We start from the raw sequence: 284,426 nt of genomic DNA, 5'->3' as shown, positions 1-284,426 counted from the left end.
GACTTGTCACGTAAAGACTGCCTATGGTTCATAAACAGTGTTCTTTTAGATCTCTTCTGCTTTAAAATTGGTACAAAAACATTTAGTAAAGTGAAAAACAGTCAGTCCTCTCCTCCTTACAGTTAAAACAAACAAACAAACAAAACTAAAAAAAAAAACAATCCTCAATTTGATTTTCCTTGAATTCTTCCCATTGTCCTTTTAATACACCCAAATTTCACGTACAAACATCAGTTGACTTGCATATGATTTCTTCTGTCAGTTTACATGCTTGTTCCCGCTGCTCACAAAATTCGCCTTCCATTTTGCTCCCACTGCTGCTCCATAGGAAGGAATTCCTATGTTCTCCAAGCTTATTTTCAGCAACAAGCACAGAAGCCTCCGTTTGCAGTGAAAGGGTTTCTTTTAGTATGTCTCGTTACTCTTCTTCTCCTCGTGTTTCTGGTTAAAACAAAAACTTCCCTGAGAACTACTTACATGTCAAATCAATCCTCTGTTGCAAACAGAACAAGACATTCTTGTGATAGAAGTCAGTATTTTCCATTTTAAGACTAGGCTGAGCAAAAGAAACATCTTCACAACAATGCAGAAACATTCCCATTTCTTCCCTCTACCTCAATCAGTGCCACCAGTGCTGTGTTAACCTGTCAGTTGTTCTGCGTCCTCTGATTATGAGACAAAGGTCTCAATGAGTCCCAAGATAAAAGAGTACTGCTTAAGCTCTTCAAATGAAACAGATTCATTTCAAATATATGCTACCATCTCTAAAGCATATCAGCATTACTAAAACTGGCTGGCATCCAACAAGAATCTCTACATGAGAGCAAAATGAAGAAAAAATGACAGAGATTAAATCATTTTGTAAGGGTATGTAGCAACAGGATGAGGGGAAATGGCTCTGGACTGGAAGAGGGTGGACTTGGACGGGCTGTTGGGATGAAGTCCTTTGCTGTGAGCTACTACAAAAGGAAGGAGACAGAATCGTATAATATAGAGGCAGGCTGTAACAGAAGCATGAGAACAAAAGGCATCATAGAATCTCAGAATTGTTTGAGTTGGAAGGGACGCCTACTGGACAGGTGACCTACTTCAACCCCTCTGCAATGAACAGGGAAGCAAGGAACACCTAACAGCTAGATCAAGTTGCTCAGAGCCCCACCCAGTCTGATGTTGAATGTCTCCAAAGCTATGGCACCTTCAGAGACATCACCCCCCTCTGAGCAACCCGTTCCACTGCCTCACCCACCTTATCATTAAACTAACAACAGCAAGAACAAAAACCCTTCTTCCTTATATTCAATCAAAATCTCCTCTCTTTTAGTTTGAAACCATTTCCCCTTGTCCTATCACAACAGCCTCTGCTAATGTTATCAGAAAGTATTTGTAAAGGACAATCTACTTTTTCATCTTTTCACAGAGCATGGGAGAGCAGTCTGGTTGAGGGAAGGGCATATTTGAACACGATTACAACCAAAGTATTATAGCCTAGAGAGCTTTCAGGACACAGAAATGAAGACAATTTTCCTATGAAGTGATTTATCGTTCTATATTTTCAATCTTTTTTTTTTTCTTTCCCAATTTATATCATGAAAAAAAAGTTTATGTTTTGGTCAAGCACTCAAGATCTAGATTTCAGTTTAATGCTTTCAAAAATAAATCCACTTGTGACTGTACATACCTTCTTATGAAGATGCATGCAACTATCACCATCAGTACGACGATAAGTATCAACACCACTATCACAATTGTTGAGGTGTTACCTGCGTGTTCTTTAAAAGTACAAATTGCAAAGCATTAAACAAAAGTTTTTAATACTTACTGAAAAACAACAGACATTAATGAGCAATGTATCTAAACTATGATTTTTCTCTCATTTATAAAGAGAAGCCTATTAATTCAGGGAGAACATCTCAAATTCGTTATAAAGTCACTGATACAATGGTCAAATTACTTGACCCATGCAATAAGTGAAGACTGTAAAGTGATACTTAAGCATGAATAGCTAAGAGCACATTCCTTTTCCTTAACTATGCTGATAGAAAATCCTGCATTCTCCTAAGATGCAATCTGATAACTTCTTAACTTCCTGGGGGTTGAACCTTGACCCTTGAGGTCCCTTCCAACCCAAGCCATTCTATGATTCCAATATCAGCCTGGTAAACAATGCTTCCAGGTACCGTGCTCACTGTCATTAGCAGCACTGGTGATTTCCAGTACAATGGCTCTCTGTTTTTCAGTCCAAAGGACAAATCTAATCATTCCTCATACAGAATCTTTGCAGTTTTCATCTAGAATGTCTTCCAGCTTTATGATGCAACCATGCAATCCAGACTCATATAAAAAACAATAGATCCCTAAATGTGTGTTGACAATGGGTTCCACAGGAGACAAAAGCCCATCTAAGCAGTGAATGGCTCTATGCAGCACTGAGCATTTCCTTACTTCAGCACCTAACACTCATGCATGTTTGGAGGACTCAGTCTTTTTCATGTGGATCTGTTTTAGGCTTCACTTCTTCTGCCTTGTCTTGTCCAGAAGAAAAAAAAAAACAAAAACAAAAAAAAAAAACCACCACACACACAAAAACAAACAAAAAACAAACAAACAAAAAAACCCACTACAACCAGAGAGGTTCTATGCTAGCTGTAAGCATAGTTACTCAGCATATGGCTTAAAAGTGAGAATACCCACAGCAGAGCACTCACAGCTATGCTATCTGTTATTCTATCTGTTATTCTAAGCTAGAACATTCCCTTACACTGTGCTGCCTGTATCTGCTTACCCAATGTTTTCAGCCCATGCTGACACAAAAATGCTCATCAGCCTGGAAAATGTTTTTCCTGTTCTGCATAATATATTCCTGGCCCAGAATTAAGAAAACACGTGCAGCACAGTGATTTAGCCACCAAATGAGGAGATGATTGGTGTCTCTGTGGCTACTGTGAGATCCACCTGCAGAGTAGCCAGAAAAAAAGGCAGTTGGAGGATAATCAATGTCATATCTGCATTGGAAAGCCATGTATATCTCTCTCCCCTAAAGGTACAGGGAGAATATCATAGTTGTGCATGTATGTTAGGAGCATCAGTCATATGTGTAACACCTTGGAGGTATCCTATACTCTCCACTTCAGAAGCACAATATCAGATTTACAGGATGAGGAAAATCAAGCTGGAATTGGAGTTTTGAGGAGATGTTTGTCTGACTCAAAAGTTTTACTTAAACTAAGCATCCTCCTTCATATTGCATATAGCCAATGCCACTTAAAGCATATTTTTCAGTTGTAAATTAAGCTGCCATGGGAGAAGACAAATGTATGCAGTTACTATAACTTGGTCAATTCCCATTTATGCTATGTTGCCCCTCTTTCACACCCAAATATATTTGTGTCAAGTTATTTTCTTCAAAAACTGAGGTGCCCTACATAAGCTTTCTCAGTCTTTAAGGAGTTATTGGGTTGATGCTAATGTGTTACTCATTGAATGTGTTGGGGTTTTTTTTTTTCCCCTTTTTTTGAACTAAGAATTAAGAAGGCACCATCCCAAACAGCACACTACTTTTGAAAAACATCTGCAGTTTGTTTGCACTACAATATTGAAAAGCTGGACTCAACTTTTATCCTCAAGAGTTCACAGTGGGTAGAAGAGTTAATCAGTGCACCTACTTGAAACCAGAGACAGCAAAATAACTGTAACTAACTAGGACTTCACAGCTGGAAGTTGACTACAGTCCATAAAAATAAAGGCATGCAGAAATACCCATATATTTCCAAGTCTGAAAAAGGCCTACTGCACAGAATTAAACCTTTGACAATAACAATCACGTGGTTCTTCTCAACAAGGTTTCTTCAGCAGAAAAAAAAAAACAAAACACCACATCTTCAGGCTTGCCTTCATCTCCTTCCTACTGCTGAAAGGTTTTTGACACAGTATTTAGGACACAATTATGTAAGTTTCTTTATGCTCCTGACTGCACAGCCCTCTGTGCATAGAATGAGAAGAAAAAGCCTGCAGATCCTTAAATAAATACATCTTAATGTTTTCCACCTGGGACAGTAACAATGAATTGTCTCTTCCTCTAGCCAGTACTTTTTATTAATAGTTATTTTACAGATTTCTGATTGATGGTTTGGTTCTGAACTCCCATCATTTGTCTCCCTCCCTTATAATAACTTACCAACTTGTAACGTTGTCACAGTAAGTCTTGTGTAGTGAGGTGATGAAATATTGCACACATAGTCTCCACTGTCATCCACACTAAGATCAGTAATACTGAGTGAAAAGTTTTTTTGGGTAATTTGAACTCGAGGCTGGTAAGTCTGAAATGTACCATCGAAGGAGGCCAGGACTGAGACAGCTGTATTCTTGTTTTGTTTCCAGACAACAGTGAAATCTTCAACAGGTAAAGCGTTACTGCTGTATTCACAAGAAATGTCAGCGCTACTTCCTTCAGCTTTTGAAAGTTGGTCTGAAATAGATAATTACAAAAACCCTCTATAATTACTTCAGAAAATGTTATGAAAGTTAGAGGAAGGTAATTAGAGGAAGAAAAAAAGCCCACAATGGTCAAAAAGTTAAAACCTGTTTCAGTACCTTGATACCACAGTCACACACCACACTACGTTTCTGGAAGGTTTACTTTAAAATCTTCAGATGCTACCATGTATCTATTAAATAAAACCTAAACAAACACATTTCTCCCCTAATATGCAGGACCCTGAAGGACTCATTAATAGAAGGGATTTGATCCTTGTGTAGTCTAAAGTTATATGAAATTCTAGACACTGGGAGCAACTGAATAAACAGAGGTGTGTGGCTGAAATTATTGAGAGGAAAAAAGAAACCAACCACCTGTATTCAACAATGTTACTGTGTAAAGAACAAGAAAGAAATACATTCCCAAAATTCTTCAGTGAGATGGCAGACATGAAGTGGAAGTCAAACAAAGGTGTAATGAAATGCAGCATTTTCACTTGTGGATTGGAAAGACAGATTAATGAAACAGGCGTTTATGGTGCACTTGTTATCCACTATGATATCATACTCGAAACCTTCCATAGTCATACACTACTGTACCTAAATTAAAAACATCACTCTTCCTCTGAAGCAGATGCAGTGGATTAGGAGCTGAGAGTGTTCTGGGTGTGCTTTAGGGAGTAATTAGGGCAATGGAGGCAGTCATGCATATATCTGACAAGGAGCTCTTACAGTGCTCTTCATCCAATTAAAAACATTTCCTAATATCTAGTCTAGTTCTACCTTCTTCCAGTTTAAAACCATTTACCCTTGTCCTGTCACTACCTGCCATTATAAAAAGCCCTTCCCCAGACTGTCTGTAGGCATCCTAGAGTTACTCCAAGCTGCTGTAAGTTCTCCTCAGAGCCTTCTCTTCTCCAGGCTGAAGAACCCCAGCAATGTGACAACCAATATTTACAGTAATGATGTAGGAAGAAGCTTTATCCCTTTATCTTTACCGTGCATACTCCACTCAGCAGTCCAGTTTTTATGGGAGAGATTAATATGACAGTAGTAAGTATCAGATGTGTTTCTAACGTTCTGGTCACTTCTAACAGAAGAGAGAACTCCACTCCTGGTTTCCTTCCGACCTGTTTCTGGGATGTATGCATTGCCTCGTAACCAAGTTACATTTGGTGTCAAGTAAGTATGAAAGGCATAGCACTTCAAAATCCTTGCTGTTTCTGTCTTTTGGTATTCCAGTGCATAAATTGGGAGAACTGTAGATCAGAAAAAAACAAAAAAACAGACCTGTTAATTTCAAAATCCTTTATAAATTGAAGTAGATGGTTCTTTTCAATAACATTGGAAAGAATGAGTAAATCAAATGAAAAATTTAGTATATGTCATTTCAAAGGAAAGCACAGCCTTACTTATTGCCATTACTGTTTTAAGAAGACACATTACGTTTTAAGAGTCAAGTGTACTAATTACTCTTTCAAAACAACTGTGCAGTAGATTCTGATGTCACACTGTGATTTTCTAACTTGTTACGTCTTACCAGAGGAAAAGAGAACACCAAAAGGCCCAAGAGGTGCTCTGTTAGTTGGGGGATTTCAATTCCACGTGAGAATTAATGCCAGCAAATCTGTTAGAGTCAGCCAATTTCTACTGGCACAACCCAAGCACTTTTGTTGCTTTACCAACCTTGCACCTGCAGCATGACATCCACTTCTGTTTTAGCTTTCTCTGTTCCCACATAGCAATGATAAAGGCCCTCATCAGTCAAGGCCACATTACTAAGTTTCAAGGAGGCATTTCCACGAGCAATGTTCTCATGAAAAAGATGTGTTCTGCTTCTGTAATCTTGGTCCTGGCCTTCCAGCTGGTCCTTCTGCTCATAGTAGCTGTGTACATTTTTGTTCTCTTTCTTCCAGTAAATTACTTCATCATTCCCAGGTGAAAAAGGACAAGGAAGGATGACATCCTTAGAAAACAGCCCTGTTACAGTTTCCTGTTCTCTAGAACCTGAAGCATGTAAGAACAAATGAGTAAGCTGCATTAAATCTAGCCCATAAGAATTTTCTTATCCCTCACAGAAAACTGTGATGTTTAATTAATGATCTACAGATATGGCAACCCCAGCAGAGCAATCTGCATGACCTTTCCCCAGACATCTCAGCACAAAGTTTAATGCACTTGGAACCATTTTCAGTACTAAGTGATAACCAGTGCCTGCTGAGAGGGCACCAGCCAAGTCAGGTGGCAGAACTGCAGGAAGGTAATGGTCTGTGTGCTTAAAGGCCAAGGCCATCTGCATCACAATCTTCCATTCTTCTTCAGCATCAGGAGTGCTTTACTCCACCTTAACCATTAACGTTTGAATTAATTCCTCGCATGAAACATTAGTAACAGTTGTCACTCTAATTTTTCATAAACAAAAGAATCATAACCTACCCAAAAACGTAGCACAAAGAGAAAGTAAATGGAGAAGAAGATGTGGTATTTTCTGTCCCTTCATATCCTCCTCGGTTCATAGTAGATTCATTTCAAACTGACAAGAAGAAAGGGGAAAAAAAGGCAACACAAAACTGTTTCAATGCAGGTAAAACTCTCCAACTGTATTGTTTTCTTTGTACAGTTTATCAACTACTATATCTGTTTGCAATAGGTTTTGACACATTTCTTGGCATTAACGTTACTAAGTATGCTATACGTTTTAGAAACATCTAGGCCTTCTTATTGTCTTATTGCCAAGCAATCTATTTTGAGTCACGGGGGGGGAACAGCTGAGGGCCTTTTCCAAAAGGAGACAAACCAGTTTTTCCATTTTCTGAAAGACTCCTGATTACTTCAATATTTGTTTTTCTGAAGTGGGGAGTTTGCCTGATATTCCAAATACTGCAGGTATAAAGAATCTTCAGCTGATGCCCTTTTGATCAAGTGAACTTCTACCAACACGCATATGGAAGTCTGGGGCAGGAACACAGACAAGGATGAAGTTCCCCCATCAGCTTTTTAGGTTTGTTGGTCAAAATACTGCTGGAACTGATTAGGTGAAAATCTCCCTGCTCAGTACAGTTCTTACAGTGCGTTAAGAAAAAACTTCTGCTGTTCTGTATGATCATGGTAATTTTAGTTCTAAGGAATACAGGATTTTAATTGACAATTTTAATTTGAATCTAAAATCTCATTATCTGAACATTTGCAAAGTTCTTTCTTTGCACCAAACTATTAAGGCCGTATCACCTTCCTTGCTTCTGCAGAAGAACATTTTCTATTGCACAACCGCTGCCTCAACCTGATGCCAGAACTTTGGCCAGGATTACTAAGAACCAAGTGAAGCATTAAAATGTTTCCAAGAAGACATACACGAGTCACTGAGCAGCTGAGACAGTGGCAGGGGCAACACTGCATTTGCTTTTGCCACCATATGAAACAAAAAGCAAAAGGCACATACTTTATCATTTGGTTGGAATTTTCCATTTTATTTGTTTCCAGTTTATCTGCACCCTGGATAAAGGGTTCACCAAGCATACTTACTTCTTACCCACATGTGGGAGCGGCCGCACATATTACAACATTCCCTCGCCTTGTAAGGCAAAAGTTATTAGTCCTTAGGAAAAGGATCGTTTCTTTGCTTTATAATGTAACTTCATAATGGCGCATTCCAAGCACATGCAGCCTTAAGAAAGCCAGAAATGCCTGAGCACGTTGCATTTTATTAAGGAGGAATCACCTGCACAAAAAGTCTGTATCAGCAGTAAACACAGAATGGCTTGGAGCAAGCCATAAAAATCACCTACCATGCATGTCCAACCTTTTGGCTTGCAGGAACCAGCTCCTGTAGGGGAAAATGAGATTAGTATAACAATATATTAAATTGCATTAATGCTCTCCAATAGAACATGCCTTAAATGCCAGCTCTGTGCCAACTAACCAAACACAGACTCCAAACACAACTTCATTTGCTGAGAAAAAGGAGGGAAGGGGGGTATGTAAGGGGAAGGAGGGAGCCTTCATACCCACACAGAACCCTTCCTTAAAAACAGACCTGAAACGCCACACACCTCACACAACCAACTGCCTCTACACCCCAGCTTACACCCTTTCACGCCAGAGCGTTGTTCTAAGCACTTGTTTTACCTCTTCTGAGCTCACGAACAGCAAAGCACCCAGAGCGCAGCTCACTGCCGTAGCTCGGACCGTTGCTTCTCTCGGAGACAGGGCGTGTACGTAGGTGCAGCTTAAAGGAGTTGCACACCTTTCTTCGGGGCGGTGCACCGCCCCTTTCCCAAACGCTCCCATGGCCACACCTACACGTACTCTGCCCCACTGTCCAGCTGTAATCAACTATTACCTCTACCCCCCGGCCTCCCTATTGCCCCTTGCTCAGTTAATAAACATCAGAGCGGGGAGCACAAACCCCTCCGCTTTCTCGCACAGTAGCAGCCAATCCAGCCTCCTGCCGGCCCTGTGGGGGGGGGGGTGGAAGGCAGCGCGCGGGCCCGTTCATGGGGACCAATTGCTGTCTGAGTTCATGGACACCTTTCTCTTCAGGGCACGTTAGGTGTGGCAGCAGAACACCTTATTCAACTTAGTTTGATCCCAAATAGGTGCGGTTTGTGTCGATCGCACAGTATGTGGGAGTGAGTGGAAGAACTGAAGCTCCTGGTCCAAGCTGTGCGGGAGTGTAGGTACAGCAACCTCTTGCCCATCTGGTAGCTGGGAAATGTGGGGAAAGTCTGTTTAAGAGTTTGTTTGCCTAGCCTGTGCTAGCTGTAATTATGCTGTAATTACCTCAGTAGCTCCAAATACCATTGCTTACCATTTCCCCCCTTTTTAAACAGGCAGTATTTTGCCCTGCCCACTAATCCTGGTGAGCAGTTCTTCGTGTTCTGCACTCTTGCTGCTTGGCTGATCACTAAAGCAGGGCATCCCTTTGAACAGCCTCAAGAATATGATGACCCCAATGCAATAATATCAAAGATACTCTCGGAACTGCGATCATTTGTAAGTGCTGAACGTGCTGTTTATTCAAGTGCATTTCAGGCACGGCCATGACCTTCATAAATATCAGGAATAACATGTTTCCTGTCCTGTCTGATTATCTTCCCAAGGACTGGGCAGACTTTTCCTATCTGCGTCTTTGAACAATGTTAATTAGAAGTTATTAGAGGTTCCTCTGTAGCTGATCTTGCCTTGCCAGGATGTCACTTTTATTCTTAACCATCTAGTTCCCTTACAGTTTCTGATTCTTCTGCTCGCTTCTTCTTACCACGTTTAGGATTTCTGCACTGTGTTTGTCCCTTGAGTTGTTTTGTTTTCCATTCCTGTTGCCTGACTGGAGCTCCAGTGGAGAAGAATGTGAAATAGCATTGGTAAAATCTTTTGGCACGATGGACACTTGGGTTTTAGTTAAAAAAAAAAATCTGGTTACTGCCTTGAAATGGAATTGATTGATAGCCATTAGTAAACAGCATATCTTTTTGTTTTAGGGAAGGCCTGTGGATTTTCCTCCCTCAAAATTAAAGGCGGGTTATGGAGAGCAAGCCTGCTATGTTCTTGATTGTTTAGCCGAAGAAGCCTTGAAATACAGTGGCTTTAGCTGGAGAAGGTATAGTACACTTGGAATAATCCTCATATACACATTATTTTTCAACAAACAAATACAAATAGTTATAAAGAGAGGTACACAAAATATGATATTGTCCAGAAATGTTTAACTTGACGTTTCATGAGCTGCAGAATGAAGCTAGGCTTGAAGCAATGGAACAAGGTGATTCCTAATACCACTTCATGCAGCTTAGTCTTTTACCAGCAAGAGTGAGTTTGGGCTGTCAGTAGGTTAAATTAATTAATAAAGATTTGACCGATAGCCTCTTTTTGTTCTCTCTCACGTGAATAACTGCTTGTTAATCTAACAGTTGAGTTGAAATGTTTCTTTAGCTGTCTTTTTTGGTCCCATCAATCAGTACCTAATCCAGCTCCTCAGCTGGAAGTACACACAACATGTGGTCCAGTTACAAATAGAGTACTGTAACGTTATGTATTGAATCCAAAAGAAATCTTCACAGAGATCAGATGGCAGACAATTTCAAGTGTATGGCAATTTGTTTACAAGTGCTCTTGATTCCATCCCCTTCCTCTGGTGTGTTTTTAAATTGTATGGCAAAGTAATTTCTACTTTTCAAGTATCTTATTGCTACCAATATTTAGTACACAAATTCCAAAATAGGCTACAAATGAGTTTGTGGAGACTTGCACTTGAAGTTTAGAAGTTAGACCAAAGGAGAAGATGAATGAAAACTTAATCCCCAGATGTCTTAGCATACAATGAATACAATTTATTGCTTGGCCTGATTACTTGTCCTCGCTTTTAAGACAGTCTGAGGTAACCAAAGACTTTCAAGGCTGACCATAAGTTTATTTGTTTAAATGTGTGGGACAACCACTGTCTGTTCATGTTCCACATTATTCATACTTAACCTGAAATCTTTTGTTTGCTTGGGAGCAGCTCACTGAAGTATTTCCTATTTATTTTTGTCAGTACTGTTTTTGAACTTATTTCAGGCCAGTGTACCCAACAGATGATCTAGAAGAAGAAGAAATAACAGAAGATGATACAGAATTAACACTTAATAAACTGGAAGAGGATGTTGCAGTAAGTTTGACTATCTGTTTTGTATAATATTAGTATTGTTTGACTATCTGTTTTGTATAATATTAGTATTTATCAGCAGTGAAGTTTGTTTTTTTTTACTTGCTTTTCATTTTCTTTAAGAATGTACCAGCAGTTCTGTTGCCCTTCTTTCCTGCATCCCTTGTTTTTCCTTCATTGTCAGCTTCTTTGTAGGAAAATTTCAGATAGAGTGGTTAACACCTAAACTCTGTGCCACTGAACACAACCACGTGAGCTCTATTAGTCAGACAGTTCTCAATCTACCTCACTGTTAACTCAGTTATCCCATACTTTCTAAGCTTCATTACAAAGTTGTTGTGGAATACAGTGTCAAACACCCTGCTGAAGGTATATACAATATCCACAGCTCACTCCCTGTATACCCAGCTGGTCATGGAACATCATGGAAGGGTAACGGGTTGGTCAAGCATGATTTCTCCTTGGTGAATCCATGTGGACTGCTCCTCATAACCTTCTCTTCCAATTGCTTGGAGGTAGCATCCAGAACAAGTTGTTTGGTCACTTTCACTGGGTCAGAGGTGAGGCTGACTTGCCTGTAGTTACCAAGATCCTCCTTCTTGCCCTGTTTGAAGATTGGAGGGATGCAGACTGTCCTTCAGTCTTCAGGGACCTCTCCTCCAAGACCTTTCAAAGTTTTATGTGGGGAAAACAATTTTGTGCAGTCTTAAGGACTAGAAATACTAGATAGAAATGCCACAACTTCCCCATGTTTGTGTCCATGTTTTTCAAGTGCTTGTGGAAAAAATTAAAGATCATATAAGTTGGAATCAAAGTGCAAGTAAGAGTGCCAGTATTGTTATCACAGGGCTGTGATTGTAGTCCCAATTTATATATGATGATAGTCAAGACTGTAAGAGTTGAAGAGATTGCTTTTCTCGTCATAGTTTTCTTAAGTATTATACCTTTTTTTCCGTATACGTTTTTATTAGCCAAGAAAAATTCCATCCTTTTATTCTTAATTTTTGTACCGTATGGAAATACTGGGATGTGAGTGTTAATGGTCTGGTTGCATTTTAAAGTCCAGCCAGAAAAATTCTTGATGAATTCTGAGAACAATTGGAGGCATTCTGTGTTACATATTTGACAAGCCACAGAAATGTCAGCTGTTGGCCAAGAGCTATAAATGCAGGAACAGTCAGCTGTCTGCTCTTTTCTGTATCTTATTTTCTGTTTACATGGAGAAGTGGAGAGGACACAGTTAACTAAAGCACAGCTTGTGCCTTTCAAAGAACTTCTGGATTTGGTCTCAGGTACTTAGGCTGTTATTTTTACTTCTGATGTGCTCTATTAGCTTTTCTACGTTTCTTTGTTAGTAAAACCACTGAGCTAGGTTTATGCCAAGCAAATAACTTTTTGGAGCCTCTAATAGTTCTATAGGGATTAATCATATGTAAACATTTTCCCAGTCTTGTTGCAGACTATGTTGATATGTCCTGGATATATTAGTTTTATCTGTAATTGTGTTTAGTAACATTTCCAATAGTTAAATGCTAACGTTGAGTTGGATTGATTGTTCTTCTGAGTTAGATTTTTCTGAATAAAACTGATGAGGCTGACAGAGAAAGCATGGTTCATTAGATCTTGAGGAATTTGGTGAACAAACTGTAGCCAGCTCAAGGAAATCTCTGCTTAGTGCCTTAGTTCCGATCATTAGTCTTTTTGTTGTTGTTAACGATGGTGTTGTGGTCAGACATAGTCAAGGCCTGCATAAGGTACAAGAATAAGCTCACAGATTTTTACTATGCAGATCTTGAAAGGTTGTACACTAAGGTGAGCAGCATTCATGGTTTCTTTAAAAGGAATGTGAATGATGAAATTTGTCTTTGGTGGAAAAGATGAGGGCAGACTAAGGAAAAAATACAGTATCGCATAAGCATGGAGTACATGGAAGATAAAATAGCGGATGAAGTAAATGCAAGCTCTGTTATCAAAAACTTTCCATGTCTTGTTTTGTTCAGTAATTTGGATTGTAGTGCATATTTACTCCCGTGAAGAAAAGTTTTGAAGAAAGATTGTGTGAAAGGAACATTCACTGATATCTCTTTGCAACATTGCTTAAGGAAGAAGAGTCAGATAATGAAGAAGACTTCATTGATCTGAATGTTCTAAAGGCACAAACATACAGCTCGGTAAGTTGCTACCTGTCATTCCTCTCTTTAGAGATTTTTACTTCTTCAGCAGGAACGTATTTCTGTTTGTCACGGATTACCTAGATTTACCTGTATCCGTGACAGGGCAGCCGCCTCGTAGGGCCTCCCCTCCCTCCCCTCCCAGGGCCCCGGAATGGAAGGGAAAATAAAACAGTGGCAGCAATCTAAGGAGGAAAACTTATTTTACTAAATATGATATTGGAATACAATGATTGAGGCTAATAAATCGAACAAAACAGAGAGAGAGAGTCCCCGAAAACCGAGAGGCCTACTGTGAAGTCTAGGCGACACGGCAGGAATGCTTCTCACTCCCTGAGAGTCCGAGAGAGAGAGAGAGTTCCAGCCTGAGAGTGAGATTATAGATGTCCTCCTCCCGTGACTTATCTCTGGCCGCGGCGTCCTCTGGGATATGTAGTTCTTCTCCGAGAGCTGAGCACCTGGGATGCTACTATTCTACGGAACTGGAGTATGGATGATCTATACTGCACATGATGTTATGATGTGGAATATTGACAGCAGCACCACAAAACTATGACATTCCACCCCTTATTCTACATTATTACATCATGGTTAATATATATACATATATACACGTATATAAAACTATGATAGCTAACTAGTACATTTAAATGTAACATAATTGAATGTATAATTATAATAACTAAAACACACTACACATGCAAATATATACATAGATACATAGAATTATTGACTGCACTCCCCCAGCATCAAATTCCCTTGTGGTACACATTGAACATCCCCATCCTTCTGCATTACCCACCAAGTGCACCCAGGTCCCTGGGCAAAAACAGTTCCACGAACAGGTTTTCCTTTTCCGGAGGCTGGAAGGACCCAAACAGCTTTTCCCAACATGTTCCTTACATGTACAACAGGGACCTTATCTCCTTCTATAGTGTGTAGGGGGCTAGATTGGCTAGGACCATCACGATTGACAGATCCTCTAGTATTGACCAACCAAGTGGCTTCTGCTAGATGCTTTTCCCAGTGCTTAAATGTTCCACCACCCATTGCTTTCAACATAGTTTTCAACAACCCATTATATCGTTCAATTTTACCAGAAGCTGGTGCATGGTAGGGAATATGATAAATCCATTCAATGCCATGATCTTTGGCCCAAGTATTTATAAGGGAATTTTTGAAATGTGTCCCATTATCAGATTCAATTCTTTCTGGGGTTCCATGCCGCCACAGGACTTGTTTCTCAAGACCCAATATGGTGTTTCGGGCGGTAGCATGGGGTACTGCGTATGTTTCAAGCCACCCAGTAGTTGCCTCCACCATGGTGAGCACATAGCATTTACCACTGCGAGATCGTGGCAAGGTGATATAATCAACCTGCCACGCTTCCCCATATTTGTACTTTTGCCATCGCCCTTCCTCCCAGAGAGGTTTCATCCTCTTGGCTTGTTTAATTATGGCACATGTTTCACAGTCATGAATAACCTGTGCAATAGCGCCCATAGTTAAGTCCACCCCTCGGTCTCTGGCCCACTTATATGTTGCATCTCTTCCTTGATGGCCTGAGGTCTCATGGGCCCATCGAGCCAGAAATAGTTCACCTTTATTTTGCCAGACCAAGTCGATTTGAGCCACCTCAATTCTGGCAGCTTTATCTACCTGATGGTTGTTTTGTTGTTCTTCAGTAGCCCGACTCTTGGGCACGTGTGCATCCACGTGACGCACCTTTACAACCATACGTTTTGTTCGGGCAGCAATGTCTTTCCAAAGTTCAGCAGCCCAAACAGGTTTACCCCTCCGCTGCCAGTTCTTCTGTTCCCACTGCTGTAACCACCCCCATAAGGCATTTGCCACCATCCATGAGTCAGTATAAAGATAAAGCATTGGCCACTTCTCCCGTTCAGCAACATCTAAGGCCAGCTGGACAGCTTTTACCTCTGCAAACTGACTTGATTCTCCCTTACCTTCAGTGGCCTCCGCAACCTGTCGTGTGGGGCTCCACACAGCAGCCTTCCATTTGCGATGCTTTCCTACAATACGACATGATCCATCAGTGAACAGGGCATATTTCTTTTCATTTTCTGGTAGCTCGTTGTATGGTGGGGCTTCTTTAGCACGTGACACCTCTTCTGTTGGTGATGTTCCAAACTTTTTACCTTCAGGCCAGTCCATGATCACCTCTAAAATTCCTGGACGATTGAGGTTCCCCATCCGCGCTCGTTGTGTAATCAGCGTAATCCACTTGCTCCAGGTGACATCGGTAGCATGATGGGTGGAGGGAACCTGTCCTTTGAACATCCAGTTCAGCACTGGTAGCCGAGGTGCCAGGAGGAGCTGCGTTTCAGTACCAACTACTTCGGAAGCAGCCCGAACCCCCTCATATGCGGCTAAGATCTCCTTCTCAGTTGGAGTGTAGCACTCTTCAGACCCCTTATACGCTCGACTCCAAAATCCCAGGGGTCGGCCTCGGGTCTCTCCTGAGGCTCTTTGCCACAAACTCCAAGTGGGACCTTTCTCTCCAGCAGCAGTGTAGAGGATGTTCTTTACATCCTGTCCCGTTCGTACTGGCCCCAAGGCCACGGCACGGGCTATCTCTTGTTTTATCTGCTCAAAAGCCTGCTGCTGCTCAGGGCCCCATGCAAATTCATTCTTCTTCCGCGTTACATGATAAAGGGGGCTTACAATGAGGCTGTAGTTTGGAATGTGCATCCTCCAAAAGCCCACTACACCTAGGAAGGACTGTGTCTCTTTCTTGTTAGTTGGTGGAGACATGGCAGTGATTTTGTCAATCACATCTGTTGGGATGTGACGACGTCCATCCTGCCACTTTATACCTAGAAACTGAATTTCTTGGGCAGGCCCTTTTACTTTGCTTTGCTTAATAGCAAAACCAGCTTGTAGCAGAATTTGGATAATCTTCTCTCCTTTTGTGAAAACTTCCTCTGCTGTATCACCCCACACAACAATGTCATCAATGTACTGCAGGTGCTCAGGAGCACCACCCTGTTCCAATACAGTTTGGACCAACCCATGGCAAATGGTTGGGCTGTGTTTCCACCCCTGGGGCAAACGGTTCCAGGTATACTGAATGCCCCTCCAGGTGAAGGCAAACTGTGGCCTACATTCTGCGGCCAGAGGGATGGAGAAGAAAGCATTAGCAATGTCAATGGTGGCATACCATTTGGCTGCTTTTGACTCCAGCTCATACTGGAGTTCCAACATGTCCGGCACAGCAGCACTCAGTGGGGGTGTTACCTCATTCAGGCCACGGTAGTCTACTGTTAGCCTCCATTCTCCACTGGCTTTACGCACTGGCCATATAGGGCTATTAAAAGGTGAGTGAGTTTTACTGATCACTCCCTGATTTTCCAGCTGGCGAATCAAATCATGAATGGGGAGCAAGGAATCCCTGTTGGTGCGGTACTGCTGCCTGTGCACTGTCTTTGTAGCAATCGGTACTTGCTGCTCTTTTACTCGTAGCAGCCCCACAACAGACGGGTCCTTTGACAGGCCAGGCAAAACAGACAGCTGCTTAATGTTGTCTACAGCAGCTATTCCAAAGGCCCATCGATACCCCTTAGGATCCTTGAAATGTCCCCTTTTGAGATAATCAATACCCAGTATACATGGAGCCCCTGGGCCAGTCACAATAGGATGCTTTTGCCAGTCTTTACCAGTGAGGCTTATTTCGGCCTCTAATACAGTCAATTCTTGAGAGCCCCCAGTCACTCCAGAAATATGGATTGATTCTGTCCCTTCATGACTGGAGGGCATTAGAGTGCACTGTGCACCGGTATCCACCAGTGCCTTATATTCCTGTGGTTCTGATGTGCCAGGCCATCGAATCCACACAGTCCAATAAACTCTATTATCCCTCTCCCTCCCCTGACTGAGGGCAGGGCCCCTCTATTGGTTACCTGTGATGACTGGAGCAACGGTGCTGGTGGTTGGGATGTTTTGTAGTTCTCTCACCCGTGCTCGTAGTACAGAAGTAGGCTGGTCGTGCCACTTCCTCATGTCTTCTCCGCGGTCACGTAGGTAGCGCCACATGGAAACACGTGGTGGAATTGTACTGTTGTTCCTTGCTCAAACTGGAAAACGTGTGCGTCTAATAGCTGAGACTTTTGATGATACAGGGCAGGAGTAGGACTGGAATACTTTGATCAGATCCTTCACTAAACCTGGTGGCTCATACGGGAATTGACCTTCGTCAGTCGTTTCTGATACTACCACGGGATCATTACGATTCGTTGATGGAAACAGTTTCTTGCACATTTCATCTAGTCGGTCTTCTACCCGTGAGATGGCAGAAACTGCGGCGCGCAGTGGGGGGAGCTGCTGTTCGATGTTTTGAAGTGTGATAATCAGTTCAACAACTTGAGGCCTTCTCTGTTGGTCCTCGTATCTTCCAAAAGTTGTTACCAGTGACTGTGCGTATCTCTCTGGTGCTGTACTTGTGAGTTTCTGCCACATGTCAGGTCCTCACTTTCTCAGGATCACGTTCGTTTGGACCAGGGTTGTACAACATTTCCATCATGGCCATTTCCCTCAGGTACTGGATACCTTTCTGGATGGTATCCCACCTAATAATTTTAGGCTTCAAAGCATCCTTGTAGGGGTACCTTTCTCTCACGGCTGCTAACAGTCGCTCCCAGAGAGTGGCATCTCCATCCGAACTTCTGCTAATTCCTCTGTCGACACCTGGGTCTTGGGCAATACTTCCTAGTTGGCGAGCTTCGTTACCATCTAGGGACAAGCTGTTGGCCCCACTGTCCCAACAGCGAAGCAACCAGGCAAGGACACCTTCATTTTGACGCCGTGTAAACTCCTTTCTTGAGCCTTGGATTTCAGTCAGCTTCAGAGGTCGACGATAAGTAATTTCCTCCTCATCATCAGTCTCTTCTTCGTGCCTCTTGGTTTTTCTTTTTGCCTTTTTCGGTGCCGATCCAGACGAGGGGCCTGGTTCTTCTGCTGCCTCCTCTGCTTCCCCTTCTCTTCGTTCTAGACGCGTGGACACCCGTTTCCATTTCTTGCCTTCCACAGGGGCAACTGACATTGTTACTGGTGCCTCCTGTGACTGATCAGAGTTGACTTGGGATTTTCCTTTTTTGGCTTGAATCTCAGATCGGAAACTCTCTCTCTCCAGAATAGTATTATACAGAGCACGGTATGCATAAGCCAAACCCCAAATAATGTTTACCTCCTTAGATTTCTGACCCAAGTACTCACTTAATTTCTCAGGGTCCCTCAGGTGTTCAAGAGTGAAATCCCACGACACTGCGGGTCCCCACGCTTCTAAGATTTTTCCTAAACCTTTCCATATTCCCTGCCAGTCAGCATTCTCTGGTTTTGGAGGAGACTTCCGTATAGAACGAATTAGGATTACATTCATTGATGCTAATAACATGACCAGGAGTATGAGCACTAACTCAGCTACTGAAAAGTGTGTGACAATCTGAGAGTACAGCCTGTACATTGGATTGAGAATCTTGGTGTCTGTAAAATTGTCTATTCCATCTGGGAAGCAAGTGCTTGAAAAATTGACCATTCCATCTGGGATGTAAGTGCCAACATTCAAATTATACCATATCACATATAAATACCAGGCAGGTGTCTCCATCAGTGCCCTTATTAGGTTATATATATACATAATTCCACAACAAAAAATCATGGGATGGACAAATGGCCAATATGTTGAGAAGATCATAATTGCTTTGAATCCCTTAAACAGAGCAGCTGGAATGGAGAGTAGATTCATAGCTGGTAGTGGCTAGAAGACACTGTGAAAGTCAGAGCCAGCTAGCTGTGCTCTAAGAGAGCAAGAGAATCTCTTTGTTTTCTTTACGAAAGCAAGATAGCAATGCTCAGAGTGTACAGCTACTCCTGAATGTTGACAGTTCGCCTGGAATTTCAAGGTCAAGCTCCCAGGCGCAGAAACGTAAACTTTAGATAGCTCCTTAAAGGAAAAAAAAACTCGTAGCTCTGTAAAAGCCAAAAGGAAAAAGCAGAAAAACAGCAGCTCCTGCCCACTTTTGCCCACTTTTGCCCACTTTTGCCCACTTTTGCCCACCTATGCCTGCATTCTCCACCAATAACCTGTCACGGATTACCTAGATTTACCTGTATCCGTGACAGGACAGCCGCCCCGTAGGGCCTCCCCTCCCTCCCCTCCCGGGGCCCCGGAAAGGAAGGGAAAATAAAACAGTGGCAGCAATCTAAGGAGGAAAACTTATTTTACTAAATATGATATTGGAATACAATGATTGAGGCTAATAAATCGAACAAAACAGAGAGAGAGAGTCCCCGAAAACCGAGAGGCCTACTGTGAAGTCTAGGCGACACGGCAGGAATGCTTCTCACTCCCTGAGAGTCCGAGAGAGAGAGAGAGAGTTCCAGTCTGAGAGTGAGATTATAGATGTCCTCCTCCCGTGACTTATCTCTGGCCGCGGCGTCCTCTGGGATATGTAGTTCTTCTCCGAGAGCTGAGCACCTGGGATGCTACTATTCTACGGAACTGGAGTATGGATGATCTATACTGCACATGATGTTATGATGTGGAATATTGACAGCAGCACCACAAAACTATGACACTGTTGAAGTCCAAAAATACGTACACAGTCTGTGCTTGAGAAAAACACGCCAACTGAAACACATCGGCTTATTTTAAAAGAAGGCTGTATTTCTAGCTTCTAAATGGATATTACTGCAAGATTGATATATTATAGTTCATTTTTACATACGTTGCATTTTTTTGAATTCTAAATGTGATGAGAAAGTACATTTAATTCCTAATATTTAAGAATTCAAAGAATGACATTTAAAGATTCAGTTATATCTGTGGTTCTAGGGGATATGTGTGTAATTCTGAAGATGAATGCTGTGAGTCATTGTAACTTGACTTCTAACAGTTGTTGCTGAGTATAACAATTACAGTTTGTATATATAATCTGTGGGTTTCGTGCAGGATGTGAAAGACTCCACAAAACAAGAAATCTTGCAGTCCACAACAGATGCAGCAGAGTGGAACCTGGAAGTGGAACGCGTGCTTCCGCAGCTGAAAGTTACAGTCAGGACTGACAATAAGGTTTGTGAAAGTGGATTTTCATGTATATGTATGGTGATTAAAGTGCAGTTTGAATCAGCAGTGTTATTTTTCCCATTTCCATTTTTTTCTTCTTTTGTTGTGCCAAGAATTGTAAGTCATGGGCTTTCCAGTGCTATCTTCTCTGAACCTTTGTCACTTACTTTGAAGCTAGAAGCAATAATTTCCAATAGGGTGTTTTCCAGTATTATGTAAAAGCAATGATTGCTTCTTACTTTATTTCTGTGGAGACTTCTTAATACATAGTCTATTCCAAGGAGTCTAGAATGAGCAGCTCAGAGCCACATGTCTGTTTCTGACACATCGGCATCCAATACTAGGATGTATTATTCACACTGTCACAGGCATTCTTTCTGAGAGTTTGCATAGCCCACATAGATGAGTGCAGTATTGAAATTGTGTGTTTGTAGTGGCCCAGCTAGATTGAGTTCCACAGTTCTTTGAAAGGTGGTTTTAGAGAGGTGGAGATCAGCCACTTCTCCCGGTTAACTAGTGGTGGGATGAGAGGTGATGGCCTTAAGTTGCAACAGGGGAAGTTCAGGTTGGATATTATGAAGAAATTCTTCTCAATAAGAGTGGTGGTACATTGGAACAGGCTGTCCAGGGAAATGGTGGAGTCACCTTCCCTGGAGCTGTTCAAGACAAGGGTAAACGTGGCACTTAGGGACATAGTTTGGTGGGCACAGTGGTGATGGGTTGTTGGTTGGTCTAGATGACATTCTGTAAGAAAAGCCTCATACTGGTTTCTTAAGCAGTGAACGTATATTTAAGAGGTAAATGAATTAATTGGCAACATAGAAATGAAAACTTATTTTTAAAGTCGTAAGTAGGGGTGGGGGGTTGTGTCTATGTTGTTTTTATTTTGATATTGCAAAATTTGGCAAATTACTAACAGTTGTCACCAGACCAGCAAAAAGATCTTGAGTTGCTGCAAACTTCAAACTCAACGCATAATGAACAGTGAAGCAGGAAAACAGGTGCTCTGCTAGAATTCTGAATAAAAGGGGGCTAAAAGGGGGATAATTAAAGGTAGTTTATAGAAATAAGTAAAGGAAACTTAAAAGTAACAAGTAAAAGAAACAAGGGGCCTAGGAGAGCAGGGAGGATGCAGATAAGGAGTGAGACCTCACAGACAACATCAGGCAAGGAGGATTTAATACCAGAAGAGGAGTTGCATTCCCCCTGATAAGACAAGAGGGGGTCTGCATGCTAAAGACAAGAGGGGGTCTGTATGCTAGAGAGTTATTGAATATGTATCAGAATTCCGAGAACTATTGACTATGTATTAGAAGTCCGAGAAATCATTGACTATGTATTAGAAGTCCAAGAAATCATTGACTATGCATTAAATGTACCTATATCTGTGTCACGATTTTGCAAGTCGGTGTGCAAGTTTGGAGGAGCTATCCCCCTTGCACCCGGTGCTGCGCAACGCTGGAATAAACATACCTGCTTTATAACCGATCTCTGGATTATAGAGTTTGATTCCGCAAGTCATAGTGTAAGCATGTTTCTCTACTAGCTTTTGTTTTAATCTGGAAGAGAATAGGCTGCAGCACAGTTCTAGACAGCAAGTGAAATCTCATAGGCTGAACAGCTGTGGGAGATGCTCAGCTATGTTCATACAAGATAGAGACAGAAGCACTACTGCTGTGGTAGTTATATGCATTTGAAACCAGTGGAATTCCCTTTGGTTTAGGGATGGCACATGTTTAAGTATGCAGCTGTGTCAAGCCAGAATTCGTTTTGTTCCTGTTAAAATTGGTCACATCCTTCAAAGAGCACAGAGTCTCTTGCTCAGGTGGGCTCCCGTGGGCCGGCATGCTGACCTGCAGTAGCTTATATGTGGCCAGCCTCTCTGTTCCCCAGGGAACCTGTTCCAGGGCCCCACCACCTTCTGGTGCACCACCCATCCCTAATCCCCACCTGCCACTCCCCTGGCACAGCTCCATGCTGTTCCCTCGGGCCCTGTCGCTGTCACAGAGTGCAGAGCTCAGTGCTGCCCCTCCACTCCCTGTGAGGAGCTGCAGGGTGCCATGAGGCTTCCTCTTAGCCTCTTCTGCTATGCACCGAACTAAGCAAGGGACCTTAGTCTCTCATTTGCCTTGCCCTCCAGACCTTTCCTTTCTATAATAGTTTTGTCCTTCTTACATTGTGGTGCCCAAAACTGTACACAGTGCTTGAGATGAGGCTTAGCAGTGCTGGGCCTGATGCACGCCAGGATACAGTTGGCTCTTTGGGTTGCCATGGCACACAGCTGACTCAGATTCCACTTGCTGTCAGCCACAACTTCCAGAGCCCATTCTGCAGAACTGTTCTCCTGCCTCTCACCCCCCAGTCTGTACATGTATATATACACATATATATAACCAGGGTTGCCCTGTCCTAGGTCCAGAATCTGGCACTTGCTCTTGTTAAACTTCATGTGGTTGGTGATTGCCCAGCCCTCCATCAATATCTCTCTGCTAGGCCTCTGTACCCTCAGGAAGTTCTTATTCTTCTTCTTTTGCATGCTGATTTACCAGTTTGCAGAGTTGCACCTGCCTTTGCTGCTAATGCCTGGGATTTACAGGTTTGCATTACTGTCAGTTGGAAGGTACAGCTGTGTCCTCTTTGAAGTGTTGTCTGAAGTTTCTTGATAGCAGACTGGTTAGTTTGTGGTTCGTAGTGACCGACAACAGATGCTGTATGTCTATAGGGCATCTGGTTCTGAGTGGGAACTTAGCTGAATGAGCAGTCTTAAATACACTTAGGGAAAATAGAATGGGGAGAATTTTTGATATTCGGCTCCATTAAGATGCTGAGAAAATGAGCAATTCTTGAGCTGTGAAGTACATCAGCTGCTGCTTTGGAAGCGTAACATAAGAGCAAGAGGTTTTTCTTTTTTGCAGGTTCGTGAGCTGGAGAATGAACTCGAGAACGAACTCCGCCGCAACTCAGATGCCCAAAAGGGAGCCCGCAAGTTTGAAAGGCGCATAAAGGAGCTGACTTACCAGGTGACCATGGACTGCATAGCCACTGGGTCCCAGTGAAGAATAAAGGAAGGCATTACCCAGTGCTTTCTGACTACGAGAAGCTTTATGGATGGGAAGAATATCTCTGTAGGGCTAATATCACCTTGCCTGACACATTTTAATTACAGTTAGGAAGGATGCTATTGCTGGGATTTGGATGGTTTTAGCATGGTTTTGAAATGGAGCAGGCTTAGATGATGATTTGCACTGCAAGGGAAGAATGACCAGCTATCTCTCAGCTATGCTGCTGAAGAGAGGATTCTGATGCATCACCATGTGTAGGGCTGCCCAGTCCCAGAGCTCTGACACTGAGCACAGGTTTACTAACATCTGCTCATGCTGCTTGCCTCTCAAAAGAAAAAAGGACTTCAGTACAGAGCACTGCTTCCCTTGCTTTTGACAGTGTTCTTTAGGTATATATTCTTAAGATCCTATTCATTTATCTGTTTAGTCTATTATTTAATATCACACATGTTGTTTAACTTCTGTATGCAGAGCCTGAAAGCTGCTAAGAAGGCACAGGCAGATAGAATTAACTGGTCTGCCTGTTTGTGGCCTGCAAAGACTTAAACTTGGCTCATTTTTACCAGAAATGCCTTCAAAACAGATTTAACAATCAAATTACATACAATTACATAGGCCTGTTTCACTCAATAATGACACACTCTATAAGAACAAGTGCTTCTCACCCCAAAGCAAGGAATCCTCTGTGCATGTATAGGTATATATGATATAAATATATAAATACAGACACTACTCTCTTTTAGTCCCCAGCCTCCAAGATCTCACACATCATCTTCAATCAGCCTACAGAATCTATGCGCGGGTTGACCACAATATGACTTGCTCATACTTCAGATGACATGTTTGCAAAATAATATACAAGCCAATATACTGCACTGTGGGAGATGCTTTTGGCCTTTTGACGCTATTAACCCAATTACTTGTGTTTTGGTACAGTCAGAAGAAGATAAGAAGAATCTGGCCCGAATGCAGGATCTGATAGACAAGCTACAACTAAAAGTGAAGAGCTACAAGCACCAAGCAGAGGAAGCTGTAAGTGACTACTTTACTTTGGCCTTTTTTTCCTAGCTGTGTTTATATGAAGGCTGGATTTAGAAATGTATTTATGTATAAAAGATATAGCATTTGCACTGATTACTTTAAAAGAAATGATTCCATTTTAGCTCAGGATTGGAGGGTAATTTTCAGGACGCAAAGGGAAGAGAAGAACAGGAAAGACTTTTTTTCCTAGTACTCCCTCAGGAGGTTTGTTGAAAGCCTTCCAGCTCACTTAAATGAAGAGTGCTGCTGAAAACATCAAATCCTTCCTTTGTGGAAAAAAAAATCCCTTAACCACAAACAAACAAACAAAAAAAACCAAAAAACCCACCAGCCCTTTGCCCTTTAAGAACCAGGTGAGTCCCATAGGGCTATTACTTAGTCATGCTGAGCCCCTTTTGTTACACTTGAAATGGAAAGCTTTGTATGGAAATGAAATGGAAAGCCGAGGAGATCAGCTCTGTTTTCTCTCACTAGGAAGCGCAAGCCAATCTGTACCTTTCGAAGTACAGAAAACAGCAACATGATCTGGATGATGCTGAAGAAAGGGCAGAAATAGCTGAATCTCAAGTTAACAAGCTGAGGAGCAAGTCAAGAGATATTGGCATGAAAAAGGTACAGTTTTCCTCTATGGGGCAAACATGACTGGTCAATACACAGTAGCCAGAAGTTTCCAGACTGTTTTGCATATGTGATATTAAAAAACTCTGTCCCTCCCTCCCTTTAATGATGTAGATACCTAGGTATGCAGTGGAGCCAGGGGATTACTGCATTAGCAGAGTGCCAGATATTCTAACACTGCTCTTTCAAAAAGAAAACCTGCACTGAGTTGAAGGGCTGGATGAAAATATTAGTTGTTAGACAGGTGGGGTGATTAGGAACGAGAAATACATTTGTGGTATTTTGCACCTGAGCAAAATGGTAGTATAATAAGATTGATGAAACTGAAAGGTGCTACAAGAATCAGACCATGCCTGACTGTACCTGCCTGATAGCAGCCAAGGAAAGGAAGGATAGTGTTGCTGCTTGTAGCAGTGATAGAAGACGAGCAGGGTCACTGCTTTTATTTGCTTCATTTGCAAAGGTAACAAACTCCCACACTTAACATCATATAAATGTAATGGAGGTGAAGTAAGAGAAAACAAATCTTTCTATATTATTTAGCTGTTTTTATCCCATTCCTTTCCATTACTTCCTTCATTCTTCTGTATCCACAATTCTGTGGAAATATTCCAATTTCTGCTTTTACACTGGACTGGTAGAGTCATCTTTAGCTGAAATAAATTACTGTAGTTTCAGTCTATAGCAGGACTATGTTAATACTAGATGAACATCTGGTCTTCTACACATTTGCACACCCCCTTTTAGGGAGAGGATGCCATAGGGAACACTTTATTATTAGATAAGCTATTTTTAATGCTACCTACTACTGCTAACCCCATTCCCGGAAACTCTAGGAGGTATGAGTAAACAATACCGTTTTGCAACATGTCTGCACAGAAATCATCTGCTCTCGAAGGATACAAATGCTAGCATTAGGACAAGACGCCTGTATTCTTTGCTGAAGTAAGACGGAAAAGGTTGGCTAGATTCAATATAGTATATGTATTTAGTGCTAGTGTGTTTCAGCTACAAGCTGCTAAAGCAAAGATGCATTAGTGAATGGACGTCTCTGTCATTTACTTGTGAACTTACCATAAATCCCCTGTACAGTGTTTTGTTTTGACACAGCTTTCTACTTTCACAATTGTATTTCAGGTTCATGAAGAGGAGTAAGCGCAGTCCTGGCCCACAGACACAAGATAATTGATACAATCAGGCATAACTAAAAGCAGATGTTTTGTTTTAATACTAAAACAAGCACTTACAAAAATAAATATCAAGTGAAAACCAAAACATAATGTATAGTGTATTACATTCATTTTTATACATTTTCATTTTGTTAAGCCCCAGGGATCCATATTGGATTACATACTGCCAATAGCCCTCTTCATTATTTAGGAACAAATCCCAGTTGTCAGATCTCTTGTGAAATCAAACAGAAGGGCAAATCCAGTCATGTTTCCCAGACTCAGAGGACAGCATTCACAGCCAGAATAGCAGGCTTTGCTGGTCAAAGGCTGTAGCAGCTATTGTACCACAGCAGAAGCTAAACTTCAGATCAACAATCAGTTTAGAAGCTTCTCCTACAATTGGCAAAAGGATTTTTGCTCTCTTGCTGCAGGACAAGCATCAGAAATGCTGTGGAGGGACTTGTCACATAAAGACTGCCTATGGGTCATAAATAGTGTTCTTTTAAATCTCTTCCGCTTTAAAATTTGTACAAAAACATTTAGTAAAGTGCAAAACAGTCAGTCCTCTCTTCCCCTTACAGTTAAAACAAACAAACAAACAAAACTAAAAAAAAAAAAACAATCCTCAATTTGATTTTCCTTGAATTCTTCCCATTGTCCTTTTAATACACCCAAATTTCACATACAAATGTCAGTTGACTTGCATATGATTTCTTCTGTCAGTTTACATGCTTGTTCCCGCTGCTCACAAAATTCGCCTTCCATTTTGCTCCCACTGCTGCTCCATAGGAAGGAATTACTATGTTCTCCAAGTTTATTTTCAGCAACAAGCACAGGAGCCTCCGTTTGCAGTGAAAGGGTTTCTTTTAGTATGTCTCGTTACTCCTCTTCGTGTTTCTGGTTAAAACAAAAACTTCCCTGAGAACTACTTACATGTCAAATCAATCCTCTGTTGCAAACAGAACAAGACATTCTTGTGATAGAAGTCAGTATTTTCCATTTTAAGACTAGGCTGAGCAAAATAAACATCTTCACAACAATGCAGAAACATTCCCATTTCTTCTCTCTACCTCAATCAGTGCCACCAGTGCTGTGTTAACCTGTCAGTTGTTCTGCGTCCTCTGATTATGAGACAAAGGTCTCAACAAGTCCCAAGATAAAAGAGTACTGCTTAGGCTCTTCAAATGAAACAGATTCATTTCAAATATATGCTACCATCTCTAAAGCATATCAGCATTACTAAAACTGGCTGGCATCCAACAAGAATCTCTACATGAGAGCAAAATGAAGAAAAAATGACAGATTAATTCATTTTGTAAGGGTATGTAGCAACAGGATGAGGGGAAATGGCTCTGGACTGGAAGAGGGTGGACTTGGACGGGCTGTTGGGATGAAGTCCTTTGCTGTGAGCTACTACAAAAGGAAGGAGACAGAATCTTATAAAATAGAGGCAGGCTGTAACAGAAGCATGAGAACAAAAGGCATCATAGAGTCTCAGAATTGTTTGAGTTGGAAGGGACGCCTACTGGACAGGTGACCTACTTCAACCCCTCTGCAATGAACAGGGAAGCAAGGAACACCTAACAGCTAGATCAAGTTGCTCAGAGCCCCACCCAGTCTGATGTTGAATGTCTCCAAAGCTATTCAGTGACATCATCCACCTCTGAGCAACCCGTTCCACTGCCTCACCCACCTTATCATTAAACAAACAACAGCAAGAACAAAAACCCTTCTTCCTTATATTCAATCAAAATCTCCTCTCTTTTAGTTTGAAACCATTTCCCCTCATCCTATCACAACAGCCTCTGCTAAAGTTATCAGAAAGTATTTGTAAAGGACAATCTACTTTTTCATCTTTTCACAGAGCATGGGAGAGCAGTCTGGTTAAGGGAAGGGCATATTTGAACACGATTACAACCAAAGTATTATAGCCTGGAGAGCTTTCAGGACATATAAAAGAATTGAAGACAGTTTTCCTATGAAGAGATTTATCACATTTTCAATCTTTTTTTCTTCTTGCCCAATTAAAATAATGAAAAACAAATCTATGTTTTGGTCAAGCACTCAAGATCTAGATTTCAGTTTAATGCTTTCAAAAATAAATCCACTTGTGATTGTACATACCTTATGGAGATAGCATACCCCTCTCATCACCATCAGTACGACGATAAGTATCACGATCACTGTCACTTTCACAATTGTTGAGGTGTTACCTGTGCGTTCTTTAAAAGTACAAAATTGCAAAATGTTAAACAAAAGATTTTTATATTGCACGTAAATGTCTGCTGTTTATCAGTAAGTATATCTAAACTATGATTTTTCTCTCATCTATAAAGAGAAGCCTATTAATTCAGGGAGAACATCAATTTCTTTATAACATCACTGATACAATGGTCAAGTTACTTGACCCATGCAGTAAGTGAAGACTGTAAATGACTGTAAATGACTGTAAATGTTCAATGACTTAAGCATGAATAGCTAAGAGCACGTTACTTTTCCTTAACTATGCTGATAGGAAATCCTGCAATCTCCTAAAATACAATCTGATAACTTCTTATCTTCCTGGGGTTGAACCTTGACCCTTGAGGTCCCTTCCAACCCAAGCCATTCTATGATTCTAATATCAGCCTGGTAAACAATGCTTCCAGGTACAGTGCTCAGTGTCATTAGCAGCACTGGTGATTTCCAAAACAGTGGCTCTGTGTTTTTCTGTCCAGACAACAAATTTAATCATTCCTTATACAGAATCTTTGCAGCCTTCATCTAGAAAGTTTTCCAACTTCAAGATGCAGCCATGCAATCCAGATGCATACAAAAAACAATAGATCCCCAAATGGGTGTTGACAGCAGGTTCCACAGGAGACAAAAGCCCATCTAAGCAGTGAATGGCTCTATGCAGCAATGAGCATCTCCTTACTTCAGCTCCTAACACGCACATTCAGAGGACTGTCTTTTACATGTGGATTTATTTTAGGCTTCACTTCTTCTGCTGTGTCTTCTCCATGTTTTCCGCCCATGCTGAAACAAAAGTGCTCATCAGCCTAGAAAAATTTTTCCTGCTCTGTATTATGTATTCCTGGCCCAGAATCAGGAAAACATGAGCAGCACAGTGATTTAGTTACTGAATGAGGAGATTGGTGTCTCTGTGGCTACTGTGAGATCCACCTGCTGAGTAGCCAGAAGAAAGGCAGCTGGAGGATAATCAAGGTCATATTTCCATTGGAAAGGCATGTGTATATCTCTCCCCTAAACATACAGGGAGAATAACACAGTTGTGCACGTTTGTTAGGAGCACCAGTCATATGTGTAACACCTTTGAGGTATTCTATACTCTCCACTTCAGAAGCACAATATCAGACTCAACTTTTAACCTCAAGAGTTCTCAGTGGGTAGAAGAGTTAATCAGTATGCCTACTAGAAACCAGAGACAACAAAACAAATGTAACTAAGACTACGCAGCTGGAAGTTGACAACAGTTCATAAAAATAAAGGTATGCGGAAATACCTATATATTTCCAAGTCTGAAAAAGGCCTACTGCATAGAATTAAACCTTTGACAATAACAACCATATGGTTCTTCTGCAGAAAAAAAACAGAACACCACACCTTCGGGCTTGCCTTCATCTCCTTCCTACTGCTGAAAGGCTTTATTGGCTACTGACACAGCATTTAGGACACAATTCTGTAAGTTTCCTTATGCTCCTCACTGCACAGCCCTCTGTGCACAGAATGAGAAGAAAAAGCCTGCAGATCCTTAAACAAATACAACTTAATGTTTTTCACCTGGGACAGTAACAATGAATTGTCTCTTCCTCTAGCCAGTACTTTTTATTAATAGTTATTTTACAGATTTCTGATTGATGGTTTGGTTCTGAACTCCCATCATTTGTCTCCCTCCCTTATAATAACTTACCAACTTGTAACATTGTCACGGTAAGTCTTGTGTAGCGAGGTGATGAAATATTGCACACATAGTCTCCACTGTCATCCACACTAAGATCAGTAATACTGAGTGAAAAGTTTTTTTGGGTAATTTGAACTCGAGGCTGGTAAGTCTGAAATGTACCATCGAAGGAGGCCAGGACTGAGACAGCTGTATTCTTGTTTCGTTTCCAGACAACAGTGAAATCTTCAGCAGGTAAAGCGTTACTGCTGTATTCACAAGAAATGGCAGCGCTACTTCCTTCAGCTTTTGAAAGTTGGTCTGAAATACATAATTACAAAAACCCTCTATAATTACTTCAGAAAACATTATGAAAGTTAGAGGAAGGTAATTAGAGGAAGAAAAAAAAAAAACCCACAATGGTCAAAAAGTTAAAACCCGTTTCAGTACCTTGATACCACAGTCACACACCACACTACGTTTCTGGAAGGTTTACTTTAAAATCTTCAGATGCTACCACATGTCTATTAAATAAAACCTAAACAAACACATTTCTCCCCTAATGTGCAGGACCCTGAAGGACTTATTTCTATCCTAAAATGAAATTCTAGACACTCGGAAGAACTGAATTAATAGAGGTGTGGGGTTGAAACTATTGAGAGGAAAAAAGAAACCAACCACCTGTATTCAACCATGTTACTGTGTAAAGAACAGGAAAGAAATATATTCCCAAAATGCTTCAGTGAGATGGCAGACATGAAGTGAAAGTTAAACAAAGGTGTAATGAAACGCAGCATTTTCACATGTGGATTGGAAAGACAGATTCATGAAACGGGCATTTATGGTGCACTTGTTATCTGCTATGGTATCATACTTGAAACCTTCCATAGTCATACACTACTGTACCTAAATTAAAAACATCACCCTTCCTCTGAAGCAGATGCAGTGGATTAGGAGCTGAGAGTGTTCTGGGTGTGCTTTAGGAAGCAATTAGGGCAATATAAACAGTCATGCATATATCTGACAAGGAGCTCTTACAGTGCTCTTCATCCAATTAAAAACATTTCCTAATATCTAGTCTAGTTCTACCCTCTTCCAGTTTAAAACCATTTACCCTTGTCCTGTCACTACCTGCCATTATAAGAAGTCCTTCCCTAGATTGTCTGTAGGCATCCTAGAGTTACTCCAAGCTGCTGTAAGTTCTCCTCAGAGCCTTCTCTTCTCCAGGCTGAAGAACCCCAGCAATGTGACAACCAATATTTACAGTAATGATGTAGGAAGAAGCTTTATCCCTTTATCTTTACCATGCATACTCCACTCAGCAGTCCAGTCTTTAGTGGGCAGATTAATATGACAGTAGTAAGTATCAGATGTTTTTATAACATTCTGGTCACTTCTAACAGAAGAGAGAACTCCATTTCTGGTTACTTCTCGACCTGTTTCTGGGATGTATGCATTGCCTCGTAACCAAGTTATACTTGGTGTCAAGTAAGTATGAAAAGCAGAGCACTTCAAAATCCTTGCTGTTTCTGTCTTTTGGTATTCCAGTGCATAAATTGGGAGAACTGTAGATCAGAAAAAAACAAAAAAACAGTCCTGTTAATTTCAAATTCCTTTATAAATTGAAGTAGATGGTTCTTTTCAATAACATTGGAAAGAATGAGTAAATCAAATGAAAAATTTAGTATATGTGATTTCAAAGGAAAGCACAGCCTTACTTATTGCCATTACTGTTCTAAGAAGACACATTACGTTTTAAGAGTCAAGTGTACTAATTACTCCTTCAAAACAACTGTGCAGTAGATTCTGATGTCACACTGTGATTTTCTAACTTGTTACGTCTTACCAGAGGAAAAGAGAACACCAAAAGGCCCAAGAGGTGCTCTGTTAGTTGGGGGATTTCAATTCCACGTGAGAATTAATGCCAGCAAATCTGTTAGAGTCAGCCAATTTCTACTGGCACAACCCAAGCACTTTTGTTGTTTTACCAACCTTGCACCTGCAGCATGACATCCACTTCTGTTTTAGCTTTCTCTGTTTCCACATAGCAATGATAAAGGCCCTCATCAGTCAAAGCCACATTACTAAGTTTCAAGGAGGCATTTCCACGAGCAATGTTCTCATGAAAAAGATGTGTTCTGCTTCTGTAATCTTGGTCCTGGCCTTCCAGCTGGTCCTTCTGCTCATAGTAGCTGTGTACATTTTTGTTCTCTTTCTTCCAGTAAATTACTTCATCATTCCCAGGTGAAAAAGGACAAGGAAGGATGACATCCTTAGAAAACAGCCCTGTTACAGTTTCCTGTTCTCTAGAACCTGAAGCATGTAAGAACAAATGAGTAAGCTGCATTAAATCTAGCCCATAAGAATTTTCTTATCCCTCACAGAAAACTGTGATGTTTAATTAATGATCTACAGATATGGCAACCCCAGCAGAGCAATCTGCATGACCTTTCCCCAGACATCTCAGCACAAAGTTTAATGCACTTGGAACCATTTTCAGTACTAAGTGATAACCAGTGCCTGCTGAGAGGGCACCAGCCAAGTCAGGTGGCAGAACTGCAGGAAGGTAATGGTCTGTGTGCTTAAAGGCCAAGGCCATCTGCATCACAATCTTCCATTCTTCTTCAGCATCAGGAGTGCTTTACTCCACCTTAACCATTAACGTTTGAATTAATTCCTCGCATGAAACATTAGTAACAGTTGTCACTCTAATTTTTCATAAGCAAAAGAATCATAACCTACCCAAAAACGTAGCACAAAGAGAAAGTAAATGGAGAAGAAGATGTGGTATTTTCTGTCCCTTCATATCCTCCTTGGCTCATAGTAGATTCATTTCAAACTGACAAGAAGAAAGGGGAAAAAAAGGCAACACAAAACTGTTTCAATGCAGGTAAAACTCTCCAACTGTATTGTTTTCTTTGTACAGTTTATCAACTACTATATCTGTTTGCAATAGGTTTTGACACATTTCTTGGCATCAACGTTACTAAGTATGCTATACGTTTTAGAAACGTCTAGGCCTTCTTATTGTCTTATTGCCAAGCAATCTATTTTGAGTCACGGGGGGGGGGGGGGGGGGGGGCGGGGGGGGGAAAAGCTGAGGGCCTTTTCCAAAAGGAGACAAGCCAGTTTTTCCATTTGCTGAAACAGACTCCTGATTACCTCAATATTTGTTTTTCTGAAGTGGGGAGTTTGCCTGATATTCCAAATACTGCAGGTATAAAGAATCTTCAGCTGATGCCCTTTTGTTCAAGTGAATTTCTACCAACACGCATATGGAAGTCTGGGGTAGGAACACAGACAAGGATGAAGCTCCCCCATCAGCTTTTTAGGTTTGTTGGTCAAAATACTGCTGGAACTGATTAGGTGAAAATCTCCCTGCTCAGTACAGTTCTTACAGTGAGTTAAGAAAAAACTTCTGCTGTTCTGTATGATCATGGTAATTTTAGTTCTAAGGAATTCAAGATTTTAATTGACAATTTTAATTTGAATCTAAAATCTCATTATCTGAACACTTGCAAAGTTCTTTCTTGGCACCAAACTATTAAGGCCGTATCACCTTCCTTGCTTCTGCAGAAGAAAACATTTCCTACAGAACAACAGCTGCCTCAACCTGATGCCAGAACTTTGGCCAGGATTACTGAGAACCAAGTGAAGCATTAAAATGCTTCTTCCATGAAGACATACACAAGTCACTGAGCAGCTGAAACAGTGGCCGGGGCAACACTGCGTTTGGTTTTGGCCACCATATGAAACAAACAGCAAAAGGCATGTGCTTTATAATCTTTTCGGCATTTGCCATTTAATTTATTTCCAGTTTATCTGCACCCTGGATAAAGGGTTCACCTAGCATACTTACTTCTTACCTACATGTGGGAGTGGCCGCACATATTACAACATTTCCTCGCTTTGTAAGACAAAAGTTATTAGTCCTTAGGAAAAGGATCGTTTCTTTGCTTTATAATGTAACTTTGTAATGGCACATTCCAAGCACATGCAGCCTTAAGAAAGCCAGAAATGCCTGAGCACGTTGCATTTTATTAAGGAGGAATCACATGCACAAAAAGTCTGTATCAGCAGTAAACACAGAATGGCTTGGAGCAAGCCATAAAGATCACCTACCATGCGTGTCCAACCTTTTGGCTTGCAGGAACCAGCTCCTGTAGGGGAAAATGAGATTACTATAACAATATATTAAATTGCATTAATGCTCTCCAATAGAACATGCCTTAAATGCCAGCTCTGTGCCCACTATCCAAATGTAGACTCCAAACACAACTTCATTCGCTGAGAAATACTCCCAAAAGGAATGAAGGAAGGTGACTTCATACCCACACAGAACCCTTTCATAGGAAGCAGACCTGAAACGCCACACACCTCACACAACCAACTGCCTCTACACCCCAGCTTACACCCTTTCACGCCAGAGCGTTGTTCTAAGCACTTGTTTTACCTCTTCTGAGCTCACGAACAGCAAAGCACCCAGAGCACAGCTCACTGTGGTAGCTCGGACCGTTGCTTCTCTCGGAGACAGGGTGTGTACGTAGGTGCAGCTTAAAGGAGTTGCACACATTTTTTCGGGATGATTCACCGTCCCTTTCCCAAACGCTCTCATGGCCACACCTACACGTACTCTGCCCCACTGGCCAGCTGTAGTCAGCCATTACCACTGACTCTCGGCCTCCCCATTACCCCTTGTTAATAAACATCAGAGCGGGGAGCACAAACCCCTCCGCTTTCTCGCACAGTAGCAGCCAATCCAGCCTCCTGCCGGCCCTGTGGGGTGGGCGAAGCGCCTCCGGGCGCTATTTCGATGGTGACCTGAGGGCGCTGCACCGCCATTGGTGGCATGGAGGAAGAGGCAGTCGGTGATTGGCAGAGCCGGTTGCCTCGGTTACGGGCGGTGGCGTGGGGTTCCAAGATGGCGGAGCGAGATGAGGATGGTGCGGTGGTGGAGCGGGGTCCGGGTGCGGCCTACACCGCTTTCGTGCTGATGGAGGAGCTGCTGAACAAGCTGAAGCTGTTGAGCTACGAGGAGGAGGCGCTGAGGCGCCACAATGTGCGGCCGCTCTCCAGGTGCCCCTCGGGCGCTCGCAGCGGGATGGGGAGGTTGTGGGGACGCGGGGGGAAGGCGGCGCGCGGGCCCGTTCATGGGGACCAATTGCTGTCTGACTTCATGGACACCTTTCTCTTCAGGGCACGTTAGGTGTGGCAGCAGAACACCTTATTCAACTTAGTTTGATCCCAAATAGGTGCGGTTTGTGTCGATCGCACAGTGTGTGGGAGTGAGTGGAAGAACTGAAGCTCCTGGTCCAAGCTGTGCGCGAGTGTAGGTACAGCAACCTCTTGCCCATCTGGTAGCTGGGAAATGTGGGGAAAGTCTGTTTAAGAGTCTGTTTGCCTAGCCTGTGCTAACTTATTATGCTGTAATTACCTCAGTAGCTCCAAATACCATTGCTTACCATTTCCCCCCTTCTTAAACAGGCACTATTTTGCCCTGCCCACTAATCCTGGTGAGCAGTTCTTCGTGTTCTGCACTCTTGCTGCTTGGCTGATCACTAAAGCAGGGCATCCCTTTGAACAGCCTCAAGAATATGATGACCCCAATGCAATAATATCAAAGATACTCTCGGAACTGCGATCATTTGTAAGTGCTGAACGTGCTGTTTTTTCAAGTGCATTTCAGGCACGGCCATGACCTTCATAAATATCAGGAATAACATGTTTCCTGTCCTATCTGATTATCTTCTCAAGGACTGGACAGACTTTTCCTATCTGCGTCTTTGAACAATGTTAATTAGAAGTTATTAGAGATTTATACTGTCTGTATGTACTTCTTCATTTTTTGACACTACAAAAATGGTCTTATATTATTATATTTAGTTTTGTTCCACAGTCTGTAAAATGGATTAAATCAAGATTACTTCTTGTAGTGCTACAAATGCTGTTCATTTATAGTGGTGTCATTTACAAAGTTTATCTTGGAAGCTTACACAATATGTACTCACACTTCTGCTCCTGCCAAAGTCAAAAATGGAATTAAGTGCAAAGGAAATATTTTAAGTTGTGTCTGTGTTCTCTGGAGAGACATCTGCAACAAACAAGGCAGTGATTAAAAGAAAAAGAAGAAAAAGCACAGGTTTAATCTCAGTACCCAGGTTCCTCTGTAGCTGAACTTGCCTTGCCAGGATGTCACTTTTATTCTTAACCATCTAGTTCCCTTACAGTTTCTGATTCTTCTGCTCGCTTCTTCTTACCATGTTTAGGATTTCTGCACTGTGTCTGTCCCTTGAGTTGTTTTGTTTTCCATTCCTGTTGCCTGACTGGAGCTCCAGTGGAGAAGAATGTGAAATAGCATTGGTAAAATTTTTTGGCACGATGGACACTTGGGTTTTAGTTAAGAAAAAATCTTGTTACTGCCTTGAAATGGAATTGATTGATAGCCATTAGTAAACAGCATATCTTTTTTGTTTTAGGGAAGGCCTGTGGATTTTCCTCCCTCAAAATTAAAGGCGGGTTATGGAGAGCAAGCCTGCTATGTTCTTGATTGTTTAGCCGAAGAAGCCTTGAAATACAGTGGCTTTAGCTGGAGAAGGTATAGTACACTTGGAATAATCCTCATATACACATTATTTTTCAACAAACAAATACAAATAGTTATAAAGAGAGGTACACAAAATATGATATTGTCCAGAAATGTTTTACTTGACGTTTCATGAGCTGCAGAATGAAGCTAGGCTTGAAGCAATGGAACAAGGTGATTCCTAATACCACTTCATGCAGCTTAGTCTTTTACCAGCAAGAGTGAGTTTGGGCTGTCAGTAGATTAAATTAATTAATAAAGATTTGACCGATAGCCTCTTTTTGGTCTCTTTCTTGTGAGTAACTGCTTGTTAATCTAACAGTTGAGTTGAAATGTTTCTGTATCTGTCTTTTTTGGTCCCATCAATCAGTACCTAATCCAGCTCCTCAGCTGGAAGTACACACAACATGTGGTCCAGTTACAAATAGAGTACTGTAACGTTATGTATTGAATCCAAAAGAAATCTTCACAGAGATCAGATGGCAGACAATTTCAAGTGTATGGCAATTTGTTTACAAGTGCTCTTGATTCCATCCCCTCCCTCTGGTGTGTTTTTAAATTGTATGGCAAAGTAATTTCTACTTTTCAAGTATCTTATTGCTACCAATATTTAGTACACAAATTCCAAATTAGGCTACAAATGAGTTTGTGGAGACTTGCACTTGAAGTTTTAGAAGTTAGATCCAAGGAGAAAATGAATGAAAACTTAATCCCCAGATGTCTTAGCATACAATGAATACAATTTATTCCTTGGCCTGATTACTTGTCCTCGCTTTTAAGGTAGTCTGAGGTAACCAAAGACTTTCAAGGCTGACCATAAGTTTATTTGTTTAAATGTGTAGGACAACCACTGTCTGTTCATGTTCCACATAATTCATACTTAACCTGAAATCTTTTGTTTGCTTGGGAGCAGCTCACTGAAGTATTTCCTATTTATTTTTGTCAGTACTGTTTTTGAACTTATTTCAGGCCAGTGTACCCAACAGATGAGCTAGAAGAAGAAGAAATAACAGAAGATGATACAGAATTAACACTTAATAAACTGGAAGAGGATGTTGCAGTAAGTTTGACTATCTGTTTTCTATGATATTAGTATTTATCAGCAGTGAAGTTGTTTTTTTTTTACTTGCTTTTCATTTTCTTTAAGAATCTACCGGCAGTTCTGTAACCCTTCTTTCCTGCATCCCTTGTTTTTCCTTCATTGTCAGCTTCTTTGTAGGAAAATTTCAGATAGAGTGGTTAACACCTAAACTCTGTGCCACTGAACACAATCATGTGAGCTCTACTAGTCAGACAATTCTCAATCTACCTCACTGTTCACTCAGTTATCCCATACTTTCTAAGCTTCATTACAAAGTTGTTGTGGAATACAGTGTCAAACACCCTGCTGAAGTCAACATATACAATATCCACAGCTCACTCCCTGTATACCCAGCTGGTCATGGACCATCATGGAAGGGTAACAGGTTGGTCAAGCATGATTTCTCCTTGGTGAATCCATGTGGACTGCTCCTCATAACCTTCTCTTCCAATTGCTTGGAGGTAGCATCCAGAACAAGTTGTTTGGTCACTTTCACTGGGTCAGAGTTGAGGCTGACTAGCCTGTAGTTACCAAGATCCTCCTTCTTGCCCTGTTTGAAGATTGGAGTGACGCAGATTGTCCTTCAGTCTTCAGGGACCTCTCCTCCAAGACCTTTCAAAGTTTTATGTGGGGAAAACAATTTTGTGCAGTCTTAAGGACTGGAAATACTAGATAGAAATGCCACAACTTCCCCATGTTTGTGTCCATGTTTTTCAAGTGCTTGTGGAAAAAATTAAAGGTCATATAAGTTGGAATCAAAGTGCCAGTAAGAGTGCCAGTATTGTTATCACAGGGCTGTGATTGTAGTCCCAATTTATATATGATGGTAGTCAAGACTGTAAGAGTTGAAGAGATTGCTTTTCTCGTCATAGTTTTCTTAAGTATTATACCTTTTTTTCCGTATATGTTTTTATTAGCCAAGAAAAATTCCATCCTTTTATTCTTAATTTTTGTATCGTATGGAAATACTGGGATGTGAGTGTTAATGGTCTGGTTGCATTTTAAAGTCCAGCCAGAAAAATTCTTGATGAATTCTGAGAACAATTGGAGGCATTCTGTGTTACATATTTGACAAGCCACAGAAATGTCAGCTGTTGGCCAAGAGCTATAAATGCAGGAACAGTCAGCTGTCTGCTCTTTTCTGTATCTTATTTTCTGTTTACATGGAGAAGTGGAGAGGACACAGTTAACTAAAGCACAGCTTGTGCCTTTCAAAGAACTTCTGGATTTGGTCTCAGGTACTTAGGCTGTTATTTTTACTTCTGATGTGTTCTATTAGCTTTTCTACGTTTCTTTGTTAGTAAAACCACTGAGCTAGGTTTATGCCAAGCAAATAACTTTTTGGAGCCTCTTATAGTTCTACAGGGATTAATTATATGTAAACATTTTCCCAGTCTTGTTGCAGACTATATGTTGATATGTCCTGGATATATTAGTTTTATCTGTAATTGTGTTTAGTAACATTTCCAGTAGTTAAATGCTGACGTTGAGTTGGATTGATTGTTCTTCTGAGTTAGATTTTTCTGAATAAAACTGATGAGGCTGACAGAGAAGGCATGGTTCATTAGATCTTGAGGAATTTGGTGAACAAACTGTAGCCAGCTCAAGGAAATCTCTGCTTAGTGCCTTAGTTCCGATCATTAGTCTTTTTGTTGTTGTTAATGATGGTGTTGTGGTCAGACATAGTCAAGGCCTGCATAAGGTACAAGAATAAGCTCACAGATTTTTACTATGCAGATCTTGAAAGGTTCTACACTAAGGTGAGCAGCATTCATGGTTTTTTTAAAAGGAATGTGAATGATGAAATTTGTCTTTGGTGGAAAAGATGAGGGCAGACTAAGGAAAAACTACAGTATCGCATAAGCATGGAGTACATGGAAGATAAAATAGCAGATGAAGTAAATGCAAGCTCTGTTATCAAAAACTTTCCATGTCTTGTTTTGTTCAGTAATTTGGAATGTAGTGCATATTTACTCCCGTGAAGAAAAGTTTTGAAGAAAGATTGTGTGAAAGGAACATTCACTGATATCTCTTTGCAACATTGCTTAAGGAAGAAGAGTCAGATAATGAAGAAGACTTCATTGATCTGAATGTTCTAAAGGCACAAACATACAGCTCGGTAAGTTGCTACCTGTCATTCCTCTCTTTAGAGATTTTTACTTCTTCAGCAGGAACGTATTTCTGTTGAAGTCCAAAAATACGTACACAGTCTGTGCTTGAGAAAAACACGCCAACTGAAACACATCAGCTTATTTTAAATAAAGGCTGTATTTCTAGCTTCTAAATGGATATTACTGCAAGATTGATATATTATAGTTCATCTTTACGTACGTTGCATTTTTTTGAATTCTAAATGTGATGAGAAAATACATTTAATTCCTAATATTTAAGAATTCAAAGAATGACATTTAAAGATTCATCTGTATCTGTGGTTCTAAGGGATATGTGTGTAATTCTGAAGATGAATGCTGTGAGTCATTGTAACTTGACTTCTAACAGTTGTTGCTGAGTACAACAATTACAGTTTGTATATATAATCTGTGGGTTTCGTGCAGGATGTGAAAGACTCCACAAAACAAGAAGAAATCTTGCAGTCCACAACAGATGCAGCAGAGTGGAACCTGGAAGTGGAACGCGTGCTTCCGCAGCTGAAAGTTACAGTCAGGACTGACAATAAGGTTTGTGAAAGTGGATTTTCATGTATATGTATGGTGATTAAAGTGCAGTTTGAATCAGCAGTGTTATTTTTCCCATTTCCATTTTTTTCTTCTTTTGTCATGCCAGGAATTCTAAGTTATGGGCTTTCCAATGCTATCTTCTCTGAACCTTTGTCACTTACTTTGAAGCTAGAAGCAATAATTTCTGATAGGGTGTTTTCCAGTATTATGTAAGAGCAACGATTGCTTCTTACTTTATTTCTGTGGAGACTTCTTAATACATAGTCTATTCCAAGGAGTCTAGAATGAGCAGCTCAGAGCCATTCTGAGAATTGAGAAATTCTTCTCAATAAGAGTGGTGGTACATTGGAACAGGCTGTCCAGGGAAATGGTGGAGTCACCTTCCCTGGAGCTGTTCAAGACAAGGGTAAATGTGGCACTTAGGGACATAGTTTGGTGGGCACAGTGGTGATGGGTTGGTGGTTGGTCTAGATGCCTTTCTGTAAGAAAAGCCTCATATTGGTTTCATAAGCAGTGAACGTATATTTAAGAGGTTAATGAATTAATTGGCAACATAGAAATGAAAACTTCTTTTTAAAGTTGTAGCAGGGGTGGGGGGTTGTGTCTATGTTGTTGTTTTTATTTTGATATTGCAAAATTTGGCAAATTACTGACAGTTGTCACCAGACCAGCAAAAAGATCTTGAGTTGCTGCAAACTTCAAACTCAACTCATAGTGTAAGCGCGTTTCTCTACTAGCTTTTGTTTTAATCTGGAAGAGAATAGGCAGCAGCACAGTTCTAGACAGCAAGTGAAATCTCATAGGCTGAACAGCTGTGGGAGATGCTCAGCTATGTTCATACAAGATAGAGACAGAAGCACTACTGCTGTGGTAGTTATATGCATTTGAAACCAGTGGAATTCCCTTCGGTTTAGGGATGGCACATGTTTTAAGTATGCAGCTGTGTCAAGCCAGAATTCGTTTTGTTCCTATTAAAAGTGGTCACATCCTTCAAGAGCACAGTGTCTCTTGCTCAGGTGGGCTCCCGTGGGCCGGCATGCTGACCTGCAGTAGCTTATATGTGGCCAGCCTCTCTGTTCCCCAGGGAACCTGTTCCAGGGCCCCACCACCTTCTGGTGCACCACCCATCCCTAATCCCCACCCGCCACTCCCCTGGCACAGCTCCATGCTGTTCCCTCGGGCCCTGTCGCTGTCACAGAGTGCTCAGCTCAGTGCTGCCCCTCTGCTCCCTGTGAGGAGCTGCAGGGTGCCATGAGGCTTCCTCTTAGCCTCTTCTGCTATGCACCGAACTAAGCAAGGGACCTTAGTCTCTCATTCACCTTGCCCTCCAGACCTTTCCTTTCTATAATAGTTTTGTCCTTACATTGTGGTGCCCAAAACTGTACACAGTGCTTGAGATGAGGCTTAGCAGTGCTGGGCCTGATACACACCAGGATACAGTTGGCTCTTTGGGTTGCCATGGCACACAGCTGACTCAGATTCCACTTGCTGTCAGCCACAACTTCCAGAGCCCATTCTGCAGAACTGTTCTCCTGCTTCTCACCCCCCAGTTTGTACATATATATATACACATATATATAACCAGGGTTGCCCTATCCTAGGTCCAGAATCTGGCACTTGCTCTTGTTAAGCTTCATGTGGTTGGTGATTGCCCAGCCCTCCATCAGTATCTCTCTGCTAGGCCTCTGTACCCTCAGGAAGTTCTTATTTTTCTTTTTTGCATGCTGATTTACCAGTTTGCAGAGTTGCACCTACCTTTGCTGCTAATGCCTGGGATTTACAAGTTTGCATTACTGTCAGTTGAAAGGTACAGCTGTGTCCTCTTTGAAGTGTTGTCTGAAGTTTCTTGATAGGAAACTGGTTAGTGTGACTAATGATGTTGGCTTCTTTTCAGTATCCCTTACTGTTTTTCTGACAAGTGCGTGTCTCTCTGTGTATTGATTATTCCCTCCCTCTTTTTCATTCCCTTTAGACGAGGTCCTCAATCAAATGATATTACTGAAATAAATGTTCATATGTTCTGCGTATCCATTAGTGTAACTGGCACATTGTTTGTTACCTCTACTATTATCTGTTAGTCAGGCTTGTTCCTCTTTGTTTTGGTTCCCCCTTTTCTTCATTGTCCTATTTGACAAGGTCCTTGATCAGGTAATCTTACTGAAGCAAACACTGTCATCTTCCATACCTATGCACTTACCCTTACAGTAACTACTTTACAAGGAGGTATCCTAGGGTTTGATTTCAAGTGGTGAAGTTCTGTTAACATCGGTTTTCTTATCATGTAGACCAGAGCAGTGCCAAATGTTTAAAAGTCTTGACAATCTTTTTTTTTCTTTTTTTTTTCTTTTTTTTAAACATTTTCAGAAACAATGCTGAAATGGAGATAATTCAGCAGTGCTTCTGCTCTGCTTTGTTTTGAACTCACAGTTTGCAGCTGTGCTCTGGGTATGAGAGGCATAGAAAGTCTGCACTGATGAGCATAAATTATGATAAATGTTGGGAAAATGAATTAATTCCTAAGTAACCGGTGCCTATCTCTCAAGTTAAAATATCAGCTTTTTCTCATTCTCTGTACCTGAATCCATGTGTGTTTCCTATGACAAAGCAGGTACAATTATCCCTGTTCCAGTTTTGTCCCAGTGTTAAAAACAAGTTCAGTTATTTCTGCCCATTTCATTTCTTTCTGTTCTTATGATAACATTTGGGGTTAAGTAGGAAGAAAAGATCTGATAGTCTGGAAGTGGTGGTTGTTAGGCAGTTGAAGCATCTCATAAGCTGAGCTAGTGCATCTGTAATCAATATTGTCAACATTTGTGCCTGTAGTGTTTTCTAGGAGAAACGGTCCCATAAAGATCAATCAAACTCTAACAAATATTGCTACTGTGGTATTAGTAAGGAGGTCAATGTTTGTTTATGGGCCTGAGTGTCACATTGGGACACTTAGGAGATCAATGAACTGTGTTGCACTATGCCAGTGCATGTAGATATGAACATGATGTCAGTGGAAGAATCATATATGGTAACAGTAGTATGTATGAGAACTCACCCTGCCTTGCATACCAATATTTGTTTAATAACTGGAGAAACATAAAAGCTGTATTTACTTATGTTTTACTTCATGGCATCCTGTTTTTAGGATTGGAGGATCCATGTAGATCAAATGCATCAACATAAGGATGGAATCGAATCTTCTTTGAAAGAAACTAGGGTATGTGTTTTATGTGCAGAATATTTCACTGGTCTGTTAGCACTTCTTTTTTTGTTTTTCATTCTACGTGCCTGTTTTATTTCTTCATTTTAATTATAATAATGTAAAACTGCAATGGGGGACGTGACAATGATGGTTATAGATAATGGCAATGACAGACGAACTTGCGAGTTATGGAGTTATATATGTTAACGAGGCTGCCAATGTTCATTAATGTATTATATCACTTTGCTCTCTGTTTTCAATGTGTTATGAATACAGAGGGCAAATGATATAATATAAACTGAAAATTACAGCTAATTAAAGAACAAAAACCAAACTTCTCAAACTGTCTTGCTTGAATAATTTACCAACACTGACATTTGTAATTATTGGGGTAAGGATACAAACAGATTGATGAGATGCTGGAACAGACTGCTTAGAGAGACTGGGGATGCCCCATCCCTGGAGATGTCTAAGATGAGATGGAGCAGTGGGCAATCTGATCTAGTACTTGACGCAGTGGTTGACAGCCCTGCCTGTGGCAGAGGGCTGCAGCTTTATGATCCTCAGGGTCCCTTCCAACCCAAGCCATTCTGTGACCAAAGGAAACGGTAGAACTTGAAATACGTTTTGTGGCACTGGGAAAAAAGACATTGGGACTATTTATTCACTGGGAAGACACAACATCTCTGTACTATTTTTTGTTATTACTTGTAGCATTCCATGTCCCTCCTTAATTTCAGCACCATTTTAATACTCTTTGGGTAATGTCTGTATGCTCTCAACCAACCGAATATGATTTTTTAGGGTTACCTTGACAAATTCCATAATGAAATCAGCCGAACTTTGGAAAAGATCAATAGCAGGGAAAAGTACATCAACAATCAGTTGGAGCATTTGATTCAAGAATACCGTTCAGCACAAGCCCTGCTGAGTGAGGTAATGCACTGATCTGTCATTTCCTTGTCTAATATTAACATGGGGGTAAAGGCAAAGAATTGGAGGAGTTATCTGTGAATTCTGCTTTTGGATATAAAGCATGGGAAATGCTGATTGGCTGTCGAATTATATAGTTTTTAAGCTAAATTAGCAATTTTTATTCAAGTATTCTACAAGGGAAAGTAAATGTTTTCTTGCCTGAACACTATGTAAATCGGCTGCCACAATCTTGAGCAGCTAGTAAATTGCTGGTTCTGCTTTCCCTATAAAATTCACACATCTGTGATGAGTGAAAAAGCTACAGTTTCAGTGCAGCATTCATCTCTTACATTGATTACTCATGCTAACTTGCACAAAGCTCTCTGATTACTTGTTTACTTCATTTTGTTTTTATGCCAGTAGGCTAATGCTTGAGAGTCTTTTTGATGCCTTAGTTAGTGGGCCTGTGAAAGCTACCAGTTGGTTAGCTCGACGTTAAAATCAGACTAGGATTTGACCTCTGAGCTGTATGTTTATCTTGCTGCTAAACATCAAGACAGTAACTTACTGAATAGAAATTTCTATTCATTCTGGGTTTCAGGATTCAATTCAGTCTGCCTTCTGGCAAATTTTCTTTATGTATGTTTCCTCACGTAAGTCATTAGGAAACCTGTTTCTTACTGTTCTGCATTAGGGCTGTCACAACTTTTAAAACTACTTTCGTATTTTGAATGATGGTCATTACATAGGCTGATGTATTCAAGTCTTCCCTTATATATGGTAGTACTGGAATGCATGCATCTCTTCAGCAAAAAATGTGTTTCTTTCCAGGCTAAGGAGAAGTACCAGGAGGGAAGTGGAGGAGTAACTGAAAGGATTAGAGTCCTTTCTGAGGTAAAACACATCTTCACAGCATTTCTTTGGCTTCCTTGAATAAATCATTGAAGAGTTTATGTCTAACACTCGCAGATTTATGAACTGAGCTCTTCCTGATATGTTGAATTAAAACATATTCTGTTCTTTTAGTGCGAGCAGATTAGCCTGGCCCCTAAATATTAAACTGAGGTTGCTACTGCTTCTTAGTTTTCAAGTTTGGACAAACTATCATGAACTCTAAGTTTCACCAGTTTGTGAAGGAGTGAAAATATTCTGTATTTCATAACCTGCCTTTTACAATTGTTGAGGATTCATCTACTCACGCCCATAAAGTCTTCGGAAGATGAAAAGCTTAACTTTTATTTTAGCAAAAGTAACCAGTAGCAATTTGAAATTTCAGTCTTGAAAGCAAAATGTCGTGTTTGACTAAAGAGCAACTTGTTGATACCAATCAAATTATACTGAAACTGTTTGTTTGATTGATGGTTTGACAAATTTAAGAAAAAAACCTCCTAATTGCCTTAACGTGTGGACTGTCTCATAGTTTCACTCAGATTTACTGCTAGATTTCCAAACATTCCCACCCTTGGTGCAGTTCAGCTTTTTTTTAACAACTCTGTTATTTGACTCCTTAGTTAAATATTGCATTTATTGCACTTCATTAGATGCCAGAGTATCTGGAAAGGTAACATGAAATAGATCACACCATAAGAATATGATGGAAATTGTACAACTGATTTGAGATTTATTTATTTTTAATGTAATTATAGTTGCAGAAGTTTAACAAGGGTTTTCAAGCAAGGAGCTCATAGTGTGGCGTTGGTAGAATTAGCCCTTCTTTCTGTTTGATTCTCAAGGAAGCTGACTTCAGATTTACCTGCATAATCATTTTGTGCCTTAAAAAAAAAAGTTGATTATTAAAGCAACATTTTACTAGTTGGTACCTTTTGAACTGTGTTGATGCAGCAGTGCTTATCTGAGCTAAACTAGGCTCACTGGATATCACTACTGATCTGCTTTCTGATAGGCTGTGATCAGGGTTTATTTTCATTGAATCAAATCTCAGCACGCTTGGCAATACCAGTACCACTGCAGGTATGCAATAAAAATGCAGTGATGCTGTTGTTGTTGTTTAAAGGAAGGGCTTACTGAAACCTTAATGAAAGAAAGGCCTTTTTTATAATATAGACAAAAAATAGTAGGTTATTATCTAGATTCTGCCTTGGACTATAGTTGCTTTGTCATCAACAAAGGCAAACCAGTCAATAGCGCTGAAATGTATTTTTATTACTCACACATGGATTCACACATGTCAGTGCCAGTAGGCTCGCCTGCTGCACCATCTTTTGCTACAGTGCTGTTTCTCAGTTTTCTTGTCACCTGCCGAAGAAGGGCAGTCTTTATGGTCATTTGGTAAGTCTTAGTCTGTGAGGATAATGGTTCTTTTCACCCATCCACTGTCCAGCAACAGTTGCACTTCGTTTTTATTGGTTACAGATCCTCAGTAATGCTTCTGTTTGGCTAATGTTCTCCCATATGATTTATAACATCTATGGTTCAAAAGGCTAATTAAGATCTTCCTTTTTACAACGAGAGAGACACCTTTTTTCAACTGACGTTTATTCAGGGGGGAGTTGTAGATTTCTTTTTAACTTTCTATTCATCTTGTTTAATGAATTTAACAAAAATCTCTCATTGAAGATTACAGAAGTTTTAGAGAAAGTGAAGCAGGAAACAGAAGAGAAAGGAAGCAGTATGACTGATGGCAGTAAGTATGCTTTTGCCTCAAACTATCCACCCAATTTCTCAGTGACAGATGCGTCGTTGGTCCTCTGTGAAAAAGTTAAACAACCAGAACGAGTGACAAGTCTGAAATATCCATATTAAGATTTTAAACGATGTCTAAGAAGATTAGACATCTTACCCTCTTTGAAAATGTTCCGCAAGTCTGTAGAAGGCTCCAGCTCAAGTCATTTTACTCTTTAATCGTTAATGAGAATAACTGTTAGATTCCCTGGCTAATGCTAATGCTAATGGAAATGGGTGAGGAAATTAATTTTGTTGCTGAAGTTTGAATTTTTTAATATTTAAAACTATGTACTGAGAATGTGGTGATTTGTAGTTTTTCCTGATAAATGCATTCGTTTGCAAACGTGACAAGTACTAACACAGAAGTGAATAGATGCGTGCTATAGCAAGGCTAAATATGCGAGCTGTATCTATATTTTATTGTAACCACTATGGCTAATTGACTTAAGTAATTGTAAGTGTTACAGTGTAAAGAAATTTGGTTCGCTCTTCTTGAATAAAAGAGCTACTCAACTGCCTCTCAGCACCATAACTGTACTGTGACACGGCCAAGGATCAGGATGAACACTACAGCCCAGAATTATAAGGGGCTATGTGATGCAGCAGCACCGTCTATAAGGTGATATTAGTGGAAAGTGAGGGGTTACAAATAAAGTATGGAGCACAAAATATTTTAGTAGATTTTTACAGGTAAAATGACCTCCTGCTGAAGGTGTCTTTAGTTCCCTACAGAACCCCAAGCCAGATGTAGGGGTAAGGCTTTTAGCTGAGCAAAACACATCACTGGTAAACCAATCTTAATGATTATGTGTGTCTTTGTGCAGATCTTAGTTGTCGAGAAGACAGCAAAATTGTTTTTGCCATTTCTGTCTTTAAAGTGTCTTGCATATTAAACATGATGTGTCGGTTTAATCATGTCTTTAAAGTAGAACATGCTTTTGTTCAATTGCCATTTCAATTTTAAGGAGTGAATTGTAGAACGTAATGCTTTTGTGTTAAGTCACCTGACACGAAGTTGCACTGTTTATCTTTTCTTGGACAGCTCCTCTGGTGAGGATTAAGCAGGCCTTAACAAAACTGAAGCAAGAAACCATTCAGATGGACATTCAAATAGGTGTAATGGAACACACATTGCTCCAGTCAAAGCTTAAAGAGAAATCCAACATGACTAGAGATATGAATGCAACAATGATACCAGAAGCCACAATAGGTGCCTACTGAAATTGTTTGGAGCTGACTTGGTTTGCCCAAAATAAAGTTTTCTAACATTTGCTTTTATGGTGGTTTGGCGGTTTTCTTTTTGTATGGGGAGTGGGATGTTTTCCTTTTTGCCTTTTGTTTTGCTTTGTTGTTAACAAGATGCTTATCATTCACTTTTAAAAAGTAAAAGGGACTATCAGTATGGAGCCATGATTACTTTTGGGCTGTAAGGATTTGCTGCAGATCCCTTCCAAATATATTAATGAGTTATTATTACTGCACGTGTCTTTCTGTTTTGTTGGAGAATGTAGTGTGAGAATCTATAGAACATAATTGACAGCCTGTAATCTTGATATTCTGCAGTGCTGAAAGAAAAATGCTTGCAAAGGACTTAAAAAGAATTTCTGCCATTTACTTGCATTTAGTAGAAAGTATTTAATTTTTGACATTGAAGCGAAGATTAGTGTCAAGTAGTGTCTACTGTATCTGACATTCACATGAAGCATGGATTGTGTTCCCAGCCCTGCATGACTTTGGTCTACTCATGGAGTAGCTTTTTTCTGTAGCTCTGTGGTGGGTGGATACGTAGTATTCCATTCAAGAACTGCTCTGGTGCTATTCCTCTGAAGTTCTGACTGCTTATAATTATTCACAATTAGAACAAAGCAGGCTGTGTTCTGCATAGGTGAGCAGTTAGATAAGTGTTTCCAGGTTGTTTGGAATCAAATGAACCAAAATTCTTTTGTCCTCTATCTTCAGTAAGGATTACAATTCCTTCTGTGACCTTGATGTTTGGGTGACGTAATCAACTTTACTCCTCTCTTTCTGTAAACTCACTGATAAATCTGTGAGTAGCAGAACTGCAAAGGAATATTTAGTCAGTAGGATAGGTGGAAAGGAGGGCAGCAGCAACACTGCAGTAATTTCAACGTGTTCCCATGTCAGCTTACACAACTTTGTCAATAGACAATAGAAAACAGTCCTTTCTTTTTCCTCTTTTTCCCTTTTTGTGGGGTGGGCTTAGGGAAGTCCTCTAGGCAACTGTTGGGGATGGTTTTTGTAGTTCTTTTTATGTTTACCTTTCTTGTAAACAAAGCAAATGGTGTGATGCACTGGAACAGGTTGCACAAGGAGGCTGTGGATGCCCCATCCCTGGAGGCATTCAAGGCCAGGCTGGATGTGGCTCTGGGCAGCCTGGTCTGCTGGTTGGTGACCCTGCACACAACAGGAAGGCTGAAACTGGATGAGCACCATGGTCCTTTTCAACCCAGGCCATTCTATGATTCTATGATATGTACATCCTTTTGATTACCATTGCTCATAAGCCATGGACAAAATTGGTACAATTCCAGTAATGTTAAATAATTCTCCTAACTTCTTTAGGTGATTCCATTCATTTTGCAATTCAATCTACTGTTCTCTTACTTAGAGGAAACTCATCAGCTGAGCAGTACTTAACAAAACAGATAAGCTGTTCTGTGTGTGAAAGCTGAGATTCTAGATACGGTCAATAAGATTGCCCAGTTTCATAACTTTGTTGTGCTTCAGCATTTCATTTGTCAGAAAGAACAGGACTTAAAACCATCGGGTTTTAATAAGTGAAAAGCTATATGTAAGTGCTGAATATTATAATTTGCCTGTGCAAGCAACTGTTGAGAATCTCTATGAATCACACTGGAAATCAGTTTCCAACTTCTTTTGCTGCCTACCTACATCCTCCCACACTCAGTTTAAATTAGAAAAGTATTATTCATGTTCACATTGTTAGGTGGTGTTGTTTCTGTGCATCTACTTCAGCAATGGGTTTGCTTCAACTTAAGATAAAGCAGCCCCCTTCTGTATTGCCTGCAGAGTACACTGATGTTTTTGGATTGAAAATGTTGTGTTGTTTATGTAAATACTTACCCCAAAAAACCTCCTACTTCACGTTAACACAACAAAATTAATAAAAGAACACTTCCCTTACGCTTAAGTGAATTGAACCTCTTTCAGTGTTAGAAGTGAGTCTATTGAGGGATGAGTCAGACAAGCATGGCCAGAAAAATTAATGTGGTATAGAAGTCAGCAGAAGAAAAGCTAGCCTCCTTTATCACAGAGTCATAGAATGGCCTGGGTTGAAAAGGACCACAATGATCATCTAGTTTCAACCCCCCTACTATGTGCAGGGTCACCAACCACCAGACCAGGCTGCCCAGAGCCACATCCAGCCTGGCCTTGAATGCCTCCAGGGATGCAGCATCCACAGCCTCCTTGTGCAACCTGTTCCAGTGCATCACCACCCTCTGTGTGAAAAACTTCCTTCTAATCTCCTAGCCTAAACCTCCCCTGTCTCAGTTTAAAACCATTCCCCCTTGTCCTGTCACTATCCACCCTCGTAAACAGTTGTTCCCCTCCTGTTTATATGTTCCCTTTAAATATTGAAAGGCCACAGTGAGGTCACCCTGGAGCCTTCTAAGCTAAACAAGGTAAGTTCCCTCAGCCTTTCCTCATAGGTAAGCTGCCACAGCCTGCTGATCATCATAGTGGTCCTCCTCTGGACCACTCCAAGAGCTCCATGTTCTTCCTGCTGTACTGGGTGTCCCAGGCCTGGATGCAGTGCTCCAGATGGGGCCTCACAAGAGCCAAGTAGAGGGGGACAATCACCTCCCTCTCCCTGCTGGCCACCCCTTTTTTAATGCAGCCCAGAACACAGTTGGCCTTCCAGGCTGCAAGCGCACGTTGCCAGCTCATGTCCAGCTTCTCATCCACCATTACTTATATACCAAAGTAATTATAAAATAACATGTTGTTTAGGTGCAGTTAGTCTATATTATTTTAAATGGAGCTTCTTGAAATTGTATTAATCTAAGCAGGATACCTGTGTTGTCTCAGGGGTCATATATTGCCCTCTGTGGTCATCTGACAGAGACTGCTGTTTGCTCATTTCAATTGCTAAAAAGCAGTTTGCTAATCCAGCAAGTAGCCACACCACCTTCCTTAAAAGCACAAGAGCAAATGTCTCTGTCACAGGCATCTGTTCTAAAAAAGCACTTATCTGTGTGATTATTCATCTGCTGCATGAGTTCAAGAAACAGAAATCAAACAGAAACTAAATCACTTGAGTCATGCTATTTCATACGTTGCTCATACCTAATGCAGTGTCAGAACCGAAGACCAATAAAATGAACGTGTCCCTAAGGCAGCAGGATATGCATGGAGCTGCGCTGTGCTATAATAGTACTTCATCTGAAGAATTCTGGGGGCAGAAGCCCTACTCATAGGAATGAACTCCTATATAGAGCTCTCCTCTTCCAAAGCCCTTCACTGTTTTCAATCCTCTGAAATGCACCAGCGGGGAAGCGCCGTGTCACTGTTACATGACATCTAGAAGCCAGACAGATTGTAAGTAGTGCAGATGGAGGAGGAACAAGGAGTTTGATTCGATGCATCTGGTGAGAGGAACTGTGGTTTTTGTCCTTGTCATGAGGACTGCAATAGTTCAGTCTTACATATGGCTCTAGCAAGAGCTGAGACTTGGCTCTTAGAAGTGTGTGACTGAGGGGAGCTCATCTGGATCCACCTTACTCTCCTGCAGTTACTCCCCAAAGCTCCAGTAGGAGCATTAGCAGTTTTTTTACTTCTTAGGCTCTCTGTGGTTCCTGCTGAACCTCAAGGTATGGTTAGTCTTAGTCCTTAGTGTGTGTTATATTCTGTGCTCTATTATCTCTAGGCCAGAATGCAAAGCATGCAAGTGCCCTTCTAGGAACTAGAATAGCCTTGGTGCTTGTTACCATATTAAATGTGTTGTTTACAGTCCATTGGGTATGTTTGAAAGTTGTGTCGTATTTATTGAAGTAGGAAGGCATTGCATGTATTATTCCAGTTCCCTTACATTCTGATGTCAGGAGACAGCATGATTCGCTGAGAAGTGCATGCTGTGCTGGTAAAAGAGTGCAAAGTAAGGGCTGGAATTCTACCTCTTAACCCCATTCTCACATAGAGAATGAACCTCCTGTGGAGTTAGTGACTTAATATTGACTTTGCAAGAGTTTAATGGTGACTATTCAGTCCTATGCCATGAGTTCAGTACTTCAATAATGAGACATGAGGTAGTTCCTTGAACTTGTATCAATGAGAGCTGTGCAGAAAAGGTGAAGTTCACATGAACTTGAGAAACTACTTCCTTTTACAAACAATTCCCAGATCTGATTGAAGTATCACCACTTCCTTGTGCTGATGACATTAAGAATCTTTGCTCCACACGAAATAGAGGGGCCCCAGGGAAAAATCCTTGATAATGGAAGTAAATATCCACTTACCATTAAACGTTGTCGTGTGTTTTTGGCATGCAGCTCTGCTGCACACTGACATACAATGAAGAACTGTTGCTAATTGTGAGTTACAGTAAGAGCAATTAAGTAGTCTCTGCGTGACCTATAAAAAGGACGAGGCATAAATAAGGAGCCTGTATGCGAACATTTCCAGTTTCAGAGCTCTTTGAATTTTGCATCCAAATTTTGCAGCCTGGGCTTCTCTCCAAACTCGACAAATGCTAATTAAAAAGAGAAGAAATTAGTGTGGTGCTGTTTCTTTTCGTGCTGGCTCTCCTCCCGCTCCCTGAATGTCAGCGCTGCAGCGTGCCTCCACAATGCAGCTGCACGTGTGTGCGCGCATGCGGCGTGCATCCTCCCACCTGCCGTTTGGTGAAACCAGCAGTAGATTTTGACAGCGTGAAAACAAGACTGTGGATACCCTGCCCATACCTGCTGACACATTCAAGTTCTTCCAAAGGGATGGGTGCTTTCTGGCGCTGGCTTGAATCAAAATGTGAAATAAGAAAAAAGCCTGCCCTATGACATCAGTGCCTGTGAGCTTGAGTAAACGGGCAACCAGAGCCAGTTTTCAATACGAATGCTCCTCTTAGGTGGGGGATTTCCACAAGAGGCTGTGAGGTTGCAAAAGGTATTTTTGTAGTCTGCTTCCTCCTCTCAATGCATTTCTCTCCTCTCTTATGCAAACACCATTACTATGGTTACTGTCTAAATAGTAGTTAATGCCAGATCTTGGTGCTGCTGGAAACGTCTGACTTTCACACACACATCTAATAACATCCCTGCCCTTTTGGAAACAAATTTCAGGAAACACAGACCTAAGCAGGGTTTGAAGCTTTTCTCTGAGAGCAGTTGAGAACAATGTGAGCAATGCTAGCCTTTCACTCCCTGGCTATAGTTTTACTCCATCCTTTTCCACTCCTGGTCTGAAGTAAACAAGAGTGAGTGGTGGTACTTCCATACTCCGTCTAAGACGTGCTTGTCGTTCCTGCATCTTTTTTGTCTGCTGCAAAAATTGACAAAGGTGGTCAGAAGTGCAGAATGAGATTTAACACTATTTCTCTTCTGACTCACTAAGTGTAGTCATTCATTCAAAATGTTTTCCTGCTTTCGTGGCTTTCAAAAGATGACAATCAAACTGCATCTTAGTGTTATTCAGTAGTGACAGGAAGAATTAAGCTGTAGATTGTAGGCCTCCTGTAGACCAAAACTTTCCCATTTCTCCTCTAGTTTTTGGCCTGAAGTTTGTCACCCCATCTTGGGAGAGGGGTTCTGGTAAGGCCTGTGAGAATTTTCTCTACCCTTCCATCAGCCCATGAGCCTTTTACCTCCCTTCGAGGAATCCATTTGCAAAGAATAAAAGTCTCCAGTCAGATGAAAAGATAGGCCAGTTGTAACATTTTGCAGGAAATTAGTGCCAAAAAAAACACAACTGATGCAGAAGGTCTCGAGAGGTTTTACAGCATCTGTTGGTCATCGTTTCCTTTGTTATAGGAAGTGCGCGAGTATGATCACAAGGGTAATTTCTGCTCTCAAGCAACAGGAAGAACAGTGCAAACTGGGCATTATTAGGTGTGTCATTCGCTAATTCTGTACTAGTTTGCCTAGTAGCTCTTCCATCTCAGTTTGCCATGGAATGACCATTATATGCGCTCGAGTAAAACGTGCCTGGAGTTTATCATTATCTTAAGCTGTACCATGTTGGCAATAAAGAATAAGGACTATTGATCTGAAATGACTTTGTACTTAGGGCAGGAAGATGCACCTTAGGTTTAGCAGATCTGAAGAGTTTCATTGCGAGAAGTACTGCAGTACTTTACATTTCTGCTTTACTGAGAATGTACTTAACTCTAAGTATAGGCTTGTGAAATCTTGATTGAACAACAGGATTGCAGGTAACTGTGCTAGAAAAGGTACACAATTGAAAGTCAGATTTTCTCTCAGCTGTTATACAGATAACAAGTTCAAACTAATAGAATGAACAAACTTTACTTGAGAAGATCTTCTGTGTCGTTGTAGCTTACATATAGAAAATATACTTTGATTTAGTACATTCCCTGTATTTCTTCTAGTTGGTCCTCGTTCTCTCATCCCTCTTAGCACATAGATAATGATTCTCTTCAAATACTTAAAGATTTAGCACTTTATAGTTAGAAAATCTGCCAGCCTTTAAAATCTTCCCTTATAATAGGTACGAACCAAATGCACGGTGGACATAAAACAATTTCCCATTAACCTCGATGTAAGACAGCAAGGCAGGACAAGGTTCTGTCCTGTGCTTAGCAACCAAGAAACACTGAAATGGTGTGATGTTAGTGTTTGTTCTACATTTAAATAGTGCTATGGGAGTGGCTTTGAACAGTCTTCTGCATAGCTGTGCTGACAAATCTTTGCTGAGAAAAGCTTCCAGAGTAACACTGAAACTTTTGCAACGTTAGCGGTTTGTCCCAAGTTTTAACAGCCACGCCTTATGTGGTTACAAAGGGAAGTTTGAAATGACCTAAATGTAACGGGGCCGTTAATCTGTCTGAGCTTCTGCTAAGCTGGAGGGAAACTAACTGGTATGTCTCTCTAAGGGTGTCATGTTTGAGCAGCCACTGCTGGGAGAACTGCTGACATCCTTTTAGTGTGGGTGCTGAGATCAGAAGCAGGACCCACCTTTCCTGTCATATATATCTTATCTTCTCCACAAAGACAGCTACACGTAGAGGGAAGGTGCGCGCCACAGTGCTTGGTGCCCTTTGACTAAAAGCATCTCATCAGATTTCAGTGCCTCATGAGTCGCCCTAATGAGCAGGTGATGAAGCCAGGTAGGAACTTCTGTGCTCAGAAGGAATCAAACAAAAAGGAGAGAATAAAAAGCTGTTGAAGTTCAGATCGTCTAGAGTAGACTTTTCTCTTGTCTTGTTCTTGGGGCCAGGCTACCCAAACTTCTGAGTCAGGATTACTTTTCCTATGTCACCTGTTTTATTTTTGGGTCTTCGCTGCCTCTCTCTCCGTACACTGTAACCTTTGTACTAAAAACACTCAAAACTCTGGATGAATCTGTTTGTTTCTTTGTCTAGAGGAGACACTGCTGTGTTGCGGCTTTCAAAAGCCCTCATACATGAACCACCTGCACAGAAACTTAGTTCTTACCTGCGTCTTGAAGTGCTATAAGGATATGTAGTGTTTCAGAGCAGCTTAACTTGACCTGTATCAAACACAAGTTTTGTCTAGGAGGAGGGAACATTTTGTTTGTGTAAAACAACGTTCTGTTCAGACATGCAAAAAGAAATGGGAGGAGATAAGACCTTATAATGAAGCCTTTAGAATGATACGATGGACCCAGGCTTTTATCCTATGGCCCTACAATTGAAAGGGTCTCTCTGAACATCTGAACTTGCTATTTGTGATTTCAGCAGTGACCCCAGTACAAAACTTGAAGAACATAGCAATGAAGAAAATGTACAGCGCACAGAAAGATCACTTGGGGCACACCAACAGAATGAGTCTGGAGAGAAACATGGCATATGTGTTTTAGTTATTCGAAATTCTGAATACAAGTGTATCAGAGTGACTTATGAGGGACTTCCTGACAAGCAGAAGATAGAACTTTGCTGTGACAGTAAAAACACAACAATGATTGAGGTCTACACAGTCATTTCACTACACTCTATTTTATATTTCATTCCACGATACTCCTTTTCACTGTCTTAAGCGTGCTGGCTCCATTATTTAGATCTTGATCTTTAAGCCACGCATTGGTAAAGTATCCTGTCTTGTACTTCTGTGATCGATTATGCTTTATTCTGTGCAATAATTGTTTACAACACACCAGTCTTCTACTGGTTAAAAACACATTTATTACAGACAATGGTGCCAGTGCTTATCAGTTCTTATTGGCTATTTGAGAACAAAAGCCAGACAAGAAGGCTTCTGTTTTCAGTGGCTGCTCAGGATAGTACTGGAAGTCACTTCTTGGTGCTTTTCACCCTGTGCTGGAATACAGCTGTCAGTGCTCAGGGTCCCCTTTCATTCAGGACCATCTTCTCAGAAGTAGTGTAGCTGTGGACTCAGTTTAGGGCTAATTCTAGCACTGACCTCCCTTTTATAAGCGGGGCAGTGATGATGTTCCGGGCCCTACAAATATGGTTAAAACAACCAAGACTGTTAAAATGTGTCATGTTTTTCAAGTGACAACTGCTTTTTTGAGTGACTATTTGAAACCAGGACATCCAGGATCCAGCAGCATTGAAGTACCAGGTACTATGGTTAGGCTGCAGTTGGGCTTGATGATGTTTGAGGTCTTTTCCAACCTGAGTAATTCCATGATTCTATGATTCTCTCTGACTCCATTCCCACCACAGGACCAGGCAGGGCTGTTGTACCACCCGTATTACTCAACTGCACCTTCCTCTTCCCCAGTTCTTGAAATCATGTTATTTGGATGTACACATCACTCTGTCACAAAGTAAGCATGGGTGTCTATGAAAAGTTGCTTCAGGCAAAGGTCATTGCTCTCAGTGGCAAGCCCTAAAAGACATACTGCACATCCAGAGCCGCTGCTTCGGAGGAAGCATAAAACAGAACAGAGAACACATGGGCATGTGAAACTGTGCTGAATATGTGAAGAAGGTCGGTGTTAAGGTCATGCTGGTCATGATCGCTCTCATGGAGAATGGACTTGGAGGACAGGAGGTGGCCAGCAGGAGGAACAGTCAGACACACAGGCACAGAAAAGCAGTCTCACAAAGGAAACAGGGAAGGTGCAGCATGGGAAAAGTCATCAGATGTGAGTAAGTCTGTTTCTGTGATGTAAATGTATGGAAGGTAGCAAGCACTACAGAGGAAATTAGCAAGGAAGCAAACACATTAGAACATGTATATTTGCTATGAGAGTAAAAAGCAAGATACACTGCTCATTGGGAAAAAAAAGAAAAGAAAAAGAAAAAGGAAAAAAGAAAAAGGAACAACTTGCATAAAGGAAGAAGGATAAAGAAGCAACAAGGGTGGGGAGAGCAGATTGCTATGAAATTAGTTTGCTACAGCTTTAACATAAACGGTTGTACATCCCCTCCAGCATGTGTGAAATCTTATCACAGCCTCCTCCCCCCCCCCGCCCCCCAACACACATACTAGATATAAAGCTTCTGTTTACCAGAACTACCTTCGTCGTCTAGAAGCCACGAGAAGAAATCAAAGGAAATAATGAGAAGAGAAAAAAGTGGAGGGAGTCGACACAAGTCAAGGAAATTGTAAACAGAAAAAGGGGGAGGGGGAGGAGGGCAAAGTTCAATAAGTTTGTTGAAATAATGCTGTTTTTCAGATCAACCTCATTAGCTGGTAGCTCTTTCAGTTTTGGTCTCTGAATAGCTGGAGCTGTTCTTGCTGTTATACAGGGAGATATTGCGGTATCTGCTGTAGCCACAAAGAGACAGTTAAGAGCAGTTTAAACTGTTGGAAAAGCACAAGCAAGACCCTAATTGTAACAGCTACAAAGGGATCAAATTGCCATTGTTTGGCTACTAATTGGGGGAAAGAGGGGAAAAATCATTCTGTAACCCTTTCCAGGGTGCAGGGTTTTTTTCCCTCTTGCCTTTTTTTCCTCTTTTTTTCCTACGTTCCTCTTCGGACAGGAGCTGCCTTTATCTGCTGTTAATTAGTAGGTAAAGAGGATTTTGTTCTTCAGTGTTGTATGTCCAGGATTTTTAGAGGCAGTAGTGACTGAAAATAAAACAAAAGCTGTCTGACAGGTGTGGGGTTTTTTGGTGCGGAAGTGAGAATTGTAGTGGAGTTTCTGTTGGATACTTTCTTTCTTCAGGTTGCAAGTTCAGGTTTGATTTCAAAGGGAAAAAAAGCTTGCAATTATCACATCAAGTAGGGCAGGTTTAAAAGCAGTCATCTTTAAATCAGACTTTGCTGAAAAAGCATCTGTTGGAGACCTGCTTCTTGAGGAGAGGCATAACTTGTATTTCAAGTGGCCACATATAGTCCAGGAAATAATTTCTTCACTTTCTTATTATCTTCACTCCAAACCAAAGATTAATGACAAGGAGCTTCTTGGAAATACTCCTGTGTAAACAAATGCAATTTGAAGAACGCCCACATGATGAGACTAAAGTGCTTTATTTGAAGCTGTCTGTCGCAGACTTTAAGCTAATGTTCAGCTGGAGTCCTGTCTGCATCCATGGCATCGGGCCCCAGGCCTGGGTCAGAGCTCCTGGCTCTCAGGCAGATCCACCAGGCTGCAGGTGGCAATGTCTCATGGGTTCTGCCTACAATCCTGGCACTTCAGTTTGCTGCTGGCTTAAACTGATGGACACATACACACATGGTTGGCCCAGCCATCCCTTGGGAACAAAGAGAAAGCAAAAACTAGGATGCTGGCAGTCAGCAGTTAAAGCAGCTTCAGCTGGTGGCCCAGTTGCATCCTATAAGACCAATGTCTATAAACGCCCATTAGCCACTAGTGACTTCTACCAGTACTAAAGAATTACACCAAGCAGGCAAGTCAACAGTATGTAACAAGTGAAAAGAAAATAGCCTGCTAATTGTTCTAATGTTTGGTGATGCTTACGTTTGAATTTGACTTTGAGATGCTCAGTCACGAAAGCCTCACAAAGGCTTTTAATTTCAAGAGGGAATAGATTCCTTTTGCTCTCATACATGGATGTGATATCTCATACTTGGATATGAGTTTTAAAAAGACCTTCATGGCTAAATAAAACATTGGACAAGAAATCGACTGAATGCCAGCTCTCTTTATATCAGTGTTTATAATCACGCTCTTACACTGTATCATTACCCTGTTTTTACTCATTTCGGCCTTTTCCCTTTTATCTCAGAGCATTTTTGTCATTCATTGATTTTATAATAGCATTACCCCAAAGCACAGGCTAGACTGAGGCTGATGCATGTAAAACCACATAAGAAGACAGAGCAATCACATTCACCCGTGGTGCTGTGCAGTGTAATATCTCATCTGCTCTGAAAGCTGCACCTCCTCTCTCTTTCTTTCCATTGTGGGCTCTAAAATACACAGAAATCTTGAGCTTAGGGAGTTTGAGCTGAAAGGTACTGGGGGCTGAGTAGGCAAGGAAATAGGAATTACCATGCACATATAGTTTCTTCCCCATGCATCCGCATCTGGGCACTGTCATTAGAGGATACCAGGCTGAGTTGCATTTAGAGCACATGCAGTCTGGCCAGTTTCATGCAGCGCTGTAATTTGGCTCCAGGAAATGGCAAGAATTAAAACCTGAATCTCATGGATGTTTGCCATCTACTGAAGCCTTAAGATTAGCAAAAACCAGACCATCACTAATCATACCGAGCATTCATTGGGGAAACATTCCTCAATCAGTTCCATCCCCCTCTTCAAGTGACTTTACTTGCTATTCATATTGCTGTATAGAAATGGCATACATGACATTACACTCACGCAAAAATTGTTCCCCCAAAATGAACACTTGCTAATCTTGTGCGGACACTGTGCTAAAAGTGGTATATCCGTCAAAAGAAAACCAAAACCCATTTCATGGATGCTCATCGAGAAAACATATTCAATATGCAGCCATTTCACAGCTGCCAAAAGAGATCAGTCTAGTTTCTTTTTTTAGCTAGAAGGGGAAATCTAACCAGGCAAAGCCTTTGGGAGCCAAGAAGACCATCAAAAATAATTAAAAGAAAAAATAGAAACAAAGCAGAACTTTATCCAGAGACAGAAGAATTTGTCAGAGCGGTGCATGTGATGGAAACGGTGTTGCCACATGACTGTGGTGCGGTGCATGTCAGCCAGTGAATGTGCTGGAGTGTTATCTGTAATCCTGGGAATTAGAACTATAGAAAACATTTCATGCTCTTCTGTTCTTGGTATTTCACTGTCCTTATCTCTTCCATCCTCCCCCCCCCCCCCGGGCTCCATCCCTTTCTCAGCTCTCCTCCATACAACAACTGATTGCCTGCTGGCAGTATTTCTCTTTGTGTCTATGCAATACCATTAGACCCAGGCATATCTCTGTCAATTTGAGGTTATCATCTGCATGTATATTCAGTGTAATAAGTAAGTACTATCAGACAGCCATTCTCCTCACTCAATTTTCATTCCCTTAAAAGCATCTCAGGAATGTCATGAATTGTTTAAACGTTTTAAATTAATACCAAGTGAAGTTGTCCCACCCGCCCCCAATCCATGTGCCATCAGAAACCCATCCAGCCAAAAGAGAGACCAGATGTTGAAGTCCTTCGGAAGAAGCACAAGTTCCTTCCAGGGTGGCATGTCGGCTCTCATGCAAAAGATGGCTCCAGGAGCCTCCGTGACTTGGAGATACACCTTGGAATCAATATTTTTCTGCTCTCTAGGAGAGGACAATTAATGGCTTACTGCAGGAACAAGTGGCTTCGTCCAGCTTTGGATCCCAGTGCAAGTAGCCCTTACAGACATGATTGAGATTTGCTTACATTTTAATGTTATCTGTGATCAAGTCACTCTTCAGGCCCACATGGCTTCCAGCCACTTAATTAACCTTTTAAGACCACTGTAGCCTCCTCTGAACAGAGTGACATGTCCCTCATTGGGTGTTCTTCAGATGAAAGAAGTGATATTATTGTAATTACTGCAGTACTGTTCTGCTGCAAATGGATTCCTTGTGGTTGGTTACCTACTGCAAATTTAATCTGTGAGCATAACAGTCTTTTCTACATATTTTCACAGCCTGGCTCTTCAAAGTAAAGTCCTTTGTTCCCAGCTAGGAGGATAAATGGGTTTTAGCTTTATTTTCTCAGAGGGAAGCTTATGTGATTGTGCTGTCTGTCATCTGTCTACTCCGATAAGTTTTTAGCTGCCACGGCCAATTATAATTATTTCCAAAGAAAAACATCACTACAGGCAGACATCTCTACGATAATTACATTTCTATGGATTTTGTGAAAGGCGGCAGCAGATCAGGGTAGGGATGGGGAGGAGGGAGAGGGTGGAGTGCAAGACCCAGCTGGCAGCATGTCCTGTGATGGGGGCCTGCACTGCAGGCGGGAGTCTGCAGGCATTGCAGAACCAGGCATTGTGAGTGCCTCTCCTTACAGCCTACAAGGTGTGCTGCCCCTCACCTACTGGGTACAGCTTTCAGGGGACATGGCTGTGGCTGCAGTTGCTGTGGTGCAAAGCAAGAGCAGGCATAGGCCCTCTTCCTGCTGGCTGTGGTGGAGGGGAAGGATGTGGGTGTTTTGAAGCAGGCAATGGCACTATTTTTGCCCCGGGCCTGTACTTGCAGGTTGCAGAACTTGCATGGCAGACAAGTTGGGTTGGCAGGTGCCTCCAGGGAGGACCAATCTTGTCAAGTAGAAGGCACTGTATTTTCCACTCTCAGAAACTGCCAATACACTAATGACAGCTGTTGAAGCTGGGTCTGTACATGTGTTTAGGTGGCTGAGCCATGACAGTTGAAGATACACGGAGCCTAATTCTCTCTGAAATCAGAAGGGATTATGACTTACACTGCAATGGAAGTCAGGTCTAAACAGATATAAAGCTATCAGCCTTTAATATTTCCTAACTGACCTTCTCTCTGAGCAAATCTTGACTGAAAGGAGGGATATCTGGAACAGTCCTTGGAGACAGAGTAGAAAATTGTAGCTTGGGCTCAACTGAACCATTCCCTGAAATCCAGCATTACAGAACTTTCACAGATGGATCACAATGCCCATGCTGAAAGAGGATCGCGTTCACCACCTAAATACCGCAACATATGGTTTCCATAAGCTCACTGATAATCTGGTCCTCACCCCCGGGAGTCTCATTTAAGCACAGGGCAGCTGCAGATAACATTGCAGACAGTTGCTCTGTTGCCATCAGTCCACCACAGGTGAAGCAGCTGCTCTACCAAGTGAACCGCACATAGTTTGTACATGCTGTAAGAACTATGGGTGAGAGCCAGGGAAGGGGGAAGTGTGAAAGAAGTGCTATTTCCCTAAAAACAGTTTTGAAATTGATGAAAAAAATGACTGTAAAAGGTTCACATTTTCATAGCATTGCTTTATTTTCGACTAGGTCTCAAGCAACAATTTCTCTAAGTTAATTCAGGCTTTAGTCTTTTGGACTATATTTTTAATGTGCTCACACTTAGAAGTCCATTAATATTTATAAATTCCATTTTTACCGAGCAGGATCTCTCATAAGGAGAAAATATTGATGCTTTTTATTTTATTTTTAATTATTATTATTATTATTATTATTGTAACTGTAGCAAGTTCAGGGTTGAGCCTGTTCTAAAAATGTCATTTTCTGTAGAGCTGTGATGTATAGCTTTGGTAGCCCGCCGTTGCCCCCAGGATGGATCTGAGAGTTAGATCTTAGGCCTGGAGGAAAGGACACAGTGCCTATTCTCAGCTGTGCCACTGGCTGGTTGTGTGACCGCAGTCAGATCATTGAACCTCGGATTCCAGATCAAAACAGGAAGTAGCAATGTGCTCGTATGTGGTGCAAAGAGAAGAACAATGTTACCTATGGTGTTACTATTGTACTGTGACTTCTGGACAGGGGTGGTTTCCTGGATTGTGGTGATACAGAGCAATCTCTGTACAGAGATGGAGGTCAGCTCACTGCGTTTCTTGCTGAGGGAGACAGCACTCACAGCCAGTATGACAAATCTATCTGCAGATACTCTTTGCTGTAGGCACGCAGGCTTCTATGTCACTCTTGAGAATTTTCCTGCCAGTTACAGCAGTCACTGCTTCCTGCACATTGGCCTGTGCATGAGCTTCATGCCTGTAGCAGCTTCACTTGCTGAACACAGATAACAAACGATCAATGGCACTCCAAAGAGCTGTAAACCAGTATAAAATAGCAGACCAGTGCCTCGTAGTGATACTAAAATATCTGCCTAAATTAGAGGGGGAAAACATTACTTGGATGATAGAAGCAAGGCACTCGTGCAGTTTTCAAAACACATTATCTACTTCTATAGGAGCACTGAGGCCCACTGTGCAAGTCAGAGATGGGACAGGTTTGAGAAGCGTTCCTGTGCAAGCTTTTAGAGCACTGGCTGAGGACGGGACACGCAGCACTGTGGAGTAAACAGAGAGGGAGATGGTCACGCAGATGTTAGGAGTGGTTAAAAGCACACAGCTGTTCTGTCATAGCAGGTTCTGCTTTCTATGTCTAGCTTGGAAAGGGCAGCAGAACTGCCTAACTCTTCTATCGGTACGAATCCAAAGCATCAGAACTGCCTTGTGCTGCATAATCCACTGCAATTCTCATCAAGGAGAGGCCCTGCAGAAGACAGGGGACATGAGAAAGAAGAGCACTGCAGACGCAGAGATGGCACAGCTTCCTCCACAGAATCAGAAAAATTACATGCACCGGGAGCTATTGTTGGGGGATTTGTGAAACCCAGTTCACTAGTGTGAGACAGCACTTTACACAGAGCCATACTCTCTCACACAAGGCTTCTGGCTCCATGAAATTTCCTATGAGCACTGTTTTGCTTCGAGGCCAGCGTGGGTGTGCTGTGTGCTGCCTTAGCAACGGACGCGTGCTGCATGCAGGTGTAGCTTTCTCCTCCCTGCAGCAGGAGGAGAGCACCCCCCGGCTCTTTCACAGACAGCATGCTGTGCAGCTCTGTATAGCACTGCTGCTGTCCCCAGTGCACAACTGTGGCTCTCAGCATCCTGGCTCTTGGTCTTGGGACAGATGCAGAAGCAGAAGAAGCAGACATGCTTTCCCTGCTAGCTCCACTCGAGCCTGCTTCTCCAGGCCTCCAGAGAACATCTGCTGAGGCATTTTGGCAGGAGAAGGACCGGTTTGCTTCATGCTGCTGCTGGAGTCAGATGGCTCCCATTGCTGAAGGCTATTTGCTAAACCGGAATGCTGGGGGATGTCTGAGTGCTTTATGATTATCTGGATGAAACAAACAGCAGGCAAGGCAGAGACATCTGTCCACTAATCACCTGGAGAGAGCTGGGAGAAGACTTGAGAAGAATGCAGGAAGTCTCTAAAAAGGGATAACGAAAGCATCTTCCAAGCCAACTGACATGTCACAGCTGAAAAATATCAGAAGATGAGACATTAATGGGAATTCACAGTTTCCCACAGCATTTTCATTCTGCCCTGGCTTTCACTAACTCATCCTCCATTGAACTTTGGGACTTCTTAGAACATTCACATATATATATATGTACATGCATACGCATGTGTTCCCCAAATATATCCAAGAACCGATTTATTTTTTGTTTTCACACTTCACCAACACACAGGGCTGAAAGCAGAAATATATATTAATAGCTCCAAACCTCTGAGGACAGCTCTCCCATTACAAGAGGGCTGCTTGCAGAGAACCGACCGAGACGCAGCGAGCAGTACACGCCCAACGCAGGAAGGACTGAAGGAAATCTTCCGTCCTTTGGACTTTTGACCGAGTGGCGTTGCCAAACGTGCTGCTAAGAGGGCGGCTGGAAAATCCCTCCGCGTTTTAACTCGACCCCTCGATGCTCGCCCTCACAGCGCGCTATTGACAACGGGAGGGGCGCTGGCAGCCCGCCGCGGGTCAGCACGGCCGGCGCCTCCGCCACGTCAGCCCGCCCGCGCCGCCTCCGGCTTTCCGCCATGCGAAGGGGGATTGCGAACCGCCGCCTCGGAGCTGGGGGAACGGAGAGATAAAACTGGGCGGTGACGCTCGTGTGAAAAACACACCCACGGAGCTCTGAGCTCCAGCCGCTCCCGCGGGCTACTCCCAGTTTCCTAGGAAAGGAGGGAGAAAGGGAAGGGAAAAACTGCCCCCGGCTAACCGCCTGGTAGACAGTGAGACCCGAACACTCCCACAGCCAGAACTGCCGTCAGCGGGCACCAGTGCCCCAGAGGGCGGCACTCCGCACCCCTCCCGGCAGAGGCCGCAGCCAATCAGCCCAGCGCCGCCCTCCTTCCTTCCTTCCTTCTTTCCTCCCGCCCCGTCCCGCCCAGCTCCGCTCTCTCCGCAGCTGCGCCTTTCCAGCTCGCCTGTTTTCCCGGTGCTGCGGTCGCTCTGGAGGTTGGTTGGTAGCGGGCCGTGCTGCCCGCTGGCGCTCCGCCATGTGGCTACTGACCACCGGAGCGCTTCTCGCCGTCTTGGGCACAGGTGGGTGAGGATGAAGGGAAAAGGACAGAGCCCGGCTCGGCCGCTGGCGCGGGGTTCTGCTCCGAGAACAGAGGGTTGGCATGGCCGTTACCCCGGGGAGACGGCGCGGAGGAGGGGAGCTGCTGGGAGGAGGAGGGCGAGCTGTGAGGAGCCCGGCGGGCGGCGGACGCGCGCCTCAGCCCCGTGCGCTCTGCGAGCCGCGGAACTGGGGAGGAACCGGGCATGGGCTGCTGCCCGCCGACGATTCGCTCCTTCAAAAGGATTGGCTTGTATCGGTGAACGCTTAGAAGGTTGAGTTGCTTCCTGTAGCTGGCAATCTCTTTGCTCGCTGAAATGGAGCCGGAGCGGGCTGTTAATTCGTCCTGCAAACGTGGGAGCTCTAAAGGGAAGCAAAACAAAATAAATTGAAGAGGGGAGAAACAAACAAACAGAAGGGATGCAAAGTCTGTTCCTGGAGGAACAGTGGAAGCTGGAGAGCCTTCTAACCGTGTGCACTTATCCTTTCTGAGGTTGGTGGAGAGGCTCGTTCCAGTCCGTCGTGCTCGATTTGGGTACGGTGTTGGGGTTGATTTTCTTACTTTTATTTTTGGTTTTTGCTTTTGTTCTTTTTTTTTTTTTTTCCTTTTTTTTCTTTTTTTTTTTTTCCTTTTTTTTTTTCTTTTTTTTTTTTCTTTTTTTTTTTTTTTCCTTTTTTTTCTTTATTTGGTTACGTGGCTAAAAAGGCAGCACGGCATGTAGGTGAATACTATCTCTGAGTATCATTCACTATAAAGTGCTGTTATGCACGGTGAGTGTTTAATCGTAGTATTGCTCAGGTTGGAAAAGACCTTAAAGATCATCAAGTCCAACCACAACCTAACCATACTACCCTGCTACTGTTAATTACGAGCTCTGGGAGTCAGTAGTAAGCTCTGACTGGTTTGAGAACATGAATACTACGTCTGTGTCAGACGTGTGAGTACTGGGACTCGGTGATCCTTATGGGTCCCTTCCAGCGTGGGGTGTTCTGTGATTCGAAGTCACTGGGCTGTGACTCACTGCAGGGTGCATGAGTGTGCTTACAGTTAGGGGTGGCGTTGCCTTACGGTAAGTAGCTTTTCTCACCTTTGGGCTTTATCAGGTGAAGGTAGCTAGGCGTTCTGAATGATTAATGGTGCTGGGAATCCCGGGAGCGACTGCTGTTCAGCTGAGCTGTGGTTTTGTATGAATGACTGAAAATATTGGAAAGGAAGAATTGAATGCTTTCGTACTTGGCAGTCAGGCTAATTCAATTAACCTTCTTTCGGATCCCTGGTGTAATGCTGATGTCATACGTCGTGTTGATCTGAAGAACTGTGAGTGGATCTTCATTCAGATCGAAGCTCAGCGTTGAATTTGGGTCCTTCTTGAAACAGTGGTTACTAATGCTCTTTTAGAACTGTGGGGGGAGAGAAAGGTTAGAAATGGCAGCGATTAAATGATAACACTGATTTATTTATTTTTTCCCTTGAATGATATTGCTAGACGCACTAGTTATAATGGTTGATAAAACAGGAAACCTGTTGTTACAGATTCTACTTTCAGTTTTGTTTGCTATATGCTCAAATGCTAAGGATCTTGCTTTGCGTGTTACTTTATGTACACTCCTCCAATGGGCAGGAAAGGGGAAATAAAAGGAACGTGCTCAATCTGCAGGCTTTTGGCTCCACCTGGAGAGAGAAACAAATGAGGATGACTTCTTTTTTTTCCCCCCCAATTAAACTGCCTTGCCTTCCTTCTCTGAGAAGTGTAGAGGTAGAAGTGTTTCCCTGTGCCCTTAGTGAGCTGCAAGGGATGCTGTGTGGAGTGGATGGCGCTGCACTTCCATTTCTAGATAGCGGCGTGCTCAACAGCAAGAATCAGAACGTGGTTGGAACTGTTTGTGGTTGGCGTTACGTGCGTGCAGTGCAGAAAGCAGGGCTCAGTGCAGTGTTTCTCTGCATGGCATTTTTGGGGAAGTGTCCCAGGTGGCAGCATGAAGTCTTATTGCCCTTCTTCATTCATGATCAGCTGTGATATTTGCACAATACGTGAATGTTTTTCTTCATGTTACTCCCTTGAAGCAGAGCTTTTCTTCTTATTTCAGTGGAAGAGTACTTATTTTCCCAAGTCTCACGCTGTCATGCTTTTTCTTCTGTTTCTTCTCTTGCATATGAAGAACTAATGCTAAATGTGTTCCTTTTCATTCTTCTTTCCAGGTTCCACCGAGCTGCGGTTTCGTGCAATAAATTATGTTGAGAAATATGCCTGTAACGATGTAGTTGTTTTACCTTGCTTCGTGGTTAACCTCCTTGAGAACAATGACAGCACCATGCATGTTAGGTGGATGATAGAAGAACTAGTACTTCTTTCTTTTCATGGACCTAATCAAAGCTATTACAGGGATGTGTCAGTTCCATCAGCTGCCTTTGCTTCTAAGGCGGATTTAGCTAAGGGTGATGCCTCGCTACGACTTAAAAGTTCAGAAGCAATGGATGCAAATTACACCTGTGAAGTAACAGAATTAAACAGAGAAGGTGAAACAAAGATTGGACTTAGAACTCGCATGGGTGAGTTACCTGCCTTTTTTTTTCATGACCTGTTGGGAGTGAAAGACAAGATCTTGTGGGAAGGGGAAATTAATGGACGTCAAAGTGTTGCTCCTCGAAACTGAAAATACCCAGAGTGTCATATCTGGGCTTTCTAGCTTGAATGCTGTTGTGTATTACTTTGTTTTAAGTTAGAGGGGAGTGTCTCTGGGGGAAAGATCTGAACATGTTTTCATTGTGTAGTAATAGCTAAAGTAAATAAAGACTTTGGTGAGGTTGGAAGTGGTACTGCTAGGTGCTAAGTCATCACAGAATCACAGAATGGCCCGGGTTGGAAGGGGCCTCAAGGATCATGAAGCTCCAACCCCCCTGCCTGGCAGGGCCACTGAACTTCCATGTTTACTAGATCAGGTTGCCCAGGGCCCCATCCAACCTGGCCTTGAACACCTCCAGGGGCAGAGCATCCACAACCTCCCTGGGCAGCCTGTTCCAGGACCTCACCACTCTCTTCATAAAGAACTTCCCCCTGACATCCAACCTAAATCTTTCCTCTTTCAACTTAAAACCATTTCCGTTAGGCTTATCTAGCATTAAATGTTTTCTTTGGACAGTGTTCGATAAAAATAATGGTGACCAAATGATGAATTTCTCTTTTGTGAGGCATTTTACCTTCTCTTGCCTGATGCTGCCCATGTGCTCTAGTGCCTTAGCTGTTGAATAACAGGATGTGCTACACATATTCGGCCTGCCAAGTGCTCTGTAGGGGTGGTTTGCACGAGATGCATGTATTGTTTATGTGCTCCATGCTGGAAGGTGTTCAGTTCTGAAAAACATTACATGTACATAACATGTGGAGTCTCACTGTCCACTGTAGAATTGTCCTAGGATATTTTTTTTTGCTCTTAACTGAGTGACAAATGCTGAAACTATCTCCGAGTGTCAAGCAGATGCTGCTTGTGTCCTGCTGCAAACATCTGTGTGCTTTACAGCTGGGCCTAATTATAGAGTTAATCATATACACTGCAGGACAGGGTGATCCTGAAATAAACTGAGAGGGGTACAGCCACCTTTTCCTTTTCCTTTTCCTTTTCCTTTTCCTTTTCCTTTTCCTTTTCCTTTTCCTTTTCCTTTTCCTTTTCCTTTTCCTTTTCCTTTTCCTTTTCCTTTTCCTTTTCCTTTTCCTTTTCCTTTTCCTTTTCCTTTTCCTTTTCCTTTTCCTTTTCCTTTTCCTTTTCCTTTTCCTTTTCCTTTTCCTTTTCCTTTTCCTTTTCCTTTTCCTTTTCCTTTTCCTTTTCCTTTTCCTTTTCCTTTTCCTTTTCCTTTTCCTTTTCCTTTTCCTTTTCCTTTTCCTTTTCCTTTTCCTTTTCCTTTTGTAAAAGAGGCCAATATTTTAGTAAAATATTGCACATGATACAGGATGCCATTTCATATTACTGACTGGGTTTTTAGCCTTTATGCTTGGGACTTTGAAAGAGATATAAAGTCTACGAAGCAGGAAACTGATGCAATTTTTCGTTTTCTAGTTGACAGTTGCTATGAGGGAAAACCTCTTCCAGTGGAAAAGTGTGGTTAGTGAAGAATTTCTAGTTGCAAGCTTATGATAGCTTTTAGAGAATATGTTAGAAAATATTTCAGTTTTACTCGTTGTATTTGAGGGTGTAACTGAAGGCAAAACAGCTGCTTGCTCCATTGTTTAAGATCTTGTACATAATCTTCTGGTATTTGTTTTAGAGGGACTCCTGAGGAGGAGGAACAGTACGGGAAGGGAGCTTTGAAATGGGCTGGTGAACAACAGCCATCTTGAATTAATTTTCACTTTGTCATTTCTGAGCAGTGAGCTCATTGTGTTATTACTGGTGTTTTTGCAGTTGTTTTTACAGAGACAATATTATAAAAGCCAACTATTCTCCACCTCACTTTGCAGAAAGCATGCATGTAGCAGGTGGGTGGCAAAGTGAGCAAGATTTTTATGCCATGTGTTTTCCTGGGCCAAGTATCTTCACAGGATATTGACCACAAAAATGGCCTTTCTAATGTAGGAGTTCCCACTCCCTGCCTAGGCTGGAAGTCGTATTAATTTGGAGCTGGCTTCCTTATGTTGGCTTTCAAAACAATGTTTTTATCCAGGAGTTTGAGTTCTGTGAAGCACCGGCTTAAGTGAAATGTGTTAGCAAGAAATTCAGTTGTTTCTCATATTTATATGTTGCACGTCCCAAAAATATTGCGAGCATCACCATACGCAGAGTGCTTTTAGGCTCTGAGACTTGACTGCGCTCGGTGCTCCCATGTTATAGTCTGAAGTCCTAGCAGGTACCAGCAGGCTTTGTGGCTGCCTCTCTCTGTTGAAAGAAGGTGGTAATGCCACCTGCAAGTGGTGCTGCTTCTCAGCCTATTTGCTTGCAATTCATGAGAATGCATCAAGCACTGGCACCAAGATTTGCCTGTAGGGTTTGGTTTATCTAAAGAATGGCAACACTATGGTCAAGTTACTATTCAATATCAGTGTCTTGTTTTGAAAATGCATGTAAAGCAAAAAGGTGGAATGGAATGAGTTAGGTGAGGTGCTTTTTTTTTTGTCATGAGAAAGTTGACAGATATTCTTCCATTCCTCTGTCTCTAATATCTTTTGTTAATTTGCTTGTATTTATGTTGTAACATAAATGTAATATAGCTTATGCGTCTCCTAAGGAGGCAAAAGCAGAAATAGTTTTTATTGCATCCATGTTTCCATGTGCTGCCTTAACTATGGCCCAGCAGAGCTCCATTCTTGGGATCCTGTACCAATACCAGTTTCTTTGACTTGTTTAACCCAGAGATTGAACTCCTGGGTTTTATAAGCCCACTCTGGCTATGGAGCGTGTTCCTTAAGGTGGTCTGTAGTCCCAGTGAATTAGTAGCACTAGATATTTTCAAAGACACGTTTCTGTAGCATCTCAACACAAAACAATACAGCTGAAGACCAACAGTAAGCAGTGTTTATTGCCACCAGAAATCAACAGACTTGCTTTCCCTGGTGTTTGATCAGTTTGACGGTTAAACCCTGTGCCAGTGCCACAGTTGCACTGAATTTCTGCTGAAGCCCTTTGCTTCAGTTCTGTTATTACTAACAGGGGGTCATTGCTGCAAGGCAAATTCTCTTTTGTTGGGAAATCTGTTGACTGTTATTAGTTATATATTCCCTGTGGCAATAGCGTAGTGCAGTGGCATATGTACAGCTAACACATGCCATGCCTTGGTATTATGGTAACTAGTACTGGATTGCAACAGCTGCCGTTGTAAGAGTCATTTCCTTCTGTTGGGTGTGAATGTTAACACGGGGTGAGAAATGTGAGTGGCAGAAGGTGAGCCAGAAGGCTGAACTTAGGCAAAAATTTGGGAGAAGTCAAATGCAAAGATAAGGCATCCTAAGGACAAAGTGTTCCTGCAATGCATACCTTTCACGTGATGATTTTTACCATCCTTTTTCAAATGATCTGCAAAAGTTGATGTACCTTTGCATGTAGTACTGTTAGTTTGGGAGGGAGGGGGGAGGATGGGAGGAACTGGAAGCAATGATTTGGTTTGGAGAAGTGTTGTCTTACCATGAAATAATGCTTCCCTTCCTTTTAGGTATTATTGTTGCTTTAGAAACATGAATCTTGTCCTTAACAGAACAGTTGAACCAAAATAATTATGTACAATAGAAGTCTTTAATTTCTACTTAAACTTGCTCCCTATGGAATTTGTGAATTTCAGTCTGTCTTCAAGGTGTTACTTGCCATAGAAAGTTGTGAGGTATTTAATTCCTGTGCTTCTGGAGCTGCAGGTGGAGTTTTGAAATGAATGTGGAGGGTAAGTGCAAGGAGTGCGCATCTAAATGAAGGTTAGACATTTCTTTGCAAGTGAGTGTGGAGGCAGAGGAACAGGGGCAAGTATAACAATAACATAAGACAGCTTTGGCTTTCACCGTGTAAGTTTAAATGACGTGATTGGTGGAGACGCCAGAATCAACTGCATTTTCCAGTTCGATGGAGATGTTTCCAGAATTGCATGTTTGATGGTGGCCTGCACGATCTTGCAGCACTTCAGATGACTGAACAACCTGAAGGCATCCAAAATGCATGGGGGGGAGCAAAGCTAAATGGATGGTGATTGGAAGACTTGGAGGAAGATGTGTGGCTTCTAAAATTACTGAAGCAGCATTTCCCTCCGACGTAGGCTGGTTCCTGTACTCCTTATCGCACATCCAGATGTTTTTCAGGAGTTGTAGTAGTTGGAAATAGAGTAGAGCAGCAGGGGAGGCATCATATTGGACATTATTCTTGCCTAACTGGGGAAGTTTAACACAATGTTTCTGTGTTATTTGGCAGTCCCGCAAGCTAGCTAGCTTGTGCTGCCACACAGTATTGTGAACGTACCCTGTGTTGCACTGGAGATTAAGACCTTCAGTTTGCAAGTGTTACAGTTAGTCGGAATACTGAGGGGGGAAAAAAAACAGGTTGTCATACAAGACTAGGGTGAAAATTACATAGGTAAAAGTCATGGCTTTCATAGCATTAAAACTTAGCACAGGCTAGCTATTAAGTACAGTCTTAAGCAGTCTAGAGGGTAGCTTAGAAGGAGCAATATGTGCAAAGCCAGTAACTTTTTGTGTGTTTGTTTACCTCCTACCATTTTTCTTTGTTTATTCTCTAGAGCGGCAGTTCGACCTAATCCAAAGTATTGTCATCTCAGCGTTGCTGGCCTTCATTATTGTTCTTTGCTGGGCTCAGTTAGGTGTTATTGGTGAGTATTGACTCTTTAATTCTTTGCAGCTATTGATTTGTCTTCAGATTGCTTATGTGGAAAGGCACCTGTGCAGGTTGAAAGGTGGTGCCTAAATCTAGAAGAGTGTGTGTGGGAGAGTCGATCCAGCTGTACGGAAGCACTGTCAAGTAATTGTTTGGTTTGCTCTGGAGTCTTCTCCTCATCGCTCAAACTGTTATTTACATCTCTCTGTAGAAGGCATGATGTTACAGCCTAAAAAGTCTGTTTCTAACAGAGCTAGTCTTCTGTATGGTAATGTTTTTCCTGCCAGTGTTGTTTCAGATTAGGACCTTTTTTGCACGTGTGGAAGTTGACAATGTACTGTTCTTGATTAAAACAAGGAAGCATTATTTCACTGTTGGTTCACCTTGACGTTACTGAATGTTTGGAAGCAGAAATATCTTCATTTTATGGTTGTAAAATCAATATTAGGGGAAGTTCATTCTCTCCAAGTAAAGTTCTACATTAGTTTCTTGGCACTGGCAGAGTTGTAATTTTAACACTGACATCAATGACTCTGTTAGAGGTTTTCAGAGGCAGCGCATCTGTCTATGTCAGACATCCTCGGGCGTTCTTCACACAACGCTGTCTAACATGAATGCACTGTAGGGTGTGCTTTATATCTTGCTCTGTTTCAGATAGTTCCCTGAGGTGTAGTTTGTTACATCGGTCTTTGAGCTTATACAGCCTTTTTCAGTTTACAGGCTTCTGCTTAGAGCCAAGTCCATAGGAGATGATAGAAAATCACACTCGGAGCGATTTATAGTAATCACATTCAGTTATCCAGATATGCTTTCCTTTGGTAACTTCTCACATACTTCTGAAAGTGATAAGTGAACCTTCGTAGGTCCATCTGTGTTCAAAGGTCGAAAGCTGATACGTAGAGATCTTTATGATTTTATTTCCAGAATGTTTGATATATTTTTTTTCATCATTATTTATAGTGATTTAAAACTCTGATCTGTTCTGACATGTTCTGGAACTGTCATTTGTACCAGAACTTGCACATTTTTAGCTTTTTGAGAGCAAAGTGCTAATTGCCCTGGGATAACCATGGATATGTATCCATGGAGAAGCAGTCATTTTATGGGAGTAAGTTGAGCCTGCTTGATTTTATTGCAAGCTCTGTCTTCTCTGGGGAAAACCAAACCCACTGCCTCCAACTAATTAGCTGTGGGTGTTCTTACTGTTTTTCTTCCTTATAGCTTGCAGAGCTTTAATTAACCTGTGAATCCAGCGATGCTGTGCTGTACCTTTAACTACATTTGGAACAAATGTATTTATTAAACTGGGTGTTTCTTTCTGTGTGTCACCATGAATTACACGTTTTGAGGGTGATAGTAGAAGGTGTTCTTCTTTGTTTGGGTTTTTTCTGTTGGTTTGGCTTTCCTGCAGGATTAACTTTGAGGTATTGAGTGTAGCGTATCCATCGCTTAATTTTGCATTTGTGTCTAATTTTCATTACCAGGCATATCTGTAATAAGAAAGAAGTTTCTAGAACAGGTACGCAGGGTTCTTTTTCTACTGCTGCTACTGCTTCAAATTAAGTTGCTGGTTTAAATGGTGATCGTTTTTAGGAGTGTGGCTGGGGCCCTGTGTTCTGTTGGGCAGTGTGACTGCGATGAGTGAGTTTTAGTTACAAAAAAGAACATTTGGTAACAGATAAAACACTATAAAAGATTACTGTTGTCTATAGCCTATTTTGATAGCACTGCACCCAAAGTTGGAATTAAGAATTCTAACTAAAACCTTGGTCCCAGGTTTCACTTATCTTAGCAAGCCATACTGACCATATCAAACAGTGAAAACAAATGAACTTGTAATGATAATTACGGTTCTAAGTCTTAGGAGAAAGAAAGCCTGTTTTATGAAAACAGGACTATTATAAAGCGTGTATTTTTGTGTGACAAGCTGTATGTCTGATCAGTGTCCTCACGCCTTTTCCTTTTGGTTTTGTTTTTAAGCGTTGAAATGCGAAACTGTTCGTAAGAAGAAAAAGGACGTTACTATAGCATGTGCCATCTTCACAGTCATCGCTATTGTAGCTGTCGTGCTTTTTATCCAAGGTACGCGTAACAAAATTGTCTTCCTAGTTTATGGGAATAAGAGCACAGCTGAATCTCTTACTGTCGTATGAAATTTGTTGCCACCTCTTAACTGCCACCTACTAATTTTACAATGAAGAAAACTCTAGAATACAGCAGAAACAACACTGAATGTCAGCTCCTCGTAGGTGTTTGTGGGGGGGGGGGGGGGGGGATGGGTTGCAGACTCCTAATTGTTTTCTGTGTTCTCTGCTGCTGACTTGGATAAGTATTAGGGGCTAGGGAAGCGCTTCTGCTGGGATTCTTTGGAGACCCTGAAAATTTGGTGGTGTTCTCTTTTTTTACTTTGTGCTCTGTTTGAACAAAGGATTTCTGTTCTACTAATTTCTGTACAACTGTTTGCAGATGGCACCATTAGCATGAATCAGATTGGCCTTGCTTTTACCGTACTACCTTCTGGGATGCTGATGGTGCTTCAGTACTCTATATTTAAATTGAGTGAGTATTTGTTTATTCACCAACTCCAGAACATTCTGATAGAAACACTGAGTATCCTCCTCTGTAATTTGCATAATCTACATACCATTTCACTTTTTTATAAGTAGAAATAGGTGCAGTGATAGCATGCTGGCTTCCTGACCTTCATAGTGTCTCAAAATGTTTAGCTTACACACTTAACGCAGGATCCCTGAGTGACTTGCCCTGTTAATTCCACACACTGACTGGTTGAGTTTGGGATGTAAGAGAAGCTGGGTTTTCTTTGTGTGAATGACCTACCTTCCATAGCTCTGGAGCTGACATTTAAAAGTGACAAGTTTCTTTCCCCCCCCCCCCCCCCCCCCCCCCCCCCCACTCTCTTTTGCAGTTCTGGATGATGTAACACGCAAAGGATACGCTCTGATAGGCTTTCAAGTTGTGGGTTACCTAGTTGCTGTAGTTGGCTTTGCACTGTCTGTCTCAGGTAAGAAATTTATCTTCTGAGAAAGTGCCTTTTTACTTTTGTTTGTACCTGACGTTTATTTCTAAAACAAAAATACTGTGGAAAATAGCTTCAGTATGTTGAGTGTTAGCAAGTAACTCATGTAAATAGGGCTAATTTGTTAATGCTCTTTTATCTGGTGAAAGAAGAATGGCCTGAAGGCACTATTGCATTATCAGTTTCATTAGTATGAATATATCTGGCACGACTGCATCCTATGAGCAATTGCCTTAAAAATAGTTCTTTGAATTGTTTTTAGTTTTTGCAGCAGTTGTGCCCTGAATCACCTAAAACAACCATTGACCTTTATCACTGAGACCTAAAGTATTTAGAAACAAGACAAATTAATCCCAAATAGAGCTGTAACTGTTTCCCAACGTTCAACAAATGAGTCAGAAATTCGTTGTTAATCTCTGCTTGTGTGCAAATTGTAACTGAACTGCTGGTGGCTGGCATTGAAACAACTCAAGAAGGTAAATACAGAAATGGTGAACTTGGAAGCATTCTATGTAAGTCTAGTAGTGGCTGACATCTTGTTTTAGCTCTGAGAAAATCAACCACTGATGTAAGGGAGCACCAACTGTACCCTTTCCTTTGTTCTCCCCCTTCTTTGTCCTCCCACCCCAAATGAACATCAGAAAACCCAGTGATTGAGGAGAGAGTGAATTTAGGATAGCTATCCTTAGTGGTATGTTTAGTCTGAGCATGCATACTCAGGTTCATTTGAGGCACTGGTACATCTGATTTATCTTTTTGTAAAGACGTTTCTTCATTTTAATCATTTATCTGATTAGAGATTTAAAAATAAAGCTTGTCTTTGCAACGGGTTCTAAAGAGTTCTCCATTCTGAGTGAAATGATGGACCTTTCAGTGGAGCTTTGATTTGAGTGCCTTGTTTAGTATTTATAGAAATATTTGTGAGGAGCACCTAAGTGTCGTCTGGTAGTATGTAAAAGTGAAATAGACCTATAGGAGATTCCTGATAGGTGAGGTGTTATGTAGTTGCTATCACAGAATGGTCCCAGTTGGAGGGGCCCACAAAGGTCATGAATCTCCAACCCCCCCCACACACACATTTGCCACAGGCAGGGCCACCAGCCTCCCCATTTAATACCAGACCAGGCTGCCCAGGGCCCCATCCAACCTGGCCTTGAACACCTCCAGGGATGCCCCCCTTTAAGGCTCTAGAAAAATGTGAAAGTAGTTAGGGAAGGGGTTTGAAAAAAATGAATCACTTCTGTTTTTTTTAATCAGCCCTATTTATTTTAGGATTCATTTATTTCTCAGAAGTTTGTTATTTGTCAGTTGATACAATGTCTTGGTTTTTGTTTTTGTTTTTTTTTAACAGCCTGTCCTTCAGTCCTTCTGTCTGTTGTAATTGCCGGCGTAGTTGTTATGGCTGTTGCGGATCTTCTTGCTCTGGTTTATGTCTATAGTTGTAAGTAGCATCCAGTATTCTGCACTAACTTTATCTATTTTAGATTTCACAATTACATAGTTTAAATAAAAAACACAACAACAACAACAAAAAGAAGCCCTATGAAAGGCTGTCTGCTTAAGTTGGCTTTTTTGTCACAGAGACTGTGGAATATCTTGAGTAAAAATAAACCTTCAGACATCTCAGGAAAGCCAGCTCTGCAATAAGTCTGTTTCAGCTGTAAGATGTCTCAGTTTAAGCTCTGCATTTGCACAGCTGCCTAGCTGAAGGTTAGATCTAAAAGAGAAAAGAATTCCAGGCAGTCTGTGGAGGGGGGGTTACAGGGCGGTGTAGGTAACAGCTTATTGTAGATATGAATTTGAAGAAGCAATATCTACCTAATGATTTCCACAGGTTAGATGTAGGTTAAAATAAGAGCAATTTGAATGAGGACCTTTTATTTCAGTAAATCCTGGTTTTCTTTTGCTTATTGCCAGGAGCAAAAAATAGCAACACTTTGTTTCAGAAACTGATCTGGTCACCAGATCTCCAAAAGAGGAAAGACCTGAAGGTATAAAATCTGGTCAGGCCTGCTAAGTAAGCATAAAGCATATCAACTCTGTGTGATGGAATGTGCTGCAGACATCTCTAAGCTGGTGCACCCCAGCGTAACGCTATGTGGACTTCATATTGTGTGAGAGAGCAGAGAAGCTTTGTTTGCTTCTAGCTGTGAATGAAGGCTCTTCAAACAGCTTGTCAGTTTGGATTCAGAACCATACAATTGAAGATGCATTGCTTCCAGAGTTGGGCTGGTTTGTGCAGTCACCTAGTCTGCAGTGAGCTGTGTGATCTTCCCAGTTCAGTATGTGCACACCATGTTTAGCATGGTCAGAAATAACAGGCCCTGAGACCAGGAGGAATTCTATTAAAGGAGAAAATAAGATAGAAGACGCAGTGTCTGCTAACTGAGATGAAGACAAATCAAAGCACGAGGCAGGTCTTTTAGCAATGACAGTGTTGTGTTGTTTTTTTAGCACTGACAGTGGTTTTTTTTTTTTGACACTGAGCCATTTACAAAGCTTGTATAAAATAAGCACAAAGAATAATATATAGTGTAACTCATTTTTACAGCTGAATGCCTTCAGTGAAATGCTAGATTGCACATCAATATTTAGTTCCTAAACAGAGGAGTGCTTAGAGGCTTTTGGAATTCAGAGGTAGTGTTAAATAGGTGTGGGTAGAGGAAGCTGCAGTTTTGTGTTGCTGCTCTTCCAAGTGAAACCAGTAGATATGTTAATTTGGTTGATCATTTGTTCTTTTAATTTCTATTGTTATAGGTTCCAGAACGAAAGATCATCAAACTCCGAGGGTAAGCTTAAAATTAATAAATTTGGGGTGACTAGATGGCTCAGGGGATTTTAGTGAGATCCTGAGCCTTTCTTCACTAGTTCGAATTCAGACCAGGTTGGTAGCAAGCAAAAGTTCTGGCTGTGTAACAGATGTCTAATGTTGAGTGAGTTGGTGGTCTTCATTGTCCCTATTGAGTGCGTCTTACAGTACTGTAATTGCAACCCTTATCAAGTGTTGTGCTCAGAGTTTGAAGGGCTGTCACAAAAAGGTGGTGAATGTGAATGGAAGTTTGGTGTCTTTACAATGCACTCTTAGGCATGAATTTATGAAGATCATTGGTTAATGTTTGTTGTGTTTTGTTTTTTTTTTTCCATTAAGGTGAGTGCATAACATTTTTGACGTTTGGTTTTTATGTAGGTGGCTTATAAGAAAGGTTTAGGGTTTGGGATTTTTTTTTCCCCCCCCATGGCCTTTTACTATGGAAACCTTAATGTTTTCTTGAATTCCAATCTATACAAATGCTATAGCCTTTGTCTTTTCTGATCTTCCTTTAACGCCCCTTAATTTGATGAGAAAATCTGGAATCAGAGTGTCTGTCTTTAGGTCACACAGAACAAATGGAGAAGCAGAGCATTTGTTTTCTCACTTAGGAAAGGAATATAAAAGTACATGGAACTTAGACACTTTTAATATGCGTATGCTTTTTTTAAAGAAGAGAGAAAAAGAGGAGGTTCACGAAGCTCATTGCACTTCTCAGCTCATTCTTAACAGTGAATTACTGATGCGCTTCAGTCAAAATGCATTCCTGCCTGCTTGTAACATGCTCATGTTTACTTGTAAAATGAAGGGAAGCAGAGCGAGAGGAGGCGGGTTTTTTTCTTTAGTTTTTCTCTGTAGATGAGCTTTGATATACAAATCAACACCAGCATCCTTTGTGGCTGTTTCTCTTTGAGCTCTTTTCTCCGTGGGGTAGTTTTATACTGCAGCAAGGATTTGGCAAGTAAAGGAATGCCCGTAATCTATCATGTCGTGAACATTGTCTTCCTCTGAATTTGAGACAGGAATCAAGTCTCAAGGCTCTGCCACTAAAAACACACTTCCTGTAGTTTAAGTTAGTGGTGTGCCAGAGGAATTTGGGTGACAGTTTGTACCCGTCAACTTAAAGAAGTCACAGGTAGACCTTGTGAAAACTGTGTTAATGCATTGGCTGTTTGCACTGAGGGCTGTTCAGCGTATTTGAGGTAATAAACAGATGTGAAATCATTTTGCAAATACACTTTTATTCTGTGTAATCTAAAGACTAAGGAGTACTTATTGTTGGTGGAGGGCTTCATTTTGTCTGTGGGGCATGCTTACAAAATGATGCTTGATTCTTTCTTGAGGCTGAGGGGGACAAGGTGCGTATTCTGGTATCTGCCAGCTTTAACCACTTGCTAATTTGCTTGCGTTATTTCTGATGGTAATCTGCCAGACTAAATGCACAACTGCGGTGTGTTTCCTTCTGAGGGAATGACACTCGGTTGCTCGACTGATTTTTCTTTTAGTCATGCTGTTTTACTCCTAACCATTGATAGAATCGAAGAAATAACCCGTTAGGTTTTAGGGATTACAAGTAGTGCTCCCAAACCTTCTGCTGCCACCTAGAGGTATTGCATCTGAGGGAAAGGTTACGCTGGGGGAAAACCATCTGGAGAACAGAGTTGTTAACGTTTAATTTCGGGGGAAAATCCTAGTCGTTAATTTTATTAACGCCTGGCTTTCTTGATTTTTGTAGAATCACTACTTACTGTATATGTCAATTAGAGTAATTTAACTGTGGCGAGCCAAAAGTAAACATGAAGACATTTTATACATATATATATTTTTAAATGTTTTGCAGAAAGCTGTAGAAGAACCACTAAATGGTAGGTGATATTCAAGGCTTATCTTCTAATTAAGGGATTGATTATGGAAGAAGTTAAAAAAAAAATGATTGTAGTTCCCAATGCAACAGCACTGAGATGGCAGATATGTCAGTTAACGTGGCTCTGAGTAAGTTTGGTCTCCCACTGAAGTAATGTCTGTAGCTCCAGACCCCCCTGTCCTACACTGCCGCTCCTTCTTGCCAGCGCCATCGCTTGGTGGCTGTTTTGGGACCGTTGTAATATCTCAGTGTATTGTGCCCGTCCCTCTTTTTTTCCCCTCTCCTATGAAGGTGGTGTTAATACTGCTTTATAAGTGTTTATTTTAGTGGAAAACGCATGATTCTAGCAAAATCTACCCCCATCATTCAAAACAATATCAAAACTACAGTTTTGCTATTTTCCTTGGATTGAGAAACTGGGATAGCACTTAAGATACAGGAAACTTAGTGAGAAACAGATGACTAAAACATAACTTTGCTGTTCTGCTCACTAACTGGCATGCTCAGTAGTAGCAAATTCTAAAATGAATTGTAGAATTAATCTGAACATTAATTGTTAAGTATTTCTTTCTGTCTGGCCTGTCACTAATCCATTTGCTTGGCTTTTAAAGATACAAAAGGAGTGATGCAAGAATGATGGTGAGTCAGCTTACATCTTCAGCTATTTATTCTAACATTTACTTGGGGATTTGGCTATTTAGGATTGGCCTAGTGCTTGGAGGGGAGGTTTCAGTGCAGGTGCTGCTCTTAGTGGTGCACGGTGGTATAAAGTGCTGCTTGCAGCACTGGAGGGCCCAGGTTCAAATCCCCCCTGTGGCGCAAGGGGTAGAAGTGCCGCTCTGCTACACAGAGGGCTCGAATCCCAGGAGTTGGACTCGATGATCTCTAAGGTCCCTTCCAACTTGCATGATACTGTGATACTATGATACTTAATTGACCATCGAGAAAATACTTTCTGAATTTTCTAAATGCATATTTTCTGATGGGGAGGAAAAAAAAAGTACATTTCGAAACAGCGAAGGGGATGGGTTGGTGGGAGAGCTGCTGGATGGGATGGTTATGATTAAATGTGGGACGGCAAGTACTTCTTTTGTGTTGGTACGCTGTAATAAGATGCATGTACTCTTCTGTGTGTGGTGGGTGATTTTATTTGTGTGGAAGTTGTTTGATGTTTAAGTATTACTAAGCATCAGCTTGGTCTCATTTGGGATGTTTAAATTTTAGGTTAGATGCTTGGATTTAAAATGAAAGCAGTTGTTTATTTGTGCTTTTCTGTATCGCCTTTTAATGGGGGTAGGATAAAAGAGCACTCATTGATGCTGTAGATAGTTCTGCTTATTGCTGGAAACTGAGCAAGGCTGTCATGAAGTATCACTAAACCTTAGGCCTAAAGCTTCTGCATCAAAATACAGCAATGTGCTGGTCAAGATAAAGAGCGGGGCCACATTAAGCCTCCTGACTTCTTTTGAAATATCTTTGTGTCATGCCTGGGAGGCACAAATTGACAACATGATATAAGTGATACAGTAGGCAGTCCTAGCTGGGGCAAGTTATGGCAGCTGATTTCTGAAGAACAGGCTTCTTTATAAATACCATGCACTGCTAGATGTTACGTATGAGTACTTACGCCAAGTGTGTGATTCATCTCAGTGCACTCTAGGGTTGCCTTCTAAATGAATACTGATGGAAATATTTTCACAGTTCAAAGGCCAGTTATGCTGGTATCTACTAGATACACTGCTGAGAATGTGTACCGGTCAGTATGAGCTGAAGTAGACAGGCAGAGTGGAAAGTAGGTCATGCTTCAGATGTGACAATTCCATTGCTCGATATCAGGAAACAAACAGATATTTACTGGTCCACTGCATTCTTGTTTCAAAACTCTCAAGATGTGAGATCGGATCAATATAGCTACTGCTTACTGCAGAAAGCCAAGGCTGTATATTTTGCTTGGTGATCCACTTTTAGTATGACTGTTTCTTCCCGGGTCTCCTTTAAGCTCACAAAAGCCTGCCTTTGCATTTAGCATTAAGATCGGTCTCACAAAAGCACTGGTGCTGCAAACCATCAGTTTTGGCCTGAGTTGTTTGTTTATTTAAGATGAAGTTAAATTCCTGACTGCTTTGCCCGCTTTGGAAGATGGATGTCTTCTTTAAATAAATAAATGTTACAAATGGAAGTTAAGGGTTCTATATGCCATGCTAGGGGTAGGCACATTTTGAGCTGTACATACTTCAGGCTTTTCCTGCCCCTTGAAAATTCACTCATATGCTGCAGAGAATAAATGGGATGTTGAAACATGGTGGTTCATAACATGGCACGTGGAAGCGAACCAGCATTAGGAGTAAAAACAGAGTTGGAAGCCACTGCAGCTTATTCCTATGCATAAGGTGGAACTCCAAGGCACAGCATCTACTGTTAGCATCTAGGTGTTAGAACCACTGCTTGCAACACTGGAGGCCTGGGTTCGAATCCCCCCTGTGGCGCAAGTGGTAGAACTGCTGCTCTGCTACACTAGAGGGCTTGAATCCCAGGAGTTGGACTCGATGATCTCTAAGGTCCCTTCCAACTCGCACGATATTATGATACTATGATATGATACTTTACTGTTGTGGAGAGACTGGAATAGCAGTTGCCTGTTAGTTACCGCTCTGCCAATGAGCTTAGCATCCAAACAACAGAAAACTTTGAGGGGGGAGGGAGGGAAGGCTTTTTTTCTTTGAAGTTGTAGCGTGGGCAGTTCAAAGTGCTGCTGGTAAAATATTTCTGTGAATAACCCCATATACGTGTATCTTCTTTAATTTCCAGTATTAAAGACAGAGACCGAACCTACTGCAGAAATGAGTGATGTGTGAGAAGTACACCGTTGTTTATACGCCGTGGCCTTGAAGATGCACTACTCAAAGAGAAGAAATTCAGGAAACTCGTTGTTTTGCATGTGTGGCAAAAGTGCTTTTGATATAAATGATGTAATTTTGTATAGTCACAGCAGGAACGTGTGTGTTTGCCCAAGCGTGACCTTTCTTTCTTTTGTTCTGGTATATATGGTGTGGTCAAGGGTGAGAATATAAAAAGCACTGTTTGCCCACTACAGCATCTCCCTGCAGTATACTTAGTGGTATTACTTTCTAAAACTTATCATCAGTCACTGCTTTGATTGTGGGCCCGCTCAGCCCAAAGATTGCAATACCATTTAGACTATTGTTTTCTTTATTTGTGTGCATGGGCAAGGTATGGTAGTAATGTCTGTGATACAAGCGGGAAGCAGGGATTGTACAAATACGTTTTTCCAACCTTCAGCAAAACTTTTATATGAGAAATGAAATGCTTAGACACAAAGTTGTATGGATGCAGATTTTACTGCCGGCTCTCCTTAAGCGATTAACAGAGATATCTTAATTCCACAGAATGATAACATTCCTGTCAGCACTCGTGTCTGCTGTGGTGGCCCACACTTAGTCTGGTGAGAGAGAGCTCTCAGTGCCTCTTATGTTTCCTTTGAGCGGCAGCTCAACTCTTGGAGCCTAATTGGGAATTGCAGAGCATTTAGTAACTTCCACACTGAATGTGGTTCGTGTGTTTGTTCATATTGTGGAGTTTGTGGTACTGGAACCACACACAGTTTCAGGTTCTCTTAATGGCTGTGTTCAATAAACACATTGATGCTTCAGAAGGGGTGAAGTTGTCCTCTTAGAGTGCTCTTAGCAATTTTTGAATCTTTTTCTTGAATGGAGATGGGAGTTATTTCACTTCTGACCCAAATCTGTGTTCATGTTATGTCACAAATGCATAGAATAGAATTTGCGTAGGAGTTGGTGAGAAGCAAGGAGGCTTACTTGCTGTGATACGTAAGTGGCACAGATAAAAATCCACGTAGGATTGATTCCTATAGAACCTGCACATTCCATGGGGTTGTAGCGTCCTACAGCTGTTTCGAGAGTTGTTCCAGTATAGCTGACTTCATTCACAGTTGGCAGAGAACTCCCCAGCTTCCATTTGTACTAGGCTGATTTCAAAGGCACGCGTGGTTCTCTCCTAATGATTTAAAGCTCTGTTTAGAAAGCTGTTGCCGAACAGTAGCGTAATAATAAAATCCACGTTGTTAAGTGTTCTAAATGTAACAAGTTTCAGGTTTGGATATTATGAAACAAGGGTTTGTAGCCCTGCTGCAGGCATGAGTTGCAGATATCCACGTGCAGGCTCCAAGTCTCAGCGCAGACAGTTTGCATCGAGAATTCAACTGCATAGAATTGAAGTATCCGATCTTAGAATGTTCACTTTATCAGACCTCTTGCAAGGGCTGCAGGACTGAACCAGCAAAGCAGCCCTTGGTGCAGCCTTCCCTAAAAGAGGTGAAATTGGATGCAGCGTAGGGAGTTCCTCGTGATAAACTGTTGAAGAAGCAAATGCAGTTTACTTGTTTGTCAATTCCTGTCAGATTTCAGCTCCTAGTATACGAATCTTTTCAGTACAGGTCTTTCCATAGTCATAGCGATCCACCTAGAGATGGGAGGCGTTTCTCTCTGTTAACAATTCAATATCAGAATTGAGTCTGATTGAGATTTGCTCCTCATTTGTTAATGATTCTCTTTGGTTTGCTGTAAGTAGAGCAGATGAGGAATTAAACGAAACAAACACACTGGAATTCTCTTGAGCTATCCTGCCTTACAAGAAACAAAAACCACCCCATGTATAATAGCTTTATGTCAACTACTGCAAAGGAAATGGCAGTAGAATCCGCTGTGTGTCTCTGTGGTGATGATGAGGCCAGGCTGTTACTAAGGGTACTACCGAAACATTCAGAACTCAGCGGCTGTGTACAGCCTGCAGAATCAATTGCTCTGGCTATGAGAGAAACCCAGCGTGCTGTTGCTAAGGGCTCTCCTCTGGGTTTCGTGGAGGTGCAAATTTAACAGAGGGGGAGTTTCAATAGTCATTGGTCTGCCCAGCCCTTTCCCACCAGTAATTAAAACCAAAGTTCACAACTGTATGACACCATTCGTGTTTGTATGTATGCGTGTATATATAAATGCATAGACATTTGAAATATCTATAGTCTTTACTCAAGAATATGTTTTTATTTATGAAACATGAAATGATTTTGTAAATATTGTGCTAATATACTGAAATAAAGTCATTTTAAGTTGTTTTTGTCAAAGGTTTTTCTTGTCGATGTCTCCTCAGGGAGGTGGTTGAGTCACCATCCCTGGATGTGTTTAAAACCATTTGGATGCGGTGCTCAGGGACATGACTTAGCAGAGGGTTGTTGCAGTTGGGGTTGTATGGGCTGGTTGTGGTTGGACTCAGTGATCTTTAAGGTCTTTTCTGACCTGAGCAGTTCTATGCTTCTGTGATTGAACTTATGCAACTGCTTCTCTAAATTTGGGTGTAGCTCCTCTTTGTCCCTCCACACCATGTGTCTCCCCAGTGACTTCAGATATACAGGACTGCACTTGCTGTTGAATAAGTTGCTACAGCTACTCTTATTTCTCTTCTAAAAGCTCATCCATTTAGGGAAGGAAGCTTGTAGCTTGCCCTCTAATATCTTGCATCTGGGCTGACCATCTTCCAACGTTACATGTCACCAGGATATATTGGGAGAAAATAAGGGCTGGTGAATAACAGAAGCTCCTAGTGTAACTTTAGGAATACAGCAGGACAGTCCCTACTTCTAGTCTTTGTAACACAGACCCAACTTTTCTGTGATAAAAGACTCGTGCTACTGCTCAAGTACTGCTCCGTGCTTCCCACATGTCTGGCAGTCATCAGAGTGGAGAAATAGGAGCTCAAAGTGTTCTGTACAAGTGTTTACACTCTTATATCTACTTCAGTAGAGCTGAGCTGCTGTGAGAACTGACCAGCCATTCCCTGCTGCTCAGAGGGAAATTAAGCCGCAGCTGTTACTTCAGGACCACTTCTGAAATCTTTTGTGATTCCCCACCACTGCTTTCCTTTGAACACGAGCCACGAAGCATAGTTTTGCCCTGTTAAAAGCTGTAGGACTTTGCTGTGTGTGAACTTCTTGCACACCCTGCACGAGCTTAAAGGGTGAACTGTAAGCTGAGAGCCATCCTCAGAAATCTCAGAGATTTTATCTCAGTCTGCAAGGGAAGGGAAAACAATGCTGTTCTAAATGTAAGTAAGTGCTTGGAGAGTAGCTCCTTGCAATCATTTCAAATGCATATATGCCAGATTCTTCCAGTCAAGTAAACCAGGAAACCAGACTAAACTTGAACTGTCCAGTTACCTTGGAAAGAGCTTGGGTACTATCAGAGCTTGCTAATTGAATGCTTATTACTGTAGTTAACTGCCTGGTAGAAGAAGAAGTGAGAGGATCTCTTTTGTGGGGTGTGGAATTGGAATCTTGCAATCCACCAGTATGCCCGGGTCCTATCCTGTGGGTCTGTGCTCCATCCTAACATCCCCAAGGTTGTATTGCTGATGAGGGGTAGCTGTGACCCAAGTGCAAGACCTTGCACTTGGCCTTGCTAAACCTCATGAGTTTCCCCGGCCCTACTGGTTGAGCCTCTCTAGGTCCCTCTGGATGGTATCCCATGGGGAGTTACAGTTTTCTGCAGCCTAGAATTGAGGGAGGATCCTATCATCAACACTGCCCACTATGCTACAAAACCAGATCTCATAGCTCCCCACCTCTTGACACCTCTTGAACACCTCCAGGGACGGCAACTCCACCACCTCCCTGGGCAGCCATTCCAGTGCCTGACCACTCTCTGAGAGATGAAGCTTTTCCTTATATTTCCTCTAGACCTCCTCTGGCACAACTTGCGGCCATTTCCTTGGGACCTGTTTGTTTCCTGGGAGAAGAGGACAAACCCCTCCTCATCTCAGCCTCCCTTCAGGAAGCTGTAGAGTGCAATGAGATCTCCCCTGAGCCTCTTCCAGACTGAACAATCCCAGCTCCCAGAGCCGCTCCTCATACAGCCTTTGCTCCAGACCCCTGGAACATGGGTTTGGATTTTGCATCGTCTGAAGAATCGGTGTATACTGTGTGTTTTCTCCCTGACCTGGAGCAGGAAGCAACAGGGCACACGCTGGAATTCAAGACACGTAGGGTGATGTTTTAGAAAGTCTTGGCTGTTTTATAAGCCCGGTAAATGGAAGAAGCTTTATTTAAAGGTGGGGAGTAGAAGCAGAAAGTAAGAGCTGGGTATTAAAGGTGCAGAACAGGGTCTCTGTGTCCTGATCAAAGCAAATTGATGTGGGGATGCTTCTCCTGGTTTGCCACTGATTATACACCACCTGTACCATAGAAAGCTCAAAAAAGGTTTAGGATTGAGATATTTTAGTGGCAAAAATCCCTTTTTGTCTAGCTAAGGAGAAGTTATGTAAGCAGGAAAGACAGGGCACTTTCTGCTGAAGGTTTTGTATTCTTGAGCTCTGTTGCCACTTCGGATTCCTCACCATGCTGCACAGTAGCAGCCTTCCAATTAAAAGCTCAGGTCCTCTAGATAAGCAATTAAGTGCTAGCCCAAGCGTGCCCTCAGACCTGTCTACACAGATAATAGGAAGCCGATGAGCTGCACTGAGGAGGAGGGGAAGGATTTCTGCCCCAAATGGCTCACAGTGCCTTGCATAATTTTCAAGTCAGAGGTTATCACTGCCCCTAGCTGAGCCACAGCCAGAACTTGCATTCAGTTCTGAAAGCAGCAGCGAACTGTTTGCCTTGCCCAGGACAAATCCAACACAACACAGCTGTAATGCCTGCCCATGGTATGGGCTGATATCCCGACATCTGCTTCCAAAGGGCACCAAAATGGCTGCATACACGTTCCTGCTGGCAGCACCCATCTTTTGCCAGTGAAAGAAGGGCATCATTTATCATATTAATGCCATCATAAATGCTTTTTAAAAAAGGAAATATAAAAGGCACGTACTTACATTGTGTGCTTCACAACTGAGGGCCAGCTCCACCATTCCCTCCTGCTGGATGGAGTTACTGTGTGCTGCTCTAGTCCGACTCACAGCTGCTGCCTACCTTTTCCAGCACTGCTGTCCAAGCAGGATGTGCAGGCACTGGAGGACATAGGAGCAGCATGCAGGAGTTTATGTGCTACAGGAGCAGAGTAACTGTGCAGAAGTGAAAAGCTGCTGTTATTCTTGTTTTCCTTACCACCATGCAAGTGCAGTGACACAAATTTAGGCACCTCCAGCATGTGAACCTCTTGTTCATCTTCTCTTGGCATCAAAATAAATTGAATATATACTTCCATTACCAGGAAAAAATCACTTTTCCCCGGCAGCAGGTGAGACACTGGTAGAGCACCAAAACGGGCTCATGCTGCTCCAGGGCTCACATTGTATCCCCTCTTCTCAATAAGGAAAGTGCGGTTTGAAAGAGAGCAGAAAATCACTTCTGCCTTTCTGAGCAGGGGTGCCCAGCAGAGATGCAGCAGCACTCCTCATCTCAGCCTCACGGCTCTCTGTGGAGGCCCATGGGGCTCACAGACGGCTGCCTGGTGGGGCACCACTGCCACTGGGTGGGCTCGTCTCTGTCCCCACTCTCAGCCCATCTCAACCCAAAGAAGTGGCCACCGAAGGGGTGACAGCTCTGCTCCCAGCTGGGAGGGAGGCTGTTCTACCTCGGGGCCCTCTGCTAACAGGAATTCCCTGAAGGGGTAATCAAGAAGCACACCGCTTGGCTTCAAAACATACAATATACTTTATTGCCTGCTAGATAATCAAAGTGAGGAGTAAACACCATAGCTGGAAAAAGCAGAAAAGGACCAGGAGAAGGAAAAGAATATCCAGTCACCAAACAAGTTTATCAGGCAATAAACCATACACAATATAAATAATCTGTTTTCCCAAACAACTAAATCTTTATTTTGCTAATGGCCATTATATGGTTAATTATCAGTAGTAAAATCTCTGGATTTCATTTTCTACACAGCATTAGTAGTAAGAAATATATAAGGGACTCTGCAGAAAGCAATACAAAGGAGTTATATACACAGGCACCTTCTGTGGAGCGAGAACAGAACCTCATCTAGGGAGGAGGGGCTATCTACAAAACAGAAGACCGTGGTAATACAATAGTAGCTCAGACTTAGTTCGGCCGCTGCCTTCCCACAAGGCAGACCAGCCAACTTATGTATACATATATATTTTAATATAGATATATAGAGAGATTTATTATTTTAAAAATAATGTGAACTACCTGTAGTTCCTAGGCTAATTTTAAAGAGGCAGTGTACCTTTCTGAAGCTTCGTTTTCAGGAAGTATATTAAAAATGGTATATAAAAGACTAGCAGACCCAAGCTCGTGTATCAACAACCAGTATCTTCCCTCAGCATTTTCTTCTAACGCCGCAGTTGCCATCCCCAGTGATGGCAATGCCTTCACTCATCCAGATTGCTATTTATGTTGCTACCGCTAAGTTTGCTCGATTATAGTGTTGTTAGTAATCATCAATTATAAATAGCAATAATGCTGCAATACGCTGTCAGAGCCTGACTGCATTATGAAGACCTATTCTGTATGTGCATGCAGAGTTTTGTTGCTTAATCTGAAAGAACGCTTCTCGTACAAGATGCCTCCCCTGCCAACACCCTGCTTTGCCTCCAAACACACCAAGAAGGGCCACTTCCAGCCACCCAAGGAAGACCACCAACACACCCTTCACCCAAAGTGTTCCTAGAAGCCTCTTCCCAACCCAGCGATGACATCTGGATTCCCCATTGCCCTGCCTCTCACACCACCCTGATGGTGAGCAAATGGGTTTGCGTGGGGCGCACCAATAACAGTGTGGCAATACACAAACTGTTGTCCATAGTAAGCATGACATCTTGCTAAGGGAGCATAACCATGCCTGCTTCTAAAGATGGATGTCCAGACAGAGCACGATGTATTTGCAGTATTACAAAACAAGGGGTCATTTCTATTTAAAAACATACCTGACATTAAAGTGAGCACTGTGCCAGGCAACCACATCCTTGCTGAACTCAGTATTAGCCTTGGCATTGGGTTACAAAAGAACAGAGCTACAAAATCCCTGACTGCTATTGCACCATGCCTTTCAGGAGCAATCTCACCTATGACAGCAGCAGCAGCTCTGCATCCCACCGAGCACTGATGCTGAGCACAGAGGGATGTGCTGCAATAAGAGTGGAGCACACAGAAGTGAGGCACTGACCTGAATCACGCAGGTCTTAAGCTCTTCTGCCCGTGAAGGTAAACCCACTATGAGGGGACCTACTGAAAACTCAATTATCCCAGTTCCTGCATCATCACAGAGCATCACCATGTCTTATTTAAGCCTGTGGACCTTCGTCTGTGCTTGGCATAAGGCAGATAGATGTGTCAGCATCAGAGAAGGGAGATCTGGTACTTCAGCAAGCAACTGCAGGGTCGGTGCTTGCTGTCAGTGCTGTAACTTCTGTTCAGCTCTATGGGACTCACACTCAGCAGCACAGAAAATGCAAGCAGCAGCATCCTGCTGTGCTGGAAAGGGTTAAAAAACAGGCAGATTTTGAAAGAGAAGTGCTTACATCAGGTGTAAAACCAACTGAAGCTTCACCTTCACCAGTTGTTGTTGGTTCTTTGACTGCTGAGGACAAAAATGAATAGCAGTGCCCAGGTTGATCTCCTGCAATCAACAGCCTTAGCTGTCACTTTTGACCCTGCTGCACCCCAGTTTGGTTTACCCTGGTGGAGCTGCAGAACCATGTTAGGAAATCCACAGAAGGATAAGGGATTACAAGGCCATTGCAACCGGAAAGACCTCTCCAGGCATCACTGAGAATTACATCGATAGTGAAAGCCAAAGACTGCTGACGTGGTGCACAATTTGCAACTATAACAAAGCTTGACAGGCACCCACCATATTTAATAGTTCATATGTGAAACTGGGAGCCAAAGAGTCTCGACACACCACAATCCCTGCCAGGGCTGGGAAAATCAGCCAATTCCTTCTACACACATCATTTCCTCCTATATAAAGCCATTTATCTGAATCACAAGCTGTGAGTCACATCTTATGAACTGCTCTGGTGCACCTTCTCTCCTTTAAGCCAACAGATTCTTTGTCACTTAACGTGCTGATGCTGCCAGCTACTGCAGAGAGGTGTCTGTGGAAATACTGCCCTTCAAGTGTCAGCCCATGGCAGGTGGGCACCCACACTGGATCTTTTCAAAGGCTTTTTGCTGAAGTCAAATAGCCTCGGGTCCCACACCCACACATACTCCTCGCAACATCCATGCCTGTATCAGGGCCAAGTGAGCAAGAGAACAAGGAGCTCAGTTTTTCTGGTCCTTCAGTCTGCACCCTACCATGGTTTCATAGCCTTTGGATGCAGCACCCAGCCCCTGATTTTACTCCTTCCTTCGGCCTGGATATCACTGCTCGGGTCTGCCCCACTGTACACAGCGTGGCCAAGAGGCAGAACCTGATGGTCACGTCATGCCTCCAGCCAGACCTGCTTCTTGCTGCCCTTTCTGCTTGGGATGGTAGGGCCAGTAATCTCATTGGCAGCACAGAGCAGACAAGGTGCTGTGAAGGCTGTGGTCCTGTGGCGGCTTTCCCACTCCGGGTTGTGTGGATGAAGAGTGGGGAAGCTAGGCCCGGGTAGATCAGAAAGCAGGCTGCATGCAGGCATGGCCTCCATCCAGCACTTGGGGCACTGGTGTGGAAGAGGCATCCCACTGAGAGACTGAGTAGGACTCAAGGCTGGACGCAAGGCTGGTTGCTGGGACCCCACTGAAGGCCCAGCAAAATGCCTGCAGCTCAGCCTGGAAGTAGCCATGAGAGGATGGCCACGTTCTGGCATTCACTGGTGTCACAGCACACCTGAATGCAAGCTGAGTGTTTTCCTTGTTTGGGTTCCACCTCACAGTAGTATGGCTTTAAGGACTGATTTGTAGCATCCACACAAGGGTACTAAGGAAAAAAGCTGACAGGTTTGTTTTTGTTCCGTTTTTACTGTCAGAACTCCGTAAAAACAAAGTGAAGGCAACTGCTAGATAGAAAACACAGCGCTGGGAGAAAGGTTGCTTTGAACCTCTCTGGTATGGCTATTAAAAGACAACCTGACAAACCATTCAGGAGAAGAGGATTTTTGAAGGCATGTGGGAGTCCCGTGGCTAGTGATCATGCTGGGCTGGTTCTCTGTGAAAAATCTCACCTCGAATCTTATACAGTCATTATTTTTAATGTCACATTAACAAAAACAACACACTTTTCTAGCGTATCTTCTGGAGATGTGCTCTTTTTTAACCTACCTACCTATCTCCTATAATTATGCACATGGGCACTGTGCAAACAAGGGTGGATTCCACAACCATCTTTCAGACAGGCACAGCTTAACCTGTCCTGAGATAGAGAAGCACTCCAGATGATGCCTCCAAGTCCCTGCGACTCCATGCTAGTTAAATACCACCGACATCTTGTCTTGCCCCAACAAAGGATGCATTGAACACCTTGGCAGGATGCTCGGTTTTCTACCTTGGCCCAAGTACACACTGTATCCTGTTAAGAGTCAATTTATATCTTCCTCACAAGCCATTACGAGCCTCTCTACTTTCACAAGAAACACCTGGGGAATGGCACATTGAGAAGAGCACAGTGCAATGGCCCCCGTGCAATTTCAGAAGCTGCCACGCACAGCCTTTGCCCCACACTTTGGGATCTTAAACAGTGTTGGCCAAACTGCTATCAAGTTGATAATAAGCAAGAGAAAGCTTGCAGGGGATGGCCATTCCAAGAGCAGCTGCTTTTAGACTTGCCAGAAGCAGCACTAAAAATTAATTAATCTGGAGAAAATATGACTCTGCTTCAAAAGAAAATAAAGAAAGAAAGTCAGACTAGGACCCCGGGACATTGTAAACAGGTACAAACACTGAGGTGAGACATCATTAGGAAACACCAGCATTACCGTGCAGATGATTTGTGGTATTGTTTTTCCACATATTACAATTGCCCAGAGAGATGACCTCACTTAAATGAGTTGCTCTCAGCTGGTGATGGAAAGGAAGTGATACAACGACACCAACGGCAACCAACTTCCAAAGAGTGAAGGAAACAACAGCAGCAGCGGCACCAGGCTGCTGCTCACCTACGACCAGCCGTGGGAATCCATCTGTTTACCACTTCTGAAGTGAACAGCTATTTTAACAGCTTGATAACCTGCCTTCACCATAGAAACACAAGTGGCTCAAGCAGGATCTGATGCATGGAAGTGCTGGCTTTTCCTACGGGCTTGTCTGCATGCCAGTTCTGTTTTTTTTAAGGTTCACGTGGGTAAGAAAAGACCACCTCGAGACACATTTAGCAATGCATGTCAGCGCCATCCTTCCTGATTTAATGCTCCCTGATTAAATCAATGCCCAATAGTAACAATACCAGAATAAAAACACGTGCCCAAGGGCTCCGTATGCCACCACCAGCACTGCTTCAGGGACATGGCTGAGGCTACATGCCCAAGTGTCCGGCACCGCTGCTGCCAGGCTACTGGTGTTCAGCCACGGCACTACTACACTTCCAGCTGCAGTTTTCAACCTGAGACCCTAACAGCTCAAAACCACAGGGAATCTGCTCACCCGACACAAGCAAAGCCACCAGGTTAGACTTCAAACAGAAGACGAAAGACACGGAAATTGAAAAACACGTTACTGCCTCACAAAATCTGCAGACTAAGAGATCTGGCTTGCATGGAAGGGCTCAGCTGTTACTGAGATGTGATTCGTCAGTGCGGTTTCCTGCCATGGTGCTTATGGGGTCTGTTTGCGTTCTTCACCTGGAAGCCCAATTCAATACATTCCAATGGAGTTTGTCAGTGTGATTGCCGTGGTGCTTTCATCCTCCTGAAGCCTTACTCGAGCCGAGGATTTCCTCAGTCATTACAGAAAAATTAAATCTAAATGCTTGGAACTTTCTTTCTTTTTTTTTTTTTTTTTTTTTTTTTTTTTAACCTCCAAGAAAGAAATTCGGGAACGTGCCAAGATTAATTTTGCAAGTTAAGGCTTCGTATGGATTAACACCAACAGTGTAGGTCTAATAGACAGCACTGAAGTTCTGTTTTGTTTTTAAAGACAGTCAGCACGCTACTTCCAAAGTTAGTTGCCGTCACAAGCCACGCATTGGAAATAAGGCAGGCCAAATCCTCTTCAGCTGTGAAGCTTTTCTCAATAACAAACTGCTGGGAGAAGGAAGTAAGTTGATGGTATTTCAAAGGACTGCTGGGTTCCTGGCACTGCTGCTCTCTGGCTCCTCTACAGAAAGCCAGGCTGGAGGGAAGGCTCTGCTGCTTTGCTGGCGTCGCTGGCAGATCCCATTGCCCTGTGCTTCTCTCTCTGCAGAAGCTGCAGCTGATGTCCAGCCACGGGCAGGAAACGTTGCTGCTAAAAGCATTATGAAATACAAAATGCTCTTTGCATATTTTTCAGAGCTGTGAAGTAGCTCGGGATGGTCTGGTACTGCTCCCATCCCACTGCAAATGAGTGGGAAGTTTGGAACTGATGTCAGTCAAGTCGTAAGCCGGGCGAGGAAAGGGAGAGAAGGCGAGATGACTGAGAAGGAAGGTGAGAAATTCGTAAGTGAAGCTCAACATGTCCAACTGCCAGCGAGATAAACAAACCCACACATGACATGAGATTTTCTTCCAGCAAATATAAAACAGCTTTCAGTTGGACAGTGGATTCGACAGAGCCAAGAGGGTTCATGGCAACATGCACCATCTGAACAAGGACATCCAGTACAAAGCACTGGCATGAAGGTTGTTGACTTCATTGTTTTTTGGTGATATATATATATATATATATATATATATATATATATAAGTAAAAAATAATAAAACATGAGTGATCCTGCAAAGCACTTGGGAGTATTTTCTGTATTCTCTGAATTGTTACTGAAGAATGCATTTCTGCCTCATTATTAAAGATGCTTTTAAATCCCTGATGGCCACCCTTAGCTGCTGACCACAGAACTGCCAGTGTGCACTCATTTTTTTTGTCTAAGCTTTGTAGAATTAGCCGCAGATTATCAGTCTGTGACTGTGCAACTGCTGCTTTTCTATGGCCGGAGCACGTGGTGCCAGTGACAACATGTAAGACTCGGTGAATCAAACCGGCTTTAAGTACAGCTGTCCTCATGCTTCAACAATAGGCACTTTTATCCCTCATGCTGGTCGGCACAGTTAGATGGTGAACCTGTACTGATACATGGCAACAGACAGCCTGGCTCAGAGATCTGCAGTCACACTTCTTGTATAAATACTAGCATTTTCATAAAGCATCCTCTAGCAGCCCTTCACTCCTAAGAGATTCCTTCACAGCTCTGGATTCCTACACGAGAATTACCCAAACTCAATACAGCATATTTTCCTGAAGCACAGCACAAACAATTTGCATAGGTACAGATTAAAGCAATGACCAACACTTCACATTGTTAAGAAGTACAACAGAGAAGCAGTTGTTATTTACAACACCCTTGCCAAGTGCCAAATACACCTGTCACCTGATGGAATGCTTCCAATCTGCATCACACCTGACGCAGCTCACACACTGCTGACTGCAAAATTACTGCTGCGGTCACAGAAACCAATCATGGCATCCATTCCCAACCGTGGACTTGAACTTCAATTTCTCACTTTTTTCATATTTAAACTTCTGCTAAGGGTTGGCAAACCCTGCTCTTGAAATTTCAACTTCTTGAAGACAATGAAATGCTCCATCATCTGCTGCGACAGTGATTTTCCTGCCTCCTCACTTCCAATAGAAAACAGTGCTCCCCAAATCAAGATGAAATCTAAGGCTGTGATGACCTGCTGGTCTCTGCAGGCAATTCACATGGCTGCTGTAACTAAGGGCACATCAAGCCCGCCATCCACAAACTCAAAGGTGCTTGTAAGCACCTGGATGCTCATGAAGGCTTGATTTCTTCATCTGGTTCCAGCTAGGTTTTTTTTATTATTATTATTATTTTTTTATTTTTTTTTTTTACTTAGAAGGTCCCATCTAGAACAGAAACCCTCTGGTAGTTTTTAGTATCAGAGGTACTAGGCCTTGAAACTTCTGGCAATGTGCTGCTAAGCTGTAAGACCTCCCGCAGCAGAATTATTTTAAGAACCCAGTCATGAAGACATCAAGGAGCTGTTCTTCATACTCGGAAAGCCTGCAGGAAAAGCACCAGTCCTAACTCCAGGCACTGAATAAGGTGCTAAGAGCACTAGCAAAGGGCTTGGAAGGAACATGACTGAGCACCAGAAGGACCAGACCTGAGCCCAATGGCTGCCATCACCAGGAAGCCTGGCCACGTAGGACCTCTCAACAACCAACACCTTGGCAAAGGAAGATCACCAAATGCCTCCACATCACATTATCAAATGCCTGAGCAGACAGCTCTGACCTCAGAAAAGAGTGAGTGCATCTGGAAGATGCGTTACTGTAAGCCATGCAGATCACTGTGTTTCCTTTTGCAGGAGAAGCCTTAGCTGCAAATACAGTGAATGCAAACATAAGCTTTAATTTGAGCAAGGGAACAAGTGCCTGTGAAACATCTTCCCAGATGACCTAGCAAAGCAGCCAAACACAAACTGTAACGAATGCACCTAACGCTCTCAGTGTTACTTCTCCATCTCCAAGCAGAAGTAATAAACAAAACGCTGCAGACTAAAGTCCTAGGTGTTTGCATTCAGCAAAGTATACTTTGGTGTTAAGCCTGAAACCCTACAGTAACCGGTTTGGTTTTGGGATCTATTTCAAGGAGTTCCAAGTAGTCTGAAGTATCTGTTCATATGGAATAAACTTTTGGTATGGATTTATGCAAGCTGGATTTTCAACCAGTTTCAGCTGCAGTACAGACAGCTACATCCAGCATTAGATTACTTGTGCTGAAGATCTAATCCTCCTTCTCCTGCCAGTAGGTAGCAAATGAAGCCTAGCTGAAATCTTCAGGACATTTTAAGCACAACTGTATTTGAGCTCAGTTTCTTACTGTTTCTGTGCCAAGAAACGTCCACAAAAAGAAGTTCACACTGAATAGCTGGTAGGCGTTATATCTGATAGGTTTTATTTTTGAGAACAAAACAAAACAGGACTTTGCAGCAGATATAGAAACGTTGTCTTGTATTTTTCTACGGTCCTACTGAAGAACTGGCAGCTCCACGTGCTGTATGATGATTATGGTACGCTCAAGTAGCCTTTGCATCTCACTTAATGCTTTTACACTTCAAAATCATTAAAAAAAATAGTCTGCTTCAGGGCGGGATTAAAAGCACATTAAAAAATGTGATGAGTAATGAAAAGAACCCAACAAATGGAAACAACGGAGAACATCATAATGCTGGGCAGAAGTAAGTCGCCTTAGGAGGAGGATGTCTCTCCATCCTGTGTCTTGGAAGTATGAGTGGGAATTCATCTTACCTGACAGTTAAGAGAGTGTCAGTGTAATGCCAAGCAGCTGCAAGTAGCAGCGTGAGAGCTGGGTAACAAACCAGGTCTAGATGCACCGAGTGGGCTGCACTGTGCAGGTGTTTCGTTGGAAGAACGAAATGAGAGCAGACACAAAAACGTGGCAGTCTGAGTAACGAAGATGGCTGTATTTTAAGGTAATCTGCTAAGAAAAAAAAAAGGAATTGTAATTTCAGTGTCCCTGACTGAGCGTACTGTACTGAGAAAAAAGAGAGTTTGTAAGATTCCTTCCAGCTTTTTACTTGCTGCATCAGAGCTTTTCTCTCCCTTTCCCAAATACGACCATTACATGGCTTTTAGCTCTGAAGCTCCTTCATTCCTGGTATTTCTTTGCAGACAGCTGATGCATAACCAGTAAAGGCAGTGCAAGATTGCGTACATTTCTTCTTCCCTGAGTAAGTGGCACACGGCTGGAAAAAAAAAAAACAAAACAACAAAAAACACACACAAAAAAACCAACCCCAAACCAACCCAACTCCCACCCACCAAAAGTAAAAGCTTCCCTTCTGCTGCTTCTGACCCAGAAACAGATCTCTGCTTGCAAGCAAACAACTGTTTTCTACTGGTTTCATATATTCTGTACCTGGGTCTTGCGTGATGTGAAAAATACATTGCAACCAAGGAACCTTTCAGGTATCCAAGGCCAGAATAAAAAGACAAGACCTCCCCAAAGTCTAATTTTCAATCCTAAATAAAGAAGGTAAAATACAGGGGCAGAACAGAGTGCCGGTTTAAATAAGCTTTGAAAGTAGCAGGGATCTTTAAGTTTAAATGTGGATGATGCTTGCTATTTGCTTTTGAGAGAAGCCATTCTGAGGAAGTTCTTCCGGTGTCCAGAGACTGAAAGCATAGCAGGGGCTTCTCTGTGTGAGACGACTTCATTTACATTTGTGTGGGTTAGAAATGAACTTTCCAGTGGCTTGAAGACAAGATTCAGAAACGCCATGTGGAAACCTGGAAAGCTTAGAAGGAAAGGCAAATGGCTTTCCCACAGTTCAACTACACTGAGTACCGCCTCTTCTTAGTCTACAGTCTTCAGCTTCATGCCGATATACATTCAGTGAATTCTGTGGCATTCGCAGTGGTGTGCGGATCTTTCCAACAGTGTCAAAAAGTGTTGGTCAAGGCTCGGAAGTTTGTAAAAAATAAAAGGAAAGCTCCCGTTATAGACATCTTTAAGCAAGAACAAATGGGCTTGGGATCTTTGCAAATACGCAGAGTTGTTTTAGTCACCATGCAGAAGTTGGGTGGATGACCTGATGGGAAACTACAGCTCATGGTTTTGGGGATCCATCTCTGTTTTTTGGCATCTTCCATTTTCAGCTGGAAGACGAGCTTGCTTCTTTTACAGTGAAAAAAGAAAGAAAAAGCCGACCAACTCATACTCTAGCTTAAAACACGTTCTGCAAACGCTACTAAGTCAGCCGTACGTTAAAGGAAACAGCCACTTAATAGTAAAGCAGGGGAAGTATCAAAGCAGCTCTGTTTTAATAGCATTTATTTGCAATCATTAGTTTTAAATGGGAAACTGTTTACAGGCACACGCTAGATAACCAAAATAGAACGAACATAAAGAAATCTATTTGACGGTCCTTTTCAAATATTTCAAATATTTTATTAAATATTTTATTCAGTTTTTGATCACAGTTTAATGTACTTTAGCATGTTATACACATGACTTAACATGTGCACCTAATATCAAATTAGAGGTTTTTGAAGAAAGTATGACATTTCATAAATGTGCTTATTGACTTCTAACTACACACATCTAAGAAGGCAGTAGCTCTGTTATACCACTTATGGAGATGAACTATTATAAGGCATGTTTACACCAAGCTCTGGAGAAAATAAAGCCAAATACGGGCTCAAAATTTAGTGGAATTATGTACGAGAATGAAAGTTGAAGGACTGGGCCCTACAAAGAGAGATCGCAGCAAATCAGGTGTGTTAAAACTGTCAACACAGACTGGTAACAAAAAGCGGGCACTGCTGAGAAAGGAGGTTCTCACAGTGCCTGTATCTTTCCAGACATTTCTGACAATTACACCTTATGGTGTAACGTGAAGGAAAGAGAATGAAACCTACCAAGAAAGTCTGAAAACCATCATCGGAGAAACCTCGCGTTGCTTTGGGACCTAACATAGGAACGCTTTTATACAGGTAACAATTTCCAAGCCACTGCATACCTGTGTGTGTGTGTGTGTGTGTGTGTAGACAGGTATACACACACACAGACACACATCTCTTTCCCTCTTGCCTTTGTCACCTTCAGACCACCGAATAAAGTGTAGCAGTGCATGGAAAAAAACAAGGTTAAAAGAGTAGGTCAGGGCACTGTATTCGGAAGCCAGGTCAGTTAGGCTGTACTGTGTGACAGCAGATGTGTTGTTGTTGTTTTTCCCAGTAGAGTACAATGTGGGTTTGCTGGCATAAGTTAACGAGCAAGACCCAGAAATTACAATGTAATTCTTTGGAAGAACTCAACAAACATTAACCTTATTTGCATTTGTTTTTAAAACTCTGTGCCAATGAAGGCCCTAAGTCAAAATAACATGCCACCTCCAGAAGCATCACAAAAGCCAAAGCTCAACTCTAGGGGCACAGTGGTCTGTAATCAGGGCTCCTGCATGGCTGCACTGCAAACTGCAATGCTGCCCTTCAAATAAGCATGGTTTTAGGCAGAAACTTAGGTGTTTTGCTGAGTGGAGGTCTCAAGTCAGTTATTCCTACATATCTGCCTCAGAAGAATCAGTGGGGGAACATAAAACGTGCATCCACTTCATAAGCTCCTTCAAAGTTGTCAATTCAGTAGAAAATACTGAGTATATAAAAGACTATAATAGGTGAGAGAATAAAGCTCTCTGTGCCTTTTTATTGGGAAGTTCAGGAGAAGAGGCAAAAAAAACCACCTCTTTCACAGCCTAAATGCACTCATTCTCATCTCTCAGTGTCCTGAAAAATGACTCAATGTTCTGGCAGCTTTAGATGATAGTTTCATAATATGTACAGGTTAAGAAGAATGCCACAGATAGCACAGAACATGGCAAAGATACCTACGAGCTCTACAGTCTAGAAAACAAGCACGGCAAACAAACAGTTGTCTAACGAATAATGTATGGTATAACAACACAAAAGTTGCACAGTTATGTTTCCTTGTGAAATTAGGATTGCAAATGTAAACTCCAGAATAAATTTAAAGAGCAGCATTTGGCTTACTGCATGACCACTGGGAGTATCTGAAGTCCACCACCTGATGAGCACTGCAATTCCTGCTCTTACACAACCTATCCAAGTGGGCCTATATCCCGCAACTCAGATGACTATGGCAGAGGTTCAACAAAAATGCTCCAGCAACACAGTTTGGCTACCACTGTATATTCAGCCTGGTGTTGTCAGATAAATGTTGCTCTCGGGAAGCAAAGCGTACAGCGATATACAAATGGTACCAATGGCTGAAAAGATTAAGCGATCAAGCCTGAAAACAAATGGAAGTTAATGAAAGTAGTCTTCTAGGAGAGGTAGCCATATTAGACTCGGCATTCAAAAAAGGGAGTGCACTCGAAGGACCAACGTACATTACAAGATCTTGTACAACCGTTATGTTTTTGTCTTTTTCAGAATGTACACACACGCACGCGCACACATATATCTTTTTTCCTAACTCCTCTTTGTTGCCACAACTTCACCATACTGAGAACAAAGGCCAGCTTTCCTTTTAACCTCTCTTAGCTGTCCCGTGACTACAGCTCAACCTGTTCCAGTATCTGTACAGTAGCTAAACAGGCAGCAGATGTAAACCACTCCAATTTAATATCCTGTTCCAAATGACAGCGTCCAAACTATAAGGAATTCCCTCATTCTTATGCAAGTTACAACTCTCTCGGGTTTCTGCTTGGTACAGGCTGCAGAGTGCTCTTCAGCCTTATGCTACAGAAATAGATTTCACCCAAACAGTAAAGCGCGACAATGGAATCTGAACACCGGTTTGTTCACAAGCTTCCTCCTATCCCCTGTTCCTGTGCCCTTTTCCAACAACAACGCTTACCACATCAATTTCAAATGTCACGCGCCAATGCTATGAAAGAGAAACCCAAATTAACAAGAAATCTTTTGCTCATGACTTTGGGATACTGTATTAGTATAAAAGAGCATTCAGTCATCTTAAATAAATATATTCTATTTCTGAAATCACAGCACATTCAAGGGGTAGTTTACTGCCATAAGCAGAGCAATAAGTGATCTCCATGGATGTTTTTCATCGATTTGGTCTGGAAAATAACCTACTGTGGGGATGAGAATCTGCATCTCAAATGTTCTGCAGAATGTTCTTCCCATATTTGCATACAGTACTAGAATAATTAAGAAGACATTACAGTATTTTCCTCCCAGCTGCTTACATCTGTAGCTTTGGCTACAACAATATATTCTGTATACCTCAAAACTATATATGAAATACCCAAGATCACTAAATAAATAAAAGCCAAGGAAACCTGGGACAGTACTGCATCTTACACTTGAGATGAGATTCCCCCACTCCCATGGATAAGTGATAGAGAACAACTAAGGTAATCGCTTTTTTTTCTTTTTTTTTTTTTCTTTTTTTTTAAAGAAAGATTTATACACAGGTTCAGATCCAGAAAATAATGTGAAATGCATAAATATTGATAGATTTAGCTAAGTTAAAATGGGTTCAGTAAAGTATGATACAACATATTCAGAATAAACAAAGCAGAAAAGCATCATATTTTGGTTTGCTTGAGATATACATAAGGTGCAACAATTTCTTTTCTAGAGGCATTTGTGGACAACGTGTTAACAGGTAACAGTGTTTGCTGGTATACTGAAGTACACACAATAGCAATATGATTTTTCCAAAACAAAAGCAGCTGAAATTAATAAAAATTAAAACAAAACAAACAAGGAAAACAAACAAACAACAAAAAAAAACCAACAAAAAAAAAAACAACCCCCCAGAAAACCAAAACAACAACAACCCAACCCCAATACAGTAAGATATTGGTCTGAAATTTTTGTTGTGCTAACAGACTTTGTTACCTGAAAATACTGATACCCCTTCTAGTAGATTCAGGGAAAACTCTAGCTACTGAAAATCAAGACGTCACTCAGAGAACCAACAAAAGGCAAATGCCTAGTGAACTATAAAGCTTTGCAGGATTTCTGCTACTCTCAGTGCCTAATCGCTTAAAAATTAAGCATATCTACAAAAAGGTTTATAAGTATCTGAAAACAGTCATATCCAGTAAACTGACCCAACCCTACCCCCTCTCTAAGGGAAAGTCAAGGAAAAGCAGATCAAGTAAGATATTAATTCATATAGAAAAAAGTAATTTTCTGTTTCTTTTAAAAAAGGTACCATTAATATACAGAAATATCTTCAGGAACAATATTGAAATTTAAATTGAGGAAGGATGGGGTGCTTTGACAAAAATATATCTACTCTAAAGGTTTCTAGAGAAATAAGTTAGTACCATTGTCAAGGTGAACGGCCTGCACTGTAACATATTTGGATTTCAGCTAATTATAAAGTGGTCCAAAACTCCAACAGCCACCTTGCTGTGACCCAACAGTTTAAAGTCTTTAGTTTTTCCTGTCTTGTTAAAATAACTTATAAAACTTTAATAAAATCTTATTAAAAATACTGCCATCGGCTACAATGGCATTTGAGGGGCTCTTACTCATATATTCACCTGAATTTTTAAAAAAAAGCCTTTTCACTGACTCATCGGCTCTGAAATTTAGTTGTTCTTCTGTCGTTGTTCCCTTCTTCCAACACATGCATCTTTGATGGTGCTGTTTTAGTGAGACTTTCCAAGCTGTCTACCCTAGCCAAACCTTTAACCCTTTGTTACAACTCAGGTGGTTTCTTGGTACGTTGTTTCCCAACAACGAACCAAAGACTTTCACTTAGCTACAACAAAGAAAGGCTAAACCTAGCAAGCGTTAATAGAGTTACTGTCCATATGGCTATTACATCAAATTAGTTACAAAATAACCCCAAAACATATTATCAGTTCAGTCAAGTATAAATAAGAATGCCTGATAGAATGATGTAAACTCGCATCATTTAAAGACTTAATTCAAAGAACTTCAAACTCAAGCTAATACTATCAAAAAGTCAGCCAGTATGACGAAGACTAATATAAAATTATTGCTGGAGTCCAATTTGGTAAATTGTTGTGCTACAATGCAAGAATTAGGGAAACATCTTGTGCTATTGAAGAAGTACCCTGTTGAATTTGTAGCTTTAGATTAATTACTACTGATCACTTTGCATCTGTTGGTAGGAATCAATGCTTGGTTATACAATAGTGTAGGTCAAAATAGCGAAGACAGCAGGCCAAGTGATACAATTGGCCTGGCTTTCGGGATGCGTTTATGAGAGCAAACCACAAAAATTCAGCATAAGCAAAGACAGAAGCTGGCAGGTGGATCTGTGGTAGTCTGAATTCGGTCAAACGTTACTCTTCAGTTGTAGTTTATCTGCATAAAACTTTCCCCTTGACCAACACAAACTGTAATTGGCCCCTTATACAAACTCTGAAGCCGTCTGTGCATAGTAACTACAACAATGCCAGTGTCTTTAAAATGCAAAAGGTATGCTTATCAGAGTACATGAATATTGAAAAGTCATGCTTTTAGGTCTTTCAGAACGGTGAAATAATACTAAGGTCACTTTTGAAAAACATATTTGCAGTACTTTTTGTTTACAGGAAAGTTTCACCGAGTCACTCAGATATCTATGCAAAAATAAAGGAACCTTCCACGGCATGAAAGACAAGTCTATTCTCTGCAGTATTTTTCTTTTCCATACACCACTCCTTTTTTTTTTTTTTTCTAATGCACATCATCCTGGTTATTCAAAGCTAAATTAAAAAGAAACAAAACCCAAACATAGCCTGTCAGAATTTTTGCCAGTAAACTCTACCACTCTGGTGGCAAATATAAAAGTGCAGAACATCTGGACCACGTGGCTGCCCAAACACCGCTAACAATGGTACATCTGTCCAGGCTGCCTTGAGTTCTCTGGAACAGGTTTTATATTCATTCTACAATATAAACGTAGGCATAACCTATTAATATAAACCATCTTAGAACTTAAATCTTCATGTACAAAAATGACTAAGAATATCTAATAATAACTAGTGCAGTGCGTCAGTGTTTTTGTTGTTGATTTTTTCATTTAACTAGGCATTATATGAAACTAGTTGCCATACTCTCTGGTTGGTAAAAGAGATGCTGTGTGGACTAACAGTAAAGGCAGCCTTCTTCACATCAACCACCTGTTTACTGTTTAAAAGCCTTCAATAGAAAGCAAGCTCTGGGATCATTCCATTCCTGTTCATTAATAGACAAATAATATCACCCTCCTACATACTGGGTTCCGATTTGAGGACCTGGCCCAAGTTGCTAATGTCTGGCTTCCAGTGAATTCTGGGCCACTCAGAGCAATAAGCACTTGCTTGCAGTCTATAGTTTCCATCACATGGACTGACTAGCTTCCCTTGGTAAAGACAAGGCTAGGATATTAGGTAAAGCACAATGTTTTACAATAAAGTGGAGCTTCACTGGTCAGCGCAGGAAATAAGCACTGGAGCCTGAGACATTTCATTTGGCTGTCCATCATGTGGGAGAGGTGTGGCCCTCTGATTTCTGCAAAGAAGAAAAGAAACCCACCGTTATACAGAGCACGGAAATGCTTTTATCAGACAGGAAAGACAGAAATTAGCAAGTGATTCAGTTCAACATCTAGTGCTACAGCACCGTAACACCACGCTGCCACAGATGTCCTCATACTGCTGGCTGCTAACTCTGTTTATAGGCATTCCTGCAACAGGAAGAAAATATCCTGAGGACAACCTGCGATACAATGCAAAGTCAGAGAAGTCTTGATGGTATTTGATTACATAAAACAAAATAGATGGCCAAAGAGTAAGTTAAGAGCACACAAGTGCTGTTACACGTTTCCCAAGTGAGTGGTTTCAGCCCTCAGTAGTGGAGAGCACAGCTCACGTACGGCAAAAGATGGCAAATGCACAGAGGCGTATGTCATGTTAACGAGAGTCAATAGCTAGCTTTTAAGCAATACAAAAATATACCTATCAGCAGTAACACGCTGGGGTGACTCTGAGTTTCATGACTTAACACTTCATCAGCCCAGCACAACATCTCTTTCATTACTTCAGCATTGTTAGTTTACATATGATCCCCTGGCACAGGATATCATAAAAATAAACTGCACTAGAATTACGTGCTAGAAATCAACATCAGTCATTGAAGCAGATGGACCTGGGAGAACTCCTTTGCAGCTTGCCTTTTAAAATACATGCTAAAGCACGTCACCGCTTGTTATCTAATGTCTCAAGTCAGATGCTATTATTGTTACATTATGTGTCACTTTGAGCAGTGAAAATCTGGAGCCTAATTCTTACTTACACTAAGGCCACTTTGATAGCACTTTGGCAGAGTTATGGTCTCTACACAAATGTAGGTACTGACAGGCTCTGCACACCTGCAGTGCAGTGAAATGGCCTTGGTCAAAATGTAGCTCAGGATCACAAGTGCTAAACTAAGGCACACACAAGGTAACCAAAGCCTCTAATGCTATTCTCCTCATATCCAGTTATTCAGAGATAAAGAAGTTGCACAGATGATAAACAGCCATCAGAGTAGAAGTTAGAGAAGCACGCAGCCCATCAGATTCAGGTTTCTGTTCTGACTTCCATTTGACAAATCATCAAGAGACCTATGGCAAAGTTATTACTTGGAAAGAGTCTCCCTTTTCATTTTCCCTAGTGATAGAAGCTGGAATTTGCAACAGTTGCTAGACATTTGCTGGCTTGGTTTTTTCAGGCCTTATGGAAGGTGCCACACTGCTCTAACTGCACGATGAGCTGACAAAATATGGCTGTAGGTAAGGAAGACCCAAGCAGAAGGATAAGTAAAACATTGGTTCAAAACATTATTTTGAGGAAAAATGAAGGAGAAAAAACTTTCAGAAGAACAAAGAGGACAACATCATAACTAAATGAATCTTGTCACTCTTGTGCAGTACTTCTCGCAGCATTACTGGAAATCAATGAAACCACAAGGATGCGAGCAGAACTCAGGACAGCACTTCTCTAGGTCTCACTTCATGGCTTCCTGCCATGGAAGATGACAGAAAGAAATCTGTACTCGTGCAGTCTTGATAGCAGACTGCTGTTTTGCAAAACTGGGAGAAAAGTCTGGGCTGATTGTAGTATGAAAACATTTCTTACTTGATACACTATTTCTTAAGCAAGGTTAACAGCTTCAGTAGAGAAAAGGTACCAGGCTGGGTTCATCAGACTTTCCTTCTTGACACCCTTCAAGCTTTAAGAAATGGCCTTTCAGTGATTCACATTAAGTCTGAATACACAGAACTGGATCGTTCAACAGGGGCTACAAGATCAACAGTAGGTTGTGGGGTTGTGAATGCCATCATCAGCTGTTACCTTGTGGTTTCATAGGTAGCCAGTAATCTGTTACATACCATTTGCTGAGGCTACAATAGTTTCACACTGGCCTAGAATTTCCTTACTGACTTTCCACTACAGCAAAGGATATAGGCCATCATATCTTCAACAGTAGGGAGCACCAAAGGATGATACTGGATAATCAAGAGCTAAAGATGACTTACTGTCATTCATTTCCTCCCATCACAGGTCTAGAATGCAAGATCTGACTGTGCTGGCTGAACTGACCCAATGGGCCTAAGAGATCTGTGCATCTCTGTGTTATCTGTGTGGATGGCCTTACTCTCAAACTGAGAGGACCAGACCCACTCAGAGCTGCTCTGCCCTGAGGACATTCTGCAGATGCTTTCCCTCCTACACAGCAAAGCACAAGAGTAAAAATAACATGCAAGCTTCATTCAGTCATGCTCAGTAAAAAAATCTGTGTGCAAGTTATATGAAATTCTCTGCGCAGTCTTAGGCCACAGAGACATAGAAAACAGTGTGCTATAGCTGTTTCAATCTATTACTGACAAATGGTCTCTGAAAATTAGAAACCTTCTTTTATTAGGATTTCAAAGAGCATCTTAAGTGGTCTAAAATCTGGGAGACAAGTTTACCAAGGGGAATCATACTGAAATAGATTACAGTGTCACATAGGTGTCGACTTAACACTAGGAAAATAGTGGTAGAAAGCAGTCAGAGAAAGCAGTAGAGAAGGAAGCACAGGCCAAATTAAACGCTATGCAGTTTGCATGCTTTCTGAACATTCTAGCATCAAGGGGAAAAGCAAATCGTACCTGTGTACATTTTCCATTGCTGCTACCTCTGCCAGAGCAGCTAAGCTAAAAAATGCAGACACTGCTGGCATATCTGATGTAATACTATGATTTTCTTGTGTCTCTGCGTTTCCGGAGCATTCACTGTTGCAATCCGTTTCTGCACTCGATGCTTTCTGAAGACTGCTTTGTGGAAGATCTTTTGGCTTCTCCTCTGTAAAAAAAGAGAGTTAAGCCTGCAAGTCTAGCCTTTATGTTCATGACATTGAGGTACTCACAGTCCAGTTTTAACAGAAACCTCACCTTTAGGACTTGGATTTTGCTAGTAAAATCAATTCATGCTGCAACCTCTTCTGAACCAAGCTAATGGCAGAAGTATACAGAGGTTTGTGATGCAGTTTCCTGACATTGGATTCAGCTAAATTTGATCCTCTAGGTCAGTCAACAGAGCTTATGTCTCTGTGTATGTTTAAGATACAAGAAGTCCTGAAATATTATCTTAACCACTGAGGCTTTTGCACAGACTGTCACACCACAGAATTGTTTTTATGTTGTATTACAAAGAGCATTATGATAACTTTGCTAGACTAGAAAGGAAGTATAAAACGTAACTGTTTTTTTCATTTCTCTTTGTAATCAGCTCTTAGAAAAATACCCAGGGAGAGATGAGAGACGCGGGCAGCCAAACAAATGAAGTTGGCCCGTAAGGACATAACCGCTTCAGAGTTTACAGATACCTGCATTTTATAAAATGATCTTTCTGAGCAGGTCTGAGAACATGCTGGCTGAATAATACTTCCCTAATTAGCTGCTCTAATACCACAAAACTTAAACTTAAACTTAAAACTACCATTTCCTTACCCAGTGTCCCTCCTGCTGGCGACACTCGACCATCTGCTGTTCGAACAAGATGAGTGATCTTAGTTTTCCTTGCTTTCCTTTTCTGACTGCCAACTAAAGGCTCATGCATCATTGCTGGCTCTGGAGTGTTTAGGGCAGATATACAAATTTTATTCCTCCAGGCAAGCTCAATGGGATTTCTGTCTTCTGAGAGTATGGCTGAAAAAGAACAAAAATAAATTTATCTACATTTAAGATACAACTCCTGGCTATTCTCATTTAACATTTTGTAAATATCTACATAGTGTACTAAGCCTTTCCTCACAGGTACTCAGAACACAACCCAAGGCAAAATATCATCTTGATGCTGCAGGGGCTTGCACTGAAACAGTAGCATAAAATTTCCCAGGAGGCTCAAGCTTTTAAAGTAAGCTGTGAGACAGGAAAGTAGCATTTCAGTTTGAGCACGTTATCAGACTGTGTACTATATAAGACAAGACATAGCTAACAGACAAACACATTTAAGGAACAACAACAGCTAGAGTCCTCACGTAAACACCTTAGCTCATAGCCAGAACCACAAATGGCATTCAGAAATTCCCGAATAACCCTCAGACTTCTCTCTCAAGTCACTTCTTTTCACCTCCTTTTAGGAAAAGGAAATGCTGCCTTCTACAAAGCAGTAAAGCTTACAGAAACCCAAACACAGCAAATACAAAAGCCAAGCTAGATCACTCAAATACAAGAATGCTAAAAAGAAAAAGAAAAAGAAAAGAAAAGAAGCACAGGACAAAATACTGCAATGGGATCACTGCCTATGTAAAGTGAGAGTACAAATGGAACTGTCTGATCCTCTTTCAACAGTACCAGTGTTGACATTTCAAAGCAGCTTTCCATCCATGAAGCGGAACACGATGACAGATTTTCACCTGACTAGGCACTAACCTCACTCTAGTGAAGTCTTCCCTGGACTGTTTTAAAACTGAGAGCTCTCATGGCATCTTCACCAAGCCCACAGGTAGTTCTTCTCACAGGCGCCCTGCCTCCTGAATGATAATGTAATTTTTCCTACCATCTCCATCTCATCTTTTCTGTGCATTTTCAAGTCATTATTTTCTTTACTACTCATCAGGTTACAGCTCATCTCTTTTTAACAGCCCTTTATTTTACAGTTGTTACCATGTCTACATTTTGCTTCCTCTTCCCCACTGTTTCCTTCAATCTTTGTTCCTGTTTTGAGAAATGTCTAAAATCCATTTATTCCCTCTGTGGGTGACAGGACAAGCAAAAAATGACATATGCACTCCATTTTCATAAGAGTTAAGCACTGAACAGTGCTTACCCATAAATGCTGATGCTCTGCAGAGCAGAGTTTTGTTCTTAAACTTTTTCTTTTATTAAAGAGTGCATGAGTGATTGCAATAATATCTGCCTAAAAGCAGTATGATTAAGAAGGAACACTAGCGACTATAAATGTGACTTCCAAGTAATTCAATTTAGCTAATAGTGAGATGTTCAGATAAGCTCACTGCACTGACTGGGACCAAAATCTTAATTGGAATGTATAATTAAACAGGCAGCTTTATCTCTAGATTTCTAATTTGGGAATTCAAAAGGGTTGATTGTGTATGAATGTAATGGCTTGGTTGTAGCCCAACAGTATTTGCTAATTCTGATTCAGGGATTTGCTCTAATTAGATACTACCTTGACAATGCTGTTTAAGCCTAAGGTTGAGTTTATAATGGCTTTAGTTTTAGCAATGCAAACTTTTTTTTTTTTTAAATTATTATTATTATTATTTTTAAAACATTTAATAAAACCATTAAAGATGTGATTTCAAACAATGAACATCTGAAAGAACAGAACTTGGGTATGTTTTTAGTTAAATGTGTATTATTTTTATGAGCTATGCCAGGTCACTGGAAATTATCTTGATTGATAAATACAATAGGCAGTCCTTATTAAAATCCATGTTTAATTTTACACGTTGCATACATCAAAAAACTTACAGAAAATATAAAGTCTTGAAAGATAAAATAAATAAATAAAAAACTAATAAAATTGCAACAGATTAGGAAAAAGCAGTTCATCCTATCTTAAGTGTTTCACTAAGAAAGAACTGAAGGTGGCTGAAAATTCAGGATCAGGTGTACCCTCTCTCCCTGTTTTAAGGTATCTCAGTCTTTGAAAGGAGACTTAGAGTCCTCTATGATTATTGACTTAGCTTAGAAGAGCTATCACTTCCTCCTAAAATCGCTGCCATGCAATTTGAATGAGAAAAGAATAAAAATGAAGAGTGAATGAGTGGGGTTCTGTGTTTCATCCCCCCACCCTTTTGGGTGAAAAGAGTGGGCGCTGAAGGGAAGAGTTGCTTTCCTCAAGAGAACTTTTCTACCAGTCTTGGTGGAAGCTGAGATAAGAGATCATTTCATTGCTTTCTTTACAGACTATTATTCAAACAGAGATAAAACCAAACTCAGAGGACATTATATAAGACTAAAAGCTCTCAAGACCATTTGCACTGAACTTGAGATGAACAACTGAATGGCAAAGTGAGGTGCAAACAAGGCTCCTCATCCTGCACTGCCTTCAAGAAAACCAGTACCCTGCTGCTTCCACTGACAAGGGTCTCTCTGTTTGGATGCTTTAAATTAAGCCTTCGATTTGTAGTGCTGAAATGACAGGGCTAAAAAAGTTTAATTCCCTCTGGGTTTTTTTTTTAGTCATTTCTTTAATCTGTTTTGTTTCCCTTCTGCTTCCATGCTCTCCTACATGCATGAGTGGCGTAGAATTCATCTAATGTTCAGGAGAATGCTTTCTAGAAATGAAATGAGGTTCTGTTTGCTGTTCAGTCCTAGAAACATTTCTGTGGTTAGCTTACCACATGACAGTAGAGCATGCACTACTTGGGGACTATTTTTTGCAAAAGTAGTTGAGCACATGATATGAAAATCTAGGCCTTCTGGTCACAGAAATGACTTAGAAAGAAGAGCACCTAGAGCTCTATGCCAGATGGTTTCCTGAGCTAGATTTGTTTAAAGTTAGCATGGACAGTTTACCCTACTCCACAGTTCTACAGAGTACATGAAGTCTTCTTATTGCCTCCATCCATGGTTAGTTCGTTCTTGCATTATAGAGTGCAAGCTGCAGCACACCAGAACACAAATCTGACACAGCAGATGAGAAACCGGCATAGCTCTAACTCAAGTCTTACACATATGGAAAAAAACAAAACAAAACAAAACACAAAAATCAATGGAGAGAAAAAGTGAGGATTTAAAAGATGCGACACACTGCCTTGATTTTGCTCATTTTTATCAACTATCAGTACTTCTCAAGAGCTTGCAGCTGGAGATTGGAACTTCCTTGTTAATCCTGATTTTAATGCTGCAGTATAATAGTACGCAATTAGAGCAAAACCAGCTAAGGTGGTATCAAGAACACTGACAAACACCTTTACCCCATCCCTTTCCTAATGCCATACTGAACAAAGATAAGACAAGACAGAGCTCCCTTTGGGAAATGCTAGCACCAAATCCACACTCAAATCATAGAGGCAGGTCTACAATAAGAACACTCAACTCAAGAGCCCACTCAACAGCTACTGGTCTCACTCAAAACTGAAGAGCTATCTATTACCTGCTTTTCTGACCATAAAATGACAAAGCAGCTCAGCACACCACAGAAACTTTGTCCACGTAGATAAAAAATAATTTCTTCAACATCTGGTAACAGGAGCTGTAGCAGTTCTCAAGCTGTCAAAGATGAAGGCAGTGTAACCCCTGCTAACAGCAACCTTTATAGGTGTCTCCTCTCCAACTATGAGAATATCCAAGTGTCTCCTTCCTCCAACAAAATAAACTTCATAAAAGCCATAACATACATATACCTGTGACTCATCAGAAGTATAAAATGATAAAAATAACTAAACTCTTGTTTATTTTTTAACTTAAATAAACACACCAGGATTCCCAGCTTGAGTGCTGCAGAACATGGGATAGTTCTTGGACTCAAAGTGTTTAGAGCCACACTGCCAAGGAACTAATGAAACTATGATGTATGACATACACCAAGGCCATACCCAGACTGCATCTGGCTGATAACTGTTCCTCATTGTGTAGTTCTTGTAGTCAAGACACCAAATTTTCACCACTTTAACTCAGAAAATACAATTCCCCTTGAACATGTGCGTGTGTGTGTATATATATATATATATATATATATATATATGTCAGTGTCTTTCCTTTGATGATTCCTGTGTGGGCTGTGTAAGACTGGTAGGTTCAAGCTTCTCATGCCTTTCTTCAGTCTTGGGATGAACTTAGCAAACTGGCCCTGCTCCAGCAAATGCACAGACACGTCCTTAATGTTTAGACACTATGATACTATTCACATGCTCAACTTCCTGGGGCATGCCGTTGTTGTACTGGAGTGAGGCCAGGGTGTTCAACACTTGTCAACCTTTAATCTTTGATCATACTGCATACTTCACTTTATATCAAAACAGTCTGGTTTCTTTTAATCAAATTCATGTTTTATCTATAGATAATTTTTACTTTGTCTTGTATTAAAAGCTTCTATTCTTTTTTCCTATAGAATAATTTCAATATTGTTTTTTAACGTTAAATTTTAGTTTTACTTATTTAAACTAATTCATCTTTATGGTCTATTAATAATTAAGACACAAAAATTTGACTGGCACCCAGTGTAGTGATATCTTTCTCACTCTGGTGTGGAAGCACAATTGATAGTTACTATTACGAGCAACTCCCACAATGTGTTTGTTATGCAAATCCCATGAAAAAGAATAAATAATTTAAAAATATTTGCATTGCTGAATGCAGCAGAGCTGGCAGAGCCTATAAGGGAAAACAGTGCAAGTGCACCACAGAGGATACAAAACATAGCAACAGGAAAGGAGAGCAAATGACACAGCTAAGCCTTAGGGAAAGGGATCAAGCATAAGGATCTTGGGGAAGCTGTCATTTTATTATGGATGGGAAAAAAAATAAAATAAATAAATGGAATAAATTAATAGAGCCTTATAATTAAGAGTGACCAGAGTGGCACTGCTACACTACCAGGATGATGTGGGAGAGAACTCCAAGATCTGGAGGAACAGGAAGCTGGTTAAGACTTCTGCAGAGGGAGGGCTGGTTTGGGTTGGCAGGACTATTTCTGAGAAATGGTGCAGAAACCAGCTTTCAAGCTCTGACCAGCTGCAGTCTGCAGAGCTCTAGACATGGGAATCAGAGAGAGGAGCAAACAGTGAATAAATAGTCTGGCCAAGTGCAAATGACCTGGTCTCTAATGTAAAAAGGCATGGAGACAGGGAAACAAAAGGACTAGAGAGCTATGAGCAGTGGAAAACAAAAGCAGTTCAGGGCCAAATACAGAACTGCCCATGCTTTGCCAGCTCTGCTGCATGGAGTATGGAACAGGGTAATTGTAATTGGAGATACCAAATATGAGCAAAACAGTACTGTATGGGAATATTGTAACATGATCAACTGGAGCCAGGAGCTAGTGGAATCAAAACAGACAGGGCCATAAGGGAACAATGCAATCAAATACCAGAGAGCTGAGTAGCCTCTGTCTAGAAGCATTACCCAAGACTGAATTCAGAGAGCATACGGCTCTAAACCTTAACTAAGTAATTCACTACCAGTACCTTTGTCCGGAACATTAAGCTTCTTCTTTTTGTGCTTATATTTGCTGACAATTTTGGGGAAAAAGTTCTTTCTCTTAGACTGGACTGAACCTACAGACAACATTAATAATACACACTTTTAATTAGCAGTTTTTAAAAAAAAACTATAACAGTTACAGTATCTATTATATAACTTCTAATTCCACTAATGCAGGACACCATCTCACAGGGAAGCACAATCTAGAAAGTCTCCACTATGACTCCTGGAGGCTTTCTGTGAGCTTCAGTAGGCTGTAGTTCAACTCCCCAGTTGAGGAATGACCAGTTTAAACTTTGTCCTACAATAAAACAAAAGTTTTGTTTGTTTGAAGACATGCTCCCTTTTGGAAATATAATAGGATAGAAGTAACTTTCTTCACAGCAGCCCGTTGTGTTGATTAACACCCTACTGCTCAACAACTGTTCAGTTGCTGCTGAACAGTGCTTGTACAGTATCAAGGTCTTCTGTTCGCAGACTCCCCACTAAAGAGGCTGGAGGTGAACAAGAGGTTGATAGAGGACATAGGCATGATAGTTGAACCTAACAAACCAAAAATATGTTTCATACCATGTTTCATCACACTAAACAGTACAACTGGCATTATTTCCTCCTTTGCTTTCCTTTCTCCCTTCTCTCTGCCGAACTCCTCCCCCCTCCCCCCCCTGTAACTCAAGTTAAATTGACTTTATTTAGACCCACAGATTTTTCTTTCCCACTTTTACCCATCTGATTCTTCTACCCCATCCCACTGTTGGGGAAATGCATGATTGACTGGACAGTAACTTACTTACCAACCAGTGCCAATCCACCATAACATGCGAGAGTTAGGTTTGCTTTTTTGGTGACCAGAAATAAGTTTATAGTAAATGCAGAAGTAAAAGCTCCCATGGGAGAAAAGTGAGAGTGTGCACAGCTGTTATCATTCCTACTTTGATAGCACTCTTTACTAGAAATAGTCCAAAAACACTTTACATGACAGCAGCCAACAAAGCATACCACTAGCACAGGTGATAAGGAAGCCATCCTTTGCCACACTAATGGGGTAAACTGCAGTACAGCAGCAAAGGCATCACAGATCAAAGACACAACAGATCATCTCTACACATTGCAAAGCTGTTTTTATGGAGTTACTCTTCAGAAACAAACTACGCTTATTTCCAAAGGTAAACAAGTCTTCAGGCTAGCTCAGAGCTGTCCAAACAGAAGGGAGATCAGCTGCATATGAAAAGGTGACTGATACCCTACCAAGAGGGCATCCTCCCCAACTGCTGTGTGGCAGATCTGTGTTCGATGCCACAAACACTGACCTCCACCCTTACAAGAAACCAGACATACACTGCCTACTGATACAAAACCGTAACTATGTAGTGATGTGCAAGCAAGACAAATCCATGTTATGCATCTGTAGTTTTTGATCACTACCTATCCCTGTACATAAGGAATGAAGGAGGAAAACGTTTAGTACATGTATGAAGAATCGAGCTTTAGGCTAACAACATTCATAGAAATCAGGTTCCATTTCAATAATACTGAAAAAATACAGAGTATCACATTAGTCTCTGCTTCTATAGCTCAACCTGCACTCTACAAACGGTTTAAATCAGTTCCATAGACTGTCAGTGACTGCCAGCAACTGAGGAGCGTAAATGAGATTAAAAACTCTCCTGAAGATGACAGTCACTTCATGAAGAAGGAAAACTGTCATTAATTTCTCCTCTACAATCCAAGAAACAGTTCTGATAAGCTTACACCTGCAACGTGAAGGGCATTTTGCAACACATGACACTTGCACATGGCATTCTGTTCCCAAATGCAGAACTCAAAACATTGACCTCATTGGGATGAAAAGAGAAGACATGTTCTTATAAAGAAATTTCCGATATCCTACCCTTTTAGCCTTTTTCTTGTGAGACAATGCCTACAGTTACTTCCACATTTGCACATACAAATTGTATAGCAGTCGTTTAATAGACCGTTCAGTTCTTTGAAAACTGCCACATCCAATCCTTTCCTCAGATTAAGAAATGAATCAATGAACTGCCAAATACAGACATCAGCTGGAGAGACAGAGACCAGCCTCCTGCTGAGGTCCTTGCCTTGTCCTTTGAGGCCACTAGGTTGTGACTCCCACATACTCTACAGCTTCCAGAAGAACTGAGCTCACCAAATATTAATCTCTGCATTTCAAAATCTCTCAGGAGAACAACTCTGTATTTTCGTTACCTTTGAAATTTTACAGCATGTCATCTCCAGACAACCTAATGCTCAAAACTGAGTCCCAAAATCCCAAACTAAGGTTGAAAGGAATGCCACAGAGAAGTCATTTTAAGTCGATGCTTTATTCTTAGTCCTAGAGACCATAAAAAAAAAAAACCAAAAATGCAGAAAATCCCTTTCATAAACAACTGTATACTATGCTTTCCTCTCCTGGCCTTCCCAAAACAAGAGCTTTGGTGAAGTGCTTAGTGTGTAAGTGAGCATTTCTACACAGCACACGACAGAAATAATGACTACGCCTGCTGCTCATTTTTGCAAATAAGTGTATTAGTGATTCACTGTAGACTGATGGCTTCAGTGTGGTGGGGTGTTTTGGCACATATTCCATCGGAAAGGAGAAAAATAAAATCAGTCACAGCTCCAGCAAAAGTTGGAGCAGGCCATCTGTACAGATTCAGAACGGCTGCATTTCTCAGCCCTTTTGTTACATTACTATCGTAGGTGCAGAAGCCTGGTACCAAACCATTGGTGGGATTTACAGAAGGGTTGTGGCTTGTTCAGTTCTACTCCCATTGAAGACTCCTGCTAACATGATGGAAGCAGAATTTGGACAAATTTGAAACTTATGGGGAAAAAACAGTCTCTTTCATTTAAGAAAATCCAGCTCTCCCGTTACTCATGGACTTAAAACAGTCACATCACAAGGTCTCACAAGTGTTTTTATATTGAAAGAACTACCTGAAGTGAGGACTGGGCACGACAAGATAATGGAAGGGTTCAGTGGACACTGATCTACCGATTCTCTACTTTAGAGTAAAAGAATGTCCTAACAATCCTGTCTGTTTGAGTCAGGCAACAAATCAGGCTTATCTCCTTATTTAGCTTCCTGTAACTATAGTTTAATCACATTTGACAGAAAATCAAATGTGACACCCATGTCAGGCAGGGTAAAATATGTTTTTTTGTTTTGCTTTAAGGCATAGAGACCCAGTTATGAAACAAACGACCCACCTCCAAACCAAAAAAAATCCTCTATTTTTATTTTCCAAACATCCTGTGGAAGTTTCAGCATGCATCACTCCAATCTACTTTCCAGACCTCAGATGCAATTTAGTAAGCACTAAGCCAAAGTCTGCAGAAAATATACTTATCTGAAGACTGAAAATGCATGAGAAGTTTATGATTCTGCAGATGCTCATTCAAGAAAAGCTGGGCTCGATTTTAAAGAGAGCTTGCTAAACCTACCCCTAATGATCATTATCTATTGTTTGAAAAGTACACACATAGGAGGCCTCAGCCACTAGAAGGCACCATTTGTAATGGATGCCTCTTCTAAAGATGTTACACCAGAAACAACTCCAAGAAAGAGCAAAACAGAAGAGACAACTCCACACAAGAGGACAAGACAGAGCACAGCAAAGTTAAGGCCTCTTATGTCCCAACACAGGGTGACATCCATAGAGTTGTACTGCCTCTTAACAGTTCATGCTCATCACACTGCAAGAAAAAATGCCACTTCTGTGCTGAATTCTTATGGTATAAACATGGTAATTCAAAAACCCAGAACCATTCCAAAGCAGTCTCCATCATTTTGCACGTCTGCTCCCCATGCTTCCCTTTTGCAGACCAGTTTGTAGATCTGTATGCATAACACCACTGGAGGCCAGAATTCTCTAGCTGTCTTTGGACTCACAGTTTGTAAGCAAGCTAACAGCATGTCTAGGCTGAATGGTCTGTCAGAAGACAACAAATTAATTTGGGAATACAGTTTAATGGGTGTTTGGCATAGCCCAAACTGCTTCCCTATAGATCTAGTAAGCTTGGTCATGTGCTGTTTTGTTCAGGTTGTTCCAAATTCACATCTTGCATACTAATCTTAAAAATTCTAAAAAATCTGGGAAAAAAAAAAAAAAAAAAAAAAAAAAAGAAGAATTAAAAGTCAACCCACTACTATGGAATGCCTCCAATTTTAGCAATTTTTACTTTTCCTTTCTGAAAGAAAAAAAATAAAAAGAAAAAAAAAAAGATAAAAGATATGTTGGGAAGCTTTTCAGTTAGCTTTAAAGAGCTGAGCTTCACTCTCCAGGGAGCTGGAATGACTGATGCAAGCTGCCAGCTCACTCAGCCAGCTGTTGTGAATTCAGCATTCACTGAAATTGGGAACAAATAGTGATATCTCAGCCCGGATTTATTTCAGTGCTGTGGTTATAAGCTCACTGCATAAACACTGGTGCCACCATCAGACATTCCTGCCCCTGGGGCTGCTTGTTGCAGCCCCACAGCTCAGTTGCTGGAAAAGCTCATGTGACTGCTGGCCATCTGCTTCAGCACAAAGTCAGGTGGCTTAGCTTTGAGCCCTTATTGCCAGCTACAGGCAAATGCTCCCACAGCTTCTTCCTCAGGGTTGTGCCAAAACTACTTGTATCAGGGTTGTGACCTGCCTGCAGTTACGCTCCTGACCTTCCCTTGAGACGTGGCTAAAATATTGCCAAGCTTTGTAATAGTGATGCAAACAAGCATAAAAGCCAGCTTGTACTTAGGAACCTAACAAAAAAGCAGAATTCCAGTTCTAGGTTACCTGGCTGGAATGGCACTGTATCTTGAAATTAAAAAACAAACAAACAAACAAAAAAAACCCAACACAACTCTGGACCTGCCTTTTTTTTTTTTCTTTTTTTAAAGGACATACAGACACCTGAACAGGTAAATACTGCAGCAAGAAATCCAAGCAGCTGCTATTACAGCTTCAATTGCCAGACCATTTTGTTCTCAAATGATGTTGCTTAAAATACTATTAAAAAAATAATAAAGAATCATTCACGCATATTAAAGAGATTGTGTCGAATATATCCCATAATAAAAATGAAAGTCAGAGCTAGGTTGATACTAACACAAGTCTGAATTTGCAAACGTATGACTGTTCCATATCTAATTATATAAATACAAGAGTCAATACCAAAATTGACATGCACTAGAAAAGAACAGCTGCTCAACCTTGCATATTCTAATGTAATTATTTTTGAAGCATTCAAAAAGCAAGGATTTAATCCAGGGTTGTCTGACTAAAATACACATACTGGATGTGAAAATCAGCCAGTCTATGATACTCTCATAGTAGCAGAACATGATGATTTGTGATGCCAGAGTCGAAAAAGCATCTTCCCTAACATATATTCACTTCTCTACTACCTCTGTTAAACAGGCTGTATGTAAATAATGCAGCCAGATGTGTCATGAGTTCTTCTTCCTTTATAACCCTCAGCAATGGAGCTGAGCAAACTCAAACCATTTTTATTAGAACAAACTGACAATGGAGAGTTAAGATCTTGAGGGGAAAAAAAATAATCTGAGTTAATCACATTTCATTCAGATGCTTTTGGTATCCAGCATTTCAATTTATAGAGTCTAAAGGCACACTTAAATGCAAAACTGCTTAAAACTATTCTCCAAAAAACTTCAAAGTAACTTTTGGATGATTTGCCATTTTCTCCCTATTTTCCCCCAAGAAAACCTGACAAATGCACTTTTCTAACAAATTTTTGTTAAATTTGTTGACTATGAGGAAATTATTTTGAGTACAACCTCCATCAAGTTATATTCAGCATGGAAATCAGAAGACTACAGCCCAAAATTTATTCCAGGTGAGAACCAAGTAATTTCAGTGCGATAAAAATGCTTTGACTACACACTTTCCACACGTATAACAGCAAGGTAAGATATAAATTCCTGAACTTGTCAAAGCGTTGTTATTAAGAACGTACTGCGCACTAATTTACCTTTGTTGGATTTTGGTTGTTCAGATGAGCCGCTTCCAACCTTTCTCTTTTTCCTTGGAACAGATGAATTTTTCCTGTCAAAGGTAATAGGACTGTATTGAGGGAGGCTGTTGAATTTCTTTTCAAATTCTTCTTCCAACTTTGCTAAGCTAAAGGGGAAACAAAACCAATCAAATTAAATGTAACTGCATTTCTGGAGAAAAAATATGCTATGAATACGTGTGCATACACACACACATGTACATTTATATACATTGAGAAGAAAAAGATGCACGCGTACTGTAAACAAACTATATTATATTAATCCAACGTTGTGATAAGTATGTATAATCCAGCTTCTGTATTTGTACTTGAGTACAAATTAAGTTTGAATATATGCAAATAATGTAAAAGTAAAAATCGGTGTCGTGCTGGTGACATTTAGCTGCACAGATTTGTGAATTAGGTTTGTCTGCTCTGAAGGGAATGAAAAAAGACAAAACCAATAAACAGACGATCTGGACAATTTCACATAAAGAAGACACATCACACTGGAATGGAAATAACGATTTAGAACCAGAGCAAAAGTGTCACACTATGTAAAAAAATGGCAAGTCATCCAATCTTTGGGGAAAATAAAGAAATAAATCTAGAATGTTGTGCTTCAGGATTACAATTAGCCTTGTATTTCTTCTGCGGGATTATATTTCTTTTCTTCTTATTTTATTTGTTGGGAGACAAGACGAAATACAATTACCTCATAGCTTCAGTAACCCTACACTCCTCCTAGGTCAGCCAGACCTGAATGACTGAAATATGCTTTATTTACAACACAAGAAATCTACAGATACAATATCGTTTGCCACAGCCAGATGAAAACAAAACACTTGAACTGGCTGGTATGGCATGGCCATTCTGGCTATAGTGACTGTGCTATCTTGAGCTAACCCTGTTTCTCAATAAAAACCTGCAACCAGGCAGGGTCACCAGAAGCAAGAATGTTTTAATAAAAGGCAATTTGCACGGATGGGCAGATTATAAATAGAACTGCCCATGACAAGGGAACAGTATTGTTTTCTTCTAAATCTTAAGAGCTATTTGCTACGTAAAACTAGAACTCAATAGATGTTGGCATGACTGTTGGAAGAGATAGCCATCAGACCATACACTTGAAAGTGCCGTAAGAAACATTAATTCTTTCTATTTTTCTTGAAACAGGACGTAAATCCAATTGCATTCTGAAAGCTTTGGTACACAGAACAATCCTTTGTTTGATCTCTACTCAGCTGTACATGGACAAAGCACACCTGGCATGCATCACCAGGGCAAACGTAGGCAGCCACCAATGGAGAAGAAGCTATGTGGACACAGGGAAGTAAGGGGAGAAAGGAGCAATTCCAACGGCAGCAAGTGGTGAGGACCCAGGAGACAGATGCTCTAATGCTGAAAGGTGATGATGAAGGGAGGAAAAAGATTTAAGAGGAGCAGGTAAAAGTAAAAACAGTTCTTTGGGTAGACAGAAGATCAGGCAGGGTAAGAACAAGAACAACCAATACCTTCTTCAGCATATCAGCTCCACAGATTATTGCTTCTGCCTTTACAGAGCTCACTGAACAATATTCATTAATGGCATGGCTAAATCAGGAAGCAACATCTGTAAACCCAGCCAGATAACTATGGTAGAACAGTATTTGTCAAATGTATTATTACACAGTTTTCATAACAACCTTGAATACGTTATTTGAAATTTTATTTATTTATTTTTTTCTTTTTTTGGCTAGGAGATGCATTCAGTTTTCATGCCATAAGGTGACTTAAAAGTTTCCCAATTTTTTTATTGAAGATTTGGATAATTACAAAGTTTATATGCACTGCACTAAAAATACAAGGCGTACCACCAGTTTTGTTCCAAACAAGAGACTGCTTGGTGACTTTCATCAGTTTAGCACCTTTGCTGCAGAGTGAGCTGCAGCTATGTTTCCTATAGAACAGGCTATAAAACGGGCATAAAATAGGCTGGAACAAAAGAAACACATCATAGTTTAAAGCATGGAGCATGGAAAATCTACTCCTTTTTAAATTCATTTTCAGCCCTTTGAATTCAGATAACTGCAAGTCTTCATGAATTTGCAAGTCAGTATGAACAGCCAAACAGATTTAACAGCTACAGCCTGCAGTTAAATAAGTCTGTTAGTACTCTTACAGAAATTATTATTCACATAGTAGAGGAGTAATTCTGTGCAGCTTTACTAAATTTCAATGTATCTGAAATCATTAATTATTCTTCTGGTATACTTAATTCCATTACTGTATATATATCTTGCCTTCACGGAGGCAAAATGGTGTATTTAGCACAATTATTTGCAAATATTAGATTGGTACTTAGTTGTTTTTTCTGTCAGCAATTTTAAGTGGGCAAAGAAATCTCTTTTTTCCTTAGTCTAATTCTGTTTGTGCTGCTTGAACACCTACACACAACTTCAAATAGTGTTTGTAAAGTGCTTTGAAAATATCATTAACCCTCTTCATCTCTTGAGCAGGTAAATATTGTAGTTTGTTGGGTTTTTTTAAGCAAGTGAGCAAATAATGTCATTCAAATTTGCTTACATTAGTGCCAAACAGGAAAGACCTCAGAGAAATTACTTTGGTATATAACCAACAGGAATCTAGAATATAACTCAACCAAACAGGGTTGGCAATTTTCAGGAATTCTATCTAATTCAGATTCTGTAGTTCAAAATGTTTGAGTGTTAGACATTCACTAACTGCTATGGGGAAGACTCGCTCTTAAGTTACCAGGCTGACTTTGTTAAAACTCTGAATAGTGTTAAACTGCAACTTACCCAAAAACAAAATCTTCCTTTGGCTTAGGCCTTTTCAGTTTTTTGTTCCCGCTTGTCCCACTTTGGGAAAAAGCCCAGTTTTCTTCATTCCAGCATCCTTCATGATCTGAGGAGTTGCCTTTTCCTGAGCTTCTTTTTCCTGGGATGAAGGCAGAAAATTGTTTCTCATCTTAGAAAAGTGTGCTAAGGTGGACTCAGTAGGAACTTGCACACCCATTCATCAATGCAATCTATGATGTCTGACCTTTTTTGAAGGGGTTAAAATACAATCCTTTTCCCCCTTCCAGAACAAGATAATCAACTTATTGGCCACTTTTTTTTTTTCCTTTCCCCCCCCTCCCTCCCCACCTTTACATATATATACTACCTTCAAAATCAGGATCCCCTGAGGTATGACGGAAGACAAAGAAATGAGTAGATTTACAGTAATAAACTTACCTAAATTACAAACTTTCTTTTTCCCATTTCCGTTTTGAAGGATTACCCACCTAAATCTACTATTTGGAAAAATACATTTCAGTATAGCTTATGAAAATTTCTGGAAGCTTTCAGTCTTAAATGTATCCTTCCACAAGGCAAAGTTTTCTTGCTCACCACCTACAGCAAAACTAACAACTGAAGGGAAAGCACAATATATCTGCTTTTTGCAGGATGAATAACTGTCCTCATAGCTACAGCTTCAAGAGATGTTTTCGCAGAAATCAATTGTTTGGGGTTATATGCAACACAGGTCCTACAGACTTCTATCTGCAGGCTGATGAATCAACTGGATAAGCCTTCAGTCAAAAAGCTAAATCTCAGGTCATGAAAGACAAAACCAAAGAGGCTTAGATAAATAGGAACATGGACCGTAGGACTCAAAGATGACATACCCTGGACCATGAAGCCCCCAAGCCCAGCATTTCAGGCAATCAGACACACAAACCCCATCACACACTTCTTAAACTCCAGCTTAAACATAAACTGTTGCTCTTCCTCCCACTCCAGGCAGACTTTTGTGGTTCATGCCGTAAATGAAGCAGTCAAAACCACCCACCTCTGTCCACGTTAGCACGCAGAGACGTAAGCATGCCCTCTGACACCAGAGTTTTATAAAGAGCACCTTTGCAAGATCTCTCTGATTTCCTGGAGCCACAGGTTTCTATTTTTTTAACACAGTCACTGTCCTCAGTTTTGACCTGTTCTGGTAAGCTCTGTGGCACCACCTCCTCTGTTGGGGTCAGTGGTTCCACTTTAATGTTATCGGAAGCCTCACAGGGTACTTCCTTGTTGGCTGTAATACTAAGGAAATCAGGAGGCTTTGATTCTTTGGTGGTCTCCATGAGTTTCTCCTTTGATGTCTTCTTCTCTTTAGATTTCACTTTTTTCTTTGGTGATTTTGTATCCAACATGCTTCCCTTCACATTTGAGGATGGGCGGGCTTTTTTGCGTGGAGTTTCTTCAAGTCTCTCAGCACCCCAGTCTCCCTTTGCAACAGCTTCAATTGTATACATTACACTCTCAATGTCCGACTCGGAGGACTGCCTCTTTTTACAAGGCTTTTTAGGGGTGGATTTTTCATTTGAGTGCCGGTCCAACTTATTTTTCTTCTTCTTCTTCTTCAGCTTCTCTGGCTTGCCTAGACCAAGCATACTCATTTCAGCTAATGAAAGCTCTGGAGAACGGCACATGTAATCCTTTGTGTTATCATTTCTCTCAAAAGGATTGCTATCCTTTAGAAGACTAGTAAAATCACTGCATTTTACAGTTTCTAATTCCTCAGCTTTTGTCTCATCCCAGTTTTGCAATGTCTCTAATAGTTCCATTTTTCCTGTACAGGAGTCCTTTATTGTTGTCTTCTCCAGTTCTTCCACTTCCATTTCTGGAACTTCCCTTGTCACATCTTCGGATACTTCCACTTTTATTTTCCCAGGTTCTTTCACTTTTACTCCTTCCGAAGCAAGGCACATCTAAAGTGAGTTAAAAATAGTTACTATTAAATAAACATCAACTGTTAATGCTACTTACCTGTATTAATGGGAGAGCTACCACAGGAAAACTCTCTAGGATCCTAACTTATGAAAGCAAACTATGCTGAAGAATAATACTGGAAAAAATGCTGAAGCTCTAATGAAACAAATGAAATAAGACTGGTGGATTCTATTGCTCTAAAAGATAACAACAACAAAAAAACCCTACAGAAAGAAATAATACTCTTAGTTGTGTTTCCACAGTCCTTCAAATCCCTTTTATATACGCTCGAAAGACACTGCTAGACTGATTTTTCAGAATATCCCAAGAGCCATGGAACAATACAGTATGTCACTACCACCACGGTCAAGCTACTTGAAATCTCAAATTCATATCCCTCCCAGTTTCCAAATATCTCCACAAACGATTCTCTCCTCCATTTTCCAAATGGCCTCCAAAAGGGAATAAAAATAGTTGATCAAATCTCAGCAATCATTTTCCTTTATTTGAGCATGCAAAATAATTTGGAAGATACTATAAAAGCCTCCCAGATCTCTATTCTAATGTCACAGTCCTATCCTGCAAAGAACTGCAAAGCAGTAGTTGCCATGGTTATCTCCTCCTGGAGATAATGTTAATGGAAACCAAAACAGTTCATTCTGTCTGAAGAACAGTGATATTCAAAAGAAGAGCTGTAACAAAGTCCTCAAACTGACACATTACTTCAGCAATGACTTGGAAGACGCATACAGTTTTGGATCATTTGTAAGCCATGCTGATGCTGCTATAGAGGCTAGTACTTCGCAGCATCAAGCAGCTGTCCTTGGGAAGGCAGGCTTTCTTCTAAACATTTATCTTACAACTTCCTAAGCTGAACTCCAAGTTCTATTTCGTTTCCAAAACAACTGTCAACTGAACAGCCACCTGGATTGAAATAAGACAGTAGAGACTTGCTTTGAACCAGACATCAGTAGTGTCTCTATCCTGTAGCTCAACCCACAGGCCACATGGTCAGAATGGACGTACTCTGCAAGTCACTGGGTTTTCCTCGGATCAATCGTAGGTTTCTCAAATTTTTCAAAGTAAAGAGATCACTCACACCAATATATAACACCAACGACAGAACTCTGAAATAAGTTTCCAGAATTCCTTCTGTATCTTTCTGGGTAGAAATTCCTGATGTGGCTCAAATCAGACTAGGCTAACCATTAGAAACACTGAAGCTTTGGCAGCTCAGTGTCTGTTCGTAAAGAGGTTGGATTATACTGAGCATCCTATAACTATGCTGAGGTAGGCTCTGGCACCACGGTACCTCTGTGGCTTCACTGCGCTGTAATATAAACCCAGTCTGTGATTTCCAGAAGCCAAAGATCAATCTTACAAATGCAACTCAGTCAATTAAACACACCCTCTCACCAATGGATTTTCTTCCTTTCTACCTTTGCTTCCCCTGCAGCAGCCAATAGTACAGAAAACTTATACTTCGATAAGCTACAGTGTAATTATAACTGTGGCAGTGTACTGCAGACTTGGGCAATCAACATCATTAACTTCTCTGTCCCACAGCACCTGTAGTAATTAGTCATCAGTATTTTAATACTACCTCTGCCAGTTGAAATAATGCTGATGTTCCACACTGCTTTGTTAAATCAGGACCTGAATGGGATGTACTTGAAGATATCTAAAGAAACAAAGGAGAAGAATAAAGAAAAGCATTATTTCACCAGAATAATTCTATGTTTATCATGTATCATCTGAAAGGATTATTTCCTTCCCCTTGACAAAATGCATTCATAAGATTATATAAGCATATCAAAAAGAAGCATATATATACGTGTGCAGTTACAAATAAAACCTCACTACTACACTGCACCGGTAGAAAACATCATGGACATTAAAAGCTATTTCCAGACTTGGGGATCTTCTTGACTGTATTCTCTCTGGAGGATGAATTGAAGCACATATTTCTCACATGTAAACAGACTCCAGGGACTCTGTTAGGGCACTGCTTCAACCTATATCAGCACACAATCCAGCTGATGTTTCTGAAAGCTTTGTTAGTTGTTGACTTGCTAATTCCTGTCACAGCTTAAGAAACCTAGCTCTGTCAGGACATGGCACTGCCTGGTGGTGTGTCCTTCAGGATTCCTGTGACAGATTTGCAATGAAACCAAAGCCATGTAGGAGATCTCAAGCCTTTAGTAACCCTTCATGATTACTCTTCAGCATATGAGAAGCTGTTTAGCAAGCAGATATCCAATTATTGTCAAATAAACTTTTTTCTTCTATTAGATTGTAATTCAGCAATTTAGTGCTCTGCATCAGTTTTAAGCTAGACATAAAGAAATAATATTCTAAACTTTCTAAAACATCAGTCTCAGAACATTAGTATGAAGAAGAAAATGTTTACTGTTAAGGATATGTCCCAAAGTCTTTGATCAGGCTTGCAGGTTTCTTATAATTGCTTCCTTAGAAAGAACTGTAATTCTAAGAACTGACGAACTAAAGCATTTGTTTTCATCAGTTTTTCAGTTTCTTTTTCAGAAAACTGAGTTCTCTGTTTTTGTTTTCACCTGTTTTTCAAGGGTTTTTTTTGTTTTTGTTTTGTTTTGTTTTGTTTTTCAGATTTTTCAGAAAACTGAGTTTCAGCTCAGTTTTTACTGCTTCATACCAACTTGGGCCCAAAAACCTGCATTGCAGAAATCACACTCATCACTGCCATACAGAAAAGAGCAAAAAAACCTTCAGAATGCTATCTCTGTGCCTCCCAAACTCTGACAATTCCAGCTCAGGTCTCTGATTGATGCTTGCAGCCAGGCACTGTTAGTGCTGCAAGCACCCTGCAGTACAGGAGAGGCCTCCTTGCCTCCTGGAAGTGACATGCACCCGGACACTGCCATCCCCCTGCACTCAAGGCTGAAGAAAAGCACACATTCAGGCACCGCACAAGGCCTAGCAGAGCTGATCATGGCTGCTCCAACTGTTTTTAGAGCTTAGAAATTCTTAGAAATCTGTAGGAAAGCATTATATCCGCTTGTACATTTTATCGCCATCTGTGAAATACAGAAAATGAAGGCACAGAGTGGGGAAAAAAATAAGATAAAATTGGTGAATCCACATAAGAGAGATGTAGGAGAAGCAGAGCTGAATGCTGAAGCTGACAGGCTCCCACGCTCAGGAGCAGCATGCAAACAGCAGTCCAGCCCCCTCCAGTGCACAGCATCTGCAGTTTGGAGTTACAGCAGCACAGCACAAATATCTGCCAAATGAACCTGTAAACTTAGGATGCCCTGGAGATGATGTAAGCATAGTTTATGTGGGATACTCCAAACCAGGTCCTAAACCGTTATCTGAAAAGTTAAGCTGAATCTCATTTTATTTGTCCAATTACAATCCAGCATCATAGATATCTCCAAAAACCAGCCAACAAACAAACAAAAGAAGAATAAAATCAACAGTTCTAATCTACTACAGGAACTAGAGATAAGGAAGATACGCTTAGCATTCCTTTGTCACTTCAAATCAGAGCCTTTAAAGCTAATTTTGTATATTTAATTAGCCTTGTAGGAATCCATCTGCACAATAGTTGAGACAGAGACCATGGAAACTGTCCAACATGCTGAAGCCACACTGACACACTCAAGCTTTACTTCTTCCACAAAGTGCAGCGCTAACCCTGCACTCTTGTGGACAGGCTCTTGCACTTGGGTCTTCATAGTCACATCGTAACTCTGAATGGTGACTTCCAAAAGTCAGGCTGGATTCAATAGCCCTGCTACAGAACAGTACTCCTGTCTCACAACAAAGCACACTTCTGAAACTTCTAGAGTCTCAAATTTGGTGTTACAAGCCTTTCTGCCGTCCCAGAGCTGCAGCAGCCACTGATCATAGCTAAGGTTAATGACCCTTGCATTGGCACTGCTGATAATGTTGCAGAACCACATGAACAAACAGTATTCCTGCCAGAGATTGCCTCTAGGGTAAGGTAAATTTTCTTCTACTTGTGTAAGTCCTCAAAGTTAATCTTCCTAGTAGCATTACTATCCTTGCATGCCATGAAATACCATGAGAGGGATTAGCCTCAGCAGCAAGAACATATGCATGGATACTGCTAGAAAAGATCCAAAGAACCACTTTCTTCATTGAACAGGAAATCATTTTGAAAACAACAACAAAAAGTAGATGAGTAGAGTGGTAGGAACCTCCCTTACTCACTTGGAAAGCAGCATATAATTTTCACTTGCAGCATATAATTTTAACATTTGTAGGCCAAGCCTCAGAAGTTTGATTTATCCATATCAAAGAGGAGACTTCTACAAGGTTACACTGAAAACTCTTATAAATTATCTAGGATCCTGGGAGACCTTGCTTTGTATTCTTGATTTCTACTGACAACTGTCAATTTCATAATTCAATATACTATTTCAACGTCCAAGTCTTCATACAGATTCCTGGATGATCTCAACGTTTACTTTTCTCCTCTTACTCTTGGGTCCCCAATTCAGCAATACACCTTCCAGTCTCTAAAATAAAACTTCACATTTTAAATCCTGATATTCACCTCCCCATTAAAAAGAACGCAATTGTCTTGTCTTTGCTGTTGTCCTAGGCTTAGTTTTATTAGAGTTAGAAGGTTCATAATCCTGAAAGGAGATGATAAATTCTGTATGGTATCCAGTAAATGATGCAGGTTCCCCAGGCCCAGTACAGCTGCCTAACTCTCTAACTATTTGACCACTTACTGACTGAGTTATGCCTCTGGAAATACTGAGTTTCATGCTAGAGCAAGCCTTATACAACTCATACTCTGAGGGGGGAAAAACCACACATCTTCTCATTGTGCTGTTAATGGGTATAAATTTTACCTCTGCCAACTGGAAGAGTGCTGACTTCCCACAGTGCTTTACTGGCTCAGGATCTGACAGCTGGGAAGTATTTGATGAAATCTAGGTTTTAAATGAACAGAGGAGAAAATATTTTAGTGTTAATGAGGAAGGAAGGAAGGAAGGAAGGAAGGAAGGAAGGAAGGAAGGAAGGAAGGAAGGAAGGAAGGAAGGAAGGAAGGAAGGAAGGAAGGAAGGAAGGAAGGAAGGAAGGAAGGAAGGAAGGAAGGAAGGAAGGAAGGAAGGAAGGAAGGAAGGAAGGAAGGAAGGAAGGAAGGAAGGAAGGAAGGAAGGAAGGAAGGAAGGAAGGAAGGAAGGAAGGAAGGAAGGAAGGAAGGAAGGAAGGAAGGAAGGAAGGAAGGAAGGAAGGAAGGAAGGAAGGAAGGAAGGAAGGAAGGAAGGAAGGAAGGAAGGAAGGAAGGAAGGAAGGAAGGAAGGAAGGAAAACAGTGAAGAAAGAATTAGTTAAATCTGTCACTTTCCAATCTTTCTGGCAAAAGGCTCTACTTCAAATTAGCAATCCCATTCAAAAAACACTTAACAGGCATTTAGAAGTTAGTAGGACATAAGCACCAATAATATTCTGATCACACTGTGTTTTTTATGCCACTCCAAGTGAACAAAACATACCTAAAAAACATGAACTGTAGCACTCAATGTTCAATAAAATTCTACTGAAAAGCCCAGGCATTATTTGGTCAGATATAGAGGAAGACTATTTGTTTTCACAGGCACTGTATGCTCATTTCATCTCCCTTCTTTAGGAAAGAATGCCCTTATATTTGGAGATCAGCTTTCTATACATATGTTGCTGTGCCAGTACCAGTGCTTGGTAAATAACTCTCCCTGCATTTCAGAATTGCTTTTGCTGCCAAACTGTTCTGACCTGCTTCCACGGGCAGTGTTGTGTTGGTGAACTCATAATAATTATCCATTATTTCTTGCATTTTATTTTGTCTGGCATGGCATTACATGGCCTGGAAGTCTTAGAAAACCCTTAGAAAGGGACAAGACCACCAGTGTTACTTTGACATCTGCCTCATTATTAAAAAATAAAAATAAAAAAATACATATATGATCATGACCTTTTGGATAGAAAAATTATCAAATTAGACTTTTTAAATTTAATTTTGTTGTTGTTTTTAACTGGATTATTTGAACAGCTTTTCCATGGTCAAGGAGATTCATTATATGTATATATGTATATACATATATACGTATATATGTATATATACACATAAAAATCCTGAAGTTATCATTACTATTATTATTTTACTGCCAGCCACCAAAGATCTGCCGAGTAATATTTGACCATGAATTATTATTTTAGTAATAAACTAAAATAATTGAAAATCCTACTTCTTCCTTGGTGCAGCTCAGTGAACCACACTCAGGATCCCAAGACTCCTTGTGCACTGCACTTCATGGGAAGAGAGCTTTACATTTTCCTCTTCCTACTGTAATACATTCTCAGTTCTTAATGGTTCCTTCAGCACAGTATGAATGGTAGAAAAGGAACATTCACACATTCAAGTGCAACATGAGAATATACAGGCGTATCTTGCCTTCTGATGCACAGTGTGAGAGAAGAGGAAAAATAAGTCAGTTTTGACAATAGGTTGGGCACTCTTAACAAAATGTGAGAACCTTGGAGTTGGAGTACCAATTAGAAGAGAAGAAGGCAAAATTCTTCAGAAAAAAAAAATAAATAAAAAAATAAAATAATAATAATAATAATTAAAAAAAAAATCAGCAAGACAAGCAGAAAGAGACAAACTTAGAACCAGTTCTGCCAAAGTTGCTGGCCAAGTGTCAGAAGATTGCAGCTGATCCACCAGTTCTCCAAGAGATTACATAGCTCATTCTGTGCCTAAACATCTATCTTCCTTCTTTAATCAGAGCATCCAGTACCTACAGTACCACAATCACAACTAGCTCCTTCTTATGCTGAGACTTAACTCAGGGACAACTAGGATCCAGTTACTTAGTATACCTTGAACAATGCAGGTGATATTTTAGATACTGTAGCTACTACTACATCATAGTTTGCACAAGATGCACATGTCAGTTTTTCACTCATCTCCCACCGCCCAGCCATTTCATTTTGATACAGATATTTAACGATTGCAGTTCATAAACAAGCATCAAGTATATTTATTTTAAATAATGACTTTACCGTGGAAGAATACAGCTTTACCTAAGAGAAGGTTGGAAGAGAACATACTGACTAAATCTCACTGTCTCAGTTTCACAGTATTTTGACCAAAGTTCTGGATTCAAGATTTCTGTTCTGCAGAAGCCTTTAATGGAAAGGGCTGCCATCAAGTCTACTAAAGGTGAGTATGTGAGAACACAGCAAGGAAAAAGCCATCCTCAAGCAAACTTTCTTTTTTATTATTTTTTAAACGATGATAAGCTATAGCTAGGAGAATTCTACTCTACTGAATGCTGGATATGACTGTACATATTTCAGTTAAATAACCTAGAGGAAAGCTTCGGAAGAGCAGCTGTAAGTGAAGAGTTTGGGTTTTTCAGCTTCATTTCGTTTAAGATGGTTAAACCAGCAGTTCTACTGCTGTTACTCTCTGGAAGCTTTATCTATGTTTAATAAATGATAAAACTTTATGAAAGTAAGCCTAAAAGGTACTAATGTCTCTTTTCTGCAGAGCAGTCATCACCATCTGTTTGCGTTTGCCAAACATGCATCCAAATAAGACCAAGAGAGCAAGGGGCCCCATCTGCTCTGCTTCCTTCACACAGCAAGGAGAACAACAGCAAGCAGCACATGTGAGTAGGCAGCTTGCAAACAACTGTCATGCCAAGTAGCACAACCCACTGCTGAGAAATTACTGGCCTATATACTGGCTTTCCACAAAGGTAGCAGTGAGAAGAAAAGAAAGAAGGACCAAGTATTTGCACGATCAGAGGAAAGAATAAAAGCCAAGAACAAAATGTGGCCACACACCAAAATTAAAAACAAACAAACAAACAACTTTCAAGGAAATCGTGTTATCTTGGAAGACCACTACAATTGCTGCCTGCACACCCACAGGATCCAGTGAAGCATCACTCCCATGATTCTCATCAGCTGTTGCAGCAAGTCAGCACAGGGCAGGTCTCATCTATCTTTATCAGCTTTAATTGAGGACTACAACACTCTTGGGACAGAAAGCCAGGCTGACTGAGGCTCTAGAGAAAGAATCCTGTATTGCATCAGCATATAATGAGCCATTTCTGAGTGACAGCAGACTTGGACACCTCTACTCAAGGAGTACATTTAAGACAACAAATCTACTCAGCGGGACCACTGTCTTCACAAGGAATCATTCTTACTCGCCCTGCTGCAAAGGTGGTAAAGAGAAAGGAAACATATGAAGAATGCCCAGCCAGAACCAAAACATGAGTTGGGATGGCTGCCAGAAGTCTCCAGGCACATCAGACCACAGCACGATTCACATTTCTTCACAGGTCTACTTGGCCACAGGCTATATAACTACTTTCTCTCCCTCCCTCCCACCCTCTTTTTCTTTTGTGGCACTGTACATTGCTGACAGCAATCTACTGCAAATTGCTTACCATAATTCAGTTTACTAAATGCAGTAATGCATTCATATACAAGACCAAGTAAGAAGTGGCTCAAAAAGGAACGGGATTTTTGCCAGACTCAACAAAGACACCCTGTGCAAATGTAAGCCTCTATAACTGAAGGAGCACAAGCAGCTTTAATAGCAAGAATAATTACCAAAAAAAAAAAAGAAAGAAAGCAAGCAGCTTAAAGAGGTTCTTTAGCATGCATAGTATTTTCCCCTGGAACAAAGCAAATGAAAAATCAGGCAGCAATCTTAAAACCATTTCTCCAATCCTTTAGATAAAACATGAAGTTAGTCACTGCCATTGAGGTTTTCTAACAACAGTGTAACATCTGATGAATGACCTTGAAAAAAAGTTTATTTTGGGATGATGGGTATCTCTAGACTGAAAAAAAATAGTCAAGAAAATACAACTTCCCCAGACTACAATAACATTTCAGGATTTTTAACAGGAAAAAAAAGATTAACCCTGACTTTAAAATTGTCCTCTCCGATACCTAATTTTTTAGGCACCTCTTTTCCCCCAACATTTGATGATTCACATGTGCACTCCAATGTGATATGCGAGCTGCCTTAGCATGGTGGTATGAGAATCAATACACTTCCAATCTTAAGACAGTTTTCAGGTTTGATCTTCTGTTGTTTAACCATTTAACTGATTTTAGACTCTGTGAAGTTCTGAAGGTGCTGCTGAGTCAGGTTTCATGAAATGTTTGAAAATGCTGTACTCGTGGGACTTTGAGCAACCCGGTCTAGAGAAAGGTGTCCCTGCCTATGGCAGGGGATTGGAACTAGATGATCTTAAAGGCCTCTATGGAATCATTCTGTGATTCTGTACTTGAGGGATGTCATATTCTGCTCAACTTCACATAAAGCTAAAATTGCTGTTTAACTGAAATGTATGATGGCCAAGATTCTTGAATCTAACTTGGCAAATTTACTTGTGCAAATCTCATCAAGGAAGTCCACAAGAATGTTCTGTAGTTTAGATCTTTTACTTTCTTGGCTTCAGCACATGGCTTCACCTGCTAAATTCCACTAACTTTCCTTGGGAGAACTTTCCAATTTAACCTGCACATACAAAAGCTTCTTTACAATTACAGACACTGCTCTATCTTTTATAGGGGTACATCTATTCAGGTATTTTATGGCACCTAAAACACTTTTCTACTTTATTTATTTATTGTAATTAGAATTTTTAAGGAATAAATCAAGGCCTAACAACTCATCCTAGCCAAGTTAAAAATACAACGTATACAATTAGATTAGCATCTAATAGAAGGATGTCTGTTGTCTGTAGTCAAACCTCTGTAACCACATGGAATAATCAACAGGGCATCTTTTCATCCCATAATGTTCCTTCAGGATAGTACTAGCTCCAATAGGAGTTTCTTCACACTCACTCTGAGTATGCCTTTAGCTTAAGAGGTTCTGTGAGCAGTATCAGACTCCCCCAAATGGAGAAAAAGAGAACGTGTGAGAAATCTCTTCATAGAGGAACATTAAACACATCAGTGAAGAAACTTCTAAAAGCCACCTACAAAAACTCTGAATTTTCAACACATGAAGGAAGGAGGATAACTTACACACTGAAGGGTAGTTTGCTTAGACCTTGCCACCTAACAATGCTGCTAAATATCCTTGCAGCTGTGGCAAGCTGACTTTGAGCTGCAAGTTTACTTTTTAAAGGATCTCTATGTCTAGGGCAGCGATCATTTTCCACTACTGCAACCTCTTCCATAAGCAGTGTAGAATGTTACTTCAGAAAGCCTTATTTTTTTAATATCTCTAAGTTGCTTAACCGCTTAACCTTCAGTGACAACTCTTACTAGCTCCTTGCTTCCTCCCAGCCTCCCTCGCCATGTTTTAGCTATTATACCTCAGCAAACTGAAATAATGCAGACTCTTCCGTTTGTTTTACAGCTCCTGGAACTCCTGGCTGTGATGTGCTTGAAGAGATCTGCGAGGAAAATAAATAATTTTTAAATGATTTCACTCTGCAGTTTCATTATCAAACTTCAACATGCAAACAGTATCTGCTTTCCCAGGAGACACGTAAATGGTGATCCCAAATTGTTTTTAACAATGAAAATCTTTCCCGTGATCAACAAAACAGACCAGAACCTTTCTGAGGGGCTTTTATTTGCCCACTGGTATGTTAAAAGAGGGTTTAGTAACAGGAACTTGACACTGTGTTATATTTCACTGTTCAGCGAAAGACCCAACCACAGAATGGTGGTGCTGATAAAGCACCAATTGCTACTTTGCCTGGAAGATAAGTAAGGCAGAGGCACAACACATGTACGTACTCCTAGAAGAGACAATAGATCTATCCTAATGACTAAGGAAGCTGCATTTTTAAAAATACTTCTTTTAACTTGTGTCACTTCTCTTTCTTGTGAGCAACACTTTGAATTAATTGTAGGTCTAGGTACAAATGCCATTTATTCTGCTGTTGACGCACATACCTACTACTTACCAAATACGTGCAGCCTCATTACGAACTGCTTAACATCCCTGAAAGATGAAGTAAACTAGCTAATATGCATTTCTAGTTACTGAATATCAGTGAACTACTTCTGAACTGCAAGCTTCAGCAGCGCAGGTGAACTTACTTCCTTGCATTCCCTGCAATTCCTTGATGGGTAAGGCAAAGTTAGAGTTCACAAGCCCTTAGCAAGATCGTGTCTTGCAACACAACACAGTTCCTCCATACAGTCACATTTTTGTGGCACTTTTTTGTTTAAGCACTGCAAAATGAACTCAGTAAGTGAGCTCGTATTCGTCTTATTGGCTGGAAGACTTAACAGCAACACTGAAGAAACAGGCCGTTATCAAAACGAACCACATAAAATACCATGTTGTTCAAATGACAGGGTAAGTAATCAGAAGTATCTCACTGAAAGATGGATTTTGAATTACTACCATAATTAACACTGGAATGAATCAATTTTAAGGAGCTTCTAAAAATTGTTTTTAATTGATGGCAAATCAGGCATTCCCTCTTGCTAACAAGAAAAGCCAATAAGTTGTTTAGGAGCCTAATTGCAGATTTTATATTTCACACTAGCCTTTAATCAGAAATAAAGGCCCAGTGCATTAATCTACCTCTGCTACATTTTGAAAGACTCAGCTTTTAAGTAAGTTAGAGCTCAAAGCCTTGTGAGCTAGCTAATGTTAAAACTAAAGTCACTTTCTGTATACAAGCACTGGCATCTATCTGCTCTGCAAGCAATGACACCTAGGGAGAAATATGAAAATATATGCAGAGATGAATAATATAGACAAGGCAGTCAGATTTGTGGCTGTGGGTGTGAAACCAAATAACAAAAAGAAGCCCCTCCTGTGACATTTTTTTTTCCCCACAGACACTCAAATACTGCCTAGTATCCTGTCTAATCAATATGTCTTTAGCTAAATATTTATGTCACTGGATTATTACCATTTCAGAAGTTGAAAAGGTGTAAGCAAGCAAGTGATGCTTATAAAGGGCCAGGATTCTTTGCAACCCTGTGTTATTTGTGTCATTAAAATCCATTAAAATTTGAATGAAGAAGGGTATATTTAAAAACAAAACTCAGCTTAGTAGCACTGCATAGCAGTTACTAGAAATACATTAATAGCAATGTTGCAGAAGTGCATAGAGCTGTTTTGTGGTTATAAAAGAAAATTTTGGAAATTCCAGAATTACAATTATTTTTGATGGAGCTAATGACTAAAGCAGTCACAAAGAATCATAGAATGGTTTCTATGGGACCTCAAGGTACCTCAAAGATAATCAGGTTCCACACCCGCTGCCACAGGCAAGGTTGCTAATTGCTAGATCAAGTACTAGATGAGGCTGCCCAGCATCCCATGTGACCTGGCTAGATGATACAATATAACATCCAAACACAGGTATCAGCTAGAGTCTAACTCTCAACACAAGTGCAGGAATGAGATCTCTAAATCACTGTTTAAAGCACAGCTCCTACATTACACTAGGCTTTCAGTTGTGTTCCTGAACACATCTGCACTTCAAATCAGATGCATCTACCTGACACATGATCCAATAGTGTAGCTCCCAAAAGAAGGAAGAAATGCTACCATGAAATTCAGTCAGCTTTTTTTGATTTCTCTTCCAGCTGAACACCAGATATCTCTTGAAAGAAAACACTGGGAAAAAAACAAGCCCTTTTTAAAGAAACTCACCTCTGCAAACTGAAACAATGACGACTTCTGACACACTTCTGTAGAATCAGTCACATCAGATTGGCAAGTATTTGAGGAAACCTGAAACAAGGAGTGTGGAGAATAAGGTAAAAACATAGCTTTGCACCTACATGAAAGTGTTCGACAACCACATAAGAAATAGCACAAAAATACCAGGGACTGTTTTTTTTTTGCTTTTGTTCTTTTTTCTTCCTGTTATTCCAAATTCTGCAAGAGTTATATGCAACAAAACACTGATTGTTTCAGGCTGCATACATAGCTATCTTGTATTCAGGACACAATCCATGCCACTATCTCTTCAATTTACACTCCCATTAATTACTTAGAAGCTAAATAAAGTTTTTTCAAACCACTGAGTGTTGCTAAGTGACGGAAATAATTGCTAATCACTTCACAGCATGAAATAAGTAGTTAAGGGCACCATAAGCCTAGAACTGCTTAAATAACTTATATAAGTGGATATCTTTTTAGAGGTGCTTTTGAGGAGCAGAGCAAGAAAGTACTGTAATTTCCAATATTAAAATTCAGAAAAGTGACTGCTCAAAATAAAACAACAACAACAACAAAAAACAACAAAAAACCTCAAAAAATGCTCACAATACAACAGCCTTATTAGAATTCACACAGGCCTTACCCATACTACTGAAAATAGCATCCTTCTGTAAAAGCATTGTTGTGAACATCAAGAGACACATCCGAGTATTAAAGGTTTACATGTATGACTCCCAGAAGTTAACACACTGCTAATGCAAAATAGGGTATGTAGCACAACTTACAAGCAGAAATGAAAGAGGCTTTGTGGGATTTTTGGAAGATTAAATAACAGGATGGAATCTTTTCCCCCCACAGTGATCTTTAATTTTTCGTGAAATTCCAACTTATTTGAAATATTTCAAGGAGAATGTAGTTTTTATCTCCTTTATTATCAGAGGAGGTATGTCAATAGTATTTATTGGTGAATACCCACATGAGATTCAGCTAGCAAGCTCATCTGTTGCTGCAGGAACCAAGCACCAGACAGTAACCAGGCCTACGGCTTGTACTGCTGCTCATGCTGCTGTCTGTTCCAGATGCTTCAGCATGACAGCAGCAGAAGAGCATCTTGCTTCAGGAATCTGCCAGCTGTACCACTCCCAGAACACTGGATCCAAATGCAGGAGAACCATGTCACACGACAATTTGCTGAGGTACGCAGCTGAACTTGTTTTTTTTTTCCCCTGCTGCAAAACCACATAGCAACAATGCTCCCATTCTGTTTACTGAATGTGGCCCCAAGCCTGCTGGAATTCAGTAAGTATTTAGACAACGCTCTCAGACATAAGGTTTGAATTTTGGGTGGTCCTGTGTAGAGCCAGGGGTTGGACTCAGTGATCCCTGTTAGCCCCCTCTGACTCAGATTCTACCCCAGGAGCACAGCCTGAGGCCGCATGCTGAGGACAGGCACAATTTCTTCATGTCACAAGACAGGAACAGCAAGCTGTGGAATGAGCAAGGCCCTGTTTCTTACAGTTTTGTGCCTAAAAGACAGATTTTTTTAGTGCAATTCTAAGATGATTTTGTGGTTAGAACAGTCATGTTTTTGCCATTAACTTCTGATATTTTAAGTCAGTGCTGCTGCCTTCATTGAATAGTAGCATTAAGTTGAGGATGTCATTTTTACCCAGCTGTTGCACCCACACTCTTGGGGGAAACTGATCATCTCCAGGACTTCTGAAGACACACATGCCTACTGCCAGATCAAATTCAACTCAAGTATTACTATAATTACTGGAGGGAATGTCTGTACAAGTACAAGCTTTTCTTTCCTGCAGTGATAAAATATCCTCAATCTTTCATCATTTCTTCTTCTGTTTCCTCCTACTTGCTTACTCTTTATTGTACTGAAGTCAGCAGTTTCTAACTTACAGCCTGGGCCACAGCTCTCTGTGAAGGACCTGGACAGATCAGCACCACACACTGCACAACTGTCCTTCAGCAGCGAGGAGCAAGCCATAAGGACGCTGCCGCCATATAACCATAGTCCCTTGTGGTTACCAAAGCCTGCTCTAAAATGAGTGAAAACAGATTGTCTTCCTCACTGACTGATGCATGGCTTTAATGTGGTCCTGATATGCAGCAGCAAGGGGGAACTGGTACAAGAGTCAGGTTTTGGACCGTGCTACACATTCAGCGTTTTGTGGGAAGTAACCATAGAGGCCACTAGGTGCTGCTGTAAGGCAAGCAACGGAGCTCGTGGGCAGGGAAGGGAGGAGAGCTTTAAAGCAAGGAGCACTCCACAGAGTTTCAGGTTTTCCGCAGATAAAACAGCTGCAATAAAGTAACAGGATGAGGCTTTCTCTCCTGGAATGAGAGTAATAGGAACAAGCCTGTTAAGCATTTTTATTCCGGTGTTAAGCAAAATGTGCTTGTAGATGCGTCACAATTTTGCTTAACTGGTGAAAGGACCCAAATGCCAGGCAAAAATTAATTGCTTGTGCCTGTTTTTTTTTTTTTGCTGTTGCTAAGGTTTTTAACTTCCCTTGCCTATCATTTAATAGCTCAAGCCTCTGTTTGGAAATCCATCACATAACACTGAATTCTGTTAGTAGATGAAAAACCTTCTGGTCTACTGAAAAAATAATGGACATAGGAACATAACCAGCATATAAAAATGGTGACTAATTCATCAAAGCACTTTTGTAAGCATCACTACTATGCCTCTTTCACCATTTTTTGCCAGTGTACACTCACTTTGTTACCTGGTATCTGGAGCGCTGACAACCCTAACTTTAAACAATTGATTTGAAAAGCCCCTTACATCCATTTAACACATGCTTCAGAAAGGAATATATGTATCAGTGGGTGCTGAATCAATTTACTTGGAATTAGCAGAGTTCTTATGTAAGCATTATACTCTTCATCTTTTCTGAAGTCCTGGACAAACTGTGTCACTGCTCCTCTCCTTTATATCAACAATTTGTAAGAAGTTAATAGCATTTTAAAACATATGATTACAAGGCCACCCAAGCCTGCATAGTAATACATACGGGCAGTCAAACTAAATAGTCTCAACTATAGATTTTTTTTAATGGCCATGCAGATTGTAATAGAAATGAAGACTACATGATTTCATTTAGAATTCCCTTTTTCAGTAAGCATCAGAGTCTGAGATACTGCATACACTTACTGTCTTATATAAAAAACAGTACCTATATTTTCCACAGTTAAGCAGCAGCTGAACCTTTTTACTGGGGGATACTTCAACAGTTACCTCAGGGCAACAAATTCCCTCTCCCTCAAGTCAATAAAATCCAGCTGAAGTCTCCCCATTCAAGAGAGAAGAATCTTAGCAGTTCTACAAGGAATTCTTGAGCTTTTCTTTTTCAGCTAGTCATGCCACCTCCCTTCTTGTTCTGACAACCTCCCGAACACCGTTTATGTGTGAAACCATTCAAGCATTAACATGGAAATACATCTGTAGGCTGTCAAGGTATGCAGAGGTTCAACATCTCATGAATCCTCTTTCCTCTGTGACACAGACAACAAGCCAAAAGTGCTGCTCAGTTAACCAAGCCTAAGCAGTTTTGGGGAATTTTACTGCACTTGGGGTAACACATGCCTACAAAGTATTTGCTCCACAGCTAACTACCGCTGAAACACTGAATCAAAAGCAAAAATGATTACCTCTTTTACACAATATATCAGTTACCTTAAGAACAGTTTTATAACAGTTCCATAAAGAAGGTCATGAATAACAATGAGCCTAAAGGTCTCTGCCCCCCTGGAGATATGCAGGAAACACTTATTTACTGCAGTCTTTTATAAAAATAAAATGTTTGCAATGGCAACTAACCTGAGAACTTCCTTTTAGACATAAAGACTTGGTCAACAGGAATAGACTGCAATACTTTGATTACTTGTTAGCACTTGCATGGTTTCAAAATGCATACATAATGACTATATGGAAATTATTAGATATTTATGCTGCTATTTGTGCCAAGCTGTGTTCTTATATTACACAAGAACATAAGCACATGAGTTCCTTGACCAAAAGAGCTTGCAAATCACCTGTTTGTTTACAGTCACTATATCTCATCTTTTCCATCTGTGGTAATATCCTCTTATTGGGCAGACTTGCCTGGTTGGATCACGTATTCAGCAGTACCAAACTGGTATCAAACCCAGGTTTGGTTGGAGAACAAGACCCACATCACTGGACACATTTCAGTTCCACCTGAGGTTACCCATGAAGTATCTTAAGTTCTGCCTCCCACTTAGCAAATATTTCCCTTCAGAGCTCTTTTTAAACTGAGGACTTCTGGTAAGGTAGAGAAGAGGGCTCCTTACCTCTTGTGCAGTCAGGGCATGCTCCCCAGCTAAAAGCAGCATACTCAGGCCTCCCATTTGTGTAGGATCTGTTAAAGAATAAAACAAAGTCTTACATTTATTCATTTGCTTGTTTAAAGAACCATTTGCAGCGCTAAACCCCCAGAAGACTACTTGTCACAGACACTCCAAGCAAGCTGCCAAAAAAGGCAGTTCAAGAGAATCACAAATAACCATTTCTGTACCCTCTGGGAAAGGCTTTCAAAGCTGTTTGAAGGATTTAATTGGATTTGTGTGCTTAACACCCCAGTGCGTGGATTTACAAATTTTACCGCCAAAGGTTTTATGCACTACAGAGATGAATATCTTTAAAACAGCAAGTATAATGATCTCATACACAAATATACACAAAGAAAATCTAATTGATATTAGAGTTGTTGTTTATAACTCAATGGATGCTCTTACCAAGGGAGAGGCTCCCTACCTTAGATGATGAATAAGTAAAAGGATGGGACAAAATGTCATGATGAAGCTCTGAAGCAAAATTCCAATTTTCTTTTTGCTTTAATTTCAAACTGTGTTTAGTGGTGCAAAGTGTCAACCTGACAACTCTGAAGCATGAAGCACTCTCAATCCTCTGTGCCAGAACAGCCGAGGCACTGGCCAGGCAGGCTGCCTGCCTACTTGTTGCCCAACCAATACAACATTTAACAGAGGAAAACAGAATGAAGATAAGTGTTACTCCTCCAAGTATTCAGTTCTGACAGTTTCTAGCCTCCAGCCTCCCTGCACCTCATAAGTTCTGAAAAAAACAGGAACAAAAAGTGAAAACTATCAACACTAGTACAACATTACTTATGGAGTAGCTTTTTCACTCAAAACAGTATTTGCTCTTCATCATTATGAAGACTAATTATCTGATTTTGGGAGAGTGCCTAGGAAGCAATACAGAGTCACAATTTAACAGAGAGCCATACAGAGGGAAGGACAAAATCCATGGTCCAAATGTTTCATACAGTAGCCACAATGTGAGAGAAAGAAAAATCATTGTCCTTGCTGTATTTCCGCAAACATCAGTACCAGACAGTACTCAGGTCTCCCTGAAGCATGTATTTATGCCTTCCAATTTCCTTTACCTAGCCTGCATGAAAACCTCTCTACAGCAATAAGTTGCACATGCTCAGGACCATCCTCTGGAACAAAGGCCAACTGGCACAACTCCCCTTTTCTGTGTGTTTGAAAATTGTTAGCCTCTAACGGAACGGTTGCATCCATAACACCCACTGGACAGACAATTTCTCTGGCCTGCTCCAACTTGTGAGCCATGCCTATGTATTTTTTGGAGAGTCAACTGACATGGGCCCAAACTGTATTTCAAACCTCTTACTGGTTTATCACTGCAGATGATCAAGTTCCAGTTCAGAGGCACACTTGCTGGTACTGTTAGTTCAATATTATAGGCACTGCCAAAGTTTCTCCCTAAGACAGCTTCTCCTAGTGACAATCACAGGATAAGATTTGTTAAAGATGCTCTCTTGAAAATCAAAGCAGAGAAAAGCCACATGAATAAACCAAGTTCATCAGCTATCTCAAGAATAGAAGAGTGGCCATTATCTTAAGAATACAATCTTTATAGTATCTAGCTTTAAACTCAGTGTTCAACTGGAAATAATTTTTTCCTTTTGCTGTACTGAACAGGTAGAAGTAATATGTGTTTGTTTTTTTAGCATTTTACTTTACAATATGTTTAAAAAAGCACAAATGTTAATAAAGACTGCAAAAAGATAAGGCACTATCAGAAGCACAGAATTAGTAATGAGTAACTGAATAAATGCAGACAAAAAGTAGGAAGAGTTGGCAAATACTTAACCACAATTGATCCTGTCAATATAGAACTTTTACCATGAAGTTATTTGATCAAGTAAAGTTCTGTGTTTCAAACCAGAGGGAATCAGAGCAATTCAAAACTAAATGCACATCTTGGAGGACAATGACTTGACAAGAACATAGTCTGGAAAGAAAGCCTGGAACAGATCTCCGATCTCCACACGATCTTATTGAGCTCCATATTTCACAGTTAGGGGCTGGCTAGTTGCTTTCTACTTTGTTTATTCCCATTGAAAAGACAATGTAGAAGCCAAATGTTAAGCATTTAGAGCTCTCTTCCAGTTATCAGCTTAAATCCATTCAGAGTTAGACAAAGGTACACCTCTTTTTTTCTGTTGCTCACACCTTCAACTGAGATCAGTATTCTCTTTAAATGGCGTTTTCCTCTGCTGCATTTACAGCAGTGACCCCTGTTGATCCTCTACTAGCTTCACTAGCCTAAAGAAATCAAGATCTTCTGATGCCATCATTCATTCATCTTCCATAGTCCTTGTGATTCCCCTTCAGTTACTCCAGGTAGAGCCAGTACATGAATGTACAGCATGAATGTACATGAATGATCAGCAGGGCAGAGCAAGATGACCTGTGGTCTGTTCAACAGCACTGATTTTTCTCTAGAATTCCTGAAAATGCTTTGCCTGACACACTGCAGTACAGCACTGCATTATGCCCGCACCACATGGATCATCCATAGCTGCTCCCTTGAGTTTCACTCTAGTTGCCTTATGTCTTCCTCCTCAGTTTTTGCCAACTGAAGAACTAGCGTATAGCTCTAAAATTCATCCCCTGCTTCTTAAATATCTTCTTTTATGAGTACGTGGTCTCAGTTTTCTGCTACTCAAATAAGTACTGTCTAACAATAGGACAAGGACAGACCTTTTTTCCCCCTCACTTCCTTCAAGTAAGCAAATACTTAAGCTGTTTATTTTAAACTAAAAATTATGAGGAGAAAAAAAAAATTACAGCTTAGTGGAAAGTGAACATTTAATTTTGTGCTCAAGCAGCTTGAATATTGATGCTGCAGCTGTAGCAAAGGGCTAGCACTTAACTGTCTAATCTTGGTAAAGACAAACATCTTTTCACTAAGGTTTTAAATTACAAAATAACATCACATAAAGGAAGACAAAAATGTATACACATAAACAGTGCCATATGCTTACAGTGCCTTCTCAGCACAATGTTTCTCTTATGGCATTAAGAAACCACTAGTATGAAAGCGTAAGAATTTTAAGTGTTACGTTAAAGAACTTTACAGTTAAATCAACAGTTATGAGAAAATAGCATACACATCTGACTCGTAGAATAGGAAGGGATTTGTGGCCTCCTAAATGGCTTTCAGTGTTGATTAAGCTTACACCATCCCACTATATGGAAATTACATGCTTTCTTTGTATTAGCCTGGCTAGAAACTCAGAAGGCTGGCTTGTTCAGCATCACAATTTTTCAATCTGAGAAAAAGAAAGAACTGAGAAAGTGATAAAAGCAAAGATCATCAAGTAAGAGTTTCAATTAACTTTCACCTGAGTTCAGAATTAAGCTTCTTTCTAAAGAATAAAACGTGCATCTCTATCATGACATTGGCTATTCTAGGAAGTGCCTTCTTCTGAGGCAGAAATGTAAAAGCATTGGAAATCCTACACTATCCTCCAGGAAAGATGTTGCCCACTTTAGCTCTGTAGCTGTGACTGTGTAGTTGTGTTGTAATGGACACCTTTAACTGAGAACAACAGCTGTCTTTGCCTTACACCCTCAAACAGAACACAAGAGAGACATGCCATGACAAAAACATGCTCAACTGCAACTCACAGGTTGGACAAGCAAGGACACCACTAGTAATGCTGCAGATCAGAAGCCCAATGATACTGTCACACCACAGGTAAAAGGAGAGATGACCAGCACAGGGACATATTTAATTTCGGAAAACATAATAAGTAAAAATAAATAAAAAAAGGATTTACAGTTACAAACAAGTAAAGCAGGTTCCCTGGAATGATTGTAGACTGTCAGATAATCCTTGTCCTAATGAAGCTGTCTGCCTTGAAGTCGCAAAACAGTCACGTCAGCAGCATTTCAGAGACAAAAGTACTTCTATGGTCATTCAGCTACGTTTTAGTTAATCAGCCTGGATTTTAAAAGAGGATGTCCTAGACTCAGCAGTCAGATTTGACCTAAGCTATCACACAAACTAGAGGGAAGAACACAAAACATGGTTACTATGACACTTATAATCCATTAGGTGTGACAGACCTGTGATTTAGATGCTGCTAATATCTCTGTCAGAAGCAGTCAGTCAGAAGCAGTCATTAATTCATGGGCTACTGCTATTCTCATGAAATAGCTAGAATTCATTGGCATGGGGCCTGGAGCAAGACCCCTGTGAAGCACTATACATGCTTACTCAGTTTGAAGTGAAGGGATTAAAAAAAAAAAAACAACAAAAAACCCACAGAAAAACATGTTAAAACAAAATAGGGCCTTCTTCAGAACTGAATGTCTCCATAGATTAAAAAAATGGATTACTTTCTAATTAATTCTTAAGTTCTCTGTCAGATGTTGATTAAAGATCCCTCCTGTCAGGAGCTCTGCAGTTGAATATTCCAGCTAGAATGGTGAGGGACAGCAGCTGAGCAAACCAAGAGCTACTGCTTGCTCTTCCAGTTAAGTCAATGAACCTGTAACGAGAACAAACTATGCCCCTCTGCTAGCCAAAGCAGAATGGGATGAGGAGGCTTGCAGGTTTCAGAACTGATCTCTCACATGTAAATATGTGGCATGAAAAAGTATTCTGAATTACATTTCACAGATTTGTTGTAGCCAGGACGAATTTCATTACAGGAATTTTCATACCACTAAACTGGCAAAAAAAGTATAAAATCCTTTTTATTCCTTTTTTCCCCTTCTTGTTACATAAATTCATTTTCCCTTCTCTAGCAGAAGATGTCACTAAGCAGAAAAATCCTGTCACACAATCATCATAAACGAGGTAAGATACAGAAAAGTCTGAAGTGCTGACATTTATAAAGTGAGAAACTTTAAAGAAGAAAGCTGTGTGTATGAGGGAATAATTTCCCACCCTTAAACTGCCAGTATTTAAGAATATTAATATATCAGTTTCTGCTAGTTGCGGATATCAGCAAGAGATTACCTGTTCTTCACCAGTACAAGCTCTCTAACTGTACTGACTTTTGTTTATACTTCTTTTTGTTTTTTTAAGTACAATGAAATTATACTTCCCTTGCTTTAAATACAGAAAACGTAGTTCCTCAGGAACAGCCATCCACAAGAACTAGAAAATGAAAATCCCTAGTTCTAACAGCAGATGATCCTGAGCCAAAAATAAATCACACCTGGACTGCAAATGATCACATCTTAAAAGATGTCACATATATCTGGGCTTGACGCTAAAAAAAACAAACATAAGCTATAGAAAATGGTACAAAGTTGTTATGCAGAAGTTTAAATACAGTCTTAGGAACCTAACCCGGGGACACAAAACACATCTGTTGGTCTTGCAGTTCAACCTCAATGTCAAGTCCTCAAACAAAATACACATGCTTACTTAGTAGAAACCTCACAAGACAGAAGTCTCACCTGCCATCCCAAAGTTAAGCTGTGGCATTTCTTCACTTTTTGTCACTTTCCTTGGGCTCGGTATATCTTTTGCAGAGTCTGAAGGGAAGGCCCACAGCTTCTTCCTGCTTGTAACAGTGGATGTCTGGGTTTTCACAGGTTTGTTTGTTGTGGGGCACCACTTGTATCCCGGATTTGCCTTCATAAATGCATCCTTGTACTAGAAAAGAAAAGAAAAAATTACTGATAATGAAATTATGTACAGGGCAGCAGAGTGCACTGCTTGTAAGAGGATTCAATAAATAATCCTTAAATGCCTTGATTTTTTAACCATGTGCTTAGAGTCCAACCACCAACATCGTCTAACAAGAAGATAAGCAAAGCCATATTTTAAAAGAAGTCACTTTCCTCTTTCCTTTCCTGAGTGAGGGTTTATTACGCACATCAGGCCTAAGTTCTGATCCTGCAAACAGCTCTCTGGGGCTTGAATGCTCACTGTCTGGGAAACAGAGAAGATAGCTTCCTGAATTCTTTTTTAGGTGTAGTCTGTTTGCTTTCTAGTTTGAATGAAATGAAAACATTCACTTGGCAATAAATGCAATGTAATGCCCCTTTGCACTTGTTCTCTAGTAGTTTGATATTTTAGAATATTTGAAGTAAATTCTTTTCCAAGCCAAGCAAATTCATTTGAAAATAAACTGCTTCCAGTATTCTCTCTTTTTCAGTAGCTTCTGATAAGTCACCCCAGCCCTCTCCAAAACAATCCTGCATGACTGCGATAAAATGAACTAGGATCATTTAAAATTTCCTCTGGTCTTGACCACATATCTTAGTTGTTTGCTGTCTTCTTGGTTTGAGGCAGTAAAACAACCTAAGTAAGACTACATGTGGGGAAGTAAGACCTGGATCCCACAGGGTTTGGCTGGGGGAGGTAATAAACAAGAGGATGGGGATGCGTTCTATTCTCAAACACAGCAGAGATGTTTCCCAAGTATCTTGCTGCCCAGGAAAGAAATTTTAAAAAATAATTTAAATGTTAACAGCAGTAAGATGAGCACATTCAGTATTTCAAATTTGCTGACATGCAAGGTAGAAAATGGACGAATCAAAGGAACATGCCAAACATTCCAGCTGCAAATGTTTGCCTAACAAGTGATAGTGACTTGCACTACTTGCTGCTGTTGGAGGCACGCTGCCAAGCGTGAACCAGTGCTCACTGCAGGGAGAAGGGGCTGAATTCTTCCCCAGTCATTATTAGGTAGGTCTGGCCTCGATGGCCGCAAGTAACCAAGTGAGTTCTTTGGCTATATGCCAGGGCAGCAGCAGAGAGCTGCTTCTGTGATGACACACGCTCCTATCTGCCCAGCTGTCCACAATCCCAGTTCTGCCACAGAAAAACACCTATGTTTTGCACATACACATGCTTGGGAACTCACGCAGAGGGGAAAACACGGCCTCTGGTATCAAAACAGAATGAGCACTCAGAGCCCTGTCCTCTTGCAGAGTCACTACCATACTTTCCCAGCTCAACACAGAGCACCGCGCCTTGTGGCAGCCTCCCTACCACACATGCATCTCTTTTACTTTCACTTGAGTCTTACACTACCAGCTGGCGCTCTCTACCTGCAGACTGCAGCAAGGATAAAAATGATCCAATTTACAAGCAGCATGGCACTGTGTGATCCCACTGTGTCAAGTCCTGTATTTATAGAAATGGCTATAAATAATAAAAATCTGCAGGGGCTGCTGACCCACATACACCCTGTATTTTCTGAACGGGGAAGACGTATTAAATCTGCAAATGAAGGACCACGGCACCTCTCACCTCACCCCTTTTCCTCAGTTTAGTTTGGGAGTTCATTTTACCAGTGAATGCAGACCACAAAAATAGCCTCACCAGGGAAGGGAAAGGGAGGGGATAAGGGAAGAGGTGGAAAGGAAATGCACAAAGAAAGCTTTGCCTTGCATTGTTAAAGCTCCAGCCCACTCATGAATCATGTTTCCAGCCTGCTGAGTTAAAAGCACAGAAGCTCTAGCGATGAAGTACGTAAGCTCTTTGTATCAGCACTGCTGCTCTAAATAATTGAATTATTCTACGGATTAATTTGACAGGCTGCCCATCAAATGAGAACCATAATTCACACCATTCGTCAGATGAAGCAGCAATAAGCTTTTAATCAGTTTCCAACAAGGGCGATGCAAGTGTTATAGTGTATTAAGGGATTTTTGCCTCTGCAAAGCCAGAAAGTTAATGTTGACAGCACCCTTGAAACCCTACTCAGGAATCACTTCAGGGAGGACAACTCAGAGGTTGCTTTCAGAATTTCAACAACTTGCGATGAAAGGAAAAGAAATAAATGTAAAAGTTAAACAACAACAAAAAAGCAGTTTTATATATACAGAGGCCTGGTCCGAACCTCTGACAGACTTTCAGTATTGACTGTTGTGACTATTAGACCAAGGCCTAAAAAGTAGCGATAGATTCTACTTGGCAGCTCATGAGAAAATAACTTAAATGAGCTACACAGGAACACAAAACAGCCAAAGGCAGTAGGAGAGCTTACTCTTTTCCTCCATTCAACCAACTGTGCAGTAAACCAATTTAACACAGCGGCCTAAAGAAGTCTCTAAAGTCACTTTAAGGAAAAAAAAGAAAAAGAACAATTAATTTCCTTATTCTGGAAAGTAAAGACACCACATTTGTTCCCAGGCAGAGTGGCACACCAGTGCCTTCAAGACTGCCCTGTGGGGTGTCATGTCCTGAACTCTCAGGTAGAATAATAATAATAAACAAAAAAGAAAAATAAAAAAGAGGATATGTTTGTAAGATTGGTATGATGCGCTGTTCCTCTTTGTGAAAGCTTGGGGAAGGATGCACTATGTGGTGGGACAGGTGCCATTTCAGCGCTGAGGTCAGAACAGGTGCTGTACTTAAATGTAACTTCTCTGAGCTGCTATCATCACTAATCAAAAAGTTTGCTTCTTCAGAAGCTCACAGAGTGGATTCAAGCTACACCTCTGGGTAGCAGCCACCACTTTCTAAATGTTAAATATGTGTAAATTCCACCAACTTCCTATGAAAAAATAAATATGTAAAAATTGTACTAGAAATCTACATAAACAAACAAAAAAAATCCCCCAAAATATTACGCTGTTTTTCATTCCTGAAGGCAGTTGGGTTACCTAGTGAGCTCATCAGGCTGCAACAGGGAAACCAGGCATTTGTCTTCTCCTGTGCCAAGGCAGCTGCCAAGGCAGCAACTCGGGGAGCTCCAGCCCTCTGGCTTTATCTGGGAAATCATGGGCACAGGACTCATGGGGAAAAGAGCTCAGGTGTGCCATTGCAGACAGGTTATGACATCCCCAATGCAAGTGCTGCTCCTAAAGATCATTAACCACATGACAGAAAATAAGAGGGAGCATGGGCCAGTTTTTCTAAGAAATTAAGGCATCCCAAGGGGCAGGCAGGTATATAAAAGGGATTTTCCAGAATTGCCTGAATGCACCACAGAGCCTCGTTATCCTCTCAGGGAAAGGAGTCTAACCCACCAGAAACCTTTCCATAATTCCATATGGCAAAGTGTTAGGTTCCTCACTTATTCTCTTTAGAAATCCTAATTTTTTATTTATTTATTTATTTTTTAAGAAATTGCAGAGCTAGACAAGTTATGTACATACACTTACACTTTGATTTGCATACTGCTGAGATAGTACCAGTTGCTGGTATTACACAAGTGCTAAAGTTGCTTACAAGATGCTAGACCTGAGTTAACTGGTTTTATAAACTTTGACTTCAAGTACTAAAAGCATTCTCAAGTTCATAATCCAACAGAAGTTGTAACCATTGCAATTCATATATATACACACACACATACATACATAAGCTCACTGAGGTTTAAAATACAGTGAGTGAGCTTATCCTGCCTAAATGTGGCTTGTCAGTATATACATGTCCTTAAAGAGAAAATTACAACAGTACTTTGATGTCATTCCAAAGACACTCAACTTCAACTTTTAACTATGCTCTTGTTAGGAAAAACCAAAATATCAATACACAGCTCTCACTAGAAGTGATATTAGCATCCTTCTGACAGTCCCAGCAGTAATCCTAACTGTAAGAGTGAGCATTAAACAAGCGATCCACGCTCAGAAGAGGCTTGTTTGCAAAGATACTTTCAGTGGCATATTATAGCTTCTAATTATTGTTGCAACACAACTGTTTAAGGAATAGAAATTATACACTGTGTCTGTTCTACACATTCTTGGAATCAGTGGCAATGATCTAAACTACCAAAGATTTATTGTTTCCCGTTGACGTTGAATATGCAGTTCACTCTGTGCCAGAAGAAATAAATAAATTACTATAGAAACGATGATTTTTTCGACAGTATGATTAATAGCTTCAGATGTGTCGCTTCATACAGAAGTTCTGCAGTTATTTTCCTTCTTAATGAACGAGTTTCCTTCATCAAGACAAAAGGCTAAATAAACAGTCACATCAGATTTGTCTCTTCCAAAAAACCCTCTTTCTTCATTTTCATTTTTCCTCTCTCTGTATCTGTACCAAGTCTCCTAAGTGCCCTTTTTCCACACATTTCAAGAAGCATCACTAATCTGTAAGTGGGAATGCAGAACACATCAGGAACGGCTGAACAAAGCCAAGACTCAAGTATTTAAACACTGTGTCATACTCTGCCCTATGCTTTAAAAAGGACCCTTCTGCAGAACCGTTTGCTGTTCCTGTGGACCTTTCCATGTTCACACAAACTACTGAACGTCCAGATCTTACATACATGTGTTAACATTAGTAGATCAGTAGTCAAATTCAGGTGAGATAGAAGTGACAGGCTATGGTTTCCCCAACTGTTTCACAGCTATCTGTACTTCTTGAAGTATCCTAACATTATTCAACAAATGAGAGAAGCTCTTCCTTCTCACTGGCCCTCTGTTGTTTTTTCAAAGATTGAATTCAATGGTTACACAAAATCTACATCACATATATCACTATTACAATATGTTCCAGAGGAATATTATCAGCCTAAGTAACTGTGTGCCTTGCCCTACTATCAATATATAGGGAGAGTATTTAAACTAGTAAGTACTTAGTACTTAAACTAATTTTAAAACTCTTTAGCATCATAAGTCAAATGGGACTGAATTTGCTGACTATACTTTTGGCTTGGTCAGGCTGTATAATTGGCAGCAAATACAAAGCATGATGTAAGTATCATTACAGTCAGTTGACAAGAACTGTATGATTTAGTGTTTTCAAAAACCACAATCTATCATGTTAATATTTACACTTCTGGGATTATCAGGTTGTATCTACCACAGAAGGCACATGCTTTGTTCAAATGATTACTAGAGCCATATTAGTTTGCATACATAGACTTATTTACTTCCTTTCTGGTCTGCAAGACCAGGAGAATCAAAGCAAGAACAACTTGGTTCTGGGTACCATAATCCCACCAGGTGAGCTGAGGAGTTCAGAGCAGAGAAAGACCCCACAAAAAGTTTTTAATATACTGAGAAACATAAGACAGACAACCATGTAGAAAGCTCCTTTTAAATCATCCATTCTGCTAGTACCTACCTCCTTGGCCATGTCAGTGTATTTCTGCTTCTCTTTTGGATCTAGAACAGCCCACCAATCTGCCAAGATCTTGGTTGCGCCACGGTTATCGAGACGAGGGTGTTCTTTCCGCACCAGAGAGCGATGGCGTTTGCAGAACAAGAGAAATGCATTCATTGGTCGGCGAGCTCGTTGCTCTGAGGATTCGTCATCTTCGGTTTCATCCGCATCCTGCTCTAAACCATCAGCGCCAAGGAGAGGCACCTAAGAGAACCAAAGGAAAGTGATGTAAACATGGTTATTCATGCTTCTCAGAGACTGAGTTTATGCTTTGTCTGAATGAGGAAGATGCATACAGACTTGTACATATGTCTCTAAAGGCCATCCACTCTACCTAGAAGACCAGGAATTCCACAACAGACTTTGACTAAAGGCCCAAGGTTCATTCAAAACTTAAGCACTGATTTGCAAGTGGAGCAGATTTCTAAGCTGAGGACTACTCTCTAACAACCACCCTAAAGGGGATAAAAGGAGGATATCCTCCCTACCCCCATTTCCTACATACTAGATACCATCTTTGACTTATTTCATTAAGTGAGCTGAGTTGCCTTGTACTTCAATGACACATGTTCACAATGACAAAGTGCACAGGAACAAGAGCACACAGGTACCAGTTGCTTCTCCAGCTCCTGATGTTCATTTCCCAGCTTGTGGGCTGTACTGCACTACAACCACTGCACTGCAGCCCAGTCACTGCCAGAGTACAATGCCCAACAGAATCCACTACCAAAATGCACTCACTCCGCTCAGAAACCAGCACACTACTCACACAACAGCCACACCACAGAAAGCTAGTTATAACCTAATGAAGTTATTACCAGACAGAAAGCCACCACCTACCTAACCACAACATTGCTATTTTATACTACATAGTGGAAAGTCACTCATGAGGTCAATAAACAGCACTGCTCCCCCCACTGCCCCTTTCTAGTGGCTCCTTATCCTTGTCAAGGACCACTCACCCTTTCCAGTATGCCTCCTCAGCACTGATCTCTCACTCCTGACTTAGCAGGGCATCAAGGAGATGCCAATATGAACATTATGCACACGATGGAAATATCATGTCTCCAAACCAAACAGCTCCCATTCCGGCTTCTCATTATAGAGGTTGACTCTAAGTGTATATCTGTGAGGTGACACAGTGGGGTCCTTATGAAAGAAGGATACAACTAATATCATTAAACAACACCAAAATACCAAGTGGCAGAACAGGGAGATTATTCCACCTGCGCTCACAATATTCCAGAAGATAGGTTGAATATTTTGTCAGCCTTTCCTTCTTTTTCTCTCGCAATCTTCCAGATTTTAAGAAAAATAAAAGAATTATAGCTTGGTATGTCCTCAAAGTCACTGGAAGCAGATACTGAACACCAGCTAACACTATGTCTACAATAAACAATTAGAAATGCATCTCAAGAACAACCTTAAGCAATCAAGACCAAGATGTGCAACATGCTATTAAAGTAACTTGGCTAAAACTACTAAACTAACTCTAAAAAACATGGGGGTTTGTCAAAAATTTTAAAATCATGATTGACAAGCCACATTTTCTTGCTATTTGCTACTTCTCATTATACCATTATGCGCATGGTATCACCTTATTTATCTTTCTAAATGACTAGGTTAGCTTGGGAAAGATAAAAGCAATAGAATAAAAACACTGCTGAGGTGAATCTGAATCTGACCCAGCATTCACCTTCTGCAGTCCAAGTATCCAATGAAATCTACCTTATCAATATCTTCCTCCTCCTCTTCTTCCTCCTCCTCTTCAGAAAAGTCAAGGAGTTTCTTGGCAAGCAGGGGATGCCACTGAAGACACTTTCTTTTTGGTCGCTTCCCAGTTCCTTCTCCTTCTGTCGAATGTTCCTTATTCCTACTACTGCCTTTCATTACTGTGACCTGCCATGCAAAAACAGTCATATGTTCACAACAAACCCTTAGGCACAAATGACCATCATATAGATACTTATAGAAACAAATGCCAGAAGCACCAATGAAAGACTCTGAGAAGATTCTGGCAAGGTAGTAAGTAGAGGCTTATTTCAAGCACCACTACCAACAAAGAAGAATCTTTTCTTAACTTTTCCCACCCGATCAACTAGTGACAAACAGTTTAAGAGGATGAAACTAGCATACTAGCCAACTCGGCTCTCAGATAGACTCTTGCCTAACTGACACCACTAACTCAATGAAACTCACTACTCTCCTACTGCCATTCCCACCATAGTTTTCCGTATTTTGCCACAGAAGTCAGAAAAATCCCTCTTTTTAACCATAAAATGAATAACCACCTACACATCTGTTAATCATACACATGTATAATAGTATTGATGCAGGACCCCATGACACTGGGCTAGGATTTTCCAGAGTGCCACTACTAAAAAGCATCATAAAGAAATCTGACTCCCTGCCTAACAGAAATGAATTTTCACAGACAAATTTGAAGCAAACAACCAGAAGTAGTTACTCTGACACTCCTAAAAGTACTTATCTACAAGAACCTTTGTACAGAAAAACATCCACACAACCAAGGGCCTGCAAAAGGTAAACAGCTTTCTCATACTTGTCTTGCACATGTGTCCTTCAAAGTATCTCTCAGTAAGAACGCATCCTCACCACAGGCTAACTACCAATGTCAGAGATGGCTCAGATCTGCTACACCCAGATAAGCTCTGCAACGCACTTACTCAGCTCCTACACCTCACTTACACAGATCACCTCACTGGGACCACTTCACACAGCAGTGTCCAGCAGCAAGAGCCGTCACAGCCGTTGCCACACTCCTACATGTTTTGCAGCAACTAATTCTACTTTTGGCTGATGTTTCGTCCCAGGGTGGTTCTTGATGGTTAATTTACTGGCATTTTGGTGATACGCTATTGTTTGCTCCAGAAATGCATATTAGCAGCTGTTTCCCTTGCTGACTTGAACAGTGCAGAAAGTAACACTTGTCCTCTCAGCAAGTATTATATAGCAAAGAATCAAGCAACATTTCACCACAATCTTTATCTGGGACTTACAAAGAAGATCTAACACACACTCTGGAAATGAAATACACAGAAACAACTTCAGCTTCAAAAGAATAAAAAAGGTGAAAAAAAAATCGAGCTGCAGTTCAGTATTGTAGAATGCAAGTTTGACATTGTTCCTATCCAAAAGTAAATTTTGCCATGTACAGCGCTGTGTGGTGATTCCCAACTGTGTCTCCTCTTAAAACACATAACTTCAACCATGAAATTTATAATAACTGGAACTTATGAACCACATCTCAAAAAAAATTAATCTCTTCCATAATGTCAGTAAAAAATATCATATGAGTTTTAAATTAGATTTAGCAGCTTTTCAAAGTTTGTAAGAGTAAAAATCAGCTAACAAAATTTTACAAGATATGTTTTGGCTTAAGAATGATTAAGTGACAGACACAAGGGGCAAAAAAAAAGGTGATACTCTAAGACGACAAGACAGAAGCATGGACAGCTTTGCTAAAAATAAGTCACATACACTTCATGATATGGGTAGAAGATTCCTGTCAAGGTTATATCTACGATCCACTGACAGCAAGATATACCTTCAGTGTACCTTTATTGCAGGTACAGATCAAATGTTCCAGAGGTAGTGCACCAATAGATTTTTGGTGCTTTGTTTTGTTTTGTTTATTTGTTTGTTCCTGTGCTGGCTGATTTATTCCCTATCTGGTCCTGGACACATTGATCAGAGTGTCACAATTTTCTTGAATGTCTTGTAGATACACATAGGGCTTCAGAGGAAATAAATAAATAAATACATACATAAATACATAAATAAAAGAAAATAAGAACCCTGAAGAAAAGAGGTAGATGAGAGAGAGAAGTGAGAAGAATGATTGCTCAGCTTTTTCTGGTATCTATTATGCATCTGTATGAAAGTCCGCTGCTTCACACCATCAAAATTCTCACTACTTTATAAAAACACGAGCAACTTCATAAAACCAAAAGTGACAAGAGGACAACTATGATATTAATGCCTCATAGTCCTGGGGGGCTATGGAGTCACTGAAATGAGCTGTTTCAACAAAGAAGCAGGAGACTAGGCAACGAAGTCACTTATCTCAAGTTTAGTGGGCTGAAGAGGCATTTGAATTCTCATACAAAAGGAGACTGTTGCATTGTAAAATAAAAATAAAAATAAAATACACCTATGTGAATACAAAAGGATTTTTAAAAAAATAAGTTGTAGAATAATTGAGTCAGAACACTTCTGTAATGAAGGACAAAAGCTAGCTGGCACTAATTATTGACCAGTCTGTGAATATATTGTTTATTGTTTCACAGCAGAAAGCCACTAATGAGCTTTATTACTTTCAGAGATGCGATGGCTTAATAGGGGACATGCTGAGACTCAGTGGAGTTCTGTTTGCCGGCAGACATTTGGGATAGGCTGTCACCACATGCAACACAGCAACAAGTCAGCAACAAGTCTTCCTTAATTTTTAATGACACGCTTTCGATAAGATTTTAAACTATTTCTTATTTTCTTTAACTAAGCTCTGAGTTGTTTCCTTTTTATTTCCTCAGAAAGAAAAATTGAAACCCTTAAACCCAAACCCATCAGCTATTCTCATGCTATCAAGATGATTAAATTAAATAATAATAATAATAAAAGGAATACGTGTGTTACTAGTGTTCACTTGCCTTTTTACATGGACATTGTTTAGTTTTGCTTTTGGTTAATACTGTCGTTGTTAATTCTTCAGAGATACTGGTCAGAATGGAAATAAGGGCATCTGAAGTGCTGACTGTACCCAGATCTATTGAGCTTTCCTTATGAAGAACGAACATCTGACTGCATCCTGTTATGGCAAACGGCTGTTTCAGACAACACCTTGCTTAAAACTTAGTAATTGGATGTTTTTTGTCTCCAGTCTGAACACCAGGTAACAGCCACTAATTAGGTAAGCACTGTCAGCAGTTACCTTACAACCGTCACTGCTGGAAGGTACCAATTGGTGAACCTACAAAATCAACATCTGAACCTAGAAAAGCAACATTTAGGAAGTGACAAATGGTTTGGGAAATGGTCAAAAGTGCTTATTTTCCGCTTCGATTTACCCTAAATACAACCTTTGAAAACAGACAGGAGTTCAAACACCAATTACACACTTAAAAAGCAAATAGTAAAATGATCACGTGCTGGAGAATGACTTTTCAAATAACCTCACTGTGGTTGTGCACATGGGTCCTGCTGCATTTTGGATATGGCTCTCAACGAAAGCCTCAGGGATCACATGGCAATCCACCCACCCCCATGTTTGCTCTGGTTAGGCTGCACGGTTCCTGTCCAGCAGAAATACCACCACTTCCATACACGGCCAAACACCCCACAGCCACCCACAGAAGCCACAACGAATACCTGCTACAGAGAAGCGGGCACAACGCTGCCCTTGGGGCGGCGCCCTCCCAGGAGGTGCAGCCACAGGCTGAGGCAGCTGGTGGGGGGCTCGAGGAGCACTCAGGAATCTGGTAGAGGGACAAAGCTGAGCACAGGGGGAGACGAAGCCAAGGATGGAGGAGAGCACCACCAGCGAGGGCAAAGATGCGGTTGAGGTGCAGCTGTTTACATTCAAATTTGCTCCACAGAATTCCGAGCCCCCCCAACTGCACAAGTGGAGGGGGGGGGGGAGATGGTAAGCTCACCCTTATGGTCCACGTTCTTAAACATACAGCTCCCCACTGCTGACAGGTACACGTGATGAGAAAAGAAAAAGGCCAAGCCAATCTAATGATTTCCATGCCACTGTCCTTAGGACACGGCTCACTGAGATGGCAGAGTAGAGTGCTGCTCCCCCTCCCAGTGCTGCAAAGTGCTCCTGTGCTGAACAGGGGAAGCCATGTTGCACCAGAGGATTTGGCAGTGTAAATCACTGACATCCTTACTTAAACAGCATTAGTGCCTCCAAACAGAAACCCCCAGAAGTACAACATTTAAACCTCTTAAAAAAGCAGCCTAACTGCACCCCCCCCCCCCCCCCCCTTCCCCTTTTTGTGTCAATGTTTCTTTCCAGACTGCATGGCTTTGTCCCACAACCACTTGTCTGAAGGCTGCACCTCAACAAACAGGGGCAGTTTATCGTTACAGGATTCATTTCAGCCTCCAGCAGCTGCAGAGGCAATAGTAACAAACAGCCACAGGCCACACTTAGGCCTACTCCAGGGACACGTTAAGGCAGCCTCCCCCACCTGCTGGCCAGTATCTCTGTGTGACAAGCTGCAGGGCCCACAGCTCAGAGGGGTCTCCCCCAGCAGGGGATGCAGGTGTCAGGGAGCAGCATCATGTCTTAGGGCAGCTAGCCTAACACTGTCACGCCTGGGCTACTACTCCAATGTAAGTAAGAAGCAGTCCCTCGGGGCAGAGGGATTTAGCACCTATTTTCTCCAAAGCAGTATTTCTTTCTGCTCCCTTTTTTTCCCTGCCACAACAGGACAGAGTGCCAACAAATGCTGGCAGGTGAGCTGAATAAAAGCCTAAGACATGGCAGAGCCCAACGTGCTTTGTGATGCTTCCTCCCGCAAAGGAGGGGATAACAACAACGTGAGCTACAAAAGCCCTCTGCTGACGCCAGCACCGTTTATCAGGAGCACGCTTTTCCTCCAGAGACATGGAGAGACTGTAAAACGCAACCACCTCTTAGAAGAGAGAGGAGTGCCTGTCTGTAAAGCAGCATAGACCATAGCAACAGTGTAATCCAAAAAACACTTCTTGGAAAGCAAGGGAGAAAATTCAGAAGTGTTGTTCAACAGCAATGAAAGCATGGAGCCAGAACTGAGCTACCATTCAAATATGCAGTCCCAAAAATCCTTCTGGTGCTCCTGCATGATGAAGACTACTTCTGGCTGTTTAAGGAGGAGAGAGACATCTGTCATTCCTGTGCTTTGCCATTATTTTATTATTATGCTAAAATGAAAACCTTTGTGTTCTGTTAGCTGAATCATTAGGCTTTTGCAAATCACTAAACAGTTAATCTCAGTGTAAAGAGCTTTGCAACAGGTAAAGTGACCACAGGAAATACCTAATGAATTTTGGTTTGTGTGTGCTCTCATCATCAAATTCACTTGAGGATATCTCCAGCAGGAGCTTCCTCTCTAAGGGGCTAACAGAGCAAAGTCAAATTGAAATTTGTGTTAACAAGAGGGATGGCTTAGCATTTAGTTCAGAGCCTAGCAAATGGGATCATAAAAAGCTATTTTTTATTGACTTGCCAATCAGGAAGCTTTATTTTCATCTTTGGTCAGCAGGCATACAAGTTTCTTTAAGGTCCAGTCATGGCAGTAGTACAACAAAATCCTTCTGCATGGCACAAAACAGCACAAATGAGATGTTACTGCTGCAGACATCGCAGGGAAAAGAGATGAATGGGAAAATTGTTTGACTCTCCTTTTCACTTCTTGTTGATTGTGTCCTAGCATCTTACACAAAAAGCAGACAACGTGGCTTGTGTCTGTCGCCACTGTAATCCATTCTAAGGTTCACCATGTGCGTAATGCTTTCATAACAAAATTCAATCATAACTGCTACCAGTGTCAGGGGAACCAAATACAGCTGTGTGAGCAAATGGAAGAATTAGTCCCTTAATACATATTTAATAAGTCCATAGAACATCCCTGAACAACTAAGCATTGCAGTTTATCTACTGCTTTTTTCAACTTGAGGACAAGAAAGAGATTAAGATAACTGCCCAAACAACTCCTCAGAAAAGCTGCCACCCGTCCACCACTCCTATGGAAGAAGAATCAAGACAAATGACTGCAGAAAGTATTTAATCAGATTTGCTCATCTTCCAGTATTATTAGCTAATACATCATAATTATGTACCTCACGCATCTCAGAAACTAAGAGACTACATGGAGTTTTCAAATAAAACAGGGGTCTGTAATGACCACTGACAGTAATGCCACAAGTTTGATGAATAAATTCCTAGCTACCATCTTAGTTTCTGCAGAATCACATTGTCACAATCTCTTCTCTTGCTGAGACATAAAATGAGTAAAGGGAAAAATTATGTGCTCTTAGAGTTGGATCCCTTCCTGAACCCTTATCCCCCACTAAATTCCAGGTTAATATACTAGCTACTGATCTAAAATAATATTAAAAGAAATGCTAAACCAACAGCACGTATGACATATTTTGATCAAATATCTCAGTTTAGACAGAGTTTGAGAAGGCAAACGCAATGTCAGGACAGAACTGAGTTGTTAAGTTGGATATAAAAGTAAGTGGAAAACAAATCTGCACGTATTTTACAGTTTTACAGGTACTCCTTTCTAGGCTGCATTTCTGCATTAGGAATGAGTTTTTAAAGCAGAATAGATACCTTAGTACAGAGGTTTAATTTAACTCTGTTTTTGGAAACACCACCTTTTCTCAGAGCTGTGCAGACTGATGTAAAATCTATCAAAATTTGGAATGATTTTGAGAGCAAACAGCATTACCTCGATACCCAATTTTCAAGTGCCACCTAGTGGTTACTTTCAATTTTATCTCCATTTGATATGAGGAAATATTTACTTATTATTTTGCAAAAGTGTGTTATTTATATCACATGCTGTTGTCATATCAGACTTAGGAAGAACAAACAAGGCACAAGTGGGAGTTTACTATTTTGAGCTTTTTCAAGGCAATTTCATGGCTTGTCATTATGAGAAAGAAAATTCTGATGTGCTAATTTCATTAAACAGTTAAGGTCACAACCAAGCACTTCAGAAAATCCTGAATAAAGGTACCACACTATCATATTCCAAGCAGTCCTCACAGCAGAGACAGCCAAAAATCCACAGTGCTATATCTGTTTCTGTTGTATGCTGAACTCACGATCTTACACCGGCCTAAAGTTTAAGAACTTGGGTAAGTCTGGTGAGTTAGCATGCTAGCTTTACAATGGAACAGTCCAAATATCCTCTTATTCTGTAGGTATAGTTAATTAGTTAATTTCATTGATTGAATGTAGCTAAAAGGACATGCAAAATATTATTTGCATATTTCATACATTCATCAAAGCTACAGTATCTGGCACAGAGGCTACCTGTGTAACAATACAGTGCACATCAGCTCCTAAGCTCAATGTGTATTAACAGATGTGTTTGCTTGTATCTGTCTGAAAATCCCAGACAAAAACAGGGAAGTCATTGTCAGGCAGCCAACAAACTAACAAAGGTAACTGTCTGGGTTGTATTGCAGTTGGATTTTGGAATCTTAAATGGAGAATATTTGTCTGCTTCTTCAGTAGACTTACAGCTATATGGATGTATGCTTATGTCCATCTCTACAAAGTATTAGATCACAGAGTTCGAGATAAAGACAATTAAAAACACACTGTCATCAGACATCATATTCTATTATTCTTCTACTGAAAAGACTTGTTAAAGCTGCATTGCTGTGGTAGAACTGAATTCAATGGGGAAAAAAAATGAACAAAGAAAAGCAAAGCTCTTATTAATTCTTGAATTGAGATTTCAAAGCAATTTTAAACAGGTGGGAACATAGATAACTCTACCAACTAGAAAACAGTATTGGAGAGAGGGCAAGCAACAGACTGATGGTCAAAGCTGGAAGGGAGCTCACAACTCTGAGCCCAGTCCCTACTTCCCTTGAAGAGGAAGCTTCTGCATTTAGCAAACTTTTTGTTTGCTTGATATATGGATAATTACATTACATGAAGCATCTCCTCAGTAAGGCAAGTTTTAGATCCACCCCTGAGCCCCATGGATCTGCTGAGGTCAGATCACAGGGCATAATCAGAAGGAATTATATCTTACTGCAGGTCTAGCCAGCAAAAGCTCTGAGCTCCTCAGCACTTGAAAACCCCCTTTTAGCACCTAGCAAACAAAAGAAAAATAATTTTTAGTCCCATATTCCATACCTCACTACCTACATTGTTGCGCTTCAACCTTCAGTTAACTAATTAAATAAGAATGTGCATTTAATTTGAAAGGTATGAAAGTTTTGGCTTACAGAGTGACTATCCCTTTTGAGGATAAAACTATTTTGTGTATTCTTTCACATGGATGCTCACTCAGACCACACAACAAAATGATCCAAGCCAAGCTAGCAAAGGACTTCCCCCCAGATTGCCACGCAACACCAAGCACAAATCTGCTACTTTTTGTGCGTGAAACAGATGCACGCGAAAAATGAGCTACAATTCTGCATGCAGTCATTAAGTTACTTTGTTTGATGGAAAAGGTCTAAAATCAGAGTCAGGTAGCTTAAAAAATAAATAAATTAATGAAAAAGGTTGTTTTAGCGTCTCACATAACAATAACGAAACAGAAAAACATACAAACCCCTATACTTCAGAGAGTAGGAAATGCAAAATCCTGAAGAACAGATAGCAACTCCCACAGAGATGAGGAATTCATTCATGCTCCTACATTTAACTGGTGGTATTTTCATTGCATTCTCACAGCCACTTTCACTGAAACTTGGTGGATGCTGGACATGAACAACTTAACTTCAGATGGAAGAAAGCAAGCTAGCAAGAAAATCTGTTCTTTATCAAAAAAGAAATAATGAAAGTTATAGCATCTGGAGGTGTTTAGTCCTGCCCAAGGCAGGCTTAACTTCAGAATGGTTCAGGAGCTTCCAGCACCTCCCTGGCACCTGCTCCATCATCCTCATGACGAAAGATATTTTTTCTTACGCCCAACGAGTACTTCCCCCTGTTGCATTCTGTGACTTACTGCTTCTGGCTGTCCTTTCACTGTATATCTCTAAGAAATACTCAGTCCATCTTCTTCACAACAGCCTTTTACGTAGCTGGAGTCAATTAGAGCCACTGTGCTACTGTAGGAGTAAATGAATAACAAATAAGCAGGCTGCCCTGCTATGCCCTTGCCCTCATCACTTCATCACAGAATGCTACTATATTCATCAGGTAGAGTTTGCCCAAGGCAAATCCCTGCTAATTATTTCTAGTCATTTTCTTGTCTTTCATGTGCCTGGAAACAGCTCTGATGAAGACAAGTGCACCAATCATTCCAGGACTGAGGTGAGACCAGCCAGCTTGCTGTACCCCAGATGTTTCTGTGCACCTTAGATCACAATTAGACACCTCAGGGTCTGATTTCTACCTCATGCATAATCCACAGGAACAATGACACTGCTTTATTTGATCTGCAATAAGCTGAGATTACAACCACCTTACCACATTTGCCAGTAATTCTAAATGCAGAAGAGCTGGAAATATCAGCAGTTGGATAACACATAGCATGGTTTGTTTAGCTCAATCCTTCCTCCTCTAATTTTTCAGAAAGCTACCCAGTCCTACAGATACAAGTTTGCAAACCTCTCCCCCCAGTAAATAACTAAATAAATAAGGTTTAAGACAAAGTATGACATTGTCATTGCATTTGGAAATCTGAGACCAATTCAATCCAAGCTTTTTTTTCCCATAGTCATTATGAGTCTAATGAAACCCCTAAAAGCCTCAGCAAAAGGCAGTGATTGAGCATATTGGAAGTCAGTGGTTGAGCTTATTGGTCAAGTAGTGCATGTAATTAAACAATTAAAAAGTGCACCTGGCACCTGAAGAACAAATTCTAAAATCCAGATGTTTAACATCCTCAGAGATCTGCCATGGATACACCCGTTTTAAAGTCTGTGCTCTATGCTCAAATACCTTAATAAGAACAAGTCTTCCCTGATAATTCAGATCCCTGATGAAGTGATAAGCATTTGGAGATGACCCAGAATGATTTGTCAATCCAACACTTACTGGAAACAGTGAAGATGCCCAACAATCTTCATTCAACAAGCTTGAAGAGGACTTTTCTATTTTAATTTCCACAATAGCTTAGCTTAATTTGCTCTGTTTTGTCAGGTTGGAGGCTGGGAGAAAAGAGGTAGAAGGTCTTTTAGATAGTCTAGAACTACTGTGATGTATTAATTCAGCAGCAACCTCTGTGACTCAAGCAAGTTTCAGAAGCCTTAAGTGAAGGCACAACAGGTTTCTTTAGGAGAGACTAAAATCAGCCAGCATGTAAAATTCAAACACCAACTGAGACAGTTCTTTCTATTAACAGTCCAAATTTGCCCTGAAATTTCATCAGGAATCAGGAAAGTGGATTTCTCTTTTTTCTTTTCTAAGTGCAGAGATACATCACTACAGAACACAAGATCCTCCCTAACCTGGCTGTGGATTCTAGAGTTTCAAATGATGGGCTTTTAACAAAGCCCTCTCAGAAGGGGTAGATCTCATAAACACGTAAATGCCAAACATGCTCCATTTGTTAAGCAGTAACTTGAAGCCTTCACTGTTGAAACTCTAAGTGATCCTTACCTGTTGATACTTGTTCACAATGCAATACAGTTATCAAAGCTAAACACTTTTAACCATTTTATAACAAGAGATCTAGAAACTTTTCAATTAGAAGAGAGAGATATCTTAATACAGTAACCAACAAGTCACAATTCATTTCGCCTTCTGTCACTCAACAACATCCTTATGAGTATTTAATATTTTCTCAAGTCTGGGGAAAGTGATGAGTTTCTCAGAAGCCATTGCTGGCTGTCAGTAATTGCAGGCTACAAGACAACAATTCTACAGCTTATATTGGTTCCCTGTGTTCCAGCAGAAAACATATCCTAACACCCATGCTATGTTTGTTATCTATAACCTGAGCTCCTCCACTGGCTTAAAATGGAACACTGAGGTAAGGGAAAGAAGCAGGCATAAACATAGATGTGCCAACCTACCTGCTCAACTCCACTCTCTTCGTGTTAGTACATCAATGAAGAAGTTGAAATTCCTTTAATTCAGTGAACTCCAATAATACTTTTTTCCTCTATTAACTGTAAGAACCCTGAATTTCTGCTCTTTTGGCAACACACCGCAAAATCTTCACCATCTTACATGGTAAGCAGCTTAACTATTTACTCCCAATGGAAAAAAATTTAACTGATCACAGGAAGAGGAAGACGAGCCTCTATGCCTCAGCATCTTTTCTACTTTCATATTTTCACTGCAGCAGATTAAATGACTCATCTTAGTCCTAAAGACTAAAACCTAATTTGTGAAAGCTGGCCTTTGGTAACTTTGACACTGGAAGTCTTGGTATCAGCTTGCCTTATGTCAGGGTTAAATTATGACAAGTCAAATGTTTAGCTAAAGCTTAAGAAGAACAAATGAGTTCTCATCATTGTAAACATTCTCAGTACAACAGCAAAGGTAGCTCAGAGGAAAAATCATGCTAGTTCACATACCAATTAGCATTAATTCACACTTCCACTGCACAGGCTTACCTCCAAAGAAAAATAAAACTAAAACCAGGCATCTACAGAACAAACAGAATCCCTAAATAGGAAGGCAATCATGCTAAAATACTTCCTACAAGACAGATGCCTCATGATAAGCAACGGTAGCAAAGGCAAACCTCTACTAGTAACAACGCAACTAGATAGTAAACTGATCTGAATAAAATAAAAGGAATAAAACCCTGTGGGGAAACAATTTAACAGAGGCATTGGTAACTAATGCTGAAGTCTTAAAAAGAGAAGTAACACACATAAAACACACTGGTTCCCTCTCTTGCCAGGTCCTATGGCTTTTTCTTCACTATGAACAGCATGTGGAAAACAGCATACTTTTGAGTTTCTGTTGTTGGCTATTTCTTTTAAGTATAGCCTTATTATGCACCTTAAGAGTATCGGATAGAACTCTAACCTGAAACTGCTGCACTTGAAACCAGCACTGTCACAAGTAGAGGATCTCAGCCTGCATTATTTTACTGCATCTCCTTTGGGTAAGGGCTTCCAGAGAACTAGCAAAAAAAGCACCAGAGACCAATAAAAATGGAAATGAGAAATCATCTCAGTAAGACAGATCATTTAAACTTGGAATTTGCATTTTGCTTATTTTACAGCCTCCTTAAAACTCACATTTCTTAACCTACAGTTAAAGAAGTAGCTTCATGAAAAAAAAAGAAAGAAAACAAGCATGAGCAATCTAGCTCCAGCTGGATGGTGAAAACTGCTGCATGAGTTTGTCAGTTGGAAAAAAACAAAACAGTAAACTTCCAGCCAACACAAAAAAGCCACTTCACAAGCAACGCACACCTCAAAAACAAGATTGGATAGTTAAGATTACAGGTAGGCATTATGGTTTTTATCTTCATATCTTTACGACCACAGAGAAACAAAAGCAGGAACACTGTTGCTCCCAGTTCTTTTGATCACTGCTGGGGATCTGTGATGATTGTTCAACAGGTAAAATTGAATTTTTGTGAATGCTTACAAAGTTTTTAATGAGCTTTGTAAAATAGGTCCTTATGCTTATAAAGAGATTCCTAGATGGAAACAGAGATATGTACTCAGACATAATATATCTGTTGAAGGTTTACATCTAACTACTATGCTACAAGCCAAGTAGAAACTCTACTTGCACCTGCATTTAAAATAACAGAATTGTTCGTATAGGAGAAAACCTTAAAGATCATTGAGTCTAGCCACAACCTAACCATACTACCCTAACTAACAACGCTCCACTAAATCATGTCCTTGAGCACCACATCCAAATGGCTTTTAAACACATCTTGGGATGGTAACTCAACCGTCTCCCTGGGGAGCCTATTCCAGTGCTTAACAACCCTTTCTGTAAAGAAGTTCTTCCTGATATCCAACCTAAAGTTACCCTGGCGCAACTTGAGGCCATTTCCGCTTGTCCTGTCACCAGTGAGAAGAGACCAGCTCTTGCTGTAAGCACCTTTCAGGTATTGGATATTTAAGTCAAAATATAGCTTACTGAATAGAAACTATTAGTACAGAACTATTGATGTAAAGGGAAAAATCACTGATGAAGCCTCTTTGAGTTTCAAGACTGAATCCTCGCAAGCAGAGGAGAATTTGCTGGCTTTTTTTTATCATGTGACACAGTATTGACATCAACTTTTCTCCTCTTAAGACAATTTGATGAACAATTACTTATTAAATATTTGACAATGTCGAAATAATTGTAAACAATACAGCAAAGCTACATTTGTGGAATATTTCCCATTTGCTGTAATTTTGGTTTCATTGAATATGGTCAGTCCTTCCTCGTGCAGGTAACAGCAGATCCATCTGCTAGTGCTTAGGCAGACTCCAGGCAAAACTCCACAGGATGTCTCCTGAAATCCTAAGATGATGTTTCCTTTTTTACAGAAAACTGTAAACTTGAATTTACTCTAAGTTCGGTTTCAAAAAACATATTTAGTGAGCTGCGCAATGCCTGAAAAACAACTGTCTATTATTTGTTGCCTTTAGTATTTATTAACAAGAACAGTATCATTACACAAAATTACAGACATGCTGTATCTTCAAAAACCACCACACAGTTGCAACCACAAAAAAAGCCAACTCTGCAACAGTATCACTCTGGAGAAAAGATAAGGAATCAAAGAAAACTAAAAAACAAAAAGCATTCCCCTCCCATCCGCCATTTTGTTAAAGAAGCTCTGTAAAAATATACATAAGGTTACACTAAGCTTAGACAAAAAGGTAATTTTGTTCAGCATGTGTAAGAGTTGGGAATACAGACAGACCAGTAGTTAACTCCTAGTCAACGTTGTATTCAAGAGCCCTAACGATCACCCTTAGACTATTTCAGATTGTGCCCTCACTATTGCATGGAAAAGTAAGACTTACCAAACCAGTAGTGGCCTACAATTCCTATGCTAGGTTATAGAAATCAAGTTTTCTTCATGAAGAAAGACGATCCAAAAAGGGGGAAACAAACTGAGAGCTTAGAGGATGCCTGGATATCTCCCGTGAGCTGCATTATGACATAGGTGACATACGTTTGGAACACCTCTTCACCACAGAGTCCACTGTAAAGCCAAATGAAACACTAATGGGAAAGCCCAGGATAAATATTTAGATTTTTAATTTCATGCTTCACATAATCTACAATACAGCTGAGCATTTAGTATGCATTGTGAGCTCCCTGAACAGGTATTTAGTGAAGAAAAACCAACTTCTGCTGATAGATCTGTAACGTAGTTCTTCCTGCTTTGTGCAGTAAACACATACAACAACTTGGAGATCGTTTTAAAACATTCTCGCTGAATTAAGTAAACAAGATATAATTCGGCAAAAATTAGAATTTCCCTGTTGCATTGCGTGCATAGTGAAATTATGTCTAAACTGAAATAGCTGAGATCCACTTTGACACGTACAACTTCCAGGTTTCGTAATTCTGTGAAATTCATTTTACATAAACACATTTACAAGAGCCTGAAAAGAGCGGTGGTTTTTGTTTGTTTGTTTTTGTGGGTTTTTGTTGTTGTTGTTGTTTCCTGTAGAAAGACTCTTCTCAATTATGAATCACTTTAGATAATTCATGACATTAATATCTGGCAAAATGCATCTCGGCAGATCACTTATGCTGCAGCCTGCTAGAGCTCAGTGACAAGAAAGCTCCACAACAACGGTAAAAGCCAGTTACATCACCCAGCAAGTGTTTAGTACTTGACATTTTGCTTTCTCAAGATTACCTGAGTCACATAACTTCTGATAAGCAAGTACAGACATTCATATCAGCAGATAGGCTTTTAACATGTCTTCCTTGTTCAGACTATGGAATTTACATTACATGAACAAGAAGAAGCCTTTATTCACAAAGGAACTCACAAATTAGTAAATTAAAACCAACTCAGATGCTTCCAGTCTCTATTTCAGTTTAATAACCATTATTTTCAGTTAGCTGAGTCAGGTTCCTAAGCATCGGCAAGTCCATGGGATGTCAAGGGAATAAAATTGAATGATGGGACTTACATTCAAGACATATGTGCCAGCCAGCATGTCGCAAAAAAAAACAACACCCAGGTAGACTTCTGATAAAAGATACCACAAAGCTGAAGCATCATAAAACAAAGCATTCAGAGAGTTCACTACCTTCGTTTGGGTTTAACAGATTTGTGAGCTTAGAAGCAGTACTAAGTTGCCACAGTTTGAATAGCTGAGCTGTGTAGCTGATCACACAAAAAGCCAGGTCAGGCACTTTTTTTGGCTTATGAAAGCCAAATGAAGGAACTTTACATGGAGAAAAATCAATGAGATTTGTGAAGTTTATCTATTTTACCTTACCGCAGCAACAACAGTACTCCCAGAAAAAGCATCAGACCGTAGATTTGAATTTAAAATAGTTAACGTTTTTCTTTGCTGAAACACAGCCTAGAGAAGTAATATCAAGCAAGGTTCATGCCATCAAACCTCAACACCCACTAGGCGTCCACATCTCAAAGGCCTCCCTGACTACACACAGTATTTGGGTCAATTCAGTAACATCACCCAACTCACTTGTTAAACACAGTCTTAAAAGGCTCAGATACGCAGTCAGGTGCTAGCCAGATTCTGGTTATCTACCACATCCTAATCCAATAAAGCTGCTGTACAAAGCCAAAAGAAAACAAAGATGGTCCTGATCTCAATGCTCACACCAAACTCCTCAATTTCTGCATGAATAAGGCAGCACAATTCTGGCTTACCTAAGACCATGTTTAAGATATAATTATTATTCAAGTTACAGGAAAATGGGGAAGTATACACCTTTCTAAACAGCGAGAGAGAATTAGATGTCACAACTAACATCCAGTCTTCCATCTCCTTACCTACTTTGAAGCCACAGACTATAATTCGCTACAAACTGTCAACCCACACACCCTGAGCTCTGCAAACAATTACCATTAGTTTGCGATGAATAAAGTTTACCCACCTTTTGCTGTTCAGGGCTGCTGGAGGAAAGCAACCACTGCAAGAACCAACACCAGCTAGAAAGAAGAATCAAATGCCCCCTTCTGTCTAGAAGAGGCTGTTTCTAGTGAAGACGCGACAGTTTCACCACCACAAACACCCTGGAAGAGCTGCAGGTCAGCGTTGTCTGTCCCAACCCAGAGGCATGGACATAACAGCCCCCCAGGGACCCTGAAAGCCAACGCCTTGACAGACAACAGAAGTACCATGGAGATGGAACATGGAGATGGAACACGGAGACGTAACTGATGAAGAAAACAGAATGGCCGCACTCAACAGTCATCAGGCCACCATTTACATGTCTGATTTGCATGAAGTAATGAGCGGTTCTGCTAACACTTCAAGTACTTTCTCCTGCTGAAGGCATCAAGTTTGAGAAACAGCATCAAGCTAACAGAAACTATGTACGCCGGCACATATATCCTTAGAGCTCAGAACAGCTTTATGGTAGTGGCTCAACTTCTTTTTCTACCTCAGCAGGACCCACTCATGAAATGGACATCATTCCCTGCCACAAAGCTTTTTCAGAGTGACTTATACAGCATACGTATCTTTACCAAGGACTCGCTCAATATAGCCTTTAGTCTAAAACAGCCCTTGAATAGTAGCAGCTGCTTATGCGTCTCTGATGCAGAAAGCCAAACAAAACAATAACCAACCTCTGAATTAGAAAAGGCTCACATGAAGCTACAGGTCTGATAGCTATCCCAGCTAAAACTGTCACCTGCTTCGATCCTGCCTATGAGTTAGAATCACACAAATCAGAAAATGCAGTTCTTCCCCAACCTGCAGGGGGCTTATCCACACAAAAACATACTGAAAAAACGAAACTGAGGGCAATACAAGCCAGGGCTGTGCAAAGTGCTCTTCTCTATCAATTCCCAAGGAGTCCCAGCTCCCAACAGACTTTAATTCTCAGAGGCTGAAAAGAAACATGCCCACACACCCATCAGAAATAGGACAGGTTGTTACTATTTGTTCAATGCGACGTGAAGAGAGGGAGAAATAAACCCAGCCTCTATGCGGTGCTGGGTTTCAAAGAAGCTACCTTCTCCACATCCTTCCATTTTGAATGAACAGAGTAAGCAATCAATTGGCTGGTCGGATGATATCACAAGCCATTTCAAAAGGAAAATCATACCTTTTATAGGTAAATTCAGATTTTATTCAAAATAAATGAGCCACAGAACAAGATTTCAAATTAAAATGAAGCTTACTATAAAGCACAGTTATTCCGAGTGCTATCCATATGAACCGATTGTGCCTTCACAAGAATATCTATATAGCTTGTACAAGTTTGCCCCTATGGCTTTGAAAGGATACTTGAAAATAAAGTGGTGTTTCTTGTGTGTGCTCCCAGGCTTTTTCAGACCACCCTCAACTAAAGGAACCAACCTCTTTGCCTTGCCAGTCTTTTTCAAGCCTGTGTATGGGAGCTGCTCCCAGTGACATGGGATCGTTCAGGAGAGGAAAAAGGTGGCTGACAGTATACATGCCTGCCTGTAGATGGGGCAGAGTAGAGCTGCATAATCACTAGATGTACTGCTATTGCTGTGCAGCAACTTCTGAGACAGAACAGCAACAGCTGCCAGCTTACCCATGTGGGAATACATGAACCAGGAAACAAGTCCCTGCACAGAGGCAGTGAAGGTACTGAGACCAGGAAGATATCTGTGCACAAGAACTGAACCACAGCCCATCTAGCAAGGAGTTGCTGCAGAAGCAGAAAGCCTTGGCAGCAACCAAGCATGTGGGTGGGCATGACACACAGAGCCTATCAACAACTGCCCCTAATCAGATCAGGTTGGAGATGACCAACTCTTGCACTAACAGCTCCCAGCATCCCATGGACCTGGGGAGACCATTGTGAGGAGAGTAGGAGACAGAGAATACATCCGAGCAGGGGAAATAGATGATGGAACAGCAGTACATTTCATTCCTCTGACAGCAAGGATAATAATGAAATTCTTTATGCTGCCTTAACTGTTCCTGCCATTTGGGAATCTTTGTTAAGTGTTTCCTTCCTGGACCCCCAGGGTACAGATGGCAAATATAAGCAGAGCTCGCACTCATTTCCAGTGAACGAACCCAAGCACTCTGCTGTTTAAAGGCCATCACAGGTAACATTTCACAGATTGACACCTTGAGGTCTAATATAATTCCAACACATCTAATCTTATTTTTAATGTCCTACTCCCAGTCTAAAACAACACTATCACCTTTGTACTATACATAGCACCTGATATATATTTTCTATTCCATATACCATACCTTACAGCTCAGTACAAAGCTTCTGGGGCCCTATAAGCAGATAACTCTGCCATCCAGAATCAGGCAAATTTTCATTTCATTTAGCCAATTGTCTCATTCTCCAAGCATTCCCCAGAAGGCACCCATCATGAGCAGTTGCAGATCGTCAGTGCAATATATAGTCCAACACATTGAGCACTGAAAAAAAATAATGTACCTAGAGTCCAAAATGTTTAGTGCAAATGAAGATTAATCACCTGATAATACCAGAACATCCGAGTGTAATGATATTACTTGCTTCCCAGGGCACCATTTCTTAAAAGTGCATTAAATGAGTGAGTAAAGTAACCGTTCTTACATTTTCAGTTATGACTCACCTAAGTTTCATCATTCTTTAGAAACACTCCAAAAACTAGAAAAAGAAACCGAGTAAAACATTAAAGCAAAATCCTCAATAAGGAGGAGGGATGCCTCTGATCAGTGTCTCACAGCTGCAAAGAAGGCACTCGGAGCAAGGCAAGTGAGTATGATCATCCAAAAAGCAGGAGTTAAGCGGTCAGAGAAACCACAAAGAGAGGAAAAAAAGAGAGACGGGAGACAAAGAGATCTAGAATAGACAAGTTGAAATACAAGTGTCCATTAGTCTTAGTGAAGGTATCTTTGTGCTAAGTCTCACAACAGACAGCCTCTTCAGCCAACATGTGAAGGGGGCAGCAGCTCTTAGCAGCCAAGCACAATGCAGCTGTCTAGAAGGCACAGTATCACCTCTGAACACTGTAATTTACACGTGAGGTGTTTTACCCACTGTTGTTTCAGGCAATTAGTAACACCTTTGGAAGTAGGAAGAGGTGAGAAAACATCTTCCAATTGAGTATATTCTTAATTGTAATCCATCTCACATTTTAGCCCTTTTGCTATAAACAAATCACACAAGTTTAAGTGTCTATTTGCCGAAGCTGCAATTCAACTAAGAAACAAAAGCAGAAAAGAGAGGTTGTTGAAAGTGCTTTGCAACAGAAGGAAGAGATCCCGCAGCATTTAAATCTTAGGTGGGAACAAGGTACATGCCCTTCACTTGGGCTCTGCGGAATGTTGCCACTTGCACTAGGCTTTTGCCAAATGGAGTGGTATGTTTCTGCATAATTGAGGTCATTGCTCTTGTCTCAGAGGGATGTTTACCATTCTTAGTAACGGAGCAGCTGAAAATGAAAAGGTACAATAAAAAAAATGTGCTCGGAGGAAAGATGAGAGATGAGAAAAGGTCCTTTTGGTGTCATTGCTCTCATCTATAAAAATGCTTAATGTCTGCCCATACTATTAAAAAGGCAAGCAGAAAATAGCACTTTAAAAGAAAGAATGTCTTAGGACCATGGGAGATGCCGGGTAAAATGGGACCAAGTCAACAACTTTAGGAGGACAGATACAAGTCATTATGAATTGTTTAATTTAGGGACTACTTCTGAAGCCTCGGGAACTTGCATGTGCAAGCTTTTATAAAAACTCAATCAGTTAGGTTTTACTTACAGTCAGGAATTATTTAAATCAACTAATTTGAGAGCTGAATCTTGAAAACAGTCGTTAGATACTATGAAATCTATGAAAGGAGGGGGTGTTAATAGCAACATCCCTCTGAAGAATGTTTTTCATACATTCTTCTGTATGGAAAGGAATTTTATCACAGACAGCTGATAACCCCTCCTTCCCCACTGGCATTCTTATGCCAGGTATCAGCATCCTCCATGTCTCTATCAACTAATCACACTGCTGCTTTCTCTAACAATATTGCAACACAAGCCTTCTCCTATGTAACAGGCACATCCCAGATAGTTCTCCTGCCATTTGTAAAATCTGAGATAACAAGCAATAAATCAGTCATTTTTAATACCCACAGAACAGCACTGAGTGAATCAATTGCCTTGCTATATTATTTTTTTAAACATACCTGCTACTGAGTAATTAATAAAGAGAAAGAGTAGCTAAGACAAGCAAGAGGGATTATGTTCTGCTGGTGCCTGCCATCTCTTACCTCACTGCAAAATGCTTCCCATTTGCATGGCAGAATCATATTCAAACTTCACAATAGGTAAAGAATTACAGAGATGCAATGCAAAAATGGCCATCTTGGACCCAAATACCAGGTGACCGATTTTTGCCCACCATATTCTTGTTAGTTATCTGAAAGGAAAATGTAATTTACTCAGTTACCTGTGAGCACAGAACATATGCACAGGCACAGTTTCTATGAGGTAATGTATTTACAAAAAGGGAGACAGAAAGGAATCAGCCTGCCTACCAATCCTGCCACTGTTATTTCAACTGAAATCAGTCAGCAAATTTCAGAGCGCTGAAGCAATTTAGAACACACAACAACAACAATGAAATCCTTAATGAAACATCTTTAACTAAAGTAAAAAGTTCTTTTCCTATTTGCTTTATTAAAACAAAACACATGCATCACAATGTTTATTTGCACTGGGCATTTATTTCTATAGCTTTACAGCTAATTATTTTAGTTTGCCGTTATTAATTTATACACACAGGTAAAGTCTGCCCTCTAGCGCCTAAAATATGCAAACTATGTGATTTTAAAGTAATATCTTTTTTTTTTTCTTCTTTGAATTAAAAGATTTGTATCTGGATGTTTGATGGTAAAGTGGGACGGACAAAAAAAGTATGAAAGGTTTAACTCCCATCATTGAGCTAAGTCATTACAGGGAGTCCAATAAATGTGATCTCATCTGATTAAACCAGTCTGCCTTGGATTTCTTGGGCACTGTGAAAGTCCTGCAGTGTGTTAGAGGAAGGTAAACAAAACACCTCAGGAAGGAAGACCTTGAGCTATACTGACCACTGATGGAAGACACACTTGGGATAAGACACAGACCACAGACGAGTGAAAAATTAAAAGCCAAATCAAAACATAAGTAGGAAACTGTTCCTTTCTATGATATAAAGGGAAAAAATGCAAATTCAAACACCAAAAAATGGAAATCAGAGGAAGTGCATTCTCAAATAATCTATATGTTTCATTTTAGGTTGATTCAAGAGGAGAAAAGGAAATACTCTTGATTGATTAGAACTATGTATTGCAGAAGCAAACATTTATCATCTCCATGTTATAGGTTAAGGCTAAGAACATTAAACCTCTATTGGATGCTTGATAAGCTTGCCCTGAGAGCAAAAGCAGGAACATCACTACCCTCCCTTTCTGAACAGACAGCTTCATAGCTAGTTGTATAGCACTTGGGGAAGTGGTCTCTCAGACCTCCACATCATGGCCCCTATGAAACACTCAGACACACAGCCATGGAAAGTTAAGGTTGTGTAATTGCTCCTTTAGCATGTTGCAAACTCTGATTCTGGTGGTTTCTGCTTTCCTTCACTTTATAAGTCAAATGGATGGGAGCTGAAATCCACAAAGTTGAAAATAACATTCACCTCTAACTTTGTTAAGGAGGTACACAGCAGTAAATGACCATTATTCCTGGCTATTTTTCTTCTGTTGTTTAGTTTATTTTTAAATAGTTGGGATAGGCCCTCCACTTGAATGAGAGGGTTCGGTTGCATGCTCCAGCACTCCGAGTTTAGGATGAAGCTGGAACAGCACTTTACAGACCATGTTCTTCATTGCATCCTGACCTATACATAACAAAATTACCAAGGCAGCTGGAACTGCCCTCCTCATCTGCTGGGGAAGAAGGACCGGTGCACATCAAAGGATGACAAGGAAACTCTTGGATTTTCCTGCTTAAGCATTGGGCACAAAGCAAGCTTCCTGGCCTGAGTCTGGCAGAAGCACAAAGGTATTCGCAGAAAACCTTCCTAGTGTTGACTAGGAAGGGCTCAGATTTCACTTCTATAATTTCAGCAGCAGAGCATTTGTGTGGGGGGTGGGAGTTTCAAGCCTCCTCTTATTTATTATTCATTATATAAATATGTACGTAAAATTATTATATGTTATTTATGTTACGTATATCTACTCACACAGAACCTGAACAAAAAAAGAGACTCTATAAAAGATGGAAATAAAAGTTGCTAAATTTGTTACACTTCTACAGAGCGTTTCTTTTCCTACCTAAATTGTTCAGTCTTCTTACTTGCACCAGCAACCTGTGTGCTATAAAAAACAGTACACTGATATCTCATTTATTCTGCCAATGGTACTAAGTGGGGATATTTCAATGTTGCCACAGTCAAACATTCATACTACTTTATTACTTTGAACAATACTCATTTCAAATTCTCATCTGGATTTCTTTAAGTACGTGTACTTGTACGGGGCTGTCCCACATTAAAACTCTGTGCTGCTGGTTTGCTATTCAGTATACAAATGGATAAAGTAGAAATGCATGAAATTGCATTAGGAGTAAATGTGTTTTCTCTAAATACACACTCCTAAAAGTAGCTACAAAAAACGAACATTTTCTGGCTCGACAGATAAAGGGAGCACTGATGGGAGGTTAACAACGGGAGTTTTATCAGCTCCATTATTATAGTGGAGCTGACAGAAATGTAAGCGAACAGACAGTAACTCCAGCTCTGTATCACCAAACCTACCCACCAGGTTCTGTCTACAAGTCCAGTTTCCACGCATGTGACCCATTTCCCTTTATCCCACCCCAGAATAAAAGAACCGCAGAGACAGAATCAGGCCCCAGACTCACTTTTAATCCCAAGAATCACCCAATTAACTTTGACATCCCAAGCTGAGTTTACCAGAGGACAAACAAAGAAAATTCCTATCATTCCTTGAGCTTCTGCACTCAGTCTATTAGTTGGAGAAATCCTACAAGTAACCTACAGCCCAACAAGCCTTTTTAGTATGATAAAGTCAAAGTTAATGCAATTCCTTAGGTGTTCATTTCATCTTTCTGGCATTCTTCATAACTAAGTCTACAAGCCAAAAACTCTCAAGACTAATTTCTAGTTTTGTAGAGGTGCTTTGCTAGAATGACAGGCGTGCAGAACTGCTGCAAAATTCCTATGTCTGTAATAACTACTGAGACATTTGCTATGCCAAAATAACTACGCATGCAAAGAACTAGTGCTTGGGAAGACAATTCATCTTTAGAGGCTCATCTGTGCCACGTTCAGCTCAACAGGATCCTTATCCCTATTCAGTTCTCTTTTAACACCTCGAATAAATTGGGAAAGAGTGAATATGTCCTCATAACAGAAAGAAAGAAAGAATGAGAGAAAATTAATGATAAAATCTTTACCCATTGTTTTGCTCTGAAGTCAACTGACAGAATTCAGTATTAAAAAATTAGAGGTCTCTTACGAAAGACTGAAGAGCAGTACAGTGAGCACAAGTGACTATTATTTTTTCTTAATTCTACAGAATACTACTCAATGCTGAATGACAACCAATGACAAAAAAGAAAGTATCAAAAAAGAAAAGGAAGAATAGAATTACACTCATTCAACAAAACGTAATGTGGCAAAACACTCTGATACTGAAAAACAGATTTCCTATATTGAAACTGTCAGTTTCAAAACTCAGCTAGACTGACTGCTTCTAATTTCAACCCTTATGATCAACCAAATTGTAAAAGATAGTCTAAATGATAGGCCCAGATAGTAAATATGTATACACACACACCTGCAATTTAGCTTTAAGAAAATGCTTTGCCTTGACATGCTGTTCCAGTATCAATCAAGAGCTTTCAAGTCTCCTATTTCCATGTGTGTAAAAGTAAATATAATCTTAGAAACTTTGCCTTAAAAGTTACCCTTCAGTTTTATTGGATAGCCACCTCACAGCAGCCATAAAAAAACAACAACAACAAGAAAAAACACATAAAAAACTTAAATGCTAAGCACTCTGAGAATCTGGAAAAGCAAAGAAACATGCACCAAACAGAAACTGGAGGAATAACATTCTTCTAAGCTTGTTTAGACCGGACTTGTTTTCCCTGTGTTATACATCTACTCATATTGTTGTGTATGTTTAAAAGACAGTATGCATACCCTACATTAATCTTTCTTTTAAAATCAGTAGCTATGCACAGATAGCAGCAGGAGAAGACTATGTACAGAAAAGTTATAATCAAGGTAAACGGCAGGAAAAGAAAATTATCCTTTTCCAAACATGTGACAGTATAGGAACTCTGACAGGGTCAATGGTCTTTACTGAATAATAGCACCTGAACTTGATTTCTGATCCAAACTAACCTCAAGGAAAGCAGGGAATCTCAGCAAGACCATCTTTTTCGCAATCTCCCTTCAGTCCGATTTAGTCTCAAAATGAGAGGCACTGCATTTTAATTAAGGAAATAAAGATATTCCAAGTATGACCACAATCCACAAATATCTGTTTTAAAAGACAACAGATTTATAACAAGGCCTTTTTTTCCCAAGCTTAAAAAAAATACTAGCTATTTTTCCTGTTTTATCTCAACAGTACTGAATTAAAACTACTCCATGGCACTAAGTTTCATGCAAAGACTACATAAACTTGCAACAAATGTACTGATTCCCCGTGCTCTATGATTGCTGATTGTTTTCATCCAAGCGCACCTTCACCTACATTTTCAACCATTTCCTTTCTCTTTAGGCCAATACAGACAATATAACAATAGCTCGGTTTTCAAGGCAGCCCCCACATAAATTTGAGTACAACAAAAAGCAGGTGTGCAGGGATTGAAGCATAATCTCACTGTAAATCAAGAGAAGCTTTGCTTGCAAGAAGCCAGGTACTCCAAATGCCTACTATCACAGAAAACAACAATATGAGTACTTTTATCCCTGCTCCTAAAAGGCATTTACAGATACCACAGAGCTGTTTCTTAAACTACGCTATTAACCAAATCGAAGGCTGACAGAACTGAAGCAACCTAAGCAGGCTGAAGACGATGTTCATAATCTCCAGTTCACACCACACACAGATCAACTGAACTGCTGTCATCCATCAGTCCTGCATCTCTTCCTTACCATGTCTTCAAACACTGTGAGCATCCCCAGGAAACTTATCAGTATAAATGCAATTGACCTGGGAGACTGATGCAGCGGCTGGATGACACTAAGTATTGTACTTCTAATAAGCGCAATAAATACTACTTTTTGAACTATGAAGCAGTGTCTTGACTGCAGTATTGCCTGTTCTGTAAAGATTCCAACACTATGACATAAAGTTAAGATACTGTGAATGGATTCCATGGCCTAAACCAAGCCTTGAGTTCTATCTGCTATTCAGGATGGATTCTGTGGCCCAAATGAGGCCTTGACTGCCACCTGAGCAGCTCCCACAGCCTGGAAGACATGACAAGGACCTCAGAAGACACCTATCCTCTTAGGGCAGTAGTCGAGGCCAGACAATTTACCCAACTGGCCAGTCCATGGCATGGGAGCAGGAAAATAAGCTCTATACTCCACAGCTAAGTTTCTAGCTCACCTTCCAGTTCTGTACTAGCCAACATGTAAGCATTTACATCTGTTCTCAGTTTCAAGTATACAGGTAATCTATCTCTGAGGTCAACAAAGGGGATGACCAGCGGAAAAGTTGTGCCTAAATGTAAATGTTCTCAAGATGAAGCCTGAAGAGCCATGGCCTCTGAACCTTCACTTGTTGCTCTGCTCCTGTTGACCCTGTGAAATGCTGGTGAGATGAACTGTGCAGAAACGCTAGCCATAAGAGCTGAGATTCATTTGCAGAATCCGACTTTCAGTAGAAGATACGATATATGCAATAAAACGGATAAATACAACAGGATGAAGAACAGATTCATTTAGTCCTGCAAAATAAATAAATAAATAAATAAAATATTGGGAAGCCAGTTCTTTCTTCTACCACAGTCTCTCATTTGAAGGCAGAAAAGCAGGAAAAACTGGCTATAAAAATTCTGATTTCACAGAGGCTACCAAGAAGGGGAGTCATAAGGAAGCACAAAACATTTGATACATTTGCACTGTGGCACATACTCAACACAGAGCCAAAACAGAGTGTGCTTGTGTGAACAAGCTCCTGAAGAGTTCCAAAATGCATTACAAGAAACTGCCTTTGCTCTATGCACTACTCCTCAGCCAAGAAGAAGCGATAATTGATTGTACATCTGGGCATCCTCTTAAAGCAGGAATTGACTAATCTTTCTTCAGAGATACTTACATCAAACTTTCACTTAAGTAGATAGTCCTGCGTGCTGATGCCAGGCTTTGCTATATGATTATTTATGTTATTTTGAAGAATGGTATTTCTGTCCTAAGATGGCACGGTAGTATTTGAATCCTTTTCCCAGCAGCACATTTTGAAGGTACAGTGTGTTCCCAGGACACCACATGTCAATGCACTTGTATCGCCTCATAATTAGCTGTAATTACTATATGATGGTTTCCAGACTTAAGCGTAGTAAACCATTAACCTGTGTTTGCACACTGTATTTGCTGAACAGCATGGTATACTCCTTTATTCCCCAAAGCCATGTCATCGTTCAGCTATAGACCTTATCAGAGTGGTGAACTGGAACCGTTTTTGCAGAGGTGGAGGAGGGGGCTGGAGGGGAAGGTCACAGATATCTAGCTATTACTTAAACATTTTTACCAAAAATGTCAGTTTTAAGACTGTCAAGGAAGAAAACAAACAAGGAGACAGCCAGTTTTTGTGCTTTCTAAACAAAACACTCAAGCCTGCAGTCCCAGTCCTTAGGCATATACAAGAGAAAGGGGAATCAAGACTTTCAGTTGCATTTCCTCACTATGACGTCTGTGAGGAAAAACAAAACAAAAGGCACTCTGAGTCTCCAACATAGTATAACTGTAAGTGTAGTTGTTTCTCCTGTAACACAGACTACATTGTTAACTCTTTTACTGACAGATCTGTAAGGCCTGAAGAATAAGATTCAGCAGTTGTGAAAAAAAATACAATAACAACATAAAGAATACTGTATTCAGTACTTATTAACCGTTCTAGAAATAAGCCCAGTCGACAGAATGCCACGGGCAACCGCAGAATTCTCATACACCAAAAAAAGTTATTCATCTTGAATCCACTTTTAAATGAGTAACACTTATCAGGTTTGTGCACCCACATCTACGGGACTTGCCCTACGTTATGTTTGAAACTGAGGCATTGCAGATTTCTGCCAAATTCAAACACAAAACTACTGTGAGATGAATTCAGACTCCCTGTCACATATGTGATGTGTGTTATATTCAAATAAGCATCAAGTACTATATTTGAAGTCTGCTTTGCTTTTCATTTGAGAGGGAAAGAAACAAAAAGGATTGCAGAATTCGGAACACGCATCATCCAGTTGCCATCAGGGATCCACTTCCACAGTGGAGGCCGCAAGAGCCCTGCTGCATACTGTCCATCTCCCTGGAAACTACACCTACAACTTTCACCTGCTGCCACAACGACTGAGGTTGAAAGTCTGCTGGCTGCTAACTTGGCAGTGTGAGGAGTTCCTCAGAGGTCTCCAGAACAACCGTATGTGGAGCTGCTGCTGAAGTCCCAGCTGGGGAAACAAGCTTTGTCAGAAACTTCATTCTGCTCCTCACTGCACAAGCATGAGTCATCTTGTCCAGCAAGATGCACTGGCACAGCCCATAAACAGACTGTTTAGTAGCAAATGACCTGGAAATGCTCTGTTGGGATGGAGCCAGATTGAGATTATGAATGACTTCAAAGGATTTCTCAATAAACCAGCGAAATTAGCCCCTCTGCCGTCAGAAAATGAGGTATCAGTACTAACAGCAGCTATTTAAATATTCCAGCACTTTTTCAGCAAGTTTCTCAGGAAGATTTGGGTTTTTCTTTTTTTTTCAGGAGGAAACTTTTCACACGTAGGGTGGTGACGCACTGCAACAGGTTGCCCAAGAAAGCTGTGGATGCCCCATCCCTGGAGGCATTCAAGGCCAGGCTGGATGTGGCTCTGGGCAGCCTGGTCTGGTGGCTGGTGATCCTGCACATAGCAGGGGAGTTGAAACTAGATGATCTTTGTGGTCCTTTTTAACACAACCATTCAATGATTCTATGATTCCCATTCTGAAGGCCAGGAAGGGTGAAGAAGATGGAAGAGTGCAGTCAGGGTGGACTTCTGATGCAGCCTTGGTGGTCTAGGCAGATCCTACACAATGCACTAGGACAGGCTTTTACTCCAAATCCAATTCTCAGCAGTACAAAAAAAGCATTCATCTTAAAGCAGCTTTGGGAGAATGAGGAAATCTAATCCTAGAGGGAACCCTCATAACCCTCATGCCCGTGTACAATATACATCCCACACACACCGAAACGATTTTCTGGATGCACATCAAAGAGCATACGCACTTCAGAACAAATGCTAAAATTACTCAACTCAGACCTGTGTCAACACTGACACTGGGGAATGAAACCGGGCTTCCAAATCTGACACTGGGAAAGGCTCCAGTTGTCAGAAACTTTATGAAAGCATTAATGCAATGATACCTGCAGTTAAGATTGTTGCCATGCAGATACAGAACTTCACAAAATACAAGGTGAAAGCATGAATATAACAGTGTTTGTTGGGTGTTTCAATTAAAAGTTTTAAAAGCTTTTGCTTCAAGATGCACTCAGCTAACAGTAATCTAATACAATACATAAATGAGAGAGGCAAACTTCTACTAGGCCATTCACGAAGGATGCCTCCAAGTGGATTTCAAGCTTACAATTAAATCTCATTTCATAATAAATGAGAGGAACGCTATTGGAAGCATATAGGAAATAGTCAAAATTTTACTCAATCCCAAATCCAGTAACTCGTACAAGTCAAATTGCTGCACAACAGCCTTAACATTCTCCCCTTTATTCAAAATGAGAAGTTTAAGGGAAGTTATTCTCCTTGGTCTTGTTTCTAGTAAACACAACACAGATGACAGAGCTGAGACAGTTAATGATATTCTCAGCGCTTGCTTCCCCCGGTCTTTGCATAACAAGGCCTTACATCACATTACTTGCAGTACCTTCTTCTAAAGTACACGGGTTGAAGATTTACCACACTCAGAGTTTAACAAAAGAAATACCACAAAATGCCTGGCTATTCTGTCAGCATGTACCCACTGACAAATGAGGAAGGAGGGAGGAGAGGTAAGCTCGCAGCAGGCTGCCAGCTCAAGGACTGCAAGAGGAAGGCAGCTTTCCCTCCCTGCTCTCAGTGCTGCAGACTGACTCAGATCCCCTGCTTGGCAGCGGACCTTTAGTACAACGCACCGCTGTCACTGGTGCTGTGGGCCGCGGCAGCCTGGCTCACTCCTGAAAGGCCAGATGCTCTGGAAGCTGATAACCTGTGCACATCTCTGCACATCATCCGGGGCCAGGGGGAATTCAAAGGAGGAGATCATCATAGTATCATAGTATCGTGCGAGTTGGAAGGGACCTTAGAGATCATCGAGTCCAACTCCCAGGTTTCAAGCCCCCTGTGTAGCGAAGCGGCACTTTTACCCCTGCGCCACAGGGGGGGGATTCGAACCCGGGCCCTCCAGTGCCGCAGGCAGCAGCTTATACCACTGCGCCACTGGCAGTGATATAGATATATATAATTCAAAGGTATGGGAGATATGAATGGCACACACATACACATGTGAATGCCTCTCCCTTTACACAGCTCTAAACAAAATTAAGCTGCTCATGTCGTTTTACTGCCACATTAGCTCAAACATATTAAATTCCCAATTCATCTCATTCACCTCAATTTCTTCCATACTACATGCTTCCTTCTATTCATATCCAAAAAGATCACTGACAGCACCAGGAAAAGTAGTGATAATCCAACAATAAAACATTCAGGAGTAAGAAGTTAACAGGAACTAAAGAATTACCAGTTGTTTTTTTTTTTTTTTTACCTATTTTTCTTCAGTTTTACTAATCTGATATTAACTCACTGCAGCATAATTATTTAACCATTTTATTTCTTTTGCTGGATGTAGAAAATTAAGGAACTGAATTCACAGAATTACAGAGACTGGAAGGGACTTCTGGAAATTGCGAAGTGAGGCTCCCCTGCTAAAGATGGCTCACTCATATGGCATAAGTTTAATTATAGAGATGAAGGAACTGATATTTTGGTGGTCAGTTTCCTCTCTAGCCGTGCCCATGAATCTTGGCCCTTCAATTAAGCCAAGAAAGGAATCTCCTTAGGACTATGACTTAGAAGTATAATGCAGGAAAACATGAAAATCTCAAAGCATATTAAACAGAACATTCAGTGTATCAACAGTATAACAACAGTATAACAAGTAAAATCAAAGAGCAGCAGCAAAAATGTTGGTAGTGATTTAAAGAAACACCAAATCCCAATTTTCATTATTTTGGTGTTTCTCTTTACTCTTATCATACTTGAGTTACACACAGTTCCTTTAGTTTTAAATTATGGGTCAGTATGCCTTTAGACAAGTGTGAAATCGCTATACTGTGATAGAAGGGCTCTTAAGTTTACAAATCCCAAAGTATGGGTTCTGGGGGAGAAAAGAAGGCAAGCAAGAAGGGAAGAATGTCTATGCACATATGCCTAGGTATATGCACTTTAAGTGTGGGAAACAGAGAAGATGTTAACCTGTATATAAAGAACTGCATATATGCATGCATACATCCTACATGCATACCTAGAAAGCTACCAAAAAAGCAGCTGTTATGTAGCATTTATGCCCAAAGAACAAACCCTCAGCATAATGCCACGTAAACAACTCTGAAAAGGGACACTGGTTTGTACAAAGAAAAATCTATTCCCAGTTTGCAAAGACAATTCAGACTTGCATCTCTGGAGCTAATTCAGAAAGGGCTTTGGGCTTATCACCACGTCTTAAATATCTAAGAGAAAGCTTCAACTGAAGAAAACTTACAAATATGATGGAAATGAAACGGCTGATGTGCATGACCTGTTCTGAAGGGTAGTTAAACCAATTACACATTAAGAACATATAAAACTAGGACTAGCACTATCCTTACAGTGAACACTGCAATTCTCACAACTGCAAACAACTTTAAAGAAAATCTTAAGTCTTCATAAATCGAGATGTGGTTCAGAGTCTCACCTCAACTGTATTCTCGGCTGGCAAAAACCATCTGGGAAAAATAAATAACCACTTATCCATATTACTGCTTTATCCCACACATACTTTGCAACAGGATCTCGTGATATTTAATGGCAAGAAAATTCATTGTTACACCTCAGAAACAAAAATGGCTGTGAGAGAAGCACATGGAACAACAGCCACACCACCTCATCATCTAATTAGTTTGAAAAAGCATAGAATGGTTTGGAAGGGGCCTTTAAAATCACCTAATTCCAACCCACCTGCTATAGGCACGGACACTTCCCACTAGACCAGGCTGCTCAATTCAAATCCCCATCCAGCCTGGCCTTGAATACCTCCAGGAAGGTGGCATTCACAAACTCTCTGGGCAACCTGTTCCAGTATCTCACCACCCTCACAGTAAAGAATTTCTTTTAAATCTACCCTCTCCCAGTTTAAAGCCATTTTCCCTCATCCTGACTGGGCTGGGCTGGGAAGGGAGTGGGGGGAAAAAACAACTATTTGCTTACTACAGACATTGGCAAAACATATTTATGGAACTGAAGCCTGAGGGTTGCTGTCTTTAAATGACAGGAAGATTATTTAATCCAGGCAGTGCAGGGTGAGTGGCCTCTCTGAGCATGCAGGGAAATCCGAAGGGAGACTGTAGAAATTCTGCCTGGGCCTGAATTTCTACACACAGTTTGATCCCCCTTCCTTTTCTCTTTTCTTTTTCCCCTTCCCCTCCTTTCCTGCCTAGCTAGTCTCATCCATCCATCTGGAAGATACAAAAATGGTTCTGTTGCAAGAAAATGATGGTTTGCAATGAGGTCCTGGACCTTTGCCAAAGTACCGAACAGCAAACCTCACAAATCTGCGATTTCTGACTGTATCTACTTCAACAACCAACTTAAACAATAAACAAACAAGAAAAACCCAACACCACTTCAACACTTCTTGCAGCCGAGAGATGCAGAGCCCCTCCATCCCGGCACACACCTCACTCAGCCCAGGCGGAGTGAGCCCCTCCTGCAGCCCCAGCAGCGGGCCGAAGGAGGCATCTAGTGGCCAGGAGCAATTCCTGCAGCCTCCTCAAGCCCCGAGCTCGGGCCTTCATTTCTGAGCCCCTAAAGCCACTGCAGTCTGCTGGTGGTGCTTCACCACGACACACAGGTGTGCGGCAGCAACATGTCCCCAGCACTCATTTTCCCTGTGTTCTGTGCTAATGTTCCTTCTGCTCCATCGCTGTCAGTTACATGCCTCGTGATCAACCTCAAGGCCAGACTTAGGTTCTTTGCTTCATAAACACTCCTGGGAACAGTAGACGTGTCAGTATCGTTTCCAACCAGTTTGTAGCTCACTGTCCTTCACCAGACAAACAAATAGTGCGGGGTAAGGTGATTTTCTAACTAGTGCAGCTACAGATGTGGAGCACCAATTTAAGGAGCGGCCTTGACCACTGACTGACAAGTAAAGCAGGAGAACAGCATGCTAACTCACCTTCCCCAGTTCTGATCCCTACTCTGCCTCAAATCCGTTGCTCTCATTTGGGCAAAACACTGAAGTGATTAATGAAGGCATCCACCATAAAAGAGCTACCTGCAAGTAGTGCACAAAGCTGACTCAAACCGTAAATGCACAAATCAGGTACTTGAAGCAAGATTTTAAATAAAACATAGATAAATAGTATTAAAAACCCATAAAAACCTGATTATTAACCTCCATGGAAGTTTGTAATGTCTTCTCAATTCTCACTTCTCCAGTCAGGTAAGTGCCAGAAATTTAAGGCACTAGTTTTATTAGAAAACCTCCAATATTCCTCCTTCAGATGAACAGCAGTGTTAACTGCAACATACATATCAAACAATAAAAGAAGGAAAGAAATTAAAAGTGGACATCCATATTGCACATCCATATTGCTTTTCAGAGAAACATTTTCGCTTGAAACAAACCAGGCCTCCTATTCATCTTTGTTATTCCACACTTATCTTTGCCATCTGCCCTGTGACAGAATCATGGGCACATGATCAAAATCTTAAATTTCTTCTTGTTTCTGGAAATCACTTAACTGCAACAATAACATTGCAGGCTCTGGAAGAAAGCATTGCCACTGTTCCTTTAGAGAGAATAGAGCAAGACTGAAGTTTGCTGTTTGCAACCTTTTAATGTAAATGCTTGCCCTCTTGCTCAGAGATTAATCTACTGCAGTGAACAACCCGTGCTGAATACCCTTCATGCCATTTTCTAACATTGCCACACAACCTTTGCAATTGCAGCATTACAGCTTACTCTCTACAGCAGCCCCAACAAAGAAATCAGGAACTAGAGCTTCTTCATCTCTCTCCTGGACAAGGCAGAGGGCTCCCTAACGTTCATGCTCAGTCTCCTTGTGATGTGCAGATTCCATCTGCCCCGGCCACCTCAGTCGGAAAGGTGTCACCTAGCTTTCTTCATCAATCCTATAAATCACTTGGTAGTACAAGGGAAAAGACCTATAAAAGTGCAAATCATCAGTACGGTACGGTGAAGGAGCTCTATTTCAAACTGCAGCTGACAGGAGATAACAGCAGTATCACAACTATACCAACAGGTGAACAAGAAAAATAGGCCTTGTTGTTTCTGTCAGGGTTGAAGGAAGTTTCCTTCAGAGCAAGCAGCAGCGTGGCAATGTTTAAAGCCAGTGTTTAACTTAGCCCCCTTCTGATCCCCACAGACTGCCCCTACATCTCACCTGTTCACTGGTCTGACAAATGGAGTGTTGATCAGATCACTACATGCAGGGGTCTTGGAGGAGACAGGTATATTTTTGGCTGAAAGGTGTGAAATCACCAAGAGCTGCCTGTTGCCACTCGTCGCTCTGGGGTTGAGTTATGGTAATGCCTGGAAGCTAGAAAGCAATTCTGCAGCAGAACTGCAGTTTCACTGCAGTTCTACTGAAGATCAGTGATGAGCAGTGAAAGTATTTCAAGCCCACTTTGTCCTGCTTCTACACAAAAAAAACGCACACAATTTTATATGTATCCATGTTTTTGTGTATACATATAAACACCAACACAGCAGGTTGGCTTGCAAAGTAGCCATGTGGAAATGTAACACTAGAATAAAAAGACAAATTGCAGAAGTAATACAAAAGCCACTCTTCATATATGGAAACTGAAGTGTGAAGATCTTTCTGGCACTTCTACTTCTTCATTCAAAGATTAGTCAAAACATGGCTGCATTTGGATACAACTGCAAACACCTGGGTTGGCAGACTTCTCTTTGATGAAAAACCTTATGTTGATTACTCCAAAGGAAGGATGCAGTCCTCCTTGAAAGTCTTACCACAGACCACCTTGGAGCTCTGGTTAGCAGAGTAGCTGTCACCCTACTCAGGGATGTTGCACATACCAAATATACTATATTCCTCTTACAGAGATGACATAAATTTCCAGTATTCTTTCCAAGTATGATTCAAGAAGGCTGGCAATCTTAAGACAAACACATTACTGTGTTAGCCTAGGCATCTCAAGGTGAGCTCTCTTTGTGCCTTGGTTACCCAGCAGAAATATAAAAAACTGATATCAGTTATCAGATGCTGTTCTCAAAGGGCACTGACCTGGTGCCATTCCTCAGCTTGTTGACATGCAGAACAAGCTGAAATACCCCTCAAAGACAATTACCATAGAGGATTGACATGAATTTGTCAATCCATGCTGCAGGAAGTTTAATCAGAAGAAACACTGCAAATTAATAGTAATATTTTAAATATACTCACTGTCTCTGAAAACTCAGCTCTTTCTCCTCTGCCTAACCACTGCTTCACTGATGCATCAATTTGCATGTCTCATCTTAGCAGGCATTCACCTAGCAGATGTCATTCCTGCAGCAGAATTTTCCAGGTAGAGATTGAGAATTACCAGAGCTTAGTGGAAACCGTTAAAGACTCAAAAGGACATTCAGTAGAAGCCCAGCATCACTCTAAAAGTCTCTACCACAGCCTTACCCACTTGAAATATAAACAAAGGACAACAAAAGAGTAGTGATAACCTCAGATGTATTGCTAATAATAATAATAATAATACAATAATACAATAATTGATTTTCAAATGGAGCTTGGCTGCCTTCTTGCAACCTTAAAGCAGCAGAAAATAGCTTAAACCCAAGTAACTGCATATTGGCCCTCAATAACCAGAATCTACTTCTTGACCAAGTTCCACCAACACAGGAAGTAGTACTGGTGACTGAGATAGCTGTCAATTCACACAGGCTGTGATGGAACTTGTCTGCATTTGCACCTGAGCAACTCCCAGGCATTTACACACCTTTCTACTGCCCAGTTACCTCATGTATCAACAAGCTGCAAGGGGCATCAACAGTTACAAGAAAAAAGTAGTATAGCAGAGCATGGAACACTTAGCTACATTGCCATCACTTTAAAAACACGCATTCTTGTTGCCAGCTGGGAACAGGAAAACTCAATTAAATTATTTTCACTTCTCTTACGAACAGTTTCACTTTTGAATTGCTAGTTTGGGAAACAAATGTTTCACTTGAACATCGGCATAAAGATACCACTTCAATTTGAAAACATTTTAACCTCCCCGTGTGATAAAAAAAACCACTTCATATTGGAATAACTATGTAACAGATGAAAGGGGAGGGATCCATTTTGAGCGTCTCTGCTCCGCAGTTGATCGAGCTCACTGTAGTTAGAAACACACACGATGGTCTGGCAGAATTGTTTGGGGTGACTATTGGAAGGAAGACATAAATAGTCATTTTCTTCATAATCAGGTTTCACATCCTAAAACCCTCTCTCAGATGCTAACACGGTTTCCCCTAAGCTTAGCTGGCCATCAGGAAGATGAACTACATCCCACAGCAGCAGAGCTGGAGGCCAGTCCTGCCGATAAAGCAGGCTGCTGCCAACACCCTTTGCCTGTGCTGATACCAGCACTACAGTGTCAGCAATGCCCCTTGTTACTGCCATACAGGGGGCAACCCCATCTCCACACCAGCAAAGACAGGCATTTGCAGCACCCCAATAAAGATGCACGTGCATCACACCTTGATGTGCCAAGCACTCTAGATTTTGGTGCGGATGAAAGAATAGAGATGATAGTTTCAACTCTCAATTCTACTGGGAGCAACTTCCAACCAAAACAAACATCAGCCCTTTAATGCCCTGTCCAAATCCGTGAGCGTGGATTCCTCTGCTTCCATGGAGTCTCACAGAGGGTAACAAGGCTCTGAACAAACCCAAGAGCCCACACTAGTGAATCTCAAAACAGGATCTTTAGATGTAACATTCGACTATCCCAGCCAAAATGTAGCTCCAGGGAATTCCCATAGAAATATCTGTCGTTGTTGTTTTTTTTTTCCCAGCCCTTAACACCTATAAAAAAAACTTGAAAGTCACTAACAAACACTTCCTGAACTCCACAAATCACATGCAGGCAATAATAATCACCAGCTATTCAAAAACAAACAAACGCAACATTAAAGTACCAGCCATAGATAAATACTCTTCTCACAGGCCAACAGAGGAGAAACCACCTTCTCTTTTTGATACACCCTACCACTAGTCAAAGGCTCAGAGTAACCCATTGCACGAGCATCTCACAGTTACCGTGGGCACTCTGGACTTAATAGTGCCTGAATCTGTCAGAAACTGCTATTCTGCATCCAGGCTAAGCAACCTTGTTAATCTCACCAATCAACACACTCACCAAAATCCCACGTGATTTATGTACTTGAGTAAGGCATAGCACACAGTATTATGTTGGGTGACATGGAGGAAGGCTATGCAAGGCAGCACCTACTTCAGGATAGGGAATAATATAAAACAGCATCACAACTGAGACACGCTATCATCACCATCAGTGACTAGCTGATGCTATCTAGACTGGAAACTATCCTGGCCGCAAAAATCACATTTAAAAGATGCACACACACCCCCAGTTTAACAAACAAACAAAGTATACATTGACAGTAGTAGCCAATTTCTAGGATACCTCCTCTCTTGCATTTTATCTGCACCCACTTAAGCCTCCTGAGTGACAAACACTGAAGTCAGCCTAAGCCTACTCTGTAGGCAGAAGCAGCCCTGACCCTGTCTTGCTTCCACTGTGGTTTGTTCAGTCTTCAGTGGACAGAAGTTAAGCTGCTAAATGCCACAGTCAGTTCTCCATTCCAGTGCATTACACACAAGTGCAGGAACACCAGCATGACAACATGGGGTAGGGTGCAAGCAGCTGAGCCAGGACTGTTTCTTTTCCTAACAGTGAAGCCATTCAGATGTGGTATTACCTCTGTCAAGTTAGTTTAATTCACTTCTTCACCAGGAAGCTGTAGTTCAGACTATTCATTGCATCTTCAATCTGCGTTGAAAATGGAGTCAGCATTACACACATAGTGAACTGAAAGTGAAAAAAACCTGAAGATATAACCCTTGCTCTTTACTTCACACCTACAAACAGAGAGAACTTCTCATTATCCCCTCAATCTCTCTGACAAGAAAGGACCAAACTTACAGATGGAACACCCCCATGATGCTTCAGTGCACCCCAAAATAAAGTAACTACTGACCACAAGCTAACAGAACACAAGCTCACCAAAATGCAACAGAGGTAGCAAACAACATGATCCCACTTGTGGACAAGGCTGCCAAATCATTAATAGGCACAAGATTTAGAACCACCGGCAGGAGTCCATGGCTCTGCCGAAACAGGCTGAATTTTTACAGCAGCTTCCCATGCATTAGAATGACAGTTCTGACAGGAAGGACAAACTGAGGGAAACAGCACTGCAGTCCAACAGCAGCTGGGCTTGATGCTTGACATGCCTGACAAAGTGTGAGTAAAAGGGAGGTAGCTCTAGCAAGTAAAAGTTGGGTACCTAGCCAATTTGAAAACCTCAGTAGTTTAACCATACTGATATTCTGAACTGTGAAAGCACATCATCTTTCTAACATGCTGACACAACCAGAGCATAAGGTGTCATGAACCACAGTGCTATCTCTCCGAGTCATGATGTCACGCAGGGTTAATTTCTTGAGCACAAGTCTATAGCAAGAAGGTTTAGAAGCAATGGATTTTCAGAAAGCACCATGGAGTATAGCATCCCTGGCGCCTGAAAGCAAACAGAAGATACAGGGCCACGCATGACTGGAAATTTTTATCATTACTTCCTATAATGTTCTTCCCTAACACCCCCAGAAGGTGGCCACTGATGGGACAATAAACGTAATCTGTTTTTCCTTTGGCTTCATATGTTTATCTATAGGTAAGCTGTTACCTTCAATGCACAAACCTGGTCCAATAATATTCCAGTAAAATATACTTCTCCTTGTCCTGATGAAAGACCACATTTGATTCAGTTCAAAACATAACCAATGAACTAAACCCCATGTCACAGAAAACAGGCATTCCAGAGATAAGCAGTGGTCTGGAACAAGAGCACAAGCAATGCTGGCCAGGCCTCAGAACTTGGGCCACATCATGTCCTCCATGGGACTCTTCACTTCTTCCTATTGCCCTTGTCACCTGAGGAGCAGTGAGACCTGTGAAGGCAGCACCCAACAGCCCCAGCTGCACTTGGTAGCACCCAGCTTCTTACAAAGCATCTACTGCAAAACCACCCACGGCACCTCTGTCAGAAGGAACAACATGGTCCCACAAATCTGACTGTCAGAGTGCTGTAACAAAAAGATGGCAAACAAAGGGTGCCACAGGGCAAAAATGAAGAGCAAACTACCACCTGCTGTAGATTTTAGAGCTCCATTAGAAGACACACAGGGAACCAGCTCACCTGTTTAAAAAGCTAAAAGTTGGTTAATAAATCTCTGGTAGTTGTATTCTACGCAACTTAAAGAAATAAAACAAGATAAATAAAATAAAATAAAATAAAATAAAATAAAATAAAATAAAATAAAATAAAATAAAATAAAATAAAATAAAATAAAATAAAATAAAATAAAATAAGGAAAAAGTATCAATATGGTCTAAAATCATTTTCTACATGAGTCACCCTTTTACTTTAGCAGTTATTTTCCAAGCAATGTATCTTCTCACAGACAACCTGGCCTCCATTCTAAGGGATGCTCAGCAGCTCTTTGTTTATCCTACCTGTACTTTTTATTTCCATACATTACATGACTGGCTTTATCCCTTCCCGTATATCACATTATTCTGGATCTACAGACATAACTAAATCACTGCAAAGTCCCTTTCTGGCACTATTCAACTATTCTGAAGGTTGTGAAAGATCCTGAGCATTTGTCTACAGTAAGTCATCAAGAGTGAACTTTACCTTCATCATCCATCCTTTATAGCTGTATTTGTGCCATACTTATCAACGCTTTTCAGTGAAAGAAAAACAAATTTACACACTATAAACTTTTATTGACCACAGTCCTTTGCTGCAGGGAAGCCCATCACTTCCTGAGCGTACTCTGTTACGCCGTCAGTGGGAGCAGCAGTAGCAGCAGCATCTCACCGGGGAGCACAGCGACATTGCTGCTGGTTTCCTGTTACCGAGCCCGGGTGGGCTTCGACTCTAAGAGCCCCGGACACACACACGGCAGAACTGGCACTCACCTCCCTCGTCCGCCAGGTCACAGGTCTCGCCGGGCAGCGCGGCAGCCCTCCTACCATGCTGCCCGCATCCGCTACGCAACGCCACGCTATCGCCGCTCTTCTGCCTGTCCGGCCGTGCAGCCACCCGTACAAACCAGCTTCAGACTCGGGCAAATCTCGCACTCTTTCAGGGAGGAGAAGCGGCGTCGGGAGGCAGGCGAGCAGCAGGAAGCTGACCTCAGCAGCGCCGGCGGGGCGGAGCGCAGCCCGAGCTCGCTTGCTCCGTGCTCGCTTGCTCCGTGCTCCCTTCTGGCAGCGCGGGCAGACGGCGCGGCCTCGCAGCGTGCCAGCCCAGGGCACGTCACACCGCCGTCCGCCGGCCCCGGGGAGCGCCTCGCCACGGCGCTGCGGAAACACGCGTGGAAACGGAGCAGCCGAACGGCTCAGTGGGTGCCAGCCAAGGAAACAGGCTGGCAGAGGGAAGCCGCAATCATTTAAAGCCCTGCCTTAAGGCCTCTGCGCTGCTGCTGACGGGAGAAGGGAAAAGGGAAGCAGGACGGCCGGGCAGTTCGTTCTTTACGGTGTTTTTCCTCTACTTCCTCATCTGCTCAGCGCAGGAGCCTGCGATACACCTTTAATGCGCATCTGGGAGATCCCATTCCAGAGGGGAGGGGTACGAAACGCTGCAACTTTTAACAAAGCATTTAACGACTGCTTGTTTTGTGTTGCTTTTACTTCTAATTCGCTGCGTTTTGTTTACTTTCTGTCCGTTTTGAACTATTTCCTATACTCTGAACCGCAAATCCAGTTCTCTTCAGCAAGCAAGAACAGCTAGCCCATAAGTTGCAAACACAAAGGAGCAGATGTAACCGATCATCATCTAGCCCTCAGCCTGCCATCTAATGCCTTGCTTTTACTTTCACAACCTGAATAAATACAGAGCAGGGGCCAGGCCCCAGCTACCTTAATCTCAAAGCTATTTCTGGACTAACATACATGTAGTTGGGCAGCTACCTGCCTTACTTTGCAGGTACTGAGATACTGGCTTCCATCCCAGGAGAAATTAACTATTCTTTTTGGTAAACTATAAGCACTAAAATGATATACACTGCTTTCTCACTAAGGAAACACAGGTAGCTTGAAGCCAGAATTATATCAGAACCAGAAATGTAATTTACACACTCATCTCTGCAAATTTAGTGAGTACCAGAACTCAGAATCTACAAGTACTGCAAGGGTGCTGTTCTGGAGGTGGCACGTAGGCAAATCAGCATGCAAGGCTAAAATACAGGCGAGAACGCAACTTAAAAGAGAAGCAAAAAGATATTCCCAAACCAGCACTTGTGCAGCATCATTCATCACAGCAATGGGAGTCCACCAGAGACAGAGAGCTCTCCAGGCCGTATCCTATCCCAGGTTTTTTATAACTATTTCACAGAACCCATTTCCTACCTCTGCTTTGTAAAAGGGATTATAAAGCAGAGATAAATGTTTATTCTTCGCTATTCAAACTGTGATTTGGTTTTGAAAGCACACCGGTCAGTTCCCACAAGCACCAGTGTCTGTTGGTAGTGCATTGGCCTCCTTCTTCCTGCCTTCACTTCAAGTATGCATGTACACCAGCCAAGAGTATTTCAATAGATACTGAAGGCAAATCTCTGGCACACAACATGACAGGCAATCTGTTACAGAAACCTAAAAAACATCAGAAGAACTTTTTAAAATAAATAAATAAATAAAGTGTAGTTTCTTAGTAATTCTTAGTAAATAAAAATCATCACCAGTTTATGAGCTCACAGATCACGTAGCCATTGTTGAACATTAAAGATACACTTCAAGTTGATCTTGACTTAGTAACAAACTAAAATCACTCTCACATCATAGAATCATAGAATGGCCTGGGTTGAAAAGGACCACAATGATCATCCAGTTTCAACCCCCTGTTGTGTGCAGGGTCACCAACCACCAGAGCAGGCTGCCTGGAGCCACATCCAGCCTGGTCTTGAATGCCTCCAGGGATGGGGCATCCACAGCCTCCTTGGGCAACCTGTTCCAGTGTGTCACCACCCACTGTGAGAAAAACTTCCTCCTAATCTCTAACCTAAACCTCCCCTGTCTCAGTTTAAAACCACTCCCCTTCATCCTATCACTATCCACCCTTGTAAACAGTCATTCCTCCTCCTGTTTAAATGCTCCTTTCAAATACTGGAAGGTCACAATGAGGTCTCCCCAGAGCCTCTTATCGGTATCTGTAAGCAACTTGCTATTGCTTGTTTTGCAAACCATTTTTTTTAAGTATTCTGGAAGACCCTCCTCTATCAATACAACTCAGGCTTTTACTACTGAAAGAGCCTTATCTCTAAGACAACAGGTCATACAACAAAAAAAGCTTGGAGAAACACCAGCTGAAGTATTATGTTGTTTTCAATACAGAAAGCTCCGTTTTGTTTTTTAACTGTCTTTTTACATAAGAAATTTCCTTGAGAAGCTAGAGCAACATCTGCTTGTACTTCCAAATAATTATTTCTCTGCATCTTTGCCCATCCCAGATTGCCTTGACTGATGTCATCAAAATAACAAATACATTTTAAATCAAAGTTCACCACTTGTAGCGTTTCAGGACCAAGACTGTAAAAGTCATCTCAAAGTTAAACAGTTTGTGCTTAACACTACGAACACTTTGACTTCTCTCATTGTCTTTGCTGGCTAGTATTATTATCCTATCCAGAGGTCTCTGCCTTCAGATACAGCATTAGATCAGCAATTGTTACGCTGCAGTCATTATTTTCTATGGTGTCTATAAAAGTAATTAAGAAGACAAGTCCAATGCAGGATATCTTATAAGAGAATTCAAGCCTATCATCTATTTACTGGCCCTTTCCTTTTCCTTTCCTTTTCCTTTCCTTTTCCTTTCCTTTCCCTTTCCTTTCCTTTTCCTTTCCTTTTCCTTTCCTTTCCCTTTCCTTTCCCTTTCCTTTTCCTTTCCCTTTCCTTTTCCTTTCCTTTTCCTTTCCCTTTCCCCTTCCCTTCTTTCCCTTTCCTTTCCTTTCCCTTTCCCCTTCCCTTCTTTCCCTTTCCTTTCCTTTCCCTTTCATTTCCTTTTCCTTTCCTTTTCCTTTCCTTTTCCTTTCCTTTTCCTTCCCTTTCCTTTCCCTTTCCTTTCCTTTTCCCTTTTCCTTCCCTTTCCTTTCCCTTTTCCTTTCCCTTTTCCTTTCCCTTTCCTTTCCCTTTCCTTTCCCTTTCCCTTTCTTTTCCTTTCCCTTTCCCCTTCCCTTCTTTCCCTTTCCTTTCCTTTCCTTTCCTTTCCTTTCCTTCCCTTTCCTCTCCTTTCCTTCTCTATTTTTTTCCTCTAGTGTTTTCCAAATAATCAAAATCTGAAAACTTACTATCTTAAATTGTGTCAATTCTGCTTCTTGCAGGGAAAAAAACAAGATTTTGAAAGCTCGTAAACGGTCATTGAAAGGGATTATATAGACATCCTGTGCCTGCTAGTCAGAATAAAAACCCATCTGAGAAAGGAGGCATGATGTAGGAAGTAGCAAGCACCGACAAGTTGTATGTGCTCCTATGCATTCAACTCATGTGCACTTAGAAAGTCATACACTCTCAAACAAGTAGTTGCTCTGTATGATTCCACTATTAACTCAAAGTTTTATATTGCTTGAATGATGGTTGTCAACATTCACTTGCATTTGACAATTTCTCAGATCTCATTTCTATTTCCCACTCCTAAATTAAAGGCAGGTAAAGATTAGGCATCAAGTTATCTCTGTGTTTGTACTCCTGAGATGAAAAGATGGCTTCCCATGGCCTGCTATTCTGCCACTTTATGAGCACTAAAATTACTTCGATGTGAAGGTGGGGAAGACCTGAGAAAAGAGGATGCAAAAGAGAACGTATAAAACTGATGGATCTTGTATGGTTCAAAGTTTTCTCCTGCTAATCAGGAAGGAAATAAAACAGCAAAGAGGAACAAACAGACATTAAGAGCGTATGTATAAAATACTTAAAAACATAACCTGGAAGTGACCATCAGTTAAGAAGTGCAAGTGTCATAATTCTCTGATCAATCATGCCTGCAATATGAGTTAATCCTGCCTCCTACAAAAATCACATGAGAGTTGTGTTCACGTATACATACAGAGTTTGCAGTAATACCAAGAAATTATCTCCACTGAAGCTCCATATTTTATCCCAGTATCACAAACAAATACAATATCAATCACTAATTCTAAACAAACTCACTACTCAATTTGAAATGGATACAATTTCCCAGTCCAACACTTAATTACATTGTTCTGCAATACTGCACAGTTCATATAACGCTAAACAGACAATGAATTCAGCTGCATTGATAAAACATCCCCAAAAAACACCATCAGCAACTTGTTTAGTCAGAAACAGCAGATTTACCAGCTTAATGACTCCTGGAACTTAGCGCCGCTTGGAAGTCTTATCAAATCTTTTCACATATGCATATGAACACACAAAAGCTCTCTAAGCTACGTAGCATACTGACAGCATGCATGCAACAGCAGAGCTGCATCACCAGGAAGCCTCTTCTCCATTACATGCTACACACACTCTCAAGTGTCAGAACAACTTCAGGTGCAAATATATATATACATATATATATAATGTATTAAATACCAAAGCCCAAAATCCTAACCACCAGCAGCACACTCTCTCTTCTCCACTATCACTATTTCAAGAGGAGAAATCCCTGTTCCTCTCTGCGGTGCAGAAGGCACCAGGATACTCTGCACAAAATGGGGAAACAAAATTCTAACACATCCATCCCCTTTTCAGCTTTATTACAATGATCTGGGGAACTTTAGAAATGCAGAAGTTTACTTCTCACAGTGTAAGAGCACGTATTGCCTGCAGCACAAAAATCCCATAATTCCAACATGAAAGTTCCTTACAATTAAGAGGGTTTTGTCTTGCATTGCTTTCTAAATGGTTAAGTAAATAAAAAGCCTTTCTATATGAAATTAAAATGAAAAATAAACTTTTGAAGAGAAAACTGCATTAGTAGCATCTTCTGCATCTTCGAGATCTCCAATCAGAAACTATTTATTAGAAAGATATACTTACATGTATTTTAAAAACAAAAAGATAATCTGCTTTCTGCCCAAGGTGTGCTGTTGCAATTCTCTAAGCATGTTCTTAAAAGAGATACGGAGATCCAAAGAACAGCTGCAAAGAAAGCTATTTCACTCTGCTAACTTGAATTAAGTTTGAGGCTTCCTATCTTTCCTCCTAAATGGAAAGCTAACTGTGATAAAGCATCAAGCCCAATTAGAAACAGCCACTACACACAACTACTTGTGTGAATGACTTCCTTTAGAGTGTTTAGTTGTTTTCACCAAATCCTTTAATGATCAGGCTGAATATTGTAATCTATAGAGGAAAAACCTCCTTCAGCTTCAAATTTCATTGACTAACTGTGTCACTGAATTTAAATCTTTACACATTTTAAAACAGATCTTTCAAATCTAAGTTACTTTAATGAAATGCTAGAACACCACTGCTGCAGCCTGCGTCCTGTATGCCAGACACATGCACTGTGCTTCTTTTTAGCTTACGGTATTGGTTTGCCTGAATTTGGTACATATTTGAGTGTTAATTGTGAAGACAGTGATCAAGTGCAACACAAGACTTCCGGAGCCAGAGCTATGGGAAACCAGATTTTCTGGAGGTTGTTCCCACCAGTAATATGTTTGCCAAAATCCTGAAACCTAGCTTCATGTAGGGCTGTAATTTACAAATCATTGCTCTCAAATCTGACAAAAACCTTACAGATGCCTCTAGGCACAGGAAAAAATTAGGGAGCATAGAGGTAAGGTCAGGTACCGACAGGAAGGCCATCATCTTGGCTCAGCACATCAGGGTGACATTTTCTTCCATTAATTCACTACCTGGGATGGCAAGCTGGGCAGCTCAACTGGTGGGGAGATCATTCTCACTTAGTTTCACCAAAAGCAATACCATCCCAGCCTGGAGGCATCCTCCCAGTACTTTAACATAAAACTGCTTCTCCCCACTGCAGCCTTGCCTCCTGGCCTGGGCTACCCTTGGCACTGGCCCCCTCACAGCTCTGAGGGCAGCACAAGCATCCTCTTTGTGACAAAACTCCTGTGGTGATGGCCAGCCTGGCCATGGCCACGGCCATTACCACCATGGCCAAGGGCCAGTCACCACAGTGGATTAACAAGATGATCATCGCTCACAATGAGGTGAGCAGCCTTCAGCTGCTCTTCTGCTTTCACCAACCGCAACTTCCTCATGATCATCATGAACTCCAGGTGTTCCTGCAAAGCCATTAATTAGCCTTGGCTAATAGTGAGCTCCCTTTAAAAGCAACACAGTAATAAATGCTGCTTACAGCTTCATGCACTAGAGCAGGTATTTGCTTTAGTATCTCTCCCGACAATGGCCACTCATATCCAGAGACCTGACACCAAATCCTGACCCGTGAATCAGAGGCTACAACCTGTTCTTCTTTAATTACGAGTTTCTCTGCATTTCAACAGCATACTGAGTCATTTTTTCTCATTCAATCAAAAAATAATAATAATAAAAGCATTATCCTCTGGTCTGTGGTTATCTCCCCAGTGTTTGTGTGGGGCTATATGTATAAAATCTTCTATTACGCAACAGTTAGCATCACTATATAAAAACACAAAACAGATTACCATCATTCAAAACCAACGCTTCATTTCAAACATGCAAAAAAGCTCTGTAAAACCATTTTTTTTAAACAAAAGCATTTCTAGTATTTCAGCTATTAAAAACCAATACACTATGAAAAGTGCTCACTGATGCACAACTAAATACAGCAAACATCTTCATCAAAGAAAATCACCATTTTCCTGCACTCGAGTCTAAAACACACCTGTGGGACATTACAGAAGAGAAAGGTCTCTTCTTGTTTCTCCAGCATAAACACAAGGAGCAGAGATACCAACCTGGATACCAGCTGCCTGCCTAAGTAACTTAAGCACAGTAGCTGTACCCATATATTGGCCTTTTCCTTTTTCACGCTTTCCTTTGTTTTGATTGGCAGGAAGAAAAACCACTAATTTAAGCCAGGCCACCTGATACCAGAAGACGTAATGCCTTACAGATCCAATCTACATCCTTGATCTACGCAGGAAAGCAACACACACTTAAGTTGTTAGGGCAAAATAGTGGCTTTCCAGTGACATAAATTTTCCAATTCCTGCATCCGTCCCACACTCCTGAAGTTGAATGCTGTTTAATAATGGCCATTCACACAAAAACTCCACTTCTTTTTTCTGTAAGAGACTTGAAAGAAGAGAATGCTATACAGAGTCTTGGAGGATGATGCTGGTACAGGAATGCAAGGCCTGGCCCAAGCACACTAGCACTAACCAGTTACCACATTGACAGCTTCTTGTCATGCAGATGCACCTGATTTCCTTCAATCTGCTGAAAGATCAACATGATCTGTACAAGCAAAAGTAATGCCTCACAGACACTACACTGACAGGCAAGGCCTAGATGGCTGAGATAAATACAGGCAGCTTGGCCACAGCGTTGGCTCATTTGTATTCCTAAAATATTTCACATACTTTAAGGACTTCAGATTCTAGTAAGTACATCTGTAAGGAAAAGTGGGAGTGCAGTGTAAAGATTCTACTCTAAAAATCAAATAGCAGTGTAGTGGCCCTTCCATCCTCCCTCACTCCTAAAAAACCCCAAAAAAGGCCCTCTGATAGAGGTCATCTCCAACAGGTTTGAACTTTCAACAACCACAGCAAATCTCAATACCAAAACAAATACCAAGTTAATTGAATAATAATTTCCCAAGAGAAAGTACTGCTTTCAACACCTGGTGCTATAAAAGAAATCCATAAACAGGATTTGCAACCTGCTAGTGGAAGAAAAGCTATTAATGCTGCCTAACCAGGCATCACTTCTTTAAAGGGATGCCCATGACACGTTGTCCTTGCATATGGCCCCAGCTGCAGCAACCCTGAACTCCTGAGCACCTAAACCTAATTTAAACCAACCAGCCCAGTATGAAGAGAACCATCTGCAGCAGCCCAGTACTTCACATGCACTAATTCGACCATACTCAATACAAGTTAAATTACTGAGTACACAGATCCATGCTATCACTGCCAAACCACTTCTGATTCTTGTCCTACCTTATTTAAAAGCACACCCAGGCAACTACAAAACACAGCAGTCTGCAATGTAGACATATCCTTATATGTCAGTTTGGTCTTAAAAATCCTACAGTTGAAGAAGGTGCTTTTAAGAAGTTGGTAGCAAAGATTTCCCTGACTTTTTGAAAAGACCCTGAGTACTGCACAGCCAGCTCTCTGTAAGTCAGAATTCCTCAAATCCAACTATAAAACACACTTGGGAGGGACAGAAAGAATTCTTATCCTTGTTAGTAAATAGGCAGTATATTTGCCAGTTTTCCCCTGGCTGGACTCCTTAGTTGTGGCGGGTATTTAACAGAGGCCAGTGATGCGCTGCATTCCCAAGGAGTTCATGGAGAAGAGAAAGCACTCAGCACCTCAGTAGGGGATCCAGTGGATGGGATGGCTTCAATTGTCCCTGAATTAACTAAGATCAACAGAACAGTTGAGACATTAAAGACAGAATTTGGCAGATACAGAGAGAAGACCCCAGGTTTCCTGGAAACATATATTTATTCTGGAGAGGCGCACGTCCTGTGAAGTCTTCTCCACCCCTCATCCCTACATCCCCTAGTAATACTGTGCTACACAGCAATAGGATCGGTTGCCAAACTGCATTGTAGCCTTTGTGAAACCATCCAGTTTTTTTGTAACAATTTTAAGTACACCACCAAGCAGTGGCATAAATAAAAATCTACAGTGATTTTTTTTTTATTTATTTTTAACTATTATTATTTAATTTTTTTTTAAATCACAGCTGAGAAACACCACGCAGCTCCTACTATTCCATAGGAAGCTACCGTTCTGGCCACTAAGATGTTGCTATACACTCTAAGGTCTGTCTTTCTACTGCCTGTGATCAAATTACAGTTGCTCTGCCCAACCCTGATGCTGCCACAACCACCAACTTTTTGTCAGTAAGGAACAGTAACTATCAAACTTCACCTTGTCATACACTCGGAATACGCAGTGGAAAAATACGCTCTGCCAAGCCCATCAAGGTTCACAAAGCTGTGGTAAAGAGGAACAACACTTTAAAATCTTATTGTACAGAAACACCTTGGCAGCACCATGACCTTTTATTTTAAAACCAATTTCATCCATCATATGTACTTATAAGTCCCCCTCAGTATTTCAAATCAGCAGAAGTGACCTGTTGCTTCCCACTGAGTCGTTGTAGGAACGAGGCATCTCACTGATATGCTGTATTAGTTGTTTCTGAATTTTTTGGTCAGATACAGCAAAGTTTGTTTCAGTAAGCTGTAACTGCTTAATAATTCACAGCTGACAGTCAGCCCAACCCTACTGGCATGTAACTGTGCAAGCTGCACTCTTTTTAACTGCATATAACAGATTCCAATAGCGAGTTCATCAAATAGCTGAATATTCGCTCAGTTTCTTTTTAATTTTCCTAACCAATATTTCAGGATGATTATGTAAGAACTAAAATTCTTTTCAAACTTAAGGCATGTGAGGAACACAGCCATTGGAAACCACACAATTTTCACTTTAAAATAACAAATATCTGAATGCATCCACTAAAACTACCCAGGCTTGGATTTTGGTGAGATAATGATATATGCTGCCCCTTTGCAATAGTTGCTGAGAGCATCCATCTCTACGTTCCTGTATCCCTGTCATTCAAGCAAGGTGGAGATATTTTACTGGACCATTTTACCATGTCTTTGTGCAAAAAAAATTTAAGTTGCTCCAGGACTGGTTTTAAAGGTTCTTAAGTTGCTTCTGACACTGTTAAAAAAAAAAAAACACAACATAATTTCACACACAAGCTTGTAAAAACATTCACTCAGTTCACCTCAGGTGCCTATTCCAGATACATCCATCACAAATGCTTACATTATTTTTTATTCCTACAGTACAGAAACAATAAATTTACTGGGAATGGAAAAACTGAGATTTCATATAAGAGTTGAACTACTTCTTCTCTTAGTATCTGTTTAATGGTTAAGAATTCTACCTAACCCCATTTTTGCCTTAGCCCTACTGAATTGTATATGCATAACTGAGGTTGTTCAAATAACCAAAGATACTTGGCTGATATACAAAAAGCATCCTCATTTTAAAAAGAAAAAGAAGTAGATGCCGATGTAAAAGAAAATCTAACACAAAACAAGAGATTCATAAGTCTCTAAACCAGCCCTCTGTGGTGTACCAAGTCAGGGGCAATAGCTTTTCTTCTTAACTACATCATTCACTGTTACTTCTGCCAACTGAAATCTTGGAAGTCCACAGAAATGCATCTTTTAAGGCATGCCAAAGAGACCACTCAACAGTAAGTGACCTAAAACTCAAAGTGCAAGGATAAGGAAGAGCAAGTATGAGTATATAACCACAGGGTCCTCAAATCACATCTTTGACGAGAATACTTGATTTACTCCTTTATTTTGTGGTGCTTCTCACATCCTCATCACAGAAACGTTTCAAGAGCAAACAACCACCAGCAGGTAAATGGAAACCAAAGAAAAAGTGAAACAGGAACACCAACGTATTGGGATAGTAGGAAAAGAGGGAACAAAGCCCCTGCATTTCAGCCTTATGCACTGCATAGTGGCCAGCAAGCCCACTAAAGAGGAGGGGCTGTTTTCATGACTTCCAATGATCCCCACACTTGGATATTTTTAATGCAGGTTTGATACTTTGGTTTCCAAAGAAAAGCACCTTTATTGTCCCACTAAAGCAGCAGAAATTCTTTCACTTGTACAGTTCCAGATGCTGCATCTGTCTTTGTGATCAGCATTTCCACAATGTCAAGATGAGTTTGCAACTAAGAGATGCTTTCTGCCAACTTGTTAAACTGTGAACCTTGTATGGCTGTGAGCTGCTGAAGGGCTTCAAGCCCACTTTCCGTTCACAGAAATGATGCGATATTACAAGTAAGGAAGTAGCGCTGAATGAACGTGAAGGCCCATTGTACTGATATAGTAAGAATGCATATTTGGGGGGGAAGAAATATTCTTGAAACTAGAATCTCATCCATTTGCCTAAACTACTCGGGAGTACAAGGTGGGTTTTTGAAGTCTGGTTAATTTGCTCGTGATCCAAATGATCACAACTGGTGAAATCAATTCAATACCTTTTCGCTCCTTCAGATGACAGCTCACACATAGCACAGTTAGCTCCTGCCACCTTGTGGGGCTCCGTGGATTTCCCTGAAAGCTTGTTTCAGCAGTGAGTTGGTAAAAACAAAAACCAACCAACCAACCAATAAACATTCAGGAATTGGTTTCCTTGTGTTTCATCACAGCAAGCGTTGAAGTGACAGAGCAATATTCACAGAGCGTGCTATTTTGAACATGTTCTGGTTCATTATTCCTAGCAGTGTCTACATAGCTGAAGGGCTGGATTTAGTGATCATATGGAGGGTGCTTTAAATATTTAAATATCTGTCAAGAATCCTAAGTTTCAGATAGGCTCTTTGCTGATGCATCTTAGTTTAAAAGAACAATATGATCAAGTAACTGTCACTAGCAGTAAATTTCATGTGTATAAAAGAGATTCCATGTAGAAATAATAGAAGTGTTAGGCTGAAAAATCACTGGAGTCAAATGCATTTTTGAAACATGGTAATCCTATTCCTGTAAGTAACTCCGCATTTGTTCAACTTTTAATACAGCAAAACCACATGCCAAGTTCTCCCAAAAGATCCCGTTCCGTGTGATCACTGCAACTTGAGCTTCTAATTAGTGTTTCTCCCCTCTTAGTTCCCCTTCACCTCTATCACATGCAAAGGACTTAATGAACTACCGAAATTCTCCCAAGAGGAGGAAGATCTGGAATGGGAGAACTTTATCAACACAGGAAAAAGCAGGTGAAGATCCTCTGATCTGCATATTCACATCTTACGCTTTGCCTACTGTAACTCAGACAGATAACCCATACCACCTACATAGAGGCAGCACAAAACACAACAGCAACTATTGTGAAGAGCAAGACTCTCTATTTAAAAGACATTACTGCTGCTCCAGATCCCCAAAATTAAAATGCACAGGGAAGCACAGATGATGCAAATCTATGAATCCGATCAAGAACACAAATGAACCTGCTTTTTTTTTTTTATTATTATTATTCTCAGAGCTCAGTGGTTTGTCACAGATGTACAGAACATTTGAAGAGCATTTATCTGTCCCACATCCCACTCAGATACATTCACTGAACCTAGTGGAGATTTACCATCTTGTGTATTTGTTGCCAACTTGTCATGGCTTTATGCTGTGGAACACCAATAACAAAAAAAAAATCCCAGTGCACTGGGAGTTAAAGAGTTAATGTTCCAGTTCTGTGGACGGCGAATAGTTCTGGGTACCTAGTTCTCAGAAGAGAAGAGCTACACACTACACAGCCCAGAGGACTTTGAGTTGTTCTGTTTCCATTTTCCACACAGACAGAAAGATAAAACTGCTCACAGATTACGAGACGTGCTCTCTTTTGCTGTTCTGTTCATCCCAGATAGGCATCTGCCTTCAGCATTAGAGTAAGGCCTCTGGCTTTTCAACACTCTCATTTTATTTATTAGCTTCAATTCTGATTATATTGTATTATAGTGTGTTAACTTGCATTCCAAAATCTTATTTAGTAAACTAGTTTGTTTCTCTTCAGATTGTTGCCGCTGTTTTGTTTTTAGGCCCATCTCCCTGCCCTTTTCCCCCTTTCCTGGGGTATGGGTCTGTGGTTCCCCTCACCCCATTAGTCATGAAAATGGGCCAGAGTGGCCCAGAAACCACTGACACAGCTATAGTAAACTGAACTCCTTGGGACTTCCTTTGATAATGGGGAAAAAAACCTGTCAGACTGAGAAGAGGAGCAGTGCTTTCTAACGTTATAAGCAAACTGTCTTCAGTAAAGGACTCAATAGCTCTTAAATAAACTGAAGAACAACAACTACAGATCCACGGCCAAAAGAAATACAGCAGAAACACCCCCTTTCATCCCTAAGCATAATGTATTTTGTTAAAGACTGAAGCAATGACAAAATGTCAGGCAGTGCATCAAGTCTGCACATTATACCTGAAAGACAGAAATGTTGTGCTCTCAGATAAAAAAAAATGACCTCACAAGCTTGTGTTTGTCTCCTATGGCTTTGATATTCTTCCCCCACTTCCCCCTATTTTTAAAGTCCTAGTAGTAGCCAGACAATTAATTTACAAGTCCAAGTTCAGAAGTGTCTGTGACAATCTCCAATAACACCTGGGCTGAGATTCCCTCTCAGATTGAGTTCTACCCATGCACTGACTGTGTCTGGACAGCAATCAAGGCATTTCTCACAGTTGTCCTTATGTATTTCTCCTCTATATAAAACTCAGGAGAAACAGAATTCCACAGGGCATAAGGACTGAAGAAATTATGCCATGCACCCTAGAAGTGAGATCCAGACAATCTGTTGCCAAGATAGCCCAGGTATCAGTGCCATCTACCCTCACACTGTATAACTATCAACATCTCCTTACCAGGAGCCATTTGGTTCAGCCCCATCCCTGCTCTGGAGTACCAAGACACTGAACCAGTTACTTGCTCTAACTGTAAACATGTATCTAAGGCACCCTCTGACCTTGGCTACAGAGAAAAAGAAACGTTATTATCTAGCACCAGAACAGATTCAGATCCAGCACCCACTGCAAGACTCTCAACACCATCACAAAGCACTAGAAAAAAACATTGGGACCATAAGAAACACCAATTCAGTGCAACTGTTGACAACCATCCTTTCATCTCCATTTTATTTCTCTAGCAGTCCTATATTATGAAATACAAGAAATGCAGTAGGAATGTCCCTGCTTACCTACAAACTCAAAGCATTAACAGGGTGCTGACCACTCCACAGGACGGTTGGAAAGAGTGGCTAGACAGTTCTCATTGCCTGATCAAAAGTCCTCTTGATGAGCCTGAGTTGGACATGATAACAGCATTCCTAAGCAACAGAAGACCAAAAAGGACCTGATTAATTCTACTTTTCACTGTTGTCCACAGGCTCTGAACATCAACAGCATTAACTAACCAGTGCTACCAACCAGTATTAATTCTGCTTATGTCAGCGGGATCCCTAAGAAGCCAGAAGCACCTGGTACAGGTCAAGGAAGCATCACAGCATTTCTTCATCCTGGTTCCTATCTGAAACACTACTCCATGTCAGTCAGGATAAGATCTGTGCTACTCCTTGAAATGCCTATTTTTCTGCAAAATAATTATTGCAAACTTCACTTGGAAAGTTTTCTCGGCAAATTCTAAGTTACATTATTCAAACGATAACTAGAAAAAGGCTTTACCTCACCAGTGAGCTGCTTACCAGTACTATTTTTTTTTAACCTATACTCTTATTTACCTCCTTTTATTGTCAACCATTTAAACTGATGATTTAAGGAGAAAAGAGGAAAGTTCTGAATGTAATCATCTCTATTTCCTAGAGAAACATCTTTATAAATCTGTCAGGCTATAGGATTTACAAGCTTCTGTAAGTAACAAGCCTTATCAGATTTCCAAGGCAAACCTAGCTGCTTTATAAACGGGAATCCACAATCAGATCCATCTTTACCAATTGATTCACTGGTGCCAAGCCACAACAGCTTCCCCAGAACAGTGCACATGCCCAAGGATGCGTGCCAAAATGTTTCAGTGTAGGATCAGGTCCCTATACAATTAGCTGCATGTAAGGCTTCAAGCCTGCAACTGCAGTACCTCAGGGGACCGATATTACAGAAGCACTGTAGGACTGGGACCTAAAATAACCGAGCACATAAAGATCTTGGTCTTCTCCACAACTGAAGAATTCTTACAGTTACACTTACACACACACCACAATTCCTCTCACTTCCCCCAAAATAATTTTATTTCATATTAATTTACTCTTGAAGGTGTTTTTTTAATTTTATTTTATTTTTCCCTTGAAGATACACATAATTATAATTGCAATTCCTTCTCATCATCCTCAGATGAAAACACTACAAAACCCTTTGGGATAAACTCAACAAAGGAAAAAAAAAAAAGTCAAAAAAAACAACAAAAAAAAAACCCAAAAACCTCAGCACTCAAGTAAAAGAAGAATGGGGAATATAATCTCCTTTGGATCCACCAATTTCTACCAGCTGTTTTTTTTCTATCACTTTATTTCACAGTATAGCACTCAAATGGCTGGATTTGACTTGAGAAGGTGGACTAGGTACAACGAACTGAAGTTCTGGTATGCTCAAGACTGTGTGCCAATTGAGAAAGCAGAACATGCTTAAAACCCTAGGTTGACACAGTCAGTGACCACTAAGTCATCTACAAAGGCCCACATTGCTGCAATGTTTTCTTCCTTCTACACCAGTTATGTTAGTCTCTAGAGCTGCTGAACTACTTAAGTACAGACTGGGCCTGGCTTAATAAAATCTTTTGAGCAGAGGGACATTTTAGTGTGCCTAGTACCAGCATAAACACATTTCTACCACCTCCGCACATCTCAGACCATAGAGCATGCTCATACATCCCTGCAGAAGTCACGTTCAGAGAAGTAGGAAGAATGGAGGGCGGTATTCATACAGCACTGAGTTAAGGAGATATCCTACTGGGTTATGTTTCTATCATGCAGTGCAAGCTCTTGCACAGAGAAGAACAGTTCTGAATGAACTTGAATGCTGGAAGATTTGGTAACAGTTTGTGAATACTCAGCCAGTAAGCCTGAAATCTGACACAACAAAGTTATCACTTTTTTTCCTATCAGTATGGAAAAATAATACCATATACATACAGGGCAGAAGTTTCAGTAACAGAAAGGTGGCAGGTGTAATATATTTTTACAGCAATGTAGAAAATCTCAGGAAGTTCAGAAGTTCTGCCATGCCCTGACCTTACCTGAACATCTCTGGGACATCTCTGCAATCTGTGAAATAGAATTCTGAAGGGTTTGTAAGAAGTAGTTAGCTGAGACCTGTAAAAGTATGCAATTATGACAGCAAAGGGTTACAATGCCCTAATAAAGTGTTATTGCTTAACAAAGTATGTAACATATATTTATGACAGTATCATCATCTTACCCCCTCTACTCTGCCTTGGTCAGGCCTCACCTGGAGTACTGCATCCAGTTCTGGGCCCCTGGTACAAAAAAGACAGGGATCTCCTAGATAGAGTCCAGCAGAGGGCCACAAGAATGATAGACAGCCTGGAGCGCCTCCCTTATGAGGGAAGGCTGCATGATGTGAGTCTGTTCAGCCTTGAGAAAAGAAGATTCAGAGCAGATCTTATTAATGTTTGTAAATACTTAAGTATGGGAGACACTGTCAACCTCTTTTCAGTGATCTGTGAGACAGAATTTGGACAAATGGACATAAACTGGAGCACAGCAAGTTCTGCACCAACATGAAAAAGTACTTCACAGTGAAGGTGACAGAGCACTGGAATGGGTTGCCCAGGAAAGTTGTAGTCTCCATCTATGGAAATATACATGACCCCCCTGGATGACTACCTGTGCAGCCTGCTGTAGGAAGCCTGCTTTGCAGGGTGGTTGGACTTGATGAATCTCTACAGTCCCTTCCAACCCCCACACTTCTGTTATTCTGTGGTTCTACAGTACGCTCAAAAACTTTTCTGTTTAGATACTTGGTTAGAAAGTGAATTATTTCGACTCTTTGGTAGGATGAAATACTAAAAGTCAAACTTCAATCCACCTCTCCAGCAGCAGCTTTTACAGATGTTAAAAAGCATTGCAGACTTTAACCAAGGGGACCTATAGTGAGATTAGGTACTGTATTAATAGTGCTGTAATTTTAACTGGTATTTTACCCTACAGCAGATCCAACACTCAGAAAGAAATAAAAAATTTTAAATCTGAACTTCTTATTTTAAACTTTCTGTCCCACAACACAGTATCAAGTTTTTCTTTCCAGAGATTGCCCCACACTTAGAGAAGGAGGGAGCCATCCCAGATTTGTAAACAGAGAAACAGAAAGAGGAAGCAATCTACCCAAGATCGTGAAGCAAATTAATAGTAAAGCTGCATTACTGGCCTGTTTTCTTTTTTCCTGTTTCATCGGGCACAATTTTCACTCTTTGAATTCTAGAAGAAAGTGCTAGCCTTTCATTTGCTTCCTAAAGTATGAATGTAGAACTAGAATGTATTTTCAACCATCTCTCTGAATATATTTTAGCTTAAACAGTAAATTGTATTAGATACAGTATTGCACATGCCTGCGGTCATACTTAATAAAGTTCATTCATTGCCTGATGCACATGTTACTAGAAACTCACTCCAAGTTTCTCTCCTTCACTCCTAACACCACTTGAGTACAATTCACGTGTTACCCAAATCATCTGCCTGCCCTGGAAAATGTTCTTGCTTCAGCTACACCAGAACACAACCAGAATAACTGAGGTACCAGGATCCTAATGGAAACCAGTCAAGGGATCTCCTAAGTGTGTGCCTCATACAGAAGGTGCTATATACCAGCATACCTTTATGGACCAAAAGGCAGTTACAGAAGTGCAAATATATCCTTACAGAATAGATTTCACAGCTTATTTTGGTTTCTGAAGGTGAAGAAATTGTCATGGCACACAGTACCTTAATTCTGAGCTTATTGTATCCATACTCGTACTTTTATCCCTGTTCCTGCAACAGTAAAATCCACACCAATAATGAATATCATGATACATGTCAAGTACAGAAGAGCCTTAAAGAATAAGTCCCTCAACTATTTCTATGAAGACATTTTCTACAAACCCAAACTTCCTTCCACTGAAGCCAACAGCAAACTTCTAATTCAGTTTGGAGAGACGGTGATCTGAGCCATTGCAGCACTGTTACTGGGAAAATGAGGAATTAATTCGCAGTGATGGGACCAAACCTTTTACTCCTCCAAAAAAACCTCAGAGATGGCTGGGGGTGTCTCAGTTTTCCCACCAAGCACTGCCAATGGAGAATTATAGAATGGCCTGGGTTGGAAAGGACCACAATGCTCATCCAGTTTCAACCCCATGCTGTGTACAGGGTCACCAACCAGCAGACCAGGCTGCCCAGAGCCACATCCAGCCTGGCCTTGAATGCCTCCAGGGATGGGGCATCCACAGCCTCCTTGAGCAACCTGTTACAGTCCATCACCACTCCCTGTGTGAAAAACTTCCTCCTAACATCTAACCTAAACCTCCCCTGTCTCAGTTTAAGACCATTCCCCCTTGTCCTATCACTACCCAGCCTCTTAAACAGCTCTTAGCTACAGCAATAGTTTAAACACACCGTTTCCCTAGCCAGTTTCTCCAGAATTCCCACGACAAACAGAGCCCGACTCTGCTTCAGCAGCCTCAGTGGGCTCGCACAAACACATCAGCTCAGACTAAAGGGAATCTTATAACCACATTATCTATGGCCAGTAGCTCACCTCAGCGTGAGACATTAGGAAAGCACCCCTAAACACACATTGAGGAAAGGGTTTCTCCTAGACATCTCATCCAGAACACCATCCAGGATACCACAACTCCTGAAAAAAACATTGGCTTAAATACTTCTCTTCTGAAAAAGAAAGCCTCAACATTTCACATACTTAAGGGGGGAGGAAAACGAGTCAGAACAAGAATAATTCAATCCTAAGGAAACACAGTAACTATAAAATCAGCCACATTACTAAAACATTCTGTTTAAACACTTATGCCAAACAAGAGCTAATTGTTTTAAGGCACTTTCATAAAACACGAATGCTTTGGCAATAAACAGCTTCCATAAGAGAAGCTGCCTAAAATGTGTGACTTATTTCCTTACTGCTCTTGTAGCAAATGTGAAAATGAAAATGATGACCCTTCCAGGATGAGCGATTCATCTTACATTGGCAGTTTCTCTTAAGAGAGAGCGTAGATAATACTCAGTAACTTTTCCACTTCTTTTTCTTTTAAAAGGAACACTGTTGTTCTCAACTGTATTAAACATCTGTGAACAGCATTTTGACTGTCACTTCAAGTCTCTCCTAATTTCTATTTAGGTTGTCATCTTGTATGTTAATACTCAGCTATACGAGAACCCCAACAGCTGTAGATACTTTGAATATACAAAGCACGGATGCAAAAGAATTGGGACAAACGGGACAGAAAGACAAGATCCCAAAATCTGTTTGCACTGAGGAAAGAAGGCCATAAAAACACTGAAGTGTGCCATTCTTCTTTCTGGGGGGAGCAAAATTACAATATGTGAATAGTTTGTATAACCATGCTACCAGGCCTCAGGCACACTCTACATTTCTGAGCACAACCCTCCAACCAACTGAGGTCTAACTCTACATTCCTTAGTAGTCACAAACATCGGTGCACTCTTCCCCGCTGCAGAACAGCACCATGGAGCTGCAGAGTCAATACATGTTATCAAGTTTTTTTGACTTTGTCGAGATGCTATTAATATTTTGAGTGGGGAAGAAAGGAAGGAGGTTAGAATTCTTTAACCATATTTCCCCGCAGAGTTTCTATGGCATTTACCATTTTCTTTATATTATTTTTCATCGTTTTCTTCATCTAATACATAAATGAAGCTGAGGAAAATGCATCCAACAAAAAGCCTGATTTCAGTCTTTGGGTTCTGGACAGCAAAGATGACCAAGCTCTCCCCTGACCATTAAAACCACAGCCACATGTCACACAATCTGAAGAAAAGACTGCCGCAGCAGCTTTAAAATACTCACTTCATTGTTTTTATTTATTTTAATCATGCAACTTTGTAAACAGACAGGTTTCTGTTCAACTGTACCTGCCATGAGTAGCAGAGGCATCCATCTCCCACACAGATGTTAACCTGGCTACAGCGTCATCTAGTCAGCTGCTCTGTGCTCCTCTGTGGTGGCAGACCTCTGTTATTACAAACAGGAGCTTTGGATAGTGGGTACTGAACTCATCTTAGAAAACATATTCAGCTTAACATAAATAGAATTAAAACAAATCTTTTCTGAACAAAGAAATTAGACTCAAATTTCAATCAGATATTACTGTCGCTTAACATACGTTAATAAAATACACCTGAAGGTAATTTAGCTTTATTTTAGTGACAAACCAATGCTAAAACTCTATTGCAACATTTTATAACACTCCATGTATAATAAATTATTTTTTATTTCAAAATTGCAACCAAAACCCAAGTACTGAACGTGTCAGTCATCACTGAAGGACCAGGAAGAAGAACGATGTTTGGAACCAAGTTACCTGAAAGCAGCAACTTCCACTGCAGTTGCAGAAAAAGTGTAAGTGGTATAAAGTTGAAAAAGCAAGAAAGCTCATTTTTCTTCTCTTTTGAGAAAGCAAAACAAATAGGGATTAGTTTCCCCAGTTTAAAAAGCTTGGTTTGGTTACATCAGAATCTGTGCCTTATTCAGGATCATACTCTCTTTACAGCACTGAGCGCAACGCAGCCTGCATTAACCCATATGGGAGTGTTTATGCACATGTACTACTTTAATAAATAGGACTCTTAAAGACCACGGTTTAAATAGTATATGTCACATTCTAAACAAAAGCTTTCCATCACTCACAAGCTAAATAAATGCATATAAGCCATGTAATCACTTACTAAAGGTGCAGGCATACGTTGCATCCTCTGAACTAGCAAAAAAGAAGTGCCAAACTTAGTGTAAAGGCTATATTTAACAGTATATTTTAACAGTCATCTACCAATACAGATTGCCTCCAAGACAGAAAATATGAAAGCATCAAAGCAAAATGAGATTGAAATCACCATTTTAAACCTCCTGCTTACTGACTACGGTCACAGTTCTAATCAGTTGCACAGACAGATCTGGAATGCCAGGGTGCTACATGTGCAAAGGTGATGTGCACACCTGGGGCTCACAAAAGCCATGAAGAGTATAAGAGTCTCCCTGTTTGAGCTCTGTCTGCCTCCACACTCTGCTTTACCCTGGCTAGATGGCTGCAGTGTCTGACAGCACTCCAAAACACATCCAAAGACTTCTCTGTAGGATACCCAACTCAGAGCAGCCACTGTCTTCACTGGGAGGCCTGAGCTGCCACGCACTGCATGGGGACACTTGTGACAACCACCTCACCTCCCCTGGTCCATTTGCTCCGTCTCCCTTAACAAAGAGCAATCAAACTCTGCACGCTGCCCTGTGGGACCACCCAGGACGGCAAGCAGGAAGCACACCACCTGCAGCACCACATCACCAGGAGCTTGCTCCTCCACACAAATAAATAACTGCTTCATCTGGACCTGCCTCCCAGAGGGGCAGGATCGTTCTTTGCTGCTCACAAACCAGGCAGGCCTGGGCAAAGAGGCCTGAAGCCTTGCACAGAGATCCACCTGGATGAGCAGTCAGCTCACAGCAGCAGTGAACTGTGCAGAGATGGCAGAGCTGCAGCTCCTCTGACAGCATCCTTGCAAGGAAACCAAGCCTCACAGGGCTCTCACAGCATCAGGTTTGGCCGAGGTCACTTTGAGCCATGGAACATACTCCATGCAAGCACCCGACTCTGCAGCAACACAGAGGTGGGCACATACAAGACGTGTGGAAAACATCGAGTTAATACCACAGGGAACAGCTGGAGACAGTTTTCCTCTGACACACATGCAGGCAGCTCTCTTTCAGATTAGTGGGAAAGGGGGACACACAACCAACAATTCCATGTAGCTGTCTGTGCTTTACTGCCCTTAGTTAAAGTTTTCTACACCAATAAATAAAATTGAAAACTTCCTCCCCTTGCTCTAGTTCTGACACTTGTGCTCTTTATTTAGTCCAGCAGCCTTCAACAAGCGGCACAGCAACTTCTGTTTACTCTTTCAGCACTGGAATGTGTTTTTAATCAATAAAGCAGTGGAAGCAAACAGCAAATAGGCTCTCGCATTCAAGTATTTGCTACCAGCTTTGTCATTCCTCATTTTGCAGACATCAAATTTCCCCCATAAACACCCCTGTTTCTCCAAAAGCAGCTGGAAATTAATTATGCTATTTTTATTTTCTTATTAATTCCTATGCCATAGCTCTGTAATCAGTGCTGAATCGTGCTGCAATTTTGTGTACTTGTTTCAAAATATATTATGAGCACTTGATGAGTGATGTTTAACACAATGTATGAAAGAGTATCTCAAACAAATTAGAGGGAAGAAACACAAATAGAGACATTTTACTTGAAGAAAATAAGAACTCTGAGACATCCAAGCGAGGTAAAGGCTGAAACTCACAGGTCTGTGGCACAGCATTCACTGATGAGAACTGAGGCAGGCAGGAAGTTTGCACTCCACAAAATGAGAACTGAGTATTAAAAGCAAACTTTTTGCAAAGAGAAAGGACATCTGAAGCCAGACTTCAGTGAACTGGAGGTGATAACAATACCTCTTTCAAAAAAATCTATACTTTCCAACCTGTAGTTACCCTGCATCAAAACGCTTTCCTTGCTGAGCCATGTAAACTTGAGCAGCAAACATACATGCAGTGTCGTGGTACACACATAACAAATGCCACACCATCCACCTGCTGCCCTCCCAGCCCCTTCTCATTTCCAGGAGCTCTGCACATTTCAGCCTGTTTTCCTTGTCCTTCCTCTATTGCTTATCATCAGGCCATCACACACTTGCACACTGATGACTGAGTGCAATGGGTACATGACCCTGACAGAACTGACTGCATATCAATAATTAAGAATAACACAAAATCGGCAGCCTTCCTGAGGAATTGCAGACTACCAGCAGCCTTGGTCAGATCCTAGAAGGGGTGCGCATCACAGAATTGCTCAGGTTGGAAAAGACCTTCAAGACGATCAAGTCCAACCACAACCTCACCATACTACCTTAATTCTAACAGCCCTCTGCCAAGTCACACCCCTGTCCAGTAATCCAACTGCAAAGGTGTAGCTCTAGGACAGAACTCTTCGATTGTTAGGACAAGGTGCAATGACATTCCCATGCTTTACCCCACAAAAATAGGAATGATAACAAAAAAATGCATTAATCAGCATGATGTGTCTCACTATGGAACAGCTATTGCTTAAAAGCGACTCACGGAGAGTAAATCAAACATGGCCAACCATAGCAGTGCCCATTTCATCAACCTGGCCAAAAAGCACAACTTCCTCTTAAGTTTCATAGACTAATTGTAATGCAGAATATCACAACATTTCAGCTCTCATTACTTTTATGGAGCTATTTCATGCAAAAGAGCATGAAAACAAGGAAAAATCTTGATTTCTTATGTTACTCTGTTCATTCCCTCCCAAGGTTTTCTTTATCGAGCTTCATCACCAAATCTCTCACGGTGTTTCTCTCTTAAACAAGCTCACATAAACAAGAACTTAGGATAATTTGCTTCATAAAAGAAGAAAGAAGACTTACTACGCTACTGTAGAAGACACAATCCCAACTATTATCATGCATCATGCCTTATCCTGTGAGCTTGCCAGTTATACCCTTCCCGGTCAGGACTTGGGGGAAAAGAAGGAAGAAAGAAGGGACTACTTCTGACACCGCAGATGCTTGAAGGTCCTTACACAACCGGCAGAAAAAAAACCAACAACAAACAAACATACTTGGGCAATAACTGAAAGGCAAAGGATCAAAGCAACCAACCAATTGCAGTCAAGTTCACTCAGAAGTTTCCATCCTGCTAAAGGCACTGCTCAGCACACTCAGCAGCAGCACTCAGAGCAGCCACCACAATGTGGTCAGCCTACCAGAGGCCCAGGTTCAAGCTTTCCTCACTTGAACTCTGCCATGGGCCAATTCATCTGTCATCAGTGATGCTGAGGGGCTGCCCTTCACCCTGTGCACCTGGTCCTGGGAAAGCTGCTCCTGATGGCAGAAACCTTCCTGGTACTGCACCTACAGGAGGAAAGTAACAGCACAGCAGGACACCGGGTCAGTGTGGTCCCTGAATGTCTCACAGCAGAACACTCAGTGATTTGCTACAGACAACTGCCCTCAGGAAAAAGAAAAACAAACAAACAAAAAACAGGTACCAGGATGAACAACTTCCCATTTCCCCTCAGCAAGGGAAGATGCAGACAGGATCTGTTGAGGTTTCTGTCAAGACAGCTTCCACTTGAACTAAGTTCGGAGAACTTACATCTCATGCTGTGGAAGCCCACTGAACTTCATTCATCTTTGCTGGAAGAGATGCTCAGTGACAACAAGGGTCAGTGAGATGCTGTTTCTTACTTTTGAAGATTTTCACATTTAGTAAAATCTTTTATACTGAAACACCCACACGGAGGATTTCTGACGATAAGAATTCCACACTTCCCAAGCAATGGATTATCTTCGTGTAATTGCATAAAATCCAGTTAGCTTTCCTTCTCCTTGCTAAAGACTGCAATTCTGTTGTAGCAGTTTTTTGTATACAGAGATGCCTGAAGCTGATGTACTTTCACATGCTGAATTGTCCACGCTCATGAGGACTTGCTATTACTCTGTGCATTTGTGTACTATGAAGAAAAAAGGCAGGAACATGAGAAAACGTCAAACTCATGCTCTCCCTCTTTGTGGATTCATCTTGTTATCAACTTCATAAACACTAGAAATGTTAAATGCTACTGTCACTGCAAATGCTACAGTTAGATCTTCACTAACTGAAGTTTCCTCCTCAAGTAGAGCTCCTGTTTTAAAACCAAAGCCACCTCATCTCCACAGCAGCAAAACACTGGCTTTCAGCAAATCTTAAAGTCTTATATGAAATACCTTCACAGGGTTTAGAAACAGAAGGTCAGTTTGGAAAATTAGGCTTCTTATCAAAATAGGGCCAGAATGCTCAAGCAGGCTCTTCTGTCAACTTCACGTTCCATGAAAAGGTTAGCTGCAACTTGCACTGGATGATGAATGTTAAATAAAAACAATGTAATCATAAAAACCTATTCAGACCAATGCATGTTTTTATGGAAATCAATATCTGATTTCATCAAGTTAACACAGAGAAGTTGGTACTATATAGTACAATACAAACTATAGCCTAAATAGCACATTCAGGAGCAATAACTCTTCAGTAAGCTCTCCTCTCAATCTAAGCCCTCCTGTCAGTAGGCACAGAGCTGAAAGCTAGCAGCTTCACACTACTCTAAAATATCTTCATTTACAGTTGTGCTATGGAGGAAGTTGGGTATTAGCATGAGATGCTCAGCTGGCACAGAGTTCAGTGAGACTGCTCACACATCAAGATGGGTGTTTATCAGGAAAGCTTTGTAGGATGCACACACTGAGGGAAAGGGCACAACTGAGGAGTCAGATGTGGGGTTGATTCCATTCTTTGTTCACACTACCCTGCTAAATGGCTGCAGACAAGCCTGTGCTGCTTCACTGTTCTGTATCTCAGGTGCCTAGAATAGGGATAAGAAGTGACTGCTCCCTGGTTTGAGGTGTGTGACTGTAGCATGACCTATGTGCTTCTCCAGACAGGGCACAAGTGCATGAACAAGGCAATGCCAATTATTAATAATATAGTTCAGAGAACAATGTGAGATTTGTTGTTTTTATTTTTCCCTAAAGGATTGCAATCTAACAGCAGGCTGTCAATCTGCTCTTCAAGTAACCCCTATACCAATTCAGGTCTTACCCCATCTGAAACCCATCAAGAGAAGTGACAGCTGGGGGTCTTCTGTGGAACACATACGCATCCCCAAGCACCAGGCTCAGCAAACAACCCTCAGAATGAAGCACTGCACTATCACTAAAATTTCAATAACAGCAGTTATAAGTAAACAAATAGCAGTAATGATTAAAAAATAAATAAATAAATCAAAACAGAGTCTGTTATAATGATTATTTGACATAAACTAGAATGAAAAAGCTACTGACAATGAATTCTCCTAATTATAAAGGGGAAGAAAGGAAAAGGAATGAAGATAATACTGCAGAAGTAAAAGCTGGCTTCTTTCTGTTTTAACACCCCCCCCCCTCTAGAAGCAGTTTGAAATACATACGACCATTATGTCAAGCCAGTTTTTCACACTCCTAAGTAATAAAAGAAAGCATACGTTATTATGGTTACAGCAAGGTAAAACAGTATCCATACTGTGCTAAAACAAACTTAATTCACACAGGTAAATTGTTCCCGTATACGGACACAATGCAGTTTAATGAAGGGAAGTTTCATTAGCCTCCATCTGCAGGTGGAGAAGGACATATGGCTGCATTTCCACAACTATGCTCTGACCCTGTGAACCTTCAGCCCACTACAGCCCCTGCCGGGCCACCACCCACACACAGGGCACGGGATGCGACCCGGGCCCACAGTTTGGGAAGCAGCTGCTGGTTTTAACAATGACAGTGTGAGGTATGGTTAGGAATTAAAACCAGAGTTTCAGTACAGCGCCAGCTTTAATTTCTAGCATATTCCTCCATCACAGGTCCACCTTCTCACAAACATGGAGCCCTGAACAACCACCTGTGCCATACAGAGGCCAAAGAGAGGCGGTGTTTCAGCTCACAGCTGCCCAGGTGTCACTGCAGGTGTGTTTACAGCCTTCACACCACCGCAGAGCCTGCATGTGTGTGACATACACCTCACTGGCATGCTCCCCACTGCCACACATAGCGAAGAGCAACTCTCCCCATCCACTCGCTCCAAGTTCCCTAACTTCCTACAAGCCCTGTCCAGGATATCACCAACCATCAGCCCACAGATACAAGCAGCAGCAACAAACTGGAAGAACTTTCAGCTCTGAACACGAGCAAACATATCAGTGAATTTAGCAAGGCTTGTCACACGCTTAAAGATGTTTGTGTGCTTAGAGGTCCGCAAGCTGGAAAACTACTAACTTCTGGACAGAGTGCATTACAAGCATTCGGGAAGAAAAGAAGTGTGAGCTATAAAACAAATGCATGATTACCTCTGATATTTTACGTGGAAAATGTGATATTTAAGATCTTTTATTATTCACATGACAGCTATGACAGAGAACATTTTCCTCCTTGAATGGGAAAACAAGCATGGACAAATTCCTCTCACCATAATTCCTCTCCGAAACACAGCTCCCACTGAAACCTATGAGAGCTTTGCAGGCACTGGGTGCAGAGCAAGCAGCCCCCAAAGCACCCAGGGCAACTTCCTGACACATTGTAAGTTTAGCTCAGCACAGAAGCTTCCTAAATTGTGGGTCTGCTTTGAAACACTTTATCAGCCCACTGTGCTGAGAGCACAGCAAACTTTCCAGATAGGGACCAATGCCTGAGAATTTCTCATGGCCCCTTCCTAAGCAGATCTCCACTTTCCAGCCCATGACACACCAGCACTCTACCTGGCACTGCTTCCCAAGGCCATCCTGCACGCCAGGCCTGGATTACTGAACTCCAGCCATGGAGGGATACTTCAGTGAGACTTTGTAATAAAGCACATCTTTGTTGTTACCAAAACAAGCACTCCTTAAAGTAAACGGATATTTCTAGTTGCGGCCAAATCTAACAAAATCTTTATTCTCCCCTTTAAATGGCTATGTTATTTTTATTACATTTTAAGCTATGAGGGAATGTACTTCTCGGCCTCCTCTAAAACTTCTAGCGTGCCGTTTTGTTCAAAAGGACGCTTTTCTTTGCAATTTGTTCATGCCACATCAGTATTAGGCAAGTGCTACACTTAGCGCTACACACAAAACGAAGGCCCACTCCTCTTAGAAGTTGTGGGCAGATGATTATCTCCACTTTGCTTCTAGGACTGAACTCCCATGCGCACAGAAGGCTTCGTCACACAAAACTAAGGCTAGAAATTGACTGAAGAGCCCACCTGAAGCAAGGTCTCCGTGGTGCTTTTGCCCACTGTCATTTACTACTGCTCCAAATAAAGAAATTCTAGGCACTTATAGACCTCTCAACCAACTCGAACCTGAAAACACAGAAAATCCAGCCCAAAAATCAGCGTACACGTATTCAGCACTGAGTAACAGTTTGAAGCTTATCAGCCAGTTTCCGAATATCTCAGCGTGTTCTTTGGGAAAATCATTGTATAAATTACTCTACACAGAGCAGGATGTCAGTAATGCTATAGAACAGAAAGCAACAATCTTTCATAAAGAATTTCAGTAGTTTAATCTGGTGTTTACAGTTTCAGACCTACTTACACCAACCCCACTGCCCTTAACGTTTGGAAAATGGAGATTTGGGTGCAGTTCTACAAGAACTGAAGGACAAGCAGCACTGTCTCTGTGACCCACCTCCCCAATGCCACAATCCCATACTGCAGAATAGATCTGCAGCCACAGCACACAAAGCACAGCAGCTCCCTGCAGCCCCCTTCTAACTGGCATGTTTGGGCCATCACTTATCACAAGTCTGCTGTATGCTGACTGGAAAAGGTCATGGCTATGTTATTAATCCTTCATGTTTATGAGTGCTAAGCTTATCCCAAATGCGCGTCTCATCTCATTTTCTGTTAAGTATATAAAATTGCCATTAAAAAGTATACACACATACACACACACATATATGAATAATCTCCCACTTCTCTATTTTAGGCCCAAGGCAGTAAAGTATTACTGTGGGCATTGGCATGAAAAGTGTTCCATGTGGCACAAGCTTCACGCTATCTATGAACACAACCCCACAAACATACAACCTCTCCTTTACGTGACCTTGTCCACTTCAGCTCTGAAACCGAATTCTTCCTCAGAAAGCATCAGAACTTTTTCACGGCACATGGAGAGAACAGGAAGCTGCACACCAGAAGGCCGAGGAATACTACTATTAAGTCACTAAAGCTCTTCTTTCTGATTGAGAGGTACCTACATTCATCAATGCCAAAAGGAAAACAAAACAAAACAAAAAACACAACAGCAACACAGAAACAGTAAGGGTGGAATTCTAGTTAATGCTGTTTACGTGTTAAAACCAAACCAACTCCTGCTGCAGTAGTGCTGCTGCTATGTCAAACTTCTCACCGATTCCTGACCCACAGAGATTTCCCCATCATCTGCTCCAATGGTTGGTACTGTCCATGGTTTTCTCCTCATCACCATCTCGGCAAGTTTCTGACCGCCACACTACACTTTGCACATCTTAACATTACTTTGGTTTAAAACTTCAGCCCAAAGCCAATGAATTCATCACCCTTACAAAACAAGGTTCAAAAAAAAAAAAAAATAGGAGAGACACAGCAGCACTGAAGGGACAGGGAGATGCAAGGATGCACAGTGCTCAATTTATCCTGTCTGACCCCCGTGCAGAAACTTTGCAAGCCAGCAGCTGCTGCCAGCACCCGGAGAAGACATGTTTCCTGAGGTGGCAGAACCCGAATGAGCATCTTCCATGTCCGAAGTGATACCAAGAGCTGCTCTGCCTCAGGAGCAAGAAACAAGCTCTTTTTCTGTGCGTACTGTTCACATACTCACCCAGGAAGGCAAGTGGAAACTACAGACCGACGAAGATGAAGCTGTCTCAAAGCCTTTGTCATGTGATAGTGACCTATAAAGTATCAAATACAGACACACCATCAGCACACAGTCATTTTACAATATCACAGCCCACCGCGGCACTGACGAGAGGAGTGGTCCCAAAACTTAGGGGCAGCTTTCTCCTCACTCCACCCCACCTGAGCTCTGAGCACAACACTGCAGCAGCAGGAAGCCTTCGGGAAGGCACAAACAAAAGATGCACCGTGGTTGCGGAGGGCACAGGGAGCAGGTCGCCGCGCGTACAGCAGCAGCAGCAGCAGGGTGGGTTATTCTCCCTCCCTCTGCCCGGCGGCCGTTCGGGTGCACACATAGCTCTGCGAGCAACACGCGCAGGGTCGCCCCACGCGAGATCATCTCCGCACGGGAACGAGAGGCGAGGCGGAAAGTTGCGCACGGGGGCAGCGGGCAGCACCGGGCGGCCGCAGGTACCGGAGCCCGCGAGAGATGGCTTCGGGCAGTGCTCGCAGACCCGGGCACGGGGGCCCAGGCCGCCGCCCGTGCGAAGTGTAGGGCCAGCGGAACCCGGGCTGCGGGGTGGGGTGGGAAGGAAAGGTATTAAATATGGAGCGAGGCTGCCGCCAGCCGGGGTTCGCCGAGGCTCTGCCCCCACGGCGGCACCCCCAGCCCCGCCGCCGGTCCCCATCAAGTTTGCATCTTAGTTACAAAATGTCGATCTCGAAGGCTGACAAGACACAGGGAGACGGGGAGAGGAGCGGAGAGCGAGCGAGAGTCAGGGAGAGAGAGAGAGAGAGAGAGAGAGAGAGCGCGCAGAGAGTCCATCTTGCTTTGAGGGGGGAGGAGAGCGGCAATAATGCAGCGCATAAATCTCGCTCTCCCGGGGGGAAACTCTGCCCAACACCTTTGGGGGCGGGCGGCGAGGCCGCGGGGCTCGGGGCGCTACGAGCCGCCCCCCGGCGGGGCCCGGCCGCGGCGGTGGCAGCGCGCACCTCCCGCCGCTCCCCTCCTCCTCCCCGCGGGCCCGGGCGACGATCCCGCCGCCGCCGCCGCTGCCACCGGGAGGAGGTGCCGCCGCCGGGAGCGGCGCGGAGCCCGGCCCCCGCCCGGCGCCACTCGGTGCTGCCGGGCTCGGTGCCGGCCCCCGGCCGCCCGGCGGCGGGGCTCAGACGTGTCACCGGCAGGACGGGCAATGGTTTCGGCGCCCCAGGCCCGAGTGACCGCCGCCGGCCTGGCGGGGCCCCGGCCTCCCCGCGCGCACTCACCTCCGAAAAACAACTTTTACACGCGGGCCTCCCCCGGAAAAAGTCGCGAATCCGCCCCTCGCGCGGCTCAACCCCCGCGGCCCCCGGCCCGGCCCGGCCGCCGGGGGGAGCCGGGCTCGCTCGCTGCTCGCTGCCCGCCGCGCGGGGCGGAGGGCGGGGAGCTGCCGCCGGTGCTGCCTCTCGCCCCGCCGCGCGTGTCCTCGCATCGCCGCCTTTTACCTTCCTCGCTCGGCGGAGCGGCATTCCCAGCTCAGACCTGCTGCCGTGCGGCGCCGGGATTAGCGGCGCTGCCCGCCCGCTCCGCTCCTCGCCGCCAGCCCTTCCTTCCCCGTCCTCCTCCTCCTCCTCTTCCCCGCCTGCCTACCCCGGATCGGCTCTCCCAGCCGCCGCGCAAGTTTCATACATTGCAAATAAACCCGAGAGGAGGAAGAGCGAAGCGGCTGCCGGGGGGGAGGAGAGCGGCGGCGGCGGCGAGAGCGGCGGCAGGAGAAGGGCTGCTCCCCGTAACGCGGCGCGACCCCGGGCTCGCGGCGCCGAAGGAGAGCCCGGCGCCCACCCGGCGCCCCTCGGGGCGGCCCCCGCCAAGTTTTCTGTCACCGCCGCCCCCCGATGTCACCGCTCACCTCCGCGGCCTGCCGCTCCGCCGCCAACTCGCCGAGCGGACCCCCGCTTAGCCCCGCCCGCCCCTCGCCGCCCCCCGGGGCCGCCGCCGCCCCGGGCGCATCGCCGATGACTGCCGGAAAAACGCGCAGGCACCCGACTCCCCGCCCGGCCCGGCCCCGGGGCCGCCGTCTCCGCCGCCGCCGCGGCGGGCTGTGCGCGGGGCTCTCCCCCGCGGCCCCCCGGCCCTCCCTCCGCCCCGCGGCGGGCGATGCCGCCCCTCGGGATGAAGTTTGCCCGCCGCCCTGTCAGCCCCGCGGCCGAGCGGCCGCCGATGGCTCGCCCTCCTTCTCCTCCTCCTCCTTCCCCTTCCTCTCCGCGGCGGCAGAGGTGCCCGCTCGCAGCGCAGCCTGGCACCGGCCGGCCTACCGCCGCCTCCCCTCCGTCACCGCTCTCCGCGTCTCGCCGCGAGCCCACCCGCCCTCCCCTGCCCAAACTTTCCGACGCGGGCAGCGGCCGCCGGAGCGACAGTGGCAACGCGGGCGGCCGCCGCGTAGCGCACGCCGAGCCCCGCGCCTCCCCGCCGGCCGCCGCCGGGGCCCGGGGCTGGGGGGGGGCTGCCCGGCCGCCGGGGCGCGGAGGGGAAAGTGCGGGGCGCGGACACCCCGCCGCCCCCGGCTCGGCTCCCGCCGCCCGCGCTCCCACGCACTCACCTCGGTGTGGCCGGAGGGCGGGCGGGCAGCGCGCCGCTGGGCCGGAGCGAGGCGCGGCGCGCGGCGGAGCCCCTCCGCCTCGGCGCCCGCGGAACGCGGCTCCACACAGAGCCATGCAACCCGGGCAGAGCCACAACACTCCCCGGGATATAAGGCGGCCCGCCATTGGTCGGCGCGCTGAGGGACGGCTCCGGCAGCCATACAGCGCCGCCGTTACACCCGCGGCCCGCCGGGGAGCCGCCGGCGCACACACACATACACACACACATCCACACGCATAGACACATACGCCCCGCACACGCTTACACAAAGATCGCCGCGCGGGGCTCGGGGCGGCCGAGCGGGGCAGGTAGCGGGGCCTCCGCGCCCCCGCCGGCAGCGAGACGCGGGGCGCTGCCGCTGTCCGCCGGCCGCTGTCCGCCGGTAGCGCGGGGATGGCTGAGCGAGAGAGCTACGCGTGCCCCTGCTAGCAACGCGGGGCTACGGGGTGCGGGCACGGCCCGTTCCGACCCCGCACGGCCGCCCCCGCCATCCCGGCGGGCCCCCGCGCCCCCGCCCGTAACTTCCTCTGTCAAGTTGGGAGCCGAGAAGTTGTGGCGGGCGTCGCTGCTCGGCCCCGAGGCGCGGTGCCGGGGCCCGGGCGGTGCGGAGGCGGGCGGCGGTGCCCGGGTGCTGCGGGGCGCGGCTGGGCGCAGAGGGCCTCGCCCCGGCGGGCTGCGGGCTGCCGAACCGCCGAGCGCAGCGGGGGCTGCGGCCGCGGGAGCGGGCGGACGGCGGCGGCGCCAGGGGGACGCTGCGGAGTCCGGTGCGACCTGCCTGGAAAAGCCCCGCTCACCGAACGAGGCGCTCGGCTGGGTGTGCGTAGGGATGCGTGCAGCCCGAGACCTCCATGCTTCCAGCGTGTCGTTTGTTCTTGCAGGTGGGAAGCAGCGCTTTCTCCTGGTGGGACTGGGGCTCCCGGGCAGTAACTGGCGTAGGACGGAGGGTCAGAAATAATAATGTCAGCGGAGACTGGAGCGTGTCTGTTTGTTTTCACCACAAAAACAAATGTGTGCCTCACACCTTTACGAATCCGACACCCGAGGACATTAGAGAACTTATTCTGTATGTTCTCTGTCATGAGCTCTTTCCACTGGGTATTTTCGACTCCATCCCATTGTTTTTGACCCCGTTCAATTGTGTTCCCTATTCTTTTCTATTCTTTTTTTCTCCCATTTTTTTTTTTTTTTCTGTGCAGCAGAACTACATTAAATAACTGAGAAATAATATTTCTTATGTCTGAATAAAATGGTGGCATAAAGCAGAACGCTGATGCCAGAAAATGAAATTGTGTTGGTGTTTCTGAGAAGTCACTCAGCCTGCACGTGTCATTTTTCTTTCTTATTTTTTTCCTTTTCTTTATATATATATATATATATATGTATGTATGTATATATGCATATAATTGGTGAAAATGTGAGAAGAAAGAAATTAGCTCTTCCACAATACAGTTTTTCCCTCCCGCTCTTAGTGCTTTGCTTCTTGGATTCTACTCCTTTCAACAGAAGTACACTGTGAGGCCTCTCATACCTCTTCATTGTTAAGATCAAGCCAAATAGGGGACCACTGAACAACAGGCTAGATTTAGGTGTTCAGTAGTATACACAAAATTCACTTCAACTTCTCTTTAGGAGGACTCTCTACTACAATTAGTGCCCTCTGCCCATTTCAAAGAGAGGTCAACCTAAGGATGCCTCACATGCAGCATAATTAACAGCTATATGGAATATATCCATACGTGCTGCCAACCAGAACCATCACATTTTGTACCCACTATGTGCAGTTAGTTACACACGGCTTCATGAGTTGCAGGGCAGCCAGCCGCCTACGGGGCCTGCAGCAGCAGGAGTATTTTGTCACCCTGTATGAGAGATGAGTAAGCCAAGGCACGCCGGTGTGGTCAGAAAATAAAGTGCTTGAATTTCTGCTGCCTGAGATTTACTGTGTCTGCAGTGAGAGAGGGGACTGTAGTTCCCTGGGCTGTCAGTCAGGGCAGATGAGGCCTTGCAGAGCCTGTCCCACTATTGCTTTTTTCCTGTAGCTTGTGTCCACCCATGGTCCAGGGAGCAGTGTGGCACCCTTCAGGTTATAAAACAGTGGAGCAGGACAATGCATTGGTCAGCCTATTTTCCTCCTCAATGCACTCGTTTAACATGGTAACATTAATAGCAATTTATGTGCAAGTGCTGGAGGGAGGAGGCGTTTTATCTGGCCTAAAGCTGCAGGATACCCACCTCAGAGCAGGAGCAGAGGTGCAGGATTGGTGCAGAACTGCCATTCTTCAAGAACCACACTTTCAGGAAGTTGCCGTTCCCACCTCAACCCCTTTTAGGAATGCTTTCAGTTTCTTAAGAACTCAGCAGAAGTTTGTAGAAGTCATAGAAGAGGCCAACTTCTGTTGGCTTATCCACAGGAGACTGTATTTCTTTGCTCCCATCCCTTACTTCTATTATTTTAGAACATTAAAATTGTCAGGGTGTTTTCTTCTGTGTAATTTCTAGATGCTGTTCTTAAATGTTCTCTAGCTGTGCACCTACTTCCTGCTGCCTCCTATGGACTCTTCTTGTTTTTATACCTCTTTTTATTAGCAGAGCAGCAATGACTGCAACCCTCTGACAAAGCCATCTACCAAGAGGCTGGATTTTGCAAACTATCTCTGGCCTAAGCTGTAAGCAGTTTATCTAACAGGTGAAACAAGGGGGCAGGAGGGGAACGGGCAGGTGAATTGACTTGACAGGAATCTCACAGTATGGTAGCAGCAAAGTCAGGAATAAAATCTGGCTTCTAAGACTCAGTGCATTGCTTTGGAAATTCTTCTTCCCTGGTGCTCTGAGATTTCTCTTTCATAGTGCTGCCCTTTTGCAGAGAAACAGTACTACACTTTCTTGAGCTACTACTATTTATTTTTTTCCTGCTTCAGAATTGAGCATTAGGTTAGCCAGAGCATCCGGGTTCACACAAGCCTGTCACCTCAATGGAGATTGCTTCTGATTCCACAAGATATTTAGGTGTACGTTAAAGGAATACACGTTAGCTACTTACAAGTGTAGGTGAAATATGCAACTGCCAGCACAGCACTAAACTCAGTAGATTTTCCTTCTCATTATACAAGTACTCTCCACTAGATAAAATGTGTAAATCAGAACAGACCTGCTCACCTGAGTTCATGTAGCCTCTTGAGTTAGTCCATTGCAGGCAAATCAGTTTCCGCAGCTGGCAACAAGAGAGCAGCCAAGCTCACTCTCTGTAGAGTGCTTCTTTCAGACTCACTGACAAAGTCCCTGTGAAAAGCTAAGCCAGAGGGCTGCAGCCTTCCCTCAGCCCTTTGCTTTTGATTCTTACAGTTGCAACTTTTGAGTCTCATGTAAAGTGCCATGTTTTCCAACTGTTTTAAGCACAGAATGTAATTAGAATGCTTTTTTCATTTCAGATGTATTGAGCAGCTTTCTCCTTCCTCCACCCAAGTCCCTCTTTTTCCTGTTTCTGTTTCTTGTGTTATTCAAACCTTTACTTGTTTATTTGCCCGTTTTCCCTTTCCTATAAATGTTCATGGTACTTTAAAGAAACTACAACTCCAGCCTCCAAGATATCAGCAGAGACTTCAGGCTACTTCACAAAGATATATTTGCTTCTGTCTAGAGGAACAAGGACAACCAAGGAGCAAAACATTTTTAGGCTGATAAGCCCACTGCTTAGCTGAAGAGGATGTCATTGAGCCTGTGTTTGGCCAGTGCCAAGTCCCTGCAGCTACTCAAATGAGAGAGCAGCACCTATTAGGTGTGAGCATGAATTCTTACAGCTTGGTGGGCCTGACAAACACATGTTTCATCGTCCCACTGCCAGGCCTGCAGTTCCCCCGGGTCTGAGACTGCAGCACACTTCTTTGGCAGCACAGTGCTGCTACCATTCATAAAGTAAACATTGCAAGTGACCATTTGACCTTAAATAACAAGAGCATGCATCAGTCACTTAACCACTCAAAGACATTGCATTTAGCTCATAGATGGTTATATATTGCAGATCTACTGTTAGTGATCTTGTTCATCTCCACAAGTGAGAGCCCTCAAGGAAGCAGGGATCACCATCTCATTCCTTCACATGGTGGCTATGAGGGGTGCGGTGTAGAAGTGTTGGCTCATCTCCTGGCAGAAGGAAGAGGCCCCCCATCCCTCAGAGCCAAGATGGGACACAATACTTAGCCATCCCTTTCTGAGAAATTGCTTTTGAGATGAAAATTACTAGCTTTGAAAATATGGTACAGAGAGAGGAACAAACCTGGACGGATTTTGAGGCCAGAGAGAATGAGAAAAGAAACAATTCATGCCTTGGACAAGTGTAGCCCACTATAAATATTCTTGCAGTAGCAAAGCTATTCACTGCTTCAGTGCATCCAGGTGAGATGCCTCACAAGAGGAAATTAAATCAGAACGTGGCATTTTTTTTCTGTCCCACTGGGTTAAAATTGACAAGGTGAAACTTAAGAAGAGCACTTTGCTCTGCTCCAACACGAGGACCTGGCAGCCCAGCCAGTAAGAATGAGCCACTTTGGAAACATATAGGGTGCCTTGCTGTATGCTTCTTGATGTGGCTTTTCCCCAAAGTTTGCATTTTGGTTTCCCGAATGACAGTGCTGCAGTGAGGAAGATACTGCACTCTATGAAGCAGACAAATACTGTATTGTCTGCCATCCCTGCTTGTCTCAGCCCACTGGCTGTATATTCCCTTGTTGTGGCTCTTTGCCTCTCTAGCTGAAGCATTTGTTTGTGTGGAACTGATCAACATTTTAAGTTTTGACTTCATCAGCAAACATTTGGTCTGGTAATATTGGGCCGTTCTTTTCAAATGGTGGTTTCTTCAGTGGCCGGTTTGAGGAACCGTGTTGAAGAATGTTATTAAGACCTTTACCTGCATAAAAATCTGAAACCCTCCAAAGCTTTCAAAATTAGGCATCTTTAAAGCATTTAATCTTCAAACAAACAAACAAGCAAGCAGAACCCTTAAAAATACTCAAACCAGAAATACAGTATTTTGTAGTGTACTTTCCTGGTTCTCAGTGTCAGTTGTTTGCTTCAGTGCAGGCTTTGGAAAAACAATCAGTTCAGGTTAACACAAGTCGTTTGATTGTCCTTCCATTACCCCCTCAGTTTTTTCCCCCTAAACTTCCAGCAATTGGTGGCTCTGCATAGTTTTGCCTTATTTTGCTTTTCAAATGGAAGTTGTGGGAAGGCACGCAGAAATCTTAGGTGAGATTTATGGTCTGTGGTGGATGTCCATAAAGAAACCTTAAATCTGTGACTTTGTTGAAGTTCTGCTGAGGTGAATTCAAGTTGTGCATGCTCCGCAGAGCTCAGATTAAGTTTGTAATGATTTTCCCTTCATTCTTACATTTCTAGGCTGACTTGTTGCTTCCACTCCACTTTTCCTGCCTATATAAAAACATTATTTTCGAAGGTACCAGAGCACCTTACATAGAAACTTAGGTCCCCATCAAAGGGAATTTTTATATACAAACCTATTGACTTGGAGGGAGCTGTTCATGCCTGTAAGTCATGCCTTGGCATGATCTTGGCACTTCCAGAAGATCTGTCCATAAACAAGAGATTCTATGTCCCCAAAGGTCTGTCCATCTCTGTCTTCCTTATGAAGCCCAAGCCCTGTGTAAGGCACATTTCTTGCTCCAAAACTTTACAATTAGTTAGGGAAATCCTGACAGTGTGAACAGCAATGATGAGAGCACCCCACTACAGTGGAATACTTTGGAATAGATGATGGAATATACTTTGGAATAGAGATGACAGCTAGTCTGGAGAGCCAGTCACAGATTTGTCAGCCAGGGCTGCATCCTAAATTTTTGTTACTGGAAAGAGTCAACTGAATTTGTTGTTATGAACACATTTGCTCATATAGCTTTGAAGTTCATTTATTTCTTCATTTTCTTTATTGTGCTTCTGAGTGGATAGGCAAAGTACTGAAAGCCAACTAAGAATTGCCCCTTGCTGACCCATCTGTGTGAAAGACCATCTCCTCTTTCTTCGGTAACTTCAGTAACAAGAAAATACTTCTGGTATTCATGCTTTGGGGGTACAAAGCCATTTTTATCCAGGACTGAAACATTGTGTACGATGTTTACTGGAGTGGGTGGAGCTAATATTCCCTTTAGGGGAAAAACCAGCACTGGTGCAAAGCTCTACGAGGCAGAGTGCAGGCAGTGCCGAGCAGAAGAATAGCAAGAGAAGCAATGGGCCCAGAGCAGAGCAACCAGCAGCGAGTCACTCACTCAGGTGCTTGTTGCACTAAAAAGGGACTGTAGGAGCAGATGGGGAGAGAGACAAACTAATCATCATCCTCATCCCTTGTGGAATTTGGCCCTAAGTATTTTGAGGTGCTGACTCTGAGCTGCAGTCTTTATATGTTTTCCATTGCTCCAAGTGGTGAGAAAATAGGTATTATGCCCCTTTTACTAGAAGAAAACTGAAGCATATGGAAGAAAAATGGTACTTTCCAGGCTACATTAGGAAATGGTGCTACAACAGGACATTGCATTGAGCTTTCCCTGGTTTTAAGTTGCAGACATAAACTCAGAAGCATCCCTGTGTTCTATGGGTGCTCTGCGAATTGGCTCGAAGAACTTCCAGTGCCGGTCAGCATGATGGAGTGAGTTCATTGTATCTAATCTTCTCCATGGTTTCATTTTTCAACGTATGTTTTTGCCATACGCTTGCAACTGTTCTCAAACTGGCATTCAGTCTTGCAAGTTCACTCTCTTGGTCTGGTCGTACACCAGGGCAACTCCTCAGTCAGCTGGAAACAGCTTTCTAAAATGTATATTTACAATGCTCTGCATGCATTATTCCATAAAAAAAAAATAATGAAATAAGGAGTTAACTTGTCAGCACGTGTATATATATAGAAAGAGGCACTCCCCGTCTTCCCTCACAAACTGATGTACATAGTTAGCAGTGCTATGTAAAAAACGGTCCAGTATCACAGTCTCTAGAAATTATGGGAAAGGATCACATAAGTGTCAGTCAGCAGGAGGCTGTTAGAAAAGCTTTGCTGTTTGAATAAGATCGATATCATTTAGTTATCAACATCTTTGCATCCACATGTGCAGGTGGTACAGACGTGCATAGAGGAGTGGAGAAGAAACTGTGGATGTGTAATCTCTTCTGTTTCTTTTTCTTACCAAACGGAGCATTAACTGATGTGAAAAGTGTTACTTCCTTAAGGACAAACCATCATAGTCTTTCAAGTTATGGTTGACAGGAATCCCTTTGCCTTTCAATTGCAAATGAATCAGTTTCCTTAGAATATTGTCATGTTTCTTGGGCAACATGAAGCAAACAGAATGTCTGCCTTCATCGAGCTGTTTGCAATTACTATCAAAACAAGAAGTTTAATTGTGAATGACATTCTTGCATGGATATTCTCTTAAAAACAAATAAACAAGAACAATGAGCAAACAAGCAAAAAGTGTCCAACCAGCTTCCTGGCAAAGAAGAAAATGGTATTGGTACAAATATCAGCTTTGCTTAATTCCACATGCAGCTTTCCTTTTCAGGAAAATAGCAATGCTTTTTGTGGGGTCTCTAACCACACACAGGCAGAATCCAATTGTGTGTGGCTAGTTTGTGGAGCTTTAATATGTGCTGGCAATCTCTTTCTCAGCAGTTACAATGAACTAAGTAAATGCCCACCAACACAAGCAAGGCCTCCACAGTGCCACCTGCCTGTTAAAATACTTAAGGAATTAATACTGGGCTGAGCTTCATTATTCACATTACACAGGTTTATCAGCAGAAACAGATAAATACACGGAGATAGGGTAAGCATGGAAGTTTGAATGCATGCTATTGCCAGGGTAAGTTACAGAAAATATACTTCCACTGGTTTGTCTGGAAGATTCTTCATATGCACGCAGGGATGAATGTGGTGTTTCCTAAATTATCTTTGTCAGCGTAAGAAACAGCGTGTTACACCATACATCCCTTATGAATTTGAACATTTAATCAGTGAGCCTGTTTCCAGACTGTTTTGTCTTGTTTCCAGAATAGGACAGGAAAAACAATCAACTGTAAAATCAGAATAAGAAATATACAAATGGGAAACGCAGACTGTACTGTGATATAAACTGTGATTGCAAAAAGATACCAGAAGCTATGGCAAGAATCACTTCAGCTATCTGCTAGCTCAGTAACTCCAGATGTTTTACAGGTATTAATTCTCCAAGGGAAACATTGTCAATCTGAAGGAACTGGCAGCAGTGGCTTCAGAGTGGTGCGAGATGGACCAGCCTTGTTTCACAGGTGGCTGGCTGAGCTGCTTTGAACATCAGTGCCTCTAAATCATTCAACAGTTGGACACAGCATGTGCTTGGAGGCTACAAACCTGCACTACTCCTAACAGCAGGGTGGCTGGAGAGCAAGCACCTCACCTTTCAAATTCTGGGTACAGGCCATCTGTCCATAGTCCTATAGGAAAATAACTTCTAGGAAGATGAGTGTGCAGGCATCCATTGTGCACTGAAACTGTGCTACTGAGGTACGTGGTTCTAAGCTAAAGGTTTTTTTTTATTATTATTATTATTATTTCTTTTGTCATTGCTGCTGTTGTGTAAACTTGGGTAAATTTCTGATTATAAACATTGACTGTGTGGTGAAAAAACTCTTGTTGACTATTCATGTGTTTTAATTTCTGCTGAGATGTTCTACCATCTTCTGAAAGGCTGGAATACCCCCGGTCCTGCAAGGGTTGTCCAAATAGGAATGTGCAGCACATTTTGTTTTTATCTCCACCATCTTTGCTTCTTGATTTATCTCTTTTCTTTGTTTGGTTGTTTATTTTTTCATTCAGTTTCCACTCTGATGGTTGCTGTCTCCATCTTTTCTCCCATTAGATTATTTTATTGCGTTCCTTATTTCAGAATATCTCCGTAGACTAAAAGCAGCCTCAGTAGCACTTTAATATGAAGGAAAAATGAATTCATTCACATCCATACTCCTTTATGGTTTAGAGCCAGTAATAGGTATAGCCTCCTTCCCGAAAGTAGCTTTTCTATAATCAACCTTAGTGGCTAAATGAAAGGACCCAAATACTTCTGGGCATTTTCTTGCTACTGTGAATAATAATGAACTTCCTCCAAGGATTCTGCTGTGTTTTTACTCATCTTTGACACCAAGAAAATTGTACTGTTACTACTTTTCCTTTTAAGACCATTCAGCTTCTTCCCAAGACAAGACCCAGCTGGTGAAATCTTGGTGCTGTTTTTGTTAGCATACCAACCCTTATTTAAAATGCTTTGATCTCTTCTGTTCTCCTGCTTTACTCAGAGCTTTTACAGTGACACTAAAGGAAGTACAAGGTGTGATTCTGTTAGACTGTCGTCCCCACAATGGGGTTTGTAGGGATCAGCTGATTTCGATCTCACGGCAGTAACTGAGTACATACATTGTCACTGGAACTCACTGCCTTATTCTGCAGAACTTTTGTGCTATTGGAGACATTCTGTAAGAGTTCATTCTGAATAAGTGTATGTGTGTGTACGTGGAGTGAAGAGGAGAATAACAGCCTATGAAACTCAAGTGTTTCTGTATCATGATGCCTCAATATCAAGAAGTATACCAACTGTCCTAGCCCACTTCTGTATATGTGGTGAAATCATATTTTAGTATAACTATCAGATAGATGCCAACTTTCTCAGGTGAGGAATTCCTCATTTTCTCACTGTCTGTAGGTGCTGAGACAAAACAATAAGGATCCAAGTTCTGTGTCAGCATTTATCCTTTCTCAGTACATGGTGCTTGTTATTCACATCCTGTTGATCTTTGTCCTCTGCACTGAGCTCTATGAAAGGCTGTTAGGAAACGGTTGTGGTGCTGGGGGATGTTGAAGCCATATAATGCCACTGTAACTTTGTTTCAACCAAAGATTTTACGAAAATTAACTTTAGAGATGTTTCTCATCTTAGGCTAAATCCAAGGTTCTATTCCCCAGTACCAACGAATACCTTTTGTTATATAACACATACATGCCTTTAAAATATTTTGAAAACACTCGTCCATCACATGTTGTAATAGAAAACTAACCATTAAGAAGCAGACTTCCTTGCTTATTCTCCAAGGGTGCAATTCAATTATGCAGAGGAACAAAACGGGGCTTATGTACCTTCCAAGTCCCTCATAGTCCTATTTATACCGACTCTTTACACAGGGGTAAATTCTACCACAAAGGACCAATTTTGGGGTGATGCCTGAGTTCCACAATCAATTACATTTTGTCTGCAGGACCCCTGTCAGTATTGTATGTGGAAGATGGAAGAGATGCCAAGTGGAGTTTTATGCCCGGTGGGCCTGGCTCATACCCAACTGAAGTCAGTGGAACTTCTGCCACTCCTTCCAAAATCAACAGGATAGCTCCTCCGCTCGCTCTCTATCCCTCCTGCTAAACCACAGATTTCTGATATTTTCAGGCACCCGTGCTCATCAGCTTGGAATCCACACAAGGCTGGGTTTCATAACAACAAGCAGCCCGGATTCTTTCAAATTTGAGCAGACAGAAGAGAATAAGGTGAGCCTTTTTTTTTTTTCCTTGCTAATCTTGACTGGATGCTGCAGGTTTGCCAAAGATTACTTGAGTTTTCCCTAACTAAGGTGTGAGTGAAGGCTGAAGCAGTTTGAACCAAATAGGGCTGCTGGTTTTCACTGGTTTTATTCTTCATTCACTGGAAAGGAACAAAAATATCTGTAGGAAACTACTTTGGTGACACCCTTTCAGCTGTTTACATCTATCTGCGTTACTTCCTTGAAAATACATTGTATTACGCTCTGTAACCATCTGTCCTAAGTCCAAAGCAATCTTTTGTTCCAGAAAGGTTCCCAGCTTCTCACAGAGAGCTCCGAGCACCTTGCAGGCCTGGTGCAGAGCCTTTGAACTGAACAGGAAAGTCTCTAAATGGCCTCTGGGGCTTGGCTAGTTAGCTGCATGGAGGGCAGGAGACAGCGAGCACCATCAAAAGCATCCAGTAACCACTGACTGCCAGTGGGCCTCCAAATCATTCAGATGACTCTGAATATATTTATCCCAGGGCTGGCTATGAATTCTCAGCAGCACAGAACACACAAATTGTAGTCAATAAATAATATAAAAATTCAAAGTACAAAAATCTCTGTGTTCAGGAGAGTGATAATTTTATGCTTTGCTATTTCTTTTGTGTCAATCTCTTTGTAAGCATCCCTTTGGCTACAGTGTTTGCTTGTGGTACAGATGTGTACTATGTGTCAAAATGGAATATTTATTGAATACATTTACTTTGTGCCTGTTTAGTTATGAGATGATTGGAGATGCTGCTTACAGCACCTGTTGGGGCCATTTTATTTTCTCTGATGGCTGGAGACAAAGCTTGATGTCTCACAGTTTTGAAAAAAAACAAACAACAAATGGTTGAAAAGCATCTGAATTAAAATTTAATACAAACATTGCCTTTTCCTGGTACTCTGGAACCAAGCAAAGGGCTGCTTAAATCTTCAGGATAGGAACAGTCGCCTGTACCAGAACCAGTCTGAGCCTCCAAAGGTGTTAGTGGGCTAAGACTAAACAGTACAGGAGACATGACCAAGAGTGCTTGCAGTGAACTACAGCCTGACAGTTTCTGAAGGGGGGAAAGCTCAGGACTTGTCATTTTCTTGTAAGAATGTGAGAAAAAGTGTAAGCCAGCAGAGGACCGAGTCTACCACACTGTGGCCTGTGTGACCTGGACACCAAAATGGGTTTTGTAGATGACTTTGACATTACTGAAGGAATGTGCCACTGTGATCTCTGAGAAGAAAAGAGAATGTACCTTTCCCTGCCTCCAGGGAGTCTGCAAGATAGCTAAGAAATTGAAGATATTGCTGGCACTAGCAGAAGATCAAAAAACGGCCTTGGTCCTTCCTGTCAGAAAATTTAACTCCTAGCTGGAAGAGAACACAGTACTCTGTGCTGAGCATGGCAGCTACTCAAACTCAGCTACCTGATGGAAAGTGATATTATTGATGACAGCTCATCAGGAAATAGGAGCATGCCTCCTCAGAATATTAATGCTCGGGTAAACATCACACATGTGGCACAGGAAGCTCAGGCCTCAGCTTTGTGTTAACCTTCCCTGAGCCAGTAGGTACTGCATATCCTGCTTTCTTCTGTGGCTGCTTCACAAGGTGTCCCACAGCTCTTACTCCTTTCTCCAAGAAAAGAGGAGAGGCTGTCTCTTCTGTTAGCAGGCATATTAGGCCTGTTGCAAGAAATGAAGAACAAAGAAAGAGACAGTGTTGTCCAGTTATGAACTTTGATTCAGAGACAGAAACAAAATTTTGGGCATGTTTTTCAAGGAGAATTCCATTGGAAGTGTGCACAAGATTGTAATCAAAATGAATAGGGTGATTAAGTTCTGTTGTAGCTTTTTGTGAAGTGATCAGACCCTTTGAATACAGATAAATAATAGATTATGGACTCAGGAGAAGTAAAATTATGTGGGGATTCAGTGTAGACTAAGTTACTATGGGATCCTCCTGTGGCTGATGGCCAGGCTTCACTCAACCCTAGGTGCAATCTGTTTTTTCCTTTGTGGTTGCACAGCTCCCCTGTCTACAAGCAGCATCTGAAGAGGTTGTCTTAAGGTAGAGGCATTTAGGTTTCTGAAGTAATGTGGTATGACTATTCCCCTTTGTTTTCCCATGTGAAAATTTAGAACATCAGAGAACCCCAGTAGTGTTATCACCTGTTCTCCTCTCCATGAGATTTAATTTAAGCATTCAGGGATCCCAGCCTCTAATAATCTTAAGTCTGTACACACTGAACACATTCTTCAATCCAGGCTAAAGACCAAATTCAGCAACTACTTTATTTCTTCAGCCCTATTACAATCATTGCAACTATCGGTCTGATTACATTATTTTTTCCCCAACACAGGAAACCAATTATTTTTACTGATTAGCTCTTGACCTTCACTGGGACATGAACTGCTAGGGAATGGAAAGAAAAGGGCTGTCAAACCAAGGAGATAAAATGAAGCAAATGCACCTCTGTAAAACGTTAAGCACATCCATGTGCTTCTACGCGATGGACATGAGTTTGTGAATATTTATTGTGTAGTATTTCCTCAGTACTGGTCTCTCCAGTACAAAAAAGACAGGGATCTCATGGAAAGAGTCCAGCAGAGGGCCACGAAGTTGATAAACAGCCTGGAGCACCTCCAATATGAGGGGAGGCTGGGTGACCTGCGTCTGTTCAGCCTTGAGAAAAGACTCAGGGGATCTGATCAATGTTTGTGAATATCTAAGGTGTGGGAGGCAAAGGGATGGGGCCAGACTCCTTTCAGCGGTGCATGGGGACAGCATAAGGAGAAATGGCCACAAATGGAAGCCTAGGAATTTTCACACAAGTGTGCACAGGAACTGCTTCACAGTGAGGGTGACGGAGCACTGGAACAGGCTGCCCAGGGAGGTTGTGGAGTCTCCTTCTCTGGAGACATTCAAGACCCACCTGAATGCCTACCTGTGCAACCTGGTCTAGGGAGACTGCTTCAGCAGGGGGGTTGGACTTGTCCCTTCCAGCCCCTATGATTCTGTGATTCTGTGCTTTACTTCAACAAAACAAACAAACAAACAAGAAACAAAGAAAAACCAACCTGATAAAGAAATTATTTGTACTGCGGTAGAGTTACATGGCTAGCTGTATTAAAAATAACATTTTCTTGCATATTTTTTTCTGGTTGTTTTGGCAGATTTTGTTCTTTGATGGAAAATGTATTGATCTAATCCCGGGAAAGTGACTGTAGTGCTCAGTAGAACAGTTTCTGCCATATAATTTTGATGTTCAGAAGGTTGTGTAATATTTCATATGAAAAGCCTCTGTCAACTTCCACTGACTGTTGAATCTTAAAGTGATTCATCCACACAAGTATATTTTTCAGGAAATCTTCTGAAGAAGAAGGCGACCTCATTGCAAAATACAATTTAATTGAACATATGTTGATTTTAAAAGTATATATACGTCTATATAAATTTCTTTTTTCCGATTTATTTTTGTGACTCACATTGAAAACCAGCATTTGGAAATACATGAAAAAGGAAATTAATTAAATGCAATAGACTTAGAAAAGTAAACTTGCAAAGTGTGTGCTTCTATTTTGTAACATTTGATGTTTGTGTGTAAGAAGTAATAAAAGTTAATATGTGAAATAGCTAACAATTTTCAGCATCTCTCAATTGCGAATTAAGCAAACTGTGCTTCTATTATTCTCAGTCTAAGTTTGTATCTTCAGATTTTCATGTCATTATATTTGAATGCTTATGCCACTTGGCTTCCCACATTATTAGTAGAAAATCTGATTGCTGTTCCTACCTTCTACAATTCCTCTTGCTCTTAATTCCACAGAAAGAGACATCCCTAATAAACCAAGAGGGGAGTGACTGTTTCCACTGATAGCAAATACTGTTCTCCCAGTTCATTGAAATCAGGTGTTTTGATCTCAAGACATAAATGACACAATGAAATCAGCAGTTAGCCACTGCTTCAGAAAGGACACACTTCATCTCAGCTGTCTTATTTCAGTAAGTTTTAAAGAAGTATTTGTGTGATTGGATATATACAAACACAGGCAGAAAAAAGATTCCTTTCATGGTTTGGATGGGGAAAAAATCTTAGGGTGGCTCAAAGTGCTCATAGTTTTTAAAATTGCAATGATTGATTTCTTTTTTCTTTTTCTCTTTCTTTTCCTTTTCTCCTCTTTCTAGGATGGAAAAGACTTCTTTTCCATGAAAGAAAGCAGTTTTATCTGGATGTCTCTGAGTGTCTTGCCACAATCACTGCCTCACTCATACATAAGGTTCTTTTTTCCCATAAACTTCTGTTGGGAGCTTAATGTGAAAACTTCAACTCATTTCTTGATCCTAAAGCAGCATTTAGCAAGCCTATACCCAAATGTTGTTGTCTTACAAATATAAGTGTATTGCATAAAGCCACAATTTCTCAAGCTTGAATACACCACTGTTTAAAAATCTCCCAATCTCTAACCTAAGCTTAGACTTTTGCGACCTGTTACATGCTCACGTGTTACAGTGTCAAATGTGAAAGCTGAGCTGACTGCAGGTGAGTGCAATCTAAATGTGGCGATCCAAGTAAACCAACTTCAAAACTGCATCTTAAAAACTAAATTGTCAGTAGTTTTTGATACCTGCACTCAAAGATTAAAAGAAGGCTCCACACAAGTATCGCACAACTTAATCATTTGACTTAGCTCACTCTAAAAGTGACCAAGTTGGATTTAACATGGTGTAAAGTCCTTGAGGTGGTGTGACTGACTCTACCTTTGCTGACACTGAGGACTGAACTTGGTATTCTCAAAGTGAAACACCATAAACCTCTGACAACCACAAAGACTTGGGAATTTTAACAAATGTCTTCCATGAAATTGCAGCCAATGGAGACATGAAAACCACCCGGATACCAATCAAATCTTTACCAACGTACAGTCCATATACCTTTGCAGTACTGGGTGAAAGCAACTACCACAACCTCTGGTCATCACCTGATATGGATTTTAAGCAATAATCAGACAGAGAAAATATCCCAATGTTTACCAAGCCCTACTCTGCATAATTTTCACTGCCATTTAGAGCCTACAAGAGAGAATTTCACTTCACAGATGCAGAACCCTTTCAAGAGAATGATGCTAGAAATTAGAGACCGCAAAAGCACTGACCTAAATAGAAGCAACTCCTTACACAAATGTAACTTTTGAGGTTTCTTTCTGATTTAAGATTGTTTCTCCCTCTCCCCATTGTAATCAGTGCCAAGGAAAAGTGCTGAGCTGCCTGAGAGAAGGCTGTAGGTTTTTGCTGAGTCCAGTTGTTTCATTGAAAGAGAAGTCTGTAGACATCTACTGTCCTGTTAAGTAGTTGTAGGTAGTCTCTGTAGAGTTCTTTTGTTCTTGTTGCTGCTTTACTGTTTTATTTTAAATTGCTAAGTCACTTTAAAAAAGGAACGATATAATGTTATCCTAAGATGACTATTCCAAGTGAGCAATTGCTGTAGTTGCCATAGGGATACCGAATGAATTCATACGAGGTGGGAGACATCCAGAGGGCTCTATGAGCACGAATTTCCATTTAGCAGATCAGTGTGACCAAAAAAGGGGCATGTGTGCCCCACCGTAATGGTGGGCTGCAGCTGTTGCCCAGCCCATGCTGAAATGGCAGCCTGGCTGCCTGGGAGCTGCCTCAGCTGGAGCCTTAGTACCTCACTCACTGCTGAAAATGGAACTTGGGCTCGTAGGTGATTTTGAAAATGTTGCCACAAGTTCCCCAGGAACAATACTTAGAAACAGCCACTTACTGACTCTGTAATAAAAGCACCAAGGAAAACTGTGGAAATTACATACGAATGAGACCTAGCATCGCACTGGGGGACCTATAGAGACTAATTAAAAACAACTAATATTTGGAAGAGAAATAGCTTCTTCACAGAGGAAGGAGCAATCTGTTTTATTATATAGAAGGTTTATCACAATGACAGTGGCAAACAATCATTCCATAAATGAGGGTTGATAAGAGTTTTCTCTCTGCAGTATTTCTGTTCTATTCTTAAACTTTGGTTTAATTAACTTATTGATGACATGGGGGTGAAAGTGGGCAGCTGCCCAGAGAATGATGGTCATTTTCAGTTTGTCTGTGATCTCACTGATCTTTCAAACAAGACTAAATTCAGCCTGCATTCATTATGAAAATAAGTGTAAATATGGTGACATAATTACCTTAGTGTCCTCAGAAAACACAAACAAACTTAAATGATAACTTGGCAGTTAACACCAGCACTCCAAAGTTCTGCCTTCACAACACTGTTTGCTCCCAACCCACTCGTGGAAAGAGCTGGATATTGTAGCCTATAAGCCTTTGGATCTGTGCTGTCCTTGAGAAGCTACAGAGAAATGTTGATGACATTCATGACAGCAAGTATCAAATCTCCCCACAAGTACTTGTTCACAGTTGTACAAAGGACTGGATTTTTTGATTTAAAGTACACAGAGAAGTATAGGTTCAGACTGCTTTTCTTGACACCGACACCATTTTTAATTATGGCAGAGCTTCAGCTGTCATAGACTGATGTATCTCAGTTATCTTTGGGTAAATTGTAGTGATTTACTCTGGATTTACTTTCAGTACCACCAATGCAACCTGTTGCCACCTATATTGGAAAAACAGTTATGCTGGCTGGGGTAGGTTTTAAGTATAGTGCTCTTGTGCGAGGTGGTATGGTCCTAAGAATTCACTGTGTCTTGGGTGTATTAACAATGTCAGATATTCTTTAAAGAACTGACTTCAGAAGACATACCCAGGCTTGAGACTGGCTCATTTGAAATAGTGAGAGATACGAACAGAATTTCATGAGAACAGTTGTACACATTCCCCAGCTAATTGGAATGAATTGGGCAAGAAGAAATTAGAAGATGTAAGGTTCACTGATAAATAAATACACACATTCTAGCTTGCCTTGGTCAAGAGTAGATTCAGCACATTCTCTTCTGCCACTCATAATGTCTCTTCCTTTCATTTACACTGTCTTTTAACATAAATCTTCTAAGACCTCCCTACTTCTTATTTTTTAGGATTATTGTAGTAATATTAACACTATGCATTATTACCATTCTAGGTTGTTTGATGGAAGTTAATTAAACCCTTTTAAACCACTTGAGACTTTATTGAAATAAACAAACATTATCGTATCCATCTTCTTGCTGAAGGAGACGAATCACAGAAAAGTTAAATTGCTTCTTAAGTCATAAAACAAGTCAGTAGGCAAATCAGGGATAGCACTAAGTACCCTTGGACTTCTAGACTCCTACCATAATCATAACATTAGCCTGGCTTCCTAGAACTGGTATGTCTGAATGAGATGATTTTATTCAGAAGAGTTTTCAATTATGCTCACATTCTGGCTAATTCCATTATTACTGTAGCCAGTAGGAAGAAATCAGCCAAAGATTTTGGTGCTAATATATTATTTTTGGTGAAAGCAAAGGCAACTGCAAGGCAGAATGAATAAATCATTTTGCTAATCGGATATTTTTTTAACGTGAGCAGGTGTCAGTATCACAAACTTGCAAGAAAGGTCAGGTGCTGTGTTTTGGTATGATGACACCTTCCTTTGTAAATGAGCATTTCATAAGTCTCTTATTTCCTTGATCAGGCGCATCTCTCCTGCCTACTCTTCTGTACTTTTCTACCTCACTATATCCACAGATGGCAGTGCTGCAGGGACAGTACCTCTAGAGTAGTTTTCTCCCATCAGATGGGTCACTTGGCCAGCCATTGCCTTTCAGTGGGACCTGCAGCTTATGTATGCAGACAGCTAGGCCCCTGAGACACACTTGTTGTAGGTGGGCCCTACCATTGGGAAGCAGGTAAGGCTGCAGGTTCTTTGTGGACAGTGGCTTCTGCAGGACTTGAACTGAGACTGTCTCACATGGGAATTCCATTAGACGCCAACATAAGAAGGGCAGCAGCTTTCTGAAGCAGTCCAGTAGTCTCCGACAAAATGAAAACACACTGAGGCAGGTCTAGCAAGGCCTTCCTCCTGCTCCCTGCCTGAGGCAATGGGATAACCATCTGTATATCTCTCTGATAAGTCAGCACCAGATACCCAGACTGTACACTGCATGCTGTATCTGTCATTCTGTGTGCAGCCTACAGACACATGACAGCGGTAGCAGGACCTCAGCGATTTTCCTGATTTCTCCTTTTTATTCCTGATTTCCACTGGCACAAGAGAAGCAAATCATCACTAGGCAGCTTTTCACCAAGTAGCTGGAGCAACAGTTTCAATTTCTGCTTGAAAATATCAGCAAAGGAAAGGCCTAATGCTGCAGTGTTACAATTTTCACCTGGCTGTGGGCAATTTATACCACACGATTGAACAATCCTTGTTATTAGAGCATATTTAAAATATCCTGATCAATGCAATCACACACACAAAAAGGTATGTGTAGCTGTAAATCTCATCAGCACCTGACAGCATGCTCAATTTCACATGCAATTACCTGGACAGACCACGTAATTATGCCACATAATTCCTCATGCATTTTTTCGAATGAAGTTGTATGTTTGCAGCTCAAGATGATCCAGCCTTTTCACGTCAACCAAAGTCCTCTGGCACATTTTCCACCATGTGCACCTTCCCTCTTATTTATTTATTTATTTGTTTATTTATTTTTAAGAGAATGGGGCAGAAATTGAAGCAGGTTCTCTAGGAACTCAGTTAAAACATAAACGTTATGTTTTAGGCAGTGAATTTTGTTTTAGGACATGAAGACCAGATGATGAAATTTTTTGCCGTTAACCTGTTGTTCCCTATACCTACTAAAACTCTGCTGTTGGCTCTCCCTGAGGGCAAAAGATAACAAATAGGAAATTCCTATGCAGGACATAAGGGCAGACCACATTCTTTGCTGTACCTAAATCTACTCACTGCAGGAAATGGAAGTAATTAAAGTGATGGCAGTTATAATTCCCAGGTACTCTGTGATAATCTGTTTCAGCCTCAGAATTACACTGCAGAAGACTACCTCTAGAGGCCAGCTATGTCGCCTCTGTCTGCTGGGCTCCTGGTGAAACCATGAAGGAGGTGTGCAGGTATGACACTTACCGGCAAAAGGCTGATTTGCCGTTGTCTTGTATCTCACTTTGTCCTTTAATTGTATTTGTTCAAACAGAAGTGGGATGAAATGCTACAGTTTGATATCATTGTCCTGCTGGCCTGTGCAGAGTGCATGAGAGATCTTACAGCTGAACACTGCTGGGATTCTTTGTCATTCGAAATGTAAAATAAAGTAAAAAAAAAAAACAGAGAGAACTATCTTAAAAGTGCATCTCATATGAATGCACTCAGAACACCTTATTCAGAAATTGAGGGTTTCTTTCATTATGTTAACACATCTTTTACCTAAAGAAATCATCTTAAAATAAAAGAAAGGGGTTAAAATATGAGAAGAACGTGTTTTCCACTAGAAAGTAATGCAGTCATTCAATAATTCATTGAAACAATGTCAAATTCATGCTACCTTTCGCTTGTTCCAAATCTGCAGGTATGTGCCAAAATGAGTTTTGTTGATTAGTATGCCAACCATCCGTGTCAGACCAGCTTTATTTCCAGTAATACAGCCACCACATTCCTGCAAAACAAGGCCCTATGCTGTGAGAGCAATTTAATCCCTAAACACAAGGGAAAAAAGGTAAGGTAAATGGCAAGGAAAGACAGATAAAGAGCAATAATCCTGAGCACTAACACAACCTTTGCAAAATTAGTCATTTTAATGGATCCATTTTCTGTACAGAAGGTGTGATCAGTCCCACTGTTCCTTTTGTGAGCATATCTGAGTGTTGGTGAGCAGATCCGTCTTGCTCTCTGACTAGGGAGGAGGTATAGGGAGAAGGCAGATTAAGAGAGAAAATACACAAGGAAATGCACAGAGATGGAAATTGCAGTACACCATCTATGTAGTGTGGCTGTTAACTTCAGGATAGAAATCTCAGTGCCTGGGTTTGCATTCAACTCTATTCTCTAGGCAGCCCATTATATAAAAATGAATTGAGTCTCATGGCCATCGTGAGCTTTCAGGTAGGTGCCACATCAGACCACAGTCAGCTGAAAACAGAGTTTCCTTTACTCTGAGGTCACTGGGGTTCTTAATACCAGTTTTGCCCAGAACATCCTCAAAACTATTTGCTGCACTTTTATAGCAATCTAAAAATAAAAACGGGGTTAATTTGATATTTTTCCAAGTATCTGTTTGCTCTTAAAATTGAGAATTCCAGAGCAATTCCACTCTGATCTAGAATACAGTTTCCTTACTTTCTTTAATTTTTATTTTAGTTTATTTTTTTTTTTAAATTTTGATTGCTGAGGCTGTTTTTAAGTAAGTGCATTAAGCATTTTTCAAAGCATACACAAAGTTGGCCGTCCATTTAGAAATAAACATACACACTATTGTACTGGGTAAAGTTTACAGTGACTCTTGTTATATTTCTGGCAAAGTAATAGTATGTTTCATGCAGTAATTTAAATGTGTAGATCTCAAAACCCTTGAGAAAAGGCGTTGTGCTCTTCAACACTAGAGACTGCTGCTGCTGAGGAACCTCAGGCATAGGGAGATAATGGGTTCAATGAAGATCATCCAGGGTGCCAACACCAGAATTGAATCCTGCTCTCCTTGGAGCTTGGCCAATTCTTTCCCCTCAGCCACATCTTTTCCTCTCCATGTTTAATATGTCTGAGATAGTTCTGTTTCATAAGGATTTGCTGGGAAGAGAGATAGATAAAGGAAAAGTACTCTGAAGGCTGCAAAAAACAAAAATCATTTGGGTTTCACTAATGTGTTCAGCACCTTGCTTTGTGTAAAAATCTGTGTACGACCCTTCTTTTACAGGCCAGCAGATCTTACAACCCCTTTTATAAATGTGCAGATTAAATATAGGCAGATTTTTTCCCCATGCCTTCCTTCCAGAAGGTTGCTCCAGATCCTCTCTTATCCACCAGGTGGAAATTATCTGTTGTCAGCTTACTCGTAGCTACTTTTTGGACCATTTATTTCCATACCAGCATTGTTCTCCAGGATAAACCCCCTTGTAAGTTTTACATACTTATGAGCCCGCACCTCAACAGCCTACACTTGTTGTACTAAGTAAGCTAAGCTATAATATTCATTATTAACCAAATGAACACAGGTGCAAAGTGAACTCCCTTATCTGTATCTAAACACTATTTAGATTGTCTAAATATGATTTAAACTGGGTACTGAGTCTCGGTCAAATTTAATTTCATTCAAATTTGTAGAATGTTTTTAAAAATACTCCCGGTTAGGACCATTTAAAAGTAGTGTTTAGATTTTGGAAGATCCCCTGTTGTGCCAGGAGCTGGATTCAATGATCCATGTATGTCTCTTCCAAATCAGGATATTTTATGATTTATTGTATTACTGAGTTCTCTTCTTACCTTCATTGCAGGGTCTCCATCATCAGCATAGTTTAGATTTTGTGAAATACAATATTGACCTATGATGCATTTATGTTCATGAGTACACAAACTTTGATCCAACACATATTTTAAAAAATTGCCATATGAGGATGCATCTCTTTAAGAAGTTCAGTATTCAGAAAATGGAGAACCATAAGAAATCATGGATAGCCCTTTCTCCTTACTCTCAAAATGCTGTTAAAGAGCAATTATATTTTAGAACAGAAAGTCAAAACTTCACTACGAATTCTTTACATCTAATATAGTGCAAACAGACCAGCACCTCTCTGACTTTATCGCAGTTCTTCATTCAACCCTTGGATGAAGATGAAGATTTCCTTTTACCCTTTCTTTTCAGTGTTTATTATCAGCAGCATTGCTAAAATGAAGAATGAAGAAGGTAAAAAAGCAAAGCATATCTAAGAAGCAGTTTCAAAAAAAAAGACATCAAAAGGTGCAACCACCTCCCTTTTAACACCACAGACTATTTGGGGATGAAGAGGAGTCTTGGATACCAATGAAAGCCAGCTTCAACAAAATGAATGCCTTCACCAGATTATAAGAACTATGCCTCTGGAAACCTAAGATGCTGTTACAGCAAGGCTTTCAATCACAGATGATAGGATTAATCTGATGTTATGTAGATATCTGTGACATAGGCATCTAGACTGCAGATACCCACAGCAGAACAAGTCACTCCAGGCTTCCTTTGAGTCCATGGATGGAAAAATAGACACATCTAGGCTGTGATTCATTCCATCTAGAGTAGGTCTAAAATAGGTCATATGAATCACATCCCATAAGCGCTTGTTTTCCTCCGCTGAATGTAAGGAGAAACTTGTACATAGATGTAGATACCTATGACTTGTAGGTCTCTGAATTTACAAGTGATGAATCTCTCTTCAGACCAGCTCTCTTTTTTTGGTACAAGGAAATTCAGGCAGAAAACACAGGGTGAAGAAGACCAACAAAATATAGGAAAGAGAAGTAGTAGGGCAGGTATCCACAGGCATTAGTGAGCTCACCAGAAATTAGCCTGAAAAAAATATTAAGTCGAAGGTATTAGAACTTATACCAATTAATTCCCAGAAATGATTGTGCTTCACTTAGTGTGGTGACACCAGACATTCTGTAAGGGAGACCAGAAGATGCTGATGTGCTCATTACATTACCAAAACTTCATCACTGAATTTGTCCCAGTATCCAGAAAAAGAAATAGGTTACTTGTCACAGAACTGTTCCGCAATTTACTGTCTTGATGAAAGTAATCTCCAGCAGTATCTTGAAAATATTAACACAAAATACCAAATTTCTTTTTAAATGCCTTCAGATAATCTCCATAGATGTCATATAAAATACATATGCAAGGGAGCTTAAATTTGTCTCTGAAGAATTTACTCCTTTGTGACCAAGAATTACATTGTACTCTTACTAGATTTTCTATCAGAAAGTAATTAACTCAGTCTTAACTTGACCTACTGACTGGATTTATGTCTGTTTGCTATGTGTTCTCTTCTACAAAACTACATGAGGAATTTCACATTTTCAGAACAGCCTTTTTATTGAGACCTATTTGCTCAGAGCACTCTTTTTGTCATGGTTTAGCTGATATTTTAGATTGATTATATTTATTGACAGTGAGACTAGTCCAATTGATTGACTTTCTAAAACATTAACTTCTACAGTTTTCATTTAAACTGCCAAGATTTCCCCGTTTACACTTGAAATCATCCTATTTACCTTTCTAGGAAAAGAGAAGTCAGACATCACATTTCTTTCTCTCAAGGAGAAAAAGAGGAGAAATGTTAGAACCAGCTCATTGGCTTTCCTCTTCTGACCTACACCTGTCATTTTTGAGGACTCTGGGAAGACAGGTGAGGGCATCCACCTTCCATGTTATCATCCAAAATGTTCGTAGAAAAAAAAATGACACTGTACTCTTTAATCAAAAACTACTTCTTTCTGATTCTCCCTCCGATTTACTGCTGAACTACAGCAGAATGCTATCAGATGTAGGGCATCTCCTAGAGCACTCGTTAATGAAAGATTTCCAGTGGTAAAATGGAAAAGCCAGATTTGTGGAGGAGATGGGATAAGCAGGCAGTGACAATAGCCAGGACCGACTGTCTGTGATTTTAATGCATGGGGTTTGGTGTCCAAAGTGGTCCTCCATTCTCTGTACCCACCATCTCAAATCTCCAGCAAAAAGCCAGAAAACTGCATGTGACTCTATAAGGAAGGAGGAAGAATGGATTTACAAAACAAATTATGTTTACCAGCTGAAGGTACAGTGACATTGTTTTCTATTTTTCAGTGTTCTGTTTCAAGCAAACTCTCATTGGGCACAGACCGATGGGCACAGAACAGTTAATTGAGAATATCAGAAAGTTCACCTCATCTCATATTAAGATCACTCTGGTCAGCTCACATAAACTTCTCCAGGGAAAGATCTGTAAATTACTAAAAGGGAATGAAACAGTTGAACTAAGAGGCTTTACCGTTAGGAATTAGATTAGGTTGCTATTTTTCAGGGATACATTTTTCTTTAGTTAAAATTTCCTGAAATAGCAATTAGTTTGTGTTGTTCAAAAACTTCTATCATGAGAATTCTTTCTTGCAGTTAAGGCATCGGTTACTTGATGACTTCTGCCCCACCAACTGATAAGCCCTTAGATGTTGAATCTGAGAGACCTTTAAAGATATGATTTAGATCCTCTGCACCTGTACCTAATCCAAACTGGGAAAATAAAAAATAATCCCAAGGAAACTTTAGAAACCACTAGAATTAAGATCAGCGTTTCAGGTCTTTGTAATCATGACTAATACTCAATTTCAGAGATTAGGTCTCTCTTGTGTTTTCTGTACTTATTTTCTACTCCTGTCTGTGAAGAAAGCACTAGAGATGCAAGGCTAGACATGCAATTGATATAAACTAACACAACTCCACTGAAATCAACAGAGCTAGAATGCTTTAAAACTGCTAGGAATCTTTTCCTACATCTCTTTTAGAATGGATATATGTATTTATATCAAAGTGCAGAGCTCAACACAGCAGTAATCTCTAAGACACAGACCTGTCTATGTTTTACGATAAAGGAACTGCATTTCTTCTAGATGTGGTGAAAAAAAATCTACCATTTCTTGGAAGATGACTTGCTGGAACCTGGATAAATTGAACACACCTTATTCTGCTAGGAGTTGAAGAGATGTGGTTGCTAACCTAATAATGGAAGGAGGTATCTGGCATTAATGCAGTGAAGTTAAATTAGCAAGACTGTGTTGGTATCACTCAGGGGTGGATTGTGTTGTTATTTTTTTACATATTGATAAAGAAACAAAAGTTTGTAACTACTTCTGTGGTTGTACAAAGTGCACGGATCCAGTGCAGGGTATCAGTAAATTGCTGTGATGTCAGTGTGTTCTAAAATATTTAATACTTTCCAGTAAGCCAAGTTCTGCTCTGTTACAAGATCTAATCCACTCCACTGCTTGTTTCTTGTTTGCTTGTTTGTTTTTCTGAAACCTGTTAGACTGAGAGAGGGAGAAAATAATTTTCCCAGCTCAGAGGCTGAGTATCTCTGGGCTTGTTTCTTGCTATCCTCTTTCTTGTGGAACTCACACCATTTGACTGCACTAACTGTACAGTGACTGAAACAGAGGTGTCCCCTTATTCATGCGGTGACTGTGGTTACGTGTGTAGCTGTATCATGGAGCTGCATGTCGTACTCCTTGGGCATAAGAAAAGTATGGGATCGGGAACGCAAAGTATAAGAGCAAAGTATAAACTGTCTTCAGCACATCACCAACTCAGCAGCTTTGTCTATGGCTCAGCCAGATCATGGGCTGATGGCTTAACCAGCAAGTCTTCAGCCTCACTTGAGGAGACATTTATTCAATAGCCAGTTTTTAAGTGAGTATTTATTTTTATACTCCTGCGTGCATTTGCTCTCGTTATTAATGCCGCTGCATGTGGTTGGATGCTGGAAATATTTCTAGTTGTAATTATGTAGTGGAATATTTCTTTGTTGTTTCTGTTTGGATTTTATGGTCTGAATAACATTTAGTGTTGGTGAATGCCTGCCATTTCTATTTATTACTTAGGTTTGTTCTTTAACAGGACGGTATGAAAACTGGACAGTTAATGCACCATATGATTCTGCTGAAAGTGCATGTACAAATCCCTGCTGCAGAGTATCACTGAGGTCTCCTTCAAGTCAACACCACCAGGAGAAATGCCCTCAAGACTGTGTGCACAGTACATGCGCTGCCATGGTTGGAGCCGTATAGTTGAGCAGAGGTGGCAGTGCTGAAATCTCAGAGGCCATTTGACTGCTGCTGTGTGGCATGATCCAGCAGACAGAAGCTCACCTGCGTGAACACAAGGGGGAAGAAGAATGGGTCTAAAAGAATTTGGACAGTGTAACTAAGCTATGAGAAACAGTCAGAAACATTGCTCTGCCCTATGGGACAATCCTAAGAGAGAGCCATAGGGAATGTGCCCAGAGAAAATAACACAGACAAAATTGTTTGCCTGATATGAACCATTATTTGGCACTAGAACTAAGAACACAGCATAGCCGTCCAGCTTCCCACGTCAGTGCTGTGACCAGTTAATGACGGTTACATCCTATTCGATCAGCTTTTCAAAATGGCTGCTCCCACCCTTCCATGAAGTAGCAAACCACCTACAATTTTTTTCTGCCCTAGTTTCTTTTTTAAAACAAATCACAACACCGCCAACTTCTTTTACACGGCAGTCTCGGCCGTCTTTCACTACACTGGTCCATCTAGCCTGTTATTTAAATTCTGCTTGGAAAAAAAAAACCCTCTTCCACAGTGCCCACACACAGTGAGTCAACGTTCCTCTCCATTCATCTCAGAGAGACCAGGATTGCATCCAACATGTTTTCTTTAAAAAAAAATGAAAATGAAAAATAGAGAAAGAAGCCTGGGTAAAAACATTGGGACACGCATACAAATCAGCTGAAAAGTTGTGCGACTGTGTTTCTACAACCCTTAATCTTCCTCATTCACACCCTCCCTACTACCTAATGCATTGTGTGGTTAACTATCAACGTTCTTTGTGCATAACAGAATATTTAAAAACATATAGTAATAACAATTTTTTTCCATATGATCATGCCTTATTTCTTTCCTTTTTTCCTGAGATATGGCTTTTTAAGTTAGGAATATTGTGTGCTTCTGTGTTTCACCCCTGCTATCTGTAAAGCTTGTTTCATTTTGCCGTGGTACACTTCAAAGCTCAGTGTAACTGTGCGGACCATTAACTCTGTATTTGCTTCAGATCATAGAATCATTAAGGTTGGAAAAGACCTCCAAAATCATCGAGTCCAAGACTAACCTGTTCCCACTGTCCCCACTAACAATGTCCTTCAGTGCCATACATAAATGTTTCTTGAGTACTGTAGGGAATGGTGACTCCACCTCCTGTTGGGACTGTCTGTTCCAGTGCCTCACCTCTCTTTCTGAAAGGAAATTTTTTTTCACACCCAACCTCATGTTTGGTGCCATTAAAGATTTGGGGCAGGGTCTTATGGATGAGGAGTGACAAATCACTCTCAGGTTTAAAAGGTAGGATAAGACATACTTAAGAATTCCTTTTTCCATCAGCTTTCCTTGCATTTGACCTGGAATCATCATGGAGAGCTTCACTTCCTATTGCTGAGATCAGTGAGGGCAGGCTACCTTGCCAGGCAGTAAGACTCTTCTGGGGTGCTCAGTAAATGGTCTTTCGCCAAGAGACAGGCTGTCCCATCATGTCAGGCTGTCAGCATTCTTCCAGCAGTGGCTTGGGTGTGCACTGCACTGGCTTTGGACATAGTGAGAACTTTGCTGCTAGTGGCAGCTTGCAGAGGTAGAGTGGCAAGGACTGAGTTTATATGGTATATGGTATATGGTATACGGTATATGGTATATGGTATAAGTCCAGATGGATCTTGACAAGCCACAGAAGGAGGCTTTACCCCCTCTCTGGGCAGCCTGTGCCAGTGTTCAGTATTTTACATAAAGCACTTTCACATCCATCATCTGCAGTCTCTTTTCATAAACTACGAACTAATTGTAATAAAAGCTAACAGACTAATTTTGCACAAAGAAAGCTGTGGGAGCCCAGGTCGTTTTGCTAGGTACATTTGGGTAAAGTGAATGACAATTCAAACCTGGAGATGTAACTATAGCACATTTCCCATCAAGGTTTTTGGAAACCTTACATTCAGTTAAATTCCACAAAACCCAGATGTGATGTTTTTTTGTAGAAAGCCTTTGCAAAGGTAGCACAGATAGATTCTGTCTAACTCATAAGAAACTCATAATTCCCCGAAACCAAAAAAGATCGCACTACTGACTTCCATATGATCTCAACTTTCATTCACGGTCTCTAAGTTTTGACAGACTAAACTTTCCGGGTATTTCAAGCAATGTGCAAAAGTTGAAGGTTTTCACAATTTGGAATAATGTGATTTCAATTGCATTTCAAGACAAGAAGGAAAGTTCTAATATGAAACCATTTTATATTTTAAAAGTACACTCACCAGCTTGCCTCTGCACTGTCACAGTTATTAAGTTCATTATTAAATTGTTAAAAACAAATTAACTGAACTAAAAACATAGAAGTGCTATGGACGTGTGAAAAGAGAGTCAACACCACTGAATGCAAAAATGTTTTGTTAATGTTTTCTTGAAGTATGGAGAGCTTGTTGCTGCACTTTCAGAGATGTGTGTGTGCTAAAGGAACCAACGTGACACCTCTCTGCAAAGTTCACCTCTGTGCAGAGGGCCCTGTGCTACCCTTCTAAAGTGTGCTTGAGGGTAAAGCTTTGCAGATGTCTACTACTGAGCTGGAGAGTGGGTTTCACCCCTTCCAAGCAGAGACTTCAGGTGTGATTACCAAAGAAAGAGGGAGAAAACTCCCTTTACATTTCCTCTAGCTTGCCAGCAAGCCAAGACAAGATTTGATTCTAAAAGTAGTTTTGATTAGAGTTTTCTCTTATCTTCTTTTTTTGTTGTTGTTGTTGCCAACTGTTTTCTCTGGATAACCCACCAGAGCCTTGTGTCTGTGCCTGGGTTTTGCACAGATTCTGTATGTTGGTTTTAACAATGAAGTGTGAATGAATCACAGGGAAATGAGAGGTCACAACTTAAACACACACACACACACACACAAAAAAAACAACCTTCCCCAGTCTCCAGTCCATTCATTTCTGCAGGACAGCTTGACAAAAGCATCAACATAAATGTGGCATTCATATGGGAAGCCACCTCTAGGTGGAAGTATTGACCCTGCAGACAGAGATGAGCTCATAAATATCTATGTGGTAAAAGTGATGGCAGTACTTTTTAAAGCTACTTCCTCCAATATTTTGCTCTTGAAACTGTAATTAGATGGGGTGCCTTGGGATTTATATATCTGAGGGCAGGTTGCAAAGCTTGTCTGAGCCAGGTATTTTCTTCTCTCTTGGCCCAGCTCCAGTGGATGAAGTTCAAAACAGCACTTCAAACACACTGGACATTCGCCTTTGGTGAATGCAGCAGTAAAGGGTGCACTCCTGGTTTTAAATATGTGCTTATGTACCCCAGCCTCAGGGTTTGCCACGTTGGCCACTTTTGACCAAAACTGGGACCTGCATCAACGTATGGATTATTCGGTGTAACGACAATTTTTCATTTCAATCAGAAAAAAAAAGAAAACCAACAAGAAATATGCTGCTACTTCCATTCCCCTCTTTGGAGAATAAATTGTGAACTCCTGACTCCATATTTGAGTGGGTCACACAAAGGATTACTCCTGTACTTACTAAAGTACTTTGAGTGCTATAGATTGTAAATGATATGTAAGACTAGGCACTGTCATTATCCCCGCTTTGTAGATGTAAAGGTGGTATTCACGAGGGACCCGAAACCAGTCTTCTCAGGCTAATTTGTGCAGAGCTGCTGAAGTAAGATGGACCATTTAGTTCACTTATCCAGATGATCGTGACACTTCTTCTTTTCTCACTGTCTGAACTCTCAGTTACAAATTGTGAGGGAAGTTTTCAAAGGCACAGAAATGCTGAGTTTCCCTGAAAATGCTCATGAGTTAGTTACCCCAACTGCGTTTTACACTCTTAAAGTAAATAATAAATTGTTATTATGAATTTTTTTTTTTGGGGGGGGGTGGGGGAGGTTGTCTTCTTTATTTACTATCTGATGAGGAGTTCTGTTTGTTAGATCAACAGTTTTGTAAATGGCTAAGAGATATGGGAGTAATGCTGAGCATTGTTTTTCCTGAAGGTCGGTTTTATTTACCACCAAAAACATACATGTTGACTTAACATCTTTCATGGACTGTTTGTTGTGCAGGGAAGAGTCTGGGAGGAAGGCGAAACAGCTGCTCGTACATCTTAGATCTCTGTGGTCATAGCTCATATATACCTACAGGGATCATGATTGAACTCTTTATATGTGAACAAATTTACCTGTGTCTCCCACAGTGATGAATGTAACTTGACGTTACAGAGCACCTTTGGGTACCCTGTATGGTTGTTGATAACTACCAGAAGCTCTGTTCTGCTGTGAATTAGAAAGCAAAGTAAAGCTGAAAGAAGCATATTGATGGAATAACTACAGATCTGAATTCATGACATGGTGGAAAATCTTGTGTCTAAAATATATCCCGAGTCTCTAGGAAGGGCTCTGCCATTTGTGCAGCACCTTGGCAGTGTTCCCTTCCATGCAGTTACTCCTCAATTGGCTCAAGCAAGGAACTGTTTCATTTCTTCAGGCTCAGAACTGACTCTGTAGTACTGAAACACATCCTGAGAAGGTGTGCGAGTGTGAGTTGCCAAGTCAACGAGAGAATCATTTTCCATCCACAACTGCCATGAAACACTAATGAGGTCAGGCAGGCACAGTGATGTGAGTTGTTTGTTCTTTGGAAGGAGATGGCCAATAGAGGAGCAGAGTGAGGGCAAGCCCAGCACCAGAGGCCAACAGAGACTGGCCAGCTCTCCAAAAAGGTGACAGAAATCTCTGGGCACTGTGTACATTTATACATGGATACCCTGTGCAGTTCTGACTGAGACTGACTATTGGTCCCATCAGAGACAAAGGTAAGCACCCTGTGCAAGGCTGGAGATGGGATGAAACTTTCTTCACTCCACACATCAGAGGCACAGCCAACACACTGTTTTCCAGATGCTCTTATTTTTAATTGAAGAACTAAATGCCTGTAGAAAAATAAAGTTCCTATTAATAATGTGTTGGGTATAACCTCTCCTTCAAGCTACAGTGGTACCAGCCTGTGCACTATGTTTTATACAAGACATAACATTTTCTCATAATGTTATCAAGTATCAAGGAGAAGGAAATGGATTATTGTTCACAGTGTGCTCACTGATTGGTTAAATGCCCATACAGGGGTCAAAGTCCGATCTTATTTATGCCACTGTAAACTGCAAGATTTGCTACATTCCCTATAGAGGAATATCGCTTTAATGCTAATATTTGTTATCATTAAGCTATTTGGATTATTGACTTCAGACTGCTTGGAAATGGTCTGGAAATTAGAGCCTTACCTTCTGCTTTTTTATCTGGTTATCTGAAAGATCAGTTGCACACTTGAGTTTGTGCTTTGAATTCTGGCATCTTTCTTACACCCATTCTTTATTAGTGGAAAAAAAAATCTAAATGGCAGAGCATACATCCTCCAAGCATTTCACTACACCCACACAGTTCTTTTTCTTTAAAACCGTGGCTCATTCCGAACTGGAAAGGCAGCAGTCTAGCTAGAAGACAGGTTATGTTCAAGAGAGAAAGGAAGGAGGTGGCTGAATCATAGCAATTTAACTCTGGCTGGGTGGATGTAAATCCAGCCTCTGGTTGCTGCTATCACAAGCTTAGTATGATTTCAGATACAGGGAACAGCATATTGTTCTAGGTAATGAAGGCTAGAGGTCAGAGCAGGCTATTCATTTGCCTTTATTGCTTGCACTCCAACAGGTGCAATATTCATTGCCTCGGCTATGAGCAGTGATCTCTGGCATTACTAATGAAATATCAAATCATATTTTATTTACTTCCTTTCTTCAGCACCCGCCAATAACCACACTGATAAAGCCCAAACTGATCATCTAGGGGTTTCTAAGAATGCTCTCAAGTAAAAGTCAGTCATTGGTAAAGAGCTTAACTTGCTGGAAGTAAAAGGATCCTTTGGGTTTTTTTCTTAAAATAAATGCTACAACACAATCAATTTGTCCAGCAGCCATCCTCACCCTATCTGCATGTTAAGGCTGCTTCTTCTAGAAGAAGCTAGCTTTATTTATTTTTCCTGAGAATACCCTTGTTATACTCAGTATTCACAAAGGGTAGAAAAGACACACGTCTGATTGTGTCCTATTAACATGCTTCACTGTCCTGCATGCCCAAGTCATGAAGGATGGCTCTGGCCACAGATCAGTTGTCATTGTTCTCCCAGGAGCGAATACTTATACATGCAGGCAGGAGGATGGCTCTTACTTGTTTTTAAATTGATTTACCTCAGAACCAGGTAAGCTTCTGTACATCAGTATTTGGCCAGGGTGTACTTTGGAGCAAAAACCTTCCAACTCAGTGAGCTCCATTTCCAAAACTTCATTTCCTTTATATTACCATGTAAAGGAGTCTTCTCCAGACTCATCCTCTCATCCTCCTCCCATCCTTTTTTTCCTTCCTTCAATATTTTGTTTTTCTGCTTTTTATATGGAGAGGTTTTTAAGGAAGGAAGTGTTTTGAACTCAGAGAGTTGCTTGGGAGGCTGATATTGCTGTCTTAGGGCCAGTGTTGTTGGTCACTCCTGGGGAGCACTAGGTTGATACTGCCCACAGATGGGAGGGGACTCGTCATGATTCATCTCCAGTAGTTCAGAAGTGAGTGCCTTCTCCACATGTGGATGGCCCAGCTGGTAGCAGGGAACAGGATGGAAGATTACTCAGAGCTCCTGGATGGGATATGTTGCTGCCTTTCCCATCTTTTAGCCCCTGAATGTAAATTTTCCAACAGAACAATGGCAAGAGCAGGGTGGTGTTGGGGAGCTCATTTCATTTGTAGATACTGGATGTGAGAAAGGCAATGTTTTCTCCAAGGAGGTTAGCAATCTGCCTGTTATTTACTGGTCTCACTTTGATTACAATTAATTAATCACTAGCACATGTCAGAAATGTGCCAAGTACTCTCTGATCAGAGAAGCTCTCAGTCAAAGGACAAACGTGTACAGATAGGAAAGGAAAGCCAGACAACATTTTGTCCTTTGTGGAGTAACTGCTGCAAAAGCATAGTAGTTTGATCTTTTGTGGAGTGATCTTTTAGGATGACAATGGAGAATGTCCACTGGGGTTAGAAAAGGAAATTTCATTAAGATATTCCACCTCCCAGCTTTTTCTTCAATAAGTTTTGCTTTCCCAGTCTATTCCAGTCCAGCTTCTGACCAGAACTATTGTGGTAGGTAAGAGAGAAGCAACACCTTTCCTTCAAGGTGCAAAGAAGATAATTAAAGTCAGTTACACTTCAAAATGACTTAAGCTTTTGAATCAAGTGCCAGTTTCATAGCGGATTTAGACCTGTCTCAGACATCTTTGTCCTGAAAACTTGCAGAAGATGAGAGATGCTGACATTTATATTCACCTGATCTTTCAGTTTCTCTGTCCTGGAAACAGCCTAAGAGGCTGTGATGCGGACACCTAAGAAAGCGGGATAAAAACTTTGGTTAGTGACTGGCTTCATTGTGACTGTCTGGAAAGAGATGACCTGAGGCTTGCTTACAACTTCTGCTCAGAAGCCGTATGCTCTCTTCTTTGAGAGGAAAGCATTAGCCCAATATTATATCACTTTAAAATTAATCCTATGAGGGCTTTAAAGATTTATGTAGATTATCTGTACATAATTTTGGGTGCAGAATTTCATAATCACTGACCCAAACTGCCTTCAAAATCCCTGTACTATTCCTCAGCCTTACAGAGACATTTCATCAGCTCTGATTTGTCCTCTGGTTGGTGTACCACAGGTTCACTTTGCATGAGATTTAACTACAGTGGAGCCTTAAGTACTTACTCCTAAGTTCAGGTTTCATAACCATTAGCCATAGGCTCTGAGCACTTGTCCTTTAAAGTTATTTGCAGAAGCAACACTCCTCACAAATTCCACAGGATTCTTGATTCTGCATGTGGAAGCTCTTGGGAGGTATGCACTTGGAAAACATCTTGGTGCGCTTATGGGAGAGAAAACGAATGTCAATAATAAGATATGTAGCAAACAGAAATTTCTATGAAGATATGATCACTAGAACCCCTTCTGTGGTACTTTAAGACAGCTTTCTTCCAATGAAATTATTCTACAACAGACAACTAAATAATGTTCAGGATTTGGGTCCCAGCAAGTTGCTGAATTAGTATTTCCAAGGAGAAACATAATAAGAAACAGTAATGTAAATGTCAAAATGTTACTTACTGTGGCAGCTTCTGCTCATGTGTGCTCAGACATATCCAAGCCAAGGTTTTTCTTTGCAGGGACCTCAGGGCCTGCTTATATTTTATTAATTGACTGCAGCTGACCTGTTAACTTACAGTGACAATCAACATCAGTGACTACAATGTGCTTCCTCCCCTTTGAGAGCTGTCTTGCCTAAAGCTCAATAAATTGAACTAGTGACTTAAAATGACCTTAATTTCTCCAAATTAGAAGTTTTGTGTCCTACATGTCCCACAGATGGAAAATGAAATAGACTGATAAATTATTAGACTGATGACCTTTTTGTGACAGAAATATCAAATCTAAAGCGTTTTATTTATTTATTTATTTATTTTACTTTCAATAATCAGAAGACCAGAATGAATTTTAAATCTCAGCTTAAGTGGAACTGATGTGTTTTGATGTGTTGGAAACCAGACTTAACAAAAACACGGACCTTCTGGTGATCTCAGAAAGAAAGGACAGAGATTAAATTTGTTTCTCTTCTAGTTGCTTGCATGAAACTCTATTCCTATAGGCATGAGTGTACTGAACTCCTACAGCACAGAATCATGAGTATGTGGAACCAGCCCTGTCAGTCGTTCAACCTGATAGATATACCTCTATTATTTTGCACTGCAAGTCTCCAGAGACCACATTCTGGTGCCTCGAAGGGCTGCTTGTTGTATGGGAGAGATCATGAAAATCAATATTACATGTATAGTTCAATACTTTCTTTAATACTAAGGACTCCATTACTGAGTTACAGAGGGTGTCTTTCTCAGGAAGGAAAAGAAACTCACAACACTTTTATTTCACTTTGCCTCAGGATAGTCAGTTTGGTGGGAACAGATGCTAAAATTGTTAATCCAACTGGCTGCTCCTATGACTTCACAGAGACCTGTTTTTATTCATACGCAATGTGCTCTTGCTTTCTTTCCCCATGCTCTGGGTTATGCTCATCTGACATAAGAGATGCAGCTGTTTTATACTGCTTGCTTTTTATTCTGAGGCCTTACTTCTAATTACTGAAGAAGAGATCTCTGCCACATATGCTAGAGAGGGTGTAAGGCTGCAGTCCTACACCAGCTTCACTGAGGTTATACAAAAGCTGAGTTACTTTTCATTCAGGCTCCCTGTGCACCAGTTAAGAGCAGGATGTTTTCATGTTAGACAGACTATTTTGTTGCACATCAAATCAGCACAACCTTTTATTTCTGCTCTTGAGCCTTTCAACTGTGTAGCAATGGCTGGACACACCAGTTTTCTGTCTGCCTGTCTGGGGTGGACCTGAGATGTTCATCTTTTCAGTAGCTTGAGAGACAAAGAGCAATGGCCAAGGTGAAGTGCTCTGGAGGTATGGCGATACTTCTTCCTTGGGCATCATCAAATATGCTCAGCTGTGGTTCTGCCAGGATGTGGGAGGCAGACAAGGCATTGGTGTGCCGGCTGCTCCAGAGGAGTGGCAAGGAAAGACTTCAGATGACCAGCTGGAGGTGGCAGCACCTTACATTAGCAGCATAGCCTGGCATGAGGGTTTTGGTACTTTTGGCTAGTACCTCTAGGAGATTCCAGAAGTAGCCTCAGTTAGGCTAGCATAGGTACAGATCCGTACAGTACAGAAATGAGGAAACCTGATATCTGTAGAACCATTTCTATCCTGGCCCTTACACTGGTCATTACTTCTCTGCCTTGGTGTGATTGACAGAGGAGGTCAGGAATGCATAGCTTGTCCCTGTAGTGTAACATTGACCACTTGAAGGGCTGAATCATCAGGGGATGTCTGCTGTTTCATCCACAGCACACTGCAGGGGCCACTGCTTGCCATGCACATGGAGTGGGATGCATCAGTGCTCTGTTCTACATGGGTGCTCTACACTTGTGTGCTGCCATTTGCTGTCTCTTCCTCCTGTCCACAGGGAACAGCTTCACAGACTGTCGCAAGTGTGACCAAGGGAAAAGAAGATGAAACACTAAAAAGATCTCTGACTTCTTGAAAAAGAGGTGGGTTTTAAAAATGTGGAGCCATTAAGCATTCAACCTTACATATTCAGAGCAGGGTTCACCTATTAACAATTTAAGATCCCCCTGCAAGGCATACATACCTCTGCTTCCTCCTTGCTTCTCAAGTAAGGAAACTGCAGCCTAAGCAGCATGGCTAAGTTTCAAGCCAGGTGAGTATCAATGGGGGAATTAGAATTCATACTCCTTAACTACCAAAATGGGTGTTTGCTCTTCAATGCAACAGTACCTCCAAGGTCTTGTGTTGAAGGCTGAACAAGGCTAATGCAAATTTAATAATGTGTGTATATATTTTATGTTTCCACTATAAGGACACGGATTCCTTAGGCTATACTATATTGACACAGTTGAGAGCAACACAGTTGTGAAGCAAAGAAATGGCCACGCTGTAAAATCTGCAACAGGAGAGTTTTGCCCTCACTGTGAGCATGATTCCTGTTCTGGTTTTAATAGGGGAGTGTGAGTTTTTCTAAGCTACCTGGATCCCAGTTTGTTGAGTTAAGCAAATGTTGATTTTTTGTGCCAAGCTGTTTTGCTCCAATTATTATATCAGAAGTCCTCACTCTTGAAAAATTACTTTTCTTGTATGAAATATGCCAGTCCTTGCTTCTTCTTGTACGTCTGTAGAGGATCATGGAACCATAGAATCGTTAAGGTTGAGAAAGACCTCTAAGATCATCTAGTCCAACCATCAGTCCACCATATGCCCACCATCACATGCTTACACTGAACTGCTTTTTCCTGTCCTGACTGGGGCACAAAGAGGTACTTATTCCTATTTTCACAGATTAAGGTAGCATTAAGGTAGCAGGAGAATACTTTTTGTAAGTGCACGCGTTTATTTCTTCTTCCATGTGAGGAGGACTTTAGGCACCTGAGTGTCTGCGTACATCTAAAGAGAATGAATGTCCTCTGCTTTCTGTTGGGTGGCATGTCAGCTCTGCTGCATAGCTGCCTCCGCAGAGTGGCACAGCAAAACAGCAATGCGTGGGTGAGATATCCATGCACTATAAAAACAGGGGAGTCTCCTTTAAGTACAGAATACGAGTTTCCAAATACATTTTTCTGAGGGAAAAAACCAACCAAACAAAAACCCTCCGGTCTGGCACTGCCCCTCCGGCGGATAGCTGTACGTGAAAGTGCACGTAGCTCTAGGTGAAGGGGCAGAAGGTAGAGGACGGCTTTCCAGCCCGCAGCGCTCGGCAGTGCCCAGCAGCGGATGGTGTGCGAGGGGGAAGGCAGCCCAGGCCGGGCTGCCCCACGCCATCTCGTGGGGAGAGGAGGTAAGTTCCTGCCGGCAGCGCAGCAGCTAAGGTAGAAGAGCTCTCCCCGGATTCGGGACTGAGCAGGAAAAGACGAATAGATGCCGGGCGTCCATCCAGCCTCTCTGCGGAGGCAATCAGACCGTGCTATCATCGGGAGACCTATGCAGAAGTAATGAACCGGGTTTTATTTATTCCTCTGCTTTGAGCAAAGCGCCCTGCCGGTGTGAAGATGAAGCCAGGTTGTTATGCGTGCCCTCGCTCCGTCTTCTGTGACACGTTACTTCCGTAAACCGTTCCGTTGCGTTTTGTCTCTGCCCTACTGAGTCAGCTTGGCTTCCAGGGCCTGCTTCGTAAAGCCACTCAGTCGGGTTGTCTGTAGCAGCCACAGGGAACTGACATGCATCCCGCTGAGGTTATTCGTGCTTACTGAAGCCCAGTTCCTTACTTTTATCTCTTGTTTTTAAATCCCGTAAGGATGCTCTATGCTAAATACCGTGAGTTCAGTTTTGATGCCTAAAATAGAGCCCCCCCCACTTTGCAATTTGATGAGTGCTCTTATAATAAATTCATTGAGACGTCGTTCCGAAAGGCAGTGCTTTCACGGGAACAGCGCTCAATCTCACGTAACAAAGGTCTATATTAAGATCCATAGATTGAATCTAGATAAAATGCAGCCTCCACTGCTGCTGACAGCAGGAAGATCCCCCAGTGCTGCTGTGCTGAGACACCCACTGCAGAGGGATCTGCCACCCAACTGCATTGCCTGGAGTGCAGCTGCGGGGAGGGATGTTGCTGCTGCAAAGGTAGGAGGGAGGGAAGGAGAGGAGACTTTCCTGTTTGCAGGGTTGTATGGAAAAGGGAAAAAAAAAAAACAACACAGCTGAATATTATTTGCCTGGGTCGTGCTGTTGGAGAACTGGGCTGGCTTTGGCCACTTGCCATCTGTAGTGCAGTAGGAATCAGGGGTGCTGGTCTCAGAAGTTTGGGCACTGTCAAACCAACCCTACAATGTGCATCACACTATCTCCACTCTGCTCATGGGCACGAGGTTGGACAGCACCTCAAGGCTGACTCCTTCCAGAGCAAGGTGTCACCTGGCCTGCCAAAATTTGGTGCTGCCTGGATCCATCGTCCAGAGGAAACAAAACCCTGACAAGCTCAGTAGTAGACCTGCTTGGGCCCAGGAGGAGCCTTCCTTGCACAAAACACCAACAGAAGCCATCAGAGTAGGTCTTACAGGGGCAAAATCAGTTTTGTTGGTGTTGCTAAGGTCCTCCTAAGATATGTGGTGTTACTGTGCCATGGATGGGCCATTCCCCTAGAGCTGGTCTGACACTCCAGCTGGCAATGGATGTACCCTGTTATCCCACCACTACTCCCATCACCGACTAGCTGGTTACAGTTGAAAAGAGACTTGATTAAGCATACCTAACCCACCCTGACAAAGATAATTGCAAATACCAGTGGTTTCCTCACCACAGTATTTGATTCTTGGGTCCATTACTTCTGGCAATTACGTGGCAATTGTATGATGTAAATATATGACTGTAAATATTAGTCTTTCAGGCAATGTTTTCTCATCCATTTTACTGTTTGTGAGGGGGTGGAATTTAGAAACAACCCTATTCCCTCCCTGATACTCACCTAGCTGTGTTTGCAGCTCTGTTGTTCTGCAGCATTTCACAGATTTGAAGCAATATTAGACCATTTAGATCAGCAATCTCTACTGTGTGGGAATCTCCCCGTGGTTCCTTCCCAGTCTGTTTTTTGTCAGTGGATTTCCACAATCCCGGAGGATATCAGCCCTGGCTAAGTGTCCCTATATTCAGAAAATATCCAAGTGAGTTTCTGGAAAGCCTGTGATAGATGGTGCAGTTCCCCCATGCACAGTAGACCTGACCCTATTGCTTGCTTCTGATGTCACAGTATATATAAAGAAAATCAAATCATGCAAAGTACTGCAAACAAAAACAAACTACAGTCTCCAGTTACACAAATTCCTTAAGCACCTGCATAATTCAAAAGGCATGTGTCATCCCACTGGCTGCTGTGCGTTTGCCTGCATTTCAGTTCATTTTCCTCCACTGTGTTTTTCTGGAAGCTAAGCATCCCACTAAGTATCTGACAGAGTGATTTTCTGCTATGGTGAGGCTCCTGTCGTATGGACCACCCAGGCTTTAAACGCATCACTTGCTTTGCTGCTGTCTTCAAGAGAATAGCACCTCTGAAGGACTAACATCATTTTTGGAAGACAGACTGAATGTTGGAATTATTCACACTGGAGTTCCTGTGAAAAACAAGCACCTTTTCCCTCCTGACTTTGTTGAGAATTGCAATGCTTTGGAGCTCTGTGTGCCACATGTTATTGCTCTGCCTGTCCCTGCTGTCACCTGTCAGGGATGCCCTGGCTCTTGCTGTTGGTGAGCAAGGGCTAGTGTGGGGCTCTGTGGCTGTGGCAGGGATGTCCTCCTTGCTCTTGTCCTCAGGGACAGCTTTCCTAAAGCACAACCAACAATGAGCAGCAAGCAGGCTCATCTCCTTTGGGACCTCCAGTCCGTTCACATGCTGCCTGGTGCTCAGGAAGCTTCCAAAAGCATTTCCTTCAAACCAGCAGAAATTAAGCTGAATATGCTCCTTCACTTTCTCTGACTCTTTCCAAAACATCACTATGTAAGAAGGTTACAGGCAGCATAGCATTGCTTCTCAGAGACAAAAAGACAGATGCGCAGCCACAGCTACAGAGCCAAAAATAAGAACACCTGTAGGCAATGTAGGTGTCTCATTGCAGGACAGCGGCAAAGCACTTGCTTGGCACCTGCTGGTGGAGGTGCCCTCTGAGCAGTCCCCAGGGAGGACAGCTTCACAGGCAAGGCAGAGTGGAGCCAAGCTGTCTGCGTGTTGTGAGTGAATGCACTTCTGGACCCATTTCTGGCACTGATTGAACATCAACATGCTGCTTGCAGTCTTGGCCCAGCCAGGAAAGCTGAACTGCTTTGCATCTCCAAGGAAAGGACAGCAAGAAAAAGAAGTTCATGGCTCCAGTTGGTTAGAGGTGTAGCTATGAGTTGTTCACATGACAATGTATTGATAGTGGGGGAACTGAAGTGCTGGTCTATATGAGGAGAGCCCATCAGTTGCCCTATGTCAGAGCCATGAGTGCACTGGGTGTTTTTGGGACTGCAGCCCAGGAGCAGTCCACGGTGGAGCAGGCTGTCCCCCCTGCAGCCCACAAGCACCATGCAGGGCACATATCCATGTGCAGCCACAGAGGAGCCTGTAGTGTGGTGGTGGATGGGCCCTGGAGGAGTACAATGCCCATGGAGAGCCCCCACAGCAGCACCTCAGCCCAGAGCTGCAGTATATAGAGAGCAGCTTACGGTGGGGCAGGAGGGATGGAGGAGCTGCTGCCTGTGGGAAGCCCACTGACAGGAAGGGTGGCATCCCATGGGAGGGATTCCTGTGGAGCAGAGGCAGAATGACCATGAAGGAGTGACAGAGAGAAAGCATTCCCTATTCCCCTGTGCTGTTCGAGGGCAGGAGGTTGAAGGGTCAGGAATAAAGTAAAGCCTGGGGAGAAAAGGGATGAAAACTGAGTCTGTTTAGCTTGTGATGGCAAGTGGTGAGAGATCATAACTTTTTTTCACTGTATTTTCTCCCTGTCTTGCTGAGAAGGAGCAGCACGGTGGGTACCTGACATCCCATCAAGGCCAACCCGCCTCATCTGCACTGCCAGACTGCTGATGTGGATGACCGAGCAGATGGGGTAGCTCACAGCTTTTGACTGAGGGCAGCCTGGCATCTGTCCTTTCTGATGCACTACACTGCCTTCATGGGTCATGCTTAGATTACGTTGGGAAAAACACCTCTGAGACATGGCTGGGACCTGGGGCAGGAACCAGGCACACGCAGCACCGCCATCCCAGCAAAGCAGACCAAGCCATCCAAAAGCAAGATTTTCTTTTCCCAAAGTGCCCTGGGGAATGGGAACATCAGTGGGACCCCTCCCATCCCCAAGGTGCAACACCATGCCAGCCACCAGGCAGTCCGACCAAGGCTCACAAGCTCTGTCACCAAGTTTGTGTTGAAGGGCTTGAATACAGCGATTGTTTCCACTGTGCAGAGACATTTGTTCAGTAAGGAAGGCCTGGTGGAAGTTTCATTTTTAGGACTCCCATAGCTATTTTTTATGAGTGCTTCTAACACTCACTGAAAAGCCGTCTCTGGGGTTTACGTAAAAACCAGGCACTCCCTGCTGAGGATTCTTGAAGAAATTTCATGTTTTTAAGCATAGGGCCTGCTTTCACCTGGGCAAAAGTGACATTGCTACTGTTTTTACCAAGCTGCTGGGATGCCATTTTAAGACACCAGCCTGCTAAACTCGGGGGGTAATCCTAATTATGTTGGAACAAGGATAATTCAATTCAGATTGCTATAACAACAAACAGTGTCCATACTCACTGTAATCACGTTAAGGCCTCTACATGAAATAATTAGCATCTTTATATTTGGTAAATAGAGATCCGCCACAGGTCAGCTTCAATGAGGACACCGCATTGTTAGAAGATGGGGCCTTTTGAAGCTTTTGTGGAATGGGTATTTAGAAATAGAACTCCTCTGCAAAATAGAAATGGAGGACTTCATTACCAAACAAGCACCCTTGCTTGCCTCTTCATCAGTTTCTGTTCCTTATTCTAAAGTAAAACAATAACTCATTTCTTCAAGCACAGAAACTAAAAAGAAACTACTTATACCAGTATTTGCTCCATTTCTTTCTATTCCCAAGTGACACGTGACAGACTTCCCAAATCTAGGGACGCCTTCTTGCAGGCCCACATCTGACAAGATGCAGGCAGACTGTTTAATTATCAACCATTTCTATGGCCCCTGGGCCCGAGGCAGACCTACCCGCTATTCAAGACTGAGTAGTTCAGAAAAGCAGGAGTATTCTTCCAAAAGCAAGTCAACAACTGACATGCCATTTGACAAAGCTATGGAGGCTTCCCAATGCTATGGGGAAACTGAAGGGGTGTCTGCTTTTTATTCAGAGGCAATTGAAGCTTTCCAGGGAAAAATATCCCCTCTTCATAATTGCAGGACTTTTCACCAAAAAAGAAAAAAAAAAAGATGTTGTCTTTGACATTTTCTGTATTTTGTAGCAGTGCCAGAAAATCAGTATCGCTGTAGGTCTGATCTAAAATTGAGATGCCGTCTGAAACAGTTTTACCTCGTGTTTTTGATAAGAAGGCTGGCTAGTGAATTTAATAAGGTGTCATCAATTAAATTGCATGAAATTCTCTGGAATATCTCACATAAACCTACGTTTAGGCCCACTAGACACAACAATGACATTTCAGCTTTTTTCTTGTCAGCCTGCTGTGTATATCTGCTCCAGTGCAACAAGGTGGGGTCTGATCCATCAAGTTGAAGCGACAGCTCACACAGTTGTAGGGAATGGTATGCATTAACATCAGCAACCTGTACATCAGCCCGACAGGGTCCAGAGCTCAGGAGAGTGCAAAATCAAAAGCATTATACGAGGGCTGCTCCAAAAGTAATGCCTCCTGTTTTATTATATTGGATCACATCAGAGGTGGATGTAGGTTGTGTGCCAGTAGAGATGGAACCTTCCAGCTAGTATTCCCTTACTTGTTGTTGCTGTGTGACAGATGGCAGCGGAGAGACGGTTTGACAAAATGGTGTCTGATGTGGAAGTGTGTATGAAGAAAAGGTGCCTCACTGAGTTCCTCCATGTGGGAAAAATGGTACCCATGGGCTTTCATTGACACTTGCAACAGTTTCTGAAGACCCAACGGTGGATGTGAGAACAGTGGGTGGTGGGTAATGTTCTTCAGAAGTGACAGCAATGACAGTGGGTCACCTGCACGGGTGTAGTTTTTTATGAGTGCAGCACATAGGCTCTTGCTCATTGATGGAGTAAAAGCATGTGAAAATGATTATGTTAAAAAATAGTGTTCTGTAGCTGAACGTTTTTTCTATCAAACAGTGTTACTGTGCTCTTTGTTGTAGGTTTTGTGGAAATAAATAGAAGGCATTACTTTTGGAGCTACCTACATACCTTTGGCTACTCGATGGAGGAAACTCTTTACTTTGAGAAGGTGAAGTACCTGAGCAAGGGGAAACCCTGAGATCCAGCACCCCTTGGCAGGCAACTGCCCCAGAAGCCATCCCAAAGCACCAGCAGGAGCCCTGGGAAGGGTTGGCACCGTCTAGCCCTCCTAGGGGAGAAAACAGCTGAAGGGTTCATTACCATGATCCAGATTAGAACTTGTTCAAATATCTAATAATGTTAATAATTTATAGCTACTTTCAGTTCAGCTTGGAGACAAAAGCCATATGAGGGGCTGTTGGACGTCTTACACTTCTCCCAGAGATTATCTCCCTTACCAGCACTGTGCTCCTGAAGCAGCTGAGTTTCTCAGGAAATTTCAAGCACGTTCTTCTTACCCTTTGATCTTTGTACCCTTCTTCTTCCTTTTTTTTGTTTTAATTATTATTTGTCATTTGCTTAATCATCAGCCTACTGGTAGTTTTACCCCCGATTTAATACTGAACCACAAGCCATCATAAACCATGTTGGCCGGGCAGAGCTTACTTCTGGTGATGCTCTCTCCCATGGAAGAACATTAATAAACCCCACTAGAGAACTCTGTTTGCCCCACCAGCACCTGCTTAGTAAAAGCACGTTAGTTGTTCTCTGAAAGCTGCAGAGTTTTTGAACAGAGGTGAGTTTTTTGGAAAGCCTAAGTAACAGAAGCACGTAAGGCATTTCTAGGTAAGATCAGCCACTGGTTCCTCAACAAAGCTAGAAGAAACTCAATTTATCCTTCCAAATACTTGCCTGTAAATGATATTTTTAGAGCAAAGTGAGGTAATATGATTTTGGCTGGTACATTTCTTTTCCTGTTCCTTTAAAACTAATTAACCGGAAAAGCTCTGTAATTGCCCACTGCTGCCACCAGAGGTCAGAACACGGGCGTGGGTAAGGGGGAAGAGCGTCGCGTTTGCTGTTCGGTCAGAATTAGGTGTCTAAACGCATCCAGCCAGAACATTTGGCTCCATGTGAATTAACTGAAGCTCCAAGTCATAAGCGTGATCGGGACTTTCTCAGGTTCTGTAAGCAGTGAATGTGTTGAAACAGTAGCCAGCACGTTGTGGGCCTGCTGAGTGAAATGCATGGCGCTGGATGGAGAGGGATCCTTGACGTACAGCCAGGTTTGGGCACCTGGGCTGAGTGGAAGGGCTGGGCTGGGGGTGAGAATGGCATTCACCCTGCCCAAGCTCATTGCTCGCTGCTTTCTTCAAAAATCCTGTTCTGCATATTTGGTGATTTACATGCTTCATCTGGAGGCCTGGAGTGTGCCGGATCTGAAAAGCAGATGTTATGGAAGAGATGATCTCCTGGGGCTATTGATATAAAGCTTCCTGTAGATGTTGCTCTGCAATTGTTCAACATTACAGTGAAATCTCCCTGGTGTGATCAGGACTCCTGTTATTAACTCGTACATTCTTGCTATCCTTTCTCCTGCCTGTTGTGCAGCGATTGGGCGTGCTCCTGTCCTGCTTGTTCATGCTGTGCAGTGCCTGAGGTCACAGCTCAGAGTCACTCTTAGTGAATTGGAAAACTCTCCCAGCTCGCAGGTGACATGAGGCCAAAGCCTTCTGCCGGTACAGAATGCTGCCATGTCACCCAAGGCATGGTAGGAAGGGGTGAGGGTCCCCTGTCAGAACCTTTGGGAGAAGAGGAGGAGCATGAGGGACAGTACCCAGCCTTGTGCTGGGAAGCTGAGTGGTTCATTCTGAAAACAGTCCAGCTGGAAATCATCCTCTTTGCAAACACGCTTCTGGAAGGTTTGGTTGGACTCCAAGTGAGATGGAAACAGGTCTGGAAAGACGCTGGCCTCCAGGGCCTGCCACACCCACTGAAGTGTAGAGCAACCCAAGGAGGCAGGAAGGAGGGTGGCAGACACCATTGGTGTTCCCACTGAGTGCCTGCTACTCGCTACCCAGCAAAATGACATGATTTCTGCCCACGGGAGGATCCCCTTCTTCTTTCAGCAGAAAAGAAAGCATCGTTCTCTTGTCCTGTAACTTCAAAACTGCCTGCAGCAGTGACTGAAGTAGTTCATCATCCTTCTCCTGCAAAAGGCAGGAATGCAAATTACACATACATGTCTCACCAGAAAACAGCAGCTTGGCTCATACTTCAGTAACGTGTTTTGTACCACTCACTGAAGATCTGCTTTCAGAAATGTCCAAAACCGTTCTATTATCATACTGACTCTCACTGCCCCTCTATTAAGGCTGCCCCTTCTCCAACAATAACTGAAGTAAGCATTTCATAAAAAATGATGTCAAAATCTATTGTGGAGAGTTTTTCCTTTTGTTAAAGTTGCCTTTTGAAGAAGTTTCTTTTTGATTGCTGAGAGTTACTGGCACATATGCAACCTAAAGAGGGATTTGCCTTTTTTATGTATGTAATTTTTTTCCTTTTCATATACAGCAAGGTGTTTCTAAAGCAATACTGAAATATTTGATTTCATCCTCTCTTCTCTCCTCATTATGTTCCGTAGGCAAGTCAAGAAAAATCAGGACAGCAGGATTGGTTAGGCTCATTTCACAGACGTCCTCTTGCTTTTCTGCTACAAGAATTCAAGAAAAACCACTGCCGATCATAATCATCCACCGTTTTCCACTGCTGTCATCTTTTTCCCAGCTCAGCAGTCTGTTGTCACCCCTATCCCCACACAGGATATCTGTACCTACCCTTGACTCATTTTCACAACCTTCCAATCACAGTAGGAATATGATGGGCTGCTTGTGGAGGAAGTCCCACGTGTGCCACCCATGTGATACCCAGTGTAGAGGCTGCATGCTGATGCTCTGGGCAATGCAATGGAGCCTGCAGGAAGGCAAATCTGTGTTTTGGGCTTGTGCTCCTCCTCTCAGCTATCTTGTGCTCCAGCAGGTAGAGCTCATTCTCTGTAAAGTGAGGAGGGTCCTTTCCTGCTGGGGAAATCACGCATGAGGGCACAGGGTGGATGCGTTTGTTGTTCGCCCTCCCATATTTCAGTCTGGAGCTGTCATCTCCCCTGTAATTAGGTTAAGTAGCTGTTGCAAAGTGATATGAGATGAGATACAGGGCTGGAGCACAGAGGCACCTAAGGTCAGCTGAGGTGATTAGGCTCCAGCAGCATTGCTGAAGGAGGAATGCTTCCCGCACATTTTCACCTTTTTAGCAAATCCTTGTGGGGAATGGCTTGCCTTTAAAGACAGCAAATTCTGTGTTACCAGAGAAAGAGCAAGAAAGCTGCTTTCAGCAGTTGGCAGACTCCTTCTCACTCAGATGAGAGAGCGATGTTTCCCTGCAGGTCTCTGTGCTGGCGCTCCTGCTTAATATAGCTCCCTGCCTTTAATTTTTGTGTTGGCTAACGTGCTCTACTAAGGCTTCAAAACAAATCCTCCTTCCGATGCATATACATGTGTGTATATATATGTTTGTACATATGAAAAAGAACAGCTTTGAAAGATGGATGTTCCTCTCTCTGGAAAAAAGACGTTTGAAAAGCATGTTTCAGTGAGTACTGATCTCAGCTTTTAATTGAGGAGACGATGGGGAGCTCCAAGCAGACATGATGCCAGTGTGAAAGCCAGCAATGGTTCTGGTGCAGCTTTCCGTGGCACCAGGATACTCTGGCAGCTGAAGATAGTAGCTGTGGGATGTCAGCTGTGGGGAATCTGGCTCCCCAGTGATCCCATCTCCCTGGCAATTCCACGTGCATGGGGACGAGTGCTTCACCTATCCTATAGAAGCCTTCTTTGAGCTCTGGGATACACCTGTGTGAGGAGGTTCCCATGTCAGTAGTTCCCAGGGCATTCACACAGAGACCTGCAGCTGTCTGAAGGAGAGAGGTGCTTGCTTTGGGTGGAAATACATTTCCAAGTAGTCAGCATGGCAAAGGAGTTTCCCACCGGATGTTAATCTGAGAGCTCACTCAGGTTTTGGTAACTGTAGACATAGGATCTATGGTGTGGCTGGTCAATAGACCCAGCCCCAGCTTCTGTACTGGGAGCATAGTGTCTGCTAGTCCAGAACATCAGGAGCTCACAGAGGGCACAATCCTGCAGTAGAAAAGGAGCACATCATAATATACACCAACACTTACTACAGCTGAGCAATAGAACTGTACCAGGACTTTTAGGAATTTCCATGCTGGCACCTCTGCTCTCCCATTTTGACCACTAAATGAGATTAAGAATTCACTCATGAATTTCAGTGATGAAGCTAACCACCTGGTTTTGAGGAGACTGTGGTGAATTTGATTAGCAGAAGGGCAGGGTATTGGGAAAAGAGAGGCATACAGTCAATTAAATGAACTAGGAACTTACAAAAGGAAGGCTGGAATAGGTCATGTCCGCTGCTGCAGCACCACATTTAAGGCTTTACATTCAGAAAAGTCAACCTCAGCCGGCACTGCTTGTGTGACCAAATCAAGCTTACCTGTTTGCCCAAACCTCCGACCTGCCTGGCCAATGACATTTTATAGTGGGCATGCAACGGAGCTGGCAGGAGGAATGCTGAGCTGTGTGATGAGGAATCTTGGTGAGCAGTGGAGATTTTACAAAGACTGACAGTGCTCAAGCGGCAATTGCAGGAAGGTGTTTTCAGATATTGGGTAAAAATGTCCTGCTGGTGCAGCTGAGTGTCTAAATAGATTTATCTAATTTTTAGCTATAAGCATGTATTTATCACTAAAGAGAGGAGAGAATAGGTACAACAGGCTATTCTGTGAGAAGTAAAGCACCTGCATTTTATTGGAGGCCACAGCCTGTAAATGCCTGGGTTGCTTTCATATTCGAGGCTTTTCAAAAACAGTATCTCTAAAATCTCTGAGTGTCTCAGCAGTGAGCATTTCGTGAGACATCTCTGCACATTTGAAATTAAAACTCATCAGGGCGAAGGCACATGGGCAAGCAGGAAAATAAACCGCAAGAAGTGGGCAATGGAAGAGAAAGGGATAGATAAAAATGTGAAGGATGTGTCAAGTGCTGGAGCTGGTTCCATGGCAAACTCCAGTTTTTATTATAACCATCTTGCACTGAGATAGTCTCACCTTGGGAGCTTCTGTTTCTCTTTGTTTGGAAACATTACTATAGCTGTGGTGTAGTCATGAAAGTGTTTATAAATGCAAAGCTTCATGAATCTGCAGGAGCTGTACATCATTTATCATCTGCTATTTGCTGCTCTGATAAAAATGCCAATCATCCAAAGCGGTGTTTGGTTAGAGTAGCCACATTCAGACAGAAAAATACTGAAAAAGGGCTAAATCAGAACTGACAAACAAGATAATCTGCTTCCTTTGAACACATGCTTTTCCTTAAGAGAGGCCATGGTGACTTCATGTCTGGGCATTATAGATCTCAGTGGTATGGGTAAGAAGCCTCCCTTCACTTAATGCAGCTTTGCAGTCTGGTACTGATGCCTTGGCTTGCTGCTTCTTCTGCCTCTCCCTCTTGAAGTGCACCTGGGAACAGTGGAATGTACTGCAGAGAGAAAAAAGGCAAAGCATCAGTTCTGTAATCTTAATCTTGTTTAAGGCAAACATCCCAAACGATTAGGAAAATATTGGTTATGTTGCAGTTTTCCTCAGTATCATCTTTGGACTTCATCTGAGTTATCTTTTGTTAACTCCTGACTGCACTCCAGAAAGCACTCAGATGGTCACCAGTATTCCTGAGCTATAACTTCGTTGTAGTGCTGTGAAAAAGCACTCTTGAGTTTGTTTGTATGAGGTACAATGAAATAGATGTGGTATTTCTTGAAAAGTAACTTTTCAGAGTTTTTTCATAATTAGAAGCAAAATGATCCACCTGCCGCTGTTCATAAAACCCCTTTGCCATTTTTGAGTGTTCAGATCATAGATTCATAGGATCACAGAATCGCTTGGGATGGCAGGGACCTCAAAGCCCACCCAGTTTCAACCCACTGTGCCTGCTTCTGCCCAAGGCCCCATCCAACCTGGCCTTGAATGCCTCCAGGGATGGGGCATCCACAGCTTCCCTAGACAGCCTGTGCCAGGGCCTCTGCGGTAGCCAAAACATTAGATACACAGCAATCTAAGCTGTGTGGGTGTAGGAATTAAGATGACCTTGTCCCTACCTCACCCAGGTTACAAAGTCATTCCTAGCTCTCTCACTGATCTTTAAAAACCCCAAAGGTGAGACATCGTGGCTTTTTCAGACAGACTTCTCTTCTCAAATGCTTTGTTATTGCTACAGCTCCTTCAGCAGTCAGAGGAGGGAGGTGACATGCTCTCTTTGTGCCGCTACTGCTATCTACAGAGATGGAGAGGGCCGGTCAGCTGCCCAACACTCACTGGCTCGGCTTCCCGAAAGGAAGGGGAGAGAATAGGAAGAAAAAGCGTGAAGGAACTTGTGGGTTGAGATAAAGACAGGTAGATCACTCACTGTTGCCTGGAAATACTGTTCCGGGCAAAATAGTGAACTTGGGGAATTATCATAATTTATTGCCAATTATCATAAACATTTAATTGCTTAATTAGAGCAACAAGGAAGAAAAACATTTAAACACTAAAGGGAAACAACTTTCTCCACACTTCCCTGGCTCAGCTCTTCTCCCAAACACCTCATCTCTCCTCTTCCTCATCTCTCCAGGTTATCACTGCAGGTTACATGTTTTTGGTGTGGTGACACAGAGGGTCAGGGTGCAGTGTTTTCTTTCTGCTACTACTTGTTTCTCAGCCTTTTCCTTTGCTGCTCGTTCCTTCTCACTCTTTTCCTGTGCTCCAGCATGGAGGCTTCAGTCTGTCTGGTATGGCTTTTCCACAGGCCACGCACCCTCTGGGGGTGTTACCAGCTCTTAGTGTCACAGAGTAGAGTCCATCCTAGTGTCTCAGTTCTTAAGATCTGTCTTAACTTGTGAATTCCCACCCTTCCTTGGGTGTCTGGGGAGAGGGGAGATGGGGGAGACTGGGTTTTTGTCTTCTTTTGACTGAGGGCAACCAATACTAAAGTATCAACATTTCTTTCAAAAAAAAAAATAATAAAAAAAAATACCAGCTTTCTTGAAAAACTCCTGGTCCATTTTCCAACCAAGCACTTTTTCTGGAGGAATCTCCACATCGAGAAGGAAAGGCTGTCAGTTTACCTCTACCACTGAAGTACAGGGAAGATGAGGACTATCACAAAGTGAGGAGAGTGCCTCTTCAATCTCAGGATCTGCCTACAAGAAATACCGATGGCAGCAGTCATTTTGTTAAGGTTCCTCGAGGAGATGGAATGATTTTGATTTGTATTTCTTTGCTGGAAGGGTGAAGAACAGTCCTTACCCTGTGAGAGTGCATTTTCCTTATAACGCATTCCACTCAAGTCTTTTTTTGCCAGTTTTGAAGATACATGTTCTAGTCTTCAGCTAGTGTAAATGGGTGAAGGTCCATTGCAGCCAACACATCTCTATGAAAAGTTGTATTTTGGATATATGTGTAAAGAGCGGGAATAACACTGAGATAAAATTGTTTCAGTGGTTCTGATTCTCTTCTAACTACTGTGATTTAGCTAGGGTTGACGGGGGACCTCACAGTTGAGTATCTTGTACTAGTGGGCAGACGTAGCGGTACACTGTACTCACTGTAACAATGGTTGTAGGAAATACACACCCCTACAGCTTTCAGCCTCAAAGGTAAAAAAATTCTCTTGGGAAAGCAATCGAACATGAGGAAAGTATGATATTTGTAAGCCTATAATTGCATTTTTACACTGTCCTATTTCCCTAGGGTTGAATTCACATTTATTGGATTACAAAAGTAATCCTCAGCAAGGTCACACTGTTACATGATTTATTCCAGGTGGCCAAGGATACTTCCAGCAAGGAAATTGTTTGATCATGTGCTTTCCTTCAATCCATGGGAATTTTAGAAGACTCTGAAGTCAAAGTACCAACTTTTAGACTTCCTTCTACTTGAATGTACCCTCACTGTGACAGAGTAAGCAGACTGCAAGAAACCTGCCATTTTGTGAAGGAAAATATCCAGTGTCAGAAGTTTGACAGTGTCAGAAGTTTGACATTGATCTTCGTGGTTTAACAAGTCTTCACAATATTCTAGGAAGTACGAGATCAGTATTTTCGTCTTCTCATTTAGTACTTAAAGCACTTGTGTGAGTTGGTCTCAGCTTCTGATGCACTGTACATTGTTTTACTTACTTCAGATCTCCTTATGTAGGTCTGTGGTTTAACCATCAGCTTGGAGAATTAAATGCAAGGAAGACATTTAAAAACTTACAAAATGTCAAATCAGTACAATATTCCAGTATTTGTGAAATAGCATCTTTATCCTGGGAGCTGGAAAGCTGAATCACTCAGCAGCACACTCATATTTAGGATGTTGTGAAGAAGTAAACCTGCATCTCTGGAGGGCATAAAAAACAACTCTATTCTTACTGCCATATGTTTCTTTGAAATATGAGTTGAGTGTCTTTGAAAATGGAGTCTTTCATGGAATACCACGCTGATGAAGTTTAATTTCTGTATAGATCAGTGGTAAGACTGCAGCAGTGATAGTTTAAAATTGCAAGCAAGAGTAAGTTTTCAGGCTGACAGACAAGGAAGGTGTGCTTGTGTCTGACTGCTTGCCAATTTTTACTCCATCTGTGTTAATCTAAAAAAAAAAATATATATATATATATATATATTTACTCTGGACATACAATCTTTGTCTTTTTGTACAAGATCTGTGCTCTGGTGCTTATCAGTCTGAAGATCAGGGCCTGCATGGGTATGCTCATAGTCACACAGCAAAACTGTGTCATAGAAAATCCAGTGCCTGGCTGCTTTTACTGCATCAATATGCTCATGCAGTACAGTGCAAGCACTCCCCTGACATATTTCTTCACCTCAGCTGAGCTTAGTCCCTAGAGCTTATGGTGGAAATTGTGCTGACTTACCATTAAGGGTGACTTTCAGGTGAGGAAGTTCTCTTCCTAGAGTCATTGCTTTTGTATTTCTACCTGAAAACTCAGTTTGAACTCAAACACTTCGATCTCACAGGTGTCCACTCAGATGTGATTTTAATATAAGGGCACAAAGATTGCCTTTAAGTATTTAGAGTATTATTATCTCTTACTTTATTATCTGACATTCTAAGTTATGAAGGGTGGCAGCGGAGGCAGATCAGCTCTAGAAAGGAAGAGATAAAGAACACTGAACACTCCCATTTAAAGACATGTTGGCCATTAGAAAGTTATTTAAGGACTGAAACCAACAACGAGGGTGTGAGGAGAGGCAAGGCAAGGGAACCAAAGGAAGGGGTGGCAAGGGAACAGTTTATGAGCAGCCATCAAACAAATCCTGCAGAAGTGGCTTTGCACCTTGGGCTTGAGGCTATCAGGAGAGAGGCTGTGGAAGCACTGGGGTTGTGAAATGGGGCCAGGTGTCTTCAGCCTACCAGAACCTCTAGGGGTGATGATGTCATGGGGATCTACCTTCCACTGAAGGCTTCAGAGTTCCAAGAGCCCAAAACCTGGAGTGAAACCAGGAGTAATATAACTAGCAGTCTTTACATATAGCAGTATGCATAATCAGTTATTTGGTATTTTGGATTTGTTTAAGTATTAGTGTTGCATCATATGCCAAGATGCTCGGAAAGCACAAGCTTTCACTGACTATTCTGTCTTTAACTTGGGAAGCTGAGCCATTAAAACACCATTGGTCTGTACTGGCCTGCAGGATGAAACTCGAATCATCAGCATTTTCCTTCAGGAGGACCTTTCAGTATTGCTTAACCTTTCTTTTCTGAATAGAGTAGTCTAAGGGATGGCTGTTGGTTTCATTTGACAGCCCAAATGACAGAGGGAGCAGTAACAAAGTGAGGAATGGTCTTCAGATGTTCTTTCTTCTTCCTTTAACCACCGCCTCAGAAACTCAAATGAAATTGAGCTGTGTATCACAGAAGTTCAAGTTTACATAAGTCTAGTAGAAACGAAATGTATGCGATAACAGGAAGACAAATTTCTATGCTGTAGTCACAAGTATGTGGAATAAAACATCTGTGGTGGTTAGAAGATGTTTTCCATTACTTCCTTTGTTCTACAAACTACATGTGGCCAAAATTACACACATTAATTTGATTTACTTTCAAGAAGAAAGGTGTTGCATTAGCTTGTCGGGCTGGAGATCAAAATGTCCTTTCTTAGCCATTTGGTAGGCTGCTAATTGAGAACATACATAAAACATAGTTGAGGCCCACTGGGTGGATCCTGAGCCTACAAAGCAAAGCCACAAGCTGTGTGCTCTGTCACTACCCTGCTGGGACTTTGACAAAGGCTGCTTATAGAGGATCTCTGCCATCTCATATCTTGGAGGTTTGCTAAACTGGAGGGTGGACAGAAGGGCTTTCTATTTGAAAGCTGCCTTTCCAGTGGCATTTTTTTGGGAAGGCCTTGATACAAGAACAGTGACTGTGGAGCCATTGTCATTCTTCTGGAAAAGCATTCCCTCTGCTGCAGTCCCACCCATATCTGGCTGATTCCAGACAGTGATGGTTTTCCTGTACAGATTCCTTCCCAGCACAAAGATGGACAAATCTTGTCTCTGTTACTGCCTGTCTGCTTGATTAGTTCACAGCTGAGTACTGATCATGCTGACTACAGCGAACTGTCCCCTTTAGGTAGCCTTTAGGGGTCCTTTCCAACTCAAATGATTCTATGATTCTGTGATCCTATGACCACAGCATAGTCGTGAAGATTAGCTGAAGTGGGACCTGCATCTTAGTGATGTTGCAAACACATAATGTAGTGGTACACCTTATCTCTGAAGGGTCAACAGTAGATGCATATCTTTGTCTTGCCACAAGGATGCCCTGCTGCATTCCTTATCGCTCATATAAATGACTGCAGTTGCATTTGAAGATGCAAACCTGGTGTCAGGTTGTAAAAGTCAGCTGCCTTTGGAATAAAAGGAGAGTGACAGTTTGCATTACTGTCATTATTAAGGCGAGGATACAGGCAGAACTGCAGTCTGGAAGGGAAGTTAAACCCTCCCCCACTGCAGAGGTAAAATGGCCTTGAAGAAAGATAAGACAAATCTTATAAAAGGTTCCTGTAATCCAGTGCTTGTACACAACAGAAGAGGAAAACTGAGATAGATCCAGCCTCCAATGCCACACCAGGACAACCCCATGAAGAAGTGACCCAAGAATCTCCAGATCAATTGGTGCAAAGCCATGTGTGTGTGAAGTACTCAGCGATGTAAAGTAGCTTTAAGTTTTGTGAGATTTTTCCTTTTGAGCCAGGAAAGTCAAAGCTGAATGAATCATGAACAAAACCTGGAAATACCCCAAGCATAAGCAATCATCACCAGGCCAAGTCACAAACCATCTGGTTACTGTTGATGATTAACTGTCTCTGGTCAGGAAGCACTGTCCTTCAGTCAGCAGTAGGTGTGCCTCTGATAGGCCCTTGTAGCTCTGAAACACAAAATCTTAGGCAAGTTTGAACCAAAATATCATTTATGGTTACTGCCTCAGGATAGAACAATGATATATGTGTTACAGGTGTGAGGAGGGGTGGAAGGATTTGACCACTTCAGGAAAGTAAGGGCACAGAGCATGATTGCTGTCTATAACATATGGAGGTAGGAGAAAGGAAAAGATTTAAGATGAAGTGCAGTGCTGGCGTGTGGATAGCTGTGCCTAGACCAGGAACTGGAGATACTGAATTCCATTCTCTCCACTTTCAACTGTGAAGATTGATATCAATTTGAAATTGTGGCATTTTTAGGAGAAAACATTTTATGCAATGGGACAAGTCTGGACAGTTTTGCTTACTGATGAGCAGCATGCATGCAGAAACAACCATTGGTGCCATGACTGCAACCCACCGCCTCCTGCTGATGCACCAAGCTATGAATGTCACCTCCTGTCCCTACTATTTGTCCTTACCAGCCTAAGAAACTTCACTATTCACCTAAGCACAGGATCACAAGCAAAACGCTGCCTTGCTCATGAGTGCCATTGTCCATTTGTGTTGGCCTTGCCTAACAGCCACACACATGCAACAAGAGCAGAAGACTAGTTATATGTTACCTTTCCTTAGTCAGCTGGCAGGCTCAGGAGGATTCAGAAGCAGTGTGTTCTCACAGGGAACTTTATTTTGCTTTCCACAGGCTGTTTGGACAAAAATAGAATCAACTTCTGGCCTCTGATTTTCCCCCACAGCTAGCAGAAGCAGTGGTAGGCTTCCCAAGGAGCTTGCTGTTTGTATGCGTAGTCTCCAAACGTCACAGCTCCTAGCATGAAATGGGGAGGCTGCTTTTGCAGTTCTTTCCTCTCTTGCCATATGCCTTTCTTAACGTTATGAGGAGACACAGTCAGCACGTTGTCCAGGAAAAACAGAGTTCCTAAACCAGACTACATTAATGCGCAGAGCTTCCTTTTAAAAGCTTATAATGGCCACAGAGCTTGATTCAAAGAGTGCTGTTGACTTTGAAGACCACCAAGTGGGAGCCATAAGAGAAGAACTGCAAAATTTCTTCAAATAAAAATATCCAGTTGTCATATTTCAGTATTGGATGACATATAAGTGCTTTCCCTCCCTTTTCTCTCCTTGGTCAGTTTAATGAATCTACAAAAAGCAAAACCAGCTTCCTGGTAATATAAATCCACATCCAAATGGATGACAACATTATACTGGTGTAAAACTTTAACAGTGGATATTTAGAAGATCCCAACAGACAGGAAAACATAACCATAACTTTCAATCCTTCCTTCATGAGGGGAACCCAAGCTGAATACAGGATGAAGGACAAAGGCTTGAAGTTATCTTCAGGCCTTGCAATACACAACATTTTTTGAGGGGCAGAGACCAGGGTCTGGACAACAGCTTTATGAGGTGTATAAGTACATGCTGAGCTGGGTAAGGCATGCAGTGAAGGTGGAGATATGCAGGAACATTTCAAATTAGCTGGAGAAACTCAGGAGCCCCTACTTTCCACTGCAGCAAAG

At 41.7% G+C, this 284,426-nt stretch overlaps 3 protein-coding genes and 2 long non-coding RNA genes across 24 annotated transcripts in view; 3 read left to right on the top strand and 2 right to left on the bottom strand.

Annotated features, from left to right (window-relative positions):
- Positions 1-9,321: 9,321 nt before the first annotated feature.
- LOC140247204 (uncharacterized) lies at positions 9,322-20,357 on the top strand. The gene is made up of 5 exons (XR_011902616.1): positions 9,322-9,465; positions 9,951-10,069; positions 11,026-11,116; positions 13,216-13,284; positions 20,249-20,357. It is a non-coding gene; the product is annotated as an uncharacterized lncRNA (long non-coding RNA).
- Positions 20,358-34,965: 14,608 nt separating this feature from the next.
- Positions 34,966-48,748, top strand: IFT57 (intraflagellar transport 57). The gene is made up of 11 exons (XM_072337219.1): positions 34,966-35,214; positions 35,623-35,785; positions 36,615-36,733; positions 37,691-37,781; positions 39,853-39,921; positions 40,358-40,480; positions 43,617-43,688; positions 44,478-44,609; positions 45,420-45,482; positions 47,166-47,232; positions 48,316-48,748. The coding sequence occupies exons 1-11, from the start codon at positions 34,988-34,990 to the stop codon at positions 48,492-48,494; spliced, it is 1,305 nt and encodes a 434-aa protein (XP_072193320.1). The 5' UTR covers positions 34,966-34,987; the 3' UTR covers positions 48,495-48,748.
- A 16,744-nt stretch (positions 48,749-65,492) lies between these two features.
- On the top strand, positions 65,493-86,045 carry CD47 (CD47 molecule). 8 transcript variants are annotated; one of them, XM_072327200.1, is made up of 11 exons: positions 65,493-65,871; positions 68,088-68,438; positions 73,092-73,181; positions 75,167-75,268; positions 75,653-75,745; positions 76,113-76,208; positions 77,575-77,664; positions 78,981-79,012; positions 80,873-80,897; positions 81,508-81,535; positions 83,705-86,045. In XM_072327200.1, exons 1-10 carry the CDS (start codon positions 65,826-65,828, stop codon positions 81,531-81,533), a joined length of 951 nt encoding a protein of 316 aa, XP_072183301.1. In that variant the 5' UTR covers positions 65,493-65,825; the 3' UTR covers positions 81,534-81,535; positions 83,705-86,045. The 8 variants fall into 8 exon arrangements, 5 of the variants coding, with proteins under 5 accessions (XP_072183301.1, XP_072183302.1, XP_072183304.1 ...); XR_011902673.1 differs by having other exon boundaries at positions 65,564-65,871; positions 80,768-80,897; XR_011902674.1 differs by lacking the exon at positions 65,493-65,871 and adding an exon at positions 66,006-66,380 and having other exon boundaries at positions 80,768-80,897.
- Positions 86,046-105,150: 19,105 nt separating this feature from the next.
- BBX (BBX high mobility group box domain containing) lies at positions 105,151-227,656 on the bottom strand. 12 transcript variants are annotated; one of them, XM_072359928.1, is made up of 16 exons: positions 227,549-227,656; positions 224,953-225,025; positions 155,700-155,870; positions 153,933-154,175; positions 148,361-148,559; positions 142,904-142,971; positions 138,557-138,637; positions 136,245-136,325; positions 130,759-130,839; positions 127,497-127,574; positions 124,980-125,892; positions 123,944-124,082; positions 121,122-121,270; positions 109,459-109,656; positions 108,619-108,811; positions 105,151-105,995 (listed from the first exon to the last, which is right to left on the bottom strand). In XM_072359928.1, the coding sequence occupies exons 3-16, from the start codon at positions 155,859-155,861 to the stop codon at positions 105,908-105,910; spliced, it is 2,673 nt and encodes an 890-aa protein (XP_072216029.1). In that variant the 5' UTR covers positions 155,862-155,870; positions 224,953-225,025; positions 227,549-227,656; the 3' UTR covers positions 105,151-105,907. The 12 variants fall into 12 exon arrangements, with proteins under 12 accessions (XP_072216029.1, XP_072215945.1, XP_072215863.1 ...); XM_072359844.1 differs by lacking the exon at positions 227,549-227,656 and adding an exon at positions 226,859-226,901; XM_072359762.1 differs by lacking the exon at positions 227,549-227,656 and adding an exon at positions 226,455-226,602.
- Positions 227,657-282,759: 55,103 nt separating this feature from the next.
- LOC140262620 (uncharacterized) overlaps positions 282,760-284,426 on the bottom strand; it is a 3,987-nt gene continuing 2,320 nt past the window's right edge. The window contains exons 3-4 of one of the 2 annotated variants that reach the window (XR_011905844.1): positions 283,509-283,589; positions 282,760-282,890 (exon numbers count right to left, since the gene is read on the bottom strand). This is a non-coding gene — a long non-coding RNA (uncharacterized lncRNA). Of the gene's footprint in view, positions 282,905-283,508; positions 283,590-284,426 lie in introns of both variants that reach the window. The other variant, XR_011905843.1, reaches the window with a different exon arrangement.

Source organism: Excalfactoria chinensis, chromosome 1, assembly GCF_039878825.1.
Source record: "Excalfactoria chinensis isolate bCotChi1 chromosome 1, bCotChi1.hap2, whole genome shotgun sequence".
NCBI lineage: Eukaryota > Metazoa > Chordata > Aves > Galliformes > Phasianidae > Excalfactoria > Excalfactoria chinensis.
Note: the sequence above shows the minus strand (reverse complement) of the source record. Positions and strands in the feature narration are given on the sequence as shown.

Coding starts and splice junctions, on each gene's coding strand:
- IFT57 (XM_072337219.1), top strand. CDS start 34,988: ATGGAGGAAGAGGCAGTCGGTGATTGGCAGAGCCGGTTGCCTCGGTTA. Junction 35,786..36,614: donor TCTCGGAACTGCGATCATTT/GTAAGTGCTGAA, acceptor TTTTTGTTTTAG/GGAAGGCCTGTGGATTTTCC. Junction 36,734..37,690: donor AGTGGCTTTAGCTGGAGAAG/GTATAGTACACT, acceptor AACTTATTTCAG/GCCAGTGTACCCAACAGATG.
- CD47 (XM_072327200.1), top strand. CDS start 65,826: ATGTGGCTACTGACCACCGGAGCGCTTCTCGCCGTCTTGGGCACAG. Junction 77,665..78,980: donor TCTGGTTTATGTCTATAGTT/GTAAGTAGCATC, acceptor CTATTGTTATAG/GTTCCAGAACGAAAGATCAT. Junction 80,898..81,507: donor TGTAGAAGAACCACTAAATG/GTAGGTGATATT, acceptor TGGCTTTTAAAG/ATACAAAAGGAGTGATGCAA.
- BBX (XM_072360476.1), bottom strand. CDS start 195,580: ATGGTAGGAGGGCTGCCGCGCTGCCCGGCGAGACCTGTGACCTGGCGG. Junction 124,083..124,979: donor GCGTGCTAACGTGGACAGAG/GTGGGTGGTTTT, acceptor CCTTCATCCCAG/GAAAAAGAAGCTCAGGAAAA. Junction 105,996..108,618: donor GCAATGGAAAATGTACACAG/GTACGATTTGCT, acceptor TCTTCTTTGCAG/AAATCAGAGGGCCACACCTC.